This window comes from Dendrobates tinctorius, unplaced genomic scaffold (assembly GCF_039654945.1).
Source record: "Dendrobates tinctorius isolate UK_male_01 unplaced genomic scaffold, ASM3965494v1 ptg000172l, whole genome shotgun sequence".
In the NCBI taxonomy this organism is placed as follows: domain Eukaryota; kingdom Metazoa; phylum Chordata; class Amphibia; order Anura; family Dendrobatidae; genus Dendrobates; species Dendrobates tinctorius.
In genome coordinates, this window is record NW_027361839.1 from 3,204,121 (window position 1) to 3,430,728 (window position 226,608).

The following is a 226,608-nucleotide window of genomic DNA, read 5'->3' on the forward strand; positions in this document are numbered from 1 at the left end:
CATTGGACAATCAGTTGTTCAGGCTGTACGTCCCAGAGCTGTAGTAGCTCCATTGCAGTTTGGATTAGCAGTCCAGCTCCATCATCATTTCAGGTCTTGATTTCTTGTAGACAGTCTCTCAGCCATGGGATATTGTTCATCATATTCAGAAGTTCAGCGATTCGAGGAAAACGCTTCCGCTTCTGTTGGCCAGGATGTACTCGGTGGTACCATAGACAGACTGGATACGGCACTGCTGTTCGCTGCGGACAACGTCGATCATAATATCATCACATTAGATGGGAAGGGGACTTTCCACGGCATGGGGATGGTAGCTACTGTGACTCCAGGAAGGAAGGTCAGTCGCACTGTTCTCAGACGGAAGACTGCGGACTTGGAGATAGTTGAACAAAGCAGAGTTGATGTAAGGGAATACCGTTTCACAAAACACACTCGCCGAAACATAAAATTCAAGCCCTTGCCATTTCTCGACACCATTAACCATCGTGCTGATGTATTGTGGGAAATGTCTTTACACGTCAAACAGCCTGCACCGAGCTGGAATGGAATGATGCACATGCTACATAAAGACCGTGATCATCCGGGGTCGTCTTCAGTAATCTTCCTGCCCATCATTGACATGTATTCCGGAGACAAGTCATGCATCATCTCTACTCTTGAGTATCTGTGCAACCTTGCCGATAAACACCGATCCGCTGCAATTGTTACATTCGATCAGCCACTCTACTGGAAAGCGTCAGAAATCAAACACGAGGTGCCTGAAGACAGCCCGCTTCGAGATGTTGTCCTGATGCTCAGGAGCTTCCACACATTGATGAATCTTATGGGTGCCATAGGAACGTTGATGGATGGGAGTGGAATCAAAGAGATCTTGGGAACAATTTACGGTGACAATGCTGTGCAACACATCATGACTGGAAAGGCAGTTCAGCGTGCAGTTCGTGGCTATCTCCTCCTTGATCAGTGTCTTACTCAGCAAGTTGCAGACAAAGTACTTTGTGACCATCCTGGTTTTGCAGACCTGTTGCAAGAACTTGAGCAGTTGTATGCTCAGACACTGACAGGGGAGAGTGACTTGAATTCAGTCATCACTTCTACCTGCCTTAGGCCTGTTTCGCACTTCAGTTTTTTACCATCAGTCTAAATCCGCCAAAATTTGAAAATGGTGGATCCGCTTTTCTTGTGGCGGATCCGCCATTTTTTCCCATTGGGATACATTAGTGGAGGATTTTGGTGGATGGTCGTCCGTTACGTCCGCTATTCAGCGGATCCGCCAGATTCCTTGCGTATTCTGTCTGAGGTGGACGGAGCTTGCAACGTTTTTTGGCGCCGTCAAAATGACGGACGACGGCGGATCCATGCGGTAGAATGGGCGCCTATGGCCGGCGGATCCACCGGGATCCGCTATTTTGCGGAATCCGCCGGCGGAATCCGCTAAATCGCACTGAGCATGCTCAGAAAAATAGATACTTTTCCAGACAGTCCCAAAACTATATAAGGTGGGCTAATTAATCATTGGGCCCAGACATCCGGCACCAGCCAGACTGACAAGACGGAGCCAGCCAGACAGCACCTGCCCAGCAGCAAGACCCCCAGCTGAGGAGAAGCAGAGCCTGAGAGCGAGCCATGAAACCTACCATAACCTGCCCAGCAGCAAGACCCCTGGAGCAAGAGGCCTGACAGCACCGGCCCAGCTGCCCAGTACCAAGCCAGGACGGAGAGACCTGCTACCTACACCGAAGCCTGCAATTGTGTGAGTATTAAACTATTTGTGTGGGGCATGTCTGTGGCTTGTCTGTCTGTGCGTATGTGTGGCATGTGTGCGTGTGTGTGTGGTGTGCCTTCCTGCATGTATGTTTGTGGCAGCACCAGTGTTGCATGTCTGTGTGTGTGTATTTTTATTATGTTTTTTTTTCATACTTTAATTGTTTTTCTGGTGCATGTTCACTGAATTTTATTTTCATAGTTCTGTAATTTTATTTAAATATTTACAGTTGTGCTAAACTATTTGTGTGGGGCATGTCTGTGTGTGTTTGTGGCTTGTCTGCCTGTGTGTGTGTGTGTGTGTGTGTGTGTGTGTGGCCTGTCTGTGTGTCTGAGTGTGTGTAGTCTGCCTTCCGGCATGTATGTTCGTGGCCTCCTAGTGTTGCATGTCTGTGTGTGTATTTTTAGTATGTTTTTTTTCATATTTTAATTCTTTTTCTGTTGCATGTGTACTGTATTTTATTCAGATTTTGGAATAAATTCATGGATTTCTGTGCGCTGCCAGACAAATTCACTAATCCAGATTATGAGAACGATCAATCATTTATTTCCCAACGCGTTTCAAAGTGTATACCACTTCTTCTTCAGGGGATGACATATATGATCAGAAAGAGCTGTCACAGATTATATACAACCAAGATTCAAAAATTGGCTCCAATGATCACATGTCATATGTACAAATGTCAAGGTTCAAAGTACAAAGTACTCCAAATGGACTATTATATAAATTAATCTTAGTTCATTAAAAAGTATATTATTTTTTATTGTTTCACAGATAAAAACTAAAAAAGGACACAAAGAAAAGAAAAAAGGAAAAAAGAAGAAAAGATATATGTATATAAAAAAATCGAACTCCTGATGTTTGAAAAAAAAAGAGAGGCACATTCTGTGCTCAAACCACTACACCAAGGTCAGGTCAAGCCTGAAGAAAAGAAAAAAGGAGCTGAGGAATGGATAAAAATGATTAAAAAATGATTAAAATTAAGAGACTACTGGTTAAAAAAATATATATATTAAAAAGATATATATAGGATTTATGTGACAATAAAAGAAACTTTCTTTTTTAAAATAAATGTGTGTGTGTAATATTCATAATTTAATAAATCATATATCTAATCACCAATGTGACTGAACGAAGGAGCGGATTACAGAAAAATCACGCGCACTCAAAGAGAACAGTGTTACTTTCATTCATAGTTCATCAGAGTATTCAGTGGGAGCTGCGCAGAGACACCGACTATGGGAAGTTCAAGTAGCGCTTAATAAAGAGACCAGGATCGCCTCCCGTGAAACTTCAGTGGGAGGAGGAGAAAAAACGCTCACCTATAGTATAATGACACTAATACTTTCTTCTAACAATATATATAATAAAACCAATAATATAAAAATATATGAAAGATATACACATGAGATGATATTAAAATTAGGTTCCACCACATTGCAGAAATAGAAAGTCGCACATGAAGAGAGGGGTTAATTACATAAGAAATAATACAAATTGATATGAATAATATATAAATACATAATTAAAAATTATTCAGAACGAAAATTAATAAATTCACCTAATTTTAAAGAAAAACTTCTGCAATTTCGTTCAATCCATTTGGTTTAAGAGTATTTAACCTATAAATCCAAAAAACTTCTTTTCTGTTTAGTTGCCCTATTCTGTCAGGAAAGTCACCAGGAATATGTTCAATTGGACTAATTTTCAGTCCACTCAGATCCTTATTATGTTTAATAGTGAAATGTCTGGAAAGACCGTGTTGTAAGAAACCCCTTTTGATGTTATATCTATGTGAATTAACCCTTAGGTGTAATGGTTGGGTTGTTCTTCCAACATACTGTTTTTTACATTCACATTCAATTAGGTATATGACAAATTCCGTGGTGCAGTTCAGATAATCTTTAATAGGAAAGATTTCATTAGTGGTAGATGATTTAATAGATTTTTCTCTGTGTGTAATAATATTACAACAGAGGCAATTCCTCCTTCCACATTTATAAATCCCTCTTGAAGGGGCATGGATTAAATTCGATTTATAATTAGTTTTTAATCGACTAGGGGCCACTAATCCTTTAATAGTCGGTGCCCTTCTAAAAGTGACCCCTGGATTGCTAGGTAAAAATTTCTGTAAAATAGGATCACTCAGAAGGATATGCCAATTGTTGCATAGAATTTTGCGTATTCTTATGTGTTCAGCACAATATTGTGTGATGAAATTAGTCATGAACACATAAGAATACGCAAAATTCTATGCAACAATTGGCATATCCTTCTGAGTGATCCTATTTTACAGAAATTTTTACCTAGCAATCCAGGGGTCACTTTTAGAAGGGCACCGACTATTAAAGGATTAGTGGCCCCTAGTCGATTAAAAACTAATTATAAATCGAATTTAATCCATGCCCCTTCAAGAGGGATTTATAAATGTGGAAGGAGGAATTGCCTCTGTTGTAATATTATTACACACAGAGAAAAATCTATTAAATCATCTACCACTAATGAAATCTTTCCTATTAAAGATTATCTGAACTGCACCACGGAATTTGTCATATACCATAGAATCATAGAATGGTAGAGTTGGAAGGGACCTCCTGGGCCATCTGGTCCAACCCCCTGCTCAAAGCCTAATTGAATGTGAATGTAAAAAACAGTATGTTGGAAGAACAACCCAACCATTACACCTAAGGGTTAATTCACATAGATATAACATCAAAAGGGGTTTCTTACAACACGGTCTTTCCAGACATTTCACTATTAAACATAATAAGGATCTGAGTGGACTGAAAATTAGTCCAATTGAACATATTCCTGGTGACTTTCCTGACAGAATAGGGCAACTAAACAGAAAAGAAGTTTTTTGGATTTATAGGTTAAATACTCTTAAACCAAATGGATTGAACGAAATTGCAGAAGTTTTTCTTTAAAATTAGGTGAATTTATTAATTTTCGTTCTGAATAATTTTTAATTATGTATTTATATATTATTCATATCAATTTGTATTATTTCTTATGTAATTAACCCCTCTCTTCATGTGCGACTTTCTATTTCTGCAATGTGGTGGAACCTAATTTTAATATCATCTCATGTGTATATCTTTCATATATTTTTATATTATTGGTTTTATTATATATATTGTTAGAAGAAAGTATTAGTGTCATTATACTATAGGTGAGCGTTTTTTCTCCTCCTCCCACTGAAGTTTCACGGGAGGCGATCCTGGTCTCTTTATTAAGCGCTACTTGAACTTCCCATAGTCGGTGTCTCTGCGCAGCTCCCACTGAATACTCTGATGAACTATGAATGAAAGTAACACTGTTCTGAGTGCGCGTGATTTTTCTGTAATCCGCTCCTTCGTTCAGTCACATTGGTGATTAGATATATGATTTATTAAATTATGAATATTACACACACACATTTATTTTAAAAAAGAAAGTTTCTTTTATTGTCACATAAATCCTATATATATCTTTTTAATATATATATTTTTTTAACCAGTAGTCTCTTAATTTTAATCATTTTTTAATCATTTTTATCCATTCCTCAGCTCCTTTTTTCTTTTCTTCAGGCTTGACCTGACCTTGGTGTAGTGGTTTGAGCACAGAATGTGCCTCTCTTTTTTTTTCAAACATCAGGAGTTCGATTTTTTTATATACATATATCTTTTCTTCTTTTTTCCTTTTTTCTTTTCTTTGTGTCCTTTTTTAGTTTTTATCTGTGAAACAATAAAAAATAATATACTTTTTAATGAACTAAGATTAACTTATATAATAGTCCATTTGGAGTACTTTGTACTTTGAACCTTGACATTTGTACATATGACATGTGATCATTGGAGCCAATTTTTGAATCTTGGTTGTATATAATCTGTGACAGCTCTTTCTGATCATATATGTCATCCCCTGAAGAAGAAGTGGTATACACTTTGAAACGCGTTGGGAAATAAATGATTGATCGTTCTCATAATCTGGATTAGTGAATTTGTCTGGCAGCGCACAGAAATCCATGAATTTATTCCAAAATCTGAAGCTTTAAGCGGTCGCAGAGCTGACCTTTGGATGTGCAGCAAGCAGACTACTGATCCTACATGCCTGAACCTCTCCTGAAAAGGGTGAGTAAACTCTATTTTATTCCTCTAAAAATAACCCGGATAAGACCCTATTGCGCTTTTTTGTTCCTCTAGTTTGATTATACTGTATTTTATTTTCATATTTGCAATTGTGCTGTGATTGTGTTGTGTATTGTAAGTGGTTTTTCTATTGTATATCACTGTTTTTTTTATTTTTCATTTATTGTGGTATTTAAAATAAAGAGCAGAGTAGCTCCTACTTGTGTAAAAAAAAAAATTAAACTAAAAATTTTTTTTTTTTAAAAACTGTTTTTAAAAACTGTCCGTAGTATTTCAAAAACAGGTAAAATTAATATGTACAAAAAGGTACATTAATTTTGGGTTTATTGGTATACAAGTGTGGTTATACTCTCAAGTGAGAGTTTGGAACACACCTGCAAGCACAGTGTGGTTACACTCTCAGTGAGAGTTTTACCGGGAATTCACACACATGCAAACACTAAAAGTGTGGATATACTCAGGACACACCTGCAAGCACAGTGTGGTTACACTCTCAGTGAGAGTGTTTCAAGGAATTTAAACACATGCAAACACTTAGGTATACTCAGTGAGTTTCATGGAAATACAGACATTAATACCAATGAAGGTTTTTTTTTTAATGTTATTAAAATTCTTTTACTTACAGATACATTACCTGCAGCACATCCAGCCTGGAAGGCCGCATCACATCCAGCCAGGAAAGCCGCAGCACACCCACCTAGGAAAACACTTCAGTTTTCCCAGTAAGTATAAAGGCCTGAAAGCTTATTTTATCCTTTGTATAGTAGCTTAACAAGTGTCTTTATACTTGCAGATCCAGACAGGAAGGCCGCAGAAAACCCAAAAGCAAGGCCGCAGCAGTTTTAACATGTCTTCTTCTGGGAGCTCCCCCTCACAGCATCAGCTAACTGAGGTAATTTTTTTTTTTTTAAATCTTGATTTTGGTTATTTTGAATAAATTTATTTTTTTCACCCTATATGCATGGATTATGTTTTCACAGGAAGATGAATCTGAGGCGCTTCCAGGAGGAGACATGCAGGGTGGAGAGACGCAAGGAGGGGGCGCGCAGAGTGTAAGTTTAGAACATACATACATATATAATGCTACACCCAACACAAACATTCATCACAGCGCACACACAATAACTACGCATCCATCCAACCCAAAATTTTTTTTTTTTTAGTCTTCACAATCTGGTGCCCGCACTAGAGCGACTCCCAGGACATCCCAGCGTCGTCGAGGTGATGCCTCTGGTGGTCGGCGAACGGTAAGTAACCCTTATTTGGATCATTTATCCTAGTGTGTTTGAATTGAATGTAATAATTTTTTTTCGTTTTTCTTTTTTTTTCTTCACAGGTTTCACAGCGTGCTTCCCGGAGACCATTTGAGGAGGGTCTCATTATAGATGCAGATGACCTCATCCAGGCAGTGCAACCGCGGGAGCCGCTGTGGAACATGGGAGACCGTTAACATGCCGACCAACCAACCACCCGACGGCTCTGGGATGAGGAGAGTTCGGAGGTTGTTGAGAACTGGGAGGAGCTCGATGCGAGGGCCAGGGATTTTGCGCGTAAGTATTCCAATTTCAGTAACTTATATTCCAGCATGTGAAGTGTTGAATACTAACCGATTTGTTTTTTCCTTCACAGGTGACAGGGTTATCACACGGTGGCGGTCGCTCAGGGATCGCTTCAAGAGGGACTTCAACAAGGAGATGCAGGCCCCGAGTGGATCGGGAGGACGCAGGAGCACCCAGTACAAAAATTACAGAGCTCTGGCGTTCCTCCGGTCAACAATGGTGACCAGAAGGTAAATATTCCACACACCATTTCTGTAGTACAAATGTTTCCATGTTTAACCAATTTTTTTCAGCAAAGTTAAATTAAATATCAATATATAAATTTATTTTTTTTTCTCTTATTTTAGCACCGTCTGCAGCACTCGGGAGCCTGCTTCTGTGTTGCCTCCCTCTGGAGGGATCCCTTGTGAGCCCGCCCCCGGTGACCACTTCGAGGTATCCGACCCCTCTCTACCTTCCCTCTTGTCTCGTCCCTCTATCCCCTCCACCAGCACTGGAGCAGCAGGGCAGACTTCATCACATGACGCTGCTGGTGACGACTTACAGTACCCTTTACCCCACCCCTCTGACACTGCCGCAACATCTCAACCAACTTTTGTTTCTGGCCGGCAGCGTCTGAGAGGTCAGGAAAGGATGACCTTGTCTGACTGTTTGAGTCTGAACACATCCGTCCAGCATGGTTTCCACACTTATGGACAACAGTTAGCTTCTGTGTTGACCATGATGAATCAAAGTATCATGGAACTCAGAAGCTACATGGAATGGATGAATGCAGAGTCAAACCAGACGCCGAGACATTTTTTTTTCAATCCGTTGTCCGGCAAATGGAAGGTTTAAGTACTCACCAGCAGATGCGTGTGATGCAAGCCTGTCACAATGCTCTAGTGGAGGTACTCTCTGAAGCATCCCATCCTCCCCCTGTCCATCCTCCATCTGTCCATCCTCCCTCTGTCCATCCTTCCCCTGTCTATCCTTCCACCGTCCATCCTTCCACCACCATCCATGATACAACCATCCCTCTCCTTTCTCTAGTTCCCCATTCCATTCTTCCCAGTACCTTCCTTCCCCACTGCATTATACCCAATGCCCTCACCATACCCACCCCCACACACACCTTCAATGTTCCCACAAACCTCGTGTGTCCATCCACTCCCGTCCCAACCTCATGTTTTCAACCCCCCCTTCCACCTCTGATCCTCACCAACTCCCTTCCCAGTCCTCCACCCCCCCCCGATGTGGTCAACCCTGTTTACCCCTCCGATACTATCTCCACCCAACAATACCAGCATTTATAATGTGTTTGTAATAAAAATAATTTTTTGCATTTTGAAAAAAAAAATTTCTACAAAAAAAAATATTTTCATATATAAAATAATGAAAAAAATTTGACAAATAAAAGATTTTGTTTTTCAAAAGAACTTTATTGTGTAGTTTCTTTTTTTAATTTATTTCTTGGTAAAGGTGTAAAGTACACCACTGTGTAAAAGGGAGCAACACAACACTTGGTAACATTTAAAAGTACACCACTGTGTAAAAGGTAAAAAAAAAAATTGGTAACATTTCACCGTTAACTGTTGGTGTAAAGGTTAAAACACATCACTGTTATTACCCACAATTGGTATAAAAAAAATTATACCTTGTCATCTTGCCAGTCAAGTTGTCCCTCTGGTGTCAGAAAATAATCTGCAAATGTGTCCCTCATTCTTCCCACTGACCCTGTACTCCGAACAGTTGGCTGCTGATAATCCCACAAGGTGGTTTCAGACAGATTTTCTTCTATGGAAACAGGTTCCTTTGAAAGTACAAAGTTGTGCAGGATCACACTCGCCTTCACCACCTCATCCACAGTCTCTGTTTTCATTTTTATGGCCGTTAACAGCACTCTCCATTTTGCAGTTAAAATCCCAAAAGCGCACTCCACCACTCTTCGCGCTCTGGTCAATCGATAGGTATATATTTTTTTGGTGTGTGTCAATCCATGACTACCATAGGGCTTGAGTAGGTGTTTGGACAGCTGAAATGCGTCGTCACCAACACACACAAATGGCATTGGTGGGCCTGTTGTTCCAGGGAGTGGTCTTAGAGGTGGGAAAGCAAAATTGTCTCCATACAAACGACGGCCCATTGGGGAAATCTTGAAGACCTGAGAGTCATTTGAACGACCATACGCACCAATGTCCACAGCAATAAATTTGCATTTGGCGTCTGCAATGGCCATCAGTACAATGGAGAAGAATTTCTTATAGCTGTAAAATTCTGATCCAGATCCAATGGGTTTCACAATCCTGATATGCTTCCCATCCACGGCACCAACGCAATTTGGAAACTGGCAGATTTGTTGAAAGTTATCCGCAATCTCCAGCCACCTCTCCTGTGTTGGCTGTGGGATGAACTCCTCCTGTAGACAATCCCACAATGCCCGGCAGGTCTGTTGGACAATTCCAGATATTGTTGAAATCCCGAGCCGGAACTGGTAATGGAGGGAGGTGAATGATTCTCCAGTTGCCAGGAATCTGGTAAAAAAAGGGAAAAAAGTAAAATTAATACAAACTACAAGCCATAACATAACAATAAAAGCCTGCAGAATCTGAAAACTTTTAAAAAATAGATAACTTACCGAAGGGTCACCATCAAACGCTCCGCCGGTGAAATAGAAAACCGCATGTAGGTGTCTCTTCTCTGGATTTGTTCTCCATCATGCTCCACCAATATCTCGAACAAGTCCTGTCTCATCCGCACATAATTGAAGAACTTGTCTGGATTATCCCTCAATTCAAGATACAGTGTAGAAAACGCCACGGGTGAACCTCTGTGCATTTATCGGATGAATCCACTGCCGTAGTCTGCTCTGACGCAGGATTCGCAGTCTTCTTTTCTCCCTCTGGAGAGCAATAATTGCCAACCGATTGCAGTGAAGATCAAAGTCCACACAGAAGCTGTTAATATTCGCAATAACTCCTTCCATCACTGCCACTAGCTCTACAACCTTTCAAAGATATTGTATTACAACACCATAGATATAGTTCTCCCTAGTTTCCAGTATCCAATCACATTTGGGAGCATTCCATTTTGGAGGAGTGGAAAAACGGATCCGCCAGAAAACGGATCCAACAGATGGAAAAAATGGATGCCAGCAGATGGAACGGATCCGCTTTTTGACGGATCCGTACAAAAATCCGTATAGCGGATCCGTAAAAAGACGGATCCGTACCATCAGCTGGCATCCGTTTTTACACATTTTTGGCGGATTTTGACTGATTTGAAAAAACTGACGTGTGAAACAGGCCTTACCGGTCACTGGTGAGAGGAGAGCAGTTGTGGGATGGTATATGAACGAGAGGACAGAGCATGGACACATACATCGTCTGCCATTAGTTCTGTGGGCACATGAGCTGGAGATAAGGGTGAGAGGGGAAGAGATGTGGGATGGTGTGTTGAGTAGGAGTGGCTGTGGATCACCCCCAGGGCAGGTGTGGGGGGTTGCTCGGTATCGGGCCAGTGGCTTAAAGGGATGTGTCATGGTGGCGGTGACCCGGTCTGTGGCCCTTGATGCCCATGTAAAATAGGTGGAATGGAATAGAGTTTATAGGTAGTTAATTCGTGACGCCACCTGTGGTGCTCGGCAAGGAAGGTGTTAAGCCGACGCTGCGGTGCAGATCCTCTGGGACAGATGGTATAATGCAGCAAGGATGTAATAGCTCTCCACAGGTAGAGCTGTAGTCCCAGGGCAGTAGTAATAGGTGTTGAGGTAGATGATGTAGTGTTAGGCACAAAGATGTAGCAGTGCTGAGTAGGTTGGCACAGGAAGAAGGCAATGACACAGCTGAGTGTAGTTCCAATTCTTTTACTCACGTTTCTGGCACAGACAGGTGCCCGCTTCAATGCCGCAGCCTCCAGGTCAGGGGCTCAGCCAACTCCCAGGCAGATGGAATTAACCCTTCCAGCACTCCCTCTCGTTTGCTTGTTCTGAACGTCTCCTTTCTAGCGCTAATCTGAAGTACTTGCAGTTCTGAATTACGCTCAAGTGCCTCCTTCTTGATGTTACTTAAACTCCATTTGTATGACAAGCAGCTGTAGCCTGCTTCAGGGACTCCATACAATCAAGTCCCGGCTCACACACATTGCTGCTGCATCTTCGAGTCTTAGGTGGGAATATCCCTCCGGTTTCTGCGGTAGGATCATTAGTATCACACACAGGCTCGGATACCGGCGCCCGGCCTTGGCGCATTAAACTTAGTGAAGGGCTCCGCTCTAGCCCTAATCCCCAGTCTCTCTCCTCCTCCCGTTCCGTTCTAATCTATCTTCCTTCTGAACAACTGATCCTTCTTTCTTCCTCTTTCCTTGCTAACAGCTCCAGCTCGCAGAGAGCTGCTGCAAACACGTCCTCTCTCCATCCTTCCCCCGAAGGGGAACTGACCTAACTTCCTGTCAGCTTTCCCCTCTTAGTGTTTCTAAGCTCCACCCACCACCCAGCACCCTTCATGAACCAAAGCAGTTGCCATAAAGGGTGCTCTGCTGTTGTAAGGTGTCTGTGCTGGATGTAGGTGCTGGAGTCTTGTAAGATGGAACACCTGACCGGGGAAGTGGGATACTACACCTCAGGAGGAGGTGCAGTACCTCTGTGGTGACTGAACCCTCAGGGGCACCACAGCTGCACTTCATGGCAACTCTGTGTGTAATGGCCTTGCTGTGCTGATTATTCTTTCAGTGAGTGGGCACTAATAACTCGGCACATGGCGGGGCGGTGAGTGGGCACTCCTAGTGTGATGCTGCACCTTGCTCCGGAGGACACATCATGGGCCCCGTTTTCAGCCCAGTCTCTCGTCTATTGTATGTACGTTGTGTGACTGATTTTGGGTACAGACCTTGTAGTCTTCCACACATCCACCTATGGCTGCAGGCAGATGACACCAGACCTACATATTATATTTCTCACTATTTATGTGCAGCTGGTGATTAGAGCCGTGTCTGTCTGTAACTGCTGTGGAGAAGCAGGCGGCGTCTACTCAGTTATTGTTGCATCATTTGACATAACATCGCCCATCACTGACTATATCTGACCTTATGATGGGAGATTTCCAGGATCAGCCTGTTGTGTTCCTTGGTTGTAGACTATAACTTATATGTGCACACATGGTGTCTCATCCTCACTTATGCACATGTCAGGAACTGAATTAAAGCAATTATTTGTTTTTGGCAACTGGGCGTGGCATGGTGGAGCTGTTTGTTCTTAAAATTGAAAACGAGTCCGTACTGAGAGAGGTCTCAACGTGACAATTTTTGCTATGGGCAACAGTCTGCTGGGTCCCCCTGGGCCAGTTGCGGTGCGGCTGGGGGTGACATGGTGGAGCTAGTTGTTGCAGTTATTTCTTTTTCAAAATGGTTGAACCTTTAATTCCCCTGCTTCTTTTTCAGAGTCAAGTTAATGTTGTTTAATGTTGTTCTGTGGAGGGGCAACCATCTTGGGTGGGGAACGAGTCTGTGGAGAGCCAGGTGATGGTAGCAGAGGGGGGGAGTAGGGGACCTGTTTTGGTGGGGTAGTTACCTATCCCTCCCCTCTTTTTGCTTCATTTGGTGGTCAGAGTATAATTTAAATAAAAGGGGTCCATACTGGGCTGAGGTCTCAGCAGAACAATTTAAATGATGGTGTCATTCAGTAGGGTGTTCAACTAGTGTGGTGCGGTTGAGGGCCTAAGGTGCGGCTGTTGGTTCAACAAAGCTGGTGCACGAGCTCCATAGACCCGCTTCCTTATTTGTCAATGTTATACTGATATGTTCATTCTGTAATATAAATATGTTAATAGTGAGGGCTGCTGTGGCCGATTTATCCAGGGTGACCATTAGGGTATGGCTCCCTGGTCTCCAGAAGCACTAATAGCCTATAAGACCCTGTGAGGGTAAAGTCCCTGGGGTCCGGGCAATCAGATTTTGCATGCTTAAAAAAAAAAAAAAAAAAAAAAAAAAAAACCTAAATAAATTTCAATTGGCTCCTCCAAGCTAGGAACAGCGACCGGAGGGGAGGGAAAAAAAAATCCATTCAATACAATCTGACATTTTGAGGACCCTCTCTTTTCTTCATGTGACTTGAGAATGCTGAGGACTGTGACTGTTTATATCGACCAACTCTTGTTTGTTTTCAGGTTGTCTTCTGGACAAAGCATTAAACTGAAGAACAGTATAGCGAATCAGTGGCCCTGGAGTCAGAGGGGAGTAAGGATGAAGTAATCAAGTGCAATAACACGAAGGGCAAGATGCCTGTTCACGATGCCCTGGAGCCAGGGGGAGTGGCTAAGGGTAAAGTGTGTGCATCAACATGAAGGGCAAGATGCTTTCCCTGATGATCTGGACCCAGTTAGAGCAGTTAGCGGAGAATGTCATCAAGTGCATTAAAACAATCAGCAATGGCGTGGCAGGGTTATTCATCATGCATTCATAGAATTTTCTGCTATAGGTTTATTTCAGTCACTATGTCCGAATATTATGAACGTTATTTAAGGGTCAGTTTTGATGTTATATTGTGTCTGGCTTTTAACTACTCCGTATTTATAGTATCTCTTTATATACTCATCACTTTTCCAGTAGTAGTAAGTGTTTTTAAGAAATGATTCCTGCACAGCTACCGTATATAGTGGAGGTTTCTAGAACCAAAAACTGTGACTTGGTGAATTATTAGAGCTGGCTACGATACCTGCAGCATAATAGAGGCATGACACAGAGGTCATTATACAGGGATCAGACTGTGGCTCCACCTGTCCACATCCCCCATGGCGGGATCCTCATTGCAGCATGTCTAATGACTGTTAGTTCACTTAGTTACAGTATTATCGATTATAATTTGGTAGAGTTGCATTGATAAAGTTATTCTGTTGGAGCTCTGGAATTGTGTTACTTGTAGGCACAGCCTTTCCATAGCGCGTAGAAACCGTTGATGGCGGTCGAGTCCATTTAAGGTGTCAAATGGCCTCTTGGTGGCGGATTAGGAGTCAGGTGAAAGTTGCGGACAAGGTGGACTCATTGTAACTAAGTGGTGAACAGGCTAGGCTTTGGTGGCAGGGCCGGTTTTAGGAAAAGTGGGGCCCTAGGCAAAGTTTAAAATGGGGCCCCAAATGCTGACATATTGCACATCACACAGAAGCATTTCAGTTGTAGTTACATGCGCTGAGTTCAGGACGCTAAATGAGCATGATCGAAAATACTGAAATCGTTCAACACTTGTTTCCCGGCCTCGTTCCACCGTCTGAGAAAGAATGATGGGGACAGAACAATCACTAGTAGATCAATCTGTCCCCATACAGTATCATGTTATCAGCAGCACATCTACAGTTTACAGCGGCGATGTGCTGCTGAGGGCAAGGATGTCTGTTCCGGCATAAACAATCCAATCACTCAATGAATAGGCAGAATTTTGCCTGTTTAGTATAATACACCCCATAGTCCTCCATATATTATAATGTGCCACCACAGTCCTCCATATTGTAAAATGCACACCCCATAGTCCTCCATATATTATAATGTGCACCACAGTCCTCCATATAGTATAATACACTCCTCATAGTGCTCCATATAGTATAATGCACCGCCATAGTCATCCATGTAGTACAATTCACTTTCCATAGTATAATGTACCCCATAGTTCTTCATATAGTATAATGTATTCCCCATAGTCCTCGATACAGTATAATGCAGTCCACATATAGTATAATGCAGCCATCCCACAGAGTATAATGTAAACCCCCATAGAATATAATGCAGCCGCCATAATATAGTATAATGTAGCCCCCTCATAGAATATGATGCAATCACCCCTCATAGAATATAATAAATATAATACAGCCCCCCATAGAATATAATGTAGCCGCAAATAGAATATAATACAGCCTACCTCCCCATAGAATATAATGTAGCCCCATCAAAGAGTACGATGCAATCCTCCCTCATAAAATCTAATACAGCCCCCATAGTATATAGCACAGCCTCCCCCATAGAATATAATGTATAATGTACCTCCCATAGTATATAACACATCCTCCCCCATAGAATATAATATACCCCCCACAGTATATAACACAGCCACATAGTATATAACACAGCCCACATAGTATATAACACAGCCTCATAGTATATAACACAGCCCACATAGTATATAACACAGCCTCATAGTATATAACACAGCCCACATAGTATATAACACAGCCTCATAGTATATAACACAGCCCACATAGTATATAACACAGCCCACATAGTATATAACACAGCCCACATAGTATATAACACAGCCACATAGTATATAACACAGCCCACATAGTATATAACACAGCCCACATAGTATATACACAGCCCATATAGTATATACACAGCCCACATAGTATATAACACAGCCCACATAGTATATAACACAGCCCACATAGTATATAACACAGCCCACATAGTATATAACACAGCCCACATAGTATATAACACAGCCCACATAGTATATACACAGCCCATATAGTATATACACAGCCCACATAGTATATAACACAGCCCACATAGTATATAACACAGCCCACATAGTATATAACACAGCCCACATAGTATATAACACAGCCACATAGTATATAACACAGCCCACATAGTATATAACACAACCCACATAGTATATACACAGCCTCATAGTATATAACACAGCCCACATAGTATATAACACAGCCCACATAGTATATACACAGCCCACATAGTATATAACACAGCCCACATAGTATATATGTCATGATTTGTAGTCTTGCCCTGTCCTGTATTTTGTATAATAGGTCATTTAACTTTCCTCTGATTCATTTGCTGTAAATTAACCATGTCTCCTTCCCCCAATACTTTGCAATGTCTTGTGATGTACCTGGACCATAATCTAATTTAGGCTTGTGTCAACAGCTAGTGGAACTTTGGCTATTGTTTTCCTAAGCAGAAGATAACCTACAATACACATCCTGTAGACTAAGTGGAGCCCTTACATTTCTAGAATCTTCTGATGGACCAAACCATTGAATAGTAGGTGTGACCCCTACCCCCCTTCAGATGGACTGATCCCAGGAGCCCTGACAATACATTCTTGCTTTAAGATCAGATGTGAGTTGGATGCTAAAAGAGAAGGATGAGGCTGTCTGAGGAAGCTTCGGCCTCTGTGTGATCGTGGTGGATTTCTGGGACTCTTAAAGGACTATGGTTTTGTGATCTGGCACAAGGATTGTCGGGAGGTGCCCCCGAATCAGTTTCCTGTGGACTTATTTTGGGACTCTGCAAATTACCTTCGTGTTGTTCCTGTTTTTTGGTCAATAAATCTGTTGGATTATTCCCAGGCCTGTTGTCCCTCCTTGCTCTGGAGAATACTCCCGTCACAAACTGGTTGGCAGCGGTGGGATCAGAGCAGAAGAAATGGAGGACAACGGCCCATCAACTTCTGGAACCAGAGCCTCAGAGTACAAGAACTGGACTGCAAAGAACCTACAAACAAAGGCCCGTGAACTGGGAGTCAGCTGCAAGGGACTCTCCAAGGAGCAGCTGATTGAAGCTTTGGAAGCAGTTCGCCTGCAAGATGATGCTGAGGAAGGATCCTCACAGCAAAGAGAGGAAAGGCGGCAGTCGGAGGTAAATACCCAAAAAAGTCAGTGGGTTGTGTGGTACGAGGAGGAGATGGCCTTACTGGGAGAAGAGGCTACCATAGAAGATAAGAGGGAGGTCATGCGCACAGCCAAGGAGAGGCAGCGCAGGATGGAGGAGAGGGCAATGCTGGAGAGGGAGATCGCTTTGGAGGCAGCGAGAAGCTCCAGACAGACTGTACCCACAGCATCCCCCATGAGGGAACTCCCCAGAGTGTCCCGCAAAGACTTCAAGCCGTTTAATGAGGCTTCCGGTGACATTGAGGGCTTCTTCCTGGACTTTGAGCATCAGTGTCGATTAATGGAAGTCCCGGAAAGGGAGCGCGTCCGACATCTTGTGGGGCTCTTAGAGGGTGGAGCTGCCGCAGCCTATAGAGCTATGGACCCTCGGTGGAACTGTGAGTATGCAGAGATTAAACGGACTGTTCTAGAACATTATGCTGTGACCCCAGACACTTACAGGACCCAGTTTCGTACTTTAGCCTGTAATGAGGAAGTGTCTTTCAAGATGTATGCCCACAGACTCAAACAAATATGTAATCGCTGGCTGGAGGCAGAGGAGGCCTTAACCTGGAACACCTGTCTCCAGGTTATCCTAAAAGAACAATTTTTTGCCCAGTGCCCCGCTGAGATCAGGGAATGGGTGCGTGAGAGGAAACCTGCTACAGTGGAAGAAGCTGCATCTCTCGCTGATGAGGCTCTCACCATCAAGCCTCGGTGGAGAGTTCTGTTGGAGGATGGAGAGAGGCCTACCAGCTCCACAACACCGGTGGCCCCCAGTTCTTCTGTCCCCATTGTTCCCCGTTCCTCTGAGCCACCACCTCGTGTTGATACCTGGGTTAATGTGCCTCCTGTTGCTTCCACTGCGTTTTCTGGAATACGACGAGGAGAGGAAGTAGCAGAGCGCAGGTGTTATGGTTGTGGGCATCCGGGGCATCTGCAGGCCTCATGTCCAGCCAGCTCATGGAGGAATCGTCCTCAAACCCCTACAGCACCTTCAGGTGGGAGCCGACCGGCAGGTTCCCTTACTCCTCGCCCAAGAGGACGCATTGGATGGAGTGAGACACAGCACAGATGCTATCGATGTGGGCAGCCTGGGCATCTGCAAGCCTCCTGCCCAGCTGTTCAAATGAGGATTGATCCTGTACCCAATCATATTATTAATTATGTACAGCCAAGTGCCATGGAGGAAGACGTGTCACCACTAAGTGAGGACTGGCCTAGTGCCTCACCCACCCATGTTGCACCACTAGGAGTTTATGGTGTGCGACCCGCAGCTATGACGACTTCAGCTCATCGAGGTAAGCACTTGCAGGAGGTCGTGCTGGATGGACAAAGACTTGTTGGATTTTGTGACTCAGGGGCTTTCCTCACGCTGGCTGATCCCCGAGTGGTTCGGCCTGAGGCAATCCATAGAGGACCTGGAATTGTCATTGAACTGGCTGGTGGACAATGGAGGACTATTCCCACAGCCACTGTGGATCTGAACTTTGGTTTTGGGGTCAGGCGATGTTTGGTTGGGGTGATGGGTGGTCTGCCTGCAGCTGTTCTCCTGGGCAATGATGTGGGAAAGCTACGATGCCAATTCGTGGCTGCATGAAGCCACATGTAAGTTACGCCATGCCTGTGTGTACTTAACCAGTGACCTGTAGAGGTCCCTAGTACGTACACAAATTAGGAGGGGAAGGGATTGTCATGATTTGTAGTCTTGCCCTGTCCTGTATTTTGTATAATAGGTCATTTAACTTTCCTCTGGTTGTATTTGCTGTAAATTAACCATGTCTCCTTCCCCCAATACTTTGCAATGTCTTGTGATGTACCTGGACCATAATCTAATTTAGGCTTGTGTCAACAGCTAGTGGAACTTTGGCTATTGTTTTCCTAAGCAGAAGATAACCTACAATACACATCCTGTAGACTAAGTGGAGCCCTTACATTTCTAGAATCTTCTGATGGACCAAACCATTGAATAGTAGGTGTGACCCCTACCCCCCTTCAGATGGACTGATCCCAGGAGCCCTGACAATACATTCTTGCTTTAAGATCAGATGTGAGTTGGATGCTAAAAGAGAAGGATGAGGCTGTCTGAGGAAGCTTCGGCCTCTGTGTGATCGTGGTGGATTTCTGGGACTCTTAAAGGACTATGGTTTTGTGATCTGGCACAAGGATTGTCGGGAGGTGCCCCCGAATCAGTTTCCTGTGGACTTATTTTGGGACTCTGCAAATTACCTTCGTGTTGTTCCTGTTTTTTGGTCAATAAATCTGTTGGATTATTCCCAGGCCTGTTGTCCCTCCTTGCTCTGGAGAATACTCCCGTCACATATACACAGCCCACATAGTATATAACACAGCCCACATAGTATATAACACAGCCACAAAGTATATAACACAGCCACATAGTATATAACACAGCCCACATAGTATATAACACAGCTACATAGAATATAACACAGCCACATAGTATATAACACAGCCTCATAGTATATAACACAGCCCACATAGTATATACACAGCCCACATAGTATATAACACAGCCCACATAGTATATACACAGCCCACATAGTATATAACACAGCCCACAGAGTATATATAGCACAGCCCACATCTTCCCCCCCGAGAATGGCCCCATAGTCCAGTACTCACTGTTATATTAAAAAAATAACACAATCCTCACCCCTCCTCGTGCCCGCGCTGCTCCAGGCTGGCTCCTGTCTCAGTGGCTGCACTGTGTCACAAAGTGACTGGCCCTGTGTGACATGACCTAACAATCGGTTGGTCACTAAACGGTAAAGCAAACAAGGGAACACCGGGGAAACAATTACAACACAAGGTAAGGATAGACAGACAGCAAAAGCAACAGGGTAACAAAAAACACACTTAGCTTTCTCTGCTGCAATGCACCGCACAGCAGAGTAAGGCACCAGATAACAGCATTCAGCTGAAGCACCACTGCACCAGCAAACTCCTGTCTTCAGCATGGTTGGTAATCCGAAAGGTTCACACGTAGCAGAACTCTCGCGGAAATTACCGCGAGAGTTCCGGAATTCCATTCCGAGGGAAAATCGCATTTTAAATTCCCGCGATTTTCCCACGGAAAAACTAGCATTTTGCAAGCGTACAAAATGCTAGCGATTTCCAAGCAATCTGTAGCATCGCTTGGAGAACTGATTGATAGGTTGGTCACACTCGTCAAACATAGTGTTTGACAAGTGTGACCAACTTTTTACTACTGAGGCCGCCTATGCAGCCTCAGTAGTAAAAGATAAAATGTAAAAAATAATAAAAAAATAAAAAATATTGTTATTCTTACCTTCCGACGTCCCGCGCAGCCTTCCCGCTTCTCTCCACGCTCTCATTCCCAGTAATCCTTTGCGAGAAATGACTACCGTTCTCGCGGGATCGCGACGTCTCGTGGTAATTCGCGATGATGTCACGCGAATGACCGCGAGACTTTGCAATCCCGCGAGAATGGACGTCATCACGGGCATTTTCGCAAAGGATTACTGGGAACGAGAACGTGGAGAGAGGCGGGAAGGCTGCGCGGGACGTCGGAAGGTAAGAATAACAATATTTTTTATTTTAAATTCTATTTTTTACAGGGATATGGTACCCAAAGCCCGGAGGACAGTCTCCTCTCCTCCGGACCGTGGGTACCATCCGCAATTATTCTGCTTACTTTTCGCATGGTGTGAACAGCCACATGCGGGAAGTAAGCGGAACAATGCATTCCTATGGGTGCGGGATCGCCGCGATTCCGCAAAATTAATGAGCATGCTGCGTTTTTTACCGCAAAGCGATTCCGCCGTGGTAAAAACCGCAGCATTAGCACAGCATTGCGGAATCCCATAGGAATGCATGGGATGCTTATTTTTCAGGCTTTCGCGGCAAAATCGCACGGTTAAAACCGCCGCGGAAACGCGAAAAAAAGCCACGTGTGAACTCAGCCTAACCCCTGATGGCCTGAAAGGAAAAAAGTTTATATGTGAGAATCCACATCTGCCACAGATCCAAAAATGGATAGTGACACACTGCCTGGCACACAGTGCGCAATGACATCATCGCGCACCCGCAGTGTCACAGGCAGAGGGGAATGATTGGAGAGGGAGCATCAGCTGACACTCTCTCCTCTATCATTGCTTTGAACTGTACCGGCAGATGCCGGGGGAGTTGGCGGGCCCTCCTGCCTCATGGGCCCCATAGCAGCTGCGTGATGTGCCGCTAGCTGGGGGCCTCTGGGGGAGTGGGGCCCTAGGCAGCTCCCTGGTCTGCCTGCCCCTAATGCTGGCCCTGTTTGGTGGCCAGCCTCAAGGACGTTGTAATGGTAACATCAATCAGGGGCGGGCAAAGTGGTTAAGCACAGTAGTCAGTGGTGCCCTGAAAGTTTACTGGCTATGCTTGAATGGCAAGCCAGGGCATGCCACCCCTTTTATGGCTGTCTGTCCTGGTGTATGTCAGACAGTTGGGGGTATGGATCCCAATGTACAAGCACATCACCTGATTCCTACTGTGGTTGTTTTATTCTTGTGCTTTAAATAAGGCTGTGGCCAGTTTGAAAACCAAAATAGTGTGTTTTGTGTATTTTTTCTAGTGCCTGGGTTTACTGTAGTTATGGTTGTTTTAAGATGGAATGGGGTCCATCCCATATCCAAAAGTCACAGACAAGGCAACTGTTAGGTGGATTCATAACTGGCTTAGTAATCGGACCCAAAGAGTGGTCGTAAATGGCTGCACATCCAGTTGGAAGAATGTCTCAAGTGGGGTACCACAGGGCTCTGTCCTGGGCCCTGTATTGTTCAACATCTTTATCAACGATTTAGATGAAGGAATTGAGGACAAACTGATAAAATTTGCTGATGACTAGAGTTGAGCGATACCGTCCGATACTTCAAAGTATCGTATCGGATGGTATCGGCCGATCTTTAAAAAAAGTATCGGTATCGCCGATTCCGATACCGGAAGTCCCATTCAAGTCTATGGGACTTCCGGTATCGGAATAAGAAAAACCCTTTCCTGCCCTTGTACAGCCTCTCTGGGGTCTGTACGGGCCTTTCGGGGGGCTGTGCCGGCCTGCCAGGGGGTCTGTGCAGGCTCCGGTGGTCTGTGCCGGCCTGCCGGTGGTCTGTGCAGGCTCCGGGGGGCTGTGCCGGCCTGCCGGGGGGCTGTGCCGGCCTGCCGGGGGGCTGTGCAGGCTCCGGGGGGCTGTGCCGGCCTGCCGGGGGGCTGTGCCGGCCTGCCGGTGGTCTGTGCAGGCTCCGGGGGTCTGTGCAGGCATCGTCCGATGGGACTACAAGTCCCATCGGGCGATGCCTGCTACCATGACAGTGATTGACACATTAGCCAATGATGGGACAGTAGTAGTCCCATCATCCGGCTAATGTGTTAAATGTAAAAAAAAAAAAAAAAAAAAAAAAAAAAAATTACATGCTACATACATACAACATGCATACTACATACATGCTACATTCATACTACATACTACATACATGCTACATTCATACTACATGCAACATACATACTACATATATACTACATGCATGCTACATACATACTACATGCTACATACATACTACATATATACTACATGCATGCTACATACTACATGCTACATACATACTACATATATACTACATGCATGCTACATACATACTACATGCATGCTACATACATACTACATGCTACATACATACCACATACATACTACATATATGCTACATACATACTGCATGCTACATGCATGCTACATACATACTACATACATACTACATGCTACATACATACCACATATATACTACATACATACAATACATTCATACAATACATACATAGACATACAGTACATATAACATAGAGTAACATACTTACCAATACTTGTCACATTGTTCCCCGAAGCCATTGTCTTTTCCGGAATAAATATTAACATAACAAACCACAAAAATACTCACCCACGATCCGAAGCAGTCCACGAGTGTGTCCCACGACGATCTTGGGTAGAGAACTGCAGCATCAGATGATGCTGCCGTTCTCTACGGGCTGCAGGAATCCAATGACGGAAGGTAGGTATCCTTCCGCACTGTATTCCTCCGCCACTTAAAAAAAAAAAAGTCCCTAGTCTCACTTTATGCCATTGCTGTGTGGGAAATTCCCACACATATGTAGTATGTATGTAGCATGCATGTAGTATGTATGTAGTATGTATGTAGTATGTAGCATGTATGTAGTATATATGTGGTATGTATGTAGCATGTAGTATGTATGTAGCATGCATGTAGTATATATGTAGTATGTAGTATGTATGTAGTATGTATGTGGTATGTATGTAGCATGTAGTATGTATGTAGCATGCATGTAGCATGTATGTAGCATGCATGTAGTATGTATGTAGCATGCATGTAGTATGTATGTAGTATGTATGTAGTATGTATGTAGCATGCAGTATGTATGTAGCATGTATGTAGTATGTATGTAGTATATATGTAGTATGTATGTAGCATGTAGTATGTATGTAGCATGCATGTAGTATATATGTAGTATGTATGTAGCATGCATGTAGTATGTATGTAGTATGTATGTGGTATGTATGTAGCATGCAGTATGTATGTAGCATGTATGTAGTATATATGTAGTATGTATGTAGCATGCATGTAGTATGTATGTAGCATGTAGTATGTATGTAGCATGCATGTAGTATGTATGTAGCATGTATGTAGTATGTATGTAGTATATATGTAGTATGTATGTAGCATGTAGTATGTATGTAGCATGCATGTAGTATGTATGTAGTATTTTTTTTTTTTTTTTTTTTAACATTTAACACATTAGCCGGATGATGGGACTACTACTGTCCCATCATTGGCTAATGTGTCAATCACTGTCATGGTAGCAGGCATCGCCCGATGGGACTTGTAGTCCCATCGGACGATGCTTGCACAGACCCCCGGACATCAGCACAGCCCCCCGGCAGGCCGGCACAGCCCCCCGGCAGGCCGGTACAGACCCCCACAGGGTGCACAGACCACCGGCAGGCCGGCACAGCCCCCCGGCAGGCCGGTACAGACCCCGGGCAGTCCACACAGCCCCCCGGCAGGCCGGCACAGCCCCCCGGCAGGCCGGCAGAGACCCTCGGAAGGCCCGAAATGACGGCGCATCATGATGCGCACACACCGCGCATCATGATGACGTCAGGCCGTCAATCAACTGAACTTCCGATTCCGATGCCGAATTCCGATATTGAAAAAATATCGGAAGTTGGTATCGGAATTCCGATACAGCAAGTATCGGCCGATACCCGATACTTGCGGTATCGGAATGCTCAACACTACTGATGACACAAAGCTAGGAGGGATAGCTAATACTAGAGAAGAGAGAGAGAGGATTCAAAAAGATATAAATAAACTGGAGCAGTGGGCAGCAACTAACAGAATGGTTTATAACAGGGAAAAATGCAAAGTACTACATCTGGGCAATAAAAATGAAAAAAGCATATACAGAATGGGAGGAATAGGGCTAAGCAACAGCACATGTGAAAAAGACTTGGGTATACTAATAGATCACAGACTGAATATGAGTCAACAGTGTGATGCAGCAGCAAAAAAGGCAAATGCAATTCTAGGATGTATTAACGGAAGCATACAGTCTAGATCACGTGAAGTCATTATTGCCCTCTACTCCTCTTTGGTCAGACCTCATCTGGAATATTGTGTCCAGTTTTGGGCACCACATTTTAAAAAAGACATCAACAAACTGGAGCAAGTTCAGAAAAGAGCGACCAGAATGGTGACCGGTCTGCAAACCCTGTCTTATGAGGAAAGGTGCACTCAAAATTGAATGTCACTTGCATCAGAGTCATTAAAGGAATTATTATGATTTTTATTTATTTTTTCAATAAATCAAAAAAAGTGAAAAAACACCGCAAACAGAGATCAGATTCCAAACATGAGTATTACACGGTTACGTTTCGACCTATACCTAGGTCTTTCTCAAACCATACTGCAAGATAAAAATGCAAAGAAAAATTTTTTACCACACTATACAAAGTGATCAAGATAATGTACAAAAGGCTAGAGACATAGTGGACATAAATATGTACAAAATTAATAAAATTTAAAAAGGGTGTATGCTGAAAACCCTATAGATACAAAATATATAAACATCTATATATGCACACATAGGACTACACATGGATCTGCGCAATAACAGGAATGCAGTGTAAGACAAGAAGATGGTCATAGGAGATTTTGCAGACTATTGGAAAACAAATATACAGTACTAATCATAATGTGCTTGGATAAATGGAAAACCAAAGCGGGGTGGTGGAGGAGAGCGCCCGTAATCTCCCCTCCTCCCAGCCTCATAGTGACTCTCAACATACACCAAGACATTCTTGCCTCCACCCACAACACCGCAGATCCCTGCCGCTCTCTTGCCACAGGTCAGTACAGCAGCACCCCCTGGCGCCCTGCTTACCCTCTGTTCCTTTTTTCTTATTATCTCTCCTTTTTTCCCACAGCCCTTACTTTGGGACTCTGAAAAATTGTCCTCTTTCCATATACCTTGACACTCCTATTGAGGTTAGTATCTCATGTTTGCTATACTTTCCTTTCTCCACCACCCAGCTTCGTTTTCCATTTATCCAAGCACATTATGATTAGTACTGTATATTTGTTTGCCAATAGTCTGCAATATCTCCTATGACCATCTTCTTGTCTTACACTGCATTCCTGTTATTGCGCAGATCCATGTGTAGTCCTATGTGTGCACATATAGATGTTTATATATTTTGTATCTATAGGGTTTTCAGCATACACCCTTTTTAAATTTTATTAATTTTGTACATATTTATGTCCACTATGTCTCTAGCCTTCTGTACATTATCTTGATCACTTTGTATAGTGTGGTAAAAAAATTTTCTTTGCATTTTTATCTTGCAGTATGGTTTGAGAAAGACCTAGGTATAGGTCGAAACGTAACCGTGTAATACTCATGTTTGGAATCTGATCTCTGTTTGCGGTGTTTTTTCACTTTTTTTGATTTATTGAAAAAATAAATAAAAATCATAATAATTCCTTTAATGACTCTGATGCAAGTGACATTCAATTTTGAGTGTGACTGTCTACCCGTTGACTTTTACCTGTGGTATATCCACGTTCAGTCAGCACCTCCTCCTACAGCACGAGTGCGCGTCTTTATTTTTTCTTTATGAGGAAAGGTTGCAGGATTTGGGATTGTTTAGTTTGCAAAAGAGAAGACTGAGAGGAGACTTAATAGCTGTCTACAAATATCTAAAGGGCTGTCACATTGTAGAAGGATCAACTTTATTCTCATTTGCACAAGGAAAGACTAGAAGCAATGGGATGAAACTGAATGGGAGGAGACAGTTAGAGTGATCAATGAGTGGAACAGTCTGCCACGAGAAGTGGTGAGTTCTCCTTCAATGGAAGTCTTCAAACAGAGGCTGGACAGACATCTGTCTGGGATGATTTAGCGAATCCTGCTTTGAGCAGGGGGTTTGACCAGATGGCCCAGGAGGTCCCTTCCAACTCTACCATTCTATAATTCTATGATTCTATGATGAGCATATCAGGAATATTTTGGCAATATTTTGCAGAATGTATCACTATTTCAGTAAAACATTTATTGTCAGCTGCTTTGCTTGATTTTAATATTATAACATCACTTTCAGAACAGAATCCTATAGAAGAGGATCAGACTGAGCCCGGGCCCCTTGGATGTACCTGAGGGGCCCTAACATTAGTCATATGGTCACACATACTGTAACTATGGTGGGACGTAAGCTTGTAAGCTCTGGCAGTGCCACCGCCAGTGGCGTTACATTGGCTCCAGCAGTATCACTGTCAGTGGCGTTACATTGGCGCGGTTTCATGCCTCCCACTCTCCATGATGCCTCTTTATTCTTCAGTCTTTCTTCATGAGTATTTCTTCAATTTCCAGAGGTCAGTGAGGAAACACACCAGGAGCACCGAGAACAGGACACACACCACCCCATGCGTGAAGACGTGCGGAACCAACTGCTCCCAAAAAAATTCTGCAGGAGAGAAATTCAGGAGATCAGGTAAACGTTAGACCCAAAATATCACCGGTGGTAAAAGAGACCTCCACCCAACCCAAACTGACCACTAACGTGTCCTGCTCCATCCCCCGATCAGACCCTCAGTAAGGACGCGAGTACCAGTGACTGTGCTCCACCCAACCCAGACTGATCACCGCCATGCGTCCTGCTCCGTCCCCCATCAGAGCCTAAGGACGCGAGTACCAGGAACCGTGCTCCACCCAACCCAGATTGACCACCACCATCATCTGCCCTGCTCCATCCCCAATCAGACCCTAAGGACGCGAGTACCAGTAACTACTCCACCCAACCCAAACTGACCACCGCCATGTGTCCTGCTCCGTCCCCCGATCAGACCCTCAGTAAGGACGCGAGTACCATTGACTGTGCTCCATACTCCAGCATCGTCTGTATCCACTGTCAGAGCAGATGTCAATGTCACCAACACACCAGGCAGCACCTGAACCGGACAGCAATGCCTCCTTCTGCTTAGAGTTGTGGTTGTAGCCTGCCTCATGGCCTGTAAGCATTATGTATCCAGATTAGGTGTTGCTTGCCGGCCAATGATTTAGTTGGTCAGAAGGACCAAAGGCAGGACAACATTCAGCTCCCAATGGGTATGCACTGGGCCCTAACTAATTTCCCATACACTGTAGCAGCCATCTGCTGGACGTTATCGTGTTTATTGCCCCTGGTGCACCCTCTCCCACAACACCATTGTGCAACCTGATTTTGATGTTGGATCCGTTCCTCTAGTACTAACCCCGGCTATTCTCCTGACTGATACAAAGAAATGTCTAGAAGATTCTCTACCTTTAGAAACTTTGTCTTTTCTATGTGAATCCTCATCCTCGGCAGTGCTCTTGGGAATCCCTTGGTTATGAAAAGATAATACACTAATTGATATCACTGCTCATTACACTGCATACTACACTTACAGGAGCTTCTCACCAAATTAGAATATCATCAAAAAGTGAATTTATTTGAGTTCTTCAATACAGACAGTGACTCTTCTCTATTCTATAGAGTCATTACACACAGAGTGATCTATGTCACGGGTTTATTTCTGGTAATGTTGATGATTATGGCTTACAGCCAATGAGAACCCAAAAGTCATTATCTCAGTAAATTAGGATAATTAACAATAAACACCTGTAAAGGCTCCTAACTGTTTATAAAGGTCCCTTAGTCTGTTTCAGTAGCTCCACAATCATGGGGAAGACTGCTGACCTGACAGATGTCCAGAAGGCAGTCACTGACACACTCCACAAGAAGGGGAAGCCACAAAAGGTCATTGCTAAAGAAGCCGGCTGTTCATAGAGTGCTGTATCCAAGCAGATTAATGGAAAGTGGATTGGAAGGAAAAAGTGTGGTAGAAAAAGGTGCACAAGCATCCGGAATAACCGCAGCCTGGAAAGGATTTGTCATGCTTGTGCCCTGACTGGTTGGCGCGAGCGAGGGGGTTTTGGGCCCACTGTGCCACAAACCTGACTTCCCTGTAAGGGGCATAACTAAGCAGCTACCTTGGTGTTCACTGTAGCCTCTGATGGTGAGGTCAGGCTTGTGCGGCAGGTAGCTGCCAGGTGCCACTCTAGGGTGGTGTCTGGTTGTGGCTGCTGATCCCACTGGGGGATGGAACGCTAGGACAGGTGTGGGTGACAGGCATGACTGACAGACAGGAAAGTGAGTACAGCTGATACTCGAATGAGTAGGCAGGCACGGCTGGTACTCAGGCAGGCGGGCATGGCTAGTACTCAGGCAGGCGGGCACGGCTGAGACACTGGCAGGCGGGCATGGCTGACACATTGGCAGGCGGGCATGGCTGACACACTGGCAGGCGGGCATGGCTGAGACACTGGCAGGCGGGCATGGCTGAGACACTGGCAGGCGGGCACGGCTGAGACACAAGAGGCAGGAACTGACTGGGAAGGCACAGGGACACGGGCAGGAAAGAGTGGTGTATGGAATAGGTAGAGACGTGTTCACAGGGGAGGTGCAAGTACTGGTTCAGGATGGATAGAAATATAGACAGGTATGAGGGAACAGGTTTGGACCTGTTCACACTGGAGAAGCCGGTACTGACTAGGAACCAGTACAGACGGGTAGTACAAGGATATGCCATACACGGAACAGAGAAGAACCGCAAGGCTGCGGAGAGGAGCTGTGGTTTGGAGCAAGAGGTTCTGCAGCAGCAGGAGCTGAACAAGCGGAACCGCAAGGTATGCAGAGAGAAGCTGCAGCAAGAGGTTCTTCAGGAGCGGAGCAAAGCAGAACCGCAGGAGTGCGGAGCACAGGCAGAGCTGCAAGAGTGCGGGTCACAGACAGAGCAGAGTGCGGGTCACAGACAGAGCAGAGTGCGGGTCACAGACAGAGCAGAGTGCGGGTCACAGACAGAGCAGAGTGCGGGGCACAGACAGCCGCAAGAATGCGGGGAACAGACAGAGCCGCAAGAGTACGGGGCAAAGACAGAGCTGCAAGAGTGCGGAGCACAGGCAGCCGCAAGAGTACGGGGCACAAACAGAGCTGCAAGAGTACGGGGCACATACAGAGCTGCAAGAGTACAGAGCACAGACAGAGCTGCAAGAGTGCAGAGCAGAGGCAGAGCCGCAAGAGTGTGGAGCACCGGAAGAGCTGCGAGAGTACGAAGCACAGGCAGAGCCACAAGAGTGCGGAGCACAGGCAGAGCCGCAAGAGTGCGGAGCACAGGCAGATAGAGAGGACACAAGGATAGACACAGCAGGGAAAGGAGCCACAGACAAGGAGACTAACAGACAGAGGTAGGACTGAGTTCAGACAAGGTAAAGGTATGAGACAAGGTACAGGAACAAAGACACAGAGACCCGGATATACTGCCTCCTGGAGGGCAGAGAGAACAGATATGAGACAAGGTTAGGAACAAGGACACAGAGACCAGGATATACTGCCTCCTGGATGGCAGAACAGACAGGTACAGATACAGGAGTATATGAATTCCAGGCTCTACCACACACTGAAGATGCTCTAGGGGTAAAGAATCATAAGTAGACAATAAAGTAAAGTAAACCCCAGCACTCAAATGAAGAGAAGAAGGGATGTATATGCAAAAGTGAATTTATTAATTGACACACTGCAAAGGGAACCTAACCAGAGCAACAGCACCAACGTTTCGGCATAGAGCCTTTCTCAAGGTTGTTGCATCACTGGTCAGAGCAAGGAAACATGGGTCTCAAAGGACTACCGGATTTTCAAATAGAGGTGAGGTTCCATACAATTTGCAGAGTGTGCATGGGTGAGAAATGTGATAGGATCACTATGGAGAGCGAATGGACGCCTGCAGTGGAGGTCCAGGACAAATGCGGGTGGCAGGGGAAGCGGCTGCAAAATCCGGTAGTCCTTTGAGACCCATGTTTCCTTGCTCTGACCAGTGATGCAACAACCTTGAGAAAGGCTCTATGCCGAAATGTTGGTGCTGTTGCTCTGGTTAGGTACAGATACAGGTCTGGGAATCAAACCTCCAGAGAAGGGAAAATACAGTACTGGAACTGGCAGCTCAGTAGCAAGACACTAACTGAGTAAAGGCATTGCTCAGCTATCCTCCTATGGGCGAGGATGCCTTAAGTACTGGAGACCTCTTGACAATTAGCCGGGAACACATTAGGCAGGTGCACACTGACTCAAAAAGAGACAGAGAGTTTTGGCGCCACCCCCCTATGCACACAGCCAGGAAGTATGCAGAGACCAGGCAGGAGGCAAGAGGCATACAGCATGGTGCCGGCAGAAGACAGAACTCACCGCCTGGCCTGGAGTAGTGAATAAGTTGGTGAGTAAGGCAGGTGGGGGATGGAAGGCCATGCAGTAATGCCAGCAGGGTTGTTACAGGATTGTTAAGAAAAGGCCATTCAAAAATTTGTGGGAGATTCACAAGGAGTGGACTGCTGCTGGAGTCATTGCTTCAAGAGCCACCACACACAAATGTATCTAGGACATGGGCTACAAGTGTCGCATTCCTTGGGTCAAGCCACTCATGACCAACAGACAACGCCAGAAGCGTCTTACCTGGGCCAAGGAGGAAAAGAACTGGACTGTTGTCAGTGGTCCAAGGTGTTTTCAGATATAAGTAAATTTTGCATTTCATTTGGAAATCAAGGTCCCAGAGTCTGGAGGAAGAGTGGAGAGGCCACAATCCAAGCTGCTGGAGGTCTAGTGTGAAGTCTCCACAGTCAGTGATGGTTTGGGGAGCCATGTCATCTGCTGGTGTAGGTCCACTGTGTTTTATCAAGACCAAAGTCAGCGCAGCCGTCTACCAGGACATTTTAGAGCTCTTCATGCTTCCCTCTGCTGACAAGCTATATGGAGATGGAAATGTCATTCTCCAGCAGGACTTGGCCCCTGTCCACACTGCCAAAAGTACCAATACCTGGTGTACAACCAACAGTATCACTGGGCTTGATTGGCAGCAAACTCGCCTGACCTTAACCCCTTAAAGAATCTATGGAGTATTGTCAAGAGGAAGATGAGAGACATCAGACCCCACAATGCAGATGAGCTGAAGGCTGCTATCAAAGCAACCTGGGCTTCCATAACCCCTCAGCAGTGCCACAGGCTGATCGCCTCCAGGCCACGCCACATTGATGCAGTAATTGATGCCAAAGGAGCCGGACCAAGTATTGCGTGCATTTACTGAACAAACATTTCAGTAGGCCAATATTTTGGACTTTAAAATAATTTTTCCAGCTGGTGTTATAAAGTATTCTAATTTACTGAGATAATGACTTTTGGGTTTTAATTGGCTGTAAGCCATAATCCTCAACATTAACAGAAATAAACATGTGAAATAGATCACTCTGTGTGTAATGACTCTAGAGAACATAGGAGAGTCACTTTTTGTATTGAAAAACTTAAATAAATTCACATTTTGATGATATTCATTGCGCCGTACACACACACTGCTCATTACACAGCACACTACATGTATACTGCACCATAATGTGTGTGGAGGAATGTATTTTTCGGGGAGTGTGACAGCAGGCAGGGACAGCAGGCCGATGAACAATCCAGTAACTTTTATTGAGACAGGGAAACTTTAACACCAAACATAGATTCCTTAGCATCTGCAAGGTGGCCACACAAAAGGGACAAATCCGGGGGCACTACCCAGTAATCCGACGTCAAGGAATATACAGGACAAGGAATGTTAATGTAGGCCTTATTATGGTATGGTCCATGTGTGGCGTCCCCAGGAGTATGGCCGCCACAGTGCCTTTGCCTTCCTCCAGGGAAGGGTAATGCCAGGCTTGGAGGCAATGATGGGTCTCTCTCACAGTCAATCCTTACATGCAACACAGTTCCACTCCAGGCCAGCAGGGGGAACTCTGAACCAGGATTCAGGGGAGGAGTGCTCCCTGAGGGCCAGGAGGAAGGGGAGTTAGTTAGTCTGCGGAGGGTGAAGTGTGCAGACGTGGAGAACGAAGCTGGAGGTTGAGCTGCAGAAGGCGAGCTCCCTCAGCTTGAGAGCGCACGAACTGGAGCCTGGTCTCCACGGTGGTACGGATACTAACGGTCCTGCCACAGACACCAGAGGGGTAGGAGGCTGTAAATGCCCTGCTCCCATCTAAGACTTGAGGCAGAACAGCAAAACGGATAGAGAGCCGGGAGTAAAGAGTCCCAGAGATAGGCTACAGCTGTCAGCCGTGCAAGTGAGGTTCTAGGAACGTCTGACAGGAGGAACTTCAGAGTAACTAAGGACTGGAGTGCTTCACACCACAAAGCACTAGGAAGGAGACTGCACAGCCCATCTGTGAGAGAGAATCCCTGAGTTGCTTCCAGGCTATCCTGCTCCAATAAGATAAGATAAGATAAGATAATCCTTTAATCGTCCCACCATGGGGAAATTCAGAGCATTACAGCAGCAAGGCAGGAACAAGTACAGATACAGATGCATAAAGGCATTATATTGACAGTAGGTAGGTACATATACGGAAAAAAAAAAAAGAAAGATATATCCGGACTATCACAACTTTGAATCTATTAGTTCACTGTTTGGGTCGTTCTCCGTTTTGGACAGTGCTGGTTATACAGCCTAACTGCAGCAGGAAGGAAGGACTTTCGATAGCGCTCCCTCTCACATTTAGGATGAAGTAGCCGGTCACTGACAGTACTGCACATCGTTGTCACGGTCTCATGCATGGGATGGGAATCATTCTGCACCATGTAGCTCACCTTGGCCAGTATCCTCCTGTCGCCTACTTCCTGAACTGGGTCAAGGGGGCATCCCAGGACAGAGCTGGCCCTTCTAATCAGTTTGTCCAGCCTATTCCTGTCCCTGGTTGATATACCACTACCCCCAGCACGCCACACCAAAGAAGATGACTGATGCCACAACAGAGTTGAAGAAGGATGCAAGGAGTGCCCCCCTAACTCCGAAGGCTCTCAGCCTTCTGAGCAGATAAAGCCTACTGTGGCCCTTCCTGTACGCTGCATCCAAGTGATGGGCCCAGTCAAGCTTATTATTGAGGATCACACCAAGGTACTTATAGGTGTCGACTATCTCAATGTCATTTCCCTGAATGTTCACCACTACTGCTGGATTTTTTCCCTTGCGAAAGTCCACCACCAATTCCTTAGTCTTCCCGGAATTAATCCTAAGGTGGTTCATCTGACACCACTCCACAAATCTTGGTTAGTATCTCTGTACTCTCTTTCATCTCCTCCTGTGATGAGGCCTACTATTGCAGAGTCATCAGAATACTTCTGCAAGTAGCAGCTAGATGAGTTGCACTTATAATCCGCAGTGTACAGTGTGAAGAGAAAAGGGGCAAGAACTGTACCTTGAGGTGCCCCTGTATTGCAGATCACCGTGTCTGACACACTGTCCCGAACCTTTACAAACTGAGGTCGGTTCGTGAGGTAGTTAAGGATCCAGGTGGAGAGTTGGAGGGCCACGCCAACAAGGCCAAGCTTGTCTCTCAGTAGACCTGGCTCTATGGTATTAAAAGCACTAGAGAAATCGAAGGACATTATTCTCACCGTGTTCCCAGGTTTCTCCAGGTGAGAGAGAGTCCTATCTAGAAAGTGGATAATGGCAGAGAGGGTCCATATCCGAGCTCACTAGAGGACGGAGACGTGTGAGAACCAATCTCTCTAGTACCTTCATCAGGTGTGATGTCAATGCTACAGGTCTATAGTCATTAAGGTCTTTCGGATAAGGTTACCATCTGTAATCAGGACCCTGGACTGCAGTTATCAAGTAAAGGTACAGAAATTGCACCCTGCTGTGTCTTGTCTGCTTCCTACCCCGTCGGCACTGCTACATCCCCATGCCAACCACATCTACACTGCCCTGGGACTACAGCTCCACCTGTGGGGAGCTACACCATCTTTGCTGCACCACACCATCAGTCCCAGTGGATCTGCACGCAGCGTTGGCTTAACATCTTACTTGCCAAACACCACAGGTGGCGTCACGAACTATCCATATAAACTACATCTCAAACCACCATTGATTTGGGCGCCCAGCCATGAACCGGGACACCGCTGCTGTGACACATCCCCCTGACACTGGCCCGGCATCGAGTACCCCACAGCCCTGGGAGGGCAACCCACATGCAAACAGGCTGGGGGTGACTTTCTGTTACAACCACTTCCCCCCTCAAGTTATGTACATCCTAGTGACCTCAACAGGTCGCTTGTCAAAAACATGTAGACATGGCCGACAACTCATGGCTTCTGTCTGTACAATCCATCAGCATTTTGGTGCTGACTACCTCTTCTTTATTGTATAGGGAAGTTGTATGGTTGAAGGCCGAGCTCCTTTTCACAACCTCTTTGACTTAAACTCTGCTTCCTGCACCCACAAATCAACATTGTAGCTCTCCTACATTATTTCCTAGGATAATATCTGCAGGCAGGCCCCTTATCACCCTCAACCATGCATTGCTTGACCCCAAAGCCACAGTCCAATTCCACACTTGCTTTTGTGATATTCTACCATTGGCCTTCAGCTAATTCAATGGTAATCCCAGATCCATGCTGTATTGCCTCTAGCCGAAACCCTCTGGGATCAGCTATGGTGAGAAATGCTCCAGAGTCACAAAACCCAAGAACCCGCCGACCGTCCAGCACAACCTCCTGTAAGTGCTTTCTTCTATGATTAGAGGAAATTGTGGCTGTGGCCCGCACCCCATAAACCCCTAATGGTCGAACATGGGTGTCTGAGCTACTATGGAAGTCAATTTGGCGTAGTGGCACCTCTTCCTCCATTGTATTTGGCTGTAAATAATTGATAGGCCGACTTGGTGTGGGGTCACTCCTCAATTGACCCTAAGGGCAGGTGTCTTGCAGATGCCCAGGCTGCCCACATCGGTAACATCTGCGCTGTATCGCTCCCCTTCCCACTATCTGGGGAAAGAGGTAAGGGAACCAGGATGCTGATATCCATGTGAAGGTGAATGAAGTGGTTGCTGGGGTTGAGACCGATTTCTCCACTGTACAGCTGGGCATATGGTCTGCAGATGCCCGGGATGCCCACATCTATAACACCTGCGCTCTACCACTTTCTCTCCTTGTCGCATTCCAGAGGAGGAGGCAGGACTAGCTGGAAGGTGATTCACATGGGTATCATCATGAGGTGGTGGTCTAGTGGGACAGAAAACCCTGGAGACTGAAGGACAAGGGACCACTGATGGTGGAGTGCTGGTAGTTTTTCCCCTTCACCAGTAATTTTTTCCACTGCGGCTTGATGTTGAGAACTTCATCAGCTAAAGCGGCAGCTTGTTCTACTGTCGCTGGTTTTCTCTCATGCACCCATTCCCTGATCTCATCGGGGCATTTGGCAAAGAACTGTTCTTTTAAAATGACCTGAATGATGGTCTCCTGAGTTAAGGCCCCCTCTCGCTCGAGCCAGTGATGACACACCTGTTTGATCCTATGTGACTGCCTACATTTTAAATGAGCCTTCCCTGTTACAGGCTAAGGAGTGGAACTGAGTCCAGTAAGTGTCTGGGGTAACCGCATAATGTTCCAGGATGGTTTCTTTAATGTCCTCATACTCAAAGTTCCACCATGGTTCCATAGCTCGATATGCTTCCGCAGCTCCAACCTCTAAGAGCCCCACCAGATGTCTGACCCGCTCTATTTCTGGGATTTCCATTAACTGACATACATAGTCAAAGTCTTGGAAGAATCCCAAAATGTCCCCTGAAGCCTCCTTAAATGGCTTAAATTTCTTGCAGAACACTCTTGGGGTTTCCCTCATGGTGGGTGCTGTGACTAATGTCTGCCTGAGGCTTCTAGCTGCTTCCACAGCAAGCTGCCTTTCCTGGTCTCTCCGAATGGCCTCCCGTTTGTTTTCTATGGTGGCTTCATCCCCAAGTAATGCCATCTCCTCCTTATACCACACAATCCACTGACTTTTCTGCGTATTTACCTCCAGGTCCCGTCTTTCCTCCACTTGCTCTGGTAATCCTTTTCCAGTGCCATCTTGAAGGATAGCTTCTTCCAAAACCTCAATAAGTCAATCTTTGGATAGTCCTTTGTAACTGACCCCTAATTTGTGTGCCTTTGTATGTAGATTCCCCAAAGTACAATTCCATTATCCTGAGGTTCTGGCTCCATTTGTTGCCGGGCCACAGTTCTCCATTCCTTCTGTTCTGATCCTTTTGATGCCAACCAGTTTGTGACGGGGTGTGACAGAGCAGGCAGGGACAACAGGCCAATGAACAATCCTACAACTTTAATTAAGACGGGGAAATTATAACACCAAATGTAGATTCCTTAGAGTCTGCAAGGTGGCCACACAAAAGGGACAAATCTTGGGGCACCACCCACTAAGGCGACACCAAGGAATATGTAACAACAAACTCGAGATTTGTTCCACAAATCCAGCTGGGGTGTAAAACATCACAATCCCATGCCATGTGGCAAATGATCTCCAATCTCCGTACATGACACAGGACCTGGCCGCAGCTGCAAATCCTTGCCCTTCCCAAGACACAGCATTAACTAATTAAACATGTGGCTTACTGTCCTACCTCTCTTGGGATCAGCCCCCTTGTTGGGCAGAGATACTAACACCCACCCCCTTAAACATAGCTCCAAGGATTAAGAATGTTCCAGAAACCCAGTCTCCAGCCTGCCTGCAGGTTTGTGTATTGGAGATGCCCCCTGCAGAGAGGAACAAAGACAAGTACGACCCCACCAGATACAAGACAATGAATGTAGGCCTGATTACAGTATGGTAATTGCAAACAGGCTGGGGGGACACTATACTGTGTGTTGGGGAATGTACTGTGGAGACATCATACTGTGCGTGGAGGAATGTACTGTGGGGACATCATACTGTGTGGGGGGAATGTGCTGTGGGGACATCATATTGTGTGTGGGGAATGTACTGTGGGGACATCATACTGTGTGTGGAGGAATATACTGTGGGGACATCATACTGTGTGTGGGGGAATGTACTGTGAGGACATCATACTGTGTGTGGGGACATCATACTGTGTGTGGAGGAATGTACTGTGGGGACATCATACTGTGTGTGGGGAATGTACTGTGAGGACATCATACTGTGTGTGGGGAATGTACTGTGGGGACATCATACTGTGTGTCGATGAATATACTGTGGGGACATACTGTGTGTGGGGAATGTACTGTGAGGACATCATACTGTGTGTGGGGAATATATTGTGGGGACATCATACTGTGTGTAGAGGAATATACTGTGGGAACATCATACTGTGTGTGGAGGAATGTACTGTGGGGGAATCATACTGGGTGTGGGGGAATGTACTGTGGGGACATCATACTGTGTGTGGGGGAATGTACTGTGGGGACATCAAACTGTGTGTGGGGGAATGTACTGTGGAGACATCATACTGTGTGTGGGGGAATGTACTGTGGGGACATCATACTGTGTGGGGGGAATGTGCTGTGGGGACACCATACTGTGTGTGGGGAATGAACTGTGGGGACATCATACTCTGTATAGAGGAATATACAGTGGGAACATCATACAGTGTGTGGGGGAATGTACTGTGGGGGCATCATACTGGGTGTGGGGGAATGTACTGTGGGGACATCATACTGTGTGTGGGGGAATGTACTGCGAGGACATCATACTGTGTGTGGGGGAATGTACTGTGGGGACATCATACTGTGTGTGGGGGAATGTACTGTGGGGACATCATACTGTGTGTGGGAGAATATACTGTGGGGACATCATACTGTGTGTGGGGGGAATGTACAGTGAGGACATCATGCTGTGTGTGGGAGAATGTACTGTGAGGACATCATACTGTGTGTGGGAGGAATGTACTGTGAGGACATCATACTGTGTGTGGGGAATGTACTGTGAGGACATCATGCTGTGTGTGGGAGAATGTACTGTGAGGACATCATACTGTGTGTGGGGGAATGTACTGTGAGGACATCATACTGTGTGTGGGGGAATGTACTGTGGGGACATCATACTGTGTGTGGGGGAATGTACTGTGGGGACATCATACTGTGTGTGGGGGGAATGTACTGTGAGGACATCATACTGTGTGTGGGGTAATGTACTGTGGGGACATCATACTGTGTGTGGGGGAATGTACTGTGGGGACATCATACTGTGTGTGGGGGGAATGTACTGTGAGGACATCATGCTGTGTGTGGGAGAATGTACTGTGAGGACATCATACTGTGTGTGGGGGGAATGTACTGTGGTGACATCATACTGTGTGTGGGGGAATGTACTGTGGGGGCATCATACTGTGTGTGGTGGAATGTACTGTGTGGACATCTTACTGTGTGTGGGGGAATGTACTGTGGGGGCATCATGCTGTGTGTGGGCGGAATGTACTGTGGGGACATCATACGGTATGTGGGGAATGTAATGTGAGGACATTATATTGTGTGTGGGGGAATTTACTGTGGGGACATCAGATTGTGTGTGGGGGAATGTACTGTGGGGACATCTTACTGTGTGTGGGGGATGTACTATGAGGACATCATACTGTGTGTGGGGGAATGTACTGTGGTGACATCATTACTGTGTGTGGGGAATGTACTATGGTGATACAGTGGGGAAAAAAAGTATTTAGTCAGTCAGCAATAGTGCAAGTTCCACCACTTAAAAAGATGAGAGGCGTCTGTAATTTACATCATAGGTAGACCTCAACTATGGGAGACAAACTGAGAAAAAAAAATCCAGAAAATCACATTGTCTGTTTTTTTTTTAATTTTATTTGCATATTATGGTGGAAAATAAGTATTTGGTCAGAAACAAAATTTCATCTCAATACTTTGTGATATATCCTTTGTTGGCAATGACAGAGGTCAAACGTTTTCTGTAAGTCTTCACAAGGTTGCCACACACTGTTGTTGGTATGTTGGCCCATTCCTCCATGCAGATCTCCTCTAGAGCAGTGATGTTTTTGGCTTTTCGCTTGGCAACACGGACTTTCAACTCCCTCCAAAGGTTTTCTATAGGGTTGAGATCTGGAGACTGGCTAGGCCACTCCAGGACCTTGAAATGCTTCTTACGAAGCCACTCCTTCGTTGCCCTGGCGGTGTGCTTTGGATCATTGTCATGTTGAAAGACCCAGCCACGTTTCATCTTCAATGCCCTTGCTGATGGAAGGAGGTTTGCACTCAAAATCTCACGATACATGGCCCCATTCATTCTTTCATGTACCCGGATCAGTCGTCCTGGCCCCTTTGCAGAGAAACAGCCCCAAAGCATGATGTTTCCACCACCATGCTTTACAGTAGGTATGGTGTTTGATGGATGCAACTCAGTATTCTTTTTCCTCCAAACACGACAAGTTGTGCTTCTACCAAACAGTTCCAGTTTGGTTTCATCAGACCATAGGACATTCTCCCAAAACTCCTCTGGATCATCCAAATGCTCTCTAGCAAACTTCAGACGGGCCCGGACATGTACAGGCTTAAGCAGTGGGACACGTCTGGCACTGCAGGATCTGAGTCCATGGTGGCGTAGTGTGTTACTTATGGTAGGCCTTGTTACATTGGTCCCAGCTCTCTGCAGTTCATTCACTAGGTCCCCCCGCGTGGTTCTGGGATTTTTGCTCACCGTTCTTGTGATCATTCTGACCCCATGGGGTGGGATTTTGCGTGGAGCACCAGATCGAGGGAGATTATCAGTGGTCTTGTATGTCTTCCATTTTCTAATTATTGCTCCCACAGTTGATTTCTTCACTCCAAGCTGGTTGGCTATTGCAGATTCAGTCTTCCCAGCCTGGTGCAGGGCTACAATTTTGTTTCTGGTGTCCTTTGACAGCTCTTTGGTCTTCACCATAGTGGAGTTTGGAGTCAGACTGTTTGAGGGTGTGCACAGGTGTCTTTTTATACTGATAACAAGTTTAAGCAGGTGCCATTACTACAGGTAATAAGTGGAGGAAAGAGGAGACTCTTAAAGAAGAAGTTACAGGTCTGTGAGAGCCAGAAATCTTGATTGCTTGTTTCTGACCAAATACTTATTTTCCACCATAATATGCAAATAAAATGAAAAAAAAACAGACAATGTGATTTTCTGGATTTTTTTTTCTCAGTTTGTCTCCCATAGTTGAGGTCTACCTATGATGTAAATTACAGACGCCTCTCATCTTTTTAAGTGGTGGAACTTGCACTATTGCTGACTGACTAAATACTTTTTTTCCCCACTGTATCATACTGTGTGTGGGGGAATGTACTGTGGGGGCATCATGCTGTGTGTGGAGGAATGTACTGTGGGGACATCATACTGTGTGTGGAGGAATGTACTGTGGGGATATCATACTGTGTGTGAGGAATGTACTGTGAGGACATCATACTGTGTGTGGGGGAATGTACTGTGAGGACATCATTACTGTGTGTGGGGGAATGTACTGTGGGGACATCATACTGTGTGGGGGGAATGTAGTGTGAGGACATCATACTGTGTGTGGAGGGAATGTACTGTGAGGACATCATAGTGTGTGTGGAGGGAATGTACTGTGGGGACATCATACTGTGTGGGGGGAATGTACTGTGAGGACATCATACTGTGTGTGGGGGGAATGTACTGTGAGGACATCATTACTGTGTGTGGGGGAATGTACTGTGGGGACATCATACTGTGTGGGGGGAATGTAGTGTGAGGACATCATACTGTGTGTGGGGGGAATGTACTGTGGGGACATCATACTGTGTGTGGGGGAATGTACTGTGGGGACATCATACTGTGTGTGGGAGAATGTACTGTGGGGACATCATACTGTGTGGTGGAATGTACTGTGGGGACATCATACTGTGTGGGGGGAATGTACTGTGAGGACATCATACTGTGTGGGGGGAATGTACTGTGAGGACATCATACTGTGTGTGGGGGGAATGTACTGTGAGGACATCATTACTGTGTGTGGGGGAATGTACTGTGGGGACATCATACTGTGTGGGGGGAATGTAGTGTGAGGACATCATAATGTGTGTGGGGGGAATGTACTGTGGGGACATCATACTGTGTGGTGGAATGTACTGTGGGGACATCATGCTGTGCTCATTACACCATACAATACGCGTACAGCCTGCTCATTACACCCTAGACTACATATACACATATACACACCGGTCATCAAACTCTACACTACACATGCACCCCAATTATTACAACCTACACTGCAAGTACACCTCTCTCATTAAACTGCACATTACACGTACACCCCACTCAATGCACCTTACAATGTACAAAGACCTCTTACACTCTAGACTACACATACACGCTGCTCATTACCTCCTACACTACATATACACTATGCTCAGTACACCCTACACTACACATACACCCCACTTAGTACACCCTACACTACACATATACCCCGCTCAGTACAGCCTACACCACATATACACCCCGCTCAGTACACCTTACACTACATGTACACTCCGCTCAGTACAGCCTACACCACAGGTACATTACACCCTACACTACACGTACACCCCACTCATTACAACCTACACTACACGTGCACCCAACTCATTACACCCTACACTACATGTACACCCCACTCAATACAACCTACACTACACGTACACCCCACTCATTACACCCTACACTACACGTACACCCCACTCAATACAGCCTACACTACACAAACACCCCGCTCATTACACTGTACACCACAGGTACACCCTACTCATTATACCCTATAGCACAGAAAAATACAGTAAAACAAATGTAAAAATACTCTGTTGTAAAAAAGTAACAGTAAACAGCAAGTGCTAGTAAAAAGATTATAACAAAACAGGGTATTTGGTTGATGCGTTTTTTGCATAAAATGTATACTAAGCCACTCCACCAACGTCATGGTATACCCATCAGAGCAATCCTATTATGTATTTAAAACCTGATCATGTGAACAGTACCTATATGAGCAGGATTCAGAAAGGTAATGTCCGATGTGGACATGCTATGGAAGATGGCTTTTGTGTGTACGGTCCATAAGAGAGAGGTGGAACCTCCCCAGACTTGCAATAGCAAGAAACCAATTAGACACAAAAACATACATGGGCCGTGCACACTGCAAACAAGTCTGTATGACAGTGTTCACACCACCAAAAGACTGAAGCACAGAAAAACACAGTATAACAAACGTAAAAATACTCTGTTGTACCCTACACTCCACGTACACCCCACACTACATGTACACCTGCTCATTACACGGTACACTACACTTAGACCTGCTCATTACACCATACACTACTCTACATGTATACTCCGTTCAGTACTGCCTACACTACATGTACACCCACTAATTACACATACACCCCGCTCATTATACCCCACACTACACGTACACCCACTCATTACACTGTACACTACAGGTACGCCCTGCTCAGTACACCCCACACTACACGTACACCCCTAGAGTCTACACTACACGTAAACACACTCATTACACTATACAAACGCTCAGTGCAGGTCTCTCTTACCTTGTACATACAGAGCATAATTATGTGAGAATATGATCTGTCCTCCGGAGTTGCACATGGCGACCGTATAATTCCCGCTGATGTTCCTGGTGACATTGATCAGGGTCAGACATCCGTCCAGGGAGATGTTATAGTTAGAGAACCTCCGGAAGTTATGTTCTGTCATCTCACAGCCTTTACTTCTGGCAATCAGGGCTGATTCTGAGGGTCCTGTGTATATCCAGATAAACTGATCACACTTCATGGGGTCTTCATCTCTGGTCAAGTTATATCTCATAGGTAGGAGAACATTGGAGTCCGGATGGGCGTATATATCTGAGTGGGTCCCCGCCTCGGGGTCCAGTCCTGCAAGGAATTAGAACATTCAGTGAGAGCATTATCTTAGTGTTGTGTAGGACGTCTCCACACATCGCTCCATACAGGTCTCCTCTATTATGAAGCCCCATATCATCTCTTCCGGTCACACATTGCTCCGCCTTGAAGATTCTTACACAATTCCGCTTTACATAGAAAACTTCATCAAATCTAAACTGCATTAATGACAGGTAAATTCTCATGTGTCAGAGCCCTAACTCTTACAGTGACTGGCCTGTGTGCAGACGCCATTCACATAAGAAAAATATTCTGTGACATTATAGGAAAGGTTCTATATATTTTTCTGTCAAATCCCAGGTGGGAGGAGTCACGCTGAACCCCCCACACTGTTACCTTTTTGTTACAAACAGCCCTGTGCTGCACCCTATCATCAGGACAATTACGCAATTGACCAACAATTAACAGAGGAGAATGCAGGCTGTTGCCACTAATAGGCCGGTTATTGGACAACTAACAGTGAGAGTATGTATACACACCTCAGTTTACAACTCATGGAATATATATATTTTGTGGGGAATAGATAGCTCAGCTGGGATCTTTGCTTAGGCACAAGCGTGTGGCTATGAAGTCACTTCAGCAGACTAGCAAGTTCCACATGGATATGGACACGGCATATTTATTGTGCACACTTGTTATTCAATGTTACACATGCCAAACATGAAATAAAACATCTAAGGCCATCTGGCCACTAACTAACAGTAGCAGGCTAACTACAAAATAAACCTATATAACAGCAAACAAGTCCATGTAATCTTACTGTGTCAGCTCCCAGCTCAGCAGACGAGATAGAATGAGAGATCCCAGCTCCTCCTGATTATATCAGCTGGACCAGTCAGGAAACCAAAACCTGGATTGAATAAGTGGAGGGGGAACTACCAGTCCTTTCCATGCTGATCACTAAGGAAACCAGGACTGGATTACAGTGAAATAAACTGGCTTCATCATCTGTACAGGGAGACATATGAAATGAAACGGGGAGAAATATACCTGTTTTCTAGTACCTCTCCCCTTGGCACCTCACACACCCCCCTCCTCTGTTCGAGCCAGTGGGGTCGGACACGACGAGTCACCAAGCAGTGCGTTCTAGACAACGCATCTGCATTTCTGTGTGCTGTGCCCGCCCTGTACTCAACGGAAAATTTAAACCCTTGTAATGCTAAGAACCAGCATGTCACCCGCGCATTGCCTTCTTTTGCCCGGGACATCCACGTTAGGGGCGAATGGTCCGTCACTAGTCTAAACTGGCGACCTAGTAAATAATAGCGCAAGGTGCACAGGGCCCATTTCACAGCCAGGGCTTCCCGCTCAACTACACTGTAGTTCTTTTCTGCTCTCGTAAGCTTTCTGCTTAGATAGGTTACTGGGTGTTCCTCGCCATTTACTTCTTGAGACAAAACCGCGCCAAGGCCCACCCCAGAGGCATCCGTTTGGACAATAAACTCCCGTTTAAAGTCTGGTGCAACCAACACTGGTTGGTCACAGAGGACTGTTTTCAATTGCTGAAAGGCCTCTTCTGCTTCTGCGTTCCACTTTATTGTGACAGATTTCGACCCCTTAGTAAGATCTGTGAGAGGAGCTGCGATGGTCGCAAAATGTTTGATGAACCGCCTATAATAACCAACGATCCCTAAAAAAGCTCCAACCTGTTTTTTGGTTACCGGTCGTGGCCAATTTTGAATAGCGTCCACTTTATTGGCTTGAGGCTTCACGACGCCTCTCCCTATGCTATATCACAGATAGCGAGCCTCTTCCAATCCCAACGTACATTTCTTGGGATTGGCAGTCAACCCAGCTGTTTTTAGGGAGTCTAAGACGGCTTGTACTTTTGACAAATGTGTGTCCCAGTCATCGCTAAAGATAATGATGTCGTCCAAGTACGCGGATGCATACTGGCCATGGGGTTTTAGGACAATATCCATTAGACGTTGGAAGGTGGCTGCGGCACCATGCAACCCAAATGGCATATCTCGGTACTGGAATAATCCCTGGGGCGTAACAAAGGCAGTTTTCTCTTTGGCTGATTCCGTGAGGGGAATCTGCCAATAACCTTTTGTTAAGTCAATAGTGGATATGTACCTGGCCGAACCCAGTCTCTCTATCAGTTCATCGACTCTTGGCATCGGGTAGGCATCGAATTTCGATACTTCATTTACTTTCCGAAAATCGTTACAAAATCGGATAGTCCCATCGGGTTTGGGCACCAGTACGATAGGGCTAGCCCAATCACTCCGGGACTCCTCAATGACCCCGAGCTCTAACATCTTCTTCACTTCCCGGGCAATGGCTTGTCTCCGAGCCTCCGGAATTCGATATGGTTTTAGCCGTACCCGCACCTGTGGATCAGTAACAATGTCATGTTTAATTAGGTGAGTCCGGCCAGGAAGTTCCGAGAAAATATCTGCGTTCCTCTGTATGAACTCCCTGGTCTCTCATTTCTGGCTTTCGGATAGCGTGTCTGCAATACCCACTTCTGGCGGAGCTACCTGGGGGTCCTTCACCTTAGAAGGTGGTGCCCCTCGAGGCCCATCCTCAAGGGCAGCTCCTGCCACCAGACTCTCCCTGTTCCGCCAGGCCTTAAGCAAGTTTATGTGGTATATTTGTTCGGGCTTTCTCTTGTCTGGTTGGTGTATTTTATAATTTACTTCACCTATTCGTTCCAGCACTTCGTATGGTCCCTGCCATTTCGCAAGAAATTTATTCTCTACGGTAGGCACCAATACCAACACCCTGTCTCCGGGTTGAAAGACTCGTGTTTTTGCCGCTCGGTTGTATACCGTGCTTTGGGCATGTTGTGCGCGCTCTAAACACTCTTTAACTATTGGCAAAACTGCTGCAATTCGGTCCTGCATAAGTGCTATGTGTTCAATTACACTGCGATAAGGAGTCACCTCTTGTTCCCAAGTCTCCTTGGCAATATCTAACAGGCCTCTAGGACACCGCCCATAAACCAACTCAAAAGGTGAAAAGCCTGTGGAGGATTGGGGTACCTCACGTATAGCGAACAGGAGGTATGGTAGTAGGGCATCCCAATCTCTCCCGTCCTTATCCACCACCCTTTTCAACATTCCCTTTAAGGTTTTGTTAAAGCGCTCCACCAAACCGTCAGTCTGAGGGTGATATACTGAGGTACGCAAATGGGAGATTTTTAGTAGTTTACATAAATCCTTAAGTATACGAGACATAAAGGGGGTCCCTTGATCCGTAAGTATCTCTTTCGGAATGCCGGTGCTGGAAAACATATAAACCAGCTCTTTTGAAATTGTTTTCGCATTGGCATTCCGCAAGGGCACTGCTTCGGGATAACGCGTGGCGTAATCCAATACTTCCAAAATGTACTGATGACCCCTGGCAGATTTAACTAATGGACCGACTATATCCATTGCTATCCTCTCGAAGGGCACCTCTATTATTGGTAAGGGCACTAAGGGGCTTTTAAAATGTGACATAGGTGCGGTCAATTGACACGTAGGACATGACCGACAGTACTGGGTCACGTTTCCCACTAGACCCGGCCAAAAGAAACGTTGCAGAATACGGTGTTTTGTCTTTTCTACCGCCAGGTGTCCTCCCAAGGGATGTTTATGTGCCAACTCCAAAACTACCTGGCGAAAGGACTTAGGTACCACTAGTTGTTCTACCACCACCCCTCGCACCTTGTCTATGTGATACAGCATATCCTGCTGCACCGCCACATGTGGGAACTCGTTTTGAGCCCCTGGGTACAATGGTCTTCCCTCGGAGACCTTTATGTTTTCCCATGCCCTTGCTAGAGTAGGATCCTGGTGCTGAGCTGTCCCGAACTTACCACGGGCCACCTCAAGATCAGGCATTTCTAAAACATCCTCTAGCTGGTCTGCCTCGCCTGCATACACAGCCAGAGGAGAGTCCGCAGATTCTAGTACTTCCTCTGAGATGGGTTCTCCGTCGTCTTGCTGCAATGGTTCAGGGGCTAGCTCCGGAGTACCGTCTTCAACTAGAGGGTTCATGCCACTTTTGAAGTTCCACAAGTCCCAAAATAAGGGAAAGTCTCTCCCCAGGATTACACTGTGTCCCATAGACTTTATGACTGCCGCCTGATGTCTTTTGGTCCCTACTGGCGTGGCAAGAGTAACCCAGGCAGTGGGGTAGTTCTTAGTATCCCCATGGATGCAACTAATGCCCACGGTTAAGATCGTTAGGGCGCTAGAGTCCACCAAACTGGCATGTACCAAAATTACTTGACTGCCGGAATCCAAGACGGCATTCACACTATAACCGTCAACCTCGACGTGGCACACGTGTTATTCATTTCCCGTGAGGGTCTCCGCCACACAGACTGACTGCACATATAACGAAAGACGCCTCGTAGCGTTACAGTCCATTGTCTCTGTAGTCATTGGGCAGTTAGCTGCTACATGGCCAAGCCCGCGACATCGCCAACATTGTATAGGCCCTTGTCTCCTCGATGGAGATCCCAGACGAGGTCTGCTGGCTTGATGTGAGCCCGTACCACCTCCATAGTCCTTTGTAGGTCTGCTACCCTTCATTGTGACGTTCTCTTCTTTTGAAGATGAAGTAGGCTTTGCAGGACTCTCCAGCGATTTCTTGGGGAGCCAGTGGGGTGCTAACGTCCCTTGAAGTAGGCTTTCAGAAGCATTGTAGCGTTCGACCATATTCACCAACTGGTCAGCGGTAGTTGGGTCACCCTGTCCAACCCACCTCTGGATCTTAGCGGGTAAGGACCGCAGGTACTTGTCTAGAACAACACGCTCCACCATCTGTGCGGACGTCAAAGCCTCTGGTTGCAGCCTTTTTTTACTAGATGGATGAGATCATGCATTTGTGAGCGGGCTGGCTGATGCTCCACAAAATTCTATAAATGCACCCTCTGTGCGCGTACATACGTGTTTACTCCCAGCCTTGCCAGGATTTCGCCTTTGAGTTTGATATAGTCCATAGCATCCGCTCCACTCAGATCGTAATAGGCCTTTTGTGGATCTCCGCTTAGAAACGGAGCAACTACCTCAGCCCATCTGTCTAGCGGTAAGTGCTCACGTTCTGCAATACGTTCAAACACGGTGAGGTATGCTTCCACATCATCGTCTGCGGTCATTTTAAGCAAAGTCTTCTGTACGGCTTTCTGCGCACTAGCAGCGCTTTGTGCACGGTCTCCCTCATCTCGGGGTTGCCGAACCAAGGCCTGTTTTATTGCCTCCAACTGCTCTTGCTGCATCTGGTGTTGCTGCTCCAGAGCCTTCTGGAAACAAGTATTAGTCTGCTGTTGTTGCACATTTGCTTGCAATAACTGCTTCCCTAGTTCCTCCATATTACTGGACTCTTGGCTCTTCAAAAGCGCAGAAGCTTTCAGCCAGGACATACACAGCGTTTTCTCTGCAGTCACAGTCCAGCAGCCACAAGTGCCCGCATTCGAAACACCATTTGTGGGGAATAGATAGCTCAGCTGGGATCTTTGCTTTGGCACAAGCGTGTGGCTATGAAGTCACTTCAGCAGACTAGCAAGTTCCACATGAATATGGACACGGCATATTTATTGTGCACACTTGTTATTCAATGTTACACATGCCAAACATGAAATAAAACATCTAAGGCCGTCTGGCCACTAACTAACAATAGCAGGCTAACTACAAAATAAACCTATATAACAGCAAACAAGTCCATGTAATCTAAAGCCCCCGTTACACACTGAGATATCGCTAGCAATATCGCTGTAAAGTCACCGATTTTGTGACGTTGCAGCGATATTGCTAGCGATATCGCTGCATGTGATACTTACCTCCGACCGGCTCCCCCGCTGGTCATCGCTGATCGCGCGAGAAGCTGCTGGACCATTTCTCGTCGGTCACTTCCTGCGGCGCTTCCTGCTGTGACGATGAGCGACGCGTGGAGCCGGGCGGGAGGACGCAGGATCGCCGCGTCTGACAGGTAAGTAGCGATCCCCGTCCCCAGCGATGTCGCTGGTGAGATCTGCCTGTGTGGCCGCTCACTAGCGACCACCTAGCGATTCACCAGCGATCCTGACCGCGTCATATTGCTGGTCGGGATTGCTGGTGAGTCGCTAGGTGTAACGGTACCCTTACTGTGTCAGCTCCCAGCTCAGCAGACGAGATAAACTGAGACTGAGAGATCCCAGCTCCTCCTGATTATATCAGCTGGACCAGTCAGGAAACCAAAACCTGGATTGAATAAGTGGAGGGGGAACTACCAGTCCTTTCCATGCTGATCACTAAGGAAACCAGGACTGGATTACAGTGAAATAAACTGGCTTCATCATCAGTACAGGGAGACATATGAAATGAAACGGGGAGAAATATACCTGTTTTCTAGTACCTCTCCCCTTGGCACCTCACAATATATATATATATATACATTCTGAAGAAACCAGAGTATATCTTAATTACCCAGACGACTATGTTTTTGCAAACCAAGAAGAATTGACTTTTTATCTGTATATTGGCTTTTGGATTTAAGTGCTGATTTCTAGTGGGTCAAGAAGACAGACTTGCAAGCTTATATACTATTTAACATACTGTGTAAGTCTGTAATAGTCACTTGTAAGCTGATATATCATATAACATAGTGTGTGTCTATCTGTCTATTGATATGTGTTGATATGCTTGTGAAGGGTTAAAACTAAAGTCAAAGCTGAAGTTTCATTTTCTCCATTCTCTGAAGGTTTTGTTTCTCCATGACTGTGGAGACCTGTGTGTCGTAACCAGTGCCTTCCCCCCTCCCTCCAATCCCGTAAGGAAACACAGACAATCCTAGGTGGGTTGAACAGGTCGGTCACAGTTTATTAATTACATAATCAGAGAAAGGCAATTACACTTCGTAACGGGTGGCTCGCGCCGAGATCCTGTCCGCATTCGACAGGCATGTTGGCCCAACGAGCGGTTACGAACCTTTGCCCTCCTCTGCTTCTACCTCCACGGAGGATCCTGTGTATAACCTACACGGGACTCCGACCCCCCCAATAGCACAATCACTTCCAGGAGTCTGCCGGGAGGGAAAGAGGGAGTTAATGGCACGGACACCTGGCCTTAACCCCTGTAGGTGTGGCTGTAGGACCCTTCCCCTTTAAGAACCATTGGCCGGCAGGGTCATCCCAATTAGTGCATCACCAAGGGGATTGGAGTGAGGTGGGTACTGGGCACTGGCAGTATTTTATTTTTGTTGTTAGATCGGCTCCACAGTCAGAGGCAATCCTTATACAGTTCTGCGCCTACCATTTTGTTGCTTTAAGATAAATTTTTGTAATTGGGGTAAGAGTTCAGGCTGTCATGAAACCAGAGTGTTCCTCATCAGGTGCAAGATAAGGGACCCGGGGTTGTACTACTCTGAAGAATATGCCATTATACTACTTTCTATGCTATTTAGGTATGGACATATATGTAGTTTCCAGTTTTCTTGCAATATTATTGGCTTATAAAGTGAAATGATGCTATTGGTAGTTGAGAACTTTGCATAATTAAGCAAAATATTATAAAAGAAGTGACTAAAATAAATGGGTTTAGCGATCTCTTTGGATCTCTTTGGATCGTCCCATCCAGAGACACGTCTTGAGTTGCTAGCAACACTCTGTGGAATAATTTGGAAATCACTGGATCAACCGTGAAGGGTTAATTTAACCCTCTCCCTATCAGCTGGCGCCCAACGTGGCACCCCCGAATAGGGACGCCTGCGCCCCCGGAGGACAGCAGGAAAAAAGGACCCTAGGACCGGACACAGGTGCTGGAAAATGGAGACTGATCATTCCCCACGACAACCACGGTAAGTTGGCAGTTATACTGTTCAGACTGGCCGTTTTGGTGTGGTTTTCCTGTGCTTGTTTCTGCAAAGAGGATCTGAGGTTTGTCCCCTGGTGGGGTGATTCTTGGGTGGAATCATATAGAAGTGCAGTCCCGTTGGGGGCCCAGTGCTTGAACCGTACCTCATAAGGGACGGACACCCCGGATTGACCAGTGATTGTGACTCTTTATAGTCAAAATATCCTGAAATCCTGATCACTGTTATTATCAGGCGTGGTGAAGTGATCGAAGATTAGGTAGGATACGTAACTCAGGAATATATATATATACACTCACTGGCCACTTTATTAGGTACACCTGTCCAACTGTGTGTTAAGACTTAATTTCTAATCAGCCAATCACATGGCGGCAACTCAGTGCATTTAGGCATGTAGACATGGTCAAGACAATCTCCTGCAGTTCAAACCGAGCATCAGTATGGGGAAGAAAGGTGATTTGAGTGCCTTTGAACGTGGCATGATTGTTGGTGCCAGAAGGGCTGGTCTGAGAATTTCAGAAACTGCTGATCTACTGGGATTTTCACGCACAACCATCTCTAGGGTTTACAGAGAATGGTCCGAAAAAGAAAAAAAAACCAGTGAGCGGCAGTTCTGTGGCCGGAAATGCCTTGTTGATGCCAGAGGTCAGAGGAGAATGGGCATACTGGTTCGAGCTGATAGAAAGGCAACAGTGACTCAAATTGCCACCCGTTACAACCAAGGTAGGCAGAAGAGCATCTCTGAACGCACAGTGCGTCGAACTTTGAGGCAGATGGGCTACAGCAGCAGAAGACCACACTGGGTACCACTCCTCTCAGCTAAGAACAGGAAACTGAGGCTAAAATTTGCACAAGCTCATCGAAATTGGACAGTAGAAGATTGGAAAAACGTTGCCTGGTCTGATGAGTCTCGATTTCTGCTGCGACATTCGGATGGTAGGGTCAGAATTTGGCGTAAACAACATGAAAGCATGGATCCATCCTGCCTTGTATCAACGGTTCAGGCTGGTGGTGGTGGTGTCATGGTGTGGGGAATTTTTTCTTGGCACTCTTTGGGCCCCTTGGTACCAATTGAGCATCGTTGCAACGCCACAGCCTACCTGAGTATTGTTGCTGACCATGTCCATCCCTTTATGACCACAATGTACCCAACATCTGATGGCTACTTTCAGCAGGATAATGCGCCATGTCATAAAGCTCGAATCATCTCAGATTGGTTTCTTGAACATGACAATGAGTTTACTGTACTCAAATGGCCTCCTCAGTCACCAGATCTCAATCCAATAGAGCATCTTTGGGATGTGGTGGAACGGGAGATTCGCATCAGGGATGTGCAGCCGACAAATCTGCGCCAACTGTGTGATGCCATCATGTCAATATGGTCCAAAATCTCTGAGGAATGCTTCCAGCACCTTGTTGAATCTCTGCCACGAAGAATTGAGGCAGTTCTGAAGGCAAAAGGGGGTCCAACCCCTTACTAGCATGGTGTACCTAATAAAGTGGCCAGTGAGTGTATATAACGAGAGGTGTCCGGAGGGATAGTCTGAAACGCCCTCCTCCTTTCACTGAGTACAGCGTTGAATCTTGGGCTTCCCAGAGGGGGATTGACCCTTTGGAACAGACTGTACGGCCGCTCCAGATCTGTGCACAACTCAAGTAAGGATATTTAATGTAGCTCTAAATGAGAGAATTATGTTTCTGTGGAAGAAAAAGAAAAGTTTGGAATTGTGTGAAGGATCGGATACTGTTAGTCTTATGATTCAAAGACGAGGAAAGAAATCTGTCAGGAATGCAGAAAAAATATTTTTGATTCTGGGATTTCCTAAAGGCGGGAGGCTACAGCATACTCTATGGGACGAAGGAGTTAAAAAAAACAAAGGGAGGTTAACTGATGATGGATTACTTAAAGGCGCTGAGGAATTCCGTGGCTCGGCACATGAATTGTATAATGAAGGTTATGTGGAAATTGAAGAGCAAGTGAATTCTGATTGTTTTTATTGCTATGTGGAAAAAGGAAAATTGTCTACCACTGTGAAAAAGACTGGAAGTTTTGTGGTACAGGAAAGAATTGAGGAAGTGATTAAAGACGAAACTGAGATCGAAACTAATGTGTCTGGCAAATAAATAGTTGAGAATGATTTGAAACAAGAAGTCTCCCTATTAGATGATAAGGTCCCTCCCCAGGAGATCAGACCTCTCTTCCTGACTGTAAGCTCTGTGCCCCTTAACCCCAAGGCACCAATATACCCTGGACTACCAAAGCAACCCCCACCTTATGATCCTGCCAGGTGGATCTGTGCTGTATGCAGAGTTACTAATCCTCAGTGGAGAGAGGTCTGTTACAATTGTACAAGGAGACCGGGAGTAGCGGCCCCCACCTTTCCTTTGTTAAACGCTGACAGTACCTATTATCATCCCCGCCAGACTCAGTCCCCGTTATGCCTAATATTGCTAGTGGTTATGAATATCCACCCCCTCCTACTTTAGTCACTCAATCAGAGACAGGATACTCAGAGGGGATTAAAGATTTCCAGGAAATGTACTCCAATATTATTCCTGGACCCCACTTTTATGATGTGCTCTTTAGGATAGGGACAGGGGATCTCACAAAGCAGCATGTTGGGGCCATAGTAAATGCCGCGAATAATCAACTTCGCCATGCTGGAGGACTGGCCGCAAAAATTTCACAGAAAGGCGGACCCATGATACAGGAAGAATCTGATTCGTATATACAAACGTATGGCCAGGTAGAAACAGGACAGGTCGCAGCAACCAGAGCAGGACAGCTGCCGTGCCAATATGTAATACATGCAGTGGGACCACGATATGATCCTACCAATATTCCTAGGTCCCAACAATTGCTTACTGAGGCTGTCCAGAACGCAATCCTGTATGCCTCCTCTGTCCCCCCCGGTACGATGCCTCAACGTACAGTGGCTATACCATTAATCTCTGCCGGTATTTTTCAATATCCCAGGAAGGATGCCGCCATGGTCATAGCATCAGCAATAGAGCGGTGTATACAGGAAAACCCCATAAAAATGGAAGAGGTCCGATTTGTCCTCGACAGCCGCCTAACGGCCCATCAGGCAATACAATCTGTAACTGTAACAGAGACTCCTGCCCCGCTCCCACAGCAGATGCCTCTTGTGCCCATACTACCGCCACCTCCTCCCCCGAGTTGTCAGTAATATCCGAATTTGAAGAATATAATGTGGAAACCACTCCTGACAGGTCAAAGTATACTCCCTTCACGCCATCCCAAATAGACACTCTTTGCAATCAATTACCCGATCCAGAGACTTCCCCCATGGCTTTCTACAGGCAAATGGCAGCAAATCGAAAGATTTATTCCACTCCCCGAAGAGATCTATTACACATACTTCGAGTAAAAGCTGGGGAGGGGTATTTTCCAATTATTGAGGATGGCATAATGTATAATGTGAATCTGGATGGGGGAACCTATGAGAGTGGTGTTGATTTCTGTAATGCTTTAAAGGTTTGGGCACAAGATAGATTAGCGGACCAAGCTACCTCTCTCACAGATGTCACACAGGACAAGGGGGAGCCTGCCGAGAAGTTCTATGGGCTTCTTATGGTGGTATTTAGAGATCTGGGATTCTCACTGTATAATAAAGCCCATACACATCTTTTCGTGGCAGCTTTGATGTCTGGCCTTAAACCCGAATTGCAAGAGGCGATAATGTCTGTTATACCTGATGTCGAGAATTCCACTCTGGATTATGCATTGAAAGTAATAAAAAGTTTTCAGAAGAATTTAACCCGCTCTGCAGCAGCAGGGAAACAGAAAAATAAACCAACAGCGGCAGCTGTTACAGCCCCTGCTCTAACAGCAGCCCCCACCATCGCGCCCAGCGTGGCTGTGAGTACACAGCTCGTCCCTTATCAGTGGAGCACACAGCAAACCTCAGCCCCCCCCTCAGACTTCAGCTCCCTACTCTCCTAATCCTATGACTAGGAATCTTACTCCCCAGACCCGCCGTGCCATTTCTCATCTGCAATGCTGGCGCTGTGGGAGACTCGGTCACTATCAGAGAGACTGTCACATCCCCGCTGATAGATGCTACCCTCAAGTTCCCTCTTCCAATCGTAATCTAAATACTGGGAACCCTAGAGAATACCCCGGTTACGGATAGCCACAAAATCCTGATAATTGTCCATACTGAAGGGGTGGCCAACCACGGTCTGCCATCACAATGTCCTCCACCAAACCTGGGGCATGTTCTTCTGTCACGCTCCCTGTAGGGGAAACCCTTGTTAAGTTCATGGTAGACACTGGGGCGGCCAATTCTATAATCAAATCATCAGATGTACCTACGGATATCCCTATTCAATTCTCAGATCAAGAGCTTGTTTTAATTGGAGTAGATGGCAGACCCAATAAACATACTCTTACAAAACCCATCCCTGTGGGACCCTTCCCCGAGGTTACTGCTCAGTTCGTGATCTCTCCCACATGTCCAGTAAATTTACTGGGGGCAGATTTATTATCACAGTTCCGCTCCGGAATACAATTCCAAGATGATGGTCAGATGGTTCTTACGTTATATAATCCCTATGCAGATGAAGACAGTGAGGAAATCTGTATTTTGCATGCCCTTCCCACAGTTATGATGGCCCTGATAGGCCCAGATCCACCCCCAATATTGCCTGAGGATCAATGACTCACCCCATATCTCTCAGAGATACCATCTAAACTTTGGTCAAAAGGGCCAAATGATATAGGGAAAATGCTTGTAGAACCAGTAAAAGTGTTTCTCAAACCGGGTGCCCTTTTTCCCAAAGTCCATCAATATCCTTTGAAACATGATCAGGAACGGGGCCTTCAGGAACAAATACAAACATTACTTGATAATGGTGCTCTGGTACCCTGTGTTTCTCCATGTAATATGCCCTTGTTTCCCATTAAGAAAAAGACCCCACCTGGCCAGCCCCCTGTGTACCGGCTGGTACAAGATCTACGGGCAGTTAATGCAGCTACTATCCTGGAAACTCCAGTGTTGCCTAATCCACATACTCTTTTGTCCCAAATACCCCAGGATGCTGCTTGGTTTACAGTCATCGATCTTACCGATGCCTTATGTAGCATTCCGTTACACCCAGACTGCCAGTTTCTGTTTGCATTCACTTATCAGGGTGGACAGTTAACATGGACAGTTATCCCACAAGGGGCCCAAAACAGTCCCAACCAGTTTGCAAAAAACATGAGCAAGTGTCTCTTGCCCTGGCAGTTAGATCACCTCCAGGTCACGCTGCTTCAGTATGTGGATGATCTTTTGTTATGTGCACGGTCGGAGCAAGAAGCCATTGCTGCCACTGTTAGCCTCCTCAAGCATCTGGCAGCACTGCACTGTCGGGTTTCGGCCTCGAAACTTCAGTTCTGCCTTGGCCAAGTGATATTCTTGGGTCACTATCTCCTTCAGGGTGTCAGACACCTCACAGAAGAAAGAAAAATAGCAGTCAGCTCCCTTCCTTTCCTCCTTTCCCAAAAGATGAAACTGAACTCCAGCGTTTTCTTGGACTATGCACTTATTGTTGTCAGTGGATACCGGATGCATCCCGCATAATGCAACCCCTTTACAACGCGTTGAAAGACGGTATAATGAGCTACAAGGAAAGATCACCGGTTTGCATGGAAAGCCTTCATCATGCCTTCTCTGAGTTGAAGCGGCTTATTGCTTCCGCCCCTGCCTTGGGCATCCCGGACTGTACTCGACCGTTCCATTTGTATGTGTCTGAGAATGAAGAACACGCAACAGGGGTATTTACACAATCACATGGCAATAGGCAACGACCAGTGGGCTATTATTCGGCCCGCCTTGACCCAGTGGCCCAAGCATCACCAAGTTGCATGAGGGCAGTTCACGCCACTCACTGGTTGCTTGACAAGACTGAAGACATAATTCTTGGACATGAAACGCACATTTTTGCCCCGCATGATATTGCAGCAATACTGACACTTCAGCAACCAAGACATTTGACTGTGCAACGACACAGCTGCAGTGTTCACTCCTTTTGCCTGACTATGTCAAGTTGCATCGCTGTACTACAATCAACCCCGCTACTTTACTGCCGGTCCCCAACAAAGATGGCAGTGATGAGGTTTTTCTCCAATATGATTGTTCCCAACCTCTGACTGAAGAAACAGCTACTCCACCAAATGTCAGTGAGAATCCACTCCCAGAACCTGATCTGGTGTTATACACGGATGGTTCAAGATATGCTGACGAGTTTGGTAGATTCCACACGGGATATGCTGTTACCACAGAGGACACTGTAGTGCACGCAGCTGCGCTCCCGCCCTCACAGTCAGCACAAGAAGCAGAACTCCAGGCTCTGTCTACTGCATGTACTTTGGCCAAGAACAGATGGGCTAATATATACACGGACTCACGGTATGCATTTGGTATTGCTCACGATTTTGGGACTCTATGGGCCAATCGAGGGTTTATTACTACTGCCGGAACCCCAGTGAAAAATGCTGAAGCTGTTAAAACCCTCATGGACTCAATCAAATTACCTACTCAGGTGGCTATTATCAAAGTTAAGGCGCACGGTCCTAGGAACAGTCCACAGACTGTTGGCAACGCATTTTCGGATATGCAAGCCAAAGCCGCCGCTCTTTTACCCGTTGAACCAACCATACCAACTATGGTGACCACACGCTCTCAGCGTAAACAGTTACAAGAAGCATTGACCCTACAAGAACCTGATGATCTACAACAGACTGAAGTTTTCTGTCGGACCCCGCGAGACCACTTAATGACGATGCAGAGAATGTCTCCAAAGGAAGAGGTGAAGCAATTGAAGACTGATGGGGCACGAATGGATAATGGTCTCTGGAAAAAGGACCAACTCGTGTGTCTCCCTAAGCGGATGTACCCTGCTAGTGCCACATGGGCACATGGGCCTACATATCAAGGAAAGAATCAGGCCCTCGCACTGGTACAAAAATTCTACTGGGCCCCGGGAATTTCCACAGTTTTGACAGCGCTCAACTGTGCCTGTAATATTTGTCAGACTTGTAATCCTGGTTAACTTCAAATTGTGTACCCCGAAGCATCTTGCTAAGCCCGACTATCCTTTCCAAAGGCTCCAGGTAGACCATATCACGTTACCTAAGTCTGAAAGGTATGAATACTGTTTGGTTGTTGTTGACATGTTCTCCAGTTGGCTGGAAGTATTCCCTGTTACCAACATGACTGCAAAAACCACAGCGAAGAAACTGGTGATGGAAGTTATATGCAGATATGGGGTTCCAGAAGTTGTTGAAAGTGATCAAGGTCCGGCCTTTTCTTCTCATGTGTACCAGGAAGTTCTGACAATGCTTGGATCCACTGTAGCCCTCCATACTCTGTACCACCCACAATCCAGTGGGAAAGTTGAGAGGCTGAACGGCACACTGAAGGGACAATTGACCAAAATGATGCAGGAGACTACGGCTCCATGGCCAGAGCTCCTACCCATTGTACTATACCACATCCGTACTACCCCTATTGCAAAACATGGCCTGTCCCCATATGAGATATTGTTTGGTACTAGGCCCCCAATTGCAAATTTCCAGCCTCAGCAGTTATCAGAAGAAACTGACCGTGCTGTTCAATATGGTATTCAGCTTATTAAAAATCTTGCTAACACTCATGCTCTAGTTTCTTCTTCTCTTCCAGATTCAGCAGAAACCGACACCTGTCATAGCCTGAAGCCTGGTAATTTGGTAGTCGTGAAAAGGCATGTCAGGAAGCACGGACTAGAACCCTTGTATGACGGTCCCTATCAAGTCCTCCTCATCACCCCTACATCAGTGAAACTAGAAGGAAGAACGAGTTGGATTCACGCATCGCACTGCAAGCTGGTTAAACAAGCCAATAGCAAATAAGGAGGCATAATGTTTTGGTCTTTCGCATTTTCCATATTAGTACTGGTAACCGCATGGGACAGCCTAAATTCCCCAACGTCCTTGAATAATAAGTTTATACAACATCATGAAAAATTTGGTGGACAATTCCCAGTCTCTGGCAGACTGTTGGATCTGCACGTATTCACCAGTGTCAGCCACAAGCATCCCCTTTTTGGCTATCCCTGTTCCACCCGAGGAGTTATTTGCTTGGACTGACTGTTCTGACACACTCGCTAATAATGTCACAGATAATGCTAAATTATGGAATTTAACTGTTGGTATACCTATTGTGGGATGGGTTGGATACCCCTGGTGGCAAGGTAACCTTTCAGGAAGCAATACACAACTTCAATATTTGGCCTACAAAGGAGGGGCTTGGGTCCCTAAGAATAAGACTAGTCTAACCAATCTGGGGCAAGTTCCGACGTATGGTTTACAAGCCAGTTTCAATGTAACTTCACACTCTACTGACGCTTTCAAACCAATGTTGTTAGAAAGAAGGTTACATAACACGTCATGGGAATTTTCTAATTTTTTTCCCCAGGGTTCTAGAATCATAGAATCATAGAATCATAGAATCGTAGAGTTGGAAGGGACCTCCTGGGCCATCTGGTCCAACCCCCTGCTCAAAGCAGGATTCGCTAAATCATCCCAGTTAGATGTCTGTCCAGCCTCTGTTTGAAGACTTCCATTGAAGGAGAACTCACCACTTCTCGTGGCAGCCTGTTCCACTCATTGATCACTCTAACTGTCAAAAAGTTTTTTCTAATATCTAATCTGTGTCTCCTCCCATTCAGCTTCATCCCATTGCTTCTAGTCTTTCCTTGTGCAAATGAGAATAAAGTTGATCCTTCTACAATGTGACAGCCCTTAAGATATTTGTAGACAGCTATTAAGTCTCCTCTCAGTCTTCTCTTTTGCAAACTAAACATTCCCAAATCCTGCAACCTTTCCTCATAAGACAGGGTTTGCAGACCGGTCACCATTCTGGTCGCTCTTTTCTGAACTTGCTCCAGTTTGTTGATGTCTTTTTTAAAATGTGGTGCCCAAAATTGGACACAATATTCCAGATGAGGTCTGACCAAAGAGGAGTAGAGGGAAATAATTACTTCACGTGATCTAGACTGTATGCTTCTGTTAATACATCCTAGAATTGCATTTGCCTTTTTTGCTGCTGCATCACACTGTTGACTCATATTCAGTCTGTGATCTATTAGTATACCCAAGTCTTTTTCACATGTGCTGTCACTTAGCCCTATTCCTCCCATTCTATATATGCTTTTTTCATTTTTATTGCCCAGATGTAGTACTTTGCATTTCTCCCTGTTAAAAACCATTCTGTTAGTTGCTGCCCACTTCTCCAGTTTATTTAAATCTTTTTGAATCCCCTCTCTCTCTTCTCTAGTATTAGCTATCCCTCCTAGCTTTGTGTCATCAGCAAATTTAATCAGTTTACCCTCAATTCCTTCATCTAAATCGTTGATAAAGATGTTGAACAATACAGGGCCCAGGACAGAGCCCTGTGGTACCCCACTTGAGACATTCTTCCAACTGGATGTGCAGCCATTTACGACCACTCTTTGGGTCCGATCACTAAGCCAGTTATGAATCCACCTAACAGTTGCCTTGTCCATTCCATACTTAGTCATTTTTTCAATAAGGATTGTATGAGAGACTTTGTCAAATGCTTTGCTGAAGTCAAGATATAGTATATCTACAGCATTTCCTTGATCCACCCAATCAGTAATACCATCATAGAAGGAAATTAAATTAGTCTGACATGACTTATTAGTTACAAACCCATGCTGACTCTGTTTAATCACTTCATTCTTATCCAGGTACTGACATACATGTTGTTTAATAATTTGTTCAAAGATCTTTCCTGGTATAGAAGTCAGACTCACCGGCCTATAGTTGCCTGGGTCCACCTTCTTCCCCTTTTTGAAGATAGGAACAACATTTGCTCTTCTCCAGTCTTCTGGCACTTCTCCTGTTCTCCAAGAATTTTCAAAGATTATGGAGAGGGGTTCAAAAATTTCTTCTGCTATCTCCTTCAGTACTCTGGGGTGTAATTCATCTGGACCTGGAGACTTGAATACATTTAGGTTAGCTAAGTGTTTCCTCACTATCTTTCTGTTTATAGATATCCTGGATTCTTCTATTCCCTTAATAGGACAGTGAATAACAGTTGATGTTACATTTCCTTTCTGAGAGAAAACAGATGCAAAATAGGAATTTAAAAGTTCAGCCTTCTCAACATCCTGTCTTACCATTTCATCATTTTCATCCTGTAAAAATCCTATAGCATCTTTGACTTTTCTTTTACTTTTGACATATCCCCAAAATCCTTTATTATTGCTTTTGACATCTCTTGCAAGCCTCAATTCATTTTCAGCTTTAGATAATCTGATTTGTGCCTTGCAGGTTCTGCAGACAGCATTATATTCTTCTTTAGATATGCCTCCTTCTTTCCATTTTATAAACATTTTTTGCTTCCTTTTTAGCATGTGCTTAAGTTCTGTGTTCATCCATCCTGGTTTCCTTAAATGCTTCCTATTCTTCCCTCTTTTCGGAATTGTTAACAACTGGGCTTTGAGAATTTCATTTTTCAAGATTTCCCATCCTTCCTGGACATTTTTGTCTTTAAGGATATCCAGCCATTGGATCCCTCCAATTCTCTTTCTGAATCCCTTAAAATCTGCCTTTCTGAAATCTAACCTTGACGTCTGAGTCTTCACAGGTCTTCCGCCTCTAGTTATCCAAAATTCTAAAATAGCATGGTCGCTACCTCCTAGGGTCCCAGCCACTTTTACCTCCTCAACCATTTCCTCCCTGTTTATAAGGATTAGATCCAAGGTAGCAGTTCCCCTTGTTTTCTCCTTTACCTTTTGGAAGATAAAGTTGTCAGCAAGAGAGGATAAGAATTTCCTTGACCTGTTAGTTTTGCCTGAGAGAGATTCCCAACAAATGTCTGGATAGTTGAAATCTCCCATGACAACTATGTCATATTTTTTGGAGAACTTGGCCATTTGATGCATAAAGAGTTCATCCATATCTTCAGCTTGCACAGGCGGCCTGTAGTAAATGCCTACAATGGTGTCCTTTCCATTGTTCTGTCCTTGTATTCTTACCCAAACAGTTTCCACAGAACTCCCAGTCTCTGAAGCTTCAATCTCTGTGCAGATATACGCATTTCTAACATACAATGCGACACCCCCTCCTCGTTTATCAAGTCTATTTCTTGCAAATAAGTTGTATCCTTCTAGTCTTGTATTCCAATCATGTGTATTGTCCCACCAAGTTTCAGTGATTCCAATGACATCATATTTCTTTTCCTGTGTTAGTAGTTCCAATTCTCCTTGTTTGTTGCCCATGCTTTGTGCATTAGTATAGAAACATTTTAGTTTGTGATTGGTTTCTCTTTCTCCAATATTTTTATTAATTAGATTCTTTCATCTTTGTTCTTCCTTTCCACTTCTAATAGCAGAGTTCTCAGTAGCATTTGTCAGGTGTATGGCTTTTTCTGGTCTTTTGCTTCCCTTCCCATGTTGTTCTAGTTTAAAGCTCTCCTTACAAGTGTAGCAAGGCGACTTCCAAATACATGCTTTCCAGTCTTCGTAAGGTGCACCCCATCTCTAGCAAGTAGTCCATCGTATAAGTAGTTCACTCCGTGATCCAGAAATCCAAATCGTTGCTGACGGCACCATCGACGTAGCCAGTTGTTCACCTGCAGAATCTTATTCCACCTCCTTGTTCCATGGCCATCCACTGGGAGGATGGAAGAGAAGACCACATGCGCTCCCAGTTCTTTCACTTTCTTGCCTAAGTCTTCAAAGTCTCTGCAGATGGTTTCCATCTAACGAAACCTGTGCCAGTATTCCTGGCAATATATCTTGTAATGAGTCCTCTGAATATGTGCCAGGAACCCCCACTTGTGGAAATCCCGATGTAGGTTATTGTAGTCCTTTAGGACAATCCCCAGCTTGGTTTATGCTTCAGAATGCATCTGCGTTCATAGACTTAGCTCATAGATTGGTACTGCAACATTCAGCCCTATGGGATTTACCTGATGACATGTTCTGGGTATGTGGAGACAATGCGTATAAATGGTTGCCAGTAGGGGTAAGAGGTACTTGTACTCTGGGTCGCCTGACCCCGGCCACCTTTGTTATTCCGAACAAACAGTTGGATACACAGGCTATACCCAAACATACATTATACAAAGAGCTGCGGACAATTCACCCCGCCCTTCAGGGAGACCACATATAGTGCAGATGAGTGTGGCCAATAAAATTGTCAGTTCCATTTTCATTTACCCTATGATTACACAAATGTGGGATAAATTGGTTAGAGCCACAGACTATCTAGATGATCAAATTTGGGATATATTGGACATACTTTACACTACTGTTGCTGTCCAAAACCAACTTATTATAGTCATTAATCAACATACTATAGCGTTGGACTACATAACAGCAGCACAAGGTGGTATGTGTCAGCTCATTGGACCCGCTTGCTGTCATTATATAGATCCTAACAGTACTATGAAGTTAAAGTTAGAAGATATTCAAAGACTCAGAGATCAATACGATAAAGACAGTGATCGTACTAAGGACAGTTGGTGGTCAGACACCTTCTCCTTTCTCAATCCAGCCAATTGGTTTAAGGGAATTGGGGGCTGGATAGCTGGGATCTTACAGAGCTTGTTACACATTGCTGTCTGTATCCTTGTTGTATATGTGATACTAAAACTTGTTCTTTGTTGTATTTCTGTATGTATTAGGAAATTCTGCACAAAGACAGCTAATGATGATACCAAAGGTGTCGTTGCCCCTGCTCTTCTCTGCACCGATCTTAAAAGGTTACTTGATGAAGATGTTGAAGCCAAGCACATGGCTATCTACAAAAGATCCCCACCACCGTCATCAAAAATTGTTATTTGTGAATTGCAGTATACAGGGGGGACAGGTGCGCCGCGACAGCCATGACTGGTAACACGGCATCAGTCATGTGAAGACCAGTACCCCTCAAGCTGTTAGCTTGGGATAGCAGATCTGATGCTGCATATGTGTTAAAAAAATTATCTAGGGGGGATTGTGATGGGTTAAAACTAAAGTCAAAGCTGAAGTTTCACTTTCTCCATTCTCTGAAGGTTTCGTTCCTCCATTTTTACTGCTTTAAGATACATTTTTGTAATTGGGGTAAAAGTTCAGGCTGTCATGAAACCAGACTGTTCCTCATCAGGTGCAAGATAAGGGACAGGGTGTGTATTACTCTGAAGAATATGCCATTATACTACTTTCTATGCTATTTAGGTACGGACATATATGTAGTTTCTGGTTTTCTTGCAATATTATTGGCTTATAAAGTGAAATGATGCTATTGGTAGTTGAGAACTTTGCATAATTAAGCAAAATATTATAAAAGAAGTGACTAAAATAAACGGGTTTAGCGATCTCTTTGGACGCCCCCGGAAGAAGCTTGTTGCGAAACGCGCGTTGGGGTAGTGGAGGCTGCGGCGTCCATCCATTATTTTGCACATAGTTTTACTTTTATGATATCTTTTGGCTCACTTAGTATTGATTAGTTCTATTGATGTGGGGACTTAGACTTTAGTGTCATGTTGCCGCTATATGCAGCTATTTATATGTGATATCATGTTTTTAGTCTTTCAATTACATGTGGCCTTATGAAATATATGTATTTAATTGTACTTTACCTGCACTTTTGTATGGTCGTTAGGACATCTGTGTGCCTCCTACTGGGCAATTTTGTTTTTTTGTTTTCTTGTTTTTATGTGTTATTAATAAACATGGTATTTTTATAATTTTTCTGGATCTCTTCATACTTTTTCAGCCATGTCTTTACATTGGTCTAGAAAAAGGTTTTGATTATATCTAACATCTTTCTAGTAGACTGTGCTCTACTGCCGGCATCTAACTATAAAAGCAGCAAGATTGTAAGTCACGTGCTTTACGGGGGCGCACTTCGCTCCATACACCTATTGACTCCCTGCAACTTGATCCTGTGGAGCCGATGGAGCCATCATCCCTGTGTGAAGCCCAGCCATTGGCTCTGCTTCATATAGACTGTGATTGTCTCTATGTCCTGTGGCACTAAAGTGACCAGATGAGCAGCGGACAAAGGGCCCGAAAGGAGCTAAATGGTAAAGTAAAAAATGGTCGTTTGCCTTTATAGAAACGTTATAATCCCCCCTCCTCCTTTCCTGTTTAAAAGGAATAAAACATAAACATTTCTGCAATTGGCGCATCTGTAACTGACTGACCTATCCGGATATTAATTTCAGAAAAAGCCGTAAAAGGAAAAGAAATCACAGGAGAAATTAAAAAATGCAATAAGAAGCGATTGAAACAATGTATGAAGCACAAACGGTAAGAACGTCACTGTGAAGAAACCAGAGTATATCTTAATTCCCCAGACGACGGTGTTTTTGCCGGCCAAGGGGAGTTGGTTTTTCTATCTGTATATTGGCTTGTGGATTTAAGAGTTCATCTTTGTCTATTGATCTGTACTGATATGCTAATTGTGCATTGTATTATGAAACTAGTTTATTGACTTCTAAAGTAAAGAGTCAACAGATTGTACTGGGGGACACTGGGTAATTCTAAAAACAGCTTACCATTCTGGGGTATAAAAAGACCCTGAGACAGAGAGACCACATCTCATCTCATCACACAGAGCGCTACCAGTCTGCACAACACTCAATGGACGAGAGAGAGAGGACTGCAGCCAATTCATCATGGCACCATCACGAGGGACACGGATCTATGATTCTAAGGGAAACAACCTAGGAGTGATCCTAGGGGAAGAGTCTTGAGGAGATCATTTGCATATTCCCAGTGCCTTCTGGGATAAGTGAAGAGTCTCCGCGAGCTCAACGATCACTGGGTTTTGGCCGTTGCAGCTGAAAAGAGGAAATCGGAAAACCAGGGGAAGAGTCTTGAGGAGATCATTTGCATATTCCCAGTGCCTTCTGGGATAAGTGAAGAGTCTCCGCGAGCTCAACGATCACTGGGTTTTGGCCGTTGCAGCTGAAAAGAGGAAATCGGAAAACCAGGGGAAGAGTCTTGAGGAGATCATTTGCATATTCCCAGTGCCTTCTGGGATAAGTGAAGAGTCTCCGCGAGCTCAACGATCACTGGGTTTTGGCCGTTGCAGCTGAAAAGAGGAAATTGGAAAAACCGCGCGCCGATAGGCTCATCTTTCATCGTTTTTAAGAAATCTCAAGATGGAAGAGGCCAGGAGCCATTTGGTGAGCTGCATTTCTTGCTACATGTTCACAGATTTACCAGTGGAAAAGCCAAACTTCACATGCCACAAATGCAAGCTTGTGTCCCTGTTGGAGGAAAAGTTGCAAAATCTCGAAGAGAGGTTAGCTACGTTGAAGATCATTAAGGAAGGTGAAGAGTTCTTGGACAGAGCAGAATTATCTCTTCATGCTACAGAAAGAGAAGAAATTCGAAGTGCACCTGAAGAAACAGAGGAATGGAGACATGTGACCCAGAGGAGCAGGAGGATCAGGAGGCAGTCAGCACCCATACTGCTCAGGAACCAGTACCAGGCTCTCACGCAGGAAAACGATGAAGAAATACATCAGGATAAGACTTTGCCAACAAACAGCAACCTTGTACGCCCTCAGAGTCCTCCTGGATGGAGAAAGAAAAATGTTGTGAAGAAGAAACGGAGAGTGGTGGTCATGGGGGATTCCCTGCTGAGAGGAACAGAGGCCGCTATCTGCAGACCGGATATAACTACAAGAGAAATGTGCTGTCTTCCAGGTGCAAAAATTAAAGATGTGTCTGACAGGATATCAAGACTCTTCAGACCTACAGATGACTACCCATTCCTGCTACTACATGTGGGGACAAATGACACCGCAAGAAACGACCTGGAAACCATCTGCAGAGACTTTGAAGACTTAGGCAAGAAAGTGAAAGAACTGGGAGCGCAGGTGGTCTTCTCTTCCATCCTCCCAGTGGATGGCCATGGAACAAGGAGGTGGAATAAGATTCTGCAGGTGAACAACTGGCTACGTCGATGGTGCCGTCAGCAACGATTTGGATTTCTGGATCACGGAGTGAACTACTTATACGATGGACTACTTGCTAGAGATGGGGTGCACCTTACGAAGACTGGAAAGCATGTATTTGGAAGTCGCCTTGCTACACTTGTAAGGAGAGCTTTAAACTAGAACAACATGGGAAGGGAAGCAAAAGACCAGAAAAAGCCATACACCTGACAAATGCTACTGAGAACTCTGCTATTAGAAGTGGAAAGGAAGAACAAAGACGAAAGAATCTAATTAATAAAAATATTGGAGAAAGAGAAACCAATCACAAACTAAAATGTTTCTATACTAATGCACAAAGCATGGGCAACAAACAAGGAGAATTGGAACTACTAACACAGGAAAAGAAATATGATGTCATTGGAATCACTGAAACTTGGTGGGACAATACACATGATTGGAATACAAGACTAGAAGGATACAACTTATTTGCAAGAAATAGACTTGATAAACGAGGAGGGGGTGTCGCATTGTATGTTAGAAACGCGTATATCTGCACAGAGATTGAAGCTTCAGAGACTGGGAGTTCTGTGGAAACTGTTTGGGTAAGAATACAAGGACAGAACAATGGGAAGGACACCATTGTAGGCATTTACTACAGGCCGCCTGTGCAAGCTGAAGATATGGATGAACTCTTTATGCATCAGATGGCCAAGTTCTCCAAAAAATATGACATAGTTGTCATGGGAGATTTCAACTATCCAGACATTTGTTGGGAATCTCTCTCAGGCAAAACTAACAGGTCAAGGAAATTCTTATCCTCTCTTGCTGACAACTTTATCTTCCAAAAGGTAAGGGAGAAAACAAGGGGAACTGCTACCTTGGACCTAATCCTTATAAACAGGGAGGAAATGGTTGAGGAGGTAAAAGTGGCTGGGACCCTAGGAGGTAGCGACCATGCTATTTTAGAATTTTGGATTACTAGAGGTGGAAGACCTGTGAAGACTCAGACGTCAAGGTTAGATTTCAGAAAGGCAGATTTTAAGGGATTCAGAAAGAGAATTGGAGGGATCCAATGGCTGGATATCCTTAAAGACAAAAATGTCCAGGAAGGATGGGAAATCTTGAAAAATGAAATTCTCAAAGCACAGTTGTTAACAATTCCGAAAAGAGGGAAGAATAGGAAGCATTTAAGGAAACCAGGATGGATGAACACAGAACTTAAGCACATGCTAAAAAGGAAGAAAAAAATGTTTATAAAATGGAAAGAGGGAGGCATATCTAAAGAAGAATATAATGCTGTCTGCAGAACCTGCAGGGCACAAATCAGATTAGCTAAAGCTGAAAATGAACTGAGGCTTGCAAGAGATGTCAAAAGCAATAATAAAGGATTTTGGGGATATGTCAAAAGTAAAAGAAAAGTCAAAGATGCTATAGGATTTTTACAGGATGAAAATGATGAAATGGTAAGACAGGATGTTGAGAAGGCTGAACTTTTAAATTCCTATTTTGCATCTGTTTTCTCTCAGAAAGGAAATGCAACATCAACTGTTATTCACTGTCCTATTAAGGGAATAGAAGAATCCAGGATATCTATAAACAGAAAGATAGTGAGGAAACACTTAGCTAACCTAAATGAATTCAAGTCTCCAGGTCCAGATGAATTACACCCCAGAGTACTGAAGGAGATAGCAGAAGAAATTTTTGAACCCCTCTCCATAATCTTTGAAAATTCTTGGAGAACAGGAGAAGTGCCAGAAGACTGGAGAAGAGCAAATGTTGTTCCTATCTTCAAAAAGGGGAAGAAGGTGGACCCAGGCAACTATAGGCCGGTGAGTCTGACTTCTATACCAGGAAAGATCTTTGAACAAATTATTAAACAACATGTATGTCAATACCTGGATAAGAATGAAGTGATTAAACAGAGTCAGCATGGGTTTGTAACTAATAAGTCATGTCAGACTAACTTAATTTCCTTCTATGACGGTATCACTGATTGGGTGGATCAAGGAAATGCTGTAGATATAGTATATCTTGACTTCAGCAAAGCATTTGACAAAGTCTCTCATACAATCCTTATTGAAAAAATGACTAAGTATGGAATGGACAAGGCAACTGTTAGGTGGATTCATAACTGGCTTAGTGATCGGACCCAAAGAGTGGTCGTAAATGGCTGCACATCCAGTTGGAAGAATGTCTCAAGTGGGGTACCACAGGGCTCTGTCCTGGGCCCTGTATTGTTCAACATCTTTATCAACGATTTAGATGAAGGAATTGAGGGTAAACTGATTAAATTTGCTGATGACACAAAGCTAGGAGGGATAGCTAATACTAGAGAAGAGAGAGAGAGGATTCAAAAAGATTTAAATAAACTGGAGAAGTGGGCAGCAACTAACAGAATGGTTTTTAACAGGGAGAAATGCAAAGTACTACATCTGGGCAATAAAAATGAAAAAAGCATATATAGAATGGGAGGAATAGGGCTAAGTGACAGCACATGTGAAAAAGACTTGGGTATACTAATAGATCACAGACTGAATATGAGTCAACAGTGTGATGCAGCAGCAAAAAAGGCAAATGCAATTCTAGGATGTATTAACAGAAGCATACAGTCTAGATCACGTGAAGTCATTATTTCCCTCTACTCCTCTTTGGTCAGACCTCATCTGGAATATTGTGTCCAGTTTTGGGCACCACATTTTAAAAAAGACATCAACAAACTGGAGCAAGTTCAGAAAAGAGCGACCAGAATGGTGACCGGTCTGCAAACCCTGTCTTATGAGGAAAGGTTGCAGGATTTGGGAATGTTTAGTTTGCAAAAGAGAAGACTGAGAGGAGACTTAATAGCTGTCTACAAATATCTAAAGGGATGTCACATTGTAGAAGGATCAACTTTATTCTCATTTGCACAAGGAAAGACTAGAAGCAATGGGATGAAACTGAATGGGAAGAGACACAGATTAGATATTAGAAAAAACTTTTTGACAGTTAGAGTGATCAATGAGTGGAACAGGCTGCCACGAGAAGTGGTGAGTTCTCCTTCAATGGAAGTCTTCAAACAGAGGCTGGACAGACATCTGACTGGGATGATTTAGCGAATCCTGCTTTGAGCAGGGGGTTGGACCAGATGGCCCAGGAGGTCCCTTCCAACTCTACGATTCTATGATTCTATGATTCTATGATTCTATGATTCTATGATCCAGTGACCTTCTCTTAACCATGGATATGTATGAAGAAAGCTAGGTTTCAGGACCTGCTGGTCGCCTGGTTCCGTGGAGATGGTTGGATAAGCCAGGTGGTGACTCTCGTGTTAACTGGCTTTGGACCTTGTATGGACAGTATGGACTGTCACCTCCCTACGATTGTTGTTATCTCTTCTCTGTGTGTATATCACAGGTGGAATAGCGACCCTGGGAGCTGTGACGTTGTGTCAGCTGGCTTTGGACCTTCTACGGACCCTGGACTGTTCTCGGTCATCTCCCTACGCTTGTCAATATCTCCTCTCTGTGAGGTCAGGTGGAATATTGACTCTGGGAGCTCTGACGTAGCATCTACCGTTATCCAGGCGAGTCAGCGGAAGGGTTAGGCCCTGTAATGTGCACCATGTTGGGGGTAATTGCTGGGATTGTTCTGTTTGCTACTGTGTGTTGTGGTTCAATAAAGTATTGCCACACTGTTTTACCCTAACCCTGTGTTGTCTGTGTAGTATGTTGCCCACGGGGAGATAGAGCGGGCGTTCAGTGGGATGAGCCCTAGTCAGTGGCGGATCTTAATAGGGGCGGATGGGGCGGTCGCCCCGGGCCCAAGGTTTTTTGGGGGCCCAGGGCAGGGGCTAATCCGGTCGGCATCTGTGTGAGCCGCCGCCGCCCAGTGGCGTAGGAAGGGGGTTGCGGGGGGGTGCGGGGGGGGTGTGGGGGGGGCAGGCCGCCCCTGGCGGCACGGCAGGAGCAGAAATTCCTCCTCTCTGTGCTGTGGGACTCGGGAGAGAAGCGTGGAGGCGGCCGGCCGAGGCACAGTGAGGAGAGAAGAGGACTGAGTATTAGCAGGAGATTTTGGCAGCGGCTAGCGCAGGTGGGTCACTCACCATTTGGGAGGAGGATGCTCTCTGCCTCTGCTCAGCCTCCCTCCATGCTCAGTCAGCTGCTGAGCTCTCCCTGCGGGCGGCTTCCTTCCTCAGTGTCACACAGTCACTCACACACACAGCAGCCAGGCAGTCACAGGCAGCCTGTGTAAGGCTGTGTGCACACACTGCGGATTTTGCTGCGGTTCCGCAGCGGTGTTTGACATTTCAATTCTTTCTGCGGATTCTCCTGCGGTTTGCCATCTCCTCTATTGAGGAGATGAAAAACTGCAGGGCAAAACCGCAGAGCAATCCGCAGGTAAAATCGCAGGTATTTTGACCTGCGGTTTCACCTGCGGATTTTACAAAATCCGCGCGGATGAATCCGCACCTAGGCTGTGTGCACACGCTACGGATTAAGTGTAACTTATATGTTAACACAAAAAAATGGAGTGAAAGTCCAAAATATTTTAGAAACGTAAGAAATTTATTTGAGGAACAACCCCGTTATCCCGTGCTAAAGTGCTTACCCATCATGTGCTCCAGGACAAGTGCAGCGCCGCCACCAGTGCAAGTGCAGCGTGGCGGCGCTGCACTTGTCCTGGAGGCTGGAGCACATGATGGGTAAGCACTTTAGCACGGGATAACGGGGTTGTTCCTCAGGGTGCGCACCTGGGTTCTTCCCTACACTTTGTGTCCCGGTTTTATGGCCCATCATTACAAGACGCACTTGGCTCCTTTTCACTTAATATTATATGGACAGGACAATTAGCAGCTGATATTACCCGATTCCTTCATTGTAGATGTTGTTTATAATTGTCAGTACGATTTTTATGTATAATAAATTTCTTACGTTTCTAAAATATTTTGGATTTTCACTCCATTTTTTTGTGTTAACGTGTTATGTGGGAGTGTCCATTGTCGATCCCCTTTGAGTCATAATTTTACAAATGGTGACTCGCCTGGGGAACATTGCGAATTGTTCCATTTGGTATTGTTTTATATATATATAAGTGTAACTTATACTGCGGCCAGGGGCAGAGGAGCTGAGCCTGCACATTACTGTCGCAGGCAGTGTGTCAGAAATGAATGTCTGTCTGTGACTGTGTGATTAATCATTAACATCCCTAACCAGTAGCCGGCCAGGCCGGTACCCCCTCCCAAGCGCGGCCATTTTATTCCTTTCCAGACCCCGCATCCGAGCAGGCCATTCACCGCCCGGGGGGGGCGCCAAATTCGGGAACAGCCGATTTAATATTATTTATATTGTTTGACCATACAATACAATTTCTTATGAGAAAAAAGTAATTTTTCTTTGTTTTTATGGTCTAATAAATGTTACAATTTGTATACCTAAAAATCAGCATATGCAGTGTTTTTGTGAGAAGAGCCACAAAATTTTGACAGAAAATGTTTTCCTGGGAAGTGGGGTACAGGGGCCCAGGTTTTATGAACAGCCCCGGGCCCATCGTCCACTTAATCCGCCACTGGCCCTAGTCCATGCAGTCTTTCTAAACACAGCCAGGCCAGTGGACGAGAGCACCCACTGACCCCGTTTCTCCACAGTCACCTCGCCACATAAGAAACAAGTCGTCACACAGCTCCATGGACACAGCAATGCAAGTTTTACCAGTCCTGGACAATCGCGGCACAAACAATATTTTTTGAAGGAGTTAAATCATCTCCGCGGCAGCTGCATCCCCCTCCTCCCCCTCTCTATTATCTTACAATGAGTTCTAAACATTTACGGAAAGTCTTGAGTCAGAAAGGAAGGTGTGGAGGCTGACACTCTCCTCTGCTACATCCATACAAAGCGTCCTACTGCCATGTACGTCCTAGTGATGCAGGAATAGGGGGCAGTGAATTTTGGCTTCTTGTTGCCTCCAAAGGGGCGTCATTCATCTGCAGCCTCAGTGTCGGATTCTCACGTGTACGGAGCGCCCCCTACAGCTACCTATAGGTTGCCAAGAGGTTTTACACCAAAGATGTACCTCCAGCAGGACATACGGGGCTGAGTCTCAGATTTCTGGCTCAGATGTGCCCCAGACGCTGACAAGGACTAACCCCACAGTGGGTCATCCGTGTGGAGATCATTGGCCCCAATTTGCTGTCATCTTTGCGCCTGTTTTTTGCTTAGTTTTATGTGTTTTGTGCCTTTTTGTTTAGACTTGTCTATTATTGCATTTGTGCCCATTTTCACGTCTCTTTTACATGTGCCCACCTTATTTTTTTGGTTTCCGCTTTGTGGGCATAGTCGAGCAATTCCAGATGTTTTCACCTGATTTATCAATTGCGACTTTTAAAAAAGACTAAAAATGTGGCACAATTCCACTGCAGTTCCCCGGGTGAAATTTTTGAGTACACCAAAATTTTGCCGCAATTTTTGTAGCTTATAACTAGGAGAAAGCCCATTTTTGAATTTGTGCCTAAAACTTCAACTAATGTCACAAGATAAAACAGGAAAGTGAGTTAAAAAAACAATACAAATGATGAATTGTAGACTGATGAGACATCGGACGTGGACTCACCCAGGACCTGGAGGATGAAGGTGTCCTCTGAGTCCTTCTCTCGTCTCACGTTGTAGGTGGTGACCTTGTACTGTCCGGTGGCATCCAGCTTCACACCGTACAGCTGTAGGCTGCCATTGCTGGACAGCGAACAGCGCGGTTCCGTCTCGTTGTTACAGTCTCGTCTGTCACAATATTCGCCCACTTTGGCCAGTTGTCGGAGAAATTCACCCCGAGGTCTGAACGTCCAGACGATCTGGTCACACAGAGCGCCGCCCGTGTACTGGAGCCTCCTGTACTGGGGAAGCACAAGCGTCTCCCCGCTGGCGGCAAACACATTGTGGACGAGGGCTGGAAGGGAAGGACGCACATATCAGTACTAGGCAAACCGCAGCTGATCATGCTACAGAGATAAGGGAACGACTGCAGTGTCCTCCTGGTCTTCAGAGGAGATATGTGGTGGTTTACTGGTGTAAAAACAAATATCCCCTACTATGTCTTACATCAAACTTGCACAACATTTTGCACTTTTTCACACCTTCATCATTTTTGATTGAGTGAAGACTGGTGGTTGGAGGTAACATTAATGGCGCCGTCCCCACCCACATTTACTGTGAAATGTTATTCTTATTATTTACTATTATACCGCAATTTATTCCATGGCGCTTTTCATGTGGGGAGGGGTGTACATAATAAAAACAACTACAGTATTCTTAAACAGTACAAGTCATGACTGGTCCAGGAAGAGAGAGGACCCTGCCCGCGAGGGCTCACAATCCACATGGATGGGCGAGGATACAGTAGGCGAGGGTAGAGCTGGTCGTGCAGTGGCTTGGTCGAAATGTGATAGAAATGACAGCAGAAATCGATATATTCAAATAAGCAGTAGATCACAGCACCTCATGTAGACAAAGGGTTAACTTTAGCCATACTGAAAGTGCATGTCACATCCAAGGAGTCCCTCTTGGCAATAAAGTCCAAACAATGAAAAAAAGTGAGGACACAGCGCTTCCCAGGTTGGTGAAATTCAATCACTCTACTCTGCCATCTGTTGCGACGTTTCGCTCTATCCTGTGCTTGATAATGATCTGTATAGATCGAAATGTCGCAACAGATGGCAGAAGAAAGTGATTGAATTTCACCAACCTGGGAAGCGCTGTGTCCTCACTTTTTTATACAGCAGAAATTGATATGTCTTCTGTGCAGGAGCATAGCCCGATTTTTGTTGGTGGAAGGTCTTAAAATCCTCCAAATTTTATTAAGAAGTCGGCGTCTCCTCATAAATTTGGAGAGTTTGCTCCAGCGTTAATCATTTAATGTCTGGGGGACAGGACGCCGTCTCCAGTGGATGGCTCACACATCTTGTCACACTATGACATCAGGACAGGCGTCCGTGAATTTCAGACCCCATGACACCTCTCCCTGGCAGAGACCTCCAGCCTCGCTGCTCTCACAGTGAAGTATACTGTGTATCGGTAATTGGCCCTTGGTTTCGCTAGATGTAGAGGATATCCCCAATTATAGACACATTATGGGAGTGATGCCTTCTTTATTTTAAGCTCCATGCTCCTAGTTGTGACCATTTTTCTTGGCGCTTTTGATGCAACCTATTATTTGCCTTGGCAGCAGCTGCCTGACGCTGGGTGCTAATTTACCTATTTCCTTAGTCAGTTCAGTGTTTGACCTCATGGACCTCTTCTCTGCCCAAACATCTCACCCCCTCAGACACCGATGTCAGTGGAATGACCAACAACCTTCAGTGCATCCTCCGCTGTGACCACATCCTGCCATCACACCCCAATTATAACACCCTTGGAGTTACTATCATAAGTCTGTGGGGGGGAGAGATACAGATCATTTCCATAGAATGATGTAGACCAAAAGCTTCAGCAAGAAACCAAACCAGAAATAGCTAAAGCTGCAACATCACCTGCAGCCATAAATGAAGAAGTCACAACGTACAGGACACACATGACGCCATCCCCTCTATACCAACAAGGCTCCATATATCGTGAGGTATTCTAATAAGTGTGATTAACGCGTGGTCAGTGGTAATGTCAGCAATGTCCTTTCCCTGGTGGTCAGTGGTAACTTTAGCTCCATCCCCAGAGGCTTAATGTTCTATCCCTGGTGGTCAGTGGTGAAAACTGAATCTATAAAATATACAGTATGTGGTCCCTGGTAGTAAGTGGTACAGTTGTGATCCAGTCCTTGATGGTCATTGGTATGGCCACCAATAATAATCGTTGATTTATAAGGCCTCTAGCAATTTATGATTAATAGCATTTTCTATGTTCTGTGTCTCATTACAATAAACCCCAGTAGTCACATTGTCCCTGGTGGCCTAGTGGAGGCTCTGTAATCTCTGCTTGTCCAGTGAATAGTTATATTATCCCTTATGGTTAATCGAGACTCTGCAATCTCTAATGGTCCAGAAGGATAGAGACATATAATGACTTGTGGTCTCATGGAGGCTCTATAAGGCTTGGTGGTCTGTCATGATCTTTTATGTCCCTGTAATGGCGGGGGTTCGGTGATGTCTATAGTGAAGCACAACGGGGACTTAGTGAGGTCTACAGTGAAGCACAGCGGGGGCTCGGTGATGTCTACAGTAGAACACAGCAGGAGCTCGGCGATGTCTACACTGAAGCAGGGTGACGGCTCGGCAATGACTACAGTGAAGGAGAGTGGGGGCTTGGCGATGCCTACAGTGAAGTACGACAGGGGCTCGACGATGTCTACATTTAAACACGGCGGGAGCTTGTTGATGTCTACAGTGAAACACAGTAGGGGCTTTGTGATGTCTACAGTGAAGCACGGCGGGGGCTCAGTGATGCCTACAGTGAAACACAGTGGGGGCTTTGTAATGTCTATAGTGAAGCACAGTGGAGGCTCAGTGATACCTACAGTGAAACACAGTGGGGGCTTTGTGATGTTTACAGTGAAGCACAGCGGGGGCTCAGTGATGCCTACAGTGAAGCATGACATGGACATGGTGATGTCTACATTGAAGCAGGGCAGGGACTCAGTAATGTCTATAATGAAGCATGAGGGGGGCTTGGTGATGTCCACAGTGAAGCATGGCGAGGGCTCAGTGATGTCTAACTAGAATGAAGCATGGCGGGTGTTTGGTCATGTCTACAGTGAAGCACGGCGGGGGCACGGTGATGTCTACAGTGTAGCATGGTGGGGGCTCGGTGATGTTTATGGTAAAGCACGGTGGCAGCTCAGTGATGTCTACAGTGAAGCACGGTGGGGGTGTGGCACCCCTGAGGGTTCAGTCGCCACAGAGGTACTGCACCTCCTCCTGAGGTGTGGTACCCCACTATCCAGGTAAGGTGGAGACACCTGACCACACTCCAACACTCACATCCCACACGCACACCAGTAGTGTAGCAGAGCAACCTTTGTGGCGGGCTCAGAAATGGCTACAGTGAAGCAGGGTGGGGGCTTGGTGATACCTACAGTGAAGTACAGCGGGTGTTCGGGGATGTCTTCATTGAAGCACGGCGGGGGCTCAGTGATGCCTACAGTGAAACACAGTGGGGGCTTTGTAATGTCTATAGTGAAGCACAGTGGAGGCTCAGTGATACCTACAGTGAAACACAGTGGGGGCTTTGTGATGTTTACAGTGAAGCACAGCGGGGGCTCAGTGATGCCTACAGTGAAGCATGACATGGACATGGTGATGTCTACATTGAAGCAGGGCAGGGACTCAGTAATGTCTATAATGAAGCATGAGGGGGGGCTTGGTGATGTCCACAGTGAAGCATGGCGAGGGCTCAGTGATGTCTAACTAGAATGAAGCATGGCGGGTGTTTGGTCATGTCTACAGTGAAGCACGGCGGGGGCACGGTGATGTCTACAGTGTAGCATGGTGGGGGCTCGGTGATGTTTATGGTAAAGCACGGTGGCAGCTCAGTGATGTCTACAGTGAAGCACGGTGGGGGTGTGGCACCCCTGAGGGTTCAGTCGCCACAGAGGTACTGCACCTCCTCCTGAGGTGTGGTACCCCACTATCCAGGTAAGGTGGAGACACCTGACCACACTCCAACACTCACATCCCACACGCACACCAGTAGTGTAGCAGAGCAACCTTTGTGGCGGGCTCAGAAATGGCTACAGTGAAGCAGGGTGGGGGCTTGGTGATACCTACAGTGAAGTACAGCGGGTGTTCGGGGATGTCTACATTGAAGCACAGCAGGGGCTCGGTGATGTCTACAGTGAAGCATGGCAGGGTGTTATGATTGAGTCACCGAAGGAGGAAAAAACAAAAATACAAGCTAAGTCCAGAAAACCGGAGCGGTTGGTAGCTATCGGATTGCAGACCCCTGATCCTATCCACAACAAGTAACAGTAGCCGTGGGGGGTTCCTACGATGCCCTAGACCCCTCGATCACAGCCGGAGAACTAAATAGGCCTAAAGGAAGAAAGGGGAAATCTAAACTGCCCCAGAGCAGACCCCAAAGCAATAGGCAGCCCCCAACATATAATGACGGTGAGGCAAGATGAAAACACTAACACAGATAGAAAGATAGGTTGAGCAAACGATGGGGCCCAAGCTAACTAAAAAGGACAGGATAGAAAAGCTGCTGTCTGCAATCCACAAAAAACCCTACCAAAAAATGTCCCAACCGTCTGATAGGAAAAACAGGCCCTGAAGTCGCTAGGACTTCAAAATGACTATATCAGCACTCAGGTAAATTTTGAAGACAGAGCAAAGAGACAAACTGATCAGATACAAAAATGGAACTCAGCACACCCCCGACCGGGGATGGCTGAACTCCAAAAAACAAGGTAAACAAAACAAAACTAATAAGTTCAAAAGCAGAGCAAAAACTTATCTTTGGGAAGCAGGAATCAGACTGGTCTCCAAGAATCCAGCAGAGAAATCACCAGCGACTCAGAAGGGCGTCGGCTACCTTATATCCAGTCAGCAGTTCCTGTTACCCAGTCATCATCTACCAAATCAGGTGTTTGGTAATCAGCCTCACTACCTTCCTTCACCAGAAGAGGGAGTTCATCAGACATCGAAGGTGAAGGGGAAAATGAACTCACAACAGCAGGGGCTCGGTAATGTCTACACTGAAGAAATGTCTCGGTAATTTCTACAGTGAAATATAAGGGGGGCTTAGTGTTACCTACAAGAAGCATTGTTGGGACTCAGTAATGTCTGCAGTAAAGCATGGTGGGGGGTCGGTGATGTCTACAGTAGAGCATGGCGAGGACTCAGTGATGCCTATAATGAAGCATAGTGGGGGCTCAGTGATGTCTACAGTGAAGCATGGTGAGGGCTTGGTGATGTCTTCAGTGAAGCATGGCGGGGGTTCAGCGATGTCTGCAGTAAAGCATGGTGGGGGCTCGGTGGTGTCTACAGTAGAGCATGGCGGGGGCTCAATGATGTCTATAGTGAAGCACGGTGGGGGCTCAGTGATGCCCACAGTGAAACGGCAGGGGCTCAGTGATGTTTACAAGTGCGGCGGGGGCTCGGTGATGCCTACAATGAAGCAGGGCGGGGACTTGGCAATGGCTACAGTGAAGCAGGGTGGGAGCTTGGTGATACCTACAGTGAAGTATGGCGGGGCTTCGGGGATGTCTACATTGAAGCACACTGGGTGCCTGGTGATGCCTACAATGAAGCAGGGCATGGCAGGGGCTCGGTGATGTCTATACTGAAGCACAGCGGGGGCTCGGTAATGTCTAAAGTGAAGCACGATGGAGGCTCGGTGATGCATACAATGAAGCATGATGAGGGCTCGGTGATGTGATGTCTTTAGTGAACCATAGCAGGGCTTCATGATACCTACAGTGAAGGACAACAGGGGCACAGTGATGTCTACAGTGAAGCACAGTGTGGGCTCGGTGATGCCTACATTGAAATATGGTGGGGGCTTAGTGTTGATCTATGGATACTTTGCTTCTTTTGGGACTGGAAAGTTGTAGTGTGTGAAAGACAAGATGAATTGAATAAAGTATCAGGAATTCCAAAAATAACATGTCCTGCCCTAGGTGAGGAAGCTGAAACTTGGGCGTCATTGGACCGTACAGCAGGACAATGATTCCAGCACCTCACTGTCCACAATAGTTTGCTTTTAGTAGAAATCTTGGAAGATTCTGGAGTGATGTCACGGGTTTACTGCAACACAGAGGTGATAGAAGTCCGTACTGTCTGATTTCACGTACTCCTGCACTGATTAGAAGCACTTCACCATCATATTTAACAGTGCAGGTTTCGCTAGCAGAGCAGGGGTTAATATGACTAGTGACTAGTTGGAAGCTCCTAGAGCTTTCCTGCTTTGATGATCTCAGCCATTCAGTGTTGGCCACTCTCATTTCCTATATACACTAGCTTCTAACATTCAGAGATTGACAGTGTTGGTTCATACTGCCTGATTCTGGAGTTGGAGGTCTTGATTGTTTGAGGAGGTGTTTGGAGTGTTGTTCAGAAGACTGTTGCTTGGTGATTTGTCTGTGTGCATATCCTCATCCTATCCTATTTTGTTTTTCCTTCCTTTACTTCCCGCTGTTCCACTCTGTTGTTTGTCAGTGCATATTTCATAGAATCATAGAATCGTAGAGTTGGAAGGGACCTCCTGGGCCATCTGGTCCAACCCCCTGCTCAAAGCTCAAACCTTTTGTTATTTGTATGAAGGGCATTTTCATTTGTCTCTGTACCTCTTCCCTTATTAGTTTGGTTTGTGTATTCTTATACACTGCAACTCCCCACATTCCTGGGTGGGGGAGAGGACAGATAAGGGCTGATTTCGGAGCTTGGCAAGGCACGTGGCCTTGGCGTCTTCACCTTCTGAAGTAATCCGGGGAGCTGGGATAGCTAGGGCCCCCCTAGCTTTAGGGATAGGGAAGGAGCCCTTAGCCCTGGGATATCCTGCAAGAGTGCTGTTATAAGCGGTCTTCACAGTTACTGAATTGATCCCCATAGAACATTTTTGGAGGGATGTGAAGGAGGCGACTGCAGCCCACCTGTGAATATTAGTGACCTAGAGCCGTTGCTCTGCACGACTGGGCAAAGATTCCTCAGGAATGCCATGTCTGGCTGCGCATCCTGTATGTAGCAGGTTATAACAGCTGGAGGGGCTCTAGTAATTACTAAAGACTCTGGCCATGGGGGGGTGGATAATCCTGAGACTGCAGCACTCAGTATAAATTACATTTTGTAGTGAATTTGGAGAAACCTTTTGTTATATTAGTTGTTCAGATATTTACTTTGTTCTTATTTCATTGATTTATTGCACACTTCAAAAAGTCTGTACATTTTGATGATAAATAGTGATGAGCGAGCACTAAAATGCTCGGGTGCTCGTTGTTCGGGTCGAGCAAATTGAAATACTCAGGTACTCGACCAGAACAGCGAGCCCAATGTAAGTCTATGGGAAACCCGAGCTTTTTTGCCGCGACCCCCCGGGGGTCCTTTTAGGGTATCAAAACGTTGGAAATCTATGGGAACAGTGCTCAAATTACATGAGAACATCATGGGGAAGACCCCTGGAAGCATTCCTGACTCCTAGGTCACATCTGTGAACAATGTTGTCAGTGTCCTAGCGTGTGTGCACACGTTGTGGAATCGCTGCAGATCCGCAAGTGTGAGATCAAACAATGTTATTCAATGAGAAAAAAAATTCCTGTGCACATGCTGCGGAAAATTCTGCACGGAACCGCAGCTGTTTATTTTCCGCAGCATGTCAATTCTTTTTGCGGATCTGCATGCGTTTTACACCCATTGAATTAATGAAATCTGCAATGGTAGAAACGAATGCCAATCCGCAGCAAATCCACACTAAATCCGCACAAAAAACGCACAAAATCTGCAAAAAAACCATGCGGATTTTTATATGCGAGAGATGAAGAATCTGCTCAGGAAATTCCTGAGCCCAATCCGCAATGTGTACACATACCCTTACCCCGTTTTTACAGGCGCATAGTAAAACATACAAAAACAAAACCAAAATTGATTTTCCTGGGAAATATGTTACGGAACATCCTTTCCAGGGTAATTACTGTTATATAAGGCAAAATAAATAACCCAAAACAAAAATGTTCCTCCACCACTTCTGCCATGTTCACACATAGCGTTTTTCAACTTTAGTATTGCTTTCAACCAACACAAATGCATTCACTGGGAAATGTAATTTTAACATTGAACAACCTTAGCTGGCCATGTGGTGTGTGACACATCATCAGACACATCCTGTTTCAAAGTGTTTGCCTATACATTGAATCCAAGGCCTGCCAAAAATTAGGAGGCACGCCAATGCCCCTTGAAAGAGACGTGGAGGAAGGCCTCATAAAAAATGTTCCCCTTATGAAGGAGCGGGTCTCCTATACTTGGAATGCCCATACACTAAGTGTATGGGCTGACAAACATTTCCTCCTATGGGGTACATATTTTTTAAATTTTTTATGGGCATCATAAACACTCTTTCAAAAAACTAGAGTGTCTGTAGCATCACGGAATACCTTCACCCTGTTGTTCTAGTGGTGGCGTCTGAAGAGACGTGGAGGATGTCTCCCTATGAATCTTTTCCCAATTTAAAGGAGCGGGTCTCCTATACTTGGAATGCCCATACACTAACTGTATGGGCTGACAAACAATTCCCCCTGGGGGGGGTACAAATCAACTTTTAAAAAAAAAAAAAATTTTTTACGGGCATCATAAACTTAGTTGCAAAAAACTAGAGTGGCTGTTGCATAATGGAACACGTTCACCCTCGTGTTCTAGTGGTGGTGGATGATGAGGAGAAGGAGGAGGAAGACACCAAATAGCCAAAATCAGGAAACGTATACTCATGTGTGGGTGTGAAGAGGTGCATGGAAATAGACCTCCAAAAAAAGACTGTATTGGAGGTTATGTTTTGCTTATTATTCGGTGGTGTAGAGAAGTCTGGCCCAATCCAGCCCTTGTTCATTTTTGTAAGAGTCAGCCTGTCAGCATTGTCAGTTGACAGGCGAATGTGTTTATCAGTTATAATTCCACCAGCGGCACTAAAAACCCGCTCTGACAAAACGCTAGCAGCAGGGCAGGCCAGGACCTCCAAGACATAGAAAGCCAGTTCATGCCACGTGTCCAGCTTTGAGACCCAATAATTAAAAGGCACAGAGGAATCACGGAGGACGTTGGTAAGGTCAGCAAGGTACTCCCTCAGCATCTTCCCAAACTTTGCACTTCTTGGGAGAGTACCCCACGCCTCAGGTCCAGTGCGATGAGAGGGTCTGAGAAAACTCTCCCAGAATTTTGCGAGTGTTCCCCTGCTGGATTGGAGTTGTGTCACTCTCACCTGTACAACTTGGTTGTCCAACGAACTGTGACGTCTGCCGCCAGAGTTTTCAGATGGGAATTTTTTTAATAATTCCGCACCGAGGGCCCTCTGGTACTGCACCATTTAAATAGACCTGTCTGCCTCTGGAAGAAGAGATTGAAAGTTGTCCTTGTCGCATGGGTCTAGACATGTCACCAACCAGTAATGAGTGTCACCGTATATTTCCATAATGTGAGGGTCACAGGAAAGGCAGCGCAACATAAAGTCAGCTATGCGTGCCAGACTGCTTACAGGCAAGCCTTCCGTGTCCTCATCAATAGAATGACTGACCATGGTGTCCTCCTCCCCGTCCTCAGGCCATCCATGCTGAACAGACGGTTTGACAATTGTGCTTGTAGTACCATCTATAGCCCATGAAAGTAGCTCCTGTTCCAACTCCTCCTCCTCTTCCTCATTGTCAACCATTCCACGTTGAGACAACATGAGGCTAGGCTGTGTGTAATCACCTTGTATGGTTCCTTGCTCTGTCTCATTGTGCTCCGTCTGCAATGCATCCTCTTTCATTGTGAGCAGAGAGCTTTTCAAAATGCAGAGAAGTGGGATGTTAATTATGGCATCATCGCCACTCACCATCTAGGTGGAGTACTCAAAGTTTAGGAGGATGGTACATATGTCTGACATCCATGTCCACTCCTGAGGTCTTATGTGTGGAGTCTGACCTGAATAACGACAGCCTTGTTGATGCTGGTAGTCAACAACTGCCCTCTTCTGCTCACAAATCCTTTCCAACATATGCAGTGCAGAGTTCCAATGAGTGGGGACATCACACACCAATCGGTGAGCCAGAAGCTGCAAACGCTGCTGAAGCACAGCAAAGGTGGCTGAAGCTGTAGCTGACTTTCTAAAATGGTCACACAGGCAGCGTACATTCACAAGCAGATCTGGCAGCTCTGGGTAGCTTTTGAGAAACTGTTGAACAATGAGGTTAAGCACATGGGCAAGGCATGCTATGTGCTTGAGCTCACCTCAGAGCTGCCACCAGGTTCAGGCCATAGTTAGGCTGTGTTCAGACACAGCATTTTTTTAGCGGTATTTTTAGTGGTTTTGCCTATAAAACCGCTAAAAATAAGCTTCCCATTCATTTCTATACATTTTGCACTTATTGTGCATATTGATGTGTTTTTACTGCGAAAAAAACGTATCGCTGTAAAAAAACGCAGCATGCTCATTAATTTCGTGGATTTTTCCGCGTTTCTGACTAGTTCTATGCGTTTTGAAAACATGCGGAAAGAAACGCATGAAAACCATGCGTTTTCTGCGCAAAATCCACACGGAAAACGCGTAGAAAAAAACGCGTGGTTTCTGGGAAGGGAGTCAGGTTTTTAAGCAGAAATTTTCTGCTACGTGTGCACTTAGCCTCACACACGACCATGCCTGGTCGTAGGTTCAGCAGTGTCAGTGAAAGATCTGGCTGTTTTTTCAGAGCTGTCCACAACGCTTCAGGATTGTGCAGTTTTTCACCGAATCATGTCAGCTTCAGCACAGCCTGCTGCCACTTGGCTGAGGCAGTACTGCAGTGGTTCCAGCTTATGACTGATGTTCTCATTTCGAAGATGGAGGCTGAAGAGGAGAAGGTGCAGAAGCTCTACACTGTGCCCCCACACTGATTGACGCAGGGCCCACAATCCTTGATGTCGGGAAGACGTGATCTATCACAATGGTGCTAGCTGAGTGTGGGTAACGACAGGTGCAGGTGTGGCACCCCTGAGGGTTCAGTCGCCACAGAGGTACTGCATCTCCTTCTGAGGTGTAGTATCCCACTTCCCTGGTAAGATGGAACACCTGACCAGCCTCCAACACTCACATCCAGCACAGACACCTTAGAACAGCAGAGCACCCTTTATGGCAGTTGCTCTGATTCATGAAGGGTGCTGGGTGGTGGGTGGAGCTTAGAGACACTAAGAGGAGAAAGATGACAGGAAGTAGAGTGAGTTCAGATTGAGAAGGAGATTCAGAAAGGCAAGAAGCAGAGAGAGGAGAAAGAAGGAGTTCAGTTGTTCATAAGGAAGAGAGATTAGTGCGGAACGTAAGGAGAAGAGAACTAAGGACTAGGGTCAGAGCAGAGCCCTTCCTCAAGTTTGAAGCGCATGGCCGGAGTCCGGTATCGGAGGCTGTTTGTGAAACTAATGTTCCTGCAGCAGACACCGGAGGAATAGGAGCTGTGACCACTCTGTTCCCATAAAAGACTCGAAGACACTGTGGCAACCTAAGTGTGAGCCGGGACATGACGGATGGAGTCCCTGAAGCAGTTTACAGTCACTTGTCATACAAGTGGAGTTTGAGTAGCAACAAGCAGGAGGAACTTCAGTGTAACTCAGTACTGCAAGTACCTCAGATAAGCGCTAGAAAGGAGACGCTCAGAACAGGCACACAAAAGGGAGTGCTGGAAAGGTTAATTCCATCTGCCTGGGAGTTGGCTGAGCCCCTTGTCTGGAGACCACGGCATTGAAGCAGGCACCTGTCTGTGCCAAGAACGTGATTAAAAGAACTGGAATTCACTCAGCTGTCTCATTGCCTTCTTACTGCGCCAATCCACTCAGCACTGCTACATCCCTGTGCCTAACACTGCACCCTTTCCCTCAACACCTATTACTACTGCCCTGAGACTACAGCTCTACCTGTGGGGAGCTTCAACACCATTGCTGCACCACACCATCTGTCCCAGAGAAGCAACCCTACAGCGCTGGCCAAACTGACCCGAAACCACAGGTGGTGTCTCGAATCATCTCAATAACTTTATCCCCATCATTCAACCCCTTTTACATTGACTGCCTGAGGCCACGGACCGGGTCACCGCCACTGTGACATCTCCCATTGAAATCAACGGGCCCGGCACCGAGTACCCCACGGCCTCTGGGGGCGAGTCACAGGGCAGGAGTTATCTTCGCATGGACCGTGGACAGGGGATTGGCTTGCACGCACAACAGTGGAAGAAGCAGTGGTGTCACCCGCAGACACTGTTCCTGGAGCCTGGGGTTCGGCCCACAAAGTTGGGTGCTTTGCTGCCATGTGCCTGATCATGCTGGTGGTAGTCAGGCTGGTAGTTTTGCTACCCCTGCTGATGCTGGCATGGCAGGTGGTGCAAATGGCCTGATTGGGGTTATCGGCAGAGTCTTTAAAAAAACAACCAGACTCAGGAAGACCTAACAGTTGGAACTTCCGTCATGATGGTGTTACTGGGAACATAGTAACATAGTAACATAGTTGTTAAGGTTGAAGGGAGACTTTAAGTCCATCTAGTTCAACCCATATCCTATCCTAACTTGCCCTAACATGTTGATCCAGAGGAAGGCAAAAAAACCCCATGTGGCAAACAGTAAGCTTCACATTGGGGAAAAAAATTCCTTCCCGACTCCACATACGGCAATCAGACTAGCTCCCTGGATCAACGCAATATTAAGGAGACTAGTGTATATACCCTGTAATATTATACTTTTCAAGAAAGGCATCCAGTCCCTTCTTAAATTTTAGTAGTGAATCACTCATTACAACATCATATGGCAGAGAGTTCCATAGTCTCACTGCTCTTACAGTAAAGAATCCGCGTCTGTGAGTATGCTTAAACCTTCTTTCCTCCAGACCTAGAAGAAGCCCCCTTGTCCCCGTCACAGGTCTAAGAGTAAAAAGATCATTAGAAAGGTCTTGGTATTGTCCCCGCATATATTTATACATTGCAATAAGATCACCCCTAAGCCTTCGATTCTCCAAATTAAATAACCCCAAGTGTAATAACCTGTCTTGGTATTGCAGACCCCCCCAGTTCCCTAATAACCTTGGTCGCTCTTCTCTGCACCCGCTCCAGTTCAGCTATGTCTTTCTTATACAGCGGAGACCAGAACTGTACACAGTATTCTAAGTGTGGTCGCACTAGTGACTTATATAGAGGTAAAATTATGTTCTCCTCCTGAGCATCTATGCCTCTTTTAATGCATCCCATTATTTTATTTGCCTTTGCAGCAGCTGCCTGACACTGGCCGCTAAATGTGAGTTTGTCGTCCACCCATACACCCAGGTCTTTTTCAGTGACTGTTTTGCCCAGTGTTTTACAATTAAGCACATAATTATACATCTTGTTCGTTCTACCCAAGGGCATGACCTTACATTTATCCCCATTAAAGCTCATTTGCCATTTATCAGCCCAAGCTTCTAGTTTACATAAATCCTCCTGTAATATAAAATTGTCCTCCTCTGTATTGATTACCCTGCAGAGTTTAGTGTCATCTGCAAATATTGAAATTCTACTCTCTATGCCCCCTACAAGGTCATTAATAAATATGTTAAAAAGAAGCGGGCCCAAAACTGACCCCTGTGGTACCCCACTGCTAACCGTGACCCAGTCCGAGTGTGCTCCATTAATAACCACTCTTTGTTTCCTATCCCTGAGCCAGCTCTTAACCCACCTGCACATATTTTCACCTATCCCCATTGTTCTCATTTTATGTATCAACCTTTTGTGTGGCACCGTATCAAAAGCTTTTGAAAAGTCCATGTACACCACGTCCACTGCATTCCCTTGGTCCAGTCCGGAACTTACCTCTTCATAAAAGCTTATCAGATTAGTCTGACAGGAACGGTCTCTTGTAAACCCATGTTGATATTGGGTCATGAGGTTATTCTTCTCCACATACTCCAGTATAGTATCTCTTAGAAAACCCTCCAGGATTTTACCCACAGTTGAGGTTAAACTTACTGGCCTATAATTTCCAAGTTCAGATTTTGCCCCCTTTTTGAATATTGGCACCACATTTGCTATACGCCAGTCCTGTGGTACAGACCCTGTTATTATGGAATCTTTAAAGATTAAAAATAATGGTCTATCTATGACTGTGCTTAATTCCTGCAGTACTCGGGGGTGTATCCCATCCGGGCCCGGGGATTTGTCAATTTTAGTGATTTTTAGACGCCGCCGTACTTCCTGCTGAGTTAAGCAGGTGACATTTAACGGAGAATTTTTATCCCTGATCATGTTATCCATCATGGGATTTTCTTGTGTAAATACTGATGAAAAAAAGTCATTTAGCATATTGGCTTTTTCCTCATCCTCATCCACCATTTCACCCAGACTATTTTTAAGGGGACCAACACTATCATTTTTTAGCTTCTTACTATTTATGTAGTTAAAGAATATTTTGGGATTATTTTTACTTTCTCTGGCAATGAGTCTCTCTGTCTCAATCTTTGCTGTCTTGATTTGCTTTTTACAGAATTTATTTAATTTTCTGTATTTAGTTAATTCCTCATCACTACCTACTTGCTGTAATTCTCTAAATGCTTTATTTTTATCTCTTATTGCGCCCCTTACAGCTCTATTTAGCCATAGTGGTTTCCTCCTATTTCTCGCAGGTTTATTCCCATACGGTATATATTGTGCACAGCTCCTATTCAGGAGGATAATAAACGTCTCCCATTTTCTTTGTGTATTTTTATGTCTCAGGATATCGTCCCAGTTATTGCACCAAGATCATCTCTCATCCGTTGGAAATTTGCCTTCCTGAAGTTTAGTGTCCTTGTAACCCCTCTACTACACTTCTTATTAAAGGATACATGAAAACTTATTAATTTGTGATCACTATTCCCCCAGTGACCCTCAACCCTTATATTCGATATGCGGTCTGGCCTGTGGGGTAATATTAGGTCTAGCAGTGCCCCCCCTCTTGTTGGGTCCTGAACCAGTGGTGAAAGGTGATCGTCTCTCATAGTTGTCAGACACCTATCACCTTTGCTGTAACTGCAGGTTTCGGTTCCCCAATGTATTTCAGGGTAGTTGAAGTCCCCCATAATAATGACTTCTCCTTGAGTCGCAGCTTCATCTATTTGCTTTATGAGGATATTCTCTGTTGCTTCCATTATTTTTGGAGACTTATAACAAACCCCTATCAGTAATTTATTATTTTTCCCCCCTCCCCTTATCTCTACCCACAGGGACTCTACATTTTCATTAGATTCATATATATTATCACACAGGATGGGTTTTAAGGATGATTTTACATATAAACACACGCCTCCCTGTTGTGAGTTCATTTTCCCCTCCGTCACTGAGGCCTGGTGAACTCCCTATTCTAGTGAAGGAATGTAGTGAGCCTGATTATCAGGCACCTGGGACTAATGAAGACGATTGGCTGAGTGGAGTCACTGACTGGATTTAAGGCAGCCTACGCCCTTTCTGCCGTGCGGGTGATTTCTCTGTGGACTCTTGGACACCAGTCTGATTCCTAAGCTAAGTTCCCCATCCCTTGCCACGTGCCATGCCCATTTTAAATGGACTACAATATTTTCCACGTTCACTACAAACGGCTGAACTTGGAGCGAACTTATATGTGATCCGTGTGCGGGGAAACCACAGTTTAAAATATCTGCCCTGTAGGTAACAATTTTTTTTTTAGCAAACTAGTGTCAATAACTAGGGTAACACACAGTAAAAAAAAGGTGAATGGAAGCCTCAAATGCCACAATTTGTAGCCCACAGATAGAAGAAGTGTCTTATGGAGATACCACACTGTCAAATATGGGGCCTGTATTTTTTTTTACAGCAAAATGTGTAGAACTAGAGTAACACACAGCAAAAAAGGTGAATGTAGGAATGAAATGCCACAATTAATAATAATAATAAATGTTACTTCTATAGCGCCGACATATTCCGCAGCACTTTACATTTCGGAGGGGATTCGTACAGACAATAGACATTACAGCATAACAATAATCACATAGATCATAACAGATACCAAGTATGTGGATCGCCCGCCAGGGCCGTGGGGTACTCAGTATCCGGCCGGTATCTCAGAGGGAAATGTCACAGTAGCAGCGACCCGGTCCGTGGCCCTGGGCGTCCATATGAAAGGGGATGGTGTTAAGCGTGGCTGATTAAAGTTTATAAGTGGATGATTCGTGACGCCACCTGTGGTTTCTGGTCAATTTGACCAGCGCTGCAGGGTTGCTTCTCTGGGACAGATGGTGTGGCGCAGCAATGATGTTGTAGCCCTCCACAGGTAGGGCTGTAGTCCCAGGGCAGTGTAGATGAAGAGCTAGTGAGGAGAGCGTAATGGTGCAGTGTTAAGCACAGAGATGTAGCAGTGCTGAGGGTGTTGGCGCAGGAATAAGTGGAGGACACCAGGGCATGTAGTTCCAAAGCTTTACTCACAGTCTGTTGTGCATACAGGTGCCCGCATCCGTGCCATGTCCTCCAGGTCAGGGGCTCAGCCAACCTCCAGGCAAGATGAAGTACTCCGTTCCAACACTCCACCAACATATGCCTTCTCTGAATGTCTCCTTTCTAGCGCTTGTAATGAAGTACTTGTGGTTGTGTGTTAAACCCAAGTTCCTCCATTAAGATGTTCCTTTGAACTCTACTTGTACGGCAGACAGCTGTAGCCTGCTTCGGGGACTCCTTACTACCAAGTCCCGGCTCACTCACGTTGCTGTTGTGCCCCCAAGTCTTGTGTGGGAATAAAGTGGTGACAGCTTCTATTCCTCCGTTGTCTGCTGCAGGACCATTAGTATCCATACAACCTCGGGGACCGGACCCCGGCCTTGCGCTTAGAACTTGAGAAAGGGCTCCACTTCGACCCTAGCCCTTAGTTCTCCTCTTCTCCTTACGTTCCGTACAAATCTTTCTTCCTTATGGAGAATCAGGCTTTCTATATCTCTTTCCTGTGCCAGCAGATCCAGGTCACAGGAGACTGCTGCAGCACCTCCCACCATCCATCCCACTCAGGGGATCTTCTCTCACAGACTGACCTCGTCCTAATCATCTCCGGCTCACTTGTGCAACTAAGCTCCACCCACCTCCCAGCACTCTTCGTGTTCCAAGCAGGGAGCAACCAAAGGTGCTTTGCTACACTACTATGTTGTGTGGGATGCAGGTGTTGGAGTGTGGTTAGGTGTCTCCACCTTACCTGGATGATGGGGCACCACACCTCAGGAGGAGTTGCAGCACCTCTGTGGCAACTGAACCCTCAGGGGTGCCACATATGGACCAGCCATAATGTTAAGTGTGTAACAGTATAGACACAGAGGGCTAATGGATGCATAAAGCATGTGGGAACATGATGCGGGGAACCTGGTTATGGTAAAAACTTTTGGCTGTGTCACCCAGGGATAGATTAGGTTAATGTGTTGAGGTGGTAGGCCAGTCTGAATAAATGCGTTTTCAGGGCACGCTTAAAATTGTGGGGATTGGGGACTAATCGTATTGACCTGGGAAGTGCATTCCAAAGAATTGGCGCAGCACGTGTATAGTCTTGGAGACCGGAGTGGGAGGTTCTGATTATTGTGGATGCTAACCTCAGGTCATCAGCAGAACGGAGGGCACGGGTAGGATGGTATACTAAAACAAGGGAGGAGATGTAAGGTGGTGCTGAGCCATGGAGGGCTTTGTGGGTGAGGGTAATAAGTTTATACTGAATTCTGGAGTGGATGGGTAGCCAGTGTAATGACTGGCACAAGGTAGAGGCATCGGTGTAACGATTGGCGAGGAATATGATCCTGGCTGCAGCATTCAAGACAGATTGGAGAGGGGAGAGTTTGGTAAGAGGTAGACCAATTAGAAGAGAGTTACAATAGTCGAGACAAGAATGAATAAGAGAAACAGTAAGAGTTTTTGCAGAGTCAAAAGTAAGAAAAGGTCGAATTCTAGACATGTTTTTGAGATGCAGATGACAACAGCGAGCCAGTGATCGAATGTGGGGGACAAAGGAAAGCTCGGAGTCAAGTATGACCCCAAGACAGCGGGCATGTTGCTGGGGAGTAATAGTGGAACCACACACGGAAATGGCAATGTCGGGAATAGGTACATTAGTAGCGGGAGGAAACACAAGGAGTTCAGTCTTTGACAGGTTCAGTTTCAGATATAGTGAGGACATGATGCTAGACACAGCGTTTAGACAATCGGTGTTTTCTAGAAAGGCTGGCGTGATGTCAGGAGAACCTCAAAAAGAGGAAAAATTCCTCCAAAAAATTCAGATACAAACCAGACAGGCATAAATGCATCTGCACTAATACAGGGTGCAGCGGACCCAAGTAAAATGGCAGCTGCACAGGTGCATAAATACCAAATGAAACAGCCAGCCTACAGTCAGGGATTGGCCGTGTGGTCCACCAGTGCAGAAGAAATAATCCGCATGTGGCAGTGTTCACACAGGGAATGCAGGGCTTCTGGTTCACAACCTATTAGTAACACCATATACGGGGGCTGCCCAGTGCCAACTAGAATGCATCCCATGTGAACAGAGGCCACAAGTTTACAGAACCATTTGGGCCCAACTGCACCCTGAAAGAAATATAAAAAGTGCACAAAAAACATATCGATATATGTAAGGTATTGGTTGATATTAAGGCCTTAATACGGAATCTGGCAAACTGCGTCAAAGTTCCTTACACTTATGAGTCCTACTCTAACATGAAAACCTCAAAAAGAGGAAAAAATCCTCCAAAAAATTCAGATACAAATACAGAAATGTTTTTGAGGTGCAGATGACAACAGCGAGTCAGTGATCAAATGTGGGGGCAAAGGAAAGCTCTGAGTCAAGTATGACCCCAAGACAGCGGGCCTGTTGCTGGGGAGTAATAGTGGAACCACACACAGAAATGGCAATGTCGGGTATAGGTACATTAGTAGCGGGAGGAAACACAAGGAGTTCAGTCTTTGACAGGTTCAGTTTCAGATATAGTGAGGACATGATGTTAGACGCAGCGTTTAGACAATCGCCGGTGTTTTCTAGAAAGGCTGGCGTGATGTCAGGAGAAGAAGCGTATAATTTGGTGTCGTCAGCATAGAGATGGTACTGGAAACCAAATCTACTGATTGACCAATAGGGGCAGTGTACAAGGAGAAGAGGAGTGGGCCTAGAACCGATCCTTGAGGAACCCCAACAGTAAGAGGAAGGTGAGAGGAGGAGGAACCGGCAAAAGATACAGTAAAGGAGCGGTCAGAGAGATAGGAGGAGAACCAGGAGAGAACGGTGTCCTTGAGGCCAATGGAACGGAGCATAGTGAGGAGGAGCTGATGATCCACAGTGTCGAATGCTGCAGAGAGATCCAAGAGAAATAGCATGGAGTAGTGACCATTAGATTTAGCTGTTAGCAGATCATTAGAGACATTAGTGAGGGCAGTTTCAGTAGAGTGTAAAGAGCAGAAACCGGATTGGAGAGGGTCGAGAAGATAGTTATCAAAGAGATAGTGGATAAGACGGGAGTGGACCAGGCGTTCCAGGAGTTTCGAGATGAAGCGAAGATTAGAGACAGGTCTATAGTTAGCGGCACAGGTTTGGTCGAGGGATGGTTTTTTAAGTAGTGGATGTATGATGGCATGCTTAAATGAGGAGGGAAAGATACCAGAAGAGAGAGAGAGGTTAAATATTTTATTTAGGTGAGGGGTGACAGCAGGGGACAGGGACTGGAGGAGATGTGACGGAAATGGGTCACTAGTGCAAGTGGTTGGGCGAGAAGATGCAAGGAGCCTGCTTACTACTTCTTCTGTGACTGGTTCAAAATCAGAGAGTGAGCTAGATGCAGTGGGGGAGGGAGGACAGTGCATGGTATGAGGGGATTGGGAGATAATTTCCTGTCGGATCTGGTCAATTTTTTCTTTGAAATAATTGGCCAGATCGTCAGCTCGAAGCTCAGTGGTTGGGGCCTGTACTCTTGGGTTGAGTAGAGAATGAAAAGTGTCAAAGAGACGTTTCGGGTTGTTGGACAGTGAGGTGATGAGGGTGGTGAAATAGGTTTGTTTGGAGAGGTGAAGGGCAGTGTTGTATGTTCTAAGCATAAACTTATAATGGATGAAATCTTCGGGTAGGTTGGATTTTCTCCACAGACATTCGGCGCACCTGGAGCACCGCTGCAGGAAACGTGTTTGCAGGGTGTGCCAGGGTTGTCGCCGTCTGTGTTGTGGTGTTCTATGTATAGGAGGGGCAAATTCATCCAGGGCACTTTGAAGTGTTTCATTGTAATGCTTCAGTGCAGAATCAGGACAGGAGAGGGAGGAGATAGGGGCCAATGAAGACTGCAAGTTCTTCGTAAGTTTCTGGGTGTTAATGGCCTGTATGTTTCTATAAGTATGGACAGTGGGGGTGACCTGAGCAGCCTGGCAGTTCTTGATAGAGAATGAAAGAAGATTGTGGTCAGAGAGCGGGAGAGGGGAGTTTGCAAAATCATCCACTGCACAAAGCCGAGAGAAGACCAAGTCGAGGGAGTTTCCGTCTTCATGCGTTGGAGAATTAGTAAGCTGCGAAAGGCCAAAAGAGGAGGTTAGAGATAAAAGGTGAGTAGCAGATGCGGAGAGGGGAAGAGCAATGGGGATGTTGAAATCGCCTATGATGAGGGTAGGGATGTCACAGGAGAGAAAATGTGGAAGCCAAGTGGCAAAATGATCCAGGAAATGATGGGAGGTGCCGGGAGGACGATATCCCACCGCCTTTCACATGGAGAACGGGGTGTTGAGTCTGACGACATGGACCTCAAAAGAAGGGAAGACTAGTGAGGGTAGTTGAGGGATAACCTGAAAGGTACATTTTGGTGATAGGAGCAGACCAACGCCTCCACCTGCTCTATTGTCTGATCTTGGGGTATGAGAGAAGTGTACTCCACCATATGAAAGAGCAGCAGCAGCGGTAGTGTCTGACTGCTGGATCCAGGTTTCAGTAAGAGCCAGAAGGTTAAGAGAATTAGAAAGGAAGAAGTCATGGATGAAGGAGAGTTTGTTACACACTGAGTGAGAATTCCAAAGGGCACAATTAAGAGAGACAGAAGGCATTCAGGGAATATTAATAAGATTAGAGGAGTTTCTGAGTGTAGCAGTTGGGGGGTTTGACTTTCTATAACATGGGGGACCAGGGTTGGGAGCAATGTCTCCTGCGACTAGGAGAAGGAGGATAGAAAGAGTGAGCAGATGGTTAAGTGATTTGTGAGAGCGTCTCTGATGTTGAATGGTGGGACTGACTGGATCTGTGCTGTGTAGCAATGTGAAACGAGTGTGAGTGCTATACATAGTAGAGGAAAGGAGCGAGTGGCCGATATGGACGGAGTGTAGAGAGTTAATGCCAGGGTGGTGGATGTGTGTAAATGCAGCGGCCAGGATATAATTTATACAAATGCATATGGTATATATTTGTGGTAGTCCAAATGTACAGGGAATAGATGTATATAAATGTCTTACCTGTCTAACTGCCATGTTATAACTGCCAGTGTACTTCGATTACATGTACATAAATGCCCCCCTGCATAAATGCATCCCCAGGCTATCTCTGAATTTATAGAAGGCCACTTCTAAGATCTTCCTTTTTTTTTTCTCTCCTTACTCGTTAGCAATCAATCAAACTAAGCTAGGACAGTAGTTTGTGGCTCAATTTGTAGCCCACAGAAAGATCAGGCGTCTGACAGAGATACCACACTGTAAAATATGTGGCCTGCATTTTTTTGATTTTTTACCCCAAAATAGTGTATAGAACTAGGGTGACAGACAGCAAACAATAGGTTAGTGGAAGCCTCAAATGCCACAATTTCTAGCCCACAGATACATGAGGTGTGTCACGGCGATACCACACTGTAAAATATGTGGCCTGTATTTTTATTTTTTACATCAAAATTGTGTATAAAAATAGGGTAAGACACAGCAAAAAAAAGTTGAATGGAGGCCTCAAATGCCACAATTTATTGTAGCCCACAGGTAGATGAGGCATGTGACGGAGATAGCCCACTTTCAAATATCAGGCCTGGATTTTTTTTTTTTGGTCCACCAAAATCATGTCAATAAGTAGGCAAAGACACACCAAAAAAATTTGTATGAAGCCCTGAAATCTCACAGTTTTGAGCGCAATGATATGCGATTCGGGTGGCATACAAAACCCGGTTTGAAATATCTACCCTGTTGCTAAATATTTTTTTGGCAGCTAAATATTTTTTTGGCAGCCCAACACACTCCAAAAATTTGTTACAGTATCACAAAAAATGGCAGAATTTTCTGCGCACTCAGATGTGATGGCTGGGACAGGCAAATCCTTTCAAAATAACTGGATTTTCACACTGTGCTATGAAAAGCATCTGGCTGTAGTCTGCAGTGTCAACAAGCAAATGGAGAAAAAAGGGGGCTCTGGATTGCTTTGGAATAAAATAATCATGATTAAGATGCAAAAAAAATATTCCTGGCCACTGATACACGGAGCTAGGTATATATGTAACAGGCAGCAGCAGACAGTAATGGACCCTCTTGATGTATGTAGTGATATCTATATACCACATACAGTGCCTGCAGGCCTTGCACTGATGTGTATAGAGCCACATACACTCCCTGCCTACCTAGCACCACTAACTATACACTCCGCAATTAGTCCTTAGAAGGACTGTTGGTTTAACTGGATTTGTGTATTCTATTATGGTAGACCTACACTAATTTATAAACCCCCAAATCTGACCCTATCTCAGCAGCAGCTCTCCCTATACTGTCTGATTCCAGAGCTGAATGCGCCGAGCAGGGAAGCGTCCGGTGTCTTATAGACCTGATGACGCTTTACGGCCTGCCAATCACTGCACGACCAAAACAAAGATGGCTGCGGCATTACAATGCATGGCAGACAATCCCTGCATGTTGATTGGCTCTCTAAAGACCGCCAAACTTGCAGGGAGGGGACTCGAGCAACCCAGGAAATGCTCGTTGCTCACCGAGTACCGCGAGTTCAGTGATACTTGGGAGAGTAACGAGCATTACCGAGTATGCTCGCTCATCACTAATAATAAACCAATTTACAATGGGGGAGGCAATAATGTGATGGCAAGTGAGTTAAATGTTAATAACTCAGAATTAGACGGCACGATCTCCCTGCATCTGTCTTCTATTTCCAGGCTCCTTCCTCTTATTTTTCTTCCATTTTACCCATTCTTTGACTTTACCGAACAGGAAACTCTGGGTGGTGACACAGTGTTATCATATTGTTGCAGTTTCTTTCTGTCTCGCTTCCTCATACTCCGTGTAATGATGCCAGTAGACTTTTTTTCATGATACTCATCATTTTTATGGTGTCATAAAAAGCTCACAGACCCCCAGCTTATATGTTATGGCCAGACAGCATCCATGAGACAGACTTTGGGTTGTGACTTTACACTTGACGCTAAAATCAGAGCCGGACAGCACCGCAACAGAATTGTATCAATAGAATCACATCAATGGAGTCACATTCCAGAAAACAGAACCACACACTCAGTGTCCTCCCCGGACCCAAGTTCATCCCTTTCACTCTTTTATTTTTCCAAGCAAAGAAAAATAAGGATGGCACTCACCGTTCATAAAATCCACCTTTATGGCATGTATAAAATCTTCGGCAGGGGAGCAATGTGCATGCTAAGAGGACGACGGCCATTTCGCACAGCTGTGCTTCAACGGGTCCTACTGGAGGCGCAGCCGCGCAAAACGGCCGTCGTCCTCTTACCATGCACATTGCTCCCCTGCCGAAGATTTTATACATGCAATAAAGGTGGATTTTATGAACGGTGAGTGCCATCCTTATTTTTCTTTGCTTGGATTTTGAAATTGACTGTTTCAGGGATAGAGCACTCGTTCTTAGGACATAAAAGCGTTTAGTGTGTTTTATTGCGAGGTATTAATCGGCGATATAACGGTGCCGGTGCTTCGCTTCTTTCTTTGGATTCTTTTATTTTTCCATTTGCAGAGGTCTTTGTAGACTTTGTAGTATTAGCTCCACAATAAATTGATGACCCTACAAGAAGTCAAAAGGGCAGGACCTTGGTCTGGCCGGATGCTCAGCATATGGTTTTATTTGTGATCTCCACTTCGTGGGTGAGTTGCTGCAGTTCCTTCCTCTTCTCAATAATATAACGCTCAGACATAGGTGGATTATAATGAAGGCAATCTGGGCTACCGCCCACGGCCCGAGGCTCCGGGGGGGCCATGGCCACATTGACCTCATGTTTTGTGCACCGCCAATGTAGCGCACATATCTCAGCAGGGAGCTTTCCTGGAGCTCTGCTGCCAATGATACAGAATAGCAGCACAGCCTCTGATGTCATGTGCTGGCACAATTATGTCATCAGCCAGCATGTGCAAGTATGTAGGTGCCACAAGTATAAGTGGAGCCTTGGAGACTGGAGCAGAGAACAGGGGGAATGGGAGCGGGGTGAGCATGTGGTGTTTTTGTTTTTATTAATATGTGTATGGGAAGTTTACCTATATATATGAGCTATGTGAGGGCTTGTACTGTACATAGGTTGCTGTTATGATTGGGTCACCGAGGAGGAAAGCAAGACCAAGCTAAGCCACAGAAAACCAGAGAGGTTGGTAACTAAGCAGATTGCAGACCCCTGATCCTATCCACACAACTAGCAGTAGCCGTGGAGTGTACCTACGATGATCCTAGAAGCCTCGACACAGCCGGAGAACTAACTAAGCCTAAAGCAAGAAAGGGGAAATCTAAACTGCCCCAGAGCAGACCCCAAAGGAATAGACAGCCCCCAAACATGTATTGTCAGTGAGACAAGATGAAAACACAAACGCAGGTAGGAAAATAGGCTGAGCAAACGATGGGGCCCACACTGACTAGACAGGACAGGAAAGGACATTGTCTGCAATCACGCCAAAAAACCCTACAAAAAATGCCCAACACGTCTGATAGAAAAAATACTGAAGTCACTAGATGTCGCCCACTATATCAGCACTCTGGTATATTCTGAAAACAGAGCAAAGAGAGGCCAATCTAATAAGGGACAAAAACAAACTGGCACATACAGTGACATAAGGATGGAAATTCAGCACAGCCCCAGCCGAGGCTGGATGACCACACAAAACTGAAATAGACAAAGCCAGATCAAATGTGAACAATAGCAAAAGAACACTTAGCTGAGCATGCAGGGACTGAGCTGGAAACTAAGACCTCAGGAGGCAGGAAAAAATCACCAACAGGGATAGAGGGAGTCGGTTGTCTTAAATCCAGTCAGAAACTCCCAATGTCTAATTGTCCTCCTCATTATCAGGTGGCAAGCCTCTGTCAATCAGATCAGCTCCATTATCTCCTGTAACCACCAGAGGGAGCCCGGAAAGAGAACTCGCGACCCCTCTGTCAATACAACCATCTCCACTACCTTCACCAGAACCAGAGGTAGGCCAGAAAGTGAATTCACAACAGTACTCCCCCTTGAGGAGGGGTCACCGAACCTTCATCCACACCACCAGGCTGATCAGGATGGGCCCGGTGTAAAGCACAAACCAATCTATCGGCATGAATGTCAGAAGCAGAGACCCATGAATTATCCTCCTGGCCATAACCCTTCCATTTGACCAAGTACTGGAGTCCCCGTCTAGCCAAACGAGAATCCAATATTTTCTCTACCTCATATTCCACATTGCCTTTAACCATTACAGGGTCAGGACTCTCAGGAGGTGTCGCTATAGGAGCTACTGGCTCCACAAACCTCTTCAACAGAGATTTATGAAACACATTATGGATCTTTAACGTAACTGGAAGAGCCAATCGAAAAGAAACAGGATTAAGAATCTCCAAAATCTTATAAGATCCAATGAATCTTGGCTTGAACTTTGGAGACGCAACCTTCATGGGAATATTCTTTGACGACAACCAAACCATATCACCCACTTTAAACCGGGGACCAATGGTCCTATGCCAGTTGGAAAACCGTTGGGCTTTTTCCTGAGAGAGGGACAACTTATCCACCACTTGGTCCCATATCTGCTGCATTCTCTCAACCAGAGTGTCCACACCTGGGCAGGACGAAGATTCCACTTGCCCTGAAGAAAATCGAGGATGAAACCCAAAGTTACAGAAAAAGGGGGACATCAAAGTGGCAGAACTAGCTCTATTGTTCAGCGCGAATTCGGCCAAGGGTAAAAATGAGACCCAATCATCCTGATCAGCAGATATAAAACATCTCAAATAGGACTCCAAAGTCTGGTTTGTTCTCTCAGTCTGTCCATTGGTCTGAGGGTGAAACGCAGAGGAGAAAGATAATGTCAGGAACACCGCACTACGCTCGCTCATTGAGCCAGTGCGCAAACAGTGCTCAAAGATACCTGTGGAGCAGGGCACCAGTGGTGACAATGCGTGCTTCAAACTATCAGGGCCTGAAGCATGTAACTGCTGGGGGCGTGGCCTAAGCTCCACAGAGCTAGGAGCTGCAGGGAAACTCCTAGAAAGGTAACTACGGGACAAGTTACCAAGGGGCATAGACATGGGCGGAAACCAGATCAAACCGGGGTCAATGCACGAGATAGCAGGACAGTACCAAAGGGTTAGACAGAGTGGATAGTCAGGAGGTAGCAATAGATCAGAAAACCAGAATGGGCAATAGATGGTACAATAGAGGCAAACGGTAGCTGAGTAACAATAGCCAAGCCAGGAGGTCAGAACCAGAGAAGACAATAGTACCTAAAACATGAGACGTAGTTCAGAGTGAGGGGACAGACCGGATCATACACGGGAATCAAACATGCAATGCAGTACACGCACACCAGGGGAGGTCGGTCAGATACACAGCCAGAATAACAGTGTAGCTGACAGAGAATGCTAGTCTGGAGTGAGTATAAATACCCCTCCCAGATCCAAAGAGAGGCCGGCAAAAGTTAACCCTGTGAGAACAGGACATTAACCATGTCCTAACCATGACAATACCCCCCTCTTAATGGGGGGCCACTGGACCCCCAGGTTTCTCAGGATGTCTGGCATGAAAAGCCCGCACCAGTCGATCAGCGTGCACCGAACTGGCCGGAACCCATGACCGATCCTCAATGGAATATCCCTTCCAATGGATAAGGTACTGAAGTCTCCGGCGCACCCACCGCGAATCAACGATGCGCCCTACCTCGTACTCCAGTTGACCCTCTACCAACACTGGTGGAGCCACAGATGAGGGATCTTCTCTAACTGTCCCCACAGGTTTTAATAGGGACCTGTGGAAGACGTTAGAGATTTTGAAGAAGGTGGGCAACTGTATTCTGTATGCCACCGGGTTGATCACCTCTACAATCTTGTATGGGCCAATAAATTTGGGGCCTAACTTCATAGAGGGTATTTTAAGTTTGATGTTACGGGTGGACAACCAGACTTTTTCCCCCACTGTCAATGCAGGAACCACCCCCCTCCTCCTGTCTGCAAAATGTTTGAACTTCTTCTGGGCTTTGGAGATGTTCCCCCTGCACCACCTTCCAGAGGGTTTTTAACTGTTGTACCATCCCCTCGGCACCAGGGTAGTCTGAATCCATATGGGAAAATTCCCCAAACTGTGGAACAAACCCATAATTGACCTGAAAGGGAGACTTTCCGGTAGAATGATTAATCGGACAGTTGAATGCAAATTCTGCCATGGGTAATACCTCACACCAGTCTTCCTGTCTGGAGGAGGCCAGGCATCTCAGAATTTGCTCCAATGACTGGTTGGTGCTTTCAGTTTGTCCGTTGGATTCCGGGTGATAGGCAGAGGAGAATGATAACGTGACCCCCAACTTCATACAAAACGCTCTCCAAAACCTGGCCACAAATTGCACACCCTGTCCGACACCACGTTCACAGGCACTCCATGCAGTCGAATAATGTGCTGTATAAACAAGCAGGCCAAGGTTTCAGCAGATGGTAATGCAGGTAATGGCACAAAGTGGGCTTGCTTAGAAAATCTATCAACCACTACCCATACCACTGAGTTGCCCTTGGAAGGTGGAAGATTAGTGATAAAGTCCATGGACAGGTGTGTCCATGGTTTATCCGGAATTGGCAAAGGCACCAATTCCCCGGCCAGCCCGGAGAGCTTTTAGAGCGCGCGCACACCCCACAAGTATTCACAAACCTTTTTATATCAGTACTAGTGTTGAGCATAACGATACTGCAAATATCGGGTATCGGACGATATTCGCTGTATCGGAATTCCGATACCGAGTACCCATATTTTTTCAATATCGGATACCGGAATCGGAAGTCCTCATAATGCAATGAGCCACTCTTGTGGCTGTGATTGGATGCTGAAATGATGTCATCATGATGCGCGGTCTGTGCCGACTGCAGGGGCGTCTGTACGGGCCTGCCAGGGACCTGTGCCGCCTGCCGGGGGTCTGTATGGGCCTGCCGGGGGTCTGTACCGGCCTGCCGGGGGGCCTGTGCCGGCTGTCGGGGGTCTGTACGGGCCTACCGGGGGCCTGTACTGGCTGTCGGGGGTCTGTACCGGCCTGCCGGGGGCCTGTGCCGCCCTGCCGGGGGCCTGTGTTGGCTGCCGGGGGTCTGTACTGGCCTGCCGGGGGCCTGTGCCGGCTGCCGGGGGTCTGTACGGGCCTGCCGGGGGTCTGTACCGGCTGTCGGGGGTCTGTACCGGCCTGCCGGGGGCCTGTGCCGCCCTGCCGGGGGCCTGTGTTGGCTGCCGGGGGTCTGTACTGGCCTGCCGGGGGCCTGTGCCGGCTGCCGGGGGTCTGTACGGGCCTGCCGGGGGTCTGTACCGGCTGTCGGGGCTATGTACGGGCCTGCCGGGGGTCTTGTGTGTGTGCAGGCATCGTCCGATGGGACTACAAGTCCCATCGGGCGATGCCTGCTACAATGACAGTGATTGACACATTAGCCAATGATGGGACAGTAGTAGTCCCATCATCCGGCTAATGTGTTGAATGTAGAAAAAAAAAAACATGCATACTACATACATACTACATATATACTACATTCATACAACATATATACATACTGCATACTACATACATACTATATATATACTACGTTCATACAACATACATACTGCATACATACTTCATATATACTACATTCATACAACATACATACATACTACATACATACTACATATATACTACATTCATACAACATATATACATACTACATACATACTACATTCATACAACATACATACTACATACTACATACATACTACATACATACTACATTCATACAACATACATACATACTGCATACTACATACATACTAGATATATACTACATTCATACAACATACATACTACATGCTACATACATACTTCATATATACTACATTCATACAACATACATACATAATACATACTACATACATACTTCATATATACTACATTCATACAACATACTACATACATACTACATTCATACATACTACATACATACTACATATATACTACATACATACTACATACATACTACATATATACTACATTCATACAACATACATACATACTACATTCATACATACTACATACTACATACATACTACATTCATACAACATACATACATACTACATACATACTACATTCATACAACATACATACATACTACATACTACATATATACTACATTCATACAACATACATACTACATACTACATACTTCATATATACTACATTCATACAACATACATACATACTACATACTACATATATACTACATTCATACAACATTCTACATACATACTACATTCATACATACTACATACTACATACATACTACATTCATACAACATACATACATACTACATTCATACATACTACATACTACATACATACTACATACATACTACATTCATACAACATACATGCATACTACATACTACATACATATTACATTCATACAACATATATACGTACTACATATATCCTACATTCATACAACATACATACTACATACTACATACGTACTACATATATACTACATTCATACAACATACATACTACATACATGCTACATATATACTACATACATACTACACACATACTACATACATACTACATACAATACATTCAAACATTCATGCAATACATACAGTACATATAACATAGAGTACATATTCACCACTACGTGTCACTTTGCTCCCCGAAGCCAGTGTCATCTGTAAAAAATATTAAAATAACAAACAAGCGATATACTCCCTGATCCGCAGAAATCCACGAGTGTCCCACGACGATCTCCCGTGGAGAACAGCAGCATCAGCTGATGCCACCACTCTCTACGGGCCCCAGGAATACAATGACGGGAGGTAGGTATCCTACCGCACTGTATTCCTCCGCCACTGTAAAAAAAAGTCCCTAGTCTTACTTTATGGCAAAAGCTGCGTGGGAAATTTCTCACAAACAATTTACCTGGGGGTTTATTCCTGGGAGCTTGTGCTTCCAGAATCTCTCTCTGTAACTCAGAGGAGATTTCGGCTACAACCACTCCTGGTTGAAGAATGGAGGAAGGAGGTTCTGGAGGGGACACAGAATCAAAACTTTGGGATAAGGCATCCGCCTTTACATTTTTAGACCCTGGTCGGAACGTGATGGTAAAATGAAATCGAGAAAAAAAAGTGCCCACCGAGCCTGTCTGGGGGTCAATCTCTTAGCAGACTCGATATAGGCCAGGTTTTTATGATCAGTAATGACCGTAATGGGATGAGCGGCCCCCTCCAAAAAATGCCTTCGAAGGCCAATTTAACTGCTAACAATTCCCTGTTACCGACATCATAGTTTCTCTCGGCCGAAGAGAACTTCTTAGAGAAAAAGGCACAGGATTTGAGGTTAGTCAGGGTAGAGGGGCCCTGTGACAATACTGCCCCCACCCCCACCTCCGAAGCGTCGATCTCGACGATAAAAGGTCTTGACGAATCGGGTTGTACCAACACTGGGGCTGTAGTAAAACACTTCTTTAATGCCAGGAAGGAATTTTTTGCGGCCACGGACCAATTTTTTACATCTGCGCCTTTAAGAGTGAGGTCCGTCAAGGGTTTCACCACCTGCGAGAACCCTTTAATGAACTTCCTATAATAATTATCGAAGCCCAGAAATCGCTGCAACCCCTTCAGGTCATGAGGCTGCACCCAATCTGTAATGGCCTGAACCTTCCCTGGATCCATGCGGAATCCCTCCCCGGATACAATTACACACAGAAAAGACAGTTCTTGCATAAAAAATGAGCACTTCTCCAGCTTAGCATACAAATGGTTCTCCCGGAGTCTCATAAGAACCATACGCAGATGGTGCAAGTGTGATTGACTGTCCTCAGAGTAAATCAAGATGTCATCCAGGTAAATGACTACGTAACGTACAATCAAGTCAGAAAAAACAACATTAATAATGTTCTGAAAAACCGCAGGAGCATTAGTGAGGCCGAAGGGCATAACCAGGTTTTCAAACAGCCCCTCAGTTGTCAGGAACGCTGTTTTCCATTCGTCCCCCTCCCGGATCCTTATAAGGTTATAAGCCCCTCGTAGATCGAGCTTAGAAAACCATTTGGCCCCCGTGAGTTTATTGCATAGATCAGGAATCAACGGGAGAGGGTACATGTTCTTAACAGTAATTTTGTTCAGTTCTCGAAAGTCGAGGCACGGTCGCAACCCACCATCTTTTTTCTTTACAAAGAAAAACCCCGCTGCCACGGGTGAGACCGAGGGCCGAATATGCCCCTTGTGAAGGCTTTCTTTAATGTACTCTTTCATAGCTTGGCGCTCAGGCCTGGACAAATTAAACAAACGAGCCTTGGGTAATTTGGCTCCAGGTACTAAATCGATAGCACAATCATATGGTCTATGTGGTGAGAGCGCCTCAGCCTCGCTTTCGGAAAACACATCTTTAAAGTCTCTCAGGTACTCCGGAATACCCTCCAGACCGACAGATGACACAGATACAGATTTTATCGGATTGACAAAAGGAACCGGGTTACAACACAGACCAATATCATTACATCCCCATCGGGTGATCTCCCCCTTCACCCATTCAATAAGAGGATTGTGGCGTTGCAACCAGGGCATTCCCAATACCAGTCCTGCAGGGACAAAAACCAGAAGGTAGGGGTCATTATGTCTTTATTAAGAGGGTCCCCACAAGCTTGGGCTTTCTCCCTTACTCCCACTGCCCTTGAGAGAGTGTCGGTGAATACATTCTTTGAGGCCCTCGGGCACATTTATGATGAGCCTGACCGAGTGCGATTGGCAGAGGACATGGCGATGAGTGTCTGTCAGGGGAAACACTCGGCTGAGTGGTTTTGTTCTGAATTCCGCCGCTGGGCCGCAGAGATTTCTTGGGACGCCGCCACACTCCGAGGACTCTTTCTCAGAGGCTTGTCCGAGCAGCTGCAGGATGCCTTGGCGTTACATCCCCCACCTAACTCTCTCGAGGACGCCATGATCCAGGCCGTCCGGATGGACCGCAGGCTGCGGGCCAGAGGGATAATGCAGGTGGAGACTCCATTGTTCCCCAGTGGAAAAGAGACTGACCCTGAGCTTACGGATGTGGGCGCCCTCTCCCTGAAGGATACGGAGAGGAAATGCCGGAAGGACAAGCAGTTATGCTTTTACTGCGGTAAAATAGGACATTGGAAAAGAGAGTGTCCTGATTGTCCGTCTTCGACCCGGTCGGCGGGAAACGACTAGGTCTGGGTAGTCAGCGGGGAGACTACTCAGACCCTCAGGTACCCTTTTCCTCGTTTTCTAAAGTGTTACTTCATGTGGAACTGTTTGTGGACGTTGTTCTTTTCCCTCTACAGCCTTCGTGGACTCCGGATCATCGATTAATCTCATTGACTCCCAAATGGTCACACGCTGCAAGATAGGGACAGTTAGGCTCAAGGTTCCGATCAAGGTGATGGCCATTGACTCCTCTCCCCTCACTAAGGAGGGAATTCTCTTTATGTCTGACTCGTTTTCGCTCAGAGTGGGCGCTACCATGTGGAAAACCTTAGTTGTTTGGTTCTGGACAAACTACCTGCAGGGTTGGTGTTGGGCATGCCCTGGTTACAACGCCATAACCCAGTTATTAACTGGAAAATGGGGGAGATTGTGCAATGGGGGTTTAATGATTCGATGTTATGTGATAAATCCGCACTGCTAGTTGAACCTGTTAAATCTGTGTCTGTATCATTTTTCGAGCTGGAAGGTATTCCGGAAGGCCTGAAGGACTTCGAAGAAGTATTCTCTGAAAGCGAGGCCGAGACGTTACCGCCACATAGACCCTTTGACTGCACTATCGAGCTGGTCCCGGGGGCTAAATTACCTAAAGCCCGTCTGTTTAATTTATCCGGCCCTGAGCGCTTGGCCATGAAGGAGTACATTGCTGAAAGTCTGCGCAAGGGACACATACGTCCTTCAGTCTCACCTGTGGCGGCAGGTTTCTTTTTTGTAAAGAAAAAAGATTGCGGGTTACGTCCCTGTCTCGATTTTCAAATGTTCGAGGGACTGTTTGAAAATTTAGTCATGCCGTTTGGTCTTACCAATGCCCCCGCCATATTTCAGAATTTCATCAACGTGGTATTCTCGGATCTCATTGGTCGTTTTGTCGTTATCTACTTAGATGATATTTTGATATACTCCTCTGACAAGCATTCTCATCTGGAACATGTACGAACTGTTCTCCAAAGACTGAGAGAAAATCATCTGTATGCCAAATTGGAGAAATGTGTGTTTTGTGTGCAAGAATTGTCTTTTTTGGGATTAATTGTATCCGGTGAGGGTTTTCGCATGGACCCCAAGAAGGTGCAGGCCATTGCGGATTGGGTGCAACCCCAAGATCTTAAGGGTCTTCAGCGCTTCTTGGGGTTCGCCAATTATTACCGCAAATTTATCCGGGGGTTTTCGCAGGTGGTCAAACCTCTCACGGATCTAACATGCAAAGGTGCGGATGTGAGAAACTGGTCCTCGCTCGCAAAAGAAGCCTTTGCGACTCTGAAAAAATGTTTTATGTCTGCTCCTGTGTTGGTACAGCCAGATCCGTCCAAACCATTTGTGGTGGAGGTGGATGCCTCCGAGGTGGGGGTGGGGGCAGTGTTGTCCCAAGGGCCTGCCACTCTTACCAACCTCAGGCCATGTGCTTTCTTTTCCAGGAAGTTCTCTGCTGCTGAAAGAAATTATGATGTAGGCAATAGAGAGCTTCTTGCGGTCAAGTTGGCGTTTGAGGAGTGGAGGCACTTTTTGGAGGGGGCCAGTCACCCGGTTACTGTGATCACTGATCACAAAAATTTGTCATATATTGAGTCTGCTAAAAGATTAACGCCCAGACAGGCCTGTTGGTCGCTTTTTTTTTCTCGCTTCCAGTTTACTATTACATTCCGCCCAGGGTCAAAGAATGTCAAGGCTGACGCCTTATCTTGTAGTTTTCACCCTGAGTCGGCCTCTGAGCCACCGTCCTCCATTCTGCACCCTGGGGTGGTGTTAGCAGGGATCTCGTCTGAATTGGAACGGGAAATTGAGAGGGCCCAGTCGCTGGCTCCTGCGGCCAAGCCAGGGGGCAAGTTGTTTGTACCAGAGCAACTTCGCCTTAAACTCTTGCAAGAGTTCCACGAATCCAAGCTGTGTGCTCACCCTGGTATATCAGCAACGCGACTGGCGGTGGCTAGGATCTTCTGGTGGCCTACCCTTGGTTCTGATATAAAGAAATTCATTGCTGGTTGTGGGGTCTGCGCTCGTTCTAAAAGCTCTCATAGCCGGCCGGCAGGGGAGCTGATGCCCTTGGCAGTTCCCGAAAGACCGTGGACCCATCTGTCCATGGATTTTATTACCAATCTTCCCTCTTCCAGGGGTAATGCGGTGGTATGGGTAGTGGTGGACAGATTTTCAAAGCAGGCTTTTTTGTACCCCTGTCCGCATTACCTTCTGCTGAGACCTTATCCAGATTGTTTGTGCAGCATGTGGTCCGCTTCCATGGGGTACCCCTGTGTCACGTTTCCGCCAGACTTAGGGCCTGCTGTTCCGGTCGCGGCCTCTAGGAGGCGCTGGACCGCCACTTTATCGTCAGACTCGGGGACGGCTGTTCCTGCCTCGGCCACTGGACAGGGCCGTGGTTCTGTCACATCAGGCTCAGAGCCTACTGTCCTGGCTTTAGCCTCTAGGAGGCGCCGGTCTGTCACGTCGCCGTTAAATTCTGGGTCTGCTGCTCCTGTCGCGGTCACTAGGAGGCGCCATGGCTCGCCCGGGAGTTATGGTGCTGACAGAGTAAGGGCACCTGCGCAGGCATCTGGTGGACGCAGGCTCCACCCCTCTGTCAGTCATTAAGAGGTTACTGCATCTCCATCTGGCCTGGTCCTGGGGGCGGTACTGATGACATCATCAGTCCAGGAACCTATGAGGGGTGACCTGATCCCTGAAATACCTTGGGACTGGGCTTGCAAGCCGCCGGATATATTCTTGGTTCCCCTGTGTGTTACTGTGTGAATTGCTTTCTGACTGACTGACTTTGGCCTGGACTTCTGACTCTCCTTCTGCCTAACGATTCTGTACCTCTGCGACTCTCCTGGTTTATGACTTTCGGCCTGAATCTGACTCTGCTTCTGCCTAACGATTCTGTACCTCTGCGACTCTCCTGGTTTATGACTTTCGGCCTGAATCTGACTCTGCTTCTGCCTAACGATTCTGTACCTCTGCGACTCTCCTGGTTTATGACTTTCGGCCTGAATCTGACTCTGCTTCTGCCTAACGATTCTGTACCTCTGCGACTCTCCTGGTTTATGACTTTCAGCCTGAATCTGACTCTCCTTCTGCCTAACGATTCTGTACCTCTGCTACTCTCCTGGTTTATGACTCTCGGCCTGAATCTGACTCTGCTTCTGTCTACCGTTTTTGTACCATTGCTGCCCGACTGGTTTAGACTCGCATATCTCCACGTTTGTGTCCTGTATTGGAACACCTTTCTGGCGACCGTCCTGCTCTGGTCACTGCTCCTATTCAGACAGCGCCTCCTGGGCTCTGCTATAAATCCAGATCCCTGTATAGGGGTAAAGGGTATCAGTGTTTCTCGGGGTGTTGCCTGGCTGCAGCCCAGACCCGCAGGCGGACGTCACATTATATCCGGCCATATAAAAAAAAACTGCTTCTTGTGTATATATCCACCATATACAAAAGCAGTCTCCCTGAACTTTTTTTTTCTCTCCCTTCTTCTGACTGAGCTGATTTCTGGCCTAAACACCTGGTTCAGTGCACAGCCTGAAGGAGCACCTTCATCTTCCTGCACCAGTATGCTGCAGTCTGGAGCCTTCAGAGAGAGAGCTGAGCGTCAGAGATCCATACTACTGAGACATCGGCCTCTGGGCAACTCTGGCTATGGTTGCCCAGGGGCACAGGTATTGCCCGCAGATGCGGCTAAAGTTTTATTGCCTATTGCCCTTTCTTTTGGTCAGAAATCTCAGTGTGTGAACGCATATGTGGATTGTGGATCTGAAGGGAATTTTATGGATTCTTTGGTTGCTGAAAGTCTCGGTGTACCCCTATTAAGACTTAATGCCCCTATAAAAACTACGGCTATTAATGGCACATCTATTGTCCAGGAGGGGGTTAAATTTGTTACTGACAAAATCACTATGTCGGTGGGAGCATTGCATACCGAGGTTATGTCATTTTTTGTGATGGATAATTTGTCTGCTGCAGTCATTTTGGGGATGCCGTGGCTACGCCAGCATAACCCAGTCATCGACTGGCACCTAGGCGATGTTATACGCTGGAGTTCACACTGTCAGGAGAACTGCATGTCGCTAACAGTAAACCAAGTTAAAGTTAAACCCCTCCACATACCGTTTGCCTTCAGAGATTTTGAGGATGTCTTTTCTATTGCAAAATCTGAAAAGCTACCCCCTCACAGAAAGTATGATTGCCCTATAGACCTGATTCCAGATGCCCGTCTCCCAAAAGGGAGAATATTTAATCTCTCTGGTCCAGAGCGTCAGGCTATGAACGAGTACATAGCAGATAGCTTAAAAAAGGGGTTTATTAGACCGTCCATTTCACCAGTTGGAGCTGGCTTCTTCTTTGTAGAAAAGAAAGATGGTGGTCTCAGACCCTGCATTGACTACCGGGAATTGAATGCAATCACTAGAAAGAACCAGTACCCGCTTCCACTCATCCCTGATCTTTTTAATCAGCTAATGGGAGCCCGTTGGTTTACTAAACTGGACCTCCGGGGGGCATACAATCTAGTCCGCATAAGAGACGGGGATGAGTGGAAAACAGCCTTTAATACCCCTCTTGGCCACTTTGAGTACCTGGTAATGCCCTTCGGACTCAGTAACGCACCTGCCGTGTTCCAGCACTTTGTAAATGACATTTTCAGGGACATTTGTGGGGTGTATGTCGTCGTGTATTTAGATGACATTTTGATTTATTCTGCTGACCCTGTGACACATGCTCAGCACGTTCGCTCCGTACTGCAGAGACTGCGAGAACACTCCCTGTTTGCTAAACTGGAGAAATGTGGGTTTTTTTGCGGAGGAGGTACAATTTTTAGGATATGTGGTTTCAAGCACAGGCTTCCGTATGGATCCTGCCAAGATCCAACCTATTAAAACTTGGGTGCAACCCAAGTCGCTAAAAGCGCTGCAGCGATTTTTAGGGTTTGCAAATTATTACCGAAAATTCATCAGGGGTTTCTCCGAAATTGCTAAACCACTCACGGATTTGACCCGAAAAGGGTCAGACGTGACCAATTGGAACCCTGAGGCAATTCAGGCTTTTGCTACGTTAAAAGAGTGCTTTGTAGCCAACCCAGTTTTGGTTCAGCCTGATCTGGACCGCTCGTTTATTGTAGAGGTGGACGCCTCTGAGGTCGGAGTGGGAGCAGTGCTGTCGCAAGGCACTGCATCACTCACTCAGCTTCGCCCATGTGCCTTTTTCTCCCGCAAATTCTCTGCCACTGAGAAGAATTACGATATAGGTAATCGGGAGTTATTGGCGATCAAATGGGCCTTCGAGGAATGGCGCCACTTCCTCGAAGGCGCCAAACATAAGATCACTGTGATTACAGATCACAAGAATCTGACTTACCTGGAGTCAGCAAAAAGATTAAATCCTAGACAAGCGAGGTGGGCCTTGTTCTTCTCTAGGTTTGATTTCTTAATAACCTTTCGTCCTGGTACCAAAAATGTGAGGGCTGATGCTCTCTCTCGAAGTTTCTGCCCCTCACAGGCTGAGGACTCGGAGCCAGTTCCAATACTGGCCAATGGTATTGTTGTGTCGGCTGTGTCTCTGGACCTTCTGGAGGAGATCCGTAGGTCCCCAGAACCAGCCCCTGACTCGACGCCCCCCCAGAAATTGTTTGTTCCAGCGCCGATTCGCCTACAAGTTCTGAAGGAGTCGCACGACTCCGTCCTGGCAGACCATCCTGGGGTCAATAATACCGCCAGACTTGTGACTAGGAGTTTTTGGTGGCCAACGGTAGTTAAGGACTGCAAGGATTATGTACTAGCTTGTGAAATCTGTGCTCGCGCCAAGTCCCCTCACAATCAGCCTGCCGGCTGGCTCCAGTCCTTGCCCGCTCCAGAGAGTCCATGGACCCACATCTCCATGGACTTCATTACTGACCTACCACCCTCAGAGGGGAAGACATGTATCTGGGTGGTGGTGGACAGGTTCAGTAAGCAATGTCATTTTGTTCCCCTCTCTGGATTACCTAATTCAGAAACTCTGAGTAAGTTGTTTATTGTTCATGTAATAAGGCTGCATGGCGCTCCAGAGAATATCGTGTCCGACCGAGGTACCCAGTTTGTTTCCAAATTCTGGAGAGCATTCTGCAAACGTATTGGTATTGAATTATCCTTCTCCTCCGCTTACCACCCTGAGACCAATGGTCAAACGGAGCGTACCAACCAGGCTCTAGAGCAATATCTTCGCTGCTATGTCTCGGAACATCAGTCTGATTGGGCGGAACATCTCCCATTAGCTGAGTTCGCTCTAAATAACCAGTACCAGGAATCTATCAAAACCACCCCGTTCTTCTGCAATCATGGTTTGCACCCACGTTTTGGTTCATTTTCGGCCAAGATGTCGGAGCTTCCGGGAGTAGAGAATTCCATACGTCACTTAAGGACAATCTGGTCGGAGGTGAACACAAACTTGAAAGGGTCCCATGTCAGGCAGGCTTCGGCCGCAAATAAACGGAGGTCCACGGGGCCGCACCTAGGAGTTGGGGACAAAGTTTGGCTGTCTACCAGAAACATTAAGCTTAAGGTGCCATCTGCCAAACTGGGGCCCAGGTTTATTGGTCCCTATGAGATATTAGAAGTAATTAACCCGGTAGCCTTTCGTTTAAGGCTCCCTCAGTCTTTTAAAATTCCTAATGTTTTCCACAAATCCCTTCTCAAGGTGTACCGCTCCCCAATTCATCCCGTCCAGTCCCCTCCTCCTCCAGTTTTGGTCAAGGGTGCCTTGGAGTACGAAGTCCAGGGCATCCTTGATTCCCGTTTAGTGAGAAAGTCTGTGCAATATTTAGTTCATTGGAAAGGCTATGGCCCAGAGGAGAGGTCCTGGGTCCCCGCTAGTGACATTCATGCCAAGGGGTTGATTAGAAGGTTTCACCTCCTTCACCCTGATAAACCGGGTTTTGAGGGTCCGGAGGCCCCTCTTGGAGGGAGGGGTACTGTCACGTTTCCGCCAGACTTAGGGCCTGCTGTTCCGGTCGCGGCCTCTAGGAGGCGCCGGACCGCCACTTTATCGTCAGACTCGGGGACGGCTGTTCCTGCCTCGGCCACTGGACAGGGCCGTGGTTCTGTCACATCAGGCTCAGAGCCTACTGTCCCGGCTTTAGCCTCTAGGAGGCGCCGGTCTGTCACGTCGCCGTTAAATTCTGGGTCTGCTGCTCCTGTCGCGGTCACTAGGAGGCGCCATGGCTCGCCCGGGAGTTATGGTGCTGACAGAGTAAGGGCACCTGCGCAGGCATCTGGTGGACGCAGGCTCCACCCCTCTGTCAGTCATCAAGAGGTTACTGCATCTCCATCTGGCCTGGTCCTGGGGGCGGTACTGATGACATCATCAGTCCAGGAACCTATGAGGGGTGACCTGATCCCTGAAATACCTTGGGACTGGGCTTGCAAGCCGCCGGATATATTCTTGGTTCCCCTGTGTGTTACTGTGTGAATTGCTTTCTGACTGACTGACTTTGGCCTGGACTTCTGACTCTCCTTCTGCCTAACGATTCTGTACCTCTGCGACTCTCCTGGTTTATGACTTTCGGCCTGAATCTGACTCTGCTTCTGCCTAACGATTCTGTACCTCTGCGACTCTCCTGGTTTATGACTTTCGGCCTGAATCTGACTCTGCTTCTGCCTAACGATTCTGTACCTCTGCGACTCTCCTGGTTTATGACTTTCGGCCTGAATCTGACTCTGCTTCTGCCTAACGATTCTGTACCTCTGCGACTCTCCTGGTTTATGACTTTCGGCCTGAATCTGACTCTCCTTCTGCCTAACGATTCTGTACCTCTGCTACTCTCCTGGTTTATGACTCTCGGCCTGAATCTGACTCTGCTTCTGTCTACCGTTTTTGTACCATTGCTGCCCGACTGGTTTAGACTCGCATATCTCCACGTTTGTGTCCTGTATTGGAACACCTTTCTGGCGACCGTCCTGCTCTGGTCACTGCTCCTATTCAGACAGCGCCTCCTGGGCTCTGCTATAAATCCAGATCCCTGTATAGGGGTAAAGGGTATCAGTGTTTCTCGGGGTGTTGCCTGGCTGCAGCCCAGACCCGCAGGCGGACGTCACATTATATCCGGCCATATAAAAAAAAACTGCTTCTTGTGTATATATCCAGCATATACAAAAGCAGTCTCCCTGAACTTTTTTTTTCTCTCCCTTCTTCTGACTGAGCTGATTTCTGGCCTAAACACCTGGTTCAGTGCACAGCCTGAAGGAGCACCTTCATCTTCCTGCACCAGTATGCTGCAGTCTGGAGCCTTCAGAGAGAGAGCTGAGCGTCAGAGATCCATACTACTGAGACATCGGCCTCTGGGCAACTCTGGCTATGGTTGCCCAGGGGCACAGGTATTGCCCGCAGATGCGGCTAAAGTTTTATTGCCTATTGCCCTTTCTTTTGGTCAGAAATCTCAGTGTGTGAACGCATATGTGGATTGTGGATCTGAAGGGAATTTTATGGATTCTTTGGTTGCTAAAAGTCTCGGTGTACCCCTATTAAGACTTAATGCCCCTATAAAAACTACGGCTATTAATGGCACATCTATTGTCCAGGAGGGGGTTAAATTTGTTACTGACAAAATCACTATGTCGGTGGGAGCATTGCATACCGAGGTTATGTCATTTTTTGTGATGGATAATTTGTCTGCTGCAGTCATTTTGGGGATGCCATGGCTACGCCAGCATAACCCAGTCATCGACTGGCACCTAGGCGATGTTATACGCTGGAGTTCACACTGTCAGGAAAACTGCATGTCGCTAACAGTAAATCAAGTTAAAGTTAAACCCCTCCACATACCGTTTGCCTTCAGAGATTTTGAGGATGTCTTTTCTATTGCAAAATCTGAAAAGCTACCCCCTCACAGAAAGTATGATTGCCTTATAGATCTGATTCCAGATGCCCGTCTCCCAAAAGGGAGAATATTTAATCTCTCAGGTCCAGAGCGTCAGGCTATGAACGAGTACATAGCAGATAGCTTAAAAAAGGGGTTTATTAGACCGTCCATTTCACCGGTTGGAGCTGGCTTCTTCTTTGTAGAAAAGAAAGATGGTGGTCTCAGACCCTGCATTGACTACCGGGAATTGAATGCAATCACTATAAAAAACCAGTATCCGCTTCCACTCATCCCTGATCTTTTTAATCAGCTAATGGGAGCCCGCTGGTTTACTAAGCTTGACCTCCGGGGGGCATACAATCTAGTCCGCATAAGAGACGGGGATGAGTGGAAAACGGCCTTTAATACCCCTCTTGGCCACTTTGAGTACCTGGTAATGCCCTTCGGACTCAGTAACGCACCTGCCGTGTTCCAGCACTTTGTAAATGACATTTTCAGGGACATTTGTGGGGTGTATGTCGTCGTGTATTTAGATGACATTTTGATTTATTCTGCTGACCCTGTGACACATGCTCAGCACGTTCGCTCTGTACTGCAGAGACTGCGAGAACACTCCCTGTTTGCTAAACTGGAGAAATGTGTTTTTTTTTGCGGAGGAGGTACAATTTTTAGGATATGTGGTTTCAAGCACAGGCTTCCGTATGGATCCTGCCAAGATCCAACCTATTAAAACTTGGGTGCAACCCAAGTCGCTAAAAGCGCTGCAGCGATTTTTCGGGTTTGCAAATTATTACCGAAAATTCATCAGGGGTTTCTCCGAAATTGCTAAACCACTCACGGATTTGACCCGAAAAGGGGCAGACGTGACCAATTGGAACCCTGAGGCAATTCAGGCTTTTGCTACGTTAAAAGAGTGCTTTGTAGCCAACCCAGTTTTGGTTCAGCCTGATCTGGACCGCTCGTTTATTGTAGAGGTGGACGCCTCTGAGGTCGGAGTGGGAGCAGTGCTGTCGCAAGGCACTGCATCACTCACTCAGCTTCGCCCATGTGCCTTTTTCTCCCGCAAATTCTCTGCCACTGAGAAGAATTACGATATAGGTAATCGGGAGTTATTGGCGATCAAATGGGCCTTCGAGGAATGGCGCCACTTCCTCGAAGGCGCCAAACATAAGATCACTGTGATTACAGATCACAAGAATCTGACTTACCTGGAGTCAGCAAAAAGATTAAATCCTAGACAAGCGAGGTGGGCCTTGTTCTTCTCTAGGTTTGATTTCTTAATAACCTTTCGTCCTGGTACCAAAAATGTGAGGGCTGATGCTCTCTCTCGAAGTTTCTGCCCCTCACAGGCTGAGGACTCGGAGCCAGTTCCAATACTGGCCAATGGTATTGTTGTGTCAGCTGTGTCTCTGGACCTTCTGGAGGAGATCCGTAGGTCCCCAGAACCAGCCCCTGACTCGACGCCCCCCCAGAAATTGTTTGTTCCAGCGCCGATTCGCCTACAAGTTCTGAAGGAGTCGCACGACTCCGTCCTGGCAGACCATCCTGGGGTCAATAATACCGCCAGACTTGTGACTAGGAGTTTTTGGTGGCCAACGGTAGTTAAGGACTGCAAGGATTATGTACTAGCTTGTGAAATCTGTGCTCGCGCCAAGTCCCCTCACAATCAGCCTGCCGGCTGGCTCCAGTCCTTGCCCGCTCCAGAGAGTCCATGGACCCACATCTCCATGGACTTCATTACTGACCTACCACCCTCAGAGGGGAAGACATGTATCTGGGTGGTGGTGGACAGGTTCAGTAAGCAATGTCATTTTGTTCCCCTCTCTGGATTACCTAATTCAGAAACTCTGAGTAAGTTGTTTATTGTTCATGTAATAAGGCTGCATGGCGCTCCAGAGAATATCGTGTCCGACCGAGGTACCCAGTTTGTTTCCAAATTCTGGAGAGCATTCTGCAAACGTATTGGTATTGAATTATCCTTCTCCTCCGCTTACCACCCTGAGACCAATGGTCAAACGGAGCGTACCAACCAGGCTCTAGAGCAATATCTTCGCTGCTATGTCTCGGAACATCAGTCTGATTGGGCGGAACATCTCCCATTAGCTGAGTTCGCTCTAAATAACCAGTACCAGGAATCTATCAAAACCACCCCGTTCTTCTGCAATCATGGTTTGCACCCACGTTTTGGTTCATTTTCGGCCAAGATGTCGGAGCTTCCGGGAGTAGAGAATTCCATACGTCACTTAAGGACAATCTGGTCGGAGGTGAACACAAACTTGAAAGGGTCCCATGTCAGGCAGGCTTCGGCCGCAAATAAACGGAGGTCCACGGGGCCGCACCTAGGAGTTGGGGACAAAGTTTGGCTGTCTACCAGAAACATTAAGCTTAAGGTGCCATCTGCCAAACTGGGGCCCAGGTTTATTGGTCCCTATGAGATATTAGAAGTAATTAACCTGGTAGCCTTTCGTTTAAGGCTCCCTCAGTCTTTTAAAATTCCTAATGTTTTCCACAAATCCCTTCTCAAGGTGTACCGCTCCCCAATTCATCCCGTCCAGTCCCCTCCTCCTCCAGTTTTGGTCAAGGGTGCCTTGGAGTACGAAGTCCAGGGCATCCTTGATTCCCGTTTAGCGAGAAAGTCTGTGCAATATTTAGTTCATTGGAAAGGCTATGGCCCAGAGGAGAGGTCCTGGGTCCCCGCTAGTGACATTCATGCCAAGGGGTTGATTAGAAGGTTTCACCTCCTTCACCCTGATAAACCGGGTTTTGAGGGTCCGGAGGCCCCTCTTGGAGGGAGGGGTACTGTCACGTTTCCGCCAGACTTAGGGCCTGCTGTTCCGGTCGCGGCCTCTAGGAGGCGCCGGACCGCCACTTTATCGTCAGACTCGGGGACGGCTGTTCCTGCCTCGGCCACTGGACAGGGCCGTGGTTCTGTCACATCAGGCTCAGAGCCTACTGTCCCGGCTTTAGCCTCTAGGAGGCGCCGGTCTGTCACGTCGCCGTTAAATTCTGGGTCTGCTGCTCCTGTCGCGGTCACTAGGAGGCGCCATGGCTCGCCCGGGAGTTATGGTGCTGACAGAGTAAGGGCACCTGCGCAGGCATCTGGTGGACGCAGGCTCCACCCCTCTGTCAGTCATCAAGAGGTTACTGCATCTCCATCTGGCCTGGTCCTGGGGGCGGTACTGATGACATCATCAGTCCAGGAACCTATGAGGGGTGACCTGATCCCTGAAATACCTTGGGACTGGGCTTGCAAGCCACCGGATATATTCTTGGTTCCCCTGTGTGTTACTGTGTGAATTGCTTTCTGACTGACTGACTTTGGCCTGGACTTCTGACTCTCCTTCTGCCTAACGATTCTGTACCTCTGCGACTCTCCTGGTTTATGACTTTCGGCCTGAATCTGACTCTGCTTCTGCCTAACGATTCTGTACCTCTGCTACTCTCCTGGTTTATGACTCTCGGCCTGAATCTGACTCTGCTTCTGCCTAACGATTCTGTACCTCTGCTACTCTCTTGGTTTATGACTCTTGGCCTGAATCTGACTCTGCTTCTGTTTACCGTTTTTGTACCATTGCTGCCCGACTGGTTTAGACTCGCATATCTCCACGTTTGTGTCCTGTATTGGAACACCTTTCTGGCGACCGTCCTGCTCTGGTCACTGCTCCTATTCAGACAGCGCCTCCTGGGCTCTGCTATAAATCCAGATCCCTGTATAGGGGTAAAGGGTATCAGTGTTTCTCGGGGTGTTGCCTGGCTGCAGCCCAGACCCGCAGGCGGACGTCACACCCTAATGTGGTGTCTGATTGTGGTGTGCAGTTTGTGACTAATTTTTGGCGTGCTTTCTGCAAAAAATTAGGGATATCTCTGTCCTTTTCATCTGCATACCATCCCGAGAGTAATGGTCAGACAGAACACACTAATCAGTCTCTGGAACAGATTCTCAGATTTCTGACTTCTGCTAGACAGAATGACTGGTGTGATATACTGCCATTGGCTGAATTTGCCTTCAATAGTCGGGTGAGTCAATCCACTGGTATGTCCCCTTTCTTTGTCAACTATGGGTTCAGTCCTCATTTTGGTGAGTTTTCTCATCTGGATTCGGGGTGTCCCGGGGCTGAGGACTCTGTTCAGCGGTTAAAAGATACATGGGCAGAAGTCCAGTGGTGTATATCTAGGTCTCAAGGCAGGTATAAGTTTTTCGCAGACAGGAAATGAACACCTGGTCCCATGTTTCAGGTTGGAGAGAAAGTTTGGCTCTCCACGCGAAACATTAAGTTAAAGATTCCGTCAGCCAAGTTGAGCCCCAAATTCATTGGTCCGTACAAGATTGTGGAAAAAATCAACCCAGTGGCGTACAGGTTGTGCCTTCCACCCTCTTTCAAGATCCCTAACGTCTTCCATAGATCTCTACTGAAGCCTTTTGAAGCAGTCCAGGGAGAATCCGAGTTCGCTGCTCCTCCGGTTTTGGTTGAGGGACATGTGGAATATGAGATTGGTCACATCGTAGATTCCAGGTTGGTATGGCGGTCAGTACAGTACCTAGTTCATTGGAAGGGGTATGAGCCGGAGGACAGGTCCTGGGTGCCGGCCCGGTTGATGCATGCGGATCGCCTGGTTCGGGCTTTCCATGCTAGGTACCCGGGCAAGCCTGGGGGTCCAGAGGCCCCCCGTTGAGAGCGGGGTACTGTCATGATACCCTATCAACTTAAATTTTCCACATGAGTGGAACCCACTTTCATAGAAAAAACTTCAGACATAAAACAAATTCCATCCCGGGTAAGAGGGGATGAATCCACAGCCACAATTTTAACAGGGTCTTTTAACTTGACCGTCCCTATCTTATTAAGAGTCACAACTTGGACATCAATCAGATTAATGGAGGAACCACAGTCGACAAAGGCGGTGGTCATAACAGGACCGCCAGCAAGTTCCAATTCAACCTGGAGCACCATTTTTATACGTGAGAAAAAATGTACCTGGGAGTCTGGACAACCTCCTCGATTGTTGCCCAGACTCAGTCATTTCTCTGATGGTTTCTCTGAAGAAGGGCAGGAGGGGCAATTCCTTTTCCAATGTCCAGAGGCTCCACAGTAAAAGCAAAGTAGGTTGTCTCTACGGTGCCTCCTCTCTTTCTCCTTAACTGAGATTGACCCAACCTCCATGGGCTCAGATACAGGTGCAGTGTCACACAATTTGGGGTACAAGGGAGACTCTTGTTGCATCATTCCTCTAGCACGGAGTCTCCGGTCCATACGGACCGCCTGCATCATGGCGTCCTCCAGGTTATCAGGAGGCGGATGTAATGCCAGAGCGTCCTGCAGACAGTCAGACAGGCCCCTGCGAAACAACCCTCTCAGGGCGGCGTCGTTCCAGGATACTTCGGACGTCCAATGTCTAAACTCCAAGCAGAACCATTCAGCAGAGTGCCTCCCTTGTGTCACACTCCTCACCATATCCTCTGCCAGACGCACTCTATCAGGCTCATCATAAATGTGCCCCAGAGCACCAAAGAACAAATTCACAGACATACATTCAGGAGCAGAGGAAGAGAGAGAGAAAGCCTGTGGAGCTCCCCGAAGTAGGGAAATAATGACCCCCACCCTCTGGAACTCATCCCCGGAGGAGCGGGGCCTTAGAGAAAAAAAAGCTTGCTGTCAGGATCCTGTCAGCGCCGGCGAGCAGTCTCCGCTGAGCAGTGACTCACCTGCACTGTAGGGGTACCGGGGTCAGGAACAGCCAGAAAGTACCGATACACAGGACCTGTGGATGCTGAAGTTTAGCAAGTAGACACAGGACCTACGGTCATCTGACTGCAAGGGGGCAGAGCTTAGCATCCTGCTTAGTGAGATGGAAAGACACTATACAGAATTACTCAGAGTCAGGCAAAACGGAGGTCATGCACAGAGATATCAGTAACGTACCAAGGATGAGACAGAACGGATAGTCAGGGCCAAGCAGAAGTCAAAACCAAACAGACATAGAAGGTACCAAGCAGAATCCAAAACAATATCCAGAGAACAGACCGAGTCGTACACAGAGAATCAAGCAACCAGAACACAGCACTAACACACTCAGGGGTCACCACACAATGCCAAGGGCAAGAGTATAACTGATGGGGGATGGGAGCTTCCTGCGGCTATAAGAAGCTTTCCCAGAATCAATGAGGGGCCACCATAATAAGTCCCAGGTGAGCAGGTGAGAGTCTGCACTGAGATCAAAACATTAACTCCAGAAGTGCCGGTCCACCAGCACTGGTATCATGACACTTGCATCCTTCTCTGAAAGACCTGAACTCCTTTTTATCCCCTGAGAAAGGGTCTGGCAATTTGACCGGAGATTCGGGGGATGCCAATGACACATCTCTACCCCCAGAACTAGAAGCCCCCTGCACAGTATCCACCTGGGTATGGGCCATCGTGCGCTGTTCCACATTGAGTTTATGGAACATTTGGGTCAGGTGCTTGACCTGATCAGCCAAAGCTTGTATGGGATCCATGAGGATAACACACTTTTTTTTTCCCCTTCAGAGAAAAAAAAAAAGAACTGAAATGGTCATCTATATTGTCAGGAACAGTGCACTACACTCGCTCACTGAGCCAGTGCGCATGTCCTGAGTACAAAAACAGTGCTCAAAGATACCTGTGGAGCAGGGCAGCAGCGGTGAAGATGCGTGCTTCAAACTATCAGGACCTGAAGCATGTGACTGATGGGGGCGTGGCCTAAGCTCCACAGAGCTAGGAGCTGCAGGGAAACTCCTAGAAAGGTAACTACGGGACAAGTTACCAAGGGGCATAGACAGGGGCGGAAACCAGATGAAGCCAGGGTCAATGCACGAGATAGCAGGACAGTACCAAAGGGTTAGACAGAGCAGATAGTCAGGACGTAGCAATAGATCAGAAAACCGGAACAGGCAATAGACGGTACAATAGGGGCAAACGGTAGCGGAGTAACAATAGCCAAGCAAGGAGGTCAGAACCAGAGAAGACAATAATACCAAAACGTGAGACGGAATTCAGAGTGAGGGGACAGACCGGATCATTCACGGGAATCAAACAAGCAATGCAGTACACGCACACCAGGGGGGGTCGGTCAGACACACAGCCAGAATAGCAGTACAGCTGACAGAAAATGCTAGTCTGGAGTGAGTATAAATACCCCTCCCAGATCCAAAGAGAGGCCGGCAAAAGTTAACCCTGTGAGAACAGGACATTAACCATGTCCTAACCATGACAGATAACTGAATTCCCAGATTGGAACAAAAAGTTCTCCAAAATCTGGAAACAAACTGGACTCCTCTGTCCGACACAATGTTCTCAGGAATTCCATGCAACTCATAGAATCATAGAATCATAGAATCGTAGAGTTGGAAGGGACCTCCTGGGCCATCTGGTCCAACTGAACCACCTGTTGTAAAAACAAGGGCACCAACTCAGCGGAAGATGGCAACTTTGGGAGTGGTACAAGATGGATCATCTTAGAAAATCTATCACAAATCACCCAGATAACAGTCATTCTCTGAGAGACAGGAAGATCAGAAATAAAATCAATTGAGATATGGGTCCATGGCCTCTTGGGCACCGGCAGGGGCATCAACAACCCACTAGAATGAGAACAGGGTTTAGACCGAGAACAAGTCCCACAGGACTGCACAAAATTCCTGACATCACGAGATAAGGCAGGCCACCAAAAAAACCGACTCACCAAATCTCTGGTACCAAAAATACCTGGATGACCAGTCAACATGGAGTAGAAGTGAATTCACAACAGTAACATAAAGATGGAAATTCAGCACAGCTCCAGTTGGAGTTGGCTGACCACACAAAACTGAAATAGACAAAACCAAATCAAATGTGAACAATAGCAAAAGAACACTTAGCTTGAGCATGAAGGGACTGAGCTGGAATCTAAGACCTCAGGAGGCAGGAAAAAATCACCAGCAGGGATAGAGGGAGTCGGTTGTCTTAAATCCAGTCAGTAACTCCAGATCTCCAGTCATCCTCCTCATTATCAGGTGGCAGGCCTCTGTTAATCAGATCAGCTCCATTACCTCCTGTAACCACCAGAGGGAGCCCGGAAAGAGAGCTCGAGACCCCTCTGTCAATACAACCATCTCCACTACCTTCACCAGCAAACAGAGGTAGGCCAGAAAGTAAATTCACAACAGGTTGCTATTTGGGGGTTCATACTGTATATAGAAGGCTATGTGGGGGCTCATACTGTATATAGGAGGCTATATGGGGGCTCATACTGTATATAGAAGGCTATGTGGTGGCTCATACTTTATATAGGAGGCTATGTGGGAGCTCATCCTGTATATAGGAGGCTATGTGGGGCTCCTACTGTATATAGAAGGCTAAGTGTGGCTCCTACTATATATAGGAGGCTATGTGGGGGCTTATACTGTATATAGAAGGCTATGTGGGGGCTCATTCTCTATATAGGAGGCTATGTGGGGGCTCATTCTCTATATAGGAGGCTATGTGGGGCTCATACTGTATATAGGGAGCTACACAAAACCATTCCAGACAGATGTCTGTTCAGCCTGTGTGTGAAAACTTCCTTTGGAGGAGAACTCACTACCTCTAGTGGCAGCCTGTTCCACTCATTGATCACCCTTTCAGTTTTTTCTAATATCTAATCTGTGTCTCCTTACATTCAGTTTCATCCCATTGCTTCTAGTCTTTCCTTGTGCAAATGAGAATAAAGATGATCCTTCTACAATGTGACAGCCCTTGAGATATTTGTAGACAGCTATTAAGTCTCCTCTCAGTCTTGTTTTTCGTAAGCTAAACATTCCCAGATCGTAAGTGCGTGTGTCCAGGTGTTCTGGGCGCGTTTCTGTGCAGGAGCATCCTGGATGCGGAGCACCATGGTGGCAGGCAGAGAGCAAGAGCCAGGTGGCAGGCAGGAACACAACAGACAGGGACAAGGAAGAGCAGGAAGAGCATGGCGGCAGAGGAATTGCGGGCTGTAGGTGTGGCGCTGATGAGCCATCACTATCCACAGGTCACCTCATAGTTTGCGTGACGGCACCTCGTGGGATCAAGGCTGCTGGTGACAGAGATTATACCAATAAAGAAGAAGATGATGATGAGACAATGGGGCGCCCTCCCAGGGCTGTGGGGTACTCGGTACCGGGCCGGTCTCTCAGAGGGGGTTGTCACAGCAGCGGTGACCCGGTCTGTGGCCCTGGGCGCCCATGTAAAAGGGTTTGAGTTGGGAATAAAGTTTATAAGTGATTTGTGACGCCACCTGTGGTGTTCGGCAAGGGAGGTGTTAAGCTGACGCTGCAGACAGATCCTCTGGGACAGATGGTGTAGTGCAGCAATGATGTTGTAGCCCTCCACAGGCAGGGCTGTTGGTCCCTGGGCAGTGTAGATAAAGGGTTAGGAAGAGGGTGCAGTGTTTGGCACAGAGATGTAGTAGTGCTGAGGATGTTGCAGGAAGGAGGCAAGGACACAACAGGGTGCAGTTTCTTTACCTTTTCTTGGCAAACGCAGTCCAGGGTCCTGATTACAGATGGCACAGGAGCAGGCTAGCCTGGAAGCAACTCAGGGATCTCTCTATCAGATGGGTTGTGTAGTCTCCTTCCTAGCGCTGGCTTGAGGTACATGCAGTACAGTGTTACTCTGAAATTCCTCCTTCTTATCTTCTCTTAGAACTACCTCGTATGGCAGACAGCTGTAGCACTCTATCTCTCTTGGCTCACCCGTCGCTGTTGTGCCGCCGAGTCTTAGTTTGGAATAGAGCATTTACAGCTTCCTATTCCTCTGATTTCTGTTGCAGGACCTTCAGTATCCATACAACCGTGGAGACCAGACTCCAGCTCATATGCTCTCACTGTGAGGGAGCTCTCTCTCCTCAGCTCAACCTCCAGGTTCTCTCCACACGTCTACACTCGTTGCCCTCCTCACACTAACTAACTATTTCCCCTCCTGGCCCTCAGAGCACGCTCCTCCCCCAATCCTGGTTCAGAGCTCCCTCTGCTGGCCTGGAGTGGGAATTGCATTGCATGACATGGTTAACTGCAGGAAGGCAATGCCATTGTGGCGACCATACTCCTGGGGGTGCCACAACAGACATAGAACATCGAGGATACATGCAACGGCTGTTCCGAGAGGACTTCACAGTCATCCTGGTAAGAAATGTGGTCTGAGCGTTGTAGTGTGAATGTGGCAGTGAGGTGTCTGGATGTGGCTGATGGTGATGTGGGAGTGCCGTGTCACAGCTGTTGCAGGTGATGAGTGAGCTGATTGCTCCGGTTGCAGCAGGCCCGGAGTCCGTATGGCGATGAAGTGGGTCTGGGGTTGCTGCTTTGGTACCATTACCTGTGGTGGTAGAGAGCCCGAGTGCTGCCCAGGCTGCGGTGGTGTCGGCAGAGAGTACTCCTGCAGTGACAATAGAGCGCGAAGGGAGGTGTACAGTGGATACGGAAAGTATTCAGACCCCTTTAAATTTTTCAATCTTTGTTTCATTGCAGCCATTTGGCAAATTCAAAAAAGTTCTTTTTTTTTCTCATTAACCCCTTTACCCCCAAAGGTGCTTTGCACATTAATGACAGAGCCAATTTTTGCAAATCTGACCCCTGTCCCTTTATGAGGTAATAACTCTGGAGCTTCCATGGATCTCGGTGATTCTGACACTGTTTTCTCGTGACATATTGTACTTCATGTTAGTAAAAACTGCACCCCTCAAGGTGCTCAAAACCACATTCAAGAGGTTTATTAACCCCTCAGGTACTTCACAGGAATTTTTTAAATGTTTAAAAAAAATGAACATTTAACTTTTTTTTCACAAAAAAAAATACTTCAGGCTCAATTTTTTTATTTTACCAAGGGTAACAGGAGAAATTGGACTGGAAAAGTTATTGTGCAATTTCTCCTGAGAACGCTGATACCCCATATGTGGGGGTAAACCACTATTTGGGCGCATGGCAGAGCTCGGAAGGGATGGAGCGCCGTTTGACTTTTTTGGCTGGAATTGAGATCGAACGCCATGTCGCGATTGGAGAGCCCCAGATGTGCCTAAACAGTGGAAACTCCCACAAGTGACCCCATTTTGGAAACTAGACCCCCCAAGGAACTTATCTAGATGTGTGGTGAGCACTTTGAACCCCCAAGTGCTTCACAGAAGTTTATAACGCCCGGGCGTGAAAATGAAAAAAACATATTTTTTCCACAAACATGATCTTTTAGTCCCCAATTTTTTTAATTTTCCCAAGGGTAACAGGAGAAATTGGACCCCAAAAGTTGTTGTTCAATTTGTCCTGAGTACGCTGATACCCCATATGTGGGAGAAAACTACTGTATGGGCACACGGTGGGGCTCAGAAGGGAAGTAGTGACGTTTTGGAATGCAGACTTTGATGGAATGGGCTGGAGGTGTCATGTTGCCTTTGGAGAGCCCCTGATGTGCCTAAACTGTGGAAACCCCCCACAAGCGACCCCATTTTGAAAACTAGACCCCCCCAAGGAACTTATATAGATGTGTGGTGAGCACTTTAAACCCTCAAGTGCATCATAGAAGTTTATAAATTAGAGCCATAAAAATAAAATCATATTTTTTTCAACAAAAATTATATTTGTGCCCCCAATTTTTCATTTTCTCAAGCATAACAGGAGAAATTGGACCCCAAAAGTTGTGCAATTTATCCTGAGTAGGCTGATACCCCATATGTGGGGGTAAACCACTGTTTGGGCGCATGGCAGAGCTTGGAACGGAAGGAGCACTGTTTGACTTTTTCAATGCAGAATTGGCTGGAATTGAGATCAGACGCCATGTCGCGTTTGGAGAGCCCCTGATGTTCCCAAACAGTGGAAACCCCCAATTCTAACTCCAACCCTAATCCCAACACACCCCTAACCCTAATCTCAGCCCTAACCCTAACCCTAACCCTAGCCCTAGCCCTAATCCTAATGGGAAAATGGAAATAAATACATTTTTTTATTTTATTATTTTTCCCTGACTAAGGGGGTGATAACGGGGGGTTTGATTTACTATTTATGGCGTTTTCTTCATGTTTGGCAGCTGTCACACGCTAAAAGACGCTTTTTATTGTAAAAATAGTTTTTGCAGCACCACATTTTGTGAGCTATAATTTTTCCATATTTTGACCCACCGAGTCATGTGAGGTCTTATTTTTTGCGGGACGAGTTGATGTTTTTATTGGTACCATTTTCGGGTACGTGACTTTTTTTATCACTTTTTATTCCAATTTCTGGGATGCAGAATGAACAAAAACCAGTATTGTCAGAGACACCGCACTGCACTTGCTCATAGAGCCAGTGCGCGTGTCCTGAGTACAGAAGTAGTGCTAAAAGTTACCTGGGGAGCAGGGCAGCAGAGGTGACCATGCGTGCTTCAGGCTAATAGTGTCAGGGTCCAGTCAGCGCTGGAAAGTAAAGAGGCATAGGACCTGCGGACACTGAAAATGAGTACTCTGCAGGGACCTATGGTCATGTGACTGCAAGGGGGCGGGGCTTAGCGTCCTGTATTCAGATAGGACAGGACACCATACAACAACTCAGAGTCAGGCAAAACAGAGGTCACAGCAGTACGGACAAACGAGGTACAGGAGGGACAAACAGATGGGTAGTCAGACAGAGCCAAAAGTCATACACAAGAGGGCGACGTGGTACCAAGGGGACGAGCAGAGAGAAGTCGGGTCACAAGCAGAGAGTCATGCACGAGAGGTAGCGCAGTACAAGAGGGTCAGGCAGAACTCGTAACACGGACAGAACCAGATCACAACCGAACAAGCAAGCAAGATATCAGGCACAAGGCACACGTATACAAGAGGTCACTTAACTCAGCCGAGGGCAGGAGTACCACTGACACCGGACCCAGGTCCAGTGAGCACTAAATAGCCTCCTGTTGCCAGAGAGAGGCAGCACAATTAACCCATAGTATAACCAGGACGGGTCAAAGCGAAATCCCGTCCTGGATCATGACAGTACCCTCCTCTCAATGGGGGGCCACCGGACCCCCAGGTCTCTCAGGGTACTTGGCATGAAAGGCTTGGATCAACCGATCCGCATGAACTGATCGAGCAGGAACCCACGAGCGTTCCTCAGGACCGTAGCCCTTCCAATGTATCAGATATTGAAGGGGGTGACGGACCAACCTGGAGTCGACAATTCGTTCCACCTCGTACTCAGCCTGCCCATCTACCAGAACCGGTGTCGGGGAAGATGATGATCCCTCCCCACCGGACCTCACAGGTTTCAAAAGGGCCTTGTGGAAAACATTAGGGTTCCTATAAACTTGGGTCCAAGCTTCGCAGAGGGGACCTTGAGCCTTATATTTTTGGTGGATAACCATACCTTATCTCCGACCTGAAACACTGGACCCACGGATCGTTTTTTGTCCGCAAAAAATTTAAATTTGTCCTGGGCCTTCGTAATGTTATTCTGGACCTCCCGCCATACCTCCCCCAACCGCTGGATCGTCTCGTCCGCCCCAGGACACCCAGAATTCAAGCGGGAAAATTCTCCAAAATGAGGATGAAACCCATAATTGCAAAAAAAAGGAGATGTACCCGTAGACTGGTTAGTGCGGTTGTTAAATGCAAACTCAGCCAATGGTAACACAGAACACCAATCATCCTGTCGGGCTGAGGTCAAACAACGCAGAATTTGCTACAGAGACTGATTGGTCCGCTCAGTCTGCCCATTAGTCTCTGGATGGTAGGCGGATGAAAAGGACAGACCAATACCCAACCTCCTACAAAAGGCTCTCCAAAATCTGGACACAAATTGCACTCCCCTATCAGACACCACATTCAGGGGTACCCCATGCAACCGCACCACATGCTCCACAAACAATCTGGACAATGTTTCCGCATTAGGTAGAGCTGCCAAAGGTACAAAATGTGCCTGCTTACTAAACCTGTCCACCAAGACCCAGACCACGGTATTACCCTTGGAAGGGGGAAGGTTGGTGATGAAATCCATGGACAGATGAGTCCATGGTCTCTCAGGAATTGGCAGTGGTACCAATTCCCCGGCCGGCCGGTTATGGGGAGTTTTCGCACGGGCACAAACCTCACACGCAGACACATACTCCCCAACATCAGAGGCTAAAGAAGACCACCAGAATATTCTAGCAATGGCCTTCCGGGTCGCTGAGATCCCTGGATGTCCACCCAGAACTGAGTCATGGAACTCCTGGAGGACCTTGAGACGAAACTGAGCTGGCACAAAAAGTTTATCCACCGGCTTAGCTGGAGGTGCAAGAGCCTGGGCTTCTCGAATCTCCCATTCCAATACATTAGAAACCTCTGCCACCACCACCCCAGGCTGAAGAATGGAGGATGGAGGTTCCGGGGGGGACACCGGATCAAGACTGCGTGACAACGCATCCGCTCTGATATTCTTGGATCCTGGCCGAAAAGTGATCGAGAAGTTGAATCGGGAAAAAAAAAGTGACCATCTAGCCTGTCTGGGAGTCAACCTTTTAGCTGACTCAATGTAAGCTAGGTTTTTGTGGTCCGTGATTACCGTTATAGGATGAACAACCCCCTCCAAAAAATGCCTCCATTCTGCAAAAGCCAATTTTACGGCCAGAAGTTCCCGATTCCCCACATCATAGTTTCTCTCCGCAGGGGAGAACTTCTTTGAGAAAAAGGCGCAAGGTCTTAAATTGGTCAAAGTGGCGGGTCCCTGGGACAATACCGCCCCCACCCCCACCTCTGAGGCGTCTACCTCAACAATAAATGGTTCAGAGGGGTCCGGTTGGATAAGAACCGGGGCCGACATGAAACATTTTTTCAAAAACTGAAATGCCGCAACCGCTGCGGCTGACCAATTCTTGATATCGGCCCCCTTTTGAGTCATGTCTGTGAAGGGTTTAACCACCTGTGAAAACCCCCTTATAAATTTCCGATAATAATTAGCGAACCCTAGGAAACGTTGCAGACCCTTCAAATCACACGGTTGAACCCACTCGAGAATGGCCTGCACCTTATTAGGATCCATGCGATACCCTTCAGCAGACACGAAGAACCCCAGAAAGGACAGTTCCTGAACAAAAAATAAACATTTTTCAAGTTTAGCAAACAGACAGTTCTCCCTGAGCCTTTGGAGAACTGCCCGAACATGACCAATGTGAGTCTGTTTATCAGGCGAGTAGATTAAAATGTCATCCAAATACACCACCATAAAACGTCCAATCGAATCGGAGAACACATGATTTATGAAATTTTGGAAGACCGCTGGAGCGTTGGTCAGGCCGAAGGGCATGACCAAATTTTCAAACAACCCTTCAGTAGTGAGAAAAGCGGTTTTCCATTCATCTCCGTCCCGGACTCGGATAAGGTTATACGCTCCCCGTAGATCTAATTTCGAAAACCACTTAGCTCCGGACAACTGATTGTATAAATCAGGAATAAGTGGAAGGGGATAAGTATTCCTCACAATTATTTTATTTAACTCACGAAAATCGAGGCATGGGCGCAAACCACCGTCTTTTTTTTTTACAAAAAAAAACCCCGCCGCCACAGGAGAAACAGAAGGACGAATATGTCCCTTACGGAGGCTCTCGGAAATATATTCCTTCATCGCAGCCCATTCCGGACCCGAGAGGTTATACAAGCGGGCTTTGGGCAATTTAGCACCTGGAACCAGGTCAATGGCACAATCAAATTGGCGGTGTGGTGGTAAAACCTCAGCCTTTTTTTCGGAGAAAACGTCAGTATAATCTATCAGGCACTCCGGAATACCTTCTAGACCCACGGACGACACAGACACAGAAACAAGACATTTCTCAGAGCAATAGGGACTCCATTTAACAATATCCCGAGATTCCCAATTAATCACAGGATTATGCAGCTGTAACCAGGGGAACCCCAACACCAGTCCCGCAGGCAGGTTGTTCATTACAAAACATGAAATACGTTCCTGATGTAAGGAACTCACTTTAAGGAGAAACTCTTCAGTACAAAACATAATGTCATTCTTAACCAGTGTTTTGTCAATAGCAACAAGGTGAATCGGAGTCTCCAACCTAACTGTCCCTAACTTACACCTGGCCACCAAGTCAGAGTCAATAAAGTTCAATGATGAACCGCAATCCACGAAGGCAGAAGTGGATGTGGAGACACCCCCACAACAAAGTTCCACTTGAAATGACATTTTAGAAAATGCAGAAAAGGGTACCTGAGAGCCTGGGTGACCTCCACGATAATCACCCGGGCTCAGTCGCTTGTTGGTTAGTGGCCGGGAGGGGCAATCCTTTTCCCAATGTCCAGACTCGCCACTGTGAACACAGCATTTTCTCACGTGCCGTTGTCTCCTTTCTTCCTCCTTAAGGTTGATGGTTCCCATCTCTGTGATTTTCAATGAAGAACTGGCTCCCCTTCCTTGGGAGAATAATGATGTCTCGGTTTGTATCACTCCCCTTGCCCGTAACCTGCGATCCATTCGGACGGCCTGTGTCATAGCTTCCTCCAGGGCATCAGGTGGGGGGTGGAGAGCCAAGGCGTCTTTCAGATGCTCAGACAGGCCTCTACGGAACAACCCCCGGAGAGCGGCGTCGTTCCAGCAGACCTCAGCAGCCCAGCGTCTGAACTCTGAGCAAAACCACTCGGCTGAGTGTTTCCCCTGACAAACATTCATCAACATGTCCTCAGCCATACGCACCTGATCAGGCTCATCATAAATATGCCCCAGGGCCTCAAAAAATGCATCCACAGTCATACGCTCAGGGGCCGTGGTAGGAAGGGAGAAAGCCCAAGCTTGGGGGGCTCCCCTTAACAGAGACATAATGACCCCCACTCTCTGACTTTCATCCCCAGAAGAGTGTGGTCTTAAGGAAAAAAAAAGCTTACAGCCCTCCTTGAAAACTCTGAAGTCATTTTTATCTCTTGAAAAGGTATCGGGTAACTTCACTGGAGACTCAGGGGAATTAATGTAACATCCCGAGCCCCCAATGAAAGAACCCCCTGCACAGTGTCGGCGATCAGCTGCTGAGACTGAGCCAGGACTCTTTGTTCTCCAAAGAGTTTCTGAGACATCTGCATCAGATGCTTAACCTGCTCAGAAAGAGCGTGCACAGGATCCATCACACACACAGGAGAATGGGAGCAGAGAAAAAAAATGGTATGGGTCAGTTATAATGTCAGAGACACCGCACTGCACTTGCTCATAGAGCCAATGCGCGTGTCCTGAGAACAGAAGCAGTGCTAAAAGATACCTGGGGAGCGGGAAGCAGAGGTGACCAGGCGTGCTTCAGGCTAATAGTGTCAGGGTCCAGTCAGCGCTGGAAGGTAAAGAGGCATCGGACCTGCGGACACTGAAACTGAATAATCTGCACGGGACCTATGGTCATGTGACTGCAAGGGGGCGGGGCTTAGCGTCCTGTATTCAGATAGGACAGGACACCATACAACAACTCAGAGTCAGGCAAAACAGAGGTCACAGCAGTACGGGCAAACGAGGTACAGGAGGGACAAACAGACGGGTAGTCAGACAAAGCCAAAGGTCATACACAAGAGGGCGACGTGGTACCAAGGGGACAAGGAGAGAGGAGTCGGGTCACAAGCAGAGAGTCATACACGAGAGGTAGCGCAGTACAAGAGGGTCAGGCAGAACTCGTAACAGGGACAGAACCAGATCACAACCGAACAAGCAAGCAAGATATCAGGCACAAGGCACACGTATACAAGAGGTCACTTAACTCAGCCGAGGGCAGGAGTATAACTGACACCGGACCCAGGTCCAGTGAGCACTAAATAGCCTCCTGCTGCCAGAGAGAGGCAGCACAATTAACCCATAGTCTAACCAGGACGGGTCAAAGTGAAATCCCGTCCTGGATCATGACAAGTATTTCATGAATTTCTTTGGGGGGTGCGTTTACACCGTTCCGTGTGCGGTAAAATTGATAAAGCGGTTTTATTCTTCGGGTCAGTACAGTTACAGTGATACATCATTTAGGATTTTTTATGTTTTGGCGCTTTTATACAATAAAAACAATTTTACATAAAAAATAATTATTTTTGCATCACTTTATTCTGCGAGCTATAACTTTATTTTTTGCTGATGATGCTGTATGGTGGCTCATTTTTTGCGGGACAAGATGATGATTTCAGCGGTACCATGTTTATTTATATCTGTCTTTTTGATCACGTGTTACTGCACTCTTTGTTTGGCGGTATGATGATAAAGCATTGCTTTTTGCCTTGTTTTTCTTTTTTTGAAGGGGTTCACTAAAGGTGTAAACTAGCGGGACAGTTTTACAGGGCGGGTGTTTACGGACGCGGCGATACTAAATATGTGTATTTTTATTGTTTTTTTATATACAAAAAAAAAGAATTTAGTATGGAAATTTTTTTTAAAATTTATTTAGGAATTTTTTTTATAAATTATTTTTATACATGATTTTTTTTTTTTTTACATTTTATTATATTGTCCCGGGGGAACATCACTGTAATGTATCAGATCGCTGATCTGGCACTTTGCAGTGCACTGTGTCAAATCAGCGATCTGACAGGCACTGAGGAGGCTTGCTGATGCCTGCTCTCAGCAGGCACTGAGAAAGCCGCCTTCCTGCAAGACCCTGAAGGCCCCCGCAGCCATATTGGATCCGGGGTCCTGCAGGGAGGAGACCCTTGGTGCAGCGCGAGCACATCGCACTGCTCCGAGGGTCTTAGGGAAGCGAGCAGGGAGCCCCCTCCCTGCACAATTCTTCCCTATGTCCCAGAACACTGCAATCATGTTTGATCGCAATGTGCCAGAGGTTAATGTGCCGGGTGTCAGCTGTGATAATCAGCTGACGCCCGGCCGCGATCAGCAGAGCTCCCCCATGAGCGCCGCTGATCGGCTATGACGTACTATCCCGTCCATGGGAATTAAGTCCCAGGGCACCAGGACGGGATAGTGCGCCATATGGCAGAGAGGGGTTAATGTGCACTCTGCACCCCATCTTGACTGAAAAAAAAGTCCAACCACAAAGCTAAAATAACAAAGGAGTGGCTTCAGAACAACTCTGTGACCATTCCTGACCGGCCCAGCCAGAGCCCTGACCTAAACCCAACGGAGCATCTCTGGAGAGACCTGAAAATGGCTGTCCACCAACATTCACCATCCAACCTGACGGAACAGGAGAGGATCTGCAAGGAAGAATGGCAGAGGATCCCCAAATCCAGGGGTGAGAAACTTGTGGCATCATTCCCAAGAAGACTCATGGCTGTACTAGCTCAAAAGGTGCGTCTACTCAATACCGAGCAAAGGGGCTGAATACTTATGACTAGAGTTGAGCGATACCGTCCGATACTTCAAAGTATCGGATCGGAATGGATCAGCCGATCTTAAAAAAAAGTATCGGTATCGCCGATTCCGATACCGGAAGTCCCATTCAAGTCTATGGGACTTCCGGTATCGGAATAAGAAAAATCCTGTTTTTCCCTTGTACAGCCTCTCTGGGGTCTGTACGGGCCTTTCGGGGGGCTTTGCCGGCCTGCCAGGGGGTCTGTGCAGGCTCCGGTGGTCTGTGCCGGCCTGCCGGGGGGCTGTGCCGGCCTGCCAGGGGGGCTGTGCAGGCTCCGGTGGGCTGTGCCGGCCTGCCGGGGGGCTGTGCCGGCCTGCCGGGGGGGGCTGTGCAGGCTCCGGGGGGCTGTGCCGGCCTGCCGGGGGGCTGTGCAGGCTTCGGGGGTCTGTGCAGGCATCGTCCGATGGGACTACAAGTCCCATCGGGCGATGCCTGCTACCATGACAGTGATTGACACATTAGCCAATGATGGGACAGTAGTAGTCCCATCATCCGGCTAATGTGTTGAATGTAAAAAAAAAAATTACATGCTACATACATACAACATGCATACTACATACATGCTACATTCATACTACATACTACATACATGCTACATTCATACTACATATATACTACATGCAACGTACATACTACATACATACTACATGCAACATACATACTACATATATACTACATGCATGCAACATGCATACTACATATATACTACATGCTACATACATACTACATATATGCTACATACATACTACATATATACTCCATGCATGCTACATACATACTACATACATACTACATATATGCTACATACATACTACATGCTACATACATACTACATATATACTACATGCATGCTACATACATACTACATGCTACATACATACTACATATATACTACATACATACCACATACATACTACATACATACTACATACATACTACATACATACTACATACATACCACATACATACTACATACATACTACATGCTACATACATACCACATATATACTACATACATACTACATACAATACATTCATACAATACATACATAGACATACAGTACATATAACATAGAGTAACATACTTACCAATACTTGTCACATTGTTCCCCGAAGCCATTGTCTTTTACGGAATAAATATTAACATAACAAACCACAAAAATACTCATCTACGATCCGAAGCAGTCCACGAGTGTGTCCCACGACGATCTTGGGTAGAGAACTGCAGCATCAGCTGTTGCTGCTGTTCTCTACGGGCTGCAGGAATCCAATGACGGAAGGTAGGTATCCTTCCGCACTGTATTCCTCCGCCACTTAAAAAAAAAAAAGTCCCTAGTCTCACTTTATGCCATTGCTGTGTGGGAAATTCCCACGATCCGAAGCAGTCCACGAGTGTGTCCCACGACGATCTTGGGTAGAGAACTGCAGCATCAGCTGTTGCTGCCGTTCTCTACGGGCTGCAGGAATCCAATGACGGAAGGTAGGTATCCTTCCGCACTGTATTCCTCCGCCACTTAAAAAAAAAAAGTCCCTAGTCTCACTTTATGCCATTGCTGTGTGGGAAATTCCCACGCAGCAATGGCATAAAGTGAGACTAGGGACTTTTTTTTTTTTAAGTGGCGGAGGAATACAGTGCGGAAGGATACCTACCTTCCGTCATTGGATTCCTGCAGCCCGTAGAGAACAGCAGCAACAGCTGATGCTGCAGTTCTCTACCCAAGATCGTCGTGGGACACACTCGTGGACTGCTTCGGATCGTGGGTGAGTATTTTTGTGGTTTGTTATGTTAATATTTATTCCATAAAAGACAATGGCTTCGGGGAACAATGTGACAAGTATTGGTAAGTATGTTACTCTATGTTATATGTACTGTATGTCTATGTATGTATTGTATGAATGTATTGTATGTAGTATGTATGTAGTATATATGTGGTATGTATGTAGCATGTAGTATGTATGTAGTATGTATGTAGTATGTATGTAGTATGTATGTGGTATGTATGTAGTATATATGTAGTATGTAGTATGTATGTAGTATGTATGTGGTATGTATGTGGTATGTATGTAGTATGTATGTAGCATGCATGTAGTATATATGTAGTATGTATGTAGTATGTAGTATGTATGTAGTATATATGTAGTATGTATGTAGCATGTAGTATGTATGTAGCATGCATGTAGTATATATGTAGTATGTATGTAGCATGTAGTATGTAGCATGCATGTAGTATGTATGTAGTATGTATGTAGTATGTATGTAGTATGTATGTAGTATGTATGTAGCATGCATGTAGTATATATGTAGTATGTATGTAGCATGCATGTAGTATGTATGTAGTATGTATGTAGTATATATGTAGTATGTATGTAGCATGTAGTATGTATGTAGCATGCATGTAGTATATATGTAGTATGTATGTAACATGTAGTATGTATGTAGCATGCATGTAGTATATATGTAGTATGTATGTAGCATGTAGTATGTATGTAGCATGCATGTAGTATATATGTAGTATGTATGTAGCATGTAGTATGTATGTAGCATGCATGTAGTATGTATGTAGTATATATGTAGTATGTATGTAGCATGTAGTATGTATGTAGCATGCATGTAGTATATATGTAGTATGTATGTAGCATGTAGTATGTATGTAGCATGCATGTAGTATATATGTAGTATGTATGTAGCATGTAGCATGCATGTAGTATATATGTAGTATGTATGTAGCATGTAGTATGTATGTAGCATGCATGTAGTATATATGTAGTATGTATGTAGTATGTATGTAGTATGTATGTAGTATATATGTGTTATGTATGTAGTATATATGTAGTATGTATGTAGCATGTATTATGTATGTAGCATGCATGTAGTATATATGTAGTATGTATGTAGCATGCATGTAGTATGTATGTAGTATGTATGTAGTATATATGTAGTATGTATGTAGCATGCATGTAGCATGTAGTATGTATGTAGTATGTATGTAGTGTGTATGTAGTATATATGTAGTATGTATGTAGCATGTAGTATGTATGTAGCATGCATGTAGTATATATGTAGTATGTATGTAGCATGTAGTATGTATGTAGCATGCATGTAGTATGTATGTAGTATGTATGTAGCATGTAGTATGTATGTAGCATGCATGTAGTATATATGTAGTATGTATGTAGTATGTATGTAGTATATATGTGTTATGTATGTAGTATATATGTGGTATGTATGTAGTATGTATGTAGTATGTATGTAGCATGTAGTATGTATGTAGCATGCATGTAGTATGTATGTAGTATGTATGTAGTATGTATGTAGTATGTATGTAGTATATATGTGTTATGTATGTAGTATGTATGTGGTATGTATGTAGTATGTATGTGGTATGTATGTAGTATATATGTAGTATGTAGTATGTATGTAGTATGTATGTAGCATGCATGTAGTATATATGAAGTATGTATGTAGCATGTAGTATGTATGTAGCATGCATGTAGTATGTATGTAGTATATATGTAGAATGTATGTAGCATGTAGTATGTAGCATGCATGTAGTATGTATGTAGTATGTATGTAGCATGTAGTATGTATGTAGCATGCATGTAGTATATATGTAGTATGTATGTAGTATGTATGTAGTATGTATGTAGTATATATGTGTTATGTATGTAGTATGTATGTAGTATGTATGTAGCATGTAGTATGTATGTAGCATGCATGTAGTATGTATGTAGTATGTATGTAGTATGTATGTAGTATATATGTGTTATGTATGTGTTATGTATGTAGTATGTATGTAGTATATATGTGGTATGTATGTAGTATGTATGTAGCATGTAGTATGTATGTAGCATATATGTAGTATGTATGTAGTATGTATGTAGTATGTATGTAGTATGTATGTGTTATGTATGTAGTATGTATGTAGTATGTATGTAGCATGTAGTATGTATGTAGCATGCATGTAGTATGTATGTAGTATGTATGTAGTATGTATGTAGTATATATGTGGTATGTATGTAGTATGTATGTAGCATGTAGTATGTATGTAGCATGCATGTAGTATGTATGTAGTATGTATGTAGTATGTATGTAGTATATATGTGTTATGTATGTGTTATGTATGTAGTATGTATGTAGTATATATGTGGTATGTATGTAGTATGTATGTAGCATGTAGTATGTATGTAGCATGCATGTAGTATGTATGTAGTATGTATGTAGTATGTATGTAGTATATATGTGTTATGTATGTAGTATGTATGTAGTATATATGTGGTATGTATGTAGTATGTATGTAGTATGTATGTAGCATGTAGTATGTATGTAGCATGCATGTAGTATGTATGTAGTATGTATGTAGTATATATGTGTTATGTATGTAGTATGTATGTAGTATATATGTGGTATGTATGTAGTATGTATGTAGTATGTATGTAGCATGTAGTATGTATGTAGCATGCATGTAGTATGTATGTAGTATGTATGTAGTATGTATGTAGTATATATGTGTTATGTATGTGTTATGTATGTAGTATGTATGTAGTATATATGTGGTATGTATGTAGTATGTATGTAGCATGTAGTATGTATGTAGCATGCATGTAGTATGTATGTAGTATGTATGTAGTATGTATGTAGTATATATGTGGTATGTATGTAGTATGTATGTAGTATGTATGTAGCATGTAGTATGTATGTAGCATGCATGTAGTATGTATGCAGTATGTATGTAGTATATATGTGTTATGTATGTAGTATGTATGTAGTATATATGTGGTATGTATGTAGTATGTATGTAGTATGTATGTAGCATGTAGTATGTATGTAGCATGCATGTAGTATGTATGTAGTATGTATGTAGTATATATGTGTTATGTATGTAGTATGTATGTAGTATATATGTGGTATGTATGTAGTATGTATGTAGTATGTAGTATGTATGTAGCATGCATGTAGTATGTATGTAGTATGTATGTAGTATATATGTGTTATGTATGTAGTATGTATGTAGTATATATGTAGCATGCATGTAGTATGTATGTAGTATTTTTTTTTTTTTTTTTTTTTTTTAACATTTAACACATTAGTCGGATGATGGGACTACTACTGTCCCATCATTGGCTAATGTGTCAATCACTGTCATGGTAGCAGGCATCGCCAGATGGGACTTGTAGTCCCATCGGACGATGCTTGCACAGACCCCCGGACATCAGCACAGCCTCCCGGCAGGCCGGCACAGCCCCCCGGCAGGCCGGTACAGACCCCCACAGGGTGCACAGACCACCGGCAGGCCGGCACAGCCCCCCGGCAGGCCGGTACAGACCCCCACAGGGTGCACAGACCACCGGCAGGCCGGCACAGCCCCCCGGGAGGCCGGTACAGACCCCGGGCAGTCCACACAGCCCCCCGGCAGGCCGGCAGAGACCCCCGGAAGGCCCGAAATGACGGCGCATCATGATGCGCACACACCGCGCATCATGATGACGTCAGGCTGTCAATCAACTTTGAACTTCCGATTCCGATGCCGACTTCCGATATTGAAAAAATATCGGAAGTCGGTATCGGAATTCCGATACAGCAAGTATCGGCCGATACCCGATACTTGCGGTATCGGAATGCTCAACACTACTTATGACCATGTGAGATTTCAGTTTTTCTTTTTTTTTTTAAATTTGCAAAAATTTCTACATTTCTGTTTTTTTCAGTCAAGATGGGGTGCAGAGTGTACATTAATGAGGAAAAAATGAACTTTTATGAATTTACCAAATGTCTGCAAAGAAACAAAGAGTGAAACATTTAAAATGGTCTGAATACATTCCGTACCCACTGTATATTTACTTGGATGGGCCACTGGGGGCCCATTTGAAGCAGGAGACGAAAGTAAAAATCTGGAAGGATGAGTATGTAGAGATTTTTTCATTATTGATTTTGGAGAAGTTTAATTTAGATTGTGTAAAGCCAGATGAGAGTAATAAGGATGAGGAGGAATGGCAGAAGTATCGTTTGATCCCTCAAATTTTCGCCAGTAGGTTGCAGGCCTTCACTGTCCTGGCCAGTGTCTTTGGGGAGAAGGCAGCTGAGAATTGCTCAGGTCTCTTCTGTTACTTGGATGTGATTGGTGAAACTTCTCGCACATATGGAGATTTGGGTTGGTTATGATGTGATGAGCAATTTAGACATAAAAATGTGATCAGGCCTTCTCTGCGATGGGAGCATAAGGAAATCAGTTTATGGATGCTTTTGATAATGGCACAGAGAGCTGGGTCACAGTGCTTTCCTGGGGTTGCTGGAGGTGCCGCTAACACCGGGGGAATCTAAGCCAAATTGTCAGGAACACCGCACTGCACTTGCTCACTGAGCCAGTGCGCGTGTCCTGAGTAAAGCGAACTGTGCTCAAAGATACCTGTGGAGCGGGGCAGCAGCCGAGTAGATGCGTACTTCAGAACAGCAGGACCAAAAGCATGTGACTGCTGGGGGTGTGGCCTAAACTCCAGAGAGCTTGGAGCTGCACGAGAACTCCTAGCAGGGTAACTGCAAGACAAAGTTACCAAGGGGCATAGCCAGGGAGGATAGTCAGATTGGCAAGTGAGAGTGGCTGTCCGGGGAATACACCAAAATGTCATCCAAATAAATAATAACAAAACGGCCTATCAGGTCAGAAAACACAACATTGATGAAATTCTGGAAAATAGCAGGTGCATTAGTTAACCCAAACGGCATTACCAGGTTTTCAAAGAGTCCTTCTGATGTGAGGATCGCAGTTTTCCACTTGTCCCCTTCCCGAACCCTTATCAGATTGTAGGCCCCCCGGAGATCTAACTTGGAGAACCATTGGGCCCCAGCTAACTGGTTACATAAGTCTGGGATGAGGGGAAGTGGGTAAGAGTTCCTAACCGTTATCTTGTTCAGTTCCCGAAAGTGGAGGCACGGCCGCAAACCACCATCTTCTTCACAAAGAAGAATCCTGCTGCCACAGGTGACACAGAAGGCCTGATATGCCCTTTGTGGAGACTCTCAGCTATGTACTCCTTCATGGCTTGGCGCTCAGGCCCAGACAAATCGAACAATCGAGCCTTAGGTAACTTGGCTCCGGGTACTAAATCAATGGCACAATCATAGGGTCTATGTGGTGGCAGCGCCTCAGCCTCACTTTCGGAAAAAACGTCTTCGAAATCCTTCAGGTACTCCGGAATACCTTCCAGACCGACAGATGACACAGATACGGATTTAACAGCGTTAACAAGATGTCCCCGGTTACCACATTTATCTTTACATCCCCATTGAGTGATCTCCCCTGTCACCCAATCAATGTTAGGATTATGGCGTTGAAGCCAAGGCATCCCCAGTACCAGTCCTGCAGGAAAGTTATCTAGCACAAGACAACTTAGTTTTTCCACATGAGTGGAACCCACTTTTAGAGAAAAAAGTTCAGACCTGCAACAGCTACAGTCCTGGGTAAGAGGGGACGAGTCAATTGCCTCAAGTTTAACAGGATCCTGAAGCCTGACTGTCCCTATCTTATTAAGAGTCATAATTTTGGTATCAATCAGGTTCATGGCAAAACCACAGTCAACAAAAGCAGTAGTTTGAACCGGACCATTACCAAGTTCCAGTTCCACCTGCAGCACCATTTTTGCACGTGAGGAAAATTGTACCTGAAGGTCTGGGTAGCCTCCTCGACTACTACCCAGACCTAGTCATTTCCCGCCATCTTGGAGGATGACGGACAGGAGGGGCAGTCCTTCTTCCAGTGTCCAGATTCCCCACAATAGAAGCACAACTGCTTCTCCCGGCGCGTCTTCTTTACTTTTCCTCACAGGTGACAGCGCTCACCTCCATAGCCATAGGAAGAGTCCGGGTCTCATCTCCACTGAAGAATAATGGTGTTTCCAGTTGTATAACGCCTCTAGCTTGCAGTCTGTGATACATGCGAACCGCTTGGGTCATGGCATCCACCAGGGAGTCAGGTGGAGGATGGAGTGCCAGGGCATCCTTCAGACGTTCACACAGGCCTCTACGGAACAGCCCCGAAGGGCGGCATCACTCCAAGAAATCTCAGCTGCCCAACGTCTGAATTCAGTACAGAACCACTCGGCCGAGTGCTCCCCCTGACAGACATTCATCACCTTGTCCTCAGCCAAACGCACTCTATCAGACTCATCATAAATAAGCCCTAAGGCTTCAAAAAATGCATCCACAGACATTCTCTCAGGGCAGAAGAGGAAAGCGAAAATGCCCAGGCTTGTGGGGACCCCTAAGCAGGGACATCACCACCCCCACCCTCTGTTTCTCATCCCCAGAGGAGCGGGGTCTCAAAGAGAAAAAGAGTTTACAGCCCTCCTTAAATGCTCTGAATTCATCTTTGTTACCAGCAAACGTATCTGGCAATTTAACCGGGGATTCGGATGGGACTAAAATGACATCTCTATTCCCCACCTGCTGGAAGCCTGCGGAAAGCACCCCGTGAACTGAGTCCTCAACCCGCCGTTGGGACTGGGCCAGAGCTTGGTGTTCCAAACTAAGCTTCTGCAGTGACTGAGTCAAGCATTTCACCTGCTCAGATAAGGCACACATTGGGTCCATGCTGCAGAAGTGAGGAGAGAAAAAAAAATTCAAGGTCAGTTATAATGTCAGGAACTCCGCACTGAGCTTACTCACTGAGCCAGTGCGCGTGTCCTGAGTAAAGCGAACAGTGCTCAAAGATACCTGTGGAGCGGGCAGCAGCCGAGTAGATGCGTACTTCAGAACAGCAGGACCTGAAGCACGTGACTGCTGGGGGCGTGGCCTAAACTCCAGAGAGCTAGGAGCTGCAAGAGAACTCCTAGCAGGGTAACTGCGAGACAAAGTTACCAAGTGGCATAGACAGGGAGAATAGTCAGGACGTAGCCAATGAGTCATACACAGAGATAGCTGCGAGGTACAAGAGGGGCGAGCAGAGAGTAGTCAGATCACAAGCAATGAGTCATACACAGAGAGGGTAGCGCAGTACAGAATCAACAGGCAAACTCACAACTGGGAACAGAATCGGGTCAGAACCATATAAACAAGCTATAACAACAAACAGGCACACAGAGGTCACCACACTCGGCCAAAGGCAAAAGTATAACTGACAGGGATTGGAGCTTCCCAGGGGTTTAAGAAGCTCTCCCAGAACCAAAGAGAGGCCACAATCATTAACCCCAAGTGTGCAGGTCAAAACCTGCACTGAGCTCCAGACATTAACCCCTGACGTGCAGCTCAAAAACCTGCACTGGGATCATGACACAAATACCCGGAAAGGGCTGTGTTGGCGTTTTAATGAAAGAGTGTAGTTTTGGGACATTGTTAGATGCTAGCAGGCACGTGGGATGCAGTGATAATAATAATAATAATACATTTTATTTCTATAGCGCTGACATATTCCGCAGCACTTTACATTTCGGAGGGGACTTGTACAGACAATAGACATTACAGCACAACAATAATCACATACATTAGACATAGACAGTGATGAGCAGGAGGCAGAGTAAGAGTTAACGGGAACTTTATGCAAAGTAGTGTGCAGTCAATACTCCACCCAGGGAGTTTGCAGTAATGATACACTATGAATGTAGGAAAGGGAACAGTGGATAAAACAATGTTAACAAGAAATAGCAGGAAATGATTCAACTTATCAATCTGTAGCTTCTGGATGGACGAGGCTGAAACATCCCGGATGAAATTAAGACACTGTCTCTGTACTGCAACAGCCTGGCTCGTTTCGACATAATCCCTCAGTTGTATCGGGAAGAAGACCGCCCATGGACAGGGGTGTCTTCCTGGGTTCGAGACCATCCACTGCAGACTTCATCGGTTAGTGCAGACTAAGTTTCAGGAACTCTAACACCATGAAACGACACCATTTCGAGGGACAGCTCTCAAGGCTAGAGATCGAGTGTTGCTCTGAGACAAGCGGCCCCGGGGCAGGTTGGAGCATCGATGGGAAAAACCCCTGTATCAGGTGAAATGCAGAGTCGGGACCGATGGGCCAGTGTATGAAGTTCAACCCGAACGGGAGGAGGGAGCGCCTACCCGAATAGTCCACCACAGCATGTTGCATCCTTGCTTGTTACAGGGTCCTGAAGAAGGAGAGAGAGTGCCGAACACCACTGAAACGCTCACCCCAACGGTCCTTCACTGTGATGAGGAAGAGACACTCACCTCATTCTCAGACTCAGGTTGTCTGGCGCCCACCAGTCCCAGGGAAGTGCGTAGACTTGAAACTCCAGAGATGACCGATTCATCGAATCAAGATATGCTCCCGTCTTCTACCACTCAACCTGAACTATGCCGTACGGAGCACATTATGCACAAGACCAGTTTATTTGGCAACAAATTATTCAAGAAATGGAAGTGTGTGAACATCTGATGAAGGAACTCTCACCGGTGGAATGGCGAGTTAAAGGAGGGCGGGAGTGTAAAGAGGAAGACCGGGTTGTGGGTTCCTGCGTTGTGCAGGGTCCGGAACTGTCGAGGCTGCATCCAGTGTTGCCGGGGATAAGGGATGGGGAACTGCACAGGTCCCATGACCCGGGCCAGGGGGCGTGGCTAAGTCGCGCAATGAGCAGGAAGGTTCCCGCCAGCAGTGAGCGCAGAAGGAAGCGTGCAGAGTTGCTCCGCAGGTACAGGGGCAGAGCTGAGATGTGCCCTGGCAGGCCTTAGGTGAATGCTTCAGTGAGCCAGTGAGTGAGGAGCATGTGCCAGTGGCAGGACCCCAAGGTGTGTTCCCCATTGCTGTTATATGCGCAGCAGCAGCAGCCACAGCGTACATGTGAGACACAGACTACTGCAGCACTTCCCACTTTGGCTGCACAGATTTATGGACTAGGGGCTCAGCGGGCAAAACCGGTGACAATGGTCTTTCGGTGTGGTTGGATGACGTGATTTCCAATGTAGATTTGGAGTTGGTTACAGATGTGGTGGGTTTACTCGGCTTTGGGGCATATTTTGGTGAGAAATGGTGTACGGGAGAATTGCCTGAGGCTTGGAGATTGATTAGTTTGACAAGGAACTTGACCGTGTTGGAATTGTTCCCTATAGTGGTGGCAGTCGAGAGTTAGGGACAGTGCTTGAGGAATTAGAAGGTGAGGATTTTATGTGAGAACATAGCTGTCGTGCAGTATTAATAATTTAACAGCTCACTCTTACCCAGTGATGAGCCTGATGCGGCATTTGGCAGTATGCTGTCTGGATCTGAATGTATGGTTGCGTGCGTCTCATGTGCCTGAGGTCACTAATTCGAGAGCTGGCACCTGGCGCGGAGCAGTACAGAACTGTAGGGCCTATAGAAATATTGGATCTGGTTTTGGATCTGCACTGAGATTGGTCAGGGAGTCGGTGGCTCCGGGCACATGGACTAAGTATTGGAAATTTTGACAGCGTTTGGATGCGGAGAATGGTGTATGTTGTCAGATGATAGTGGGCTTGTTACATATGATAGATCAGGCAAGTGAGGACAGAACATCGGTCTCTGTGTTGAACGGTCGCATGTCTGCCTTAGCGTTCTTGTTTAAACTAACCAGAAAGAAGGATGTTACTAAAGATTTTATGGTTAGGCAGGCACTTAAGGGTTACAGGAAAGCCCGTGTGGTCAGGGACTGGAGGAAGTCGGTCTCTTTTGTGTTGTTAGGTAAACTTTCAGTGGTATCGGGGGAGTTTGTCCTTCAAGATATGAAGTTGTATTGTTTCGGTTAGCATTTACATTGGCTTTTTTCAAGGTTCTCAGAATTAGTGAGTTAGTGAGTAACAGCGGGCGAAGTCAGGGCAGATTGCAATTCGGGGATGTGCTTTGGGAGATGGTCAGTTCGCTGTTTTTTAAGAAAATCTAAGACAGATTATGGGGGTGGAGGCCGGTAATGGAGTTGAGAGCAGTAGCAGGCCTAAATGAATGCCGGGTATCTTGTATGAGAGCACTTTTGAGGTTATGTGGGAAGGACCCGGGGTTTTAATTAGTACATGAGAACGGTTTAGCATTGTCGCTATTCCAGTTTGTGGCCAGAGGTGTAGGTAGGTCGAATTACATGTCGAATTACAGATCGCATGCATTCAGAATAGGGGCGATCACTGAAGCATCTAGATGGGGCTTATCTCCTGATATAGTGAAGAGAACTGGATGATGGGAGTTGGAGTGATTCCGTTTGTATGTGCATCCAAACATGTGAAAAAAGTGGGATGGTATTTTAGGAAGCATTTTGCATTCTTTCCTCTCTTTTTTCAGATCACCCACTGCTGGTTTGGGTTCTAGGTCACTCTTTTGTGGTATGGGGAGGACTAAGGGCTGATGTCAGGCCAGATGGTCGTAAGCTTGGGCTACTTATAGAAGAAGCAACGGTTTGGTGGATCGGGGTCAGTGGTATGTTGTGAACCAGACTTATGCCTAAGTTTTATTTCCACGTTTGGTCACGTCTTGGGGGTTCGGACCTGTAGAGACTTGGTTCGTGACATCACATTCGATTGCCTTCTGATTATGCCTTCACAGCCGCGATTAGTTTTGGCCTGGTCGGACAATGTTGCACAGCTGACATGGAAGCATGGTCGCTCCACTGAGCGTTTGAATAAAGATTGGGCAAAAGTTAATAGAGAGGTATCCCGTTTTCTTTCTAGGAGTGGGGCCATTGTGGTAAGCCACCAGGATATGGAGGTCCCTTCCCAGAAACATTTGTGTTAGGATGGGGTACATTTGTCACCTATATGGGCCCTGGGTTTGAGAGAGGGCTTGGAAAAGGCAGTTAGGGTGTGGAAGGTCATGCATTTATGAGGTTTCATTCATGCATGTCGTCGCGGGATCAGGTCTTTGAAAAGCGAAGTGGTGGTATCGCAAAAGGTAGGGGGGAGACCCTGTTTTGGGAGGATCACATCCCTCCTTTTGGCAGACGGTAAGGAATACTCAGGGTCCTTATTGAGCTAAGGTCTCAGAGGGAAATGGATGAGGCACCAATCAGAAGGAGGGCCCCCTGAGTCGGCAGGTTGCAGTTGGGGCCAAAAGAGGGGTAGCTGATGATGACAGGTCTTTCCGATGTGGTTTGGCTTCCAAAGACCCTTTCCTCATACCCAGGTAAATTAATATGTTAATTAATTTACTATTGAAATGTTAACATTATTTAATAAAGGCTTCTGCGGCTATTTCATCCAAGTCACACTGAGTGTGGTTATTGTGGGTAAGGGTTATGGAGTTAATGCGTAAGGAGTTATGGGAGGCGAAGGTTATTGGGATAGTTTCGTTTGGAGGGCAAGTACCAGCCATTCCATATTCATGTGTTGCGCGGGTCGTTACGGTTAGGCCGCTTTCACACTTCAGTCATTTTGTTTCAGTCAAAATCCGTTGTTTTGTGAAAAAAACGGATCCAGTAAATTTGCCCGCTGGATCTGTTTTTTTTTACATAGACTTGTATTAGCGACGAATTGTGACAGATGGCCGTCCGTTTCATCCGTCATTTGACGGATCCGTCATAAATTCTTTGTTCGTCGGCGTGAGAGAGAGAGAAAGAATTCTGTTCCTTTAAAATTCCTACAACTCCTGCTTCGATGGATCCGGGGCATCAGTTTTTTACAATCTGCACAGGATCCGTTTTTTCAACACTTTGACGGATTGTGACTGATTCTAAAAGACTGAAGTGTGAAAGAGGCCTTACAGGGACACATATGTCTGGTATTTGCTGATTTGTGATTTTTTTCTTGTAGTGTTTTACATTATTTTTAGCAATTTTATAGGAAGCAAAATTCTGACTTTTATTCTCCCTTTACAATGCAGGGACGTAGAGATGCCCTGGTGTGTACAGTGATGTATCTCTGTGTATCAGCACAATCTGCTACAATGCAGCTTCATATAAAGAACTTCTCCCATAACCATCAGTGTGGTCTGAGGACGGTTGGGAGCTATGCCCATGAAGACGGGAATGCTCTGCATCTAGTGATTTCCCACCTCTGCTCAGCGTATAACTCCGCTCTTTATTCTATAACCACAGCCTTCTTTCCTTCTCTGTCGGTGGCTATCATCCCGCTCAGCACCCCCCACAAACCGCACATACAGAGATGGACGTGCCATCAATACCAAGCAGATGAACAATCTGCAGTTGTTTTTTGCTCCATTCTCCGCTCTCTCATGTTCAGTCTCAGCATTGACACATTGTAATAAGACACAAGAAACGACTAGATCAAACCGACACAAAGGACGGTGACCTTGAAATATGAGTCAATCATGTTGTTATCTCCTGCGGAGCCCCAAGTGCCGAGCATCAGTCAAGAAAATCACTTTCAGCAGAAGACTTCATCCTCTATAAGTTCATGCTGAAAACTTATAACTCTGCTCTCCATCCAGCCAAACAAGTGACTTCACCACCATCATCACCTCACTAGCTGACAATCCAAAATCACTTTGACATTTGACATTTGACACTCCCTCCTCAGTCCTAAAGTCCTGATCACCAACCTCAGCTCTGGTTGTCTGCCAATTATTTCGAGGAAAAATGTATCATAGCCCATGGAAATTGTCTCCCAATCCCCCAATATCATAGTCCTCTTCCCTACCACAATTCACCAAATTCATTTTCTATCATTTTCTATCGTTGAAATGGCCACAGATGAAATTACCAAGCTCCCTTCTTCTTCTCGCACTGCTAATTGCACCAGTGGCCTTATTTCCTTACATCTCCTCCAATCTTTCTCTGCACTGCCCTACATCTCCTCTTCATCTCCATCTACCACCAACCCGTCCTCTCCACTGTGCTGCACTGCCCTACATTTCCTCTTCATCTCTGTCTACCACCAACCCGTCCTCTCCACAGTGCTGCACCATCCTACATCTCTTCTTCATCTCTGTCTACCACCAACGAGTCCTCTCCACATTGCTGCACCACCCTACATCTCCTCCTCATCTCTGTCTACCACCAAACCATCCTCTCCACAGTGCTTCCCCACCCTACATCTTCTCCTCATCTCTGTCTACCACCCTACCTGTCCTCTCCACAGTGCTGCACCACCCTATGTCTCCTCCTCATCTCTGTCTATCACCAACCTCTCCACAGTGCTAGACAACTCTACCTCTCCTTCTCATCTCTATCTAACACCATACCTGTCCTCTCCACAGTGCTGCACTGCCCTACATTTCCTCTTCATCTCTGTCTACCACCAACCCGTCCTCTCCACAGTGCTGCACCATCCTACATCTCCTCTTCATCTCTGTCTACCACCAACCCGTCCTCTCCACATTGCTGCACCACCCTACATCTCCTCCTCATCTCTGTCTACCACCAAACCGTCCTCTCCACAGTGCTTCCCCACCCTACATCTCCTCCTCATCTCTGTCTACCACCCTACCTGTCCTCTTTACAGTGCTGCACCACCCTATGTCTCCTCCTCATCTCTGTCTATCGCCAACCTCTCCACAGTGCTAGACAACTCTACCTCTCCTTCTCATCTCTATCTAACACCATACCTGTCCTCTCCACAGTGCTGCTCCACTCTACATCTCCTCCTCATCTCTGTTTACCACCAACCCATCCTCTTCACAGTGCTGCACCACCCTACATCTCCTCTTCATCTCTGTCTACCACCAACCGGTCCTCTCCACAGTGCTGCACCACCCTACATCTCCTCCTCATCTCTGTCTACCACCAAACCGTCCTCTCCACAGTGCTTCCCCACCCTACATCTCCTCCTCATCTCTGTCTACCACCCTACCTGTCCTCTCCACAGTGCTGCACCACCCTACATCTCCTCCTCATCTCTACCATCCTACCTGTCCTCTCCACAGTGCTGCACCACCCTACATCTCCTCCTCATTTCTGTCTACCACCCTACCTGTCCTCTCCACAGTGCTAGACAGCTCTATCTCTCCTTCTCATCTCTATCTAACACCATACCTGTCCTCTACACAGTGCTTCACCACCCTACATCTCATCCTCATCTTTGTCAACCACCTACCTGTCTTCTTCACAGTGCAGCACCGCTCTACATCTCCTCCTCATCTTTGTCTACCACCATGCTTTCCATTCTGCCAATGAGCCTAATAACAGTGCCTCCCTCTCCTGTTTCCATGACTTCTCTTGTGCTGCTTCAGTTCTTTGGAATACACAACCCTGGACAATGTGGTTAATTCCCAGTATGCATATTTTTAAACATGTTCTAAAAATGCATTTCTTTAGACCAGTCGATCACCTCACTAATATAACTCTTCCCTGTTTTTCCTTTGTTAGCTTTTCCTCAGAATCTGCTCCCTACTATTCAATGGCAGAAGTAGACTTTAAAGGGCCCCTGTACAAAAACAGTATATGGGCACTTTTAATGTGTGATCAAAGTTGTTAAATTCTTCAGAGATGGAAGTGGACCCATTTTTCTCTCAGGAGTCCCAGTGCAGTGGCAAATGTTATACCAATGATCTGTCCTCCCCTTGCTCCTGCCATCTGTCCCCACCTCATCCATGCACGCCGTTGCATTTTGTATCTGGACATATAAATCCTGGCTGATGGCCTCTTCATGCAGCGTTACCAGAATCCACCTATTTACTATAATGATGGCTGGAACGTACACAACAAACACTCTTTTACCCTTTACGTCCCCCTATTTCCACATAGCTTGTAAGCTCTTGTGTTCAGGGCCCTCACTCCTCTACTTATAGACGGATGTGTTACTCTGTGATGTGGGATATTGTCTGCATTTGTCCCTCGGATGTGTAAATATGTGGAATATGCTGGTGCTATAGAAGTACAATTATTGTAAAAGTCTCTGTGGAACATGAGTGTAAGGCACCTGCGGTCAGAGACTTGGGGTGTTTGGGCGTCAGCTGAGGGTTTCATCTCTACATGACTTCTCCCTGGTCTGGGGCTTCCATGCCCCCATAGACCAGGGTCCAGGCCACACTAGACGTGATGGATTTAATGAGAAATGTGCGATGGGATTAGGGAGAAATGTAGAGAATATTAGGCTATAAGGCTGACTTTAGATGAATCCCTCTCTTCTACGATAGGAATGACTCAATGTGAGATTAGGGAATCGGGGGCCATGTGTTGGTTGAGTGTAAATCTGGAATATGTGTGCCACAGCTTCCTCCAAGAAAAGGGGTACAGCCTGGGAACGGATAACACTGGAGACATTCCCATAGCTTCCAGTGGTATAGAGAGTGGTGGATGTCGTAGAGCGGCGCCGGCCCACCCAATAATGGACGATAACCTCAGCACCTAGCGTCTACGGCACTGGCTCCAGTGAACATTAGATTGTGAGCCTACGTGGTGACAGGGAGTGATGTGTATGGTGGGCTCTGCACCCCGCTACCCAATATGTGAGTACCTCATAAATAACTCAATACTCACCGCTCGTCCCAGTGATGAGGCACATATGGAGCAGGATGGATGTCATCACTCGCTCTGTCACTGCTGATCTGACAACTCGTGCTGTTTGCTGCACAGAAGAGGAAGAGCCGGACAGTTACGGAATGGACGTGGTTTATGTCATTTTCTACAGAATCTGTCATGAGCGCTCAGAATTTCAGGTGTGAAATGTTTTTTTCACACCTCATAGAATCATTCTTCAGAAAAGTGTGAGGTGTGAGAGGTGGGACTGCAGTGAGGACAGTGGTCTCCTACATGGGGGTCAGGAGACGCTCTGCAGTGTGAGGGGTCCTCCTCCTGAGGATACATCCACACAGGACTGCAGTGAGGACAGTGGTCTCCTACATGGGGGTCTCAGGAGATGCTCTGCAGTGTGAGGGGTCCTCCTCCTGAGGATACATCCACACAGGACTGCAGTGAGGACAGTGGTCTCCTACATGGGGATCTGGAGACGCTCTGCAGTGTGAGGGGTCCTCCACCTGAGGATACATCCACACAGGACAACAGTGAGGTCCACCAAAAATCAACACAAATTCATGGCAGAAATGTGGTGGGTTCCACGGTGACGGACAAGACTTGTGGTGAAGACCGGCAGTAAATATGAATATCCTCAGGGGTGAAATCTGCACAAACGATCACTTCTTGCTGCAGGTTTTGTTCGCAATTTGAGGAAGAGAGTTCACAAAATGTTATCCAAAGTCTGAGACTGTAATATGGAGACTGGAGGGAAAGTCGCAGAGACACTGCACACCCCAATGTAGAGCACACCCCAAAATAACACAAACCTTAACATAGCACACACCCCAATGTAAAACATACCCCAAAATAACACACAAACCTCAAAATAACACACACCCCAACATAACACACACACACTAACAAACACACACCCCTACTTAGCACACACACCAACATAGCACACACCCTAACATAGCACACACACCAATGTAGCACACCTAAAAATAACACACAAACCTCAAAATAGCACACACCCCAACATAGCACCCAGCAACATAACACACAGCCCAACATAACTCACAACTCAACATAGCACACACCCCAATGTAAAAAACACCGCAATGTAGAACACACCCCAAAATAACACACACAATAACAGAACACACACCCCAACAGAGCACACACCCCAACGTAACACACCCCAACATAGCACATGTAATGTATAATCATTTGACCTGTCTCTTTAAGAAAAGGAAGTCTTGTGACTGGAAGGGTACAGACAGGAAGTGTGTTGGTGGAGTTTCAGTTTCAGTTTTAGTCTGAGGAGAGAAATGTGATGTTGTGTGCTGGAGGAAGAAGGAGAAGAATAAAGTACAGTTAAAGCGTTCTCTCTTGAATTCCTTATACCGTGTGGACATTACAACTGGCGGCGAGGATGGGATCCAATCACCTGCTGCTGTGAGTACTAACCCCTGCTTTACCGCTTCACACGCCAGCGCCACCGAGAGACTCCATCATGGCTGACTACTTGCACACGTTCCCCCAATTTGATATGACTGATGTCATTAATCTCTCTCATAACTGGAGAAAATGGCTAAACCGGTCTGAGAATTTCCTGGAAGCTATGGACATAAAAGAGGAGAAAAGAAAGAAAGCCGTGCTCCTGCACTGCGCGGGCACAGGAGTCTATGACATATACAGCACGTTACCTGCAGTAGAGTCCGACACGTACAGCCACTGCACCAAAGCTCTCACTGACTACTTCAACCCCAAACAGAACATCAGATATGAGAGATACAAGTTCAGGATTGCTAAGCAGCTTCCAGAAGAATCCATAGACACCTATGTCACCAGGCTAAAAGAGCTAGCCCATGGATGTGCATTTACGGATGTAGATGATGAAATCCTAACTCAAGTGATTGTCACCTGCTCGTCTAATAACATAAGGCGTAAAGCTCTGCAGCCGGATCTCTCTCTGCATGATTTAAGGCCCCGTTACATTTAGCGATGCACCAGTGATCCTGACAACAATACGACCCGGTCAGGATCGCTGGTGCATCACTAAATGGTCACTAGTGAGCTGCCACACAGGCCGATCTCACCAGCGACGCAGCAGCAGTCGGCGGTCGTCACTTACCTGTCACACGCAGCGAGGGTGACTTCTTCCGCCCGCGTCCATGGAGTCGCTCGTCGGTGCCAGCAGGAAGCCGATGACGAGAAATGGACCAGGACGATCTTGCGCGATCAGCGATATCCAGCGGGGGAGCCGGTCAGAGGTAAGTGTCACATGTAGCGAGATCGCTAGCGCTATCGTTGTTGCGTCACAAAATCGGTGACGCTTTAGCGATATCGCTAGTGATCTCGCTATGCGTGAAGGAGGCTTTACTCAAGATGGCCCGTGCGATAGAGATAGCTGATCATCAGGCCACCGCAATGGAGAATGGGGATAATTCACATGTGCATAATCTCAAACATAAAAGTGCACAAGACAAGCAAACCCCGAAACAGAAGAAATGTTACAGATGTGGACAAGCTTTCCCTCACCACCTGAACAAATGTCCAGCTCTAGGACAATTGCAAAAAAAGGGGGAGACAAAAAAGCGCAATAGGGTCTTATCCACGTTACAAAAGACAGTATATCATGAAATCTGCTCACCTGGTTAGGATGAGATAAGAGCGTGTAGGGAGCGGCTGCTGCGGATCCACAGGTCTTCAGTGACCAAAGAAATGATGAATCCAAAGGGAGTTTGTAGCTATATTCCGCGCTGCCGCTTTAGACAAATTCCAGGAGAACGCTGTATGATTGCAGTGGTTTTATTCTACGCGTTTCAGGGGTCTCATGCCCCCTTCATCAGGAAATACCACAAATACATACAGGTATCACAGACATAAATAGGTTTGAAAGGATGCTGGATTTCATAAAAATGAGCGCCAACAAGTCAGATGGTGCAGTGTCAAAGTTCAATGACACCACATGATTAACAGTTCACCTAAGATATATTACAAAAGAATACGTATTTTAAAAGATTTTTTGATTAAATTTTCGTTTACAAAACAGATAATAAAGTCAAATTTACGATTTAAACAAAAAAAAAAACAAAAAAGGGAGGGGGGAGTTTATTCCTGTTTAGAGGTGGATACCTTACAAGTGGACTATCGTATGGAAACAGCATTATAAAATTATGTTTTTACTTTTTTCCCCTTTTTGTATAAATATTGCAATGCTTTCAATGAAAAAAAAGCGGTTTGCTGTTTCCATACGATAGTCCACTTGTAAGGTATCCACCTCTAAACAGGAATAAACTCCCCCCTCCCTTTTTTTTTTTTTTTTTTTTTTGTTTAAATCGTAAATTTGACTTTATTATCTGTTTTGTAAACGAAAATTTAATCAAAAAATCTTTTAAAATACGTATTCTTTTGTAATATATCTTAGGTGAACTGTTAATCATGTGGTGTCATTGAACTTTGACACTGCACCATCTGACTTGTTGGCGCTCATTTTTTTGAAATCCAGCATCCTTTCAAACCTATTTATGTCTGTGATACCTGTATGTATTTGTGGTATTTCCTGATGAAGGGGGCATGAGATCCCTGAAACGCGTAGAATAAAACCACTGCAATCATACAGCGTTCTCCTGGAATTTGTCTAAAGTGGCAGCGCGGAATATAGCTACAAACTCCCTTTGGATTCATCAGCTCTAGGACAAACATGCAGTAAATGTGGACAAGGGAAGGCAAGTCGGCGCACAGCAAGTCTCCTCTGTCTACGACAAAGCCCGCGAATATAAAAATGGTAAATCAGGATACAGAAGAACTGTCTGTGGCTGAGAACTACGTGTTCACGACCTCTGTCACTGGCTCAGTGCGGTCTCCCTGTATCACGCTCACATCTGCGACACGGATATCACCTTTAGGCCTCATACTCACTGGCGATAAAATCGGACGATTGCAATCTGATTTCTCATCGGATTGCGCTCTGACCCATGTTAGTGAATGGGTGACATCTCACTTGCGATTGTTTTCTCAGCCAAAATCGGTCTAAGAAAAAAATCTCAGCATGCTGCGATTTGCAGCGATTTTCGCCAATAGAAGTCAATGGGTGCAATTAAAAAAAGGACCATCCGTTTTCCATCCGTTTTTAACAGATACATCACCATTCTGTGGTATAGAACACTGTAAATGGTCCTGTAAATGACTGTAGAAAAAGAGTGGCTGGGAAAAAAAACGGATGAAAAACGGATGGAAAACGGATGGAAAAATAAAAAAGCACATCGAAATCGCATGACACTGGCATAACACTCCACCCTTTTTTCCAGTCCAGAAATCGGACAGTTTTTTTAATCTCCAATGGGTATGAGGCCTTACAATAGATACGGGAGCTTCAGTGGCTATTATAGACAGCAATGCATATGAGCAATTCAAGACAAAGCCAGTTTTACAGCAGGTGCAGACTAAAATCTTTCCATGTGGATCTAAAACACCTCTAATTACAATGGGACAATTTGACTCTGAACTTAGCTTTAAAGAAAATAGGCAGAAAACCACATTTCACCCATTGCAAGGATCGGGAGGCTGTCTTCTCAGCTATCACACTGCCTTGAAGCTAGGACTCATCCAGATTATTCATACTATAACCGACCCAGCGAATCTGGATGTACAGGCCATGGTGAACAGCTTCTCCTCCCTATTTAGTGGTTTGGGAAAACTAAAGAACTCTCAAGTGCATCTTCATGTAGATAACAGTGTTCATCCAGTAGCCCAGGCTCACAGGCGGATTCCACTTCACCTGAGACAAAAGGTAGAAAAGGAACTCCAATTGCTCATGGATGAAGCGTTATTGAAACTGTTACTGGTCCCACTCCATGGGTCTCTCCACATGTGGTAGTTCCAAAACCAAAGACTCCAGAGCAGGTGAGACGGTGTATTGACATGCGCCTGCCCAACCCCGCTATTCAGAGAGAAAGACATATCTCACCTACAATTGATGACATCATTCGTTTATAAAATGGAGCCACCGTTTTCTCAAAACTTGACCTCAATAAGGGCTATCATCAGTTAGAATTGAGTCCTAAATCCAGATACTTGACCACATTTTCCACCCATGTGGGTCTCCGAAGATGTGAAAGATTGACTTTTGGGGTCTGCTCAGCAGTGGAAATTTTTCAAGACACGATAAACAGAAATGTGAATTTGATAAAAGTTCATTCGAGTTCTATGGTCACATCTTCTCGGTGGAAGGAGTACGACCTGATCCCAAGAAAGTGGAATCCATCAGAGCAGCCTCAATTCCACAGAATGCCAGTGAAGTGCACTCTTTTCTTGGGATGACCATCTACTGTGCTAGATACATTCCAAATTTTTCAACACTCAGCACTCCATTTAGAGAACTTACAAAACAAAGTTGTGTCTTTCAATGGTCCCAGGACTGTCAGGCCTCTTTTGACACAATTAAAAATTAACTCTGCTCAACAACCACCATGGCCTATTTTGATCCAGCTCTTCGAACTGAACTGACTGTGGATGCCAGTCCGGTAGACTGGGTGCTATTTTAGCACAATACAAGGATGACAACCAAAGTCCCCACATAATTTCTTATGGAAGCAAAAGCCTAACAAACACTGAAAGAAAATATTCACAACCTGAAAAAGAAAGCTTGGCAGTTGTCTGGGGATGTGAACACTTTCACTTATTTCTCTATGGAGCTCCCTTCACCATTGTCACGGATCATCAAGCTCTCCTCACAATTTTTGGAAACCCCCGAGCTAAAATGCCTGCACGGATCAAACGATGGGGTCTACGTCTACAGGACTACAATTATAACATTGGGGGGGTGTGGTTTGCAGGGGACAGGAGCAGACCTGTTTTGCAGGAGCTCCTCAGAGTCCCCTAAAAAAAGCAACATTAGCTTACTTAAAAGTGGATTTTCTTGAACTAACTGATGATAAAGACATTTGGGAACATGCCTGGATCGATAAAGAAGAAGGAAAACATGGACTTAATGAAGAAAAAGCCCTTTTCAGGACACAGAAATATCTTCATGAAAACTGCTGAATCACCTCCCTCCTCTGCTATGAGAAGGACGCCATCTAAAATGGCCACCGAAGCAGGACAAAAAAAGAAACCTTTTAGCAGACTTTCCACTTCCGGTCTGAAGAAGCAGAGGTCACTTGGAGTAATGTTGACTAATCTGGAGCCAGGAATGAAGCTATCCGATGCATCTGCAGCTCAGGCATCAGCCGCTGAAGAAATATCCACAGGGAGACTGCAGTGATACCTGGAACACTGAAGAGGAACGATGCCACTGTCAGAGTGGATGGTCTGGAGCCGGAAACTCCAGGAGTGGATGTGGCGCCCCTGAGGCTCAGTCGCCACAGAGGTACTGCACCTTCTCATAAGGTGTAGTGCCCCACCAACTAGGTAAGTTGGGAACTCCTTTCCACACTCCAACACCTGCACACACACACAGGATAGTTCAGCAATCGACCAGATTGCGGCTTCATGCTTAGAGGTTAGCAGAGCACCTTTCATGGGTCCTTGCTTCATAACACGAGATGTGCTGGGAGGTGGGTGGAGTTAGATATAAAAGAGTGGGAAAGTTTAGAATTACAGATCAGTCTGGGAGGTCAGTCTGACAGAGAGTCGGAGAGAGGAGTCTAGAGGGTCAGTCAGTCAGGAGAGACTGAGGACGGATCCCTAGAAGAAGGGATGGAGGAAGGAGTGCTGGAGCTGCCTCAGTGACCTGAGCCAGCTGGCACGGGAAAGGAACAGATGGCGAAAGACGTAGAACTGCAACCTAAGCGTCCATAAGAGAGAGAAGGAACTGTGCGGAATGAAGGAGTAGGAGAAAAGAGAGGAGTTGTGGGTTGGAAGAGGAACCCTGCCTATAGGTTCTCAGCGCAAGGCCAGGGCCCGGTCCCCGAGGTTGTATGGACACTTATGGTTCTGCAGCAGACACCGGTGGAGTAGTTGGCTGTAAATGCATTACTCCCATCCAAGACTGTATAGGGTGCCGGGACTCAGGAGAAAAGGAGTCCCCGAAGTAGGCTACAGCTGTCTGCCATACAAGGAGGAGTTGTTAGGAACATCTGACAGAAGGAACTTCAGAGTACCACGGTACTGGAGCTCTTCACACTAAAGGCGCAATAGAGGAGTCGTTCAGGACAGGTAGATGTTGGCGGAGTTTTGGAGAGGAGAATCCTGACTTGCCCAGGAGGTTGATTGAGTCTCTGCCCCGGAGGACACGGCACAGAGGCAGGCACCAGTGTGTACCACAAACTGTGAGTAAAGCTTTGGAACTACAAGCCCTGGTGTCTTCCAGTCATTGTGCGCCAACACCATCAGCACCGCTACATCTGGGTATCATCCTTTACACTACCTGTGCCTACACACTGCCATGGGGTTACAGCTTCACATGTGGGGAGCTATAACATCTATGCTGCAACACACCTTCAGCCCCAGAGGATCTGCATGCAGCGTTGGCTTAACATCTTGCTTGCCAAACACAACAGGTGGCGTCACGAACTATTCAATTAACTAAACTACAAACCCCCATTACTTGGGCGCCCAGGGCCACGGACTGGGTCACTGCTGCTGTGACACATCCCCCTGACACCGGCCCGGTACCGAGTACCCCACGGCCCTGGGAGGGTGGTGTTCAACCTAAGTTTCTTCTGGCAATTACTCTGATCTGCTCCATGTCCACATTTTCCGCCAAGGCTTTTGTGGATTCGGGAGCAGCGCTAAACCTAATGGACTTGGATTTTGCTAAACGTTGTGGATTTCCGAAGACACCTCTGCAGACGCCTATCCCTTTGAGGGGGATTGATGCTACTCCTTTGGCTAAAAATAAACCTCAGTTTTGGACCCAGGTGGTCATGTGGGTCGCCCCAGACCATCAATAAAATTGCAGATTTTTGGTGTTGCATGGTCTGCATGATGCCGTTGTTCTGGGGTTTCCCTGGTTGCAAATTCATAATCCAGTTTTGGATTGGAAATCTGTGTCTGTGGTGAGTTGGGGTTGTCGGTGTACCTTTAGTGAGGCTCCGTTTTTTTTCAAACTCTCCTCAGTCGCATGATGTTCCTGACTATTTGGCGGACTTTTATGATGTATTTAGTGAGAATGAGTCTGCGTCCTTGCCTCCTCATAGGAGTTATGACTGTGCAATTGAACTAAGCCCGGGGTGTAAATTTCCCAAGGGTCGGCTCTTCAATTTATCTGTACCCGAGCACGAGGCTATGCGGTCCTATATTAAGGAGGCGTTGGAGAAGGGTCATATTAGACCATCCTCTTCACCCTTAGGTGCCGGTTTTTTTTTTGTGGCCAAAAAGGATGGTTCTTTAAGGCCTTGTATTGATTATCGTGCCCTCAATAAAATTACTATTAAATATCAGTATCCGTTACCCCTGATTTCGGATCTATTCTCTATAGTTAGAGGTGCTTGCTGGTTTACCAAGCTTGACCTCAGGGGGCGTATAATCTTATCCGCATTAAGCAGGGGGATGAATGGAAGACGGCGTTTAATACTCCGGAGGGACATTTTGAGTACCTGGTGATGCCTTTTGGGCTCACTAATGCCCCTTCTGTCTTCCAGTGCTTCATGAACGATATTTTCCGAGACTTTGTCGATAAATTTTTGATTATCTATCTGGATGATATTTTGATCTTCTCCAAGGATTGGGATTCTCATGTGGAACATATTCGGACTGTGTTCCAGATCTTGAGGGAGAATTCCCTGTATGTCAAAGGATCTAAATGCCTTTTTGGAGTACAGAGGATTTCATTTTTGGGATTTATTTTGTCTCCGTCAACTATTGAAATGGACCCGGCCAAGGTACAGGCCATTTATGATTGGGTTCAGCCCACTTCTTTGAAGGCCCTCCAGAAGTTTTTGGGTTTTGCTAATTTTTATCGGAAATTTATAGCAAAATTTTCTAGTATTGCCAAGCTATTGACTGATCTGACTAAGAAGGGTGCTGATGTGTTGAATTGGTCTCCGGAGGCTGTTGCTTCCTTTCAGGAGCTGAAGAGAAGATTTACCTCCGCCCCGGTTTTGCGGCAACCTGATGTCTCACTCCCGTTCCAGGTAGAGGTGGATGCTTCTGAGATTGGTACAGGAGCTGTTTTGTCCCAAAAGGATCCTGTAACAGCTAAAATGAATCCCTGTGCTTTCTTTTCCCGAAAGTTCTCTCCATCTGAACGTAACTATGATGTGGGGAATCGGGAACTGTTGGCCATGAAATGGGCATTTGAGGAGTGGAGACATTGGTTGGAGGGAGCTAAACATCAAGTTGTGGTCCTCACTGACCACAAGAATTTGATTTACCTAGAGTCGTCTAAACGCTTGAACCCTAGACAGGCTAGGTGGGCCTTGTTTTTTACATGTTTTGATTTTGTGGTCTCTTTTCTTCCTGGAACTAAGAATGTCAAGGCAGACGCCCTCTCTAGGAGTTTCTTTGCTGATTCTCCTGTGGTGACCAAGCCTGCTACCATCTTAGGCGAAGGGGTAGTTCTTTCTGCCATCTCGCCCGATATGAGACTTGCTCTGCAAGAGTTCCAGGAGGACAAACCTGAGCGTTGTCCCAGTGGAAAGTTGTATGTTCCTGACCAGTGGAAGAAGAGAGTGATGTCTGAAGTTCATTGCTCTGCATTGGCTGGTCATCCAGGTATTTTTGGTACTAGAGATCTGGTGAGTCGCTCTTTTTGGTGGCCCACCTTGTCTCATGATGTCAGGAATTTTGTGCAGTCCTGTGGGACTTGCTCCCGGTCTAAATCTTGTTCTCGCTCTAGTGGGTTGTTGATGCCTTTGCCTGTCCCCAGGAGGCCATGGACCCATATTTCAATGGATTTCATCTCTGATATGACGGTCTCTCAAAGAATGACTGTTATTTGGGTGATTTGTGATAGGTTCTCTAAGATGGTTCATCTTGTACCACTCCCTAAGTTGCCATCTTCCTCTGAGTTGGTGCCCCTGTTTTTGCAACAGGTGGTTCGCTTACACGGGATTCCTGAGAACATTGTATCTGACAGAGGAGTTCAGTTTGTGTCTAGATTTTGGAGGACTTTCTGTTCCAAGCTGGGAATTCAGTTGTCCTTCTCCTCTGCTTTTCACCCTCAGACCAATGGGCAGACAGAGAGAACAAACCAGACCTTGGAGTCGTATTTGAGATGTTTTATTTCCGCTGACCAGGATGATTGGGTTTCATTTTTGCCCTTGGCCGAATTTGCTTTAAATAATAGAGCTAGTTCTGCCACTTTGATGTCACCTTTTTTTTGTAACTTTGGGTTTCATCCTCGATTTTCTTCAGGGCAGGTGGAGCCTTCTGCCTGCCCAGGTGTTGACACTGTGGTGGAGAGAATGCACCAGATCTAGGACCAAGTGGTGGATAAGTTATCTCTCTCCCAGGAAAAGGCCCAGTGGTTTTCCAATCGACATAGGACCATTGGTCCAGAGTTTAAGATTGGTGATATGGTGTGGTTATCATCAAAAAATATTGCTATGAAGGTGGCTTCTCCTAAGTTTAAGCCTAGATTTATTGGACCTTACAAGATTTTGGAGATTATTAATCCGGTCTCTTTCCGTTTGGCTCTTCCTGTCACATTTAAAATCCATAATGTGTTCCATAAGTCCTTGTTGAAGAGGTTTGTTGAACCAATTGTTCCTGGGGTGGCACCTCCGGACCCTGTATTGGTTGAAGGTAACATGAAATATGAGGTAGAGAAAATACTGGATTCCCATCTGGCTAGACGGAGACTCCAGTATTTGGTTAAGTGGAAGGGTTATGGTCAGGAGGATAATTCCTGGGTCTCTGCCTCTGATATTCATGCCAAAAGATTGGTGCGTGCCTTTCATCGGGCTCACCCTGATCGCCCTGGTGGCGTGGTTGAGGGTTCGGTGACCCCTCCTCAAGGGGGAGGTACTGTTGTGAGTTCATTTTCCCCTTCGTCACTGAGGTCTGGTGAACTCCCTATTCTGGTGAAGGAAGGTAATGAGCCTGAATATCAGTCACCTGAACCTGATGAGGATGACTGGCTGAGTGAAGTCACAGACTGGATATAAGGCTGCCGGCTCCCCTTCTGCCCTGCGGGTGATTTCTCTGTGGACTTCTAGGACACCAGTCTGATTCCTGCTCCTCTAAGCTAAGTTTTTCTGCTTTGCCTGTTTGCATTAGTGTTTTATTTTTGTTTTCCTTGCTTTTCTGGATTCTGCCATTCCCTGCTGGGATGAGCTGAATCTCCTTTTGCCTGTAGCTCTGTCTTCAGAATATTCCTGAGTACTGACATAGCTTTTTTGAAGCCTAGCGTCTTCAGGGCCTTTTTCACTGTCAGTCTGTTGGCTCTTATTTTCATAGGGTTTTTCACGGATTGCAGACAGCAGCCTTCCTGTCCTTTTCTATCTAGGTAGTTTGGGCCCCGTCTTTGCTCAGTCTATCTTTCTGCCTGTGTTAGTGTTTTCATCTTGCTTCACCGTCATTATATGTTGGGGGCTGCCTATTGCTTTGGGGTCTGCTCTGGGGCAGTTTAGTTTTCCCCTTTCTTTCTTTAGGCCTAGCTATTTCTCCGGCTGTGATCGAGGGGTCTAGGGCATTGTAGGAACCCCCCACGGCTACTGTTAGTTGTTGTGGATAGGATCAGGTGTCTGCAATCCGATAGCTGCCAACCGTTCTGGTTTTCTGGACTTAGCTAGCATTTCTGTTTTTGCCTCCTACGGTGACTCATTCATAACAGTTACCTTTTGACACAAAGGTCTCCCCCGGGAACTGGGATGTCAACTTGATGGAAGCCACGGTAATTACCTTGGACCGGTTACTTGACAGATGTGGAGACTGACTCTCAGCCCCCTTCTCGACAATGTCACTCGTCACAGACCGGTTGCTTGACAGATGTGGAGATTAACTCTCAGCCCCCTTCTCGACAATGTCGCACGTCACAGACCGGTTGCTTGACAGATGTGGAGACTGACTCTCAGCCCCCTTCTTGACAATGTCACACATCACAGACCGGTTGCTTGACAGATGTGGAGACTGACTCTCAGCCCCCTTCTCAACAATGTCACACGTCACAGACTGGTTGCTTGACAGATGTGGAGACTGACTCTCAGCCCCCTTCTCGACAATGTCGCTCATCACAGACCGGTTGCTTGACAGATGTGGAGACTGACTCAGCCCCCTTCTCGACAATGTCACACGTCACAAACCGGTTGCTTGACAGATGTGGAGACTGACTCTCAGCCCCCTTCTCGACAATGTCGCACGTCACAGACCAGTTGCTTGACAGATGTGGAGACTGACTCTCAGCCCCCTTCTCGACAATGTCACACGTCACAGACCAGTTGCTTGACAGATGTGGAGACTGACTCTCAGCCCCCTTCTCGACAATGTCACACATCACAGACCGGTTGCTCGACAGATGTGGAGACTGACTCTCAGCCCCCTTCTCGACAATGTCACACGTCACAGACCGGTTGCTTGACAGATGTGAAGACTGACTCTCAGCCCCCTTCTCGACAATGTCACACGTCACAGACCGGTTAGCGGACGGCGGACCAGTAACCGCCGAAGACGAGCAAGCAGGGTTCTTCGGATGAATGGACAGCAGGCAACTTTTTTGACAGAACGGACCCCAACGGAGTATATCACCGGATTGCCAGTCCAGGGTCGGCCCGTGAGTTCGTAACCAAGGAAGACCCTTGGTATGAGCCGAAGTCGGCAATACGTGGAAGGAGATTCGCTCCTGATGACGTGCCAATCTGCAACTCTACTTCCTCAGTGACCTGGTTAACGGTGTCCTGCAAGGGCTTACCATCGACCGGAACTACCGACCTAGGAGTCTCCAAGGATCTGACAGGATTCCAAAACTTCTTAACTGCCTCGAGACTAATAAAGTTACCCACTGCACCAGAGTCCACAATAGCCTTCACAGTGCAGCTCTCGGAACCAAAATTCAGGGACACAGGCACGGTAAGGGGTAAAGAAGAATCACATACACCACAGGAGAGCTCACTTACCAGTCCCAGGCGGAGAAACTTCCCCGGCCTCTGGGGACATGAGCGTAGGAAGTGGGAGGCATCCCCACAATAGAAACAGAGCCTTTGTGCCTGCCTCTTCACACGACGCCGTTGAGCTATCTGCAGACGATCCACCTGCATCGGCTCAGGTACCGGATCTACTGCTGATAACTCGGGTAACGGATGGGAAGAACTGCGCGTGGAAGAGAAGAGGCGGCAGGCCCCTCTCTCTCTGGCTGACTCGCGGGGGTGCTCCTGGTAGCGCAAATCAATGCGTGTCGCGAGAGAGATGAGGTCCTCTAAAACGGTAGGAGTATCTCGGCCCGCCAGTTCGTCTTTGATCCGGCTGGACACACCACGCCAAAAGGTCCCTACGAGGGCATCATTGCTCCAACCAAGTTCGGAGGACAAGGTGCGAAAACATATTTCATTTTGTCCAACTGTTAGAGTACCTTGACAGAGATTGAAGAGTGACTCGGTGGAAGCGAGGCGACCCGGCTCATCGAACACCTTGCGGAAGGTGTCCTAAAAGACGGAAAGCTGAGAGATTAGTGGGCCATCCCGCTGCCAAAGGGGATTAACCCATGCAAGGGCCTTCCCCTCCAAGTGAGAAACTATAAATGCTATTTTAGCACGATCGGTGGGGTAATGCTGCGGCAAAAACTCAAAATGAAAACGACACTGATTCAAAAACCCACGACACAACACAGGGTCACCACCATACCGAGGTGGCTTACATAAGCGCGGTAGTGAGAGAGGAACCATGGCCTGGGCAGAAACGGATTGTATAGATAGGATCCGATTATCTACTGACGACATATAGTTGAGGATCTGGGCCTGGGAGTCTCGTTGCTGCGCGAGTTCCTGCTGGAGACTGGCCAACTGGGCAGCATTCCCAGGCTCAGAGGACTGTAAAGCAGATAAACAGGACTCCATGGATTTGAGAAATAACATAATTCTATTCTGGTTTTCCCGGAGGAACGCCAGCTCCTTTTGGATGGAAGCCATGGTACCAGCGGGGTCCATGGCCTGATTATACTGTTAGAGTGGATGGTCTGGAGCCGGAAACTCCAGGAGTGAACCCTCTGGACTGTGGCACCGAGGGGCCCCGGGCGAGCTGCCAGGTGCAACCGACCCCTATACAGGGACCGTTAGGAGCAGGCCCAGGGGTTCGAGTACCATGGTAGCGGGTACCGAGAGGGATGGCTCACAGGAGACACGGGTGGGTATGACTGAGGGATGGTACTGGATACTAGGAACACCAGGTGTGTACACAGAAGTGCGCTAACTACAGGATAGTGCGAGACAGGTACACATGAGCACGTATGGCGAGTAATACATCCAGAGGTAAACCAAGCCAGACGCGTGCAAGGAGCATGACAGAGTACAGAATGGAGCAGCAGTCATGCCAGGAGGAGTATTTACAGTATAGGGACAGAGAGAGTGCCCGGAGGCACAGTGGAGCAAGAGACAGAGCACAAGATCCGAGTGGATGCCAGAGGGCACGACTGAGCAAAGACAGAGCAAAATGGAAGTTCAGAAAGGGTGCCCTGGAGCACCAAGAACACAAGGCGGAACAGAGGACCTGAGTAGAGCGAACAGCCTGGCAGAGACACAGACGTCCCAGCCAGGAAGCACAACAATAATCAGGCGCCTCCCATAGGGGAAGGGAGCCAGATATAGCACATGACTATGACAGGTTCCGGGTCAGATCCTAGCCAGAAAGCACATGACCACTACAGCTTCTGGGTCAGGTCCTCCATTACCATAGAGAGGACCGACACGGAGACAGCACTGACAGGATCACGCAAGCGCAAACGTGACATGGAGGAGGAGCCCTGGGGATGAGAGCTGCACATGCGCACCCAACGGGAGCTCCCGAGGGACTGCCGTACCGGAGAGAGTGACGTCGGGACCGAAGCCCCGCCTCCTTGTAAGTGCGGCACAACAGCCACACTGGTGAAGAAAGTTATTAGTGCGGAGGTGGCTCTTTCAGATACAGCATTGGCAGTGCCTGAGGGAGACCACCTGTCATTTTGTGAAGGGCAGAAGGAGCCTCAGTGTGATGCAGTGCTGTCCTCTTCAAGCGACAGGGAGGAATGAAGAAGCCAGGCAGCTGTGGCAGGGACACTAAATGAGAGAGAAGAGGAGGCTTTTCTGCAATGCTTGCTGGAGAGCCTTTCCTGGTTGCCAGGGGAGGGGATTTCTTTTGATGCTGGGCCACATCGCCGGAGCCTAGGTGGGTCCCCTCAGCCTGAAATCGGGACACAGGCAGGGTCAGGAGGTCCGCAGCTGTCAGCAGAGGCGGTAAGCAATACACCACCAATAAAAAGTGTAGCACGGGAGCTTCCCACTGTTTTAAGATGTTCCTCTACCAAACCTTCTTTAAATGATATAAATAAAGCAGAAAATAGGTGGGAGGATAAGAGTAATAGCAATGGAAAGGTGCTGCAGGATTCCCCTCATGCTAATGGTGTTTGCAACAATCATATAGCTATCCATTCTGAAGTCTTGCTGCCTAAACCTGTGGTTCACCCTGTTCCTGTCAATGATTACAAAACTCAATCAGGCTTCCTATTTATGGATTGCAATTTGTTTAACCCTTCAGACCCCACCACAATCATTGCAACTAAAATAGATGACTCTATTAATGGGGAAAACAGCGACATAAGAGATCATACCGACCTGTCAGATTCTAGCTACGATTCTCACCTTGAACCAGACGCAGCTTTTAGTACACAAGATCTAGAAAGTGTCCATTCAGAGGATTTTGTGGAAATGTCCGATTTCTCTAACTATGGGGGAAATGACTCTTTTAATGATTCAGACTCTTATAAATCATTTTTGCAGTCTCAGTCACCATGCTCTACTACTTCAGGGGGACCTGAGATTTTAAATAAATCTGTAAGAAACCGAGAGGGTCTTTCTATGGGATCGGGGAAACATCCCTTTGATTTTTCCTTACTTGACAATTTATACGCTACTGAAAATTCTCCTTCTCAAAGTTTTATAGTGGACATTTGTAAGGCTCTTTTAATATTGATGAATATTAAAGAGGAGGCCATATTACCTAGGGGATTGGGAGAAGCTCGGTATATGTTCGAAACCAATGTAAAAATACCCGAACTCCAACCAATTGATAATGCATTGGCCCCGGAAAGTTTTTTTAAAAAGGTTTTTAAGGAGACACTTTCCCTTATAATTAAAGGTACCAATTCAAAAACTACAAAAGTCCCTGCTATCCCTAAAAATATCTTAAAATCAGTGGATAATATGCATAAAGAAAACAAGATCCCCCTTTCTAATAATGATAAAAATTTATATGAGATTTCAGATTCTTTGAAGAAAATTCAGAAAGACATTGTCTCTCTAAAAAGTAGTCTGGTTAATTATGAAGACTTCAAAAGAAAAAATAACTTAAAAATAAGAGGAATCCCAGAGTCGATTCATGCCTCTCGTTGGAAGGATTACATTTCCTCTATGGTCCAAAATTTACTACCTAAAACTAGAGGGGAAAATCTGATTGAAAAGGCCTACAGAATCCATAGACCAAGCTCCCTTCCACTTGATATTGACAGAGACGTAATTGTGTCTTTTAATTCTACTTGGGTGAGAAATGACCTCTTATTTTTGATTAGAGATTCCAAAAAATCTTCCATCCCCATATGGCAATATAACTTTTTTCAAGGACTTATCTAAAGCCACACTGCAAAGAAGAAAATCTTTTCAACATACCACACGAGAACTTTTACAAGCCGGGATAACCTACTATTGGACTCCAGCTTCAACCCTTCGTGTCAAATTTGGATCAAAATTGATTTCCATTTCTACTCCGGAAGAGGGAACTGAGTTTTTGCTCCGTGCAGGAATATCATCTTCCGTAGCCTCCCGTGAACTCTCTTCTTGTCCGTCATGTGATAATTTTCCTACATGATACATCTGAACTGTACTATTTACTGTATTATTTGCTTTATTGGCATCATGTTCCTGGATTACAATTACTAGTGTATTTGCTTTATACTATTTAGCCTGAATATTATGGTCAGAATATACATTCCACTTTAAATGGTTACCATATGAACCGGACTTTTTCCCTCCATCACGTCTTAGGGTTACCTAGAGGTCGACCCGGATGCGACAGGTTCATATATGCTTCATTAATCAAAATGTACCTTTGTAGGTCTACTTTACTGTTCCTAATCATCTTTTTGCTTTTAGGTGCTGAAATGTTAAGCTATTTCAATATCTGTATAAATTGAAGTATATGTTGCCTGTCTCTCCCCTGTCTTTATAGGGGTTTCTTTTATTTTCCCTTTTCCCTTTCTTTTCCTAGTTATACTTGTCCCTTTCCCTTTTTACCTTTCCTTCCGACCTATTGCTTAAGTTCTGTCCTCTCTTTTCCTTTCCCCATATCCAACCTTCCCTCCCTGCTCCCCCCCTTCCCCTTGTCTTTCCACCCAATTAACATATTTAAAACCCTAATAAAACTATTTGAAAAACAATTATAAGGCTAGCTTCACACTAGTGTTTTTTTGCGCAGCGTTAGGAGCGCACTTCAAACGCATACAAAAAACGCTTACAAACGGTTGTAAACACAGCGCTGTTTTATGACATAATCGTGTGCGGTAAGCCAAGAAAAGCTGCGATTATATGCATTTGTCAACGTTTTGCATGAATTTGCGTGATTAGTGCGCATAATGTCACAATCACAGGATTCAAATCATTGACCAATTATGACTCATACTCCACCAATTGGACAGCAGTGGGCGTGTGTTATTGGAATTCCTTATCTAGACCCAGTTTACGGCTATTCCCAGTTGCTAGCAGTTTTTGATGAAGACATGGATCTGCGCTGGAAAAGCTTTCACTTCAACTTGGATCAGGACATCAGGATGGCTCCACGTTACGCAGTTGCTTTCCATGAACAAAGAGAGAGACAGCGAAGACGGCAGTGGCGGCGTTTGTGGATTCATCCTATTGTTGAACTCTGGGAGAGCCGTGGAGCGTACCACACCCTCTTCAGTGAGCTACAGGCAAACCTGGAGAAATTTATGGATTGCACACAGATGTCCCAATGAAGCTTCATGTATTTACTTGGTTGTGTCCAAGATGTCATCCAGAGACAGGACACACAGCTCCGTCGTGTGATTCCTCCCAAGGAACGGCTCCTGGTCATATTACGGTACATAACCACTGACTGCATGATGGCATTGGTTCTTTGATGTAGTAGTATATTGTGGCAGAATTCTTGATCTGCCATGTACTAGAAGTATGCTGCGTTGGTTTGAGGCATTTTTTTAAAGAAAAGGATGCATATTTATTTATTGGTGTGGCCCTTTTTTCTAATGTGTTAAAAATCCCTATACACAGATATAAATTCTAGTTGTTTCTTTGTGTCCCAGATTCCTGGCTTCTGGAGAGAGCCTCTCTTATCTGCACTTCCAGTTCTGTCTTGGAATCTCCACCTTGTCTGGAATAGTTGCAGACACCTGCCGGGCTTTGTGGGACGTTCTCTGTCCAGAATTTATGCCCCTGCCCACCGTGGAAAAGTGGCTTGAAAATGCAGAAAGATTTTGGACAGTCTGCAATTTCCCTAATTGTTTGGGTGCAGTGGATGGGAAATACATCAGGATTATAAAACCCAAGAGAACTGTATCAGAGTACTACAACTATAAAAAGTACTTCTCCACAGTACTCATGGCCATTTCTGATGCAGACTGTAAGTTTGTTGCAGTGGACATTGGGGCATTTGGCCGTGGGAATGACTCCCAGGCTTTTAAGAACTCAGACATGGGACGGAGGTTGTATAGCAACCAGTTCAATTTCCCCATGCCACGGCCTCTTCCCAACACCGAAGGTCCATCACAGCCCTTTGTAATGGTTGGGGATGAGGCATTCCAGATGTGCCAACACCTGCTCAAACCATACCCCAGCCAGGACTTGGACCACACTAAAAGAATTTTTAATTACAGGTTGACCAGGGCCAGATGAACTGTAGAGTGTGCCTTTGGTATACTAGTATCCAGATGGCGAATTCTCTCCACAGCCATTAATCTTAAACTAGAAACTGTGGATGAGGTGGTGAAGGCCTGTGTTGTTCTACACAACTTTGTGATGGATAGAGAGCACCCTAGTTTTGAACTAGATGATTCCTCTCCTAAGGCTAGTTTCACATTAGCGTTTATGGTCGCAGCGTCAGGCTGCGCACAGCCGCCACTAAGCCCCGCCCAATGCTGCGCCACCACCGGTAGCTCCACCTACGGGCGCATGACGCTGCATGCGTCCTGCGTCCCCTATCTTTAGCACTGGGGACGCAGGTCGAGCGCAGGTATGCGTTTGGCGGCGCATGCGTCCTTTTGACGCTGCGCTGACTGCACCAAATTGCTACAGGTTGCATTTGGTGCTGGTCGGCGCAGCGTCAAAAGGATGCATGCGCAGCCAAATGCATATCTGCGCTCGGCCTGCATCCCCAGTGCTAAAGATAGGGGACGCAGGACTCATGCAGCGTCATGTGCCCGTAGGCGGAGCTACCGGCGGAGGCGCAGCAGGGCTTAGCACCCTCTACGGTCATCTGTTGAAGTAGGGCAAATGAGGGACCAATTTGCGACCTACTTCACCTCTGATGTTGGACGGGTGGCCTGGCAAGAGCAAATGGTGTAACCTAACTTTAATGTCATGTGTATGTTAATAAAACACCTGTGTTTATACCTGTATGGCTTTTTCTTCAAAGTATGATACAACGCCAGGTTCATGACCATATGACGTGTATTTTCAACATCATCTCCTCACTTTGTAAACACACATTAAATAGAGTATGAGGTTGTTTAGAACTTGGTTCCCCAACTCCAGTCCTCAAGGCCCATCAACAGATCATGTTTTCAGGATTCCCTTTGTATTGCACAGGTGATGTAATTATCACGTGAGCAATACTAAGGAAATCCTGAAAGCATGATCTGTTGATGGGCCTTGAGGACTCGAGTGGGGGAACCGTGATTTACAAGGTCTATCTATAATAACCTTGGATTGTATTCCAAACAGTAAAATGATGTTACAAAACACCATAGCAGATTAACTGATAAGGATACTCATCAAGGGAACAATAGATAGTCCTCGCAATCAACACCATCATCTATTACGTTACCTGAGCAAAGACACTGAGGCCATGTAAAAAATGAACGTATATTGAGTTTTTCTTGTTTGCAGATAAATATCTCCAAAATTGACACACGAAACACGTGTCATTTCTGGAGCTATGTGTACACAAAAAAGAAAAGTGTACGGCAGCGAAAGACACATTAACCAAACATTATTTGAACACAAAATATTCAATGTTTATTTATTTTTTTTAATAAAATTATTTTCACTTTGAAGGACGTTTGGGAGAAGTGTTGGATACTTTTGGGGGTTTGGAGAGAGGATGAATAGCTGGAAAATGAGGAAGCGGTTCTAGGTGAAGGTGCTACTAAATTACTGGGGGAAGGGAGGTCATAGAATGGTAGAGTTGGAAGGGACCTCCTGGGCCATCTGGTCCAACCCCCTGCTCAAAGCAGGATTCGCTAAATCATCCCAGTCAGATGTCTGTCCAGCCTCTGTTTGAAGACTTCCATTGGAGGAGAACTCACCACTTCTCGTGGCAGCCTGTTCCACTCATTGATCACTCTAACTGTCAAAAAGTTTTTTCTAATATCTAATCTGTCTCCTCCCATTCAGTTTCATCCCATTGCTTCTAGTCTTTCCTTGTGCAAATGAGAATAAAGTTGATCCTTCTACAATGTGACAGCCCTTGAGATATTTGTAGACAGCTATTAAGTCTCCTCTCAGTCTTTTTTGCAAACTAAACATTCCCAAATCCTGCAACCTTTCCTCATAAGACAGGGTTTGCAGACCGGTCACCATTCTGGTCGCTCTTTTCTGAACTTGCTCCAGTTTGTTGATGTCTTTTTTAAAATGTGGTGCCCAAAACTGGACACAATATTCCAGATGAGGTCTGACCAAAGAGGAGTAGAGGGAAATAATGACTTCACGTGATCTAGACTGTATGCTTCTGTTAATACATCCTAGAATTGCATTTGCCTTTTTTGCTGCTGCATCACACTGTTGACTCATATTCAGTCTCTGATCTATTAGTATACCCAAGTCTTTTTCACATGTGCTGTCACTTAGCCCTATTCCTCCCATTCTGTATATGCTTTTTTCATTTTTATTGCCCATATGTAGTACTTTGCATTTTTCCCTGTTAAGGCTGGTTTCACACTTGCGTTTTTTTTTGTGGGATTTTAGCGCTAAAAAACACATGCGATTTTTTTTCCTATACTTTGCATGGGATGCGCTTATGTGCGCATACACATGCGTTTGTATGCGTTTTTCCGCGCATGCGTTTTTTTGCGGTATGCGCTCGGGCGCACAAAATGCATCCTGTTGCATTTTTTGAGCGTCCGACTTGCCTCAAAAAAACGCATGCGCACGCAATGCGTTTTTTTTACAGCAAGACACCCATTATAAGTCTATGGGTGCGCATATGTGCGCATTGGCATGCTTATGTATGCGTTTTTTTGCGCATGCGTTTTTTTTTTTACCATTAGTTGGACAATGGAATTTAGGGGTTTGGGTTAGAGTTAGGGTTAGTTAAGGGGTTTAGGGCTAGGGTTAGGGTTAGCTAGGGTTTAGGGTTAGGGTCAGGTTTAGGGTTAGGGTCAGGGTTAGGGTCAGGGTTAGGGTCAGGGTTAGTAAAGTCATGGTTTGGGTTAGTGTGAGGGGCCACCTAATGTTGGAAAAAAACACAAACGCGGTAAAAACGCACTAAAAACGCATACAAACGCATAAAAACGCTGCGTTTTTTTCATGCATGCTCATAAAAATGCTTGAAAAAAACGCAGCATTTGTATGCGTTTGTATGCGTTTTTTCAATGCGTTTTTTTGCGGGAAAAATGCGCTGGAAAAAAAAGCAAGTGTGAAATTAGCCTAAAAACCATTCTGTTAGTTGCTGCCCACTTCTCCAGTTTATTTATATCTTTTTGAATCCTCTCTCTCTCTTCTCTAGTATTAGCTATCCCTCCTAGCTTTGTGTCATCAGCAAATTTAATCAGTTTACCCTCAATTCCTTCATCTAAATCGTTGATAAAGATGTTGAACAATACAGGGCCCAGGACAGAGCCCTGTGGTACCCCACTTGAGACATTCTTCCAACTGGATGTGCAGCCATTTACGACCACTCTTTGGGTCCGATCACTAAGCCAGTTATGAATCCACCTAACAGTTGCCTTGTCCATTCCATACTTAGTCATTTTTTCAATAAGGATTGTATGAGAGACTTTGTCAAATGCTTTGCTGAAGTCAAGATATACTATATCTACAGCATTTCCTTGATCCACCCAATCAGTGAATCCGTCATAGAAGGAAATTAAGTTAGTCTGACATGACTTATTAGTTACAAACCCATGCTGACTGTTTAATCACTTCATTCTTATCCAGGTACTGACATACATGTTGTTTAATAATTTGTTCAAAGATCTTTCCTGGTATAGAAGTCAGACTCACCGGCCTATAGTTGCCTGGGTCCACTTTCTTCCCCTTTTTGAAGATAGGAAGAACATTTGCTCTTCTCCAGTCTTCTGGGACTTCTCCTGTTCTCCAAGAATTTTCAAAGATTATGGAGAGGGGTTCAAAAATTTCTTCTGCTATCTCCTTCAGTACTCTGGGGTGTAATTCATCTGGACCTGGAGACTTGAATTCATTTAGGTTAGCTAAGTGTTTCCTCACTATCTTTCTGTTTATAGATATCCTGGATTCTTCTATTCCCTTAATAGGACAGTGAAGAACAGTTGATGTTACATTTCCTTTCTGAGAGAAAACAGATGCAAAATAGGAATTTAAAAGTTCGGCCTTCTCAACATCCTGTCTTACCATTTCATCATTTTCATTCTCTAAAAATCCTATAGCATCTTTGACTTTTCTTTTACTTTTGACATATCCCCAAAATCCTTTATTATTGCTTTTGACATCTCTTGCAAGCCTCAATTCATTGTCAGCTTTAGATAATCTGATTTGTGCCCTGCAGGTTCTGCAGACAGCATTATATTCTTCTTTAGATATGCCTCCCTCTTTCCATTTTGTAAACATTTTTTTCTTCCTTTTTAGCATGTGCTTAAGTTCTGTGTTCATCCATCCTGGCTTCCTTAAATGCTTCCTATTCTTCCCTCTTTTCGGAATTGTTAACAATTGTGCATTGAGAATTTCATTTTTCAAGATTTCCCATTCTTCCTGGACATTTTTGTCCTTAAGGATATCCAGCCATTGGATCCCTCCAATTCTCTTTCTGAATCCCTTAAAATCTGCCTTTCTGAAATCTAACCTTGAAGTCTGAGTCTTCACAGTTCTTCCTCCTCTAGTTATCCAAAATTCTAAAATAGCATGGTCGCTACCACCTAGGGTCCCAGACACTTTTACCTCCTCGCAGGTCAGGCATGATAAAGGAGGAAGGTTGTGAAACATTGGAAGGAGAGGGGGGATTGAGTAACAAAGTCTTTTGTTTTTTCTTCCGTGGAGCAGGAGTCACCTGCCTGGACCGACCAACTACCCCCATGTGACCGCCTTCCATGGCTTGACTGCCTAGAACGGTTGGTCCGTGGATGATGTGAATAAAAAACAGAATGAGGGTCTCCCCTAGGGTGCTTGGTGGTGGCGCTGGCGGTGCTCCTTGTAGGTGAAATGGTGGTGACGGTCCTCATGGAAGGTGAATTACGCCCGGTGCTTCTGGTGGGAGAAGTGTGGGCGGTGCTCCGATCTGGTGATCCTCTGCAGAGTAGTGGTGGCGGTGCTCCTATGAGGAGATGTGGTGGTGGTGGTGGTCCTCTGAAGAGTGGTGGTTGGGGTGCTCCTTGTATGGTGCGGAGTTGTGGTGGTGCTCTCATGCATTGGAGAAGTGGCGGTGCTCCGATCCGGAGATGTTCTTTCTGTGCGAACAGGAGAAGAGGTGGTGGTGGCCCAGCGAGGTTTAGCGCTGGAGGTGCGCCAAGATGTGGTAACGGTGGCAGTACTGGTGCTCCAGACAGGAGCAGCGCTTGCCATGGTGGTGGCGGGGGTGGAGTGTCCAGCAGCACTCAGCATTGGTGTGGTGTAGTGGTGTCCGGCTTGGCTAGGAATGCAGGTGGCCGTGCAGTGATATGCAGCAGAAGTCGATACTGTGGTGAAGCGAGTCAGTGGTGGCACAGGTGGGAATGACAACACTGACTGCTGCACGTACTGATTCTGCTGCATAGCCTATAAGTAAGCAGTGTTGCAGGCGTGTAAGACAGTCAGCTGTTGCTCAGGACTAAGGTGATCTGCCATGCCCCGTTCAATTTTACTAAAGAAATGGTGCGCTGGTCTATTGAGGTCGGCCTCCAGCCGGTCAAGGCGCTGGTCGACAAACTGGAAGAGGTGTTCCATGTAGTTAAAATCACGTTCCATTAGAGAAAATCCACTTTCCACTCTTTCGGACAGCGTCTTGAGACTGGCATGAAAGGCCTCGCTCAAGTACATGAACTCGGGCAAGACAGGCCTGTCCGAGGCCCTCTGCCGCTGGCGGGTAGTGCCCGCATAACCAGTGGCAGAGACCTGGGACAGGGGAACACCTGATGGACCAGCTTCCTGGTCACCAGCTGTCCGTGTTGCTGACCTGCAACTTGCTTCCTGGCTGTCGGATGGCTGGGACGGGTCCGAGGTCGATCGATGAAGAACCGCTCCCGGGACAGGTTGCAGGGTGCTGCTCCAGGTGCTGTGGAAAAAAAAGGTAAACATTAGTATCCAGCATTATCAAGACGGATCAGCTGTGGAATATAAATTAGGGTTAATAAGCCATAAAAAAATTTTTACAAAAACTTACGCTTTGGTGGCAAGTACTGGTCGTAGGAATTCCAAGGCACGATGATAGCGGTACTTGCTTCTTGTCCTTGCAGAAGAGTCACTGCGAACCTGTCCCTCAGCACGAACATCAGTGTTGAAGCGGTCCTTCATCGAGCGCCAACGTGTGCGGATTTTGTTCACTGTTGAAACAATGGAAAAGAAAAACAAAATTAGGTTGGATAACACAATGATGGTATCTGTATCACCACACACACCTGAGTTGTCATCAATGCTGAATCACCAATAATTCAAATAAAAATGTGTACACTATTGAACCTGAGGACACGTGTGTGTTTACTGCAAGCAGATCTCTTGCAGTAAACCCACATGTATCATCAGGATCAAGAGTGAACCATAAAAATGACACAGCATTCAATACACAATTGAACCTGAGGACACATGTGTGCTTACTGGAAACAAGCAGATCTCTTGCAGTAAACACACATGTATCATTAGGATCAAGAGTGAACCATAAAAATGACACAGCATTCAATACACAATTGAACCTGAGGACACATGTGTGCTTACTGGAAACAAGCAGATCTCTTGCAGTAAACACACATGTATCATCAGGATCAAAAGTGAACCATAAAAAAGAGACAGCATTCAAGACACAATGGGTACACTATTGAACCTGAGGACACATGTGTGTTTACTGCAAGCAGATCTCTTGCAGTAAACTCACATGTATCATCAGGATCAAGAGTGAACCATAAAAATGACACAGCATTCAATACACAATTGAACCTGAGGACACATGTGTGCTTACTGGAAACAAGCAGATCTCTTGCAGTAAACACACATGTATCATCAGGATCAAAAGTGAACCATAAAAAAGAGACAGCATTCAAGACACAATGGGTACACTATTGAACCTGAGGACACATGTGTGTTTACTGCAAGCAGATCTCTTGCAGTAAACTCACATGTATCATCAGGATCAAGAGTGAACCATAAAAATGACACAGCATTCAATACACAATTGAACCTGAGGACACATGTGTGCTTACTGGAAACAAGCAGATCTCTTGCAGTAAACACACATGTATCATCAGGATCAAAAGTGAACCATAAAAAAGAGACAGCATTCAAGACACAATGCGTACACTATTGAACCTGAGGACACATGTGTGTTTACTGCAAGCAGATCTCTTGCAGTAAACACACATGTATCATCAGGATCAAGAGTCAATGCAGCATCACACAACAGAGAAATACTTACTGAACGCCTTTTTGACAGTTGCAGAGGCGCTGTCCCAGCCCTCCATCACTGCTGCAGCCACTTCATTCCATAGCCGCCGGGTCACCACAATGTCCTTGTACTGCTGGTCACGCTCCTGGACAAGGCTGATGAGTTGCTCATTGTCGAGATAGACGTCCTCATCCCGTTGTGGAACCTAGAAAAGAAATACATTTAGAATCTTTGCATTTATGGAGAGTGGTGAAGGAGAAGAAAAAAAAAAGGGGAGAAAAGCTGGACAGAAAAACCAGAACCTAAAATTTTTTTTAAAAAATTAGGAAAAAACTTTCCTACCCTGCGTCTCCTTCCCGCCGTGCTTTGTGTACGCTGCTCCGGCTGCTCCCCCTCACTTGGCTGGTCCGATGCTGAGGTCTGTAAAAGAAAAGAAATAATGAAACATTTGGACAGGCAGGTATACGTCACAAGGCAGCAAACTACTCCCCTCACGCTCTGCGTCTGCCAATTCTTCCGCTGCTGCTGAGTATTCGGATCCAGAAGACATTCTAGCAAAAGAAAAAATAAAACATTAGTACACATTATATATTTGAAAGCACAGGCTCACAGAAAAATGATACTCGCATTAAGCTGCTGTGATATGATCTCTGGCTGGGTGGGTGTCTGGAGAGTGATGAGGTGGCACTACAAAGCCCTTCTTTTATCTCCCATCCTCCCAAACAATGATTCTTGTTGAGGGGCTGGATTTAGACAGTGCCTAGACATTGTTTACTCTGAAATCGCACGCGCTCGCTAACCGCTGACATGCGCACTATACAGCGCACGTCAGCACGCAAATTGACTGTAATACTATTTTTTTGCGCATTGCGTGCGCTGACGCGCGCATGCGCATTTTTACCGACGTTGGGCGGACCAAAAAATGCAACATGTAGCATCCGACGCATCTGATCGCACACATGGAAAATGCGCAGCGCACTGAAACGCTGAGGCTTGCGTGCAATCGCTAGACACTGCGCACGCCATTTTAAATATAGGGGACAAATGCGTGTGCGACCGATAGCGCACAATGCGCTGCGCGATAAAACGCAAATGTGAAACCTGCCTAACATTGTTCACAAACCTGGAAAATATAGCAATCCGGCTGATTATCTCTCAAGACATCCTGTGAATGATGCTATACCTGGGCATTCCTCCATGGAAGAATACATACGATTTGTTGCGTGCCAAAAGCACTTTCTGCAGATCAGTTTGTGAATACAGCAACAAGTGACAAGACACTCTGTGCCTTAATACACATCATCCAAAATCAAAGGTGGCATGAAATTCAAAAGGAAAAATTCCTGATTCTGGGATTGATCTGAAGGAATTAAAACCATTTTCAAATGTACGTGAGGAATTGTCAGTCACTGAAGAGCACCTCATCCATCGAGGTACCAAACCGGTTGTACCTAAGGCCTTGTGCACCTTAGTCATACAGAGAGCACACGAAGGTCATCTAGGAATTGTTGGCACAAAAAAGTTACTCGGAGAAAAAGTGTGGTTCCCAAGTATGGATCAATTGGTGGAAGAGAAGATTAGACGCTGCTCCACTTGTCAATTAATTACGCCATCACCAAGGTTAGAGCCGCTACAAATGTCTCCGTTACCCACTGCTGTCTGGGAGGAAGTGGCCATCAACATATATGGACCATTACCAAGTGGCCAATACATTCTAGTAACAATTGAAGAATATTCTAGATACCCTGTTATTTCGTTCATCTCGTCAGCGTCTGCTAATAGTGTCATACCAGAACTGGACGACTTATTCTCGGCATGTGGCATTCCAAGGGTGGTTAAAACAGACAATGGACCTCCATTCAATGGACATATGTTCACACAGTTTTCTGAATACTTAGGGTTCAGCCACAGGAAAATCACACCTTGCTGGCCACAAGCCCATGGAATTGTAGAACGTTTCATGCGCACTATGGGGAAACGAATCAAGGCAGCGAGTCTGGAGCACACCCCACTGAAACCGTCACTATACAAATTCTTGCGCAATTACCGCAATGCGCCACATTCCACCACTAATGCTGCTCCATCCCATATAGTGTCCAGCAGAACTCTTCGTATACGGATCCCTGATGTGACCAGCCATCCCCTACCAAGTGACTCTTCAGTGCAATCAACAGATTTCTCTAACAAGCAAGCCATGAAATATTATGCAGACAGAAGGCGAAGGGCACGGCCAAGTGCCATCAAAAGAGGTGATGTCGGTGTTGTGCGTCAAAGATCAACCAACAAAACCTCAGCTGTATATGGTCCGGTGAAATATAATGTTACTGAGAGAAGAGGCAACATGGTCACGGCTGAGCAAGATGGACACGCTATAACCCGAAATTCCTCACATTTTAAAATCATACCGATGGACAATGGTAATGAAATCCCACCGGTGGAAGATATGGTACCCGACAGTGGAGAGGGCCAACAGGGGGGTAGATGATCCGTCAGCAATGGACACCCCAATGAGCCCAGACATTACCCTACACGGGAAAGAAGGGCTCCATCGAGACTTATTGAAGAGATGTGATTAAAATGTCTGATTTGAAATGAACAAGTAAGGCAGTACAGACATATGTCTTTTCTTGGATGTTCTTCTTTGTTTTTTCTTTTTTTCTCTTTTCTTTTTTTTCTTTTCGCGTTGTTGCCTTGTCAATTTATTTTTGAGGTTGTTAATATATAAAAAAAAAAAAAAAGAGGGATGATGTAATGTATCATGATTTAACCTGTCTCTTTAAGAAAGGAAATCTTGTGACTGGAAGGTTATAGAAAGGAAGTGTGTTGGTGGAGGTTCAGTTTCAGTTTAGCCTGATGAGGGAAATGTGATGCTGTGTGCTGGAGGAAGAACGAGAAGAATAAAGTACAGTTGAAGCGTTCCCTCTTGAATTTCTTATACCGTGTGGACATTACAGCACACACCCCAAAATAACACACACACTAATATAACGCACACCCCAACATACCCCCCAACATAACTCACACTCCAACATAGCATACACCCTAACGTAACTCATACCCTAACAAAACACCCCAACATAGCACCACCGCAACATAACATACAGACCAATGTAACTCATAACTCAACATAACAGACACACCAACATTTCACACAGCCCAATGTAACTCACACCCTAAGAAAACACCCCCAAACATAACACACACCCCAACATAGCACAAATCCTAACATTACTCACATCCCAATGTAGCTCACACCCCAACATAACACACACCTCAACATAGCACCCCCACAACATAACACACACACACCCCCAACATAACACACAGTGCAAGGTAACAAACACACCCCAGCAAAACACACAGCCCAACATAGCACACACCCCAACATAACACACACCCCAAAATAACACACAGCCCAACATAACACACATCCTAACGTAACTCACACCCTAAGAAAACACCCCCCAAACATAACACACACCCCAACATAGCACAAACCCTAACATAACTCACATCCCAATGTAGCTCAACATAGCACCCCCACAACATAACACACAGTGCAAGGTAACAAACACACCCCAGCATAACACACACCCCAAAATAACACACAGCCCAACATAACACACATCCTAACGTAACTCACACCCTAGCAAAACACACACCCCAACATAGCACCCCGCAACATAACATAGCCCAACATAACTCACACCCCAACATAACACACACCCCAACATAACACACACCCCAACATAGCACACCCCCCAACATAGCACACACCCCAACATAGCACACACCTTAACATAACACACCTCAACATAGCACCCCCACAACATAACACAGACCCCCCAACATAGCACACCCCCCAACATAGCACACACCCCAACATAGCACACACCTTAACATAACACACCTCAACATAGCACCCCCACAACATAACACACACCCCCCAACATAGCACACACCTGAACATAACACCCCCCCAACATAGCACACACCCCAACATAGCACTCTCCCGAACATAACACACACTCCAACATAGCACACACACCAACATAGCACACACACCAACATAAGGCACACACCAACATAGCACACACCCCAACATAACACACATCAACATAGCACACACCCCAACATAGCAAACATACCCCAGCATAACTCACACCACAACATAACACACACCCCAATATAGCACACACCGCAACATAGCACCCCCACAACATAACACACACACCCCAACATAGCACACACCCCAACATAGCACACACCTGAACATAACACACCCCCCAACATAGCACACACACCAACACAGCACACACCCCTACATAACACACCTCAACATAAATATTATAGAGTGACTTCGAGCACACAAAAATGTGGAACAAAAGAAAAGTCAGTGTTTAACTGAATCCAATTTATTTCATCTCATTTCATACTGGGAATTCACAGCCAAAGTGAAAAAATCAGCAGATAATGGCGTCTCAACATTTCGGCCTTAAGAGCCTTTATCAAGGGCACATTCTGATAAAGACAAATTTATAACAAAAGTATAAGTACAATAATTCTGTAAAAGATAATACAGCATTATTTAAACAAATCAACGGCAGAATATCGCATCATATAGCAGAACAATGTCGGGCTGGGCTTGAGGATTTCCTTAAGCGGAATAATACCATCACTAAAAATGGAGAAAAATTAGCATATAATGAAAATAATATATATGAAAGAGAAAATAAATCTGCCTTGTTATACAACAACTGAAATCCCTGGCGCTGGTTTGGGGAAAGAGACATACACATACCAATAAGTTCCCTGTAACCATATGGACATATAGCCCATGAATGGAAAATCCCATTAGGGAAAGCAGATCCCGGGTACGGGTAAGGAGGTGGGTCATAGAATTAAAGGCAAGCAGCATGATCTGCTTTCCCTAGTGGGATTTTCCATTCATGGGCTATATGTACTTTTGTTATAAATTTAAATTTTTTGTGCCCGCTACATCGACGATATTTTCCTGATCTGGCGAGGTACACCATTTGAGTTACAGTCATTTATTCATGAGTTGAACAATCATCAGTCCAATATACATCTTTCTTACAAATTTGATTCTAACCAGATTGATTTTTTAGATGTCTTGGTGGAGAGGGGTGTGGACAGCTTGTTGCTTGCTGATGTCTTCCGTAAGGATACGGCAGTCAATTCTGTGCTGCACGCGTCATCTTCCCATCCTCCGCACATGATTAATTCTGTTCCCACTGGCCAGTTCCTCCGCACCAAGAGGATTTGCTCATCTAATGAAGCCTTTGAGGGTCAAGAGGAGGAAATGAAAAACCGCTTTCTGGACCGTGGTTACAGCAAGAGATGTATAAAAAAAGCCTACAATAGGGCCAATAATGCTGACAGACACCGACTCCTGTATTCCGCCACCAAAACCAAGGCCAGCAACCAGGTAAGGCTGGTGACACAATACCACTCGCGCTGGAGAAAGATGGCGGATTCAGTAGACAAAAACACTGGCCTAGACTTTTTGCCGATTCTACCCTGAGACAATATTTGCCATCTCGTCCCTCGATTACAGCAAGGAGGTCAGTAAATTTGGGGGATCGCCTAGTGAGGAGCTACCTCACACCCGCCAATCCGCCTCCTGTCTTTCCCACCGAGTCTGCTCCTTGTGTTTCTACGTGGGGTTGGAGACCCTGTGGGAAATGCGTGGCATGTCCTAATATTGTTCATGCCAGCCACTTTTCTTTCTTGGATGGTAGAGATTTTCTCATCACCCAAACAACTACCTGTTCAATCACCATGGTTATATATTATGGGACGTGCCCATGCAACAAAATTTACATGGGTCTCACAACACGTACCCTAGAAGTTCGGGCACGTGAGCACATCCAGGACATTTTGGCGGCTGCCAAAGAGGTTAATATGGAGTCTTTAAAAACAATGCCCGGCATTTTAAGCATCATCACTCCTGTGATACTTCCGGTTTTAGGATTAAAGGGATAGATGGGATTGTCTCTAACCTCCGTGGGGGTAACCTGGGTCTCCGTTATGGACAGAGGGTGTCCCGGTGGATTTGGAGGCTTCGTACCATACAACCCCATGCAGGGCCCTATTTGCCACTAGGCACTTGAGGGCACGTGCCTAGGGTGGGAAGATGCGGGGTGGTGGCACCTAAGCATGTTGTTGTGGGGTTTTTTTTGTTTTTTTTCTTTAAGTCCAGCAGTGCATGATCATCTCTGAAGATAGGGGGCAGCAGAGTCGCCCTTGCTCAGTCACAGCCCAACTTCATGGGGTGGCGGCAGCTCTTTGTGCAGCGAGGGGGCTTCGCCGGCATTTCGGCAAAGCCTGGAGGCCCCCGCAGCTCCATTTCAGCTATGCGGTGGCCTCTGGGAAAATGGCCGCTGGGGACGGCGCATGCTCAGATTTAGATCTTGTCCCGAGATCTCGGGAGACAAGGTCTGAGTCTGAGCATGCGCCGTCCCCAGGCAAATCCGTAACGTGTGCACACACCCTTATTGTAAAGTCTGACACACTGACCAGACACCAATGGCATTTTCAAGTATGTGTGTAAACCCAGACATGAATAAGGCGTTAGAGTCAGAGACTGGGCAGTAACAGAAGAATAAAATCCATCTAGTAATCCTCCAATGTCTGCTGGACACGGTAAGGGGAGAGTTTAGAGCTCAGTTAGTACAGACACCAGACTTCTTGTTGTTAACCAGTTAATGCCCTCTTGTCCACCACACTGCAGTGTCACTAGAGGAAGACAGCGAGACAGGCATCGACATTGCATCAGAGAGCTCGTGACCTCGAAGCAGAAAATCCTCAGATCCTGGGATTGTGACTTAATATTAAGAATAATATTTATTCATTGATATTGCGCTATTAAAGGGAACCTGCCACCTCGTTTTCCCACTATAAGATGCGACCACCGCCTTTAGTAGATAGATTTTATTCTTCTGTTGGGTGAAGCCATTTATTGTCAGAGTACTGTGTTTTCTCTTTTTAAATCACAATGACAACCCAAAACATCCTAATGACCCTGATAAAAAGTTTACACACCCTGGTGATTTTGGTGTGTAAACCACTAATGGTTTTGAATGGCTACTAAAGGTAACATCCTCACCTGTGAACTGTTTGCTTGTAATCAGTGTGTGTGAATAAAAGCTGAATGAGTTTCTGGGATCCAGACAGACTCTTGCATCTTTGATCCAGCCACTGACATTTCTAGATTGTGATTGTCACAAATTTATTTTATATATATATATTGTGATAAAACACTCCGGGATCGCCTTTGCTGGGGTCAAAGGTCACGTGCGTTCAGCATGAAACTCAGGCGCAGAGCTGGGATTCGTGTATAACTGACCCTGGGTCAGGTTTATTAACGGTGAAAGCAATGCATAAAGAAATAAAACATAAAACAAATCCTTGCCTGTCCGGCACTAACTAAACAATGGACAACCTAACTACCAACTGGCGGGCTTCTCCCGTCCAGCCACACCACAGTTGCAGTGGGCACTGCTCTCACTCACGTGTGTCTCTCACACAACCAACTGGCATCCTTTTATATCCACCTCCCATTATTCATTAGCAAGCAGGTGCGATACTAACCAGACTAGGCCACATAGGAAAGGAATCTGGGCGAGATATACCTGCCCTCATCCACTATTCCCACATGATTCTCACATATCCCCCCCCTCTGCTCAGACCACTCTGGTCGAGCAATGACACCCGCCAAACAGTGCACTCGGGACAGGGCATCTGCATTCCCCATCTGTACCCCTGGGCGGTGCTCCACCGTAAAAGTGTAGGCCTGCAGGGCAAGGAACCACCGGGTCACCCGGCTATTCCGTTCCTTGTTCAAGTGCATCCACTTGAGAGGGGCATGGTCAGTGATCAGCCTGAACTTTCGGCCCACCAGGTAATATTTGAGGGCCTCTAGAGCCCACTTAATGGCGAGGCACTCTTTTTCTACGACTGCATACCTTTGCTCATGTTTATTCAGCTTCCTGCTGAGAAAGAGGACTGGGTGTTCCACTCCGTCCCTCACTTGTGAGAGTACGACCCCGATACCGGTATCAGAGGCATCCGTTTGTACCACAAACTCGCTGCGGAAGTCCGGAGTCACCAGTACGGGCTGAGAGCAAAGTGCCCGTTTTAGGCTATGGAAGGCTTCTTCAGCCGCTAAACTCCATTTAATCATGACGGAGTCTTTCCCTTTTGTAAGATCCGTCAGGGGGGTAGCGATGGCTGCAAAATTGGGTATGAACCGGCGATAATAGCCGGCGATCCCCAGGAAGGCTTGCACCTGCTTCTTGTTGACAGGTTGTGGCCAGTCCTGAACCGCCTGAATCTTATCAACCTGGGGTTTAACAACACCCCTCCCAATTACATACCCCAAATACCGGGCTTCTTCTAGCCCGATGTGACATTTCTTGGGGTTCGCGGTCAGACCTGCCTCCCACAGGTCGTCAATCACAGCTTGTACTTTCTGGAGATGAGTCTCCCAGTCCAAGCTGTAAATGACAATGTCATCCAAATAGGCCGAAGCGTACCGCCTATATGGCCTCAAGACTCGATCCATCAGTCTCTGGAAGGTCGCCGGTGCCCCGTGCAGTCCAAACGGCATATACACATACTGAAATAAACCTTCCGGCATAGCAAATGCCGTCTTTTCTCTGGCAGCCTCAGCCAGAGGGATCTGCCAATACCCCTTTGTTAGATCTAGGGTCGTAATATACCGGGCTTTTCCTAACCGATCTATTAACTCGTCGACCCGGGTCATAGGATAGGCATCAAATTTTGAGACCGCATTCAGTTTCCTGAAGTCATTGCAGAACCGGATGGTGCCGTCCGGTTTAGGAATTAGCACAATCGGGCTGGACCACGCACTGTGCGATTCCTCAATGACTCCTAACTCTAACATTGCCTTCACTTCTCGGGAAACGGCTTCACGGCGCGCTTCTGGGATTCGGTAGGGCTTTACGTGAACTGTGACACCAGGTTCCGTTACGATGTCATGTTTCATTAGCGTAGTCTGCCCGGGTTTTTCTGAGAAAAACTTTTGGTTGTGAAGTAGAAACTGCCTGACCTCAGTCTTTTGCCGCTCCGAGAGAGTCTCTGCAACCCGTACCTCCGGTACGGAATGCGAGCAGACAGGACGGGCCAGCTCCGCTGACAAGGCAGACCGATCCTTCCAGGGCTTTATCAGATTTACATGATAAATCTGTTCAGGTTTCCGTTTACCTGCCTGGTATACTTTGTAGTTTACTTCACCAACTCTTTCCTTGATCTCAAAGGGGCCCTGCCACTTTGCCAGGAACTTACTGTCCACCGTGGGGACCAGGATCAACACCCTATCTCCGGGTGCAAACGTACGGATCTTGGCGCCCCTATCATAGATTCTTTTTTGGGCTCCTTGAGCCTGTATCATGTGTTCTTTGACGATAGGCATAACAGCCGCAATACGGTCCTGCATTTGTGTGACGTGATCTATCACTGTTTTAAACGGAGTGACCTGACCCTCCCAGGTTTCTTTTGCAACGTCTAACAGTCCGCGAGGACGTCGGGCGTACAATAACTCGAAAGGCGAGAATCCCGTGGAAGACTGGGGTACTTCCCTGATGGCAAAAAGCAAATACGGAAGTAAATAGTCCCAGTTCTTCCCATCCTTGTCTATCACCTTTCTCAGCATCTGCTTCAGAGTTTTATTGAACCGTTCAACCAACCCGTCTGTTTGAGGGTGATACACGGATGTGCGTAACGGTTCGATTTGTAACAATCGGCAGAGCTCCTTCAATATCCTGGACATAAAGGGGGTCCCCTGGTCGGTGAGTATCTGTTTTGGTATACCGACCCGACTAAACACATGCACCAGTTCCTTGGCAATCGTCTTGGTGGCCGTGTTACGCAAAGGGATGGCCTCCGGGTAACGAGTGGCATAATCCAAGATGACCAGGATATGTTGGTGTCCACGTGCAGACCGTGGAAGGGGCCCAACTAAATCCATCCCAATCCTCTCAAACGGGACTTCAATAATAGGTAGGGGTACCAAAGGGCTACAGAAACTGGGCTTAGGTGCAGAGGCTTGGCAGTCAGGACAAAACTCACAATATACTCGAATATCGTGATGCATGCCTGGCCAAACAAAACAGTGTAATATCCTTTCGGTGGTTTTCCGTATCTTCCCCCTTTTTCTCTATCTGATAGAGTAAATCATTCTCCAGAACCATGTAAGGATATGCCAGCCTAGAGCCAGGTTCTACGGGTACCCCATTTATCACTTTTACATTTGTCCTAGCCTGAGAAAGGGTAGGATCCTTTATTTGCTCGCTTTGGAAGTCATCTTTCTGAACTTCTAAATCCGGCAAACGGGGAGGTGGACGGCTGTCGGCCTCCTCCTCTTCCCCGGTCTCCTCCGTATCACCCGCCATGACTGAAAACGGGAACTGCAGGTCATTTCCCGCAGACTCTTCCCCAGAGTCTTCCGGGGAGACCTCTTCCAGGGGTTCGGGACCCACACGCGCCCTGGAAGAAGAATCATGTACACTATTACCCTGGGGTATCAACTGATTCTCCCACAATTGCCAGAAGTGGGGAAAATCCCAGCCCAGGATAACATCATGCAATAACGCCGGGACGAGTCCCACTTTATGTTGCACAGACCCATAGGAAGTAGTAATGCATATGACCGTGGTGAGGTAGGAACAGGTGTCTCCATGCACACGTTACAGAAAATTTGTCTGATGGTCCAGTCGGGGCTGACACCAGACTGGCCTTCACCAGAGTCACCACACTTCCCGAGTCTAACAATGCCACCACATTTTTGCCATCAACAATTAAATCACACAAGTGTTTTTCCACATCCTTTTGACCGGCATTCACACTCACCACCCGTGCAACCATAGACATGCGGTTTTTAGAGTCTGTGACGTCGCACTGCATGGGTTCAGTAGTGACCGGACAGTTCGCAGCAATATGTCCCATCTCTTGGCAGCGGAAACACCTAACGGGCCCCTTGCTTAGACCATAGTTCGTTACTCTCGGCCTCGCAGTGCGGGCAGTCCCGTTTTCCTCCCCCACTGTCTTAGGGATTTTTCCATCTCCCCTACTCCCTGGAACAGTCTTACCGGTTCCACGTGGAGATGATGAAGAACGAGGTGGGGTAGCGTCGTCTCGGAGTCCTTCCGCCACGGAGTAACGTTCAACCAGATCCACCAGTTGATCTGCCGTCGTAGGATTTCCATGGCTTACCCACTTCCTCAGGGCTGGCGGTAGAGCTCTCAGGTACTTGTCCATGACGACTCTCTGGATTATCTCTGGCGCTATCAACACCTCGGGTTGTAGCCACTTCTTCGTCACGTGGATCAGGTCGAACATCTGGGACCCTTGGTGGTTTATCCGGCTGATAAGTCCATTGATGCACTCTCTGTGCACGGACAGCGGTCGTCATTTTCTGCCAGTACCGACTCACGTGAATCACTCTCGACTCGGCTTCCAGGTTAAGCTCAGGTAAGCTTGCCAAGCGCTGCGCCACCTGCTGGAGAAGCGAACGATCGGTAACTGTCATGTCCACCAACTCCTTCAGCTGGGCCATCATCACCCGATTAGCTTCTTGCTGGACGGCGGTGGACTGTACCAGCGCTTTCACCACGTCCTCCATGCTCATGCTTGCAATGTGATGCCCGCGTTCTCCACCACAATGTGATAAAACACTCCGGGATCGCCTTTGCTGGGGTCAAAGGTCACGTGCGTTCAGCATGAAACTCAGGCGCAGAGCTGGGGTCCGGGTGTAACTGACCCTGGGTCAGGTTTATTAACGGTGAAAGCAATGCAAAAGGAAATAAAACATAAAACAAATCCTTGCCTGTCCGGCACTAACTAAACAATGGACAACCTAACTACCAACTGGTGGGCTTCTCCCGTCCAGCCAAACCACAGTTACAGTGGGCACTGCTTCCACTCACGTGTGTCTCTCACACAGACAGGCTCTCTGTGTTCCCAGGCTGAGACACTCACACAACCACCTTGCATGCTTTTATATCCACCTCCCATTATTCATTAGCAAGCAGGTGCGATACTGACCAGACTAGGCCACATAGGAAAGGAATATGGGCGAGATATACCTGCCCTCATCCACTATTCCCACATGATTCTCACAATATATATATATATATGACCCAGAAACTTTTGTTTCCACTTTCAGTTCTGGCTAGGAACTCGCAGCTCTCTGGCACCCCCTTACTCTCAGGTCAGTCAGAAAACTGCACCTAGGATAAGTAGTCGCCGGAAAGGCTGCCTTGCTGCATACAAAATGGCTGTTCCTGTTTTATAGTTTGCCCATAAACTTAGGGACTCCTCTCTTGCTGACCTCACCTGGTGAGCTGTGTTAGAGGATCTACGCCCCTTTTGGAAGCTTGTTGAAAATTTCTACTTGCCATATCTCTGGCTGGGGAGCTCACAGAGTGACGACTGGGGCATTATATTTTCTCTTATGAAATTATTTGTCACACTCACGCCCTGACTGGTTGGCGTGAGCCAGGGGGTTGTGGCCCCACTGTGCCACAAACCAGACCACCCTGGAAGGGGCGTGACTAGAACAGCTGCCTTAGTTTTCACTGGAGCCTCTGATGGTGAGGTCAGGCTTGTGCAGCAGGCAGCTGCCAGGTGCCACTCCAAGGTGGTGTCTGGCTGTGGCTGCTGGTCCCATTTGGGGAGACGGTGGCATGGCTGACACACTGGCAGGCAGGTACGGCAGAGACACGAGCAGGCGGGCACGGCTTGAGACTCAGAGTGAGCAGGCACGGCTTGAAACACAGGGCAGGCAGGCACGGCTTGAGACACAGGGCAGGCACGACAGAGACACAGGGCAGGCAGGCACAGCAGAGACACAGGGCAGGCACGGCAGAGACACAGGGCAGGCTGGCACGGCAGAGATACAGGGCATGCTGGCATGGCAGAGACACAGGATAGGCTGGCACGACAGAGACACAGGGCAGGCAGGCGTGGTGCATGAAGGAACAGGTAGAGACCTGTTCACACAGCGGGTGCAGATACTGGTACAGCCAGGAAGGAGCAGGCAGAGCAAGTACGGTACAGGCAGGAAGGAGTGGAGTATGATGGAAAAGTCAAAACTTCTGGAACAAGGTAATTTGGAGTGATGAGACCGAAATTGAACTTTTTGGCCACAACCATAAACGTTGCATTTGGAAAGAGGTCAACAAAACCTGTTATGAAAGGAACACCATTCCTACTGTAAAGCACGTAGGTGGATCACTGATGTTTTGGGGATGTATGAGCTACAAAGGCACAGGAGACTAGGTCAAAGTTGACGTAAAGATGAATGCAGCAAATACTGGTGGCAAATTTGCAATCATCAGCCCGGAAGCTGCGCATGGGACATACTTAGACATTCCAACATGACAACCATGCAAAACACAAGGTCAAGTCGATCTGTCATTGGCTACAGCAGAACAAAGTGGAGGTTCTGGAGTGGCCATCTCAGTCTCCTGACCTCAATATAATTGAGCCACTCTGGGGAGATCTCAAGCTCGCAGTTCATGCTAGACAGTCCAGGAATTTACAGGAACTGGAGGCTTTTTGCCAAGAAGAGTGGGCAGCTTTACCATCTAAGAAAATTATGAACCTCATCCACAACTACCACAAAAGACTTCAAGCTGTCATTGATGTTAGAGGGGGCAATACACGGTATTAAGAAATGGGGTATGTGAACTTTTGATCAGAGTCATTTGGATGTTTTGGGTTGTCATTATAATTCAGAAAGAGAAAACACAGTAGCTTGACAATAAATGGCTTCACCCAACCACCAACCATGAGTGGAGAAAAAGTTTTAGTGTTATCATTCATATTCTCTGAAAAAAGGCCAAGAAAGCAAAAATTCTGCGGGAGTATGTAAACTTTTGATCACAACTGTAGATAAGTTGCCTCTGACTGGTGATTGTGCCTTGCTCAGGCTGTGGGTGTCATCGGTTGTGTATGTCCATTGTTATTTCATTACCCTCTGTATCTCCCCTCTTACAATTATGGTACGTGAAGCCCACCCATCATGTGTGCTGTGGTGGTAATGGCACAAGGATAGGTTCCTCTAGATGGATGTCAGGGTGTTTGGGCTCCAGCTTACAGTTATAAATAGCGGCCCATGGCCTGGAGTTTCCTCTTTCACCCTGGAAGCTTTGGTCTGGCCCACCATGCCTGCAGTTCTGTAATTCTTGTGGTTTTACACGCTCGGTCAAATGCAAGATGTTTACACTAGAGTTGAGCGAAACGGGTCGAAAAATTTCAAAAGTCGCCGACTTTTGGCAAAGTCGGGTTTCATGAAACGAAACCCGACCCTAGGATGAGGTCGGCCACGAGGTCGGCGACTTACGCGCCAAAGTCGCGTTTCAAAAGTTTGTTTTACGCTCTTTTTCAGCCAATCAGGATCCACGGACACTGTGGGCAACGAGATGACATAGGCAGGGGTCACCACCATCTTTCAGAAGGGCATGCAAGTGATTGGCTTGCTTTGGTGGGCGTCACAGGGGGTATAAAAGGGCGTGCACGCCGACCGCAATCTTACTTCTGCCGATCTCAGTATAGGGAGAGGTTGCTGCTGATTCTGTAGGGAGAGCGTTAGGCAGGGAAGAAGACAAAAAAACTGCTTCTGCTGCTAGCGATTTGGCCTGCACAACACACCAGTCACTGTGTGTGCAGTGCAAGGGGAGGCTATATAGTGGTGTATCAGTGATGTTGGTTGTTGGGCTGCCTTCTAAGGCTTCCTGACATTCCTGCATTGCTGTTTACCCACTGCTCCGCAAACTGCTTTTTTAAAAGCAATCCCAATTTTTTTTTTTTGTCCTGCTGAGAAGAAAAAAAAACTGCTTCTGCTGCTAGCGATTTGGCCTGTACAACACACCAGTCACTGTGTGTGCAGTGCAAGGGGAGGCTATATTGTGGTGTATCAGTGGTGTTGTTTGTTGGGCTGCCTTTTAAGGCTTCCTGACAGGCTGGCATTGCTGTTTACCCACTGCTCTGCAAACTGCTTTTTTAAAAGCAATCCAATCTCCCTTATCCTCTAGTCACTTTTGTCACAGCTGTGCCATCGAGCCTGTGACATAGTGCTCAGATATCAGTGGGCCTCACACAATCCAAAAGTGTCCAGTGTCCACAAGTGTCTGCAGAAATTCAAAATCTCCCTTATCCTCTCGTCACTTTTGTCACAGCTGTGCCATCGAGCCTGTGACATAGCGCTCAGATATCAGTGGCCCTCACACAATCCAAAAGTGTCCAGTGTCCACAAGTGTCTGCAGAAATTCAAAATCTCCCTTATCCTCTAGTCACTTTGGTCACAGCTGTGCCATCGAGCCTGTGACATAGAGCTCAGATATTCATTGAGCCTCACACAATCCAAAAGTGTCCAGTATCCACAAGTGTGTGCAGAAATTCAAAATCTCCCTTATCCTCTAGTCACTTTGGTCACAGCTGTGCCATCGAGCCTGTCACATAGCGCTCAGATATTCATTGGGCCTCACACAATCCAAAAGTGTCCAGTGTCCACAAGTGTGTGCAGAAATTCAAAATCTCCCTTATCCTCTAGTCACTTTGGTCACAGCTGTGCCATCGAGCCTGTCACATAGCGCTCAGATATTCATTGGGCCTCACACAATCCAAAAGTGTCCAGTGTCCACAAGTGTGTGCAGAAATTCAAAATTTCCCTTATCCTCTAGTCACTTTGGTCACAGCTGTGCCATCGAGCCTGTCACATAGCGCTCAGATATTCATTGGGCCTCACACAATCCAAAAGTGTCCAGTGTCCACAAGTGTGTGCAGAAATTCAAAATCTCCCTTATCCTCTAGTCACTTTGGTCACAGCTGTGCCATCGAGCCTGTCACATAGCGCTCAGATATTCATTGGGCCTCACACAATCCAAAAGTGTCCAGTGTCCACAAGTGTGTGCAGAAATTCAAAATCTCCCTTATCCTCTCGTCACTTTTGTCAGAGCTGTGCCATCGAGCCTGTGACATAGCGCTCAGATATCAGTGGGCCTCACACAATCCAAAAGTGTCCAGTGTCCACAAGTGTCTGCAGAAATTCAAAATCTCCCCTGTCCTATAGACACCTTGTACCTTGTTTTACATTACTATATAGTTTGTTGGATTTTGTCTACATTTCTACCAAAAATGAGGAAGGCTGGTGGAAGAGGCCGTGGAATTGGGTGGGGGTTGGCAGCTGGTAATGATGGTGTTGGATCTGATGGTAGTGGCAAGAGCAAAATAGGACCGAATGCAGGAGGTGTTGAGCCTGCGTCATCGTCTGGCTACATAAGGCCTCGAACGCTTAGTTTTCTAGGAGTTGGCAAACCGCTTTTAAAGCCAGAGCATCAGGAAAAAGTTTTGTCTTACATTGCTGACTCAGCCTCCAGCTCTATCGCCTCCTCTTCTTCAGTTGTAAAAAGTAAAAGCACTGAGTCGTCATTGGAGGCTCATGTTCATGAACCACACCTTTCCTTGTGTCCTTCACCCCAACCAAGATTGAAGGATGACGCAGGCCATACTACTGATTACTCCATGGAGCTGTTTTCACATACCATGCCTGGATTATCAAGTGAAATGGTGAATTACCCAGGCCAAGATGAATCTGACATGGAGTAAACTGATGCACAGCCGCTGATGGATGATTCTGCTGGTACATTCACTCAGAGCACTACATTGTCCTCGCAGTGTACAGAGCCAGATTCTGACCCTGATGAGACTCAGGTGCCCCTTCCCGCACACTATACCACCATACACGGTGACACAGAGGAAGGTGCACATGACATAGAAGAGGAGGTGATGGATGACCCAGTTGTTGACCCAGATTGGCATCCATTGGGGGAAGAGGGTGCTGCTTCCAATAGCTCAGATGAGGAGCATCCACAGCAGACATCGACATCGCAACAGCTGTTATCTGGCAGGCCTGGAGCACTCCAAAGACAGGTTCCAAACATCAAAAGAGTTGCTGAACAGCTTGTCCAGAGGGTCAAAAGATCACAGCGTGCTAGGCCGCAAAATGTCTGCCAAAGTAGGAAGAGTGCAGTGTGGCAGTTTTTTGAACAAAACCCTCATGATCAGGCCAAGGTTATCTGTAAGAAGTGCGCAAAGACCTTTAGCCGAGGGAAAAATCTGAAAAATTTGAATACCAGTTGCATGCTTAGACATTTAACCAGCATGCACTTGCAAGCGTGGACACAACACCAAACCTCAAGTGCCACATGTGCAACTGATCACAACGAAGGTAGTCAGCAATGCTACATTGTTTCCCCCACTGTAAGCCCACCGGTTAGCACAGCAGCAAATGTTGAGGTGTCGTTGCAAGGCCACAGCAGTCAGGGAATCCCACTGTTATATCAACGAAAGACTGATTCTAGGCCATCAGAAAGAACACAAACTCCATCACCATCATCAACCCTCTCTCAGTCCGCCCTGTCCACCGCTACTTCCACCATATGCAGCTCTCAAGTCCAGCTCACCCTCCCAGACACTATGAGTAGGTCAAGAAAGTACTCAGTCTCTCATCCGCGTACACTGGGTTTGAACGCCCACATTGCCAAACTAATCTCGTTTGAGATGATGCCCTTTCGGTTGGTGGAAAGCACAGCTTTCCGCGAACTCATGGCCTATGCAGTACCACGCTATGACCTACCCAGTCGCCACTTCTCTCGCAAAGCCATCCCAGCCCTCCACCATCATGTGAAAGACCGCATTGTCCATGCACTCAAGCAGTCAGTGAGCGGAAAGGTGCACCTCACAACTGATGCATGGTCCAGTCGGCATGGCCAGGGCCGTTACGTGTCCATCACTGCGCACTGGTTTAATGTGGTGGATGCAGGGTCCACAGGGGACAGCGGTGGTGGGACAGTGCTGCCTAGCCCACGGTATAGGAAACAGTTGGCTGTAGGCGTTCGACCCTCCTCCTCCTCCTCCTCCAGAAGCGAAAGCTCGTCCACAGAGCGCAGTCGTACGAGCACTCCATCTGCAGCTACCACTGTTGCACACGATGTGTCCCCCTATTGGGCAGCTAGTGGAAAGCGTCAGCAGGCTGTGTTGCAGATGATGTGTTTGGGCAACAGACACACCGCCGAGGTGCTGGCCGAGTACTTGAAGCGACAAACTGAGTCATGGCTGGGCAGTGTACATCTTGAGGCAGGCAAGGTAGTTAGTGATAACGGCCGTAATTTTGTGGCAGCCATAGCCCTTTCAAAACTCAGCCATATACCTTGCTTGGCTCACACCTTGAACCTGGTGGTGCAGTGCTTCCTCAAAAATTATCCGGAGTTAACAGCCCTGCTCCAGAATGTGCGAAGACTGTGCGCGCACATCCGCCGTTTGCCTGTACACTCCGTTCGTATGCAGAAGCTGCAGCGATTGCTCCACCTTCCCAACCACCGCCTCATTATCGACATTGCAACAAGGTGGAACTCCACCCTGCACATGGTGGAGCGGCTGTGCGAGCAGAGGCAGGCCATAATGCATTTGTGGGAGGATACACGGCCAGGCACTTTGAGAGCAGACATGGAGTTGACAGGTGTGCAGTGGTCGAAGCTGAAAGACCTCTGTAAAGTCCTTCAGTGTTTTGAGGAATGCACACAGCTGGTAAGCGCAGACGACGCCATCCTAAGCATGAGCATCCCACTTATGCGTCTGCTCATGCAAACTTTGACGCACTTTAAGGAGCAGGCGTCTGCAGCCAATGTTGATGAGGAGGAAGAGGAGGAGGGAATCCTTGATGACATTCAGCCATTGTCTGCTCAGGGACCTCTCCTGGACGAGGTGGAGGAAGAAGAGGAGGAGGATGATGGGGATGATTACTTAGGGGAGGAGGATGCATCTCGTGGGGCAAGTGAAAATGTTGGCGTGGCAAGGTCTGGTACAGGGTTTGTGCGTGACTGGAGGGATGTGGATTTGCCAGAAAGTGCTCCTCCAACCAGCACTTGCAGTGCATCATTGACACCGGGAACATTGGCCCACATGTCAGATTATGCCTTGCAGATCCTAAAAAGGGACCCACGCATTGCCAAAATGATGAACGATGACGACTACTGGTTGGCCAGCATCCTGGATCCACGCTATGAAGGCAAATTACAAAACATCATGCCACAGGAGAACCTTGACCTAATATTGGCTAATAAACAAGCAACTCTGGTAAATCGGTTGCTTGAGGCATTCCCAGCACACAGCAGCGGTGATGGTTCTCACACGAGCCGTACGGGCCGGGGGCAGCTTGGCAGAGGTGTTCGTGGTACACACAGCAGAAGTGGCGTTGGAGACAGGGGTTTCATGACAATGTTGTGGACTGATTTTTCAAGTACCGCTAACACAACTGGTAATACTGCATCGATGGAAAGTGACAGGAGACAGCAGTTGTCAACTATGGTTACAAACTACTTTTCCTCCCATATCGATGTTCTCCCACACAGGTCATTCCCCTTTGACTATTGGGCCGCTAAACTGGACACCTGGCCTGAATTGGCACAATATGCCTTACAGGAGCTCGCTTGCCCAGCTGCAAGTGTGCTATCGGAAAGAGTCTTCAGTGCAGCTGGATCAATCCTGACAGAAAAAAGGACCCGTCTGTCAACCCAAAATGTGGATGATCTAACCTTCATTAAAATGAACCACGCATGGGTTTCCAAGGATTTTGTCCCACCTTCCTCTGATGACACATAGGGTGACAGAAAAATGGCTTGCTTTGGTCCACCTCTTCCTGGGACTTGACCTATTTCACCTTTTGCATCAGCTGAATGTCCAACATCAACATATGCCACTTTCTAAAACTCCCTAACTGTGCTGCCTCCCCCCCATGGCCGGGGTCACCACCTAGCGCACGACACCGTGCGAGTGCCGTTGCCCTGGACAGGTGGGTAGGCCGACTCTTGGGCGCGGGCACTGGTACAGGGTCCTTCATAGTGCAATCAAGTGTCTCTGACGGTGGTGGTGCACACCCGCCGTCAGACACACCGCCGTACTATGAGTGGCCCAGTGCCAGTACCGACGCCCACGAGTGGGCCCCCCTTGCTTGGGCAGGGCCCCAGCATTTGCAATCTTTACCTCTCCCTGCTACTCCGCTGTGTAGTCTGGGCCGTCAAATCCATACTGTGCCTGACACCGTCTGAGCCTGCCTCCTGATGTATAGACATATATTTTGAATGTGTACGCTATCCATACATGTTATCTGGGGATACGGTACCCTTTCTAACCTTTGTGCAATCACGTGCAATCCATACTGGGCCTAACACTGTCTGAGCCTGCCTCCTGATGTATAGACATATATTTTGAATGTGTACGCTATCCATACATGTTATCCGGGGAAACGGTACCCTTTCTAACCTTTGTGCAATCACGTGCAATCCATACTGGGCCTAACACCGTCTGAGCCTGCCTCCTGATGTATAGACATATATTTTGAATGTGTACGCTATCCATACATGTTATCCGGGGAAACGGTACCCTTTCTAACCTTTGTGCAATCACGTGCAATCCATACTGGGCCTAACACCATCTGAGCCTGCCTCCTGATGTATAGACATATATTTTGAATGTGTACGCTATCCATACATGTTATCTGGGGATACGGTACCCTTTCTAACCTTTGTGCAATCACGTGCAATCCATACTGGGCCTAACACCGTCTGAGCCTGCCTCCTGATGTATAGACATATATTTTGAATGTGTACGCTATCCATACATGTTATCTGGGGATACGGTACCCTTTCTAACCTTTGTGCAATCACGTGCAATCCATACTGGGCCTAACACCGTCTGAGCCTGCCTCCTGATGTATAGACATATATTTTGAATGTGTACGCTATCCATACATGTTATCTGGGGATACGGTACCCTTTCTAACCTTTGTGCAATCACGTGCAATCCATACTGGGCCTAACACCGTCTGAGCCTGCCTCCTGAGACATATATTTTGAATGTGTACGCTATCCATACATGTCATCCGGGGATACGGTACCCTTTCTCACCTTTGTGCAATCACGTGTAATCCATACTGGGCCTGAGAACGGCTGGCGAGCTGTTAAGCAAGCTACAGCACCTGTGGTTTGCACACGTAAGTTTTTCATTTTTTCAGGAATGACGGTTAGGCCTAATTCCGGAACTGCGGTTGACCTGCACTTACTGGGAAATCATCGTTCGCGGGTAATAATTGTAATCAGTGATCCCCATCACTAACGTTGTTCAGCGGGTTATCTGCACCTGTAAGCGACAAACGCTGGCCTTTTCAGTGTAGCGCACATGCAGCCACGGACATGTAAGGGCATGACACACCAGTTATTGGCCAATCTCATGTGCCAGAGCCTCACGTGTCCCTCTAGTAAGCCGGACTCGGACCGCGGGGCATGACGGAGTCTCGTTCGTTAACGGAATTAAGCTTGCAATGTGTGCATCTGTTCTGTAGCTGGCATGGTTGAGGTTTCCCAGGTGGAGTTGAATTTAACCGTAGGCTCCACTCCTGGTGGTGCCCTTCTGGACATTCCTTTAAGGTTCAGCTTTGCAACCATACTGCCCACGTAAAACAAACACTTTGCCTTCATGAACGCTGTTTGGAGGGTCATGACTCGTGGGAATAACGCCGCCCAATCAGTTAACCTGCTAGAGAGATCGTTCGTTGCTCCCAAGCATGACATCACACTCCCTAGGAAGAAGGTAATGCCACTGTGGCGACCGTACTCCTGGGGGCGACACAAGTGCACTGATGCCCAGCCACTGCTCGATGAATCTGCTGGTACATTGACCCAGACCACTACATTCCCCTCGCACTCTACACGACCTGAATCTGACCCTGATGAAACTCAGGTTACCCTTCCCATATACAGTTCCATCTTACACGGTGACAAAGAGGAAGCTGCAGATGAAAGTGCAGGTTCGGCCCACCCGCCATCAGACACACCACCGTACTATCAGGGGCCCTGTGCCAGTGCCGTCGCCAACGAGTGGGCCCCCCCTGCTTGCTCAGGATCACAGCACTTGCAAAGTTGAAATACTGTGCAGTGAGATGGAAGATGGGGACGACGAGGAATCCAGACAAGTACAGGGATTCCCTAGCGAGGAGACTTATTTGATTGTTTTCAATGTTGGGACAGCAATTTTTGGGGAGCACTATACTCTGGAGAATGATAGATGGGGCCCACCATACACTGGAACATTCCAAAGGTGGACATCAGACACTGGAGCAGCATTTACAGGGCCCATTATACACTAGAGCATTAGAAATGGGGCCCATTATGTTTGGAGCATTATTTGGGCCCATAAGACAGTGGAGCTTCATCCATGGGGACCAACATATACTGTAGCATTATGTGGAGCTCATCATATACTGTTTCAAACATTATATGGGACCAATGATTCTGTATGGAGAAATAGATGGGCCTCGTCATGAGATGTAAAAAGTGAGGTATTTTTCATTGTACTATACCGCTATTTCTCTGCCGTATCGGAGCATGATGAGTTGTGGTATGTGTTAAAGGGGTGCTCTTTCGCCCAGGGCACATGAAAACCTGCAGCCAGCCCTCCCCCCCACAACTTTAGCCAAATAACCCCCATTTTTCAGTGCGTAACTTGTATTATGAAGTTAATTAAGGTTGACAAGCTTAAGTAAGAAGAATTGATGCTTTTGGCATTCAAATGGGCACTGTAGGTGTGTTTCCTGTCCTCCTCTCACTGCCGACTTTTATTCCCCATTGACTTACATTGGGTTTCGTGTTTCGGGACGACCCCGACTTTTCCCTATAATCGGCCGATCTTGCTCGACTCGACTTTTGGAAAAGTCGGGTTTCACGAAACGAAACGCAACCCTAAAAACCAAAAGTCGCTCAACTCTAGTTTACACCATTCTCTGTTACAGGCATATCATCATAAGGGTAAGAATGCAGGGTAAACTTGGGAGGTTAACGGCGGACATGTCTGAGGGGAATAAATTGGCTGGTACACCTGAAAAACCATAGTAACATAGTTACTAAGGCCAGAAAAGGCCAGAATAAATCCCCAGATCTACGTCCTTCTAAAGAACCTAACAACTGTAAGATACAATATTGTTACGCTCCAGGAAGACATCCAGGCCTCTCTTGAACCCCTCGACTGAGTTCGCCATCACCACCTCCTCAGGCAGGGAATTCCAGATTCTCACTACCCTAACAGTAAAGAATCCTCTCCTATGTTGGTGGAAATACCTTCTCTCCTCCAGATGCAGAGAATGCCCCCTTGTCACCGTCACCTTCCTTGGTATAAACAGATCCTCGGAGAGATATTTGTATTGTCCCCTTATATACTTATACATGGTTATTAGATCGCCCCTCAGTCGTCTTTTTTCTAGACTAAATAATCCTAATTTTGCTAATCTCTCCGGGTATTGTAGTTCCCCCATCCCCTTTTATTAATTTTGTTGCCCTCCTTTGTACCCGCTCTAGCTCCATTATATCCTTCCTGAGCACCGGTGCCCAAAACTGTACACAGTTCTCCATGTGCGGTCTAACCAGAGATTTGTACAGAGGCAGTATAATGCTCTCATCATGTGTATCCAGACCTCTTTTAATGCACCCCATGATCATGTTTGCCTTGGCAGCCGCTGTCTGGCGCTGGCTGCTCCAGGTAAGTTTATCATTAACTAGGATCCCCAAGTCCTTCTCCATGTCAGATTTACCCATTGGTTTCCCATTCAGTGTGTAATGGTGATCTTGATTCCTTCTTCCCATGTGTATAACCTTACATTTATCATTGTTAAACTGCATCTGTCACCATTCGGGCCAAGTTCCCAACTTATCCAGATCCATCTGTAGCAGAATACTATCTTCTCTTGTACTGACTGCTTTACATAGCTTTGTATTATTATTATTTATTATTATAGCGCCATTTATTCCATGGCGCTTTACATGTGAGGAGGGGTATACATCATACATACAAGTACAGTAATCTTAAACAATACAAGTCACGACTGGTCCAGGAGGAGAGAGGACCCTGCCTGCGAGGGCTCACAATCTACAAGGGATGGGTGAGGATACAGTAGGCGAGGGTAGAGCTGGTCGTGCAGCGGTTTGGTGGATCAGTGGTTACTGCAGGTTGTAGGCTTGTTGGAAGAGGTAGGTCTTCAGGTTCTTTTTGAAGGTTTCCATGGTAGGTGAGAGTCTGATATGTTGTGGTAGAGCGTTCCAAAGTAGGGGAGATGCGCAGGAGAAGTCTTGTGGATGGCTCTGTATGTCATGGTTAGGGTTTTGAACTGGAGTCTTTGGGTAATTGGGAGCCAGTGCAGAGATTGACAGAGGGGAGAGGCCGGGGAATAGCGGGGGGACAGGTGAATTAGTCGAGCAGCAGAGTTTAGAATAGATTGGAGGGGTGCGAGAGTGTTAGAGGGGAGGCCACAGAGCAGGAGGTTGCAGTAGTCAAGGCGGGAGATGATGAGGGCATGGACTAGGGTTTTTGCAGATTTTTGGTTGAGGAATGTACGGATATGTGAAATATTTTTGAGTTGAAGTTGGCAGGAAGTGAAAAGGGCTTGGATATGTGATTTGAAAGAGAGATCAGTGTCAAGGATAACCCCGAGGCAGCGAGCTAGTGGGACTGGAGAGAGTGGGCAGCCATTTACTTTAATGGATAGGTCCATTGGGGGGGGGTCACGTGAGATGGGGGAAAGATGATTAATTCTGTTTTGTCCATATTAAGTTTTAGAAATCTAGCGGAGAAGAAGGATGAAATAGCAGACAGACATTGAGGGATTCTGGCTAGTAGGGAGGTGATATCTGGTCCAGAGATGTAGATCTGTGTGTCATCAGCATAGATGTGATACTGAAAGCCATTAGATTCTATGAGCTGTCCGAGGCCGAAGGTGTAAATGGAGAAGACCAGGGGTCCTAGAACTGAACCTTGTGAGACTCTAACGGATAGGGGGCATGGTGAGGAGGTAGTGTGCGAGTGGGAGGCACTGAATGTCTGGTCTGTTAGGTATGACGCAATCCAAGATAGGGCCAAGTCTGTGATACCAAGAGATGACATGGTCTGTAGTAAAAGGGAATGGTCCACTGTGTCAAAGGCAGAGGACAGGTCCAGGAGGAGGAGGACAGAGTAGTGTTGCTTGGCCTTAGCGGCTAGTAGGTCATTGGTGACCTTAGTTAGGGCAGTTTCAGTGGAGTGGTGTGGCTGGAAGCCTGATTGTAATCCGTCAAGGAGGGAGCAAGAAGAGTGGTGGAAGGACAGTTCAAGATGGACTTGTTTTTCCTGTAGTTTTGAGGCATATTGGAGAAGTGTTATAGGGCGATAGCTAGATACAGAGGATGGGTCAAGAGAGGGCTTTTTGAGGATAGGAGTGATTGAGGCATGTTTAAAGCTTGAGGGGAAAACAACAGTTGTTAGTGATAGGTTGAAGAGGTGGGTTAGGGTTGGGATGAAGACGATAGTGAGGTTTGGGATGAAGTGGGATGGGATCGGGTCAAGTGCACAGGTAGTGAGATGTGATCTTGAGAGTAGAGTGAAGAGTCAATCTTCTATAATGGTGGAGAAGTTGGTTTTGGAGGAGGAGGGCAGGGCAGTTAGGAGGAAGGGCACTGGGGGTTGTTGACCAAAACTGTCTCTGATGTTATCATCAATCTTCTCCTTGAAAAATGAGGCAAAGTCTTCAGCTGAGAATGAGTGGGGAGGGAGGAGGTGCTGGGGGAAGGAGGAGAGAATTGAAGGTGTTGAATAACTGTTTAGGGTTGTGAGACAGGGAGGATATGAGAGATGAGAAGTAGGTTTGAATTGCTGCAGCGAGTGTGTCCTTGAAAGTAGTGAGGGACTGTTTGAATGCGATGAAGTCCTCATTGGAGTGGGATCTTTTCCATCTCGCTCAGCAGCCCTGGAAGCCCGCCTCAGTTTTTTGGTCAGACTGGTGTGCCAGGGCTGTCTGTTGATTTTGCGAGCTTTGGTATGTTTGAGAGGGGCAACTGATTCCAAAGCTACAGCTATTGTGGTGTTATATAGAGCAGCAGCATCATCCACATTGTGTAGGGAACTTATGTCTGTAAGAGGGAGGAGGGATTCAGACAATGAGTGTAGATCGAGGTGTTGGAGATTTCTGCGAGGGTGTGCAAGTTTTTGAGGTGGGGATTGTGGACCTGAGGAGGAGAGGGAAGAGAATGTAAGTAGGTTGTGGTCAGAGAGAGGAAGAGGTGAGTTAGAGAAGCTAGACAGGGAGCAGAGATGGGTGAAGATGAGGTCTAGTGTGTGGCCATCTTTGTGAGTGGCTGCAGAAGACCATTGAGTGAGGCCAAAGGAGGAAGTGAGAAATAGAAGTTTAGTGGCAGCTGAGAGGGAAGTGTCAATGGGGATGTTGAAGTCGCCCAAGATGTTAGTGGGAATATCAGTGGAAAGAAAATGAAGTAGCCAGGTGATGAAGTGGTCAAAGAAGGTGGTGGCTGGCCCTGGAGGGAGGTATATAACAACTAGTTGGAGGTTGGAGGGGGAGTAGATGTGCACAGAGTGCACCTCAATGGAAGGGAGGGTAACAGAGGGTGGCAGTGGGATTGGGGTGAAAGAGCAGTTATCTGACAGGAGAAAACCAACTCCTCCACCATGCTTGCTGCTGTGACGGGGGGTGTGGGAAAGGTGGAATCCATCATATGAGAGTGTAGCAGGAGAGGCTGTGTCAGAGGGGGTGAGCCAGGTTTCGGTGATGGCGAGGAAGGAAAGTTTGTTAGTAATAAAAAGATCATGGATCATGGACCTCTCTCTCTCTTCTGGTATCTTTCCCTCCTCATTTAAGTATGCCATCATACATCCAATACTTAAAAAACCATCCCTCGACCAAAACTGTGCCGCTAACTATAGACCTGTCTTTAATCTTCCTTTCATCTCTAAACTCCTGGAACGCCTGGTCCACTAACGTCTTATCCACTATCTCTCTGATAACTCTCTTCTCGACCCTCTCCAATCCGGTTTCCGCTCCTTACATTCTATTGAAACTGCCCTCACTAAAGTCTCTAATGATCTACTAACAGCTAAATCTAATGGTCATTACTCCATGCTAATTCTCTTGGATCTCTCTGCAGCATTCGACACTGTGGATCATCAGCTCCTCCTCACTATGCTCCGTTCCATTGGCCTCAAGGACACCGTTCTCTCCTGGTTCTCCTCCTATCTCTCTGACTGCTCCTTTACTGTATCTTTTGCCAGTTCCTCCTCCTCTCACCTTCCCCTTACTGTTGGGGTTCCTCAAGGATCGGTTCTAGGTCCCCTCCTCTTCTCCTTGTACACTGCCCCTATTGGTCAAACAATCAGTAGATTTGGTTTCCAGTACCATCTCTATGCTGATGACACCCAATTATACGCTTCTTCTCCTGACATCACGCAAGCCTTTCTAGAAAACACCGGCGATTGTCTAAATGCTGTGTCTAACATCATGTCCTCACTATATCTGAAACTGAACCTGTCAAAGACTGAACTCCTGGTGTTTCCTCCCTCTACTAATGCACCTATACCCGACATTGCCATTTCTGTGTGTGGTTCCACTATTACTCCCCAGCAACATGCCCGCTGTCTTGGGGTCATACTTGATTCCGAGCTTTCCTTTGCCCCCCACATTCGATCACTGCCTCGCTCTTGTCATCTGCACCTCAAAAACATTTCTAGAATTCGACCTTTTCTTACTTTTGAGTCTGCAAAAACTCTTACTGTTTCTCTTATTCATTCTCGTCTCGACTATTGTAAATGTGGCGCCCCCAGGAGTATGGTCGCCACAATGGCATTACCTTCCTCCAGGGAGGGTGATGTCAGGCTTGGAGGCAATGAAGGGTCTCTCTAACAGTTAATCATTTTCATGCAACACAGTTCCCACTCCAGGCCAGAAGAGGGAGCTCTGAACCAGGATTGGGGGAGGAGCGCGCTCTTAGGGCCAGGAGGGGAAATAGTCAGTTAGTGTGAAGAGGGCCACGTGTGTAGACATGTGGAGAAAAGCTGGAGGTTGAGCTGAGGAAAGAGAGCTCCCTCACAGTGAGAGCGCATGAGCTGGAGTCTGGTCTCCATGGTTGTATGGATACTGAAGGTCCTGCAACAGAAACCAGAGGAATAGGAAGCTGTAAATGCTCTATTCCCAACTAAGACTCGGCGGCACAACAGCGACGGGTGAGCCAAGAGAGATAGACGGCTACAGCTGTCTGCCATACGAGGTAGTTCTAAGAGAAGATAAGAAGGAGGAACTTCAGAGTAACACTGTACTGCATGTACCTCAAGCCAGCGCTAGGAAGGAGACTACACAACCCATCTGATAGAGAGATCCCTGAGTAGCTTCCAGGCTAGCCTGCTCCTGTGCCATCTGTAATCAGGACCCTGGACTGCGTTTGCCAAGTAAAGGTAAAGAAACTGCACCCTGTTGTGTCCTTGCATCCTTCCTGCAACATCCTCAGCACTACTACATCTCTCTGCCAAACACTGCACCTTCTTCCTAACCCTTTATCTACACTGCCCAGGTACTACAGCCCTACCTGTGGAGGGCTACAACATCATTGCTGCACTACACCATCTGTCCCAGAGGATCTGCGTGCAGCGTCAGCTTAACACCTCCCTTGCCGAACACCACAGGTGGCGTCACGAATCACTATTAAACTTTATTCCCAACTCAACACCTTTTACATGGGCACCCATGGCCATGGACTGGGTCACCGCTGCTGTGACAACCCCCTCAGAGAGACCGGCCCGGTACCGAGTACCCCACAGCCCTGGGAGGGCGTCCCATCTTTGGTATCACAAACAGGATCACGGAGCCCGGTATCCCCGGGTCCTGTGTGCCAAAGACTGTTGTGTGCTATAGACTGTCTACGAAATTGGCGCCATTGCCGCCATTATCCTGCTGATTGGTGCGGGAAGAAAAGGGGCAGGCCTTCGTGGGCGGAGTCTGCCGAAGAGCGCGAAGAAGTGAAGTGCCGCGCCGGAAGAGAGGACAGCGCGCGAGAAGCAGAGGAGCTGAGGCCTACAGCCGGCAAGCCGCTCAACCCAGGTGTCTGGCAACCGTTAACTAGGGGGGAAGGAGAATGTCTCAGGCAAGCGCCGATGCAGCGGCGGACGCTCCCGCCAGCCCCTCAGCGCCGCAAGATACAGTGCCCAATGCGGCTGCGGCTCCAGTAGCACCCACCGCAGCGGTCCCCATAATGCCCTACATACCGGGAGCGGCCTGGCTACCGCAGTACTCGGGTGAGTCACATACCCTGAGTGAATTTAAAGAGAGACTGCAGTTTGTTTGAAGTGTATCCTCTATCTGAAAGCCAGAAGGTGAACATCCTGATTGGGCAGCTAACAGGTGCAGCACAGAGAGTAGTAAAAGCCTGGCAGGACACTGATAAAGAGACTGTTAAAAAGATCCTGGCCAAGCTAAAAAAAAGCACCTTTGACACCCGCACTGCAGCTGAAATCAAGATGACTTTCTTTGGATGTAAACAGAAAGTACAGGACAGTATAAGGGACTATGCTCTTAAACTGCAGGAGGCGCTGCGAGCCATCAAGCAAATTGATCCTGACAGTGTGAAAGAGGAAGACAAACTGTTAAAACAGCAGTTTATTGAAGGACTCCTATCCAGTGCCCACAGAGTGCAGCTGCGCATCATAACCCTACAAAACCCTGACCTGGACTTTGCTGATTTTAAGGACAGGGCTATTCGGGTACTGCAGGAACCAACTGTCAGCCGTCCAGCACCCCCTAGGTGCCCAGCGATCACCTACCACCAGGAAGCAAAATCTTTCCCTTCCATCCCTATGGAGGCTGATGTACAGACTCTGGATAAAGATCCAACAGAAGAGCTGCGTCTTCAAGTCCAGGAGTTGACCAAAGGTATGGCTGCACTTACTAAAATGGTGCAGTCCCTGCAGGTGTCCTCCTAGGAGAAGATCCAGCTTGCTTCCAGTCCAGAGGATGTTCCGTGGATCCGGAAGAGGAGAACCCCGCCACTCCGAGGAAGGAACCACGACCACTATGACCAGGACGGACGTCACATCTGTCGTCGCTGCCGCAAGGCAGGTCATCTTGCAAGATTCTGTCCTTTAAACGAGTAACACCTGGGGTAGAAGGCCAACCCCCAGGAGTAGGACCACAAGGCCCAAGGAACTGGGGAGCAAAGTATGTTGGAGGGAGACCGATCCTCCCTGTGGTGATTGAAGGCATCCCCATGAACGCTTTGCTGGACACTGGCTCCCAGGTGACCACTATGCCCTATATCCTCTACAAGCGGTATTGGGCTGACTCTGAACTCACCCGTGGCCCAAGTGATGAACTAACAGTAGTTGCCAGTAATGGTCAGTCTTTACCACAAGTGGGATGTAAAGAAATTACTGTTAAAGTGGGGAGGATGGAGTTAAAATCTCAAGGTCTGGTAGTTGTGGATATTGATCGACGAGAATGTAATCCCATGATGCCTCTTGGCACAAATGTAATTGAAAATTGTCTTGCCGAGGTTATTGTCTTGTTGCAACAGGTGGCTGAGACTGCTGGTTCCAGTGAACAACGAGTCCTGCAGAAGGAGATCCGAGCCCTGATGCAAAGACAGCAGGTAGAACTCTCTGGCGGAGAAATTGGCAGCATCAGAGTGAGTGATGCTTTCCCCATTGCAATACCCCCGAGATGTGAAATGTTGATTTGGTGTCTGGCAGCTATAGGTCTCAGAGGAAAGGATTACCAGGCATTGGTAGAGCCCGTATACTCTGATAACTGGCCCACTGTCCTGACAGCCAGAGGGGTGGTTGATGTACGTAAGGCGAGAGAACCTGTACGCCTTTTGAATTGTGGGGAGGAGGAGGCCGCAATACCTCGGTATGCCACAGTTGCTAAGCTGCTCACTGTCAGTAACAATGCAATGCAGGCAGCAGAGCCCTTGGTCTCATCCGACCAGGTGGAGGACAATGGCTCTGTCAAGCAGCTGGAGGAGTGGTGCCAGCAACTGCAGGTGGGGACTGACTCTACACCTTCATACCAGAGAAATGTGGTTTACAGAGTGACCCAGGAGTATAAGCGGGTACTCAGTAACCACCCTCTAGATTTCGGGAAGGCAAAAGGGGTTCATCATCATATCCCCACTGGAGATCATCCACCCATTAAAGAAAGGTACCGGCCTATACCCCACACAATACCAATGTGCTAAAGGTATGTTGAGAGAGATGAAGGAAGCTGGGGTGATCAGAGACAGTTGTCGCCCCTGGGCAGCTCCAATAGTTTTTGTAAAGAAAAAGGATGGTACCATGAGAATGTGTGTTGATTACAGAAAAATTAACAGCATTACACATAAAGATGCCTACCAATTACCCAGAATTGAAGAGTCATTAGCTGCACTTAAAACTGCTAACTACTTTTCCACCTTAGATCTCACTAGTGGGTTTTGGCAGGTTCCCGTGGCAGAGGCAGACAAGGAGAAAACAGCATTTACCACCCAATGGGTCTCTGTGAGTTCAACTATATGCCATTCCGCTCTGCACTGCCCCAGGAACATTTCAACAGCTGATGGAGTGCTGCCTGGGACACATGAACTTTGAGACGGTCCTATTGTACCTTGATGATGTCATTGTCTTCTCCAAGACTTATGAAGACCATCTGGAGCACCTGGCTGAGATGTTTGAAGCCTTGTCCAACTTTGGCCTTACGGTGAAGCCTTCCAAATGCCACCTCCTGAAGCCCAAGGTACAGTACCTCGGTCATGTAGTGAGTGCAGAAGGTGTGACACCAGATCCTAACAAAGTCACAGTCATCCGGGACTGGCCGAAGCCCAGCAACCTCCATGAAGTACGTCAATTCCTCGGGTTGGTAGGCTACTACCGAAGGTTCATCAAAGGCTTCACTGAAATAGCCACTCCTATGCAAAATCTTCTGGTGGGGCAGTCCAAGAAGGCCAAACAGAAAAGTTCCACCTTTGAATGGACTGAGGAGTTGGAGAGATCCTTCACCAGACTGAAGATGGCTCTCACAGGAGATGAAGTTCTGGCCTACCCAGATTATTACAAACCCTTTGTGTATACTGATGCCAGCAATGTGGGACTGGGAGCAGTACTGTCACAGGTACAGAATGGCAAAGAAAGAGTGATCTCCTATGCCAGCAGGAAGCTTCGTCCCACTGAAAGGAACCCAGACAACTACAGTTTCTTCAAGCTGGAGTTCCTCGCCATAGTCTGGGCTGTGACTGAAAGATTCAAGCATTACCTAGCTTCAGCCAAGTTTACCATCTTCACGGACAACAACCCGTTGACTCACATGGACACTGCAAAACTAGGTGCACTGGAACAGCGATGGATAGCTCGGCTGTCTAACTATGAGTTTACCATCAAGTACCGTGCAGGGCACAAGAATGCCAATGCTGATGCGCTGTCCAGAATGCCTAATCTGCCAGATGCAGGAGAAGACCCTGAGGATCTTGAAGAAGTGGAGTTACCTCCCTTCCACAGGCCAATTGCGGCCCAACGTGCCCAAGGAGTGAGAAACAGAAGGTCTGGCTTGAAAGAGGTCACCCTAAATCCATTGCCCCATCATGACTGAGCAGAGACTCAGGATAATGACCCCGCAGTCCGCCTGGTGAAGGAGCTACTGTCACAAGCTGACTCACGCCCAGAGTCGAATGCTCCTGAAGAAGCCCAGCAGTTGTAAAAGGAAATAGGTCGGCTGTTCATTTATGAAGGAAAGCTGTGTTGGAGGAGTATCAATGCCCGCACTCATGAGCTGGTCAGGCAGGTAGTAGTCCCAAAGAGAGAGGCATCAATGGTCTTGGAAGCATACCACAATGGAGCTGGACACTTCGGATGGAAGAAGTTGGAAGCATTGCTCCGGGAGAGATTCTACTGGGCTTGTATGAGCAAAGCCATTGAAAAGTGGAGCCGGGAGTGTGGACAATGTAACCTACGCAGAAAGGATCAAAACAGCCAGAGAGCTCCTCTGCAGTCAATAGTGACCAAGCAGCCACTCGAGTTGGTTGCCCTGGACCATGTGAAGTTGGTCCCAAGCCGGTCGGGCTACATCTATGCTCTTACCATCGTGGACCACTACTCAAGATTCCTGGTAGTAGTGCCTGTCAAAGATCAAACCGCCAGGACAGCAGCCAGAGCCTTTCAACAGCACTTCTGTAGACCACATGGATAGCCTGAGTAAGTGCTTACAGATCAAGGTCCCGCTTTTGAGGCAGAAGTGTTCCTGGAATTCTGTAACTTGTATGGTGGTAATAAGATCCGGACAACACCATACCATCCACAGACCAATGGCATGTGTGAAAAGATGAACCAGATAGTGATTGACCTACTGAAGACCTTGCCTTTGGAAGAGAGGAATCTGTGGCCAGAAAAGTTGCCAGATCTGGTAGACCTCTACAACCACATTCCTGTGAATTCCACCAACTGCACTCCAGCCTACCTAATGAGAGCGAGGCCTGGTAAGCTGCCTATTGATTTGAACATGGGAGTCCTGACACATGAAGTAACATCACCAGATGCTGACTGGGATACAGAGAGGCAGCAACAGTACAGAAAAGTACAAGAATGTGTAGAAAAGAGTCTAGCTCAGGCAAGACAAAAACAAGAGAGGAACTACAATCAGCATGCACCTGCAGTTCCCTTGTCACCAGGAGAACAAGTCCTCAAGAGGAAAAGAAGACTGCATAAAGTGGATGACCAATGGGAAGCTGAACCCTACACCATTCTACCCTCAAACTTTGACAATACCAAGGTGTGCCTTATTAGTAAAGATGGAGGAGAAACCTCAGCAGCAATATCAAAAGATCATCTAAAGCTGTGCCCTGACCAGTTAAGAAAAAGGATGGAAGAACAAAATAACATCCAACTCATGGAAGAAGAAGCAAAAGTCAGCACTATACTTGAAGAATTACCTGCAAATTGGACTTAAGTAAATGATGCCATAGTGGTGTCAGTGTTGACATTTCCCCATCTGGTAGTACAAGAAGAAGTGACAGCATGGGCGCGGGCAGCACAGTGGCTCAGTGGTTCTGGGTTCGAATCCCACCAAGGACATCTGCAAGGAGTTTGTATGTTCTCCCCGTGTTTGCGTGGGCTTCCTCCGGGCACTCCAGTTTCCTCCCACACTCCAAAGACATACTGATAGGGAATTTAGATTGTGAGCCCCATTGGGGACAGTGATGATAATGTGTGCAAACTGTAAAGCGCTGCGGAATATGCTAGTGCTATATAAAAATAAAGATTATTATTATTATTAAGTGACTCAAGAGAACTCTGAGAATCAGGAAGTTCAGGTAGCAGGTGCCATACCAGCAGTGGAGCTGGAGAGTCCTCGCCCTGCCAGTGATGAATCTGTTATACCCATGGTGAGTCTAAGAGTTCGCAAGACAATCTAGTATCCCTGTGCTACGCAGAACCACCAGTAGTGTATCCAGTACATTACACACTACACCAGTAGTTAGCATCAGGCAACCAGTAAGATCCCCAATCACACCAGTGTTATGCAGGTCTACCCGTACTACACAAGGTATACTACCCATCAGATATCGCATATAAATAAGTTAAAGTAATGTTAACCTGTACATGTACATATGTAACTGTTTTCAAGTTTTGTGCCTACAGATAATCTGTAAGAATTGCCTTTTTGAGTTTTCCCATGTTGTTTTATGAACATTCAGGCCACAGGACTGTGTGTGGTCACTACCCTTGTAAATAGTTCACCAATTGCCCAGGAATGGACCATGGACATTGATGCTTGGACTTATCATAATAGGACTATTTATGGAGCTTGTGGTTTTTGTACATTTTTCATTTTTCTAAATCTTGTACAATTATATTTTTTATTTGGTTATATGTTTTTCATATGTTTCTCATCAGCCCAGGAGTGCTGACTTGCACTAGGGGGGAACGTGGCACCCCCAGGAATATGGTCGCCACAATGGCATTACCTTCCTCCAGGGAGGGTGATGTCAGGATTGGAGGCAATGAAGGATCTCTCTAACAGTTAATCATTTTCATGCAACACAGTTCCCATTCCAGGCCAGAAGAGGGAGCTCTGAACCAGGATTGGGGGAGGAGCGCACTCTGAGGGCCAGGAGGGGAAATAGTCAGTTAGTGTGAGGAGGGCCACGTGTGTAGACATGTGGAGAAAAGCTGGAGGTTGAGCTGAGGAAAGAGAGCTCCCTCACAGTGAGAGCGCTTGAGCTGGAGTCTGGTCTCCACGGTTGTATGGATACTGAAGGTCCTGCAACAGAAACCAGAGGAATAGGAAGCTGTAAATGCTCAATTCCCAACTAAGACTCAGAGGCACAACAGCGACGGGTGAGCCAAGAGAGATAGAGGGCTACAGCTGTCTGCCATACGAGGTAGTTCTAAGAGAAGATAAGAAGGAGGAACTTCAGAGTAACACTGTACTGCATGTACCTCAAGCCAGCGCTAGGAAGGAGACTACACAACCCATCTGATAGATCCCTGAGTTGCTTCTAGGCTAGCCTGCTCCTGTGCTATCTGTAATCAGGACCCTGGACTGCGTTTGCCAAGTAAAGGTAAAGAAACTGCACCCTGTTGTGTCCTTGCCTCCTTCCTGCTACATCTCTTGCCAAACACTGCACCTTCTTCCAAACCCTTTATCTACACTGCCCTGGGACAACAGCCCTACCTGTGGAGGGCTACAACATCATTGCTGCACTACACCATCTGTCCCAGAGTTTCTGCTTGCAGCGTCGGCTTAACACCTCCCTTGCCGAACACCACAGGTGACATCACGAATCACTTATAAACTTTATTCCCAACTCAACACCTTTTACATGGACACCCAGGGCCACAGACCGGGTCACCGCTGCTGTGACAACCCCTTCTGAAGGACCGGCCCGGTACCGAGTACCCCACAGCCCTGGGAGGGCGCCCCATAACTCTCTTCTAATCGGTCTCCCTCTTACCTAACTCTCCCCTCTCCAATCTGTCTTGAATGCTGCAGCCAGGATCATATTCCTCACCAATCGTTACACTGATGCCTCTACCTTGTGCCAGTCATTACACTGGCTACCCATCCACTCCAGAACTCAGTATAAACTTATTACCCTCACCCACAAAGCCCTCCATGGCTCAGCACCACCCTACATCTCCTCCCTTCTTTCAGTATACCACCCTATCCGTGCCCTCCGTTCTGCTGATGACCTGAGGTTAGCATCCTCAATAATCAGAACCTCCCACTCCCGTCTCCAAGACTTTACAAGTGCTGCGCCAATTCTTTGGAGTGCACTTCCCAGGTCAATACAATTAGTCCCCAATCCCCACAATTTTAAGTGTGCCCTGAAAACGCATTTATTCAGACTGGCCTATCGCCTCAACACATTAACCTAATCTATCCCTGTGTGGCACAGCCAAAAGTTTTACCATAGCCAGGTTCCCCGCATCATGTTCCCACATGTTTTATGCATCCATTAGCCCTCTGCGTCTGTACTGTTACACACTTAACATTATGGCTGGTCCATACAATCAGGGCAACTGTTACCACCCACCTTTCATGTCTACCTCTTTCCTCATAGACTGTAAGCTTGCGAGCAGGGCCCTCACTCCTCTTGGTATCTGTTATGATCTATGTGATTATTGTTAGGCTGTAATGTCTATTGTCTGTACAAATCCCCTCTGAAATGTAAAGTGCTGCAGAATATGTCGGCACTAGTGTTGAGCATTCCGATACCGCAAGTATCGGGTATTCGCCGATATTCACTGTATCGGAATTCCGATACTGACTTCCAATACTTTTTTCATATCGGATACCGGAATCGGAAGTTCCCATAATGCTATGAGCCCGCTCGCTTTGATTCAGCCAATGGGAATCCTCAGAAGTGTGGGCACATCCTGTTAGGCATGTAGGCATGTTAACTATTGGCATGGCTGTGATTGGCTGCTGAAATGATGTCATGATGCACTATAAAAGCCACTGCCGCCGCCATTTCTGGTCACTCTGCTGTGAATTCAGTTAGGGACAGGCTGCTGTTGAAGACTGTGAGGGACAGTTAGAAATAGCGATTCTCAAAAAAATATTGTGCTTTAACCAGGCTACATAAACCACCACTGTAGCTCTCTTTTGCCTAGCAGCAGTGTTCACAGCTGTCTGCAAGGGCTCTGTGAGTGCAGCTCACGCTGTGGAGTGGGTCCTGCAGCCACGTCTGGTTGTAGGCCGCCCAGCGTGCCTCACTGCTGCCTCATACATATTTTTCTTTTCTAGTTGCTTATTTTTCATAAATTCTATCTAGTGTGCTTCCATCCGTATCCATATACGGTGGTTGCAAACACTCTAGTAGTAGACAGTGGAGCCTTTCTGCAGCCTTTCAGTGCTAGTGCCCACTTATCTGCACTGTTCACGGCTGTCTGAGAGGTCTCTGACTGTGTGTGAGTGCAGCTCACGCTGAGTAGTGTGTCCTGCAGCTACGTCTGGTTGTAGGCCACTCAGCGTGCGTCACTGCCTCACACATTTTTCTTTTATAGCAGCTCATTTTTTATTCTCCTATTAGTGTGCATCCATCCATATCCATATACGGTGGTTGCAAACACTAGTAGTAGACAGCGGAGCCTTTCTGCAGCCTGTCAGTGCTAGTGCCCACTTATCTGCACTGTTCATGGCTGTCTGAGAGGTCTCTGACTGTGTGTGAGTGCAGCTCACGCTGAGTAGTGTGTCCTGCAGCTACGTCTGGTTGTAGGCCGCTCAGCGTGCGTCACTGCCTCACACATATTTTTCTTTTATAGCAGCTCATTTTTTATTCTCCTATTAGTGTGCATCCATCCATATCCATCTACATTGGTTGGTTGCAAACAATATATAGGAGTAGATAGAGGAGCCTTTTTTCTGGCTTGTGCCCTTCAGCTGCAGTCAGATTAGTATTACCCAATTTTTTTGGAGCCTCATCTTTTGCATTGTAGGTTACCTGCCTGCATTGTAATAGCTCCAGAAAGTTGGTGATACTCTGACTTTCAAATCTTTGGTCACATCCTTTTTGCTTTTTTTCAAAAAACAAACAAAATAAAGTTCAACAAACACTACATTTGACAGTTGTGTAGGCCACATTAGCTCCTATTAAAGTGTAGTCCACACACACTTCATAAAATTAGTGTTTCTTATACCTGCTTCCAGCTGTTCAGGAATAAGCACACTAAGGCCCCCCTTTGTACTTTTCTGCCTATCTTTATCAGTCTAGCAAGATGAAGAAGGCAGGGAGTAAGGCACGTGGGCGTGGGTGTGGAGTTTCAGCAGGGAGAGGACATGGGGATTCTGTGCCTGCTGCTGGCACCAGTGAGTCAGCATCCCCCAGTTTCACCAGGCAACAGTCCTTTATGCGCAGCTTTGTAGGACCTCACCGTACCCCACTGCTGTGGGAGGAACAAATTGAAGCCGTTGTCGGATGGATGGCAGCTAACGCATCGACTTCAATTACTTCCACGTCCTCTCAGGGCCAGAGCACCGAAGAGCAACCATCTGTCTCTTCACCACCTGCCAAAGTGCCTAGGCAGTCAGAGAGCCCTGGACAGGAGCCATCACAGTCTCTACTTCTGTTCTCTGAATCTGTTGGCTTGGAAAGAGGGGGCCAGTCAAGCAGCATTCAAGAATATGAAGAAGAGGGAGTATGCAGTGATGCGCAACTTCTTTGTCCCTCGGAATCTGAAGAGGCGGGTGGGCCAGTGGCTATGGTCAGCACACCTCAGTACGCATCAGATGATGACGAGACTCAGTTACCACTTTCTGGTGCGTACGGTGCTGGCGAGACAACCCAGGAGAAGCAGGTGTTTGAAGAGGGGAGTGTAGATGATGAGGTCCTTGACCCATCATGGCGTGAGGAACAGGAAGGTGGTGGGAGCAGCACTGAGGAAGAGATTCCCCGAATGGCCAAAACAGGAGGGAGAGGGAGGAGGTAAACTTGGTTGCCTGTAGCCTCCACTTCGGCACCCGGTAGGAGCATTCCTCTTTCAAAAGGCAAAACGGGCGCTCCCAAGACTTGCAGTGCGTTGTCCTTTTTTGACACAGTTGCAGATGACATTTGCTTTATCAAATGCAAGCTGTGTCATCAGAAAGTCAAAAGAGGGAAAAATGTCAGCAACCTCAAAACCACAAATATGTGGAAACATGTGCGGAACAAACACGAGGTGGAGTTAAACAGACACACTGAAGACGTAGGCCAACGTACAGCACCACCTACCACCTCTTCAGCTCGTGTTGGGGCCTCTTCCTCCAGCTCACACACAGCGGGTTCAGCTTCCTCACAGGATCGCCAAGGAAGAACCTCTGGCAATGTTGTCCGGAGACCCAGTGAACTTCCACCCACAGCACTACGTTCTCAGTCCTCCTCACATTCCCAGGCCACTCAACAGCCAGCGGTAGCACAGGCATGGGATAAAAGGGGGCCATACTCGACAAACCATCCCCGAGCACAGGCTCTGAATGCTGGCATTGCCAAACTACTGGCACTTGAAATGCTCTCATTCAGGCTGGTGGAGACTGACACCTTTCGGGACTTGATGGCATTGGCAGTCCCACAATACACCGTGCCGAGCCGCTTTTATTTCAGCAGGCGAGCCGTCCCTGCCCTGGAAAAACATGTGGGGGGAAAAATACAACATGCGCTACTAAATGCCGTCAGTAGCAAGGTCCACCTGACCACCGATGCGTGGACCAGTAACCATGGACAGGGACGATACCTTTCCCTCACTGCCCATTGGGTCAATGTTGTGAAGCCGGGTACAGATATGGAGAGTGGCGCTGTACGTGTTCTGCCAACTCCACACATTGACTCCTCCTCCTACTCAAGTTCCTCAGAAACAGCGCAGCAGGAGCCTGTTACGACCGATATGAGCACAGCCGTGGCCAAACGTCAACAGGCCATACTCAAATTAATTTCTTTGGGGAATCGAAGCCACACAGCGCAGGAGCTCTGGAATGCCATCAAGCAGGAGAGCGACGTGTGGCTTCTGCCAGCGAATCTCCAGCCGGGCTTGGTAGTGTGTGACAATGGCCGAAATCTGGTGGCAGCTCTTGGCCTAGGCACCCTCACTCACATCCCATGTCTGGCACATGTGCTGAACTTGGTCGTGCAGAGCTTTCTGAGGGACAATCCGGATCTTGATGCACTGCTGCACAAGGTCCGCATAGAGTGCGCTCACTTGCGGCTTTCCAGCACGGCAAGATCGCGCCTTGCTGCTCTGCAGCGCCGATTACGCCATCCGGAACATCGCATTATATGTGACCTACCCACCAGGTGGAATTCAATGTTACATATGTTGGAGCGGTTGTGTGAGCAGCAGGCAGCAGTCATGGAGTACCAGCTGCATCAGGCGCAAACAAGTCGTACTGTGCGCCGGTCACACTTCAGCACCACTGAGTGGGCCTCTATGAAGGACATCTGCCTCGTTTTGCGTGCGTTCGATGATTCCACGTGGATGGCGAGTGCAGATGATGCACTAGTCAGCATGACTGTCCCCCTTATCTGCCTGTTTCAAAAAACACTGCAAGCACTAAGGGAGGAGGTTTTGGAAGAGGTGGAGGATGAGGAGTCCCAAATGCCATCTGCTTCTGGACAGTCTGGGCTACGTGATTCCTCACAAAGGCCTAGGCAGGGGACACTTTGTGAGGAGGATGAGGAGGAGTCGATGGAGGAGGAAGACATCTCTCCAGAGGAGGGAGGTACACAATGCTCTAGTAGTCAGTATGTACAGCGAGGGTGGGGTGATGCAGAGCCGGCAGAGATGACGCATCAAGCAGGGGACAGCGTTTCTTTGACAGTTGGGAGTCTGCAGCACATGGTTAATTTCATGCTGCAGTGCCTGAGAAACGACCGCCGCATCGCCCACATTCTCAGCACGGCTGATTATTGGGTGTACACCCTCCTAGATCCTCACTACCGGGACAACTTACAAAGCCTCATACCACCGTTGACCCGGGAGCGTAAACTGCGGGAGTACCAAGACACACTGGTGCAGTCCATCATGTTTTCCATTCCACCCGACAGCAGTGGTGCTAGTGCTTTACAAAGCAGCTCTGTGCGTCGAGGCAGTGGAGGAAACTCGGCACAAAGAGGGAGCAGAGGCAGCGCCTCAGCACAAGGCAAGACCACTATGGCCCAAATGTGGCAAAGTTTTGTGTGTCCGCCACAATTGTCTACACCATCACTGACGGCTCCAGTCAGCAGGAGGCAACGTTTCCGTCAGATGGTGACAGACTACATGTCTTGCCTTGTCAGTGTACTCCCAGATGGCTCTTCCCCTTCAAGTTTTGGGTCTCTAAGCTGGATACATGGCCAGAGCTTAGTCAGTATGCATTGGAGGTGCTGGCTTGCCCTGCTGCCAGTGTATTATCGGAACGCGTCTTTAGTGCCGCAGGTGGTGTACTAACAGACTGTCGCACGCGACTATCTTCCGATAACGTTGACCGGCTTACTTTTCTGAAAATGAACAAGGCCTGGATCTCGCCAGAATTTGCCAGTCCTCTTCCCAAATAAATAATTGGTTGGCAAGAGTATCCAGGTCTCCTGTTGTGTTCATGTTTCTACCACCTGAACTATAATCCCTGGGCTTCAACACAGCCAGTTGTCGCTCAAAAGTGTCATCTGCACAGAGAAAAACACTAGCTCCTGTGTTAGTGGGGTTCAGTAACGCCAGCTGCTCCCCTGCTGTTTGGACGGCAAAGTCTCCTGCTCCATCCACATTCAAACTACAACTGATTTTTAACCATGCTCCACTTAGGCCTGTGGCTCCACTGTCTCTAGTTTTTCCCCTGGCCTCCAACCCCACCAGTTGCTGCTCTGAAGTGGCGTCTGCACAATCCACACTTGTTCCTGGGTTACAGGGGCTCTGTCACATCACTGGATCCCCTGATGTGTGTCCGGCAAGGTCTCCTGCTCTGTCCACATTCCCATTACTAGTAGTGTGAATGAGGACAGAGCAGGAGACCTTGCCGGACACACATCAGGGGATCAACTGACGTGACTGAGCCCCAGTTACACAGGAACAAGTGTGGATTGTGCAGACGCCACTTCAGAGCTGTAACTGGCGGGGTTGGAGGCCAGGGGAAATACTAGAGACAGTGGAGCCAGAGGCCATAGTGGAGCACGGTTATAATCAGTAGTAGTCTACAACCTATATAAAACCTGCTGCAAGTTCACCTCCGCCTGCTGCATGATTGATCCTGTGCTCCAACAACGCCAGTTGGTGTTCAGAAGTGCCGTCTTCACAGAGAAAAACACACTAGCTCCTGCGTCAGTGGGGTTCAGTAACGTCTGCTGTTCTGCTGCTGTGTGGACGGCAATGTCTCCTGCTGCCTCCACATGCCAAAAACATCAGGCCTCAGCCTGCTCCATGCTTCATCCTGGGCTCCAACAAAGCCAGTTGGTGTTCAGAAGTGCCGTCTTCACAGAGAAAAACACACTAGCTCCTGTGTTAGTGGGGTTCAGTAACGTCTGCTTTTCCCCTGCTGTATGGACGGCAATGTCTCCTGCTGCCTCCACATGCCAAAAACATCAGGCCTCAGCCTGCTCCATGCTTCATCCTGGGCTCCAACAACGCCAGTTGGTGTTCAGAAGTACCATCTTCACAGAGAAAAACACACTAGCTCCTGTGTTAGTGGGGTTCAGTAACGTCTGCTGTTCCCCTGCTGTGTAGACAGCAATGTCTCCTGCTGCCTCCACGTGCCAAAAACATCAGGCCTCAGCCTGCTCCATGTTTCATCCTGGGCTCCAACAACGCCAGTTGGTGTTCAGAAGTGCCGTCTTCACAGAGAAAAACACACTAGCTCCTGTGTTAGTGGTGTTCAGTAACGTCTGCTGTTCCCCTGCTGTGTAGACGGCAATGTCTCCTGCTGCCTCCACATGCCAAAAACATCAGGCCTCAGCCTGCTCCATGCTTCATCCTGGGCTCCAACAATGCCAGTTGGTGTTCAGAAGTGCCGTCTTCACAGAGAAAAACACACTAGCTCCTGTGTTAGTGGGGTTCAGTAACGTCTGCTGTTCCCCTGCTGTGTGGATGGCAATGTCTCCTGCTGCCTCCACATGCCAAAAACATCAGGCCTCAGCCTGCTCCATGCTTCATCCTGGGCTCCAACAATGCCAGTTGGTGTTCAGAAGTGCTGTCTTCACAGAGAAAAACACACTAGCTCCTGTGTTAGTGGGGTTCAGTAACGTCTGCTGCTCCCCTGCTGTGTGGATGGCAATGTCTCCTGCTCCATCCACATTCAAACTATAATTGATTTTTAACCATGCTCCACTTAGGCCTGTGGCCCCACTGTCTCTAGTTTTTCCCCTGGCCTCCAATCCCGCCAGTTGCTGCTCTGAAGTGGCGTCTGCACAATCCACACTTGTTCCTGGGTTACAGGGGCTCTGTCACGTCACTGGATCCCCTGATGTGTGTCCGGCAAGGTCTCCTGCTCTGTCCACATTCCCATTACTAGCAGTGTGAATGAGGACAGAGCAGGAGACCTTGCCGGACACACATCAGGGGATCAACTGACGTGACTGAGCCCCAGGAACAAGTGTGGATTGTGCAGACGCCACTTCAGAGCTGTAACTGGCGGGGTTGGAGGCCAGGGGAAATACTAGAGACAGTGGAGCCAGAGGCCATAGTGGAGCACGGTTATAATCAGTAGTAGTCTACAACCTATATAAAACCTGCTGCAAGTTCGCCTCTGCCTGCTGCATGATTGATCCTGTGCTCCAACAACGCCAGTTGGTGTTCAGAAGTGCCGAGTTCACAGAGAAAAACACACTAGCTCCTGTGTTAGTGGGGTTCAGTAACATCTGCTGTTCCCCTGCTGTGTAGACGGCAATGTCTCCTGCTGCCTCCACATGCCAAAGCCATCAGGCCTCAGCCTGCTCCATGCTTCATCCTGGGCTCCAACAACGCCAGTTGGTGTTCAGAAGTGCCGTCTTCACAGAGAAAAACACACTAGCTCCTGTGTCAGTGGGGTTCAGTAATGCCAGCTGCTCCCCTGCTGTGTGGATGGCAAATTCTCCTGCTGCCTACACAGTCACACTACTACTGATTTTTTACCATGCTCCTCTTATGCTTCTGGCTCCACTGTCTCTAGTATTTTCCCCTGGCCTCCAACCCCACCAGTTGCTGCTCTGAAGTGGCGTCTGCTCAATCCACACTTGTTCCTGGGTTACAGGGGCTCTGTCACGTCACTGGATCCCCTGATGTGTGTCCGGCAATGTCTCCAGCTCTGTCCACATTCCCATTACTAGTAGTAGAAACACTCGCTCCGGTGTCAGTGGGGTTCAGTAACGCCAGCTGCTCCCCTGCTGTGTGGATGGCAAAGTCTCCTGCTGCCTCCCAAATCACACGACATCTTATTTTCTACTTGCTCCAAGTTGGCCTCAGTCAGCTCCGTGATTGATCCTGGGCTTCAACACAGCCAGGTGTTGCTTGGAAGTGCCATCCGCACAGATAGAAACACTCGCTCCGGTGTCAGTGGTGTTCAGTAACGCCAGCTGCTCCCCTGCTGTGTGGATGGCAAAGTCTCCTGCTGCCTGCACAGTCACACTACTACTGATTTTTAACCATGCTCCACTTAGGCCTCTGGCTCCACTGTCTCTAGTATTTCCCCTGGCCTCCAACCCCGCCAGCTGCTGCTCTGAAGTGGCGTCTGCACAAACCACACTTGTCCCTGGGTTACAGGGGCTCTGTCATGTCAGTGGATCCCCTGATGTGTGTCCGGCAATGTCTCCTGCTCTGTCCACATTCCCATTACTAGTAGTGGGAATGTGGACAGAGCAGGAAACCTTGCCGGACACACATCAGGGGATCCACTGATGTGACAGAGCCCCTGTAACCCAGGAACTTAGTTGATTATGGGTACCTTGTGCTACCCATACGGGTTCCTTCAGAGTCCTCCTGGATGGAGAAAGAAAAATGTTGTGAAGAAGAAACGGAGAGTGGTGGTAATGGGGGATTCCCTGTTGAGATGAACAGAGGCCGCTATCTGCAGACCGGATATAACTTCAAGAGAAATGTGCTGTCTCCAGGTGCAAAAATTAAAGATGTGTCTGACAGGATATCAGGACTCTTCAGACCTACAGACGACCACCCATTCCTGCTACTACATGTGGGGACAAATGACACCGCAAGAAACGACCTGGAAACCATCTGCAGAGACTTTGAAAACATAGGCAAGAAAGTGAAAGAACTGGGAGCGCAGGTGGTCTTCTCTTCTATCCTCCCAGTGGATGGCCATGGAACAAGGAGGTGGAATAAGATTCTGCAGGTGAACAACTGGCTACGTCGACGGTGCCATCAGCAACGATTTGGATTTATGGATCACGGAGTGAATTACCTTTACGATGGACTACTTGCTAGAGATGGGGTGCACCTTTCGAAGACTGGAAAACATGTATTTAGAAGTTGCCTTGCTACACTTGTAAGGAGAGCTTTAAACTAGAACAACATGGGAAGGGAAGCAAAAGACCAGAAAAAGCCATACACCTGACAAATGCTATTGAGAACTCTGCTATTAGAAGTGGAAAGGAAGAACAAAGACGAAAGAATCTAATTAATAAAAATATTGGAGAAGGAGAAACCAATCACAAACTAAAATGTTTCTATACTAATGCACAAAGCATGGGCAACAAACAAGGAGAATTGGAACTACTAACACAGGAAAAGAAATATGATGTCATTGGAATCACTGAAACTTGGTGGGACAATACACATGGATGGAATACAAGACTAGAAGGATACAACTTATTTGCAAGAAACAGACTTGATAAACGAGGAGGGGGTGTTGCATTGTATGTTAGAAACGCGTATATCTGCACAGAGATTGAAGCTTCAGAGACTGGGAGTTCTGTGGAAACTGTTTGGGTAAGAATACAAGGACAGAACAATGGAAAGGACACCATTGTAGGCATTTATTACAGGCCGCCTGTGCAAGCTGAAGATATGGATGAACTCTTTATGCATCAAATGGCCAAGTTCTCCAAAAAATATGACATAGTTGTCATGGGAGATTTCAACTATCCAGACATTTGTTGGGAATCTCTCTCAGGCAAAACTAACAGGTCAAGGAAATTCTTATCCTCTCTTGCTGACAACTTTATCTTCCAAAAGGTAAGGGAGAAAACAAGGGGAACTGCTACCTTGGATCTAATCCTTATAAACAGGGAGGAAATGGTTGAGGAGGTAAAAGTGGCTGGGACCCTAGGCGGTAGCGACCATGCTATTTTAGAATTTTGGATAACTAGAGGCGGAAGACCTGTGAAGACTCAGACGTCAAGGTTAGATTTCAGAAAGGCAGATTTTAAGGGATTCAGAAAGAGAATTGGAGGGATCCAATGGCTGGATATCCTTAAAGACAAAAATGTCCAGGAAGAATGGGAAATCTTGAAAAATGAAATTCTCAAAGCACAATTGTTAACAATTCCGAAAAGAGGGAAGAATAGGAAGCATTTAAGGAAACCAGGATGGATGAACACAGAACTTAAGCACATGCTAAAAAGGAAGAAAAAATGTTTATAAAATGGAAAGAGGGAGGCATAGCTAAAGAAGAATATAATGCTGTCTGCAGAACCTGCAGGGCACAAATCAGATTACTAAAGCTGACAATGAATTGAGGCTTGCAAGAGATGTCAAAAGCAATAATAAAGGATTTTGGGGATATGTCAAAAGTAAAAGAAAAGTCAAAGATGCTATAGGATTTTTACATGATGAAAATGATGAAATGGTAAGACAGGATGTTGAGAAGGCCGAACTTTTAAATTCCTATTTTGCATCTGTTTTCTCTCAGAAAGGAAATGTAACATCAACTGTTCTTCACTGTCCTATTAAGGGAACAGAAGAATCCAGGATATCTATAAACAGAAAGATAGTGAGGAAACACTTAGCTAACTTAAATGAATTCAAGTCTCCAGGTCCAGATGAATTACACCCCAGAGTACTGAAGGAGATAGCAGAAGAAATTTTTGAACCCCTCTCCATAATCTTTGAAAATTCTTGGAGAACAGGAGAAGTCCCCGAAGACTGGAGAAGAGCAAATGTTGTTCCTATCTTCAAAAAGGGGAAGAAGGTGGACCCAGGCAACTATAGGCCGGTGAGTCTGACTTCTATACCAGGAACGATCTTTGAACAAATTATTAAACAACATGTATGTCAGTACCTGGATAAGAATGAAGTGCTTAAACAGAGTCAGCATGGGTTTGTAACTAATAAGTCATGTCAGACTAACTTAATTTCCTTCTATGATGGAAACACTGATTGGGTGGATCAAGGAAATGCTGTAGATATAGTATATCTTGACTTCAGCAAAGCATTTGACAAAGTATCTCATACAATCCTTATTGAAAAAATGACTAAGTATGGAATGGACAAGGCAACTGTTAGGTGGATTCATAACTGGCTTAGTGATCGGACCTAAAGAGTGGTCGTAAATGGCTGCACATCCAGTTGGAAGAATGTCTCAAGTGGGGTACCACAGGGCTCTGTCCTGGGCCCTGTATTGTTCAACAGGGCCCAACAGGGTAAACTGATTAAATTTGCTGATGACACAAAGCTAGGAGGGATAGCTAATACTAGAGAAGAGAGAGAGAGGATTCAAAAAGATATAAATAAACTGGAGAAGTGGGCAGCAACTAACAGAATAGTTTTTAACAGGGAAAAATGCAAAGTACTACAACTGGGCAATAAAAATGAAAAAGCATATACAGAATGGGAGGAATAGGACTAAGCAACAGCACATGTGAAAAAGACTTGGGAATACTAATAGATCACAGACTGAATATGAGTCAATTGGAAGACTGAAACTCCCGTGACAGCAAATGCAATTCTAGGATGTATTAACAGAAGCATACAGTCTAGATCACGTGAAGTCATTATTTCCCTCTACTCCTCTTTGGTCAGACCTCATCTGGAATATTGTGTCCAGCTTTGGGCACCACATTTTAAAAAAGACATCAACAAACTGGAGCAAGTTCAGAAAAGAGCAACCAGAATGGTGACCGGTCTGCAAACCCTGTCTTATGAGGAAAGGTTGCAGGATTTGGGATTGTTTAGTTTGCAAAAGAGAAGACTGAGAGGAGACTTAATAGCTGTCTACAAATATCTAAAGGGCTGTCACATTGTAGAAGAACCAACTTTATTCTCATTTGCACAAGGAAAGACTAGAAGCAATGGGATGAAACTGAATGGGAGGAGACACAGATTAGATATTAGAAAAAACTTTTTGACAGTTAGAGTGATCAATGAGTGGAACAAGCTGCCACGAGAAGTGGTGAGTTCTCCTTCAATGGAAGTCTTCAAACAGAGGCTGGACAGACATCTGACTGGGATAATTTAGCGAATCCTGCTTTGAGCAGGGGGTTGGACCAGATGGCTCAGGAGGTCCCTTCCAACTCTACGATTCTATGATTCTATGACTCTATGATTCCAGCACCGTCAGCTGGTTCTCGGCAGTGCCTTTGGCCTAGGTGCCTCCTTCTTGGTATCCGAGTTCCAGCAACGTCCGCTGGTCCTTGGTAGTGCTTTCTAGCACAGGTACCTCCTGCTTAGTAACCATGTTCCAGCACCGTCAGCTGGTCCACAGTTGTGCCATTGGCTGTTGTTCCTTCTGCTGCCCCTCCGGGTTCCAGCAACCTCAGCTGGTTCTCGGAAGTGTCTTTGGCACGGGCACTCCCTCCTGCCCAGCCTGGTTCCAGCACACCTGCTGTTTCCGGGTAGTGTCAACGTCACTTTGCCACCAATACGTTGTCCTGTCATGTTGCGGTCGGATTAGCCGAGTCTATGGTGCC

The 226,608-nt window shown here is 46.5% G+C and overlaps 2 protein-coding genes across 3 annotated transcripts; both read right to left on the reverse strand.

The window, feature by feature from the left end:
• Nucleotides 1-26,696: 26,696 nt before the first annotated feature.
• Nucleotides 26,697-151,909, reverse strand: LOC141053869 (uncharacterized). Of its 2 annotated transcripts, XM_073551012.1 has the most exons (5): nt 151,853-151,909; nt 73,769-74,098; nt 43,077-43,421; nt 27,966-28,025; nt 26,697-27,128 (listed from the first exon to the last, which is right to left on the reverse strand). In XM_073551012.1, the coding sequence occupies exons 1-5, from the start codon at nt 151,896-151,898 to the stop codon at nt 27,010-27,012; spliced, it is 900 nt and encodes a 299-aa protein (XP_073407113.1). In that variant the 5' UTR covers nt 151,899-151,909; the 3' UTR covers nt 26,697-27,009. The 2 variants fall into 2 exon arrangements, with proteins under 2 accessions (XP_073407113.1, XP_073407114.1); XM_073551013.1 differs by lacking the exon at nt 27,966-28,025.
• A 23,713-nt stretch (nt 151,910-175,622) lies between these two features.
• On the reverse strand, nt 175,623-178,154 carry LOC141053871 (uncharacterized). The gene is made up of 3 exons (XM_073551014.1): nt 177,938-178,154; nt 176,696-176,855; nt 175,623-176,587 (listed from the first exon to the last, which is right to left on the reverse strand). The coding sequence occupies exons 1-3, from the start codon at nt 177,981-177,983 to the stop codon at nt 176,092-176,094; spliced, it is 702 nt and encodes a 233-aa protein (XP_073407115.1). The 5' UTR covers nt 177,984-178,154; the 3' UTR covers nt 175,623-176,091.
• Nucleotides 178,155-226,608: the final 48,454 nt, after the last annotated feature.

Coding starts and splice junctions, on each gene's coding strand:
- LOC141053869 (XM_073551012.1), bottom strand. CDS start 151,898: ATGACATCCATCCTGCTCCATATGTGCCTCATCACTGGGACGAGCG. Junction 43,422..73,768: donor CTTCATCCTCCAGGTCCTGG/GTGAGTCCACGT, acceptor AATTCCTTGCAG/GACTGGACCCCGAGGCGGGG. Junction 28,026..43,076: donor TTATGCTCTGTATGTACAAG/GTAAGAGAGACC, acceptor TTCATAACCAAG/GGATTCCCAAGAGCACTGCC.
- LOC141053871 (XM_073551014.1), bottom strand. CDS start 177,983: ATGGAGGGCTGGGACAGCGCCTCTGCAACTGTCAAAAAGGCGTTCA. Junction 176,856..177,937: donor AACTGTCAAAAAGGCGTTCA/GTAAGTATTTCT, acceptor TTGTTTCAACAG/TGAACAAAATCCGCACACGT. Junction 176,588..176,695: donor CCAGTACTTGCCACCAAAGC/GTAAGTTTTTGT, acceptor TTTTTTCCACAG/CACCTGGAGCAGCACCCTGC.